At 43.7% G+C, this 235,000-nt stretch overlaps 3 protein-coding genes across 15 annotated transcripts; all 3 read right to left on the reverse strand.

Annotated features, from left to right (window-relative positions):
• Window positions 1–28,090: 28,090 nt before the first annotated feature.
• On the reverse strand, window positions 28,091–45,241 carry LOC135551117 (retinoblastoma-like protein 2). Of its 4 annotated transcripts, XR_010457200.1 has the most exons (13): window positions 44,766–45,241; window positions 36,283–36,409; window positions 35,851–35,963; window positions 35,221–35,765; window positions 34,878–34,951; window positions 34,376–34,673; window positions 34,057–34,211; window positions 33,786–33,950; window positions 33,535–33,606; window positions 33,357–33,456; window positions 33,062–33,252; window positions 30,095–30,356; window positions 28,091–29,784 (listed from the first exon to the last, which is right to left on the reverse strand). XR_010457200.1 is itself a non-coding variant. In XM_064982537.1 (12 exons), exons 6-12 carry the CDS (start codon window positions 34,668–34,670, stop codon window positions 32,568–32,570), a joined length of 1,206 nt encoding a protein of 401 aa, XP_064838609.1. In that variant the 5' UTR covers window positions 34,671–34,673; window positions 34,878–34,951; window positions 35,221–35,765; window positions 35,851–35,963; window positions 36,283–36,409; window positions 44,766–45,241; the 3' UTR covers window positions 30,955–32,567. The 4 variants fall into 4 exon arrangements, 3 of the variants coding, with proteins under 3 accessions (XP_064838609.1, XP_064838607.1, XP_064838608.1); XM_064982537.1 differs by lacking the exons at window positions 28,091–29,784; window positions 30,095–30,356 and adding an exon at window positions 30,955–32,816 and having other exon boundaries at window positions 33,357–33,435; XM_064982535.1 differs by lacking the exons at window positions 28,091–29,784; window positions 30,095–30,356 and adding an exon at window positions 30,955–32,816.
• An 85-nt stretch (window positions 45,242–45,326) lies between these two features.
• Window positions 45,327–166,678, reverse strand: LOC135551064 (chromodomain-helicase-DNA-binding protein 9-like). Of its 10 annotated transcripts, none has more exons than XM_064982480.1 (41): window positions 166,597–166,678; window positions 165,764–166,100; window positions 153,880–155,666; window positions 127,271–127,707; window positions 94,978–95,089; window positions 93,501–93,650; window positions 92,960–93,028; window positions 92,230–92,285; window positions 91,681–91,798; window positions 91,238–91,324; window positions 87,231–87,365; window positions 87,012–87,133; window positions 83,899–84,142; window positions 82,667–82,843; window positions 82,193–82,336; window positions 80,832–80,930; window positions 80,545–80,701; window positions 78,285–78,495; window positions 76,660–76,855; window positions 76,141–76,314; window positions 73,984–74,169; window positions 73,636–73,746; window positions 73,297–73,493; window positions 71,127–71,326; window positions 70,774–70,933; window positions 65,078–65,167; window positions 63,976–64,079; window positions 63,433–63,550; window positions 63,015–63,072; window positions 62,785–62,833; window positions 60,384–60,639; window positions 60,012–60,217; window positions 58,827–59,729; window positions 58,499–58,665; window positions 58,030–58,299; window positions 56,992–57,178; window positions 56,389–56,537; window positions 55,828–56,061; window positions 55,415–55,564; window positions 55,217–55,321; window positions 45,327–51,011 (listed from the first exon to the last, which is right to left on the reverse strand). In XM_064982480.1, the coding sequence occupies exons 3-41, from the start codon at window positions 155,527–155,529 to the stop codon at window positions 50,022–50,024; spliced, it is 9,228 nt and encodes a 3,075-aa protein (XP_064838552.1). In that variant the 5' UTR covers window positions 155,530–155,666; window positions 165,764–166,100; window positions 166,597–166,678; the 3' UTR covers window positions 45,327–50,021. The 10 variants fall into 10 exon arrangements, with proteins under 10 accessions (XP_064838552.1, XP_064838568.1, XP_064838558.1 ...); XM_064982496.1 differs by having other exon boundaries at window positions 56,992–57,175; window positions 58,081–58,299; window positions 87,231–87,368; XM_064982486.1 differs by having other exon boundaries at window positions 58,081–58,299; window positions 87,231–87,368.
• Window positions 166,679–168,083: 1,405 nt separating this feature from the next.
• LOC135551159 (AKT-interacting protein) lies at window positions 168,084–176,458 on the reverse strand. Its single transcript, XM_064982538.1, has 10 exons — window positions 176,266–176,458; window positions 175,252–175,349; window positions 173,727–173,938; window positions 173,325–173,389; window positions 172,912–173,012; window positions 171,303–171,391; window positions 170,487–170,585; window positions 169,704–169,811; window positions 169,455–169,515; window positions 168,084–169,220 (listed from the first exon to the last, which is right to left on the reverse strand). The coding sequence occupies exons 2-10, from the start codon at window positions 175,297–175,299 to the stop codon at window positions 169,113–169,115; spliced, it is 891 nt and encodes a 296-aa protein (XP_064838610.1). The 5' UTR covers window positions 175,300–175,349; window positions 176,266–176,458; the 3' UTR covers window positions 168,084–169,112.
• Window positions 176,459–235,000: the final 58,542 nt, after the last annotated feature.

Below are 235,000 nucleotides of genomic sequence, written 5' to 3' on the forward strand. Positions count from 1 at the left end.
TACAGACACCTGTTAGTCAGGCTTATTGAGGTAGTATGTACATGTAGGTATAGTTAAAGTGACTGTGCATATATGAACAGAGAGTAGCAGAAGCGTAAAAAGAGGGGTTGGCGGGTGGTGGGACACAATGCAGATAGCCCGGTTAGCCAATGTGCGGGAGCACTGGTTGGTCGGGCCAATTTAGGTAGTATGTACATGAATGTATAGTTAAAGTGACTATGACTACATATAAGATAAACAGAGAGTAGCAGCAGCGTAAAAGACGGCTTGGGGGGGTCGCACACAATGCAAATATCCAGGAGTCTTATGGCTTGGGGGTAAAAACTGTTGAGAAGCCTTTTTGTCCTAGACTTGGCACTCCGGTACCGCTTGCCATACGGTAGTAGAGAGAGTCTATGACTGGGGTGGCTGGGGTCTTTGACAATTGTTAGGGCCTTCCTCTGACACCGCCTGGTGTAGAGGTCCTGGATGGCAGGCGGCTTTCCCCCAATGATGTACTGGGCCGTACGCACTACTCTCTGAAGTGCCTTGCGGTCGGAGGCCGAGCAATTGCCATACCAGGCAGTGATGCAACCAGTCAGGATGCTCTCGATGTAGCAGCTGTAGAACGTTTTGAAGATCTCAGGACCCATGATAAATCTTTTTAGTTTCCTGAGGGGGACTAGGCTTTGTCGTGCCCTCTTCACGACTGTCTTGGTGTGTTTGGACCAATCTAGTTTGTTGTTGATGTGGACACCAAGGAATTTGAAGCTCTCAACCTGCTCCACTACAGCCCCGTCGATGAGAATGGGGACATGCTCGGTGCTCCTTTTCCTGTAGTCAACAATCATCTCCTTAGTCTTGGTTACGTTGAGGGATAGGTTGTTATTTTGGCACCACCCGGCCATGTCTCTTACCTCCTCCCTATAGGCTGTCTCATCGTTATCGGTGATCAGGCCTATCACTGTTGTCTCGTCAGTAAACTTAATGATGGCGTTGGAGTCGTGCCTGGCCATGCAGTCGTGGATGAACAGGGAGTACAGGAGGGGACTCAACACGCACCCCTGGGGAGCTCCAGTGTTGAGGATCAGCGTGGCAGATGTGTTGCTACCTACCCTCACCACCTGGGGAGACCTGTCAGGAAGTCCAGGATCCAGTTGCAGAGGGAGGTGTTTAGTCCCAGGATCCTTAGCTTGGTGATGAGCTTTGAGGGTACTAGGGTGTTGAACGCTGAGCTGTAGTCAATGAACAGCATTCTCACATAGGTGTTCATTTTGTCCAGGTGGGAAAGGGCAGTGTGGAGTGCAATAGAGATTGCATCATATGTGGATCTCTTTGGGCGGTATGCAAATTGGAGTGGGTCTAGGGTTTCTGGGATAATGGTGTTGATGTGAGCCATTTACCAGCCTTTCAAAGCACTTCATGGTTACGGACGTGAGTGCTACGGGTCTGTAGTCGTTTAGGCAGGTTGCCTTTTTGTTCTTGGGCACAGGAACTATGGTGGTCTGCTTGAAGCATGTTGGTATTACAGACTCAATCAGGGACATGTTGAAAATGTCAGTGAAGACACCTGCCAGTTGGTCAGCACATGCCCGGAGCACACGTCCTGGTAATCCGTGTGGCCCAGCAGCCTTGTGTATGTTGACCTGTTTAAAGGTCTTACTCACGTCGGCTACGGAGAGCGTGATCACACAGTCGTCCGGAAAAGCTGATGCTCTCATACATGCCTCAGTGTTGCTTGCCTCGAAGAGAGCATAGAAATGATTTAGCTCGTCTGGTAGGCTCGTGTCACTGGCCAGCTTGCGGCTGTGCTTACATTTGTAGTCTGTAAAAGTCTGCAAGCCCTGCCCTGAGCATCGGAGCCGGTGTAGTGTGATTCAATCTTAGCTCTGTATTGACGCGTTCCCTGTTTGATGGTTCGTCGCAGGGCAAAGCAAGATTTCTTGTAAGCTTCCGGGTTAAAGTCCCGCACTTTGAAAGCAGCATCTCTACCCTTTAGCTCAGTGCGAATGTTGCCTGTAATCCATGGCTTCTGGTTGGGGTATGTACGTATAGTCACTGTGGGGACGATGTCCTCAATGCACTTATTGATAAAGCCAGTGACTGATGTGGTGTATTCCTCAATGTCATTGGAAGAATCCCGGAACATGTTCCAGTCTGTGATAGCAAAGCAGTCCTGTAGTTTAGCATCTGCTTCATCTGACCATTTTTTTATAGACTGAGTCACTGGTGCTTCCTGCTTTAATTCTTGCTTGTAAGCAGGAATCAGGAGGATAGAGTTGTGGTCGGATTTACCAAATGGAGGGCGAGGGAGAGCTTTGTACACGTCTCTGTGTGTGGAGTACAGGTGATCTAGAATTATTTTTCCCTCTGGTTGCACATTTAACATATTGATGGAGATTTGGTAGAACTGATTTAAGTTTCCCTGCATTAAAGTCTCTGGCCACTAGGAGCGCCCCCTCTGGGTGAGTGGTTTGTCCCGTTGGTAGGATATTCGTGATCTTACCTCGTCTAGTTTATTGTCCAATGATTGCACGTTGGCGAGTAATGTTGACGGTAATGGCAGCTTTCCTACTCGCCTTCTGCGGGTCCAGAAGAGGCATCCGGCTCTTCGTCCTCTGCGTCGCTTCCTTTTGCAAATAATTGGGATGTTTGCCCTGTGGGGTGTTTGGAGAATATCGTGCGAGTCCTGCTTGCTGCTGTTGTTGTTGTTGGAGAAATATTTGTCTAATCCGAGGTGAGTGATCGCTGTCCTGATATCCAGAAGCTCTTTTCATCCGTAAGATACGGTTGCAGAAACATTATGTACAAAATAATTACAAACATCGCAAAAAAAACACATAATAGCACAATTGGTTAGGAGACTCTAAAACGGAGACTCTCTTAGGAGACTCTCCTCCGGTGCCATTTTCTCAGATAGCAAGTGTCTTCACTGATATTTTCAACCTCTCCCTGACCCAGTCTGTAATACCTACATGTTTCAAGCAGACCACCATAGTCCATATTCCCAACAACACCAAGGTAACCTGTATAAATGATTATCACCCTGTAGCACTCACATCTGTAGCCATGAATGCTTTGAAAGGCTGGTCATAGCTCACATCCACACCATCATCCCAGACACCCTAGGCACACTCCAATTCGCATACCGACCCAACAGTTTCACTTATGACCAATCTCTACTGCTCTCCACACTGCCCTTTTTCCACCTAGACAAAAGGAACACCTGCGTGAGAATGTGGTTCCTTGACTAGAGCTGAGAGTTCAACACCATAGTGCACTTCAGCCTCATCACTAAGCTAAGGACCCTGCAATTAAACACTGATCTCTGCACCTGGATCCTGAACTTCCTGACGGGCCACCCACAGGTGGTTATTAGGGTAGGTAACAACACATCCGCCACGCTGACCCTCAACACATGAACCCCTCGGAGTGCATGCTTACTCACCTCCTGTATTCCCTGTTCACCCATGACTGCAAGGCGGTGCACAACTCCAATACCATAATTAAGTTTGCCGATGACATGACGGTGGTAGGCCTGATCACCAACAACGATCTGACAGCCCACAGGGAGGAGGTCAGAGACCTGGCAGTTCGGTGACAGGACAAAAGCCGCTCCTTCAATGTCAGCAAGACAAAGGAGCAGATTGTGGACTACAGGAAACGGAGGGCCGAGCATTCCCCCATTCACATCGACGGGGCTCTAGTGGTCCAAACACACCAACACAGTTATGAAGAGGGCACGACAACATCTATTCCAACTCAGGAGGCTGGAAAGATTTGTCATGGGCCCTCAGATCCTCAAAAAGTTCTACAGCTGCACCATTGAGAGCATCTTGACTGGCTGCATCACCACTTGGTATGGCAACTGCTTGGCATCTAACCCTAAGGCGCTACATAGGGTAGTGTGCATGGCCCAGTACATCACTAGGGCCGAGCTCCCTGTCATCCAGGACCTCTATATCAGGCGGTGTCAGAGGAAGGCCCTAAAAATTGTCAAAGACTCCAGCCACACAAGTCATAGACTATTATTTCTGCTAAACCACAGCAAGCCGTACCAGAGCACCAAGTCTGGGACCAAAAGACTCCTGAACAGCTACCAAGACTATTTGCATTAATCCCCCTTTTTTTACTGACCCTCTTGCACTGGCTTTATACACACCCACAGACATACTACACTTCCACACACACACACACACACACACACACACACACACACACACACACACACACACACACACACACACACACACACACACACACACACACACACACACACACACACACACACACACACACACACACACACACACACACATGCTGCTGCTACTCTGTTTATTGTCTAATCTGATTGCCTAGCCACTTTTATCCTTACCTAAATTTGCTGTACATATTACATCCATTACCTCAACTGCCTCTGCCTCGTACCCCTGCACATTGACTCGGTACTCCTTGTATATAGCCTTTTTATTATTTTATTGTGTTATTATTTCAATTTTGGGGGGGCGATATTGTCTTACTTTTTAACTCTGCATGGTTGGGAAAGTAAGCATTTCACAGTAAAGTTGTATTTCACGCATGTGACAAATACATTTGATTTGATTTAGGTTCCACCACCATTACTGGACCGACTGACAGTTATTTATGGCCTCAGAATGGGAAGGATTTCAAATGAGGTTCTAGAACAGAACGGCATGAGGAAAACACCATGGTTGAGCAACTGAAGAGGTTGATCAGTTCGATTAAGAGATGGTGAGTGAAATCTTGTATCGTTTGAATCAGGGCAGTATTTGAAATCTAATGGTCAGAGAGCAAGGTTAATGATCATATGGGTGGAATCTCACAATTATTGGCATAGGGATAGCTCACCCAAATAACAACATTGCATTGGTATCTTTATCCTGTAAGCAGTCTATGGACAAGGTATGACAGCAATACATGCTTTGGTATAGTTTCCATGGCACTGTTTCCACATGCCAACGTTTTAGCATTTGTGGCACAACTCCCATTCATGTCATGGTACCGATATTAGCTTTACATTTTGTGGAGTTGTCAACTAACGTGAATTCAATGTGAAATCAACAAAAGATTTCAACATGACATTAGATTTACAGTGCCTTCAGAAAGTATTCACACCCCTTGAGTTTTTCCACATTTTGTTGTGTTACAGTCTCAATTTAAAATGGATGAAATGTAGATTTTTTTTGTCACTGGCCTACACACAATAATTGTGTTTGACATTTTTACAAATTAATTAAAAATGAAAAGCAAAAATGTCTTTAGTCAATAAGTATTCAACTCCTTTGTTATGACAAGCCTAAAATTTCATTCAGGAATAAAAATGTGCTGAACAAATCACATAATAAGTTGCATGGACTCACTCTGTGTGCAATAATAGGGTTTAACATGGTTTTTGAACGACTACCTCATATCTGTACCCCACATATACAATTATCTGTAAGGTCCCTCAGTTGAGCAGTGAATTTCAACCACAAAGACCAGAGAGGTTTTCCAATTCCTCGCAAAGACACCTATCGGTAGATGGGTGAAAAGAAAAGCAGACATTGAATATCCCTTTGAGCATGGTGATATTAATTACACTTTGGATGATGTATCAACACATCCAGTCACTACAAAGATTCAGGCATCCTTCTTACTTCCGTTGCCGGAGACGAAGGAAACCTCAGGAATTTCACCATTTCAAAAAAAATCTATATATTTAACCTTTATTTAACCAGGAAGGGCTCATTGAGATTTTAAATCTCTTTTTCAATAGTGTCCTGGCTAAGATAGGCAGCACCAAGTCATTACACAATTTCAGACAGAAAACATGAAAACTAAAAGTAATCTCGTAAAAACCATAGAAATCACAGAAGTATAACGAAATCATAAAACAGCTAATTAAAAACATTGACAGGTCAAGGAATCAGCCTCAAAATCCTTATCTGTAATAGCTGTTTGAAGAAGTGGACCAAAGCGCTGCGTGGTCAGTGTTCATGACTTATTAATAGAACTGAAAACTGAATAACAAAAACAACAAAGAGAACGAACAAAACAGTTCTGTCTGGTGCAGTCACAAAAACAGAAAACAACTACCCACAAAACACAGGTGGGAAAAGGCTACCTAAGTAGCCATTGTAGTTATTCTACAAAACTGACCTAACTGACAGAGTGAAAAGAAGGAAGCCTGTACACAATAAAAATATTCCAAAACATGAATCCCGTTTGAAGAAAGGCACTAAAGTAATACTGCAAAAAATGTGGCAAAACAACTCACTTTTTTACTACAAAGTGTTATGTTTAGGGCAAATCCCATACAACACATTACTGAGTACAACTCTCCATATTTTCAAACACAGTGGGGGCCGCATCATGTTTATGGGTATGCTTGTAATTGTTAAGGAGTTTTTCAAAAAGAAACTAAGCATCCTAGAGGAAACCTGGTTCAGTCTGCTTTCCACCAGACACTGGAAGATGAATTCACCTTTCAGCAAGACAACAACCTAAAACACAAGGCCAAATCTACTCTGGAGTTGCTTACCAAGAAGACAGTGAATGTTCCTATGTGTCTGAGTTACAGTTTGACTTAAATCTGCTTGAAAATGTATGGCAAGACTTGAAAATGGTTGTCTATCATTAATCAACCACCAATTTGACACAGCTTGAAGAGTGCAAACATGGTACAATTCAGGTGTGCAAAGCTCTTAGAGACTTACCCAGAAAGAATCACAGCTGTAATCGCTGCTAAAGGTGATTCTAACATGTATTGACTCAAGGGTGTGAATACTTATGTAAATTAGATAATGTAAATGAGATCATATTTTTCAATACATTTCTAAAAATATGTTTTCACTTTGACATTATGGGGTATTGTGTGTTTTTATTTATTTATTTTATTTCACCTTTATTTAACCAGGTAGGCTAGTTGAGAACAAGTTCTCATTTGCAACTGTGACCTGGCCAAGATAAAGCATAGCAGTGTGAACAGACAACAACACAGAGTTACACATGGAGTAAACAATTAACAAGTCAATAACACAGTATAAAAAAAAGAAAAAAAAGAGAGTCTGTATACATTGTGTGCAAAAGGCATGAGGAGATAGGCGAATAATTACAATTTTGCAGATTAACACTGGAGTGATAAATGATCAGATGGTCATGTACAGGTATATATATTGGTGTGCAAAAGAGCAGAAAAGTAAATAAATATAAACAGTATGGGGAAGAGGTAGGTAAAATTGTGTGGGCTATTTACCGATAGACTATGTACAGCTGCAGCGATCGGTTAGCTGCTCAGATAGCAGATGTTTGAAGTTGGTGAGGGAGATAAAAGTCTCCAACTTCAGCGATTTTTGCAATTCGTTCCAGTCGCAGGCAACAGAGAACTGGAACGAAAGGCGGCCAAATGAGGTGTTGGCTTTAGGGATGATCAGTGAGATACACCTGCTGGATCGCGTGCTACGGGTGGGTGTTGCCATCGTGACCAGTGAACTGAGATAAGGCGGAGCTTTACCTAGCATGGACTTATAGATGACCTGGAGCCAGTGGGTCTGGCGACGAATATGTAGCGAGGGCCAGCCGACTAGAGCATACAGGTCGCAGTGGTGGGTGGTATAAGGTGCTTTAGTAACAAAACGGATGGCACTGTGATAAACTGCATTCAGTTTGCTGAGTAGAGTGTTGGAAGCTATTTTGTAGATGACATCGCCGAAGTCGAGGATCGGTAGAAGAGTCAGTTTTACTAGGGTAAGTTTGGTGGCGTGAGTGAAGGAGGCTTTGTTGCGGAATAGAAAGCCGACTCTAGATTTGATTTTAGATTGGAGATGTTTGATATGAGTCTGGAAGGAGAGTTTACAGTCTAGCCAGACACCTAGGTACTTATAGGTGTCCACATATTCTAGGTCGGAACCATCCAGGGTGGTGATCCTAGTCGGGCGTGCAGGTGCAGGCAGCGAACGGTTGAAAAGCATGCATTTGGTTTTACTAGCGTTTAAGAGCAGTTGGAGTCCACGGAATGAGTGTTGTATGGCATTGAAGCTCGTTTGGAGGTTAGATAGCACAGTGTCCAAGGACGGGCTGGAAGTATACAGAATGGTGTCGTCTGCGGAGAGGTGGATCAGGGAATCGCCCGCAGCAAGAGCAACATCATTGATATATACAGAGAAAAGAGTCGGCCCGAGAATTGAACCCTGTGGCACCCCCATAGAGACTGCCAGAGGACCGGACAGCATGCCCTCCGATTTGACACACTGAACTCTGTCTGCAAAGTAGTTGGTGAACCAGGCAAGGTAGTCATCAGAAAAACCGAGGCGACTGTGTCTGCCGATAAGAATATGGGTGATTGACAGATTCGAAAGCCTTGGCAAGGTCGATGAAGACGGCTGTACAGTACTGTCTTTTATCGATGGCAGTTATGATATCATTTAGTACCTTGAGCGTGGCTGAGGTGCACCCGTGAAAGGCTCGGAAACCAGATTGCACAGCGGAGAAGGTACGGTGGGATTCGAGATGGTCAGTGACCTGTTTGTTGACTTGGCTTTCGAAGACCTTAGATAGGCAGGGCAGGATGGATATAGGTCTGTAACAGTTGGGTGTTGCCATCGTGACCAGTGAACTGAGATAAGGCGGAGCTTTACCTAGCATGGACTTGTAGATGACCTGGAGCCAGTGGGTCTGGCGATGAATATGTAGCGAGGGCCAGCCGACTAGAGCATACAAGTCGCAGTGGTGGGTGGTATAAGGTGCTTTAGTGACAAAACGGATGGCACTGTGATAAACTGCATCCAGTTTGCTGAGTAGAGTGTTGGAGGCAATTTTGTAGATGACCTCGCCGAAGTCGAGGATCGGTAGGATAGTCAGTTTTACTAGGGTAAGTTTGGCGGCGTGAGTGAAGGAGGCTTTGTTGCGGAATAGAAAGCCGACTCTTGATTTGATTTTAGATTGGAGATGTTTGATATGAGTCTGGAAGGAGAGTTTACAGTCTAGCCAGACACCTAGGTACTTATAGGTGTCCACATATTCAAGGTCGGAACCATCCAGGGTGGTGATGCTCGTCGGGCATGCGGGTGCAGGCAGCGATCGGTTGAAAAGCATGCATTTGGTTTTACTAGCGTTTAAGAGCAGTTGGAGTCCACGGAAGGAGTGTTGTATGGCATTGAAGCTCGTTTGGAGGTTATATAGCACAGTGTCCAAGGACGGGCCGGAAGTATATAGAATGGTGTTGTCTGCGTAGAGGTGGATCAGGGAATCGCCAGTACATGTTGCTTAATCAATTCTGTTTGAATTGTTCACATTACTGAAGCACTAATTTCATTTAATAATTGGTTGTGGAAGAATCTGTTTAGTCCAAATGATATATATTTGTTAATAGAAACATATTTCCACATTTAGAACAATGTCAACATGTGTACAGTATGAGCCAATGAAACACCACAAATATGCTTTTTGATGCATATACAGTATATACACCCAGCATTGTAGGCCTCTCAGAACTGATTGTAGCAGATGCAGTAGGATTATAATTATTTCCTAGGCCTGATAGAACCTGTGTAGAAATCAAGATTTCTTCAAGAGCTTCACATCGCGGAGAGAAACCTCCTACCAATTCACTCAATGCAGGACAGCAAATAGTGTAAATAAAAGAGTAACCCTGTGGCAGTAACAAGCCAGTAAAGTATGACTATGTGTTACAGGTGAGTGAGACAATAGAGCAGAAAGGATGGTTACCTTGCAAAATGTCACCTTACAAGGCAGAGAGTGGACAGAGTCTGTCCAGCAGAGCACTCTCTGTTATTAAGGGTTAGGATCTGACAGAGAACTGGGGTTCCATCAATAACCCTGTGATGGAGATTCTGTTTGATGTTGTGAATGGTTGTGATGATGATGATGATGATGATGATGATGATGATGATGATGATGATGATAAATTATGGTTGGGGTGGTGATGGGGGTGGTGGTGGTTGTGGTGGGGATGATGATGGTGGGTATTTGTTAGGTTTAGGTATAATTTATAATATACCCTTTGCAAATAAAATATATTATGTGTGCTAAGTAAGAACTAGGAAACCAAAATTCAAACCTCAAACCTCTAAGCCAACAACAGAAAACCAAAGCAGGGATGATACTGTACGTAGCTACAGTAATATCTTAATTAAAACCAGTTTGCTAAAGCAGGAAAATAACCCTGCAGAAACAGGAAATGTGAATTATTAGGTGAATTATATTGATTGGGCATTTTTGTAGGGGTTGAAACGCTTCTCGTAAGGGAAAATCAAGTTTTCAATTTCAAAGTGAAAATAACAAACTTCAGAAGCCAGTATTAAATGTCCTGCATTGCAGGAAAGTTCTCCTGCGACAGGGCGATCAAATTAAGATCCTACATCTGTACTGCTCGTCAAACAGTACTTACTCTACCTCTCCCTACTGTGTTTACATGGCTTGTTTTACCGAAAGCACAAAAACGGCAATGCACTAACTCACAGCCCTCAATTACCAGGAGCCGCTGAGCAGCCAAAACACTGGCCTCATCATGTCAGCATTAGCCTTCTCCAGTCCACCGAGACTGCAATCACCAGCGCACAACACAAATATAAACACATTAGACTTAATTAGATCAAGGCCAGGGCTTTGACTCAATCAAATCTAATACATATTATGTTGGATTTAATCAAGTTGGTTTCTATGGTGTTGTTGTTTCAGTGTGTGGGGAATGAGGCAATGAGGGAATGCAGTGCTGCTGTGGGCTGGAGTCTCTCTGGTCCAGACATTGTTGTGTGTGTGTGTGTGTGTGTGTGTGTGTGTGTGTGTGTGTGTGTGTGTGTGTGTGTGTGTGTGTGTGTGTGTGTGTGTGTGTGTGTGTGTGTGTGTGTGTGTGTGTGTGTGTGTGTGTGTGTGTGTGTGTGTGTGTGTGTGTGTGTGATCCTGCTTTACAAATGCATGTAGGTCACTGTGAACATATGCTCCTTTCCAGCTCTCCTCCTAACTATGTTGAACACTGACCTCTACCACATGTCAGGCCTCTGGGTGTGAGTTGATCCAGGGGGACACCATTGGGGTGGGTTCTGTCGCCACGGGTGATGGGTGGGGGGTTCTCGGAGGGGCTGGAGGGGGGCTGTCACAGGTTTGTCCATCTCCCTGCTCACGACCAGACGGTACTGGTCTACTCAGCCGACACCCCCACACAGAGAAGAGAAAAAAGGAGGAGGAGAGAGGAGGGGAGGGGCAGAGGGGAAGAGGAGGGGTCAGAGTGGTGGAGGCAAAGCAGGTTAGAGACAAATCAGAGTGAAGTGGACAGGGGCACCATCACTAGTGAAGTCACTGTAGACTGATCGTAGCCCCCCATTCATACCCATTGCTGTCCCTTATTGTGTCTGCCAATGCCACGCCTCTGTTAACTCTACATGACACCATGGATCACAGAGATCAGTGCTAGTGCTCGTGACAGAGACCAGCGGCCTCCCTCATCTGTACCATTAGAACAGCAAGCAGCACCAGGCGCCCTACAGACATCTCTGTGTCCACACCCTGGAATCAATTAGACACCTCTGTCTGCATTGGCACTGGGCAGGTCCATACCACTGACGTCATCCTCACCCTCAAGTCATTATTAACATCTGAAGCTGGTGCTGGTGGGAGAGGAGAGAGAGAAAAGGGACTTGCCCTTCACTGTAAAAAGTTAGATGGTGCTGTTGTTCATCTGAAGTGATTTTACTCAACCTATTCTATTAAATTTGTTTCATTTCAAATAATACATTCAAGCCACGCCTCCAATTATTCACAATTGCTTTCAACACCTCATGCGCATGCCCATTGCATAATGTTGGGGGCAATGTAACGGCGGCAGCCTATCAGAATAATTGTGTGGCTTATTGGGGGCGTGGTTTTCAGTTTGTTGTTTTGGCCACCAGTGATAGTGAATGTCATTCTAATTAATGTGTTCTGCCCAAGGTTAATCTTGTACATTGCCAGCACTGAATCCATAATGATACTTGTATAACTGCATGTGATATTAAAGAGTCTGGTAAGGTTTCTATTGTTTTAAGGATCTCAACAGATTGGTGTTCCACCCGTGGGATGGTTGAGCTAACCTAATGTGATTAGCATGAGGTTGTATGTGTAACAGTACAGCTTCCGTCCTTTTCCTCGCTCCAACCTGGGCTCGAACCAGGGACCCTCTGCACACATCAAAAACAGCCACCCTCAAAGCATCGTTACCCATCGCGCCACAAAAGCCGCGACCCTTGCAGTGCAAGGGGAACCACTACTTCAAGGTCTCAGAGCGTGTGACGTCACCGATTGAAACGCTTTTAGCACGCACCACCGCTAACTAGCTAGCCATTTCACATCGATTGCATAAGTAACAACAAAAATCCCAGAACATAGACATATCTGATATTGGCAGAAAGCTTAAATTCTTGTTAATCTGACTGCACTGTCAAATTTACAGTAGCTATTACAGCAACTGAATACCATGCTATTGTTTGAGGAGAGTGCACAGTTATGAACTTGAAAAATTATTAATAAACCAACTAGGCACATTTTGGTAGTCTTCATGCGAAATTTTGAACAGAAATGCAAAGGTTTGTTGAATCAGTCTAAAACTTTGCACATACACTCTTGCCATCTAGTGGCCAAAATCTAAATTGCACCTGGGCTGGGATAATACATTATGGCCTTTCTCTTGCATTTCAAAGATGATGGTACAAAAACAATACAAACAAAAATGTTTTTTTTCTTTTCTTTGTATTGTCTTTTACTAGATCTAATGTGTTATATTCTCATACATTCATTTCACATTTCCACAAACTTCAAAGTGTTTCCTTTCAAATGGTATCAAGAATATACATATCCTTGCTTCAGGTCCTGAGCTACAGGCAGTTCGATTTGGGTATGTCATTTTAGGCAAAAATTGGAAAAAAAGGTGCAGATCCTTAAGAGGTTTTAAGATAGTCAACATTTGGCTACAATATAGTTGAAAAACATGTGTAATAAATATGTTTGGAGTCATTATTTCATGTTATTGAACCAACTTAATTCATTGATTTACAGGGAATTTATTAAATTGCTTGTTGAAGAAATTAGAATAGGTCATTTCAAAGTTTAAAATAGGAGAGAGAGTTTCATAACCTATGAAGATGTTCAGCGAAAGCAGCAATTTGTTGACACCAGTAAAGACTTGGATATACATGATCCTGAATGAACAGGATGAAAAATGTGTTTTTATGTGAGATATTAGTTTGTATTTATGTTATTTATTAGGTTTAACGAAAGGGGAAAAGTAAGTTCAATGTTGAAAGAAATAAGTTGTAACTTGAAAAATAGGTTTGTTAATAATCAAATACAACAATTGACATCGATTGAATCATATACTTGGTTATCAATTGAGTTAACCCAACTTATTTAATTGTAACCACTTTAAGTCTCTTTTTTTTATGTTGACCCAAAGAGTCATTTTTTACAGTGTTGTTTGTCGTAGACCAGGAGGAGCATGATTATGATCGATATGCCCCTGAATTCACAGGCCAGACAGAAAACGCCAAATGGTCATCCATCTGGCGTTATCATGGTGGACCCTCACGGCTCTGATTTCTCACCTCTCTCACAGTGTGTAACCTTTATTTAACTAGGCAAGTCAGTTATGAACAAATTCTTATTTACAATGATGGCCTACCCCGGTCAAACCCGGACGACGCTGTGCCAATTGTGCACCACCCTATGGGACTCCCAATCACGGCCGGATGTGATGCTGCCAGAACAGAGAGACAGAAATAGGTGTATCTGCTGCTAATAACCTGACCAGAGCCTGCTGCCTGCCATCCTCCCTCCGTCCTCTTTCCCACACTGTGAAACCACTCAAATGGCACAGCCACTGCCTCAGCAGCTTCCTGGCCAACGGACACAATGAGTGACGTTAAGAGGCCCATTGCAGTAATGTGCAAACATCACTGTTTGGGCTGTTTGGCTGGACCCAGCCATTCCCTCCCCCCAGAAGGACTCCCAGAGCAGAGCAGGACCCAAAGCTGTGTGCAGTTACACATCTCTAATCCTGTAATTACTGGCCCATCAGCGCCTAGTAAAACCATAATTGGAAACAGCTGTCTGTTTGTTTTACCTTTTCCTCTCTCCCCAATCTGCAGCCATGACCAATCTGACATTTGCTAACGCATCTCTGGACCGCCAATAGAGGGGTTCGGGTTCGGGTTGAGAGTCACCGTGCCAAGGAGGGGTAGAGTGAGCAACCTCAAGTATGGCAGCAGCTCTTACTCAAACATCCCATGGTTCCAAAAGCGTTTGATCTCAGAGAGAAATGGATACAGAAACTAAGCTGAAAGAAAGAAAGACAGAGAAACAAAAGAGGGATGTACAGACAGACAGTGAGATATCCCAGGGGCAGTCTTTGCTCTGGACTCAGATGATCAATAGAGACATGTCTAACTTCATTCTCAGTGAAGGTCATTGTTTGCTTTTCTCTCTTTGTACATGTTACATTTCACAGTCTATTGCTTCATTATCATATAATGACTTGAAGGCTCCTCCATCTCATTTGCAAGAAATGATAGCAGACATGACAGACAAAATGACTTCAATTCAGCTCCACAGTAAGAAATACATTATGCGCCATGTAAAGTAGCCTACAGCAGATAAATATCAAATGGAAAAACAGAGACAAAAACTGTCAAGAAATACAATCAAAAAACAATAAAGCCAAACAACACAATCAGACTACAGAGAAATGACATGATTAAAGTTGTTTATGATACCAGAATGGAAATTATTTTTCTAAATTGTCTTTCTGCAATACTGCTTCTATGTGGTTAGGGACACAGTGCAACCTCATATACTGAGTAATTCTGCATACCGGTACACGTACAACATGTTATTAAAACAAAAGAGGTGCAGAAAATACACACCTGATATTATACATGAATCAAGGTAATACGGAATACGTTAATAAGATCATGACATATAATCTGTAGACTTCATAAACTACTGTCCACTGGTTTGTGAGATAGGCTACCTTATCCCGCATTGCCTCTGGGTTCTGGCAACACAGGATCATTTAATGGGTTTCATTCCTGGCAATCCCCAGGAGTCAGCATCAGACAGAGACAGGAGACAGGCAGGCATTCTAATGTGCTGCTTGGCTCTCTGTCCTCACTCTGCTGTAGCAACGCTGATAGAAATGATGGTTTTTATATGTATCTCTCTGAGTGGCAGCAGATGTTTCTCCATTCTACCGGCAGCGCTCTGTTCCTGAGGGAAATCAGGGAAAACTACACACTATAAAATTAAACCACTGACACTTCACCAGCCCTGAAAGCAAGTTGGCCTGCAGCATCGGCAGCTAGCAAGCTGGAGCGAATCCATCATTTCTCATTCTAGTTGCTGGCCTTCTCTCATCTGCAGCTAATATTCATCAACAGTGTCGGGATCAACAGTGGACTTTTTAATGGATAAATACAGACTTTTTTTAATAGAATGGGTCAATTGTATATGATATCAACTAATAACATAATTTTACTGAGCATAGGATTAAAATAATCCCAGATGGGAATCCTGGCAGCTGCAGTACACTGTTCACACAAACAATAACTATTTACATTAGCTGGTGCCACAGCTGATTTTCTGCTTCTACGCCAAAATGCAATTGTGTTGAACATCAGTGTGTTCCAGTTCAAATGTGGTCTTCTCTGGTTTTGAAGATGTTGAATTGCTATTATATACTATTGTTGGAAGACATCTGAAGATGTTGAATTGTTATTATACACTATTGTTGGAAGACATCTGAAGATGTTGAATTGTTATTATATACTATTGTTGGAATACATCTGAAGATGTTGAATTGTTATTATATACTATTGTTGGAAGACATCTGAAGATGTTGGATTGTTATTATATACTATTGTTGGAAGACATCTGAAGATGTTGAATTGTTATTATATACTATTGTTGGAAGACATCTGAAGATGTTGAATTGTTATTATATACTATTGTTGGAAGACATCTGAAGATGTTGGATTGTCATTATATACTATTGTTGGAAGACATCTGAAGATGTTGCATTGTTATTATATACTATTGTTGGAAGACATCTGAAGAGTTTGAATTGTTATTATATACTATTGTTGGAAGACATCTGAAGATGTTGAATTGTTATTATATACTATTGTTGGAAGACATCTGAAGATGTTAGATTGTCATTATACTGTAACTAATGTTGGAAGAATCTTGAAAGATGTGGGTTTTATAAAACAATTGCTTGGTGAAACTGAAACCATGTTCTTCTGGCCGAGCCAAAGACACTATAAACATGAAACCTACTATACACTGTGTGTAGAAAACATTAAGTATTTCCATGACATAGACTTAACAGTTGAATCCAGGTGAAAGCTATGATCCGTTATTGATGTCACTTATTAAATCCACTTCAATACGTGTAGATGAAGGGGAAGAGGTTAAATAAGGATTTTTAAACCTTGAGACAATTTAGACATGGATTAAATATGGATTGTACAATACAAAATATTTAAGTTTCTTTGAAAGAGGTATGGTAGTAGGTGCCAGGCGCACCAGTTTGTGTCAAGAACTGCAACACTGCTGTTTTTTATGCTCAACACTTTCCCGTGTGTATCAAGAATGGTCCACCACCCAAAGGACATCCAGCCTACTTAACACAACTGTGGGAAGCATTGGAGTCAACATGGGTCATCATCCCTGTGGAACGCTTTCAACACCTTGTGGAGTCCATGTCCCAATGAATTGAGGCTGTTCTGAGGGCAAAAGAGGCTGCAACTCAATATTAATGTTTTGTACACTCAGTGTATATATTCAGTCTGTATGACTGTGGCTTATTAAATAGCAAATTAATGCAAAAAACAACTTCTCTGATTGAAAACGGCACATGGCATCAATATTAGTCAGAAACATTTATTCCAGTGCCAATGTTTACAAAAAATTGTAGGAAGAATAATTTTGGTGATAAAGGCAGTATGTTTTTGTGAGATTTGTGTAACTGAGGTTGTCACGCCTTACCTGAGGGTTGGGTTTGGATTACAATCATGCCCACTTGCCCACTAACACGAGATGAACAGCTGCGCTGACTGTGCTCTATCCAATCGTAGCCTCCAGACAGTGAGACAGACCTGTCTATTAAGCAGTGCCTCGGACTCTGACTTGTTTACATAAGACAACACGTCACCAATGTTATGTTGAAGGAACACTAGGCTCCCAAGACTTATTTTTTTTCAACCCACCTCCACCCCCAAACATTTGGGGGACTAAACTATTTTTATTATTAATTCTTATTATTATTAATTCTTATTTTTTTCCTTGTCTTTTTTCCATATTTTCTCAATCATAGGCATGTACCATTGACAGATGTTACAAATAACCATCCCATAATAGGGGAAACCTTATGGAGTGACCACTTGCTGACGTGTTTGATAGAGACCACATTCGGCCACTGTTTAGGGAAAAATGAGAATGAGATGATTCACACTTGCATCCTATCTGCCACTTGTCAATATTCCAAAATTCAAAACCCATTCACAAGAATCTTGTGTCCCGCCACAACCTTTGTAACATGATTCTCTATGAAACAGCTTGTGCTTTATTTATCATAGTTTGACAGCTTGCCGATGATGAAGTTGTAGACAAGTTCTCAGGAATCAGTTCTGAGAGCAGCGAGAAACAGTTGACTCGCTTTATACTGTGCAGTGCACTGACTTTTTCATGCACATTTATTTACTGGAGAAATATTGCACTAAACACCAGCTAGATGAACAATTGCAGTATCTTAGATTGATTCGGACTATTTTGAGGTAGTGGTAGTCAAGTGGCTATGTTGTTGCTACTGTGCCTCAAGATGGACAAACAACAGTAACTGCCAGGGTACGATATGCGAACATAACACAACCACATCCATAGAGCGGCGCACAATTTAGCCCAGTGTTAGGGGAGGGTTTGGCCGGAGTAGGCCGTCATTGTAAAATAACAATTTGTTCTTAATTAACTCGCCTAGTTAAATGAAGGTTAAATAAAATACATAAAATAAAAAATCGAACCCCAACCCCCAAGATCAAAATCACATTTTTCTTAATGAGCAGCAGAAAAATACAAGCGGAAATCGGTGCGTTCAGCCACCCTTTAAATTGCTGCATAGAGTACATCAGATCATATCCCCTTTCATGTTAGTGTCATAATAAGAGCACTACAGTAAATACAGCTGAGATGACATCCTGTTCTATCACCTCTCTGATTATAATGATTCCCTCCACACTACCACTGCCCTGGCTCCCAGTTGAACCTTGATGAAGGGATTAGTCTGTAGGCACAATGTAAATACTCCAGATCAGAAGGAGCACAGTAATGGCCATGCTGTTCATACAGGTAGAGGAGTGGAACAAAGCATTTTTAATTACCCTTTTAATTGCCCCTTTAACACTATGAATTAGCATTTTAATGATGGTTATGCAATTAGGGGTGGGAATGGCTGTGAGAGCTAGCTTCAGGCTGCTATTACTGCCTCTCTCTCTCTTTCAGCTTCAGACTGCTATTGCTGCCCCTCGCTCTTTTTATTTCTCTCTAGCTCTGTGTCAATCTCTCAGCCCAGAGATCACAGTTAGCACTCAGCAAGAAGGTCTCTCTCTTTCTCTTTCTTTCTCTCTCTCTCTCTCTCTCTCTCTCTCTGTCAATTCAATTCAATTCAAGGGCTTTATTGGCATGGGAAACATGTGTTAACATTGCCAAAGCAAGTGAGGTAGATAATATATAAAGTGAATATATAAAGTGAAATGAACAATAAAAATTAACAGTAAACATCACACATACAGAAGTTTCAGACATTACACATGTCATATTATATATATATATATACACAGTGTTTTAATAATGTACAAATGGTAAAGGACACAAGATAAAATAAATAAGCATAGATATGGGTTGTATTTACAATGATGTGTGTTCTTCACTGGTTGCCCTTTTCTCGTGGCAACAAGTCACAAATCTTGTTGCTCTGATGGCACACTGTGGAATTTCACCCAGTAGATATGGGAGTTTTTCAAAATTGGATTTGTTTTTGAATTCTTTGTGGATCTGTGTAATCTGAGGGAAATATGTCTCTCTAATATGGTCATACATTGGGCAGGAGGTTAGGAAGTGCAGCTCAGTTTCCACCTCATTTTGTGGGCAGTGAGCACATAGCCTGTCTTCTCCTGAGAGCCATGTCTGCCTACGGCGGCCTTTCTCAATAGCAAGGCTATGCTCACTGAGTCTCTCTCTCTCTCTCTCTCTCTCTTTCTCTCGCTCTCTGTATGTATATATATATATATAATGTATGTATGTGTATATATACTGTATATATATACACACCACCATTCAAAAGTTTGGGGTCATTTATAAATGTCCTTCATTAAATATTACACTCAAAACACCAGTCTCAATGTCAACAGTGAAGAGGCGACTCCAGGATGCTGGCCTTCTAGGCAGAGTTGCAAAGAAAAAGCCATATCTCAGACTGGCCAATAAAAATAAAAGATTAATATAGGCAAAAGAATACAGACACTGGACAGAGGAACTCTGCCTAGAAGGCCAGCATCCCGGAGTCGCCTCTTCACTGTTGACGTTGAGACTGGTGTTTTGCGGGTACTATTTAATGAAGCTGCATGTTGAGGACTTGTGAGGCATCTGTTTCTCAAACTAGACACTCTAATATACTTGTCCTCTTGTTCAGTTGTGCACCGGGGCCTCCCACTCCTCTTTCTGTTCTGGTTAGGGCCAGTTTGCGCTCTTCTGTGAAGGGAGTAGTACACAGGTTGTATGATATCTTCAGTTTCTTGGCAATTTCTCGCATGGAATAGCCTTCATTTCTCAGAATAAGAATAGACTGATGAGTTTCAGAAGAAAGTTCTTTACTTCTGGCCATTTTGAGTCTGTAATCGAACTCACGAATGATGATGCTCCAGATACTCAACTAGTCTAAAGAAGGACAGTTTTATTGCTTCTTCAATCAGCATAACAGTTTTCAGCTGTGCTAACATAATCTCAAAAGGGTTTTCTAATGGTCAATTAGCCTTTTAAAATTATAAACTTGGATTAGCTAACACAACATGCCATTGGAACACAGTATTGATGGTTGCTGATAATGGGCCTTTGTACACCTATGTACTGTAAGTAGATATTCCATTAAAAATCAGCTGTTTCCAGCTACAATATCTATTTACAACATTAACAATGTCTACACTGTATTTCTGATCAATTTGATGTTATGTTAATGGACAACAAATGTGCTTTTCTTTCAAAACAAGGACATTTCTAAGTGACCCCGAACTTTTGAACGGTAGTATATTTCCCTCTCTCTCTCATTCTCTCTCTGTGGCTCTATCTCTCTGGCTCTATCTCTCTGTGGCTCTATCTCTCTGGCTCTCTTTCTGGCTCGCAATTAAATTCAAAGGGCTTTATTGGAAACATGTCTCTCTCTCGGATCACAGTTAGCACTCAGCAACAAGAACCTAAAGAGAGATTATCACAACACACACACACACACACACACACACACACACACCTACACACTGCCTACTGGGCACAAAATGGTTGAATCAACATTGTTTTAACAGAATTTATCAACAGATTGTGATGTGGAATTTCTGTGTAAAATACATTGGATTTGCAAAAAGTCATCAAAGTAAACAATTGTTTTGAGGGTGAAATTTCAACCACAGGATTATGTCATCATGGTTACCAATTTTCAACATAGACAAAACATATAAAATATGTTGATTTTGTACCTTTGAAACGACATCAGATCTTCAACGTTTTATATCTACTATCAGAAACTAAAGGCTGGGCAGCACCTCCTACTGGATGATTGATCTATATATCCCTTTGGTCTCCCATTCAGAGTTTCAACCAAGCCCAGCCCTGATTAGCTCTGATATTTGTCTCAGACTATTATCCCGTCCCATCGTGAGAATGTGTGTTGAGAGATCTCCACTAAATAGATTCACTGTTGCTGTAAAGTCATTCCAAAGGGAAGGTTTCATTAACAGAGCAACTGAAATGTGACCATACTTTACCACTCATATATCATCAATGATGCTTATAGGACTATATAGCATTTTCAAAATAATCAACAGCTATTGTTTCAATTTAAGCCAGGATTCACCAACAAAAATGTACAATTAACAAAATAAACAAGGCCTTCAAGCTTTCAAATGTTGATATTGTTGATATTGTTAAATAAATCAAATGTTGATTCAATATCGCTTTTACAATATAGTAAATAGCCTATTAACTTTGACAAGTTAACAAATTATATGTTGGATGCAGAGGTAAAAATAAAGATTCAAAATAAACAATAGAAATAATGACATTAATAATAAATACACAGTGAATAACAATGAGTAAAAAATTACATGGCTACAATTGCCTTCAGAGAGTATTCACACCCCTTGACTTTCTCCCCAAAATATTTTTTTACAAATTGGAATAAAATAAAAATGTATCTACATGAAACACTCTGTAATGTCAAAATACAAGAAAAATTCTAACATCTTTTAAAAGATAAATGCAATATAAAACACTAATATGACGTCATTAGATAAGTATTCAACCCCCTGAGTCAGTGCATGTTAGAATCACCTTTGGCAGCGATTACAGCTGTGAGTCTTTTTCTAGACAAGCATTTTCATGTCTTGCGATAGATTTTCAAGAAGATTTATGTCAAAACTGTAACTCAGCCACTCAGCAACATTCACTGTCTTCTTACGTCTCCAGTGTAGATTTGGCCTTGAGCTTTAGGTTATTGTCCAGCTGAAAGGGGAATTTGTCTCCCAGTGTCTTTTGGAAAGCAGGTTTGCTCAAAGGGATATTCAGTGTCTTTTTATTTATTTATTTTTACCCATCTACCAATAGGTGCTCTTCTTTGTGAGGCATTGGAAAACCTCCCTGGTCTTTGTGGCTGAAACTGTGCTTGAAATTCACTACTCGACTGAGGGACCTTAAAGATAATTGTATGTGTGGGGTACAAAGATGGGGTAATCATGCGCATGTTATGTGTGTATATGTATGTGTTGGGTTGTCAGTGTAAGTATGTGTGAGTGAGTCCAGTGTTTGTGCATAGAGTCAGTGCAAGAGAGTCAGTGCAAAAACGGGTCAATGTACACGCCCACAAGAGCGGAGATTCAAATGAAAGACGATGCCTCGAGCTTACCGATGATGTTGCACAACCATTTAAAGGGCATCTCCACCATATTTTTATTACCTCTGGCACAAAAACGGCACATTTCTACATTTTGTAGAAAAAAAAATATTTAAACGTTTTACCCTATGACATCATCTAATGTTTAAACATTTTAAAAACTGTGATTTACGAATTATATGAGATTCGTGGGGATGTGGAGGGCAAGAAAATACCCTCCTTGGGGCTAGAAAGTCATTGCAAGTTTTGATACTCACAGTTTTTTACTTTTAATCCAACCCTGTGATGTCACAGGGAAGCATTTTGTTTTAGGACGTTTCTTTTTATATTTTGAACCACAGATAGAATTAGAAATGCACTGTTTTACATGTAGACACTGGTTTGGTGCTGGAGATGATGAATAGAAGGTTGAACATTAGTGGTCGAAAAGTGGATCATTTGTAATGACTCACTTATTTCAGAGCTAGTTTGTATTTAGAAATATATACAGTACCCGTCAAATGTTTGGACACAACTACTCATTCAAGGGTTTTCTTTATTTTTACTATTTTCTACATCGTAGAATAATAGTGAGGACATCAAAACTATGAAATAACATATGGAATCATGTAGTAACCAAATATAGTGCACTACTTTTGACAAGAGCCCTGGTCAAACGTATTGCGCTATGAAGGGAATAGGGTGCCATCAGGCCCTTCACATGCGATCAGATCCATGCCCCTCTTATGAATAATCTCACTGTATTTGTAGTTATCGGTTGACGGGCCACAGGCTTGGTTTGTATTTAGCGATCCCATTAATATTATTTTCCTGAAGAGGAGACATACATATTGAGGGACTAATAGTTGTAGAACAGTGGCTTCTCTGTGTTTAGGGTTTCAGCTGGGAGTGGGGCATTCAGAACACACACACGCACACACACTGGAGCAGCTCTAATTATTTTCACTGAGATGAGGTCAGACCCAGCAGCCAGCGCCCAGTCATGAAGAGAGGCCCAGGCTTGTTATCTTGAATCTGCAGACAAACAAACAAACATGCACTCTAATATACAGCCAGCTCCCTTCAGCCTTCCAGCTCTAGTCATAATCCTATCAAACTAAACACAAATCTAAACATATTAATATACAAGCACAAAGACCTAACCATGAATAGGAGTTATACAAACATGATGATGACTGCAATCCTATTGCAGTGTATTAAGGCATCGTAGTTTATTTTCCTTCCACAGACCATGCGGTGCTGTTTCTATGGCATGATGACACATGAAGCAGTAAAGCTGTTATTAGGTTGTTTTCCCCCTCTTGGATGTCTACAAGGAAACCATTATCTAAATGCCTCAGTAATGTTCCCTGATGGTTGGCCCAGTTGTCATGGTGAAAGCTATGAATGTTGACTCCGTGATATGGATGGTTACATATGGGTAGGTTGTTTTTCAGTGAATAGACAAAATACATGGCATATTCTAATACAAATCAATGTATGTACATGTAGATCCTTCAAGGACTGGCTTCATAATGTGGTAAAAGGAAGTCCAAATCATCATATCACATAATCAAACTATCATAACTAATATTGCAGGGCATACAGTGAGATGACAGCACTCTCTCAAGGCACATCGAACACAACAACCCTTTGACATACGTAGTCATTTATGATGTAGGGCGATATGCAGTATGCTCCTGTAGCAGTAATGTATGTCCTAACACTTGGGGGAACAATGTTCGGCTTTTTTCTGCCTCCTGTTGTTTTTTAAATGTGTACAAATTGGCCTTCTATTTGTGCAAATAAACATAGTAAAACATTGAGATGGTCAGAGACCAGAGAACAGAACAGACTGTTCAACCATAGAGTCTCCTGAACCAGTTCACCTCCCCCATATCAGCCACATTCTGCTCACCATCACAAGGCTCCATCACGTGGACTCCCTTTCTTATCAAATTTGATATTTTGCAGAATCCACTTGTCCGCATTTACAAAAGGGAGAGATGATTCTCTTTAAGGTCACCTCAGCACTGGTGCTGAATGAATGACATTTAGACTACATTTTCCTATTTTTCTCCATTTGCTTTGAAAGGACTTTCTCTCTCTCTCTACTCCCGCACACTGCACCAATCAAAACAAATGTGGAAAGATGAATAGCTCCACCTGCCACTGTAGCTTTTGTATTGTACTTCACTGGGTCTCCCATAATTACACAGCAGCTGCCTGCCTCGGCCTCAGCCCCTCACTCACAATCTAACCCTCACCTTAAAGAACGTCAGGCTCAACAACATGCTTCTTAGAAACAGAAACAGCTAGAACACAACACAACGTGATTCACAATGCCCACTCTGTTCTCATAATATAGTAAACAACTGTGTAAAGAGTGTAAGTAGGGCCTAGTAAATGTAAACCTCAAATGAGCCCACAGACGCCTTGCTATAATCATGAGCCAATGGGTAAAACAAACGGATTCGAATTATCCCAGTGAACACAATACTGCTTTTCACATCATGTACTCATAGGGGTGTATGTGTTGTGCAAAAATGGATGGATGCTATGTAGGTAGAATTTCTATAGCACATACTAGTCTTTACAACAGGCAACATTGATAACAGCGTACCTACAGTGAACCATATCAACATGGTACCTTGAAATAGTGATTTGCCCTGTAACAAAAACAACATGTCTTCTTGTGTTTTCTATCCAGAATAATCCAGTTATCTTAGTCCATATGTCCGAGCCTTCCTCCAGCTACCTGACCTTTTTCTCAGGCTAAATCTTATCCGCCTTCAGGATTTCTACTCCTTCATAATCTATTTGCGATGTCCTACAGATGTTTCATTGGCATGACATTTAACGAAAACCTAATGGTAAGATCAGCGATATGATTAATTTTGAGGTTGACTTTGACTGGATACTGTAGGATATAGTAGGTTATACCTCTGAGGATATACATGTGAAGTGAATAAGTTCACTCACTCAGGGTCTCAGGCCCCATTTCTCTGTGGGCTAAAGAAATGACCTTCTGGACACAAGCTCCATTAAACAGCACTGACTGACTATGGCTTCTTCTCAAAAAAAACATAAATATGTTCTGTGCAAATAAACTTAGTTTAGTTCCCATTGTTCATTGTCCACTAAAAGCTGTGTCTAATGGACTGCATTAAAGCGGATGAATCACCAGCTAGCTTCAAGTGTTGTCTCTAGCAGGGATTTTCTTTGTCATCTCCATGGTGACCTTTCCTTTCCTACCATTACTTGAGAGAGAGAGAGAGAGAGAGAGAGAAGGAAAATTAAGTGCTGTGGATTCAAAGGGGCTAAACACCATTATCAGGTAGAGCATGCACTGCAGTATGTGAGGGATTCATACAGGTTTTATTTGTGTATAGTCAGAGAAAGTATGACACAACCACTTAGAAGCATTAGCTTCTGTTAACAGTTGTTTACTTATTCGTTGGTAGAAATTACACGTAAAATGAGTCAGAGTTTGTTCTGAATACCATCCTTCCACCGTGCAGAACAAATAAAGAAAAACACAAATATTTCTGTAAGGCAGAAACCTAATGTTTACATCTCAGTCTCCAACTCCTAGATAATACATGACAGCATTTGGGGTGTATACATACGCTTCCAGAATCACAAATAAGGGGGAAAACGCTGTATCTGACTTTACTTCAAATGAAAGTTGACCTCTCTTGGCACACATCTGTTTTTTTGGCGATCAATCAACTGGCGATGTGAACAGGCCACTCCAAAGGAACAACTGTGACACTTCAGAACAGATGGCTTTGACAAACAATTATGAATATCTGGGTGATTTCATAGTGAAATAAAGTCCCCATAAACAATCAGTAGATGTGACACACACACACACACACACACACACACACACACACACACACACACACACACACACACACACACACACACACACACACACACACACACACACACACACACACACACACACACACACACACACACACACAAAATGTGGATTTGATCAGCCTTGCTCTCTGCAGTTACAGGGAGATCAGTGACATTCTTCAAGGCCAGAGAAAGATTAAAGATGCTCTCTGTCTGTCAGGGTTCTGATCATATATTCACAAACGAGGCCTGTGAAGAACACATCTTTAAAGAGTGGCTTGCAGGAAATAACATGAATACTTATTCTAATGACAGACCATTATACTAATCATAAACTCAGTAAAAAAAAGTATTCTCACTGTCAACTGCGTTTATTTTCAGCAAATTTAACATATAAATATAAACATTTATATTTATTTGTAAATATTTGTATGAACATAAGATTCAACAACTGAGACATAAACTGAACAAGTTCCACAGACATGTAACTAACACAAATAGAATAATGTGTCCCTGAACAAAGTTGGGGTCACCAGCTGCATTAAGTACTGCAGTGCATCTCCTCCTCCTGCACCAGATTTGCCCGTTCTTGCTGTGAGATTTTACCCCACTCTTCCACCAAGGTACCCGGACATTTCTGGGGGGAATGGCCCTAGCCCTCACCCTCCGATCCAACAAGTCCCAGACGCGCTCGATGGGATTGAGATCCGGGCTTTTCGCTGGCCATGGCAGAACACTGACGTTCCTGTCTTGCAGGAAATCACACACAGAACGAGCAGTATGGCTGGTGGCATTGTCATGCTGGAGGGTCATGTCAGGATGAGCCTGCAGGAAGGGTACCACATGAGGGAGGAGGATGTCTTCCCTGCAACACACAGCGTTGAGATTGCCTGCAATGACAACAAGCTCAGTCTGATGATGCTGTGACACACCGCCCCAGACCATGACGGACCCTCCATCTCCAAATCAATCCCGCTCCAGAGTACAGGCCTCGGTGTAACACTAATTCCTTCGACGATAAACGCGAATTCGACCATCACCCCTGGTGAGAAACAACCGCGGCTCGTCAGTGAAGAGAACTTTTTGCGAGTCCTGTCTGGTCCAGCGACGGTGGGTTTGTGCCCATAGGCGACATTGTTGCAGATGAGCAGGGACATCTTTCTTTTGGTGTTTTTCAGAGTCAGTAGAAAGGCCTCTTCAGTGTCCTTAGTTTTCATAACTGTGACCTCAATTGCCTACCGTCTGTAAGCTTTTCGTATCTTAACAACCCTTCCACGGGTGCATGTTCATTAATTGTTTATGGTTCATTGAACAAGCATGGGAAACAGTGTTTAAACCCTTTACAATGAAGATCTGTGAAGTTATTTGGATTTTTACGAATTATCTTTGAAAGACAAGGTCCTGAAAAAGGGACGTTTCTTTTTTTGCTGAGTTTATAAATGGCCCATTACAAGAGGAGCAAATTACACCCAAGAGTAGTGTTCAAATGCCCTTTTTTATTTTAGACTGTCGGGCTAGCCTTTATTGGGTGGCACATCTGTTTGAAAATGATGTTTGTAAATCTAATATTCACAATATTCCCTTATAAACAGCTAGACTTCTGAACCACTATGGGTTAGTGACATAATCATCCTCTATACTGTCTGTTTTAGTCATGAAGCATGTAGTATCTCTTTCTAATATACTACAATCATACGATCAACCATAACAACATCCACTGCTATGTGAAATTTGGCTCAAACCATAAAGATAAAAAGCAAATGACATTGTGTAATGTGCATAATATAGAACACATGCCGAGGGCCATTTGTGCACAACTGCAAAGATATCCAGTCAGACTAGTTTCTATAGGACTTCATATTTCACTGGTAATACAATATGCACTTATGGCAGTGGAACATTGAAGATCAGGAGATAAATTAATTTGACTTTCACCCAGGTTTTGCTTCAACGGGTGAGGCCTTGGATTCTCTAATAGCCAAACCTTGGCAGAGTGAGGATTTTAATATCTTATTCCCTTCTGTATGTATTTCAAGTAAAACATTTCCATATCACTCTTCAATATCTCTTTCTTAGGTATACACAGTGCACCAAATGGCTTGTTTCGTAAAGCTACAGTACCATAGAATAGCTGCTAACTTAAATACAGTCAATCAAATAAGAGTTGCTGTGTTTATAGATACACCTCCCAGAGGGGAATGGTGATGTCATATTGAATATGATGTAAAGAATTTGTTTTTCCTTTTTATTTTATTTTATTTTCATTTAATTTTCTTTTACAACAATTAAAGACAATGTCAGTCATGTGTCTTATTTCTCCTTAAAGCAACAGAGAGAGAAGTCATCCAAGGCCATTACAACATCAATGTCTCAATTCTGCTAAATGGCAGAGGAAAGATAATAGACATGTGTGCATGCATATTAATTAACTGATAATGAGAAGATAAGAGCCCTTCTCTCTGCAGGTGTGGAACCACTAATCAATTGCCAGTGAAAATGGAGTAGAAATGTGTTTTGTTTTATCCCACATCTGAAATTAAAAAGCTATTTAGCACCACATTTTCTAACAAAGTGCTTTCCATTTATCTTCTCAAACACATTATTCAATCACAATTTCCATTTGTATAATGGTAATATTTTCATGTAATTTCCCGCTTCCTCTGTGATGGGTATTTGTGATATGGGCTTTGTGAAAGGCTATTCCCTTCTAGCTCTATTCACTCGCTGGTAATACATTTACAACATATATTTCAGATTAAATGTCTTGAGTAAATGGACCAGGGCCTTGGATAGCCCACCAAATACTGATGGATCGCTTCTGCACCCTGGTGGTGACAAACAGAACTGCAGTTGTGTTTACATGCCACCTGGTGGCAAAAAAGGCATTGCAGTATATAGTATTTGTATCTATGGGAACCATTTCCTTTATGGGTAATAACAAGCAGGCTGCTGTCTACCCAAACACAGAGCTGTAACAGCTTCCTGATGCAGTGTTATGTAGTGTTGGAGCCTAGGACTGCTGGAGTGATCAGTAATATGCTGTACAGCTGCAAAAATAACTGCCTTCAAAGCCTACTGATTTGGCTGCGGTTTGGTTTAGCCTGTGGCAGGGTTGGAAGCTTTTGAAGTAACTGATTGTAACTGCCACCTTAGAACAGAGGTGTGTGATAGAGGGTGAGATAGAGATGGAGGTAAATAACAATAAATGACATCAAAAACAATAAAGGACATTAGTCAAATTGAATCTATACATTTACTACCATGTCTCATTGTTGTTACAATGACCATACTGGCACATTAACAGGATATAAACATGGCACTGTGGACACTGAAAGTCCAGTTGAGAGATTGAGAGAGAGAGAGTGTTCTGGACCAGCAACAGTAGACAGAGTAAGGAACCTGTGGCTGGTAGGTCTACATCACAGAGCAGAGTGTTTGGCTGGTAGGTCTACATCACAGATTGGAGCGGGGTGTGTGGCTGGTTGGTTACATCACAGAGTGGAGCGGGGCGTGTGGCTGGTTGGTTACATCACAGAGTGGAGCGGGGTGTGTGGCTGGTTGGTTACATCACAGAGTGGAGCGGGGCGTGTGGCTGGTTGGTTACATCACAGAGTGGAGCGGGGTGTGTGGCTGGTTGGTTACATCACAGAGTGGAGTGGGGTGTGTGGCTGGTCTGGTCCCAGATGACACAGGGGTTGATGGACAGTTGTGCAGCATTGCCTTCCTTTGCAGGCAGGTCCTCCACCTGCAGACAGGCCAATCTGTACATACACACACACACGCATGCAGAGATAGAGAGCGAGACTATCTCACTAGCTATACATCACATCTGGTTATGTCAAATAGCCACAGACAGACAGAGAAGTAATAGAGGTGATTGTATCATAGTGCTACCCAATGGGATAGTCATAATTTGTTCAACTTGTTTATAGCTTAATCATTAGAATAGCTAACTTCCATTTGATTGACTAAAGAAAGTGACCCAAAACATAATACAGATAATTGTATTTGCCCATATTTGGGTGATGAGATAGCATAAAAGTGTAACTGGCAGAATGACAGATATCTTACTTTGAGGAGTTTGGGTTAAGAAAGATGGAGGTCAGTCGCAGCTTGATATGCCTTCTGTTTCATCTTTGTCTTTCTCTGTAGTTTCTTTAGTCTCCTCAACGGTGGCCTTACTGGTCGAGCTGGCCGACGCTGGTCTGGTCTCTGGCTTTTTAGAAGGGTCTACCACGACAACATCCCTGCTGGTGTTGCACCCCATGGTTCAGTCCAGTGGGAGATTGATTAAAACAGACGTCCTGTTGAGGTTGTTGGTTGTTGATGAAGTCTGAAAAGCATCTGAAGTTATTACCAAGCTGACCTTTACCTTAAAACCTCCAGGACTGTTGTGGAAGCAGGTCCCCCTGGTTTCCTGTGTAACCATAGAAATATAATCCCTAGAACGGACATTCCGATTCAAGTTAATGGGTCTGAGGGCCTTCCCCATTCTAGGGATTCTATTTTCTATAATGGCCTCTCAGGGGTTTAGTTGACAGGCCTTTGCTGATTGGTTCTTAGAGGATTATTGTGATTTGCTTGCCAAGCAACATCAGTTAAGAATGAACTTCCCATAGCGTGTCAGGACATAGTTACTGATAAACAGTATGGGTATTGTTACTCAATCACTAGGCCGTCATGGAAACCAATTTTGCCCACTATGAAAGTGAATGGCCATTTGTTCGGATGTTTTTCAAAATATGCCTGTATGAAAATTAACAAAATAACAATTTTACTATCTCAACATGAGACTAATATACCAAGACTGATATGTCACATGCTGTTTATGACCTTGTTGTCTCTGAGTGCAAAAATATCCAACATGGAGCTATATTTATTTTCCACAATGGCTCTCACTATGTTGTGGTAATGTTGACATAGGGTAAGGAGATGTTTGAGTTTATTTTATTTTTACAGGGGCAGTACACATTCATCTACGTTTCAGTAAAAGTGACGGTTTTAGTGAGCCGGCTAATTTTCAACCACAGTCCCTGGGCAGGTTATTAAAAACAATTACAATACAGACAATCAATAAGCAGTGAGCACACGCAGAGCAACATAGGACAAGCAAGACAAAGCCTACAGACAGAGCAACATAGGACAAGCAAGACAAAGCCTACAGACAGAGCAACATAGGACAAGCAAGACAAAGCCTACAGACAGAGCAACATAGGACAAGCAAGACAAAGCCTACAGACAGCGCAACATAGGACAAGCAAGACAAAGCCTACAGACAGCGCAACATAGGACAAGCAAGACAAAGCCTACAGACAGAGCAACATAGGACAAGCAAGACAAAGAATACAGACAGAGCAACATAGGACAAGCAAGACAAAGCCTACAGACAGAGCAACATAGGACAAGCAAGACAAAGAATACAGACAGAGCAACATAGGACAAAAAGCAACAAGACAAATGTAAAAACAGAGTTGTGTTTATCCAACATCACAATACAAAGAAGTAAATTATTTGTACCACAGTACAAATTCAACACTGGTAGAGAAAAAAACGTGCCAATTAAACAGAATATTATCTCACATCTGGTCCTAACAGATACATTACGTTGTATAACAATTAAAAATGATTCTCTCACATCTGGTCCTAACAGATACATTACGCTGTATAACAATTAAAAATTATTATCTCACATCTGGTCCTAACAGATACATTACGCTGTATAACAATTAAACATGATTATCTCACATCTGGTCCTAACAGATACATTACGCTGTATAACAATTAAAAATGATTCTCTCACATCTGGTCCTAACAGATACATTACGCTGTATAACAATTAAAAATTATTATCTCACATCTGGTCCTAACAGATACATTACGCTGTATAACAATTAAAAATTATTATCTCACACCTGGTCCTAACAGATACATTACGCTGTATAACAATTAAACATGATTATCTCACATCTGGTCCTAACAGATACATTACGCTGTATAACAATTAAAAATTATTATCTCACATCTGGTCCTAACAGATACATTACGCTGTATAACAATTAAACATGATTATCTCACATCTGGTCCTAACAGATACATTACGCTGTATAACAATTAAACAGAATATTATCTCACATCTGGTCCTAACAGATACATTACGCTGTATAACAATTAAACATGATTATCTCACATCTGGTCCTAACAGATACATTACGCTGTATAACAATTAAAAATGATTATCTCACATCTGGTCCTAACAGATACATTACGCTGTATAACAATTAAAAATGATCATCTCACATCTGGTCCTAACAGATACATTACGCTGTATAACAATTAAAAATGATTATCTCACATCTGGTCCTAACAGATGTCTCTCAGACTCTGTGGGATACAATGATTAGCAACACACATGACTGTATGTACTGTGTATTTACGATGACCAGGCCTTTTGCTTTTCACAGTTACTGAAGTTAAAATATGTGTAATGTTAGTTACATTTACATTACATTTAAGTCATTTGGCAGACGCTCTTATCCAGAGCGACTTACAAATTGGTGAATAGGAAGTATAGAAGAGGGTCAGTTAGGGAACCGTTAGCAGGGTTTGAGAGGTATGTCCAACCTCTGACCTTTGAGGGGCTTCTGCTGAAGATGTAGAGGACCCCAGTGCGGGGGGAGTGGTGTGTGCTGGGCTTGTGGGGGGAGATGTAGAGGGAATGGTGGTTGGAAGGGCGGAGTCTGTGCAAGGATCCAATACGCTGGCAGGGGTATGGCGAAAGGGGAGGGGTTTCAACCTGTGCATGGAAAAATAATCTGAATGTGGTCAGAATCTCTGTTGGACAGTGATGATAGCGCTGGGCCTAGGAACAATGCACTTCATCTGTTCTAGGACTTATATTACAGGATCAGATGACCTGTAAGTACCCATGATGTTATACACCAGTTTGGACATATCTGAGACCCCTGGTAAAGTGTTTCCTACGTGTCGTGTATGACGACTACTGACTCCATTAGGAAGTATATGAAAATGTCCCCTCACCCCGGCTATGGTCAGAGAGCTGGAGGTAAAGCGCAGGGCAAAGTCCTTCATCTGTTTGACATAGACGGTGTTGTAGAAATAGATGAGGTGTCCTCTCTCCTCCTGGCCCTGTCTACAGGGAGCTCTGGGTCCTGTACGATGGGTGGGAGGGCTCTGGTAGGTAAGAAAGCTTCTGCTGGGGTCTACATCAACTGGAAAACAGAGCAGCATCACCATCAAAAATGATTGGTTAATTCATGCACATTATGATGCAAACATATCCACGTGAATTTATATATTTTTCTATTTGTCTAACCGTTTTCTCTGTTGGATCCTCCAGGAGAGTTTTGTGAGGTCTTGGTGTTTCTCCCTGAGATCAGATCACTTCTGAATACCTGACAGAAGGACAATACAGACTTCATCAACTACACAATAACAAACGAGCTGGATTTAACTCACACACACAAAAGCAAGCAAAACATTGATCTCCTTACACAGTTGCTTGCTTGAGGCTGAGTCTTGTAGCACTGCAAGATGAGCTTGAAGGGCATGTCCACTTTGGTTACCTGCATGAGCAACACACAGCACAAACATGGAAATGAGGTAATATATTACATTATGATCATCAATACACAGCTGAAGAGGTATAGAAGGCGAATGCCTTGCTGTCGATCACCCAAGTCATAAAACCATCTGCGTTAAGGAAGTATAGCAAAACGTCTAGAGGCAAAGCAAATAGTGCTACCTTGGCCATCACATAGATGGCACATATGAGTATTTGGTCCAGGTGTCGGTCTAGAATGAGGTCAGTGCAGTGTTTAACGCAGGTCCAGATCTTCAGCCGCAGCGCCTCACAGATGTCCAGTTTAACACAGATGTCCCTCAGACGCATGCTCACCAGGTAGTAGACCTGAGACAGAGGAGTATGGCCTTTGTCTTGTGGATCTTGTAACTAAATATCTAGGCTCATAGCATTCAGGCCAGCTCAGGTATGTAGAAATCTGAGTAAAGCCTACCTTGCGGAGGAACAGGGAGATGGAGCCCTTACTCTGGGTAGAGGGTAGAGGGTTCTGGGGCTGCTGGGTAGAGGTGTTGGAGACTTGCTGTGGAGGAATGGGCTGACCTACAACACTGAGGGTAAATGTGATGGCTCCCCGGTCATTGTCAATGCCTGGGTGTGGAAGAGGTTTAATTGAACAAATAGCACTGGTTGTTGTGATATGTAAACAAGGTATATAACATGTTTATTATAAGATGTATTACATTATGTCAGTATTCTATTAGGGTTGTCATTTCTATGGCCATATTGGGTTTCATCTGAGGGATAGTCTTTACCTCGAACCGGTATGGTGACTGACTGGTCATTGTTGGTGGTGACAGTGGCTGATGCCATGGTGACTACAGTCTGTCCAGTAACAATGACAGAGGAGGAGGGGGATGGGCTGACTGGTGTGGTAGGGCAAGCGGCCATCTTTGAGCCAGCAGGGGGTGAGCTGTAGCGTTCATGGTGGGTAATCGGGGAGTTCAGGTCATTTCCATGGATCCCATTCACAAGGCTTGAGGTCAACTGTGAAGGGTTGGGAGGGATCTTGGCCATCTTGTCTTTGTCCTCTGAGTATTGGGGAAGCATCACCTTGAACACACATAGAACCATCTGTTACCTTAAGTTTGGGATCATTTTGTTTCCTCTATTGAATGGAACGACAGCCGCCATGCTGACATATTAGACCAACTTGTTTCGAGTGCGCCAGCGGTGTTGCTCTATATATTTTGAGAGGGTGCACTGTATATTTTGCCCAGTTGACAAACAGGTGAATTTGAACCTTTGTCCACAGACCTGATGGTATGCAGGCAGCTGTCCCTGACTCTTAGCAGCAAGCCCTCCTCAGCCCGCAGCACCAGCTCTATCACCTGGCACACACCACACACAGTAGAGGGTTAAACAGCACCTAAATAGATCACTAAGATTACAGTAGACGTGTTTGAACCCAGGACGTCTGTATGCCCCAAGACTGTGTAAGCTCTCTGAGCCCAAGCCTAGGCATTAGCTTGAGGAGCTAACACAATGCTTCCGTTTTCAGGTAAGGTTACTTATCACGTGAAACCTCCTCCTTTACACAAAACCTACGATGTTACATTACAGTATGACATGTACTGCAGGTGTTTTGTGTAGATGTTACCTTGTAGAAGTCGTATGGCGTCAGGCTAAAGATGTCAATGACCAGGGGGAAGCTGCCTGGTGGCTGATGGGAGAAGATTACCATCTCCAGACAACAGGCCACTAGAGAGCGCTGGAACAGATCATGCTCCAGTATGCCAAGAAACAAGTCATCAAGGACAACCTCTATACTATACATGTCTGTATAACATTTTGTCCTATATTTATATTGTATTTATTTATTTTAATCCCAGGCCTCTGTCCCAGCTAGAGGCCATTTGCCTTTTGGTAGGCCGTCATTGTAAATAAGAATTTGTTCTTAACTGACTTGCTTAGGTTAAATAAAGGTTAAATAAAAAATACATAAATAAAATACAACAGTGCCCCCAGAGGGAATTATAAAGTGAAGGCTTAATGACACTAAACAGTGCAGTTCCAGTCATACACAACAGAGGGCAGAGGACTCACTAAAATGTCTTTGGCTCCCAGCCTCTTCCTCTCCTGATTGATGACAGCCTCTAGAACCCTGTAGTACAAAGTCTCTGTCTGGCTGGAGAACTCCTCTCTCTACAAACAACAGGAAGTTACTGAAAAGTGCACATTAATGTCAATATATCAACACATGCATACACACAGACACAAATACACACACCTCTGTCTAGGCTGTGGTTCTCTTCCCATGGTTCCTGGTAGTGCTGGATGAAGGTGTGGCACATGTCTCTCAGTCTAGCGGAGATGACATCACTAGGGTTTCTGGCACAGGACCTAAACAAAATACACCTTAAAGAACCATACAGCCACTTTCCCACCCCCATAGACTACTGATAGATATTGCCCACCCATAGGTATAGATCTAGGATAAGCTTATCTACCTCCAAATCAGAACCAACTCCATAATGGGAAGAATGTGTAACATAGTAAAACAACATGTGTTTTCTTACTCTTCTACAAACTCAACACTGACCATAGATCACAGTGTACTCTACCATAGGCTACAGGCCCAAATACATTTCCCCTGCGGCACATTACAGTCTACTACAGTTACGTATGAGGCCCACACAGACACATGCCCACCAGAGCTGACCTGAATGTTCTAGCCAGACTGTCACTGGGTACATGTCTCTGGGTTGCCATGACGACCTCCAGCCGCTCACAGCACCTCCGCTGGTAGAGTAAAGCTCTGTGTCAGTCAGTGGAGTAGCAGTGGACACCTGTACATAATGCACACACCAGGCAGAGGTTTGAAAACCCTTTAGAGCGGTACATGAGACCGTATAAATAGGATCATCATTATACTTCCTTGCATGAGAAACATGTGAAACAACACGAACCACACAGTAATGATATTAAGTCATCTCAGGGATAATTGGGCCCTAGTTAATGTGTGTGTGTGTGTGTGGGGAGGGAGCTAGTTATGAGATGACAACGATGATGAACTGCCAAAATACAAATATTTCCTGTTGAAGAGGAATATTCCGATTTATGAATCTGTTTCTCTGTTTGTCAAGTAGTTGTACAGTTCTACTGTGGAAGGATTCAGAGAGAGAGAGAGAGAGGCCATATCCCATCCTGGAATATACAAGGTCTGAAGTCATCTGCCTTTGGACTATAGAGCAGGAACCCAGACTTCACCACTACTAAATAAATCAAAACAGGATTTTAAATGTTTGAATATGAAATTATTCGTGATGTGATGAAATGTGATTTTAGCTTTTATAATGTGAGATTTGGGTTTTCATAAGGTAGGGCTCTGCTCAATCAGTGGCCCGCCCCTGTGAAGGGACATGGGCTATAAAACTTTTCAAACACGCTCTCCTCTCCCTTCCTATATAAAGCCTTGACGACAATATAACCATCTGTTCCGAGGATGTGAGGACGACGGTCCGATGCCAGAATGGTTCAGATAATAACTACAGAACGAAGCCAACATCAGCATGAGCTTTGGTTGCGAATGGTATGAACTTTGAACTATTATTCACTACAGAAGTGATACCTCCGAGCCGTTGAGTTAGCAACAGCCGCTGCAAACAAGGGTTAGGAAGGAACAGACAGAGTATCCCGTCTTTCACACAACAACATTACTACAACGTATCCAATTGACATTCTTCAAAGGACAAAGTACTCGGTTGGGCAACACGGCCTTCCATCTACCACCAACCTATCGAAGTGCAGCTCAGAGTAAATATTTATTGTATTTTCCTTTTCCAAATGGGCGGTCATTTAGAATGCATAAGATACTCTACTTACGAATACACAGCTTCACCCTTTGTTCCTCAGTCTTCCCGCTCTTTCACTCAAACCCAGCCCTTTTCTTTTGTGTTACAGGCTGTCATATTTGTTCCGCCCGCTAGGGACTTTTTCCTTTATGACGTAATTTGTCATCAAGTTATGATTAATTATGTGTATGTGTAATTCTGTGTGATTAGTTAGGTATTTAGTCAATAAATAATTAAACCCAATTTTATATTGCTGATTCAACTTGTTAGCCAGGGTTCGTGCAGATAACCAAGAATTTACAACTTTGAGACTGAATTAAGATGACAATTAATATTGACTGCTATTGATGTAAAATATTACTAGGTCTTTAAGAGTTTATTCGGAAGATAACAGCTCTATACATATTATTTTGTGATGCCCCGACTCTCTGGTTAATTACATTTACATGATTAGCTCAATCAGGTAATATTAATTACGGAGAAATTATTTTATAGACTAGCATGTCATATCACTTAATCCGGCATGGCCAAAGACACGACAGCACACTGCCCACAAAATGAGGTGGAAACCAAGCTGCACTTCCCAACCTCCTGCCAAATGTATGACCATATTGGAGATACATGCAGAGCATTCAGAAAGTATTCATACCCCTTGACTTATTCCACATGATGTGTTACAACCGGAAATGTTTGATGTGTTGCAACCTGAATTCATGGATTAAATTGATTTACACACAATACCCCATAATGAAAACATGTTTTTAGAAACGTTTGCTAATTTATTCGAAAATTAAATACAGAAATATCTCAATTACATAAGTATTCACACACCTGAGTCAATACATGTTAGAATCAACTTTGGCAGCGATTACGAGTTGTGAGTCTTTCTGGGAAATCTCTAACAGTTTTCCACATGTGGATTGTACAATATTTGCACATTGTTATTAAAAAAAATATTCAAGCTCTGTCAAGTTGGTTGATCATGGCTAGACCGCCATCTTCAAGTCTTGCCATAGTGCTTCAAAATTGTAACTAGGCCACATTTAATGTTGTCTTGGTAAGCCACTCCAGTGTATATTTGGCCTTGTGTTTTAGGTTATTTTCCTGCTGAGAGGTGAATTTGTCTCCCTTTGTCTGGTGGAAAGCAGGCTGAACCAGGTTTTCCTCTAGGATTTTGCCTGTGCTTAACTTTATTCCATTCCTTTTTACTCTACAAAACTCCCTAGTCCTTGCCGATGACAAGCATACCCATAACATGATGCAGCCACCACCATGCTTGAAAATATGAAGGTGGTACTCAGTGATGTGTTGTGCTGGATTCTCCCCAAACATAATATTCAGGACATAAAGTTAATTTCTTTGCCACGTTTTGCTTTAGTGCCTTGCTGCAAATTGGATGTATGTTTTGGAATATTTTTTCTGTACAGGCTTCCTTCTTTTGACTCTGTCCTTTAGGTTAATATTATAGAGTAACTACAATGTTGTTGATCCATTCTCAGTTGTTTTCTCCTATCACAGCCATTAAACTCTAACGGTTTTAAAGTCACCATTGGCCTCATGGTTAAATCCCTGAGCAGTGGCCTTCCTCTCCTGCAACTGAGCTAGGAGGGATGCCTGTATCTTTGTCGTGACTGGGTGTATTGATACAAAGTGTAATTAATAACCATGCTCAAAGAGATATTGAATTTCTGTTTTTTTTATTTGACCCATTTACCAATAGGTGCCCTTCTTTGCATTGGAAAACCTCCCTGTTCTTTGTGGTTCAATCAGTGTTTGAAATTCACTGACTGAGGGACCTTACAGATAATTGTACAGTATGTGTCGGTTACAGAGATGAGGTAGTCATTCAAAAGGTAGTTGTTCATGTTAAACACTATTATTGCACATAGAGTCTGTGTAACTTATTATGTGACTTGTTAAGCACATGTTTACTCCTGAACTTATTTAGGCTTCACATAACAAAGGGGTTGAACACTTACTGACTCAAGACATTTCAGCTTTTCATTTTTAATTAATTTGCAAACATTTCTAAAAACATAATTCCACTTTGACATTATAGGGTATTGTGCGTTGGCCAGTGAAACAAAATCTCAATTTATTCCAAATACAAATTCAGGCTGTCACGCAACAAAATGTGGAAAGGTCAAGGGGTGTGAATACTTTCTGAAGGCACTATATTTCCCTCAGATTACAGTCCCACAAAGATTTTGAAAACCAATCCAATCTCCCATATCCATTAGGTGAAATACAACAGTGTGCCACCACAACAGCAAGATTTGTGACCTGGAGCACAAACACCATTGTAAATACAACCTATATTTATCTGTTTATTTATATTACCTTTCATACCTCAACTATTTGCATTGTTACATAGCACTGTACATAGCCAGCAATATAACATTTGAAATGTCTATATTCTTTAAAAACTTTTGTGGGCGTAATGTTTATTATTCATTTCTGATTGTTTATTTCCCTTTCCATTTTGTTTGTCTATTTCACTTGCTTAGGCAATGTAAACATATTTCCCATGCCAATAATCACCTTTGAATTTATTTGAAATTGAGGGAGTAAAATAGAGATTGTGCTGATTCAATGGTAACTCAGTCTCCTTTCTACAGCGATAATCATTTGCACGTGTTCTCCATTTCTCTACAATGCCAAGTTACTATCACAGACTGTGTGAGTGTGTGGTGCACAGATGCTGCCTGGGGTAGAGGATCTGTCTCTCTGAGTGTGTGAAAATGAAGAAGTTAAACTGTGGTTTTGTATATAAACCAGATATGTCAGTGAGTGGGGGGGTGGATGCTGATTCCGAACATGTTGTGTACTATATCTGAGGAATAATTCAAGTTATAAGTCAGTGAGATAAGCTGGGTGTGGTTATTGGGAAGGTATTTGAGGATGATGCTAGCAATGACTGTCGTTATGGGTTGCAGGTGATAATCAGATTCACTTTGTTCACACTAAGGAGTATCACTTTGGGTAGAGACCAACACAGAGAGAGAGACAGAGAGGGAGCGAGGGAGAGCAACAGAGAGGTAGAGAGAAAGACAAAGACCAACAGAGAGAGAGAGAGGGAGCGAGCGAGGGAGAGGTAGAGAGAAAGACAAAGACCAACACAGAGAGAGAGGGAGCGAGGGAGCGCAACAGAGAGGTAGAGAGAAAGACAAAGACCAACAGAGAGAGAGAGAGACAGAGAGGGAGCGAGGGAGAGCAACAGAGAGGTAGAGAGAAAGACAAAGACCAACACAGAGAGAGAGAGGGAGCGAGCGAGGGAGAGGTAGAGAGAAAGACAAAGACCAACACAGAGAGAGAGGGAGCGAGGGAGCGCAACAGAGAGGTAGAGAGAAAGACAAAGACCAACAGAGAGAGAGAGAGACAGAGAGGGAGCGAGGGAGAGCAACAGAGAGGTAGAGAGAAAGACAAAGACCAACACAGAGAGAGAGACAGCGAGGGAGAGCAACAGAGAGGTAGAGAGAAAGACAAAGACCAACACAGAGAGAGACAGAGAGGGGGCGAGGGAGAGCAACAGAGAGGTAGAGAGCAAGACAAAGACCAACACAGAGAGAGAGACAGAGGGAGCGAGAGAGAGCAACAAAGAGGTACAGTGAAAGACAAAGACCAACACAGAGAGAGAGACAGAGAGGGGGAGAGGGAGAGCAACAGAGAGGTAGAGAGCAAGACAAAGACCAACACAGAGAGAGAGACAGAGAGGGAGCGAGGGAGAGCAACAGAGAGGTAGAGAGAGAGAGAAAGAGCAACACAGAGAGAGAAATAGAGGGCTACAATCTAAGATGTAAGGTTATACCAGGTGAAGTTCTCGATATTCTGACGTGACTCATAACTGTACACCTGTAAATTACAGCCAGAGCCAGGCTGAGGCTGGACAGGCCAATGTTGAACCACATCAATTCCTGTGTTCTGTCAGAGTTAAACCTGTACACTGTGTTCCTGGGCACTGTCACACACTACACCGCTGTCACACAGAACACCGCTGTCACACAGTACACCACTGTCATTGAATCTAATAATACCTTCCATTCATTCCCTACAAGCAACCGTACTGTTCCAACCCCAGACGCTGGCCAACAGGCCTGGGTTCAAATACTATTTGAAATCTTTCAAACACTTTAGCTGGGCTTGATTGAGCTTGCTTTGCGCAATTGAACCAATAGAATAGTCGTATAAGTGCAAACCCTGCTCATATGGCATTACAGGTTTCTTCTAAAGCAAACGCTAAAAGTATTTGAAAGATTTCAGATAGCATTTGAATCCAGATTTGCTGGCCAACCTATCCCTCTCTCACTCTGCAGTATTGGGACGAAGCCTTGGTTGGCTTGGCTCTACTCCATCCACTACGAGGAAAATGGATTTAGCTCACCTCCCACTGAGTCAATTCAACCTTCCTATCTGTTCTGTGGAAGTTGATGGTTATATTAAGGCTTTAACTCTTGTCACTGTAACATCCCTCCTGAGAGCAAGCTACAGTCATAAGGGAGAGGTAAAAATATAAAAAACTATCGGCCTATATCGAGTCTTCCATTCCTGTCAATTTTTTTTGAAAAGGCTGTTGCACAGCAACTCACTGCCTTCCTGAAGACAAACAATGTATATGAAATGCTTCAGTCTGGTTTTAGACCCCATCATAGCACTGAGACGGCACTTGTGAAGGTGTTAAATGACATTTTAATGGCATCGGACCGAGGCTCTGCATCTGTCCTCGTGCTCCTAGACCTTAGTGCAGCTTTTGATACCATCGATCACCACATTCTTTTGGAGAGATTGGAAACCCAAATTGGTCTACACTGACAAGTTCTGGCCTGGTTTAGATCTTATCTGTCGGAAAGATATCAGTTTGTCTCTGTGAATGGTTTGTCCTCTGACAAATCAACTGTAAATTTCGGTGTTCCTCAAGGTTCCGTTTTAGGACCACTATTGTTTTCACTATATATTTTACCTCTTGGGGATGTTATTCGAAAACATGTTAACTTTCACTGCTATGCGTATGACACACAGCTGTACATTTCAATGAAACATGGTGAAGCCCCAAAATTGCCCTTGCTAGAAGCATGTGTTTCAGACATAAGGAAGTGGATGGCTGCAAACTTTCTACTGTTAAACTCGGACAAAACAGAGATGCTTGTTCTAGGTCCCAAGAAACAAAGATATCTTCTGTTGAATCTGATAATTAATCTTAATGGTTGTACAGTCGTCTCAAATAAAACTGTAAAGAACCTCGGCGTTACTCTGGACCCTGATCTCTCTTTTGAAGAACATATCAAGACCATTTCATGGACAGCTTTTTTCCATCTGTGTAACATTGCAAAAATCAGAAACTTTCTGTCCAAAAATGATGCAGAAAAATTAATCCATGCTTTTGTCACTTTTAGGTTAGACTACTGAAATGCTCTACTTTCCGGCTACCCGGATAAAGCACTAAATAAACTTCAGTTAGGATTCTAGCAGCCGTATTTAGCACTGACTAGAACCAAAAAATGTGATCATATTACTCCAGTGCTAGCCTCCCTACACTGGCTTTCTGTCAAAGCAAGGGCTGATTTCAAGGTTTTACTGCTAACCTACAAAGCATTACATGGGCTTGCTCCTACCTATCTCTCTGATTTGGTCCTGCCGTACATACCTACACGTACACTACGGTCACAAGACGCAGGCCTCCTAATTGTCCCTAGAATTTCTAAGCAAACAGCTGGAGGCAGGGCTTTCTCCTATAGAGCTCCATTTTTATGGAACGGTCTGCCTACCCATGTCAGAGACGCAAACTCAGTCTCAACGTTTAAGTCTTTACTGAAGACTCATCTCTTCAGTGGGTCATATGATTGAGTGTAGTCTGGCCCAGGAGTGGGAAGGTGAACGGAAAGGCTCTGGAGCAACGAACCGCCCTTGCTGTCTCTGCCTGGCCGGTTCCCCTCTTTCCACTGGGATTCTCTGCCTCTAACCCTATTACAGGGGCTGAGTCACTGGCTTACTGGGGCTCTCTCATGCCGTCCCTGGAAGGGGTGCGTCACCTGAGTGGGTTGATTCACTGATGTGGTCATCCTGTCTGGGTTGGCGCCCCCTTGGGTTGTGCCATGGCGGAGATCTTTGTGGGCTATACTCAGCTTTGTCTCAGGATGGTAAGTTGGTGGTTGAAGATATCCCTTTAGTGGTGTGGGGGCTGTGCTTTGGCAAAGTGGGTGGGGTTATATCCTTCCTGTTTGGCCCTGCCCGGGGGTGTCCTCGGATGGGGCCACAGTGTCTCCTGACCCCTCCTGTCTCAGCCTCCAGTATTTATGCTGCAGTAGTTTATGTGTCGGGGGGCTGGGGTCAGTTTGTTATATCTGGAGTACTTCTCCTGTCCAATTTGGTGTCCTGTGTGAATCTAAGTGTGCGTTCTCTAATTCTCTCCTTCTCTCTCTCTTTCTCTCTCTCGGAGGACCTGAGCCCTAGGACCATGCCCCAGGACTACCTGACATGATGACTCCTTGCTGTCCCCAGTCCACCTGGCCGTGCTGCTGCTCCAGTTTCAACTGTTCTGCCTTATTATTATTCGACCATGCTGGTCATTTATGAACATTTGAACATCTTGGCCATGTTCTGTTATAATCTCTACCCGGCACAGCCAGAAGAGGACTGGCCACTCAGTAGCCTGGTTCCTCTCTAGGTTTCTTCCTAGGTTTTGGCCTTTCTAGGGAGTTTTTCCTAACCACCATGCTTCTACACCTGCATTGCTTGCTGTTTGGGGTTTTAGGCTGGGTTTCTGTACAGCACTTTGAGATATCAGCTGATGTACGAAGGGCTATATAAATAAATTTGATTTGAGGTAGCTACTATGAGCCATGTGCTGGGTACTAATATTACTATGCATATGCTCTCACCCATGTGGGCGACACACCGGATGTGGGCTAGTGGCCCACCAACTGACAACATGCATCACCAGCTGCCAACTCCTTCAGAATCAGTTTGTCATCTTACCCACCACCACGCCTCTCTCTGTTCCCATGTTGGCTCTCTGTCACACTGCAATATCTTTAGAACTGACTGACTGCAGCGTCAGTGACAACCTCCAGAATACTTTTACTTTCTACAGGGGCACACACATCGTTCAAAATACACATGCAACTAAAGTGTTTTGCATCCATTTCAGAGAAATGGAACAGAACAATGTTGCATTTTATCATGGCAATCTAACAACCTCTACCAGCCACAAATCATACATGATCATCATCCATAATAACATCAGTTAGACACACATCAACCCAGGACAAACAACATCCTGTGACATGTTATATCCTGTGGTGTTACAGAGACAAAGAGAGACAAAAGAGCTGCAGTGATGCAACAAGCTACTTACAGAGACTCGTGAGAAGGATCTGATTGTGTTTTGTAGAGGCTTGGAGACACACTGCCTCTCTGCTTCTCTCTCTGTGGGACTAGCCAGGCTGAACAGCTGTGGGTGTGTGGGTGAGCATCAGAGCAGCACAGAGCAGTGAGCGCTACTATAAATCTACAGGCAGGCAGCAGCAGGCTGCAGTGCACTGAGACGGAGAGGAAGCTGAAGCTCTGGCTCTGCCCATTGGCTCACAGCTCACAACAGACAAGCCCCAACTTGTCATCTGCAATTGGTTGCTATGATTAGAGGCCTGAGACTCACAGAGCAACAAGCGCCCCCTGGGGTGGAGTAGGAACATAATAGGGCATAAAGGAAGCAGAAGAATAGCAGTATATTAATCAGCAATGCTTTACAACAATATATACTATATCAGTTTTGAAAATGACTTTTTAGCCACACTATTAGACATTATCATCCTATATTTATATCACCAGTGAACAATAAACAACATTGTAATTCTGGATACCTTGAAGTGCCTGTAACTGGGTCAATGTGAAAGAATACAGAAAGACAGGCTTCATGGATAGTCAGAATATGTTTAATAAAAATAATTAAACTTCAATTTCCTCTATATAACTTCATAGAAAGTAATCCAATAAATTACACATGACTTTTTAAGATGCTTGTCCTCCCCACTACACAACATATTATTCCACTACACAGACCACAACTTGTCCTCCCCACTACACAACATATTATTCCACTACACAGACCACAACTTGCAAATATTGCAACTGTCCAAAAAACAACCAAACAAAAACAAGAACAGACTTGATGACTTTAGGATATTATCAAGCTTGAAACAAAAATACAATGTCAATAATCTATGTCAATTTCAGCAACTACTTTTCCCAAAATGACAATTCTAATTAACGTGTAGTAGTGTGTGCTTTATTCGTCTCTGTCTGTTGCATATTGGTCATTTCATTGTGCCAGTGAGGTGAGTCTATGACTGCTTCTAATCAGTCAGTTCAGCACTGTAGATGTATGTGACATAGGGAGATCTATAACAAACTACCAGAAAAATCTCATCAAAATACATAATAAAAGCAAATATATTGTTCCATCTTTAGTCAAATCCAGCTCTCCCCTCAATACTAACATTTCAACTTAAACAGAGCTATGGGTCTGTCTATAGCAAATTAAGCAGGCTTCTTGTCACACTAGTAGGAATGAATCCATGCCTGTTGTCTGCCTGTTGGGTCTGAAAATAAAGCCTGCTAAAACAATCATATTTGGGTGAATATTATAACCGGGAAGCAGCAAAGGCTGGGATTCTGCCTAAGGGCACTGGTAGATTTAGGGATAGACTCGGTATGAAGTGGAACAAAATGACAGTTGAAGGTGGTTCTATCGAATTCACTAGGCTTGTGAGACCTAGTGGTCGGAACCAGCCCAAACTAAAGTGGCAAACTGACAATGATAAATCTATTTAGGTTGACTTTCAGGAAGAGTAACAACCTGGCTGTCTCTGAGTTTACACACAGAAACCATGGTAAAGGACATCATAGGTGAATGGGGAAAACAAAACATCTTTAAAGTAAATGTTATTTCAGTGAGTGGAGGTTCTTCATCAGTCTTGGTTTAGACAACAGGGCAGGGCTGTCTGTCTGGTGGGCTTGTATACGTTGATGAATGGGTTCAATATAGGCTCAGTCAACAGCTAAATGAAGGCTGAAAGAGACTAAATTAATGTCTCTACCACAGATGTAACCTGTTGTGACGTTTCATTGTCACCATGTAAAATAAAACGTCTCATTCATCTTCAAGATCATTTCCAAATGTGTGCCTGCCTAGCAGTCCAACGTGTATGGACAGTTCTCCTACACGGTGCTGTATCAATCCGGAAAGCACTGTTGCACTAAACATAATTACAACAGGTACTTAGGGTATACTGAATTCCAGTCTCAGTGTCTCCCTTGGTTACCACGAGGATGAGCACAGATGAGCCATGTCATATGGTAATGAAAAAATACACCACCATTGAGCCGTAGAAAATAAGGAACATAAAACATCTGTTAAATCACATCAGATACTGACTGGAAGTTGAGTGAGAAAGTGATGGTGTGAAACACACAGAGGTACAGCGAGCGTAAGGACACTTCTACATCTATCAGTCTGTCTGCCGATCCAGTCATCAGTGGATTGATCAGTAAGACATATGGAGAAATGAACTAGCCTGGTGAAATCAGACTGAACAATGTGTTTAGTGATGAAACAGCATATCAGTTTGGATTCCAGGCTAGAAATTAACACTTAAAAGCCTCCAAATCCCATGAATCAGAGAGATCAGTCAGCAAAGCAGCTCAGTTCTAAAGGAAGGTCTGGATATTCAGTCTTACTCAAGCCTAAACTTAACCTACCATAGCCAACCCAATACTATTCAGAATCACTGCAATCATTGTATAAACTATGCTTTTAAACAGTCAATTATGAAAATACATTTTGATGACTCAGTAATCTAGTTATATCAGAGACAATACAAACCCCTCTGGTCCCTCAATACACATACGGTGTAGCTACTTCATTACTAGTTTATGATAGCAAGGTAATTCAACACAACAGGGACACACTGTGTTCAGAATGGAAGACTACAGACATCACCCACAGTCAGAGCTCATTGGAGATTCTTCAGCTCACTCGATAGCAGAAGGCGGCACTACGAGTGGAACACAGATACTGATGGGCTTTTAAAGTATTAAAGATGACTCAGGGGGTGTTGAGTATATGTCGACTATACCAGCTGTTTATGTGACTTGACTTTTGGTTGTAGAACCCAATGCTCTAGCCTCCCCAATACACACCACCATACACAATGGCCCGATTGATGCTGTACGCATGGGACACAATCAGTACATGGCCTGAAGAACACACTGACTCAGCCAAAAATGGAAAGAAATGCCCACGCAAACAAACACACACAGCCAGAACACAGTGAGTGGTAGTCTCGCAGAATCAAGGCACTGGAAGAGACTAAGTGAGTGGAAGCTCTCAAGAGTATTACATGAAGAACACCGATCCCAGCGGGGACGAGTGAGCCAGTCTTGCCAAAACACACACAACAGGATGTATTTGAGTGAACTCAATCCCTTCTATACTCTGCTGAGGTAACGATGCAGTCAAAAACACTGGGGTGGAATTGTGTCTTTTCTGTCCCAGCGAGAGCAGCATTTGGGGAGTAGACCCAACTGGTTATGTGCTAGCGAGTGTAATATGGGAAACTAAAGAACCATGTGTGTTGGTTGTGCGAGACAGGCAGGGGAGAAATACATTCCAAAATGCACACTAGCATACTACTTAGAATGAATGTCCAATACATTTCTTCATTTGAATAACTGTGTTAGTGTGGACATTGGAACAGAGACTGAACACCTTGTGTGAGAAGCATGGCTGATGAAGGATCTACAGCATCAGTCACATTCATTAGCTGCCCGAGTTATTGCTGACTTTTCCAAACGTATGATCTGCAAAGTATACTGTAAGTGTCAAGAAGAAAACCTGTAAAAGTATTTACAAAGGAAAGCTAAATATTCAAGGTCTTTTCCTCCCACTACAAAATATATTAACAGTACAGCTCAGCAGAGAGCTCATATTTATTTCCTCTTTTTTAATAAAATTAAATCCCAACATGATAATTACAATAATGCCATTTTGATTTCTTTTCCCCATATTGTTGCAATTGTACATCCATGTGTGTAGGCCTAATACAAGTTCACAAAGTTCAGAAATCTACTAAAGTTTGACATGCAAAATGTCTCTCAAAACAAGATTGTACCTTTTTGAACAAACACTGAAAGTTCATTTCAGTTTCTCCTAGGTTCTTTTCTCACTTTTGTAGTCTTTATTACACAACATTTTAGTTCGTTTTCTGTATTTACATGAAAAGAAATCACAATGTAAGTGCAGAGAAATCCATATATGTGTAATATATACAGTACCAGTCAAAAGTTTGGACACACCTTCTCATTCCAGGGTTTTTCTTTATTTTTTACTTTTTTCTACATTGCAGAATAATAGTGAAGACATCAAAACTATGAAATAACACATATGGAATCATGTAGTAACCAAAAAAATTGTTAAACAAATCAAAATATATGAAGGTCAGTCAATCCAGAAATTTTCAAGAACTTTGAAAGTTTCTTTAAGTGCAGTCGCAAAAACCATCAAGCGCTATGATGAAACTAGCTCTCATGAGGACCCCCACAGGAATGGAAGACGCAGAGTTAACTCTGATGCAGAGGATAAGTTCATTAGAGTTACCAGCCTCAGAAAGAGTTCCAGTAACAGACATCTCAACATCAACTGTTCAGAGGACACTGTATCAGTCCTTCATGGTCAAATTGCTGAAAAGAAAATACACTTCTAAAGGACACCAATAATAAGAAGAGACTTGCTTGGGCCAAGAAACACGAGCAATGGACATTAGACCGGTGGAAATCTGTCCTTTGGTCTGATGAGTCCAAATGTAAGATTTTTGGTTCTAAGCGCCGTGTCTTTGTGAGACGCAGAGTAGGTGAACGGATAATCTCTACATGTGTGGTTCCCACAGTGAAGCATGGAGGAGGAGGTGTGATGGTATGGGGGTGCTTTGATGGTGACACTATTTGTGATTTATATAGAATTCAAGGTACACTTAACCAGCATGGCTACCACAGCATTCTGCAGCGATACGCCATCCCATCTGGTTTGCATTTGGTAGACCTATTAGGACCATTACCCAAAATACATCTCCTGGCTGTGTAAGGCCTATTTGACCAAGGAGAGTCACAGAATGCTGCATCAGATGACCTGGCTTCCACAATCACCCACCTCAACCCAATTGATATGGTTTGGGATGAGTTGGACCGCAGAGTGAAGGAAGAGCAGCCAACAAGTGATCAGCATATGTGGGAACTCCTTCAAGACCATTGGAAAAGCATTCCAGGAGAAGCTGGTTGAGAGAATGCCAAGAGTGTGCAAAGCTGTCATCAAGGCAAAGTGTGGCTACTTTGAAGAATATAAAATATATTTTAATATGTTGAACAATTGTTTGTTTACGACATGATTCCATATGTGTTATTTCATAGTTTTGATGTCTTCACTATTATTCTACAATGCAGAAAATAGTCAAAATAAAGAAAAACCCTTGAATGAGTAGGTGTGTCCAAACTTTTGACTGGTACTGTATGTGCGTACATTTCTAATAGATCCATAAATAGATTTATATTTTCATTAGGCTCAGTCTTCATCGCTGGAGTCTGATGACCCATCAGATGATGAAGAAGAGCTCCCAGACTCTGATGAAGAAGATGACTCCGCCTTCCCCGAGCCTTCTGGACCACTGTTCTCCTCCTTGTGTTCCCCTGACTCCTCCCTCTTGTCACCAAGACCCTCCTCTTCCTGACACTCTGGTGTTCTCCTTGGCGACAGAGGTTTTGAGGGGGCGGTCTTAGTGGGCTTGTGGGGTTTGTGGTCACTGTTTGAGTCACTGTGTGGTGGCTGTGTGGTGGACACAGGAAGGTTAAGGCCTGGAGTGAGAAGCATCCCTGGGTAAAGCATACTGGAGAGTAACAAGGGGTTAAGAGACAGAGGGTGACTGGAGGCTGCCTGGGCAGCAGAAGCACTTAGTGGGGTGGTGGTGGAGGTGGTGGCAGAGGAACTGGAGGGGGAATGGACACTGGGGATGCGGCCATCTCCGTCCCTGCTTTGACTTTCTGTCCTTTCACCTTTGGTGTCCGAGGTGTGGGAGGGGCCGTGGGAGGAGGAGGGGGCTTCGGAGGAGGCAGACGAGGGCTCCCCTACTCCTCCTTCTCTGCTTCCCTTCTTCCTCTTCCTCTGCTCAGCTCCCCCCGTTGCGTCCTGTGGGGGCTTCCCCAGCAGATCCCCCATGCTCAGGAGGTTGGGAAGCCCAGCCATGCCAGAGAGCATCATGGGAAACATGGCGGCCAGGTTGTTAGCATCCGTGGGCAGGCCCATGAGGCCGGCAGTGAGCTGCAGTGACTGGAGACTTTGGAGGTTCTGCTGGAAGGCCTGTAGACTAGATAGATCCATGCCAGAGAGGAGGCCGTTGGCCAGCAGGGGGTTGAGGCCCATGGATGGGGCCCCCTGGTTGGCTGTAGCTGCAGCCTTGGCCAGGGCGCTCTTGGGCCTCCGTCCACGCCGACTCACCTCCTCTGGTACGATGGGTCCTGTCAGGATCCGGTCAAACATGCTCTCTGGGAGGTAGCCCTGAAGGACAGACAGAGAAACACAGGGTTAGCACTCTAATCAACAACTTCATTAGATAACTACAGTTAGAAACTGGGTAGTTCCAGCCCTGAATGCTGATTGGCAGACATCCGTGGTATACCACGGGTATGACAAAACATGTATTTTTACTGCTCTAATTACGTTGGTATCCAGTTTATAATAGCAATAAGGCACCTCAGGGGTTTGTGGTATATGGCAAACCATATTGTGTTGTGCATAAGAACAGCCCTTAGCCCTGGGTAAAGCGTTCTTTGCTTCACGGAAACATTGCTCACTTGAGAGACGCTAACGGAGTCGGTACAGCCAGCTGGTTTCTTCAAGCATCGCGCCAACAGAAACAAGCGTCTTTCTGGTAAGAAGAGGGGCGGAGGGGTATGCCTTATAATTAACGAGACGTGGTGTGATCATAACAACATATAGGAACTCAAGTCCTGCTGTTCACCTGACTTAGAATTCCTAACAATCAAATGTCGACAGCATTATCTACCAAGGCAATTGTCTTCGATTATAATCACGCCGTATATATTCCCCCCCAAGCAGACACATCGATGGCCCTGAACAAACTTTATTTGACTCCATGTAAACTGGAAACCACATATCCTGAGGCTGCATTCATTGTAGCTGGGGATTTTAACAAGGCCAATCTGAAAACAACACTCCCTAAATTCTATCAGCATATCGATTGCGCTACCAGGGCTGGTAAAACTCTGGATCATTGTTATTGTTACGGATACAGTTATCCTGTGTGTGTGTGTATCCTGTGTGTTTCTTTTCTCTCCTTCTCCCCTCTCAGGTGAAAATCATCACTCCCCAATCAGTCAACAATCAATCATCAATCAGAAGACACACCTCCTCCTATTTCCTGACCTATCACAGTTCCTTTCCCATGTTTTAAAAACCCCATCATTTGTTTGTTCTGGAGCCCAGCTCAGCTCAGCTCAGCTCAGCTCAGCTCAGCTCAGCTCAGCTCAGCTCAATCTCTCTGTAAATGCCATGTCTGTAGGTCTCTGTGTTTCACTCTCGCTTTGTGTCGTAACTTCTCTTTTGTTTAAGCACCTCATAGCACTTTGTCATCACCTGTGAGTATTGTTTTTGGTTATGGTGTTTGTGTTTGATTGCTGGTGGAAAAGGGGGAAACCAAGACAAGTCGCCCATGGGCATACACTACCCGTGGGTGAACTTTGTTAAATACACTAGTTAGAACTGGGCGGACCACCCACTGCATTTTTGGTTAGTTAGTTAGCTGTTGTTAAAATAGGCTAGTCTAGCTTAGGGGTGTTTTTGAATACTTATTGTTTCTTTCCTTGGGTCCAGCTCAGCCCCTTTTCCTGCTCCCCCCATTACCGTGTGTTTATAAATAAACCTAGAGTTTGACGGTAGATTTCAGTTGTCGTGCTTATTTCGTTCACACTTTTCCTTTGTCACTAATAATTTGCATGAGTTATGTTACGAGTCTCATTACCATCCCCCCTAGACTGTCGGGCCAAAAGGGATTCGTAACAGTTATTCTAACTTCCGCAACGCATATAAGGCCCTCCCCCGCCCTCCTTTGAGAAAAGCTGACCACGACTCCATTTTGATGCTTCCAGCCTACGGACAGAAACTAAAACAAGAAGCTCCCGCGCTCAGGTCTGTTCAACGTTGGTCCGACCAATCTGATTCCACGCTTCAAGACTGCTTCGATCACGTGGATTGGGATATGTTCAGCATTGCGTCACACAACAACATTGACAAATACGCTGATTTGGTGAGCGAGTTCATTAGAAAGTGTATCGGCGATGTTATACCCACAGCAAAGATTAAAACATTCCCAAACCAGCAGCATTCGCGCGAAACTGAAAGCGCAAACCACTGCTTTTAACCAGGGCAAGGTAAAACAAGCTAAGCATCAGTATAGAGACAAAGTAGAGTTGCAATTCAACGGCTCAGACACAAGAGGTATGTGGCAGGGTCTACAGTCAATCACGGATTACAAAAAGAAAACCAGCCCCGTCGCGGACCAGGATGTCTTGCTCCCAGACAGACTAAATAACTTATTTGCTCGCTTTGAGGACAATACAGTGTCACTGACACGGCCTGCAACCAAAACCTGCGGACTCTCCTTCACTGCAGCCGACATGAGTAAAACATTTAAACGTGTTAACCCTCGCAAGGCTGCAGGCCCAGACGGCATCCCCAGCCGCGCCCGCAGAGCATGCGCAGACCAGCTGGCTGGTGTGTTTACGGACATATTCAATCAATCCTTATCCCAGTCTGCTGTTCCCACATGCTACAAGAGGGCCACCATTGTTCCTGTTCCCAAGAAAGCTAAGGTAACTGAGCTAAATGACTACCGCACCGTAGCACTCACTTCCGTCATCATGAAGTGCTTTGAGAGACAAGTCAAGGACCATATCACCTCCACCCTACCTAACACCCTAGACCCACTCCAATTTGCTTACCGCCCCAATAGGTCCACAGACCTAACCCATCTGGACAAGAGGAATACCTATGTGAGAATGCTGTTCATCGACTACAGCTCAGCATTTAACACCATAGTACCCTCCAAACTCGTCATCAAGCTCGAGACCCTGGGTCTCGACCCCGCCCTGTACAACTGGGTTCTAGACTTCCTGACGGGCCGCCCCCAGGTGGTGAGGGTAGGTAACAACATCTCCACCCCGCTGATCCTCAACACTGGGGCCCCACAAGGGTGCGTTCTGAGCCCTTTCCTGTACTCCCTGTTCACCCATGACTGCGTGGCCATGCACGCCTCCAACTCAAATCATCAAGTTTGCGGACGACATTACAGTGGTAGGCTTGATTACCAACAACAACGAGACGGCTACAGGGAGGAGGTGAGGGCCCTCGGAGTGTGATTTCAGGAAAATAACTTACACTCAACGTCAACAAAACAAAGGAGATGATTGTGGACTTCAGGTAACAGCAAAGGGAGCACCCCCCTATCCATCTCGACGGGACAGTAGTGGAGAGGGTAGTAAGTTAAGTTCCTCGGGATACACATCACGGACAAACTGAAATGGTCCACCCACACAGACAGCGTGGTGAAGAAGGCGCAGCAGCGCCTCTTCAACCTCAGGAGGCTGAAGAAATTCGGCTTGTCACCAAAAGCACTCACACGCACTCAACTTCTACAGATGCACAATCGAGAGCATCCTGGCGGGCTGTATCACCGCCTGGTACGGCAACTGCTCCGCCCACAACCGTAAGGCTCTCCAGAGGGTAGTGAGGTCTGCACAACGTATCACCGGGGGCAAACTACCTGCCCTCCAGGACACCTACACCACCCGATGTCACAGGAAGGCCATAAAGATCATCAAGGACAACAACCACTCGAGCCACTGCCTGTTCACCCCGCTATCATCCAGAAGGCGAAGTCAGTACAGGTGCATCAAAGCAGGAACCGAGACTGAAAAACAGCTTCTATCACAAGGCCATCAGACTGTTAAACAGCCACCACTAACATTGAGTGGCTGCTGCCAACATACTGACTCAACTCCAGCCACTTTAATAATGGGAATTGATGGAAATTGATGTAAAAAAACAAGTATCACTAGCCACTTTAAACAATGCCACTTAATATAATGTTTACATACCCTACATTACTCATCTCATATGTATATGTATATACTGTACTCTATATCATCTACTGCATCTTGCTGTCTTTATGTAATACATATATCACTAGCCACTTTAAACTATGCCACTTTTATGTATACATACCCTACATTACTCATCTCATATGTATATACTGTACTCGATACCATCTACTGCATCTTGCCTATGCCGTTCTGTACCATCACTCATATATTTTTATGTACATATTCTTTATCCCTTTACACTTGTGTGTATAAGGTAGTAGTTGTGGAATTGTTAGGTTAGATTACTCGTTCGTTATTACTGCATTGTCGGAACTAGAAGCACAAGCATTTTGCTACACTCACATTAACATCTGCTAACCGTGTGTATGTGACAAATAAAATTTGATTTGGTTTGATTAGCCGTGGTATATCGGCCATATACCACAGCCCCTCGGGGCTTATTGCTTAACTATACCACAGTCACTGCACTGACAACTAGCCAAGCAAGATACATGTAGTTCTATTATTCCTCTTTTATACATGTGAAGTAGACCTGTGGGGTGTTCTACACCATATGAAGGAGGTAAAGGCTATCAGACTTACCGACTGCTTGACGACGTCGGCCCACTCTGGTGGAACCCCGTACTCTGGGTTCTCCTGAAGGAACCGACACAGGTCCTTTAGAGGGGGGGCGAAGGCCCCACCAACCTGGGGAGAGGACGGGAGGACAACATGAGACAAAGTAGAAGTTGTACAGCACGCACACACGCACAAACACACACACACCTACTGCCGCCTCACCTTGCGTGCATTTCTCCTGTTGATGATCTGGACCCTCTCCTCTCCTGTCAGACTGTTGACATCGATCTTGTTGGGGTTCCTGCAGCGATGCCTCTTCTGCTTGGGTCTACCATCCTGCTGGAACTGCTCCAGCTGCCTCTTATTCACTCCCTGAGGAGGAGAATAGAGGGTCAGGGATACAGAGGTTCAACTACAGGACTACATCCAAAACAATATCTTCTATCAATGAAAATTTGATTCAAATTGCAAATGGAATTTCTGTTTATGTCATGAACTGACTGAATGGAATTGTCCGTAACCCTGACGGATGTCTATTGTAGTTGTACAGTATATTCACAGCCCTTAATAAACCCTGGGTTAGGGATAGAGGAATGGAGAATCAGAGGGTGAGGAAGAGGAAGGGAGGGACTCACAGGGATGAAGGCCCCTGTGTCAGCCACAAAGCCTGGGTGTTCTTTGAGCCACAGCTCCAGCTCCCTCCTCCTGGGGGCATCGTCTCCGGCCAGACGGGTCCCATCTTTCAGGTTGATGACAGATACCCTGCTCTCTGTGTCCATAGGGCCCCGGGCCCCTAGGGGGTTACCCTGCCCTGAGGCAATAGACAGCCCAGTGCCAGCCTGACTCATACCACCCCACGCCGGGGACACCTGGAGATGCAAGGTAGACATCATCTCATCAGTGAATATCTAGTGGCTAGAATTTGTATAGGCATACTAACACACTAACACAGCCTCCTATACTTCAGTACACACAGTAAATCCTATATTATATTTTCAATTGCTAGGTAAACACATTTAAGCATACTCTTCAAACTTTAAATATCTCTTACAACCATGCAATCACATGTAGCTTTCCAGTAGCCAGTGTTGAAGGACTAAATGTTGAAGGACCTAAGATAGCAAGATCTGAGTGAGAGGATTGACAGGGAAGACATAGAGCCCCAAAGAGGAGAGAAAAGTAAATTAAGATCTTACGCTTTCAGGCACGGCTGGTCCTCTTTTCCTGTTCATAAACAGCAGGTCCATCCCCTCCACATTCTTCCTTCTTCCTCTCCTCCTCTTCACCACCGGCTGGCCATCCATACCGCCGTTCAGCTTCATCTGACCTGCCAGACCTGTAGATGCTGGAAACAACATGTCCCAGATTAAAACAGAAGACTAAAGCAGTACACCATCACAATCATGAATGTACAACATATGGGAAAATGTATATTTGCTGTCATCTAGTGGTAGCAAAAAAAAAAACACACCGTTGAGCTTTGAGATTTCTCATGAAGGGTATTCTTTACCAGACAGGTATTGAAATAGTTTTTACCTTTATTTAACTTGGCAAGTCAGTTAAGAACAAATTCTTATTTTCAATGACGGCCTAGGAACAGTGGGATAACTGCCTTGTTCAGGAGCAGAACGACAGACTTTTACCTTGTCAGCTCGGGGATTAGATCTTGAAACCTTTCAGTTACTCGTCCAACGATCTAACCATTAGGCTACCTGCCTAGTATGAACTATCAATTGTATAAACTAACAATACATTGCTGTAAAAACAGGACTTTGTGGTCAGCCCGAGTCTGTATGTACCCTGTGGGAAGCTGGCAGCCTGGGGCTTGGTGAAGTCAGCCAGACTGGTGTCTGAGGCACTCTGTAGCTCATGGAGCCTTGTAAGGTACTGCTGCTGGCTCAGGGGCCCCTCCTCAGGCTCCAGGGGTCTCTTCAGGGGCTGGCCGGGCCCCTGCTTCTGGAAGGTCAGCTTCAGACCCCCCTCCTGCTGCAGAGAGGGGCAGTCAGTCAATTACACAGAAACACAAGGTCACACTGTCTGATGGCATTGGAGCCCCTTCTACAGAACCCCCCCCCCCAAAAAAAAGAACATAAAAAAAGGGAGGGGGCCTAAGTGCTTGTTTTCACTGCATTGGCACAATACTTTGTTGGCATGTCATACAGAGCATTCTGTATGCTTGGAAGTTGGAATAGTTATGGGTAGGGAAACAGCATATACTGTAGCATATAGGGTAAGTTGACTATGCAATGTCAGGAGTTTACTGAAGGACTATGTCACAGGGAAAGCTGCGGCTTTCAGCATATTCCTTATTAAGGTCAAGATTCCAGCCAGACTGGTCAGGAAAGCCCCAGCAACACTGTAGCAGCAAGTCAGTGGTCATTTTATAGAATATTTGACACAAATGCTCCTCCCTCTGTTGATATGGCAATGTAGGCTCATAGCTAGCTACTGTAGTATCAAAGCAAGCAGGAAGCAGGCCTGCATTGTTAATAGCCCAGCTGCTATCAGCCCCATTAGAGACAGAACACCCACAGTACTAGAGCCCCATCTCAATCAGATGAACCCTCTCAAACCCCAGTGTCTCCCCACAATAAGCTTCTTATTAGCTTCCCATCCATGAAAGACTGATTTATGTAAAAATGTAATTACAGCCCAGATCCCAATCCACATGGAGTGGGTAGAAATTAAAGAGGGTATTACTATTAAACAAATCAGTGTTGTAGGCAGCAGCCAAAACAACAAAATCAAAATCCCCAACAAAACATGCTGAAACACCACAATTAGGCTTTGGAGTAGTGTGGGGTCCTACGAGAGGGGAGTAACGGAAATCAACATACTTCATTCATTTTCACTGAGAACTCCTTTTCTCCTGCAACATGCTTCTTCACCTTTGAACCCTGAGGGGAGGCAGAGGGGTCCTCTGAGGCTGAGGCGGAAGCTGAGCAGAGGTTGCTGCTGTTGTTGGCCGCAGCTGCATTGTCCAGCAGCTTGGTGGTGTAGAAGGAGGCTACGGCCCCTCCTGCCTCGTACGACCGCCGGGCCCCCGGCCACTTCCCCTTCAGCACTGCTTGGCAGATACTGTCCAGACGGTTGATCATCACACGGTCCTACAGGGGGACAGGGGACATTATAAAACAAGTTGTTTGGATCCTGGATGCTGATTGGCTTTTGCCCGGACTATATCGTCTGGTGGAAGGATGAAATAAAACTGAATTAACGTGAACAGCACCCACTCATGGTTGGGATTCTCAGGAAACTAACTCAGGCTAGAACTGAAACACTAAGAGGTCTGGTGTGTGTGTTTACCTTGGGCCAGTAGGATGCAGCCAGCATGTATCCTCCCTGGAAGGGGTGGTGGTGTGAGTTGTTGCTGCCGTTCTCTGTCACGTGACTGTCCTGCATCTCATCCTGAGTGGTGCTGAGAGACGCCACACTGTCTTCGTCAAATCCCTTCACGATGGCCACTGTCGGGACTGGAAGAAAATGCAATATAACTCTACTATAGAAAACCTCAAAATATACAACACAACTTCAGACAGCCTAACAACTTTGTCAAAATCACAACATTAATTGCCTCAATGGCACTGTAAAAGTATTTCACTGCAAGAACCAAAAGAATAATAACAGCACTCACCCTTGATCTTTCCTTCCTCTCCCTCACTCTCACTGCCAACAGAGGAAGATGAGGATGAGGAAGAGGAAGATGAGGAGCCTGATGAGCAGGATGAAGACGAAGAGGAGCTGGATCCGGAGCGTGAGGAGGAAGAGGACGACGATGACGATGATGAAGAAGATCGTGATGAAGAGCTGGAGGAGGAGCCGTCCGAGTCGGAGTCTGATGCTGCGGAGGCGGCTCGTCTGGCCTCTCTTCGACTTCTTTTATTGGCTTTCTTCTCTTTCCTGGCGGCTGAGTTGGGTGTGAGTGGCTTGGTCCGTGCCGCCACCATGTGGCTCTCGTTCTCTCCTTTCACCACCCCCAGGTCAGGCTTCTCCTCTATCCCTGTAGGGGTGAGAGGGGCAGGCTGGGGACTCCACCCCTCCACCTGACCCCCTCTCTCCATGCGCTCCTCCCCCTCCGAGAGAGGTTCTTCTTTGGGCACTGCCCCCGGAATGTCCTCCCTCTCCCTCTGGGCTGGGGTTGGCACTGGGGACTCGGACAAGGCTGGGTCTCTACTAGCCTGGTACTGGGGGTTCAGGAGCGGAGTAGGGGTCTGGGATGGCAGTTGGACTCCTTTATTCTGGCTGTAGTTGCGCTGGGCAGCCATGAAGCAGAGCTCTGGGTCTCGGAGGATGTGGTAGTCTGTGCGGCTGACGCCGTGCTTGGTAGCCCCGATTAGGAGGTCTCGGTCATGGGTACCGGTCTCCCACCACACGGGCAGGTCCGAGCCCAGCTGGCACAGGGGCAGGCGCTCATAGAGCAAGGGGTGGCGCAGGACCTGTTCCCTGACCTGGCGTAGCAGCTCTACTCTGTAGAGGGTACGAGATGCACGCTCCTCTGTGATGGGCTGAATGGACAGAGAGGGGTCCACCGCTGTGTCTAGAGAGAGGGAGAGAGAGAATAAGGCTGTCCTGCATAATTCATACATCTGTGTTTGCATTTTGTGTGGACTCGTTCCACTCGCTGTTTAACTTTCCATTGATCGTTAACCTTATCACATGCTTGTTTCCCCAGCATTTCCTGTAATCATTAACCTTGACATACTGTAGCACATTATCAGCAGGTATTGGTAAGCACACAACACAGTATACAGCTTATAAGTATATTGACTTCCACACCCTTTCTACAGGTGGCACAGCACAGATGAACAGTATCTCTCACCTCCTTCTCTTGGTGGCAGGCGACACACTCTCCTGCACATGGCAGTGAAGGCCCACAGGTACTTCTGCAGACTCTCGTCTGTCTTCTTGTGCAGCCGAGCCATGGCTCTGAACTTGGTCCAGTCGAAACGGCCCAGGTCTGGGTCAAACACCACACCAAAGGTAGACACCACACGGTAAAAATCAGCTTCCTCTCGCCTCGTCCATCTGGGGAGAGGGAGGGAGAGAGAAGCAGAGAGAAAGAGAAGTAGGGGTAGAGATAGAGATATACACAGAGGGAGGAGAGAAATAAGAGAGAAGAAGGAGACATTGGTATAAGTTATAGACTGTGGCTAACTTTACGTTTCTGTCCAGGCCTTGCAGCTTCATTTACCTCTGCTGGCGTTCTATCTTGGCGGCCATCTTGGGGTTGATAGTGTCGTTGAGGGTGGGTGGCAGGGGACACAGTGAGGGCGTGACCTGGGTGGTGTGCTGGGTCTGGTGGATGTGGAGGATCTGTCTGGACTTGGTGTAGCGCTGAGAGGCTGTGATCAGGCGTCTCAGTCTGGCTGTTAGCACTGAGGAAGAGGGCCAGTAGGCTGCATCTCCTCCTCCTCCACCTAACCCTTCCATCATCACTGGAGCACCCTCTGGAGAGCACACATACACAACACACTAATTGTTTAACCAGGGAGAACGCCTTTTAAGTTGTTTTATAGTAGTGGAAGAAGTTGTAGTAGTTTCAGCAGTAGAAGCACTAGTAGTAGTGACTGTTTGTAATGGAAGTGACTGTTGGTAATAAAATATATAGTAGTTGTTGTTGTTGTAATAGTAGTGACTGGTAGTAGTAGTAGTAGTAGTAGTGACTGGTAGTTGTAGTAGTGGTGGTGATTGGTAGTAGTAGCAGTAGTATTAACTAGCTGTAGTAGTAGTGAGTAGTAGTAGTAGTATTAGTCATGCCTGGTAGTAGTAGTAGTGGTGGTGACTGGTAGTAGTAGTAGTAGTAGTATTAACTGGTAGTAGTAGTAGTATTAACTAGTTGTAGTAGTAGCGAGTAGTAATAGTAGTATTAGTGGTGACTGGTAGTAGTAGTAGTAGCAGTAGCTGGTAGTAGTAGTAGTAAACTCAGCAACAACAAAAAACATCCTCTCACTGTCAACTGCGTTTATTTTCAGCAAGCCTAACATGTGTAAATATTTGTATGAACATATCAAGATTCAACAACTAATACATAAACTGAACAAGTTCCACAGACATGTGACTAACATAAATGGAATAATGTGTCCCTGAACAAAAGGGGGATCAAAATCAAAAGTAACAGTCAGTATCTGGTGTGGCCACCAGCTGCATTAAGTACTGCAGTGCATCTCCTCCTCATGGACTGCACCAGATTTGCCAGTTCTTGCTGTGAAATGTTATCCCACTCTTCCACCAAGGCACCTGCAAGTTCCCAGACATTTCTGGGGGGAATGGCCCTAGCCCTCACCCTCCGATCCAACAGGTCCCAGATGTGCTCAATGGGATTACGAGCCGGGCTCTTTGCTGGCCATGGCAGAACACTGACATTCCTGTCTTGCAGGAAATCACGCACAGAACGAGCAGTATGGCTGGTGGCATTGTTATGCTGGAGGGTCCTGTCAGGATGAGCCTGCAGGAAGGGTACCACATGAGGGAGGAGGATGTCTTCCCTGTAACACACAGCGTTGAGATTGCCTGCAAGCTCAGTCCGATGATGCTGTGACACACCAGCCCAGACCATGACGAACCCTCCACCTCCAAATCGAAGCCGCTCCAGAGTACAGGCCTTGGTGTAATGCTCATTCCTTCGACGATAAACGCGAATCCGACCATCACCCCTGGTGAGACAAAACCGCGACTCGTCAGTGAAGAGCACTTTTTGCCAGTCCCGCAGATGAGCAGGGACCTTGGGTATCTTTCTTTTGGTGTTTTTCAGAGTCAGTAGAAAGGCCTCTTTAGTGTCCTAAGTTTTCATTACTGTGACCTTAATTGCCTACCGTCTGTAAGCTGTATAACAGAGGGCACAGCTAGTCAGACTCAGGGAAGGAAGGTCCATGTATAACGGAGGGCTCAGCTAGTCAGACTCAGGGAAGGAAGGTCCATGTATAACAGAGGGCACAGCTAGTCAGACTCAGGGAAGGAAGGTCCATGTATAACAGAGGGCACAGCTCGTCAGACTCAGGGAAGGAAGGTCCATGTATAACAGAGGGCACAGCTAGTCAGACTCTTAACGACCGTTCCACAGGTGCATGTTCATTAATTGTTGATGGTTCATTGAACAAGCATGGGAAAAAGTGTTTAAACCCTTTACAATGAAGATTTGTGAAGTTATTTGGATTTTTACAAATTATCTTTGAAAGACAGGGTCCTGAAAATGGGACGTTTCTTTTTTGATGAGTTTAGTAGTAGTAGTAGTAGTAGTAGTAGTAGTAGTGATTTGTAGTAGTAGTAGTGACTGGTAGCAGTAGTAGTAGTAGTGACTGGTAGTATTAGTAGTGACTTGTAGTAGAAGTATTAGTGACTGGTAGTAGTAGTAGTAGTGACTTGTAGTAGCAGTATTAGTAGTAGTGACTGGTAGTAGTACTGACTGGTAGTAGTAGTAGTGACTTGTAGTAGCAGTATTAGTAGTAGTAGTGACTAGTAGTAGTAGTGGTGACTGGTAGTAGTAGTGACTGGTAGTAGTAGTGACTGGTAGTAGATATTGTGATATAATGTGTATTGGTTGTGATAGTACAAAAGTTGAGTAGAAAGAGACTGAATAGAAATATGTAACTGACCTCCAGGGTTGTCTGTGACAACCAGGTCTCCAGGAGAGGAGGCGTCATCCTATGGAGGAGAGAAGTGTGTGTTAAAACACTGGACACAGAACTGGACACAATAACACTCAAAACAACCTGTATTATCTAGTCTCTACAGGGGCAGAGAATACACATGCTAGTCAGTGTGTACAGCAGCCTTATCTGTTGCTGTGCTGGCTCTGTTCTGCCCCCGTTCACTGTGGCCTCACCTCCATATCGTCCTTCAGCAAGGCTGGGGCAGGCTTGTATTCTGGGTCATCCACGTCCCTGCAAACACAGATAACAACCTTCAGTCAGTCAGCCAGCCAGTAAGTCAGCCAGTTATTCAGTCAGTCAGCAAGGGCCACACACGGTAACAGACAGGGGAACTTGCAGGCAGCTCCTAACAGCTCTGAACTAAACACAGACTCAGACTCAATTCAGAAAAGGTTTTTACAATAATATCAGTTTCTGGTTTCTTCCTTTTCTATCATAGTTTTATGACTGGTTATAAAAAGCGATACAACAACTGAAACTTTTTAAGTGTGTCATTGTGTGTTAAAGCCCTGTCTGAGTCAGTGGAGGAGACCGACAAGCTAACTCCCTGACTCAGTCAGTCAGTCAGCCATGATGTGTAATGTTACCTACCCATCCATGAAGTCATTGGCTCTCTGTTCAGCAGCGATGGCCTTCTCGTCTGGCCGGCCCACCCGCTCTAGGAAGCAGAGGGCAGGGTCTGCACGCACTGTGTTATACTTCTCATAACCTGTATAGTGGACCACAGTGGAGAGGTAAGCAAACAGAGGTTAGAACTTGGAAACATGAAGAGATAGAAAACAAACATACAGCTGGCCACTTTCCCCCAAAGGTGTGTGACAGCTGTCATCCAGTGTTAACTACATCCCCGTGGAAGAACATGAAAACACCTACAGTACATTTTCCACATGACACTAACTCAGAATTGTACATACTACACCGTATCTGATGAATTCCACCTGACCCTTTTACAATCTCTATATTTGTCTAGGCTCTGTTCCTATATCCATTCTAGTAAACCAACTTAGAATACATGCCCAATACATGACTTTATGCTAAGTGTTAAGCTAGTATCGTAGCCCTAGTATCACACATTCTAGATGTCTCAGGCCTGTGGGTCAGTTAGCACATCCCTGGTCCCTGTTGTTGACTCACCGTGCTTGTAGACCCCCAACAGCAGACACTTGTCAGAGATGTTGTCCCACCACAGGGCTGGTAGCTCAGAGCTGTCGGGCTCAGGAACCCAGATCTTGATCTCACTGATGAGGAGGAGGGAGTGTGGACAGAACACAACGTGACAGGAGGAACAGGGACTTATGGGTACAACAGCATTGGGGACTCATGGGTACTATGACAGCTGGGTTTCCATCCCAACATTGATTCTCAGATAAGCAACAGCATGGTACACCCAAAACCATGAGCTTTCAGCATCAAGGCTGAAAATGTGTCTGGAGGCTAGAAATAGTCAACGTTTTTCCTCACCCACTTCTGAATACCCTCCTTAATAGTATTGGTTCTGAGAAGCTGCTGATCCATCTTTAAACAGCAGGTGGAGTGACGACTGACTTTCCCTGAGTCTGACTAGCTGTGCCCTCTGTTATACATGGACCTTCCTTCCCTGAGTCTGACTAGCTGTGCCCTCTGTTATACATGGACCTTCCTTCCCTGAGTCTGACTAGCTGTGCCCTCTGTTATACATGGACCTTCCTTCCCTGAGTCTGACTAGCTGTGCCCTCTGTTATACATGGACCTTCCTTCCCTGAGTCTGACGAGCTGTGCCCTCCTTCAGACATGGTGATAGATAGAGACAGCTACAGTATGTATGGGAACAACCTGTCATGTATGGTCTATGTCCTTACCATGGAAAACATGAACAACATTGGCCCATGAATGAACAGGTTTTTATTTAAAAAGTGAATGTAAACGGAACCTTCTAAAACGATGTGTCAGATGAATTTGCATGCCAGCAGCTTACCAGAAATCCCAAACTTAAACAAATACTGGCATAGTGCTGGCAGCCTGGCTGAACTGTTTTGCATAACATTCAGTCTAGCCTGAATAGCCCCGATCAATCCGACCATCTCAAAATAATGGAGTAAATAGTGTAATCCTCTTCAAATAATCTAATAACTGAAATGACTAATTAGAGGATAGACAGAAAGAGCGCCAGGGAGCTTCGGAAATGTTGTGTTCTCTACTCTAAGGGTGTCAATGTTCAGAGCTGTTTGGTTGTAAAAGAGGTGAAAGTTCAGCTCACCTGGAGTCCACGCCGTCCAGTATCTTCTGTGACTGGCTTCCCATCACCTCTTGTTTCAGGTAGTAGAGCATTCTAACCCGCAGCAACACCCTGCACACAGACACAGCCCCGCCCACGGTCACCACAAAGCCTCAGCACGCACAAACGCTGAGAGAGCAGAACAGCTTTCACACGCACTCATGTCCGTAAATACACACACACACACACACAAACGGACACACACACGCACACACACACACACGCACACACACGCACACACACACGCACACACACACACGTACAAACTCATGCATACACACAATCAAAATATCACACTCTCTCACACACATTCTCACCTTCCTCCTGGATGACTGAAATACTGTGCCTAGCTCGTCACGGTAGATGACTGAAATGCTGTGCCTAGCTCGTCACTGCGGATGACTGAAATACTGTGCCTTGCTCGTCACGGTAGATGACTGAAATGCTGTGCCTTGCTCGTCTCGGTAGATGACTGAAATGCTGTACCTTGCTAGTCACTGCGGATGACTGAAATACTGTGCCTTGCTCGTCACGGTAGATGACTGAAATGCTGTGCCTTTCTCGTCACGGTAGATGACTGAAATGCTGTACCTTGCTCGTCAGGGTAGATGACTGAAATACTCTGCCTTGCTCGTCACGGTAGATGACTGAAATACTGTGCCTTGCTCGTCAGGGTAGATGACTGAAATACTGTGCCTCTCTCGTCACGGCAGATGACTGAAATACTGTGCCTCTCTCGTCACGGCAGATGACTGAAATACTGTGCCTTGCTCGTCAGGGTAGATGACTGAAATACTGTGCCTAGCTCGTCACGGTAGATGACTGAAATACTGTGCCTCGCTCGTCACGGCAGATGACTGAAATACTGTGCCTCGCTCGTCACGGCAGATGACTGAAATACTGTGCCTCGCTCGTCACGGCAGATGACTGAAATACTGTGCCTCGCTCGTCACGGCAGATGACTGAAATACTGTGCCTCGCTCGTCACGGCAGATGACTGAAATACTGTGCCTCGCTCGTTACGGCAGATGACTGAAATACTGTGCCTCGCTCGTCACGGTAGATGACTGAAATGCTGAGCGAGACAGTGTCTGTGCCATAGAGAGAGAGACAGTGTCTGTGCCATAGGGAGCGAGACAGTGTCTGTGCCATAGAGAGCGAGACAGTGTCTGTGCCATAGAGAGCGAGACAGTGTCTGTGCCATAGAGAGCGAGACAGTGTCTGTGCCATAGAGAGCGAGACAGTGTCTGTGCCATAGGGAGCGAGACAGTGTCTGTGCGAAAGAGAGCGAGACAGTGTCTGTGCGAAAGAGAGCGAGACAATGTCTGTGCCATAGGGAGTGAGACAATGTCTGTGCCATAGGGAGCGAGACAGTGTCTGTGCGAAAGAGAGCGAGACAGTGTCTGTGCGAAAGAGAGCGAGACAGTGTCTGTGCGAAAGAGAGCGAGACAGTGTCTGTGCCATAGAGAGCGAGACAGTGTCTGTGCCATAGAGAGCGAGACAGTGTCTGTGCCATAGAGAGCGAGGCAGTGTCTGTGCCATAGAGAGCGAGACAGTGTCTGTGCCATAGAGAGCGAGACAGTGTCTGTGCCATAGAGAGCGAGACAGTGTCTGTGCCATAGAGAGCGAGACAGTGTCTGTGCCATAGAGAGCGAGACAGTGTCTGTGCCATAGAGAGCGAGACAGTGTCTGTGCCATAGAGAGCGAGACAGTGTCTGTGCCATAGAGAGCGAGACAGTGTCTTTGCCACAGAGAGTGAGACAGTGTCTGTGCCATAGGGAGTGAGACAATGTCTGTGCCATAGGGAGTGAGACAATGTCTGTGCCATAGAGATGAGTGGTGTGATATGATGTGATCTCTGGGCTGGCAGGGAGAGGAGAGAAGAGAGAGGCAGGCTGAGTCAGAGGAGAGATGCTGTTTCCATGACGCACCCAGCCAGGCATCAGTCAGGAGGTGGAAGGTGGAGGGTGGTGGGTGGAGTATGGTATGCCTGATCTGTGATGGACTGGCATACATTCTAGTCTCCCTTCCTCTCTTAAGCTAGGGTCTGAGAAAATCTAGTTTTTTTATCTGTCTAACAGTGTGGCAGGTTAAAAAGTCCAGTGTAGATTTCTTCAGATGGTGTGTGTGGCCCTAGCTTTACACATCCAGTATGACACTAGTGGAAAGGGAGTGACATGAGAACCCCCCTCTGCAGGCAGAGCTGTGAGCTCCAGTGCTGAGGCTCAGGTCTAGGCCTCCCCCCTCCCTCTCTGCCTCTGAGGGGCTGTGCCCTGGGTCTCCCTGCAGCAGCTGCTGTTTCCTGTGGCTGTCAGCAAGGCCCTACATCACTCTTTCCCTCTCTCTCTCTCTTACACTCAGACAGACAGCCTGGAGTGTGGGAGGTATCTGACGGAGAAGGGAACCTCTCTGCCCCAGACATAGAGCTCATACATGCACATGAGTGTGAGTATACACACACACACACACACACACGATACAAACAGTCCACATGATACAAACAGTCAGATACATAAAGGTAAACACACACCCACAATCACATGCAGATCATATACAGTGCCTTGCGAAAGTATTCGGCCCCCTTGAACTTTGCGACCTTTTGCCACATTTCAGGCTTCAAACATACAGATATAAAACTGTATTTTTTGTGAAGAATCAACAACAAGTGGGACACAATCATGAAGTGGAACAACATTTATTGGATATTTCAAACTTTTTTAACAAATCAAAAACTGAAAAATTGGGCGTGCAAAATTATTCAGCCCCCTTAAGTTAATACTTTGTAGCGCCACCTTTTGCTGCGATTACAGCTGTAAGTCGCTTGGGGTATGTCTCTATCAGTTTTGCACATCGAGAGACTGAAATTTTTTCCCATTCCTCCTTGCAAAACAGCTCGAGCTCAGTGAGGTTGGATGGAGAGCATTTGTGAACAGCAGTTTTCAGTTTCTTTCCACAGATTCTCGATTGGATTCAGGTCTGGACTTTGACTTGGCCATTCTAACACCTGGATATGTTTATTTTTGAACCATTCCATTGTAGATTTTGCTTTATGTTTTGGATCATTGTCTTGTTGGAAGACAAATCTCCGTCCCAGTCTCAGGTCTTTTGCAGACTCCATCATGTCTTCTTCCAGAATGGTCCTGTATTTGGCTCCATCCATCTTCCCATCAATTTTAACCATCGTCCCTGTCCCTGCTGAAGAAAAGCAGGCCCAAACCATGATGCTGCCACCACCATGTTTGACAGTGGGGATGGTGTGTTCATTGTGATGAGCTGTGTTGCTTTTACGCCAAACATAACCTTTTGCATTGTTGCCAAAAAGTTCAATTTTGGTTTCATCTGACCAGAGCACCTTCTTCCACATGTTTGGTGTGTCTCCCAGGTGGCTTGTGGCAAACTTTAAACAACACTTTTTATGGATATCTTTAAGAAATGGCTTTCTTCTTGCCACTTCCATAAAGGCCAGATTTGTGCAATATACGACTGATTGTTGTCCTATGGACAGAGTCTCCCACCTCAGCTGTAAATCTCTGCAGTTCATCCAGAGTGATCATGGGCCTCTTGGCTGCATCTCTGATCAGTCTTCTCCTTTTATGAGCTGAAAGTTTAGAGGGACGGCCAGGTCTTGATAGATTTGCAGTGGTCTGATACTCCTTCCATTTCAATATTATCGCTTGCACAGTGCTCCTTGGGATGTTTAAAGCTTGGGAAATCGTGTTGTATCCAAATCCGGCTTTAAACTTCTTCACAACAGTATCTCGGACCTGCCTGGTGTGTTCCTTGTTCTTCATGATGCCCTCTGCGCTTTTAACGGACCTCTGAGACTATCACAGTGCAGGTGCATTTATACGGAGACTTGATTACACACAGGTGGATTGTATTTATCATCATTAGTCATTTAGGTCAACATTGGATCATTCAGAGATCCTCACAGAACTTCTGGAGAGAGTTTGCTGCACTGAAAGTAAAGGGGCTGAATAATTTTGCACGCCCAATTTTTCAGTTTTTGATTTGTTAAACAAGTTTGAAATATCCAATAAATGTCGTTCCACTTCATGATTGTGTCCCACTTGTTGATTCTTCACAAAAAAACAGTTTTATATCTTTATGTTTGAAGCCTGAAATGTGGCAAAAGGTCGCAAAGTTCAAGGGGGCCGAATACTTTTGCAAGGCACTGTATATGGCATGTACTAGCACAAGTCATACTGAGAATGTTACACATATCCCAACAGCACACAGGCCTCGTCAGTCTTAACCTTACATTCCTAACAGGCCAGTACTAGTAGCTACACAGTATTGAACACACATCTTCTAAATGTCATTATCATAGGACAGGGTGCTGGATCTCTGTGTGGGACAGGGACAGTAGGGGGCCATGCCTGTGCATGCCCATCCCCACGCCAGTCCACATTCCTCCCTGAGGGGAAAACGCGGAGGTCAGCAAAGCTACAGAGTGTGTCCCCGTTTGCCCAGAGAGCCTCCCATCGGACGATCCCTGGCTTCAGCACTACTGCTCTGGGAACAATGGGGAACTTTCTGTGGAAGCCCTGCATGACTCTGTTTAAAGCAGGATGGCAGGAGACAAACCCCCCAAACAACCCCCTTTAGAAAGACAGCAACCTAAATCTATTTACTGTAGTTTAACACATTTCACCATCATCTATTTGGCTAAGTTTTATATCTCAACAACCATCATCTAGTTGGCTAAGTTTTATATCTCAACAACCATCATCTATTTGGCTAAGTTTTATATCTCAACAACCATCATCTAGTTGGCTAAGTTTTATATCTCAACAACCATCATCTACATGTATTTGGCTAAGTTTTATATCTCAACAACCATCATCTATTTGGCTAAGTTTTATATCTCAACAACCATCATCTATTTGGCTAAGTTTTATATCTCAACAACCATCATCTATTTAGCTAAGTTTTATATCTCAACAACCATCATCTATTTGGATAAGTTTTATATCTCAACAACCATCATCTATTTGGATAAGTTTTATATCTCAACAACCATCATCTACATGTATTTGGCTAAGTTTTATATCTCAACAACCATTATCTGCTAACTTATAGGTTCATATTTCAAACCATTTCATTGGATGTAAGAGTTGTTTTCTTCTCCCCATCATCTATGTAGCTTTATACAGTATAAAATATAATAAATCCCTGGCTGTAGTGTAATCAGTTTTTTCTATCTGTCAATAAAAGATCAATGACAGCTATTAGTTTGTGTTAAAATCCCATTCAAAGGATTATCATTCAACAGTGTAATCTATAATCTGATTCACGGTCATTATAGAGGAAAGCCACAGACGGAGAAGATGGCTGCTTCAACTTGACTTAATTACAGACAGTGGTGTTGACGTGCAGGACTCTGCTATTGACAAAAACATACATTTATGTTTTCACACAGGCTAGTGTCAATACACTGAAGCAAACTGAGGGAAATACAAAATTTGAGACGTTTCAAAAATGCTCAACTCTATATACAACAGAGACAGAACCTATGTTTATTTCCAACATCAATAAAAACCAAGCTAAGACACATTGGAACAAACAACTTGTCTTTGTTAATGTAACTATTAGACAACAATACCATAAAAAAAATCTAAAAGTGTACTGAATATATTTAATACTATAGGCCTATTGTACCAAGAGTAGCTTCTTACTTGTTGCAGTGGTGTTTGAGGTGCTTCTTGTATCCCTCGTCCTGTAGCATGTGTTCTGGGTTGTGCTTTCTGATCCACTCAGCCTTCTGGATGTCAAATGTGCTGGATTGAGTCTTCATCTTCTTCCCTTTCCTGCCTCTGGGGACTGGGGTCGACAGACCTGAGGGAGGAACACAGATACAATTTGTGGTTATGGACACCGGTTTATAAACCCACATTATAAACATTAACAGTAAACCAATAGCACAGTGGTAAGGGGAAATGCCCTTTAAAGGAAGAATTCCTTGAGAGGAACCAGATTCTAATTTGTGGTTGGACCCCTGAGCTTTGGTCATTGTGAGCTTGTAACGTACCCAGGTGGTTCTGTAGTTCCTTGGTCTGTCCGTCCTCGGAGGGGGCGATCAGGTCCCACATGAAGCTCTTGATCTTGTCGTCACCGCGGTAGTGAACCAGACAGTAGGCCAGAAGGGCTCTGCAGATAGACTCTACATCACGCTCTGTCAGCTGCTTCTTAAAACGACCATGGAGCAGGATATCCTTCCAACGACCCCACCTGGACGACACAGGAGAGGAGAGGGTCAATGCTGGAGACAAATACTGTACAATATAGATGCACAACACAGGAGAACTTCAGTAGACACAATACTGTACAATATAGATGGACAACACAGGAGAACTTCAGTACAGACACAATACAATATAGATGGACAACACAGGAAAGCCTCAGTACAGACACAATACTGTACAATATAGATGGACAACACAGGAGAGCCTCAGTACAGACACAACACTGTACAATATAGATGGCCAACACAGGAGAGCCTCAGTACAGACACAACACTGTACAATATAGATGGACAACACAGGAGAGCCTCAGTACAGACACAACACTGTACAATATAGATGGCCAACACAGGAGAGCCTCAGTACAGACACAACACTGTACAATATAGATGGCCAACACAGGAGAGCCTCAGTACAGACACAACACTGTACAATATAGATGGCCAACACAGGAGAGCCTCAGTACAGACACAACACTGTACAATATAGATGGACAACACAGGAGAGCCTCAGTACAGACACAACACTGTACAATATAGATGGCCAACACAGGAGAGCCTCAGTACAGACACAACACTGTACAATATAGATGGCCAACACAGGAGAGCCTCAGTACAGACACAACACTGTACAATATAGATGGCCAACACAGGAGAGCCTCAGTACAGACACAATACTGTACAATATAGATGGCACACACAGGAGAGCCTCAGTACAGACACAACACTGTGCAATATAGATGGCCAACACAGGAGAGCCTCAGTACAGACACAATACAATATAGATGGACAACACAGGAGAGCTTCAGTACAGACACAATACAATATAGATGGACAACACAGGAGAGCCTCAGTACAGACACAATACTGTACAATATAGATGGACAACACAGGAGAGCCTCAGTACAGACACAACACTGTACAATATAGATGGACAACACAGGAGAGCTTCAGTACAGACACAATACTGTACAATATAGATGGACAACACAGGAGAGCATCAGTACAGACACAATACTGTACAATATAGATGGACAACACAGGAGAGCTTCAGTACAGACACAATAATGTACAATATAGATGGACAACACAGGAGAGCTTCAGTACAGACACAATACAATATAGATGGACAACACAGGAGAGCCTCAGTACAGACACAATACTGTACAATATAGATGGACAACACAGGAGAGCCTCAGTACAGACACAATACTGTACAATATAGATGGACAACACAGGAGAGCCTCAGTACAGACACAACACTGTGCAATATAGATGGCCAACACAGGAGAGCCTCAGTACAGACACAACACTGTACAATATAGATGGACAACACAGGAGATCTTCAGTACAGACACAATACAATATAGATGGACAACACAGGAGAGCTTCAGCACAGACACAATACAATATAGATGGACAACACAGGAGAGCCTCAGTACAGACACAATACTGTACAATATAGATGGACAACACAGGAGAGCCTCAGTACAGACACAATACTGTACAATATGGATGGACAACACAGGAGAGCCTCAATACAGACAACACTGTACAATATAGATGGACAACACAGGAGAGCCTCAGTACAGACACAATACTGTACAATATAGATGGACAACACAGGAGAGCCTCAATACAGACAACACTGTACAATATAGATGGACAACACAGGAGAGCCTCAGTACAGACACAATACTGTACGATATAGATGGACAACACAGGAGAGCCTCAATACAGACAACACTGTACAATATAGATGGATAACACAGGAGAGCCACAGTACAGACACAATACTGTACAGCAGTAACACTGAGAACAAGATGTGGTTGGTCTGGGCTGAAACTCAAGTCTGCAGATCCTGTGGGTCCCCAAGATAAGTATTAAAGAACATTGTTATTTAGTATCAATGTTGGTTTGTATATTATCTGGCATAAGTGATCCAGTCACTGTCACTGACCCGTATACTAGTAGGTTCTTCTCCACTCTGAAGCACTCTGTCCTGCCGTAGCTATTGAGGCGGTCGTGGGGCCGGCGGAGCTTGGGCTTGTCCTCGTTGTCACTCTCGCCCTCTGACAGCTCTGCCAGCTCGTCCTTAGTGGCACTGAAGGGTCGGGTCTGCTTCCTCACCCTCGGAGTGTCAATTACCAGGCTGTTCTGTTGTGGAATAGGAACACACACAGACACTCAGATACTATTGTAGCAAATTTACACATGGCATTGATCTTATCTCCTATATAAAAAATCTCATCGCGGCCAGAAAGAGCAGGTTCAGTGTTTAAACTAAAGCATTACTTACTCTGCCATTGGCAGTGTCCATGTCAATCTCAGCCTTCTTGGCCCACTTGTCCCAGAAGTTGGGGTCGTCCAGAGAAATGTCTGTGCGGTTTCCGGATGCCACAAAACTGGCCTGAGAGAGAAGGAGACATTATATCACATTAAAACTTGATAATCAGATTCACTGTTCCTTCCTGAGTCTCCTTCAATGAGAAGTCTGAGTCTCCTAAAAGAGCTGAGAGTCTGTGATGAAGAGTGACATGAGAGTAGACAGGAGACACTGGTTACTACTGTTCGTCATGCAGAAAGAAAAAAGATTGCAACATTCAAACAATGACCACTGTGTGGTGCTCTTTCAGTCACTGGGTACCTTGGCAAAGGTAGATCCCCGTCCCTCAGACTCGATGGTGATGGTCTTGGTCCTGCGTTGAAGGATCTGGTCGATGTCCTCCTCACAGAACTTGGCCCCCTCATCCTCATCGTCCATCAGAGCTCCATAAGCCCCTTTCCTCAGCAGGTCCTCGATCTCCTTTTTAGACAGCTGCTGCTGGGTTGGCTGGAGAGAGGGGAGGGGGAGAAGGAGAAACAGAGAGGGTGTTAGGGGAACTGATGATGGACTACAGTAGATCACAGACTGGACTATTTACACATTACATCCTTGTACACACAAACATGTGCACAACACATGCACACGCATTAACACCACACAAAAACAGACAGACACTCTAGTGTGAGAAACGCAGAGGAGCAAGACAGTTAGTTGAACTGAAGCTGAACTGGATCACATGCCAGACCTGTGAGTAGCAGCAACCCCCAGCTGACCCACGGTGTGTTAGTATGCAGCTGGTGGTGATAATGTCTGCTCAACACTTTCTTCCTGATAGTCCAGCTAATCCAGAGAGAGAAACAGCTAAGCTCCTCCTACACACTGATGATGCAATAAGAGGATATCTCAAAACTGTGTTTATTATATTGACTAGTCCATTTTCTACATTCTCATTTTGTAGAATGGACTTAACATTTTGTGCCTTCGGAATATATTCTGTCCCCTTGACTTTTGACACATTTTGTTACATTACAGCCTTATTCTAAAATGGATGAAATCATTTTTTCCCCTCGTCAATCTACACACAATACCCCACAATGACAAAGCAAAAATAATATAAATATATTTTGCTTTGCAAATGTATGACGCTACAAGCTTGGCACACCTGTATTTGGGGAGTTTCTCCCATTCTTCTCTGCAGATCCTCTCAAACTCTGTCAGGTTAGATGGGGAGCGTCGCTGCACAGCTACTTTCAGGTCTCTCCAGAGATGTTTGATCGGGTTCAAGTCCGGGCTCTGTGGCTGGGCCACTCAAGGACATTCAAAGACTTGTCCCAAAGCCACTCCTGTGTTGTCTTGGCTATGTGCATAGCGTTGTTGTCCTTTTGGAAGGTGAACCTCCGCCCCAGTCTGAGGTCCTGAGCACTCTGGAGCAGGTTTTAATCAAGGATCTCTCTGTACTTTACTCCATTCATCTTTGCATCAATCTTGACTGGTCTCCCAGTCCCTGCCACTGAAAAACATTCCCACAGCATGATGCTGCCACCAGCATGCTACACCATAGGCATGGTGCCAGGTTTTCTCCAGATGTGACGCTTGGCATTCAGACCAAAGAGTTCAATCTTGGTTTCATTAGACCAGATAATCTTGTTTCTCATGATCTGAGTTTTAGGTGCCTTTTGGCAAACTCCAAGCGTGCTGTCATGTGGCTTTCACTCTACTATAAAGGCCTGATTGGTGGAGTGCTGTAGAGATGGTTGTCATTCTGGAAGGTTCTCCCATCTCCACAGAGGAACTCTAGAGCTCTGTCAGTGACCATCGGGTTCTTGGTCACCTCTTTGACGAAGGCCCTTATTCCCGATTGCTCAGTTTGGCCGGGCGGCCAGCTCTAGGGAGAGTCTTGGTGGTTCCAAACTTCTTTCATTTAAGAATGATGGAGGCCACTGTGTTCTTGCGGACTTTCAATGCTGTAGAAATGTTTTGGTACCCTTCCCCAGATCTGTGCCTCGACACAATCCTGTCTCGGAGCTCTACGGACAATTCCTTTGACATCATTGCTTGATTTTTGCTCTGATACGCACTGTCAACTGTGGGACCTTATATAGACAGGTGTGTGCTTTTCCACAGGTGGACTCCAATTAGGTTGTAGAAACATCTCAAGGATGATCAATGGAAACATGATGCACCTGAGCTCAATTTCGAGTCTCATAGCAAATGGTCTGAATACTTATGTAAATAAGGTATTTATGTTTTTTATTTTTAATACATTTGTAAAAAACTCTGAAAACCTGTTTTGCTTTGTTATTATGGGTTATTGTGTGTAGATTGCTGAGAAAAAAATAAATATTTAATCAATTTTAGAATAAGGCTGTAACATAACAAAATGTGGAAAAAGTCAAGGGGTCAGAATACTTTCCGAATGCATAGAGCATGATACAGGTGCTGCAGTGTGTGTGTGTATGACGAACACAGCAGACTCACCCCTCCTCCCGGCACGCTGTTCTCTCTGCCACTCATGCTCTGCAGCACAGCCTTGTCCAGGCCCAGTTTGAGGCTGGCCCGGTCAAACATCTCCCGCTCGTAAGAGTTCCTGGTGATCAGACGGTACACCTTCACCGCCTTGTTCTGACCAATCCTATGGCAGCGAGCCTGGGCCTGAGAATAATAGAAAATTACTTGGTTATGACCAGCCCAATACATTTTATATTTGTCCAATAACAATTACTTCAGGATCAAGATCGTTGCTCTGCTATAATAATATAATATATGCCATTTAGCAGACGCTTTTATCCAAAGCGACTTAGTCATAAATACATACATTTTACTATCCAAGCTGTGTCAATTAAAAAGTTAAACTATTATAATAGGATATAAAAGACACTTCTCAATTCAAGGACTTCCTGAATTGACTGACTTGAAATAGAAAGTGACCACACCTTCGTTGCTAATTGTATTACAGTGGAGGCTGAAGTCACTTTAAATGTCTGTGTGTGTCTTTACCTGCAGGTCGTTCTGTGGGTTCCAGTCTGAGTCAAAGATAATACAGGTGTCAGCAGCAGTCAAGTTGATGCCCAGACCTCCAGCCCGGGTACACAGCAGGAACACAAAGCGGTCCGAGTCTGGTTTGCTGAAACGGTCTATAGCTGCCTGACGCAGGTTACCTCTCACTCTGCCATCGATACGCTCATACAGGTACCTGAGGAACACAGGACCATGCAGGGTTGGAGTAGGATCTTCTAGTACACATAATTACAAATGTTCTTGCATTACATTCAAGTATCATGAATGTCAACATTTACATACAGTACGACACTGAGCTTTACAGTAGCTGATACAACACCAACCATCACACACTAAGAGGCCTCCAATTGCCACACTATATGTCCAGGAATTAGTTTTTTGTCACCCACTGTAAAACAACATTCACTAGTTCTCTCCATCTTTCCTCCATTCCTGTCTCTCTTTTCCCCTCTCTCTCTATTCTGCTCTCTCCCTCCTTTCATCCTTCCTCCCCCTTTCTCTGGCAGAGAACAAGGTGGTTTAGCACGCTGATCAAGAGCAGCCTCTTTACCAGGAGCCCTGGCCTCGTCTCACCCCACATCCTACCCCTCATCTTCTTCACCTTACACACCTCACCCCTCACCTCTACAGTGACTCACTTCTCTCCACCCACCCACATACTCCTCTCTCCCTCTGTCTGATGTGGGAGTTCCCCGAGGGAGTCTGTGACCTGCCGCTGATCCCCGGCTAAGCCTTGCCTTGCCACTGAGCGGAGCACCGCGCCTTGTGTGTTTACACTGGTTTGGTTCGGGGTTTGAGTGCCAGAAAGAAGCAGGGAAGGGAGAAGAACACAGGGCCAGGCACAGGATAGTGAGAGAGACAAGAGGAGAGGATAGAGAGAGGGAGAAGAAGAGAGAGGACAGAGATATCAGGAGGGAAAGGGAGGAATATATAGAGACCACACAGACCAGGCCAGTCGCCTGCTTTCCTCAGCTTAGACGGGCTGCTGGGATAATATCCTTTTCATTTAGCGTGCAAACAGGAAGCTCATTAAGCCAGGAGATTAAGACCTTGAATGAAAGGGTCTTGGTACATTCTTCTGCTTCTGTTACACAGTCTTTATCATCTCCCTGCTCTGGGTAGCATTATGGAGTGATGATCACTGGAGGCTTTAAAAGGCTCTTTCTCGGACAGTCACTGAAGAGAAAGGCTAATGCTTAGATATTCAACATTTCTCTTCAACTACATTCAATTTAATAAGGGAAAGTACTGGAGTGATTCAGCTTTTGTTGCACTGCAAACTGCTAGCTAACTAACACCAGATAATAAACCATAAATACTTCACTTTGAAAATGGAGCTGAAAAATGGGAATTACAAAGTCTATTACCCTTTCAAGCATGATTCCTGTCTTTTTCCGCATCAGCCTAGCTGAAACTGCAGAGGGCGTTTAAAATTCGACATGCACTGACACAAAGTAATAAACATTATATATCTCATCTCAAACTACCTCATCTCACAATATGAAATATCTGAGGAGAGAGAACCTTGATTTCCAGGCTTCTATTGGAATGGAATACTTGGGAGCATAGTAATACAAGGCGAGAAGAGAGGCAGGCAGCAGTACCTTCTCTGGATGAGGTAGTCCTCCAGGATATCCAGACAGCGGACCATTTGAGAGAAGATGAGGACCTTGTGTCCCCCGGCCTTCATCTTGGGCAGCAGCTTGTCTATGAGGACCAGTTTACCAGCCGACTGCACCATGGCCTGCAGGTGGAAATCAAAGGCAACAGGGCTGTACACCTCTCGGAAGTCCTCCAAGATCTTCTCCTCAGCACCTGGGAGAAATGGACAGGCAAATAAAGTCAGTGATGTTATCAGTGTTTCTGCTACAATTGTATTGTACAAGCAGGGCGGGCCCCTGTCGAACGCTGTTGCTACCAGAGTTTGGCTTCTATTGGGGAAAGACTGGATGACAATCTGGTACCATGCTACCATTTTGACCTAACCTGTATGCAGTTCATATACAGTACCTACTTTAAGACAGACAGGAATAGCAACTCAGTCATGGAATCGATTTTGTACAATATGGTACTGGAAAAAAGAGGGTGGACCTGAGTGAGGTGGCGGTACAAGGAACTCTCTCTCTGGTCACTGGTTAGAAGGATAATGACCAAGCAACTGAATGACCAAAGAGACAGCTCACACACACAGCTCACTGCCTTGAACTCACAAACCAGCATTGCTCGAATTACGTTGGTAATGTCACGACTCCCACCGAAGTTGGCTCCCCTGCCTGTTCGGGCGGTGCTCAGCGGTCGTTGTCGCCGGTCTACTAGCTGCCACCGATCACTTTTCCCTTTTCTGTTAGTTTCGTCTTATGAGTTGCACCTGTTCCTATTTGTGTTTTCTTGATTTGCTTACCTATTTAAGCTTGTGAAGCCCGCCCTTGTTTGTGCGGGATTATATTTTGTTCACGTGTATTGTATCGGAGGTGCTATTGTGCATTTAAAGTGCATTTCTCCGTGAACCCTCTGCGCCTGATTCCCACCTTCCCCTCCTAGTCATCCGTGACAGGTAACCAGTTTATAATAGCAATAAGGCATCTGGGGTTTGTGGTATATGGCCAATATAGCATGGCTAAGGTCGTGCCTAAGAACAGCCCTTAGCGGTGGTGTATTGTCCATATACCACAAACCCCTGAGGTGCCTTATTGCTATTATAAACTGGATACCAACGTTTTTATTTTATTTATTTAACCTTTATTTAACTAGGTAAGTCAATCAAGAACAAATTCTTACTTACAATGACGGCCTACACTGGTCAAACCCGGACGACGCTGGGCCAATTGTGTGCTGCCCTATGGGATTCCCAATCACAGCCGGTTGTGATACAGCCTGGATACGAACAAGGGTGTCTGTAGTGATGCCTCTAGCATTGAGATGCAGTGTCCTAGACCGCTGCACCAATATGGAGCCCATATACCGAGTTTATCAACTCTAAAGCTGATCCTTTAGTTGTCCTAGCCCTCATTAAAACTGACACACACACACACACACACACACACACACACACACACACACGTACAAACAGAAGCAGCTGTCAAACCACAGGCAAAGGTTCACTCGGCTGGCCTTGTATGAGAGCACAGTGTCAAACCAGATTAACCAGAGCACAAGTACACCAGTGACATAAATATATTACAGCTAGGAGGGCAGGGAAGAGGGAGAGGAAGAGGAATGGACCAACAAGGCAGCTTTTGGATGTGGGATGAACGGAGGGAGATGTGAAGTTAGTCCATCTGTTCCAGAGCCTCAACCACCTGACCTGCTTTCTCTGTTCTAGGAGTTCTGACACAGCTAGGAGAAAGATGGAGGGAGGAGGGTGGGTGAGAGAAACAGACAGCGCCATAGGGAAAGATAGTGAGGAATGAGGACATCTCTGACTCAGAGGTTTTCATTCTGCCCCAGGGCTGCTATAGGGCTCTTTACTAAAGGTATGTGCGGGAATGACCCAAATCAGCCTACCCCACACGGCATACACTGTCCTTCCATATATCAAGAGGCTACATACAGCGTTCCACAACCTGGATTGTAGCAATATCACTGTTAGTACCTTTGATGAGGTAATGCTGGTTACAGCAGCTTCTCAGCTCCATCATGGTGTTGACCAGGTTGAGTTACAGTCAGGCTTGGGGCAATTCCAGTCAATTAAGGAAGTAAACTGAAATTCCAATTCCAATTCTCTTCAATGCTTTTCAATGGGGAATTGGAATTTGGTTTACATTCTGAATTGACTGGAATTTCAATGGAATTGACCCCAACCCTGGTTACAGTTAGGGTTAGGTAGGGGTCAGGGTTAGGGTCAGGTAGTGGTGTGTTCAGTACCTTTGATGAGGTAGGGGTGGTTGCAACACTTCCTCAGCTCCATCATGGTGTTGACCAGGTTGGGGACGTTGGCCTGGCCGACTCCTTTAGACAGGAAGGAGAAGTTCTTCTCTAGGATGGCTCTGTAGTACTTCTTCTGGATGTTGGTCAGCTCAACCTGACCACATTATAAACAAACATTCAATTATATAGGACAATACACAGAAACCACATCAGTCAGCAAAACTAAGACAAAAAAACACAAAAACTCAATCTCAAGCACACAACGCAAACACGCACATACCCACCTCAATGATGGTTTCCTCCTTAGGAGCCAGCTTCTTCTCCACGTCCTCCTTGAGACGACGCAGCATCATGGGCTTCAGGATGGCCTGCAACTTCTGGACCTGAGAGAGACACAGATATGCATGTTCATATATGGACGCATGCATACGCACACATACACACAGACACAGTTTACAGTAATATGTGAAGCTTTTTGACCTGAGACACATAGAGACAGAGAGATGGAAGATACAGGTTAACATGTGGAGAGTCGGGAACGCCCACTTTCACACACCCACACACACACCCACACATGATTTTAACAAGAGGTGCTGAAAGATTAGCAGGATTAAGAGGGGTTGACCATGGGCCGGTCAGTGGTATAATTGTCAAACCAGTACAATACACTGAGTGTACAAAACATTAGGTACACCTTAGAAATCCTTCTTTAACATGTCTCCTCTCCTTCATTTACACCTGCTTTCTATGACATGGACTGACCAGGTGAATCCAGGTGAAACCAATGATCCCTTATTAAATCCACTTCAATCAGTGTAGATGAAAGGGAGGAGACAGGTTAAAGAAGGATTTTTAAGACTTGAGACATGAAGTGTATGTGCCATTCAGAGAGTGAATGGGCAAGACAAAATATTTAAGTGCCTTTGAACAGGGTATGGTTGTAGGTACCGGGAACACCGGTTTGAGTGTGTCAATAACTACAACGCTGCTGGGTTTTTCACACTTAATAGACTGATGAAGTCCATGAGGTTGATAACAGGGGTTCTAAATAACTGTAATTACATCAGCATAATGCTAAAGGGCCTTTAACATAACATAACTTTCCAAAACAGCACTCACTCACTCACTCACTCACTCACTCACTGACTGACTGACTGACTGACTGACTGACTGACTGACTGACTGACTGACTGACTGACTGACTGACTGACTGACTGACTGACTGACTGACTGACTGTCTGTCTGTCTGTCTGTCTGTCTGTGTGTGTGTGTGTGTCTGTGTGTGTCTGTGTGTGTGTGTGTGCTCTATTCTCCTTCAGAGTTCCATCTGTACCGACAGGATCATTATTTCCACACACTGACACACTGTTCAAACACCAGGTGGGGTGAGTGGGGGAAAACACTCATGTCCCTTGATACCATATGAAAACAAATTAGCTTCTGTATTAATAATCATATTCATTATGATCAGTGATGGTAAAGGACACACTTACACACAGGTAAACAGGCAGAGACTAAACTATAAGACACAGTATTTCTCACATACACACTATGTTGATAGGAACCCAACAACATAATACTCACACTGACAGCGACACACTTGATACGAACCCAACAACCACATGATAGAATCACACAGCCTCACCTGCTCCTCAGTCTTGAGGTCTCCAAACTCCAGCATGAAGGTATTCTCTGAGGGGAAGCTTTGAGGCTCCAGGAAGTGCAGCAGACTGAACAGCTCCTCTACTGTGTTCTGGAGGGGGGTCCCTGTCAGGAGAGCTTTGTGTTCCTGGAGAGAGAGGAGAGGGAAGAGAGAGATGTGAGTTAGAAACAATACAAGACACACAGAATAGGAACTCCAACCTACAAGCTGTGCCTCCACTGAACACAACTACAGAGAGAGGGGAGACCTCAATCACAAACAATCTTAAGATCCAACCAGATTGGTGTACAGTGATGGTTACCATTAGGGCACGTTTCACTGCTTCTCTCCACACACCAACAAGGTACTGATTGGAGACACACTTGGCCTAGGATCTCAAACATTCAAGCTGTAATGGCTACATTTCTGCCCTTTGCTCAGTTCTGCCCTACATTATGCTCAGTGACTTGGACATACCAGATTCATGAGCTTGAAGCCCTCTAGCAGCTTGCAGTTCTTGTTCTTGAGGCGATGGGCCTCGTCGATGATGACGCAGCGCCACTCGATGGCGTTGAGCTCTGGACAGCCGCCCAGGATCATCTCAAAGGTGGTGATGAGGGCGTGGAACTTGTAGGCTCCCCGCACCACACGACCCTGGATGGAAACCAGAAAGAAACACACAGGGAGTCAATACAACTGTTCCATTCATTCAGCTTTTCTCATTCTCAATGGTTGATGGTATAATGCCTTGTATCAGTGATTTCAATCATTGGAGAAAGATGGTCCTACCATTCTCATATCTAGTGAGACATCTTGCGCAGTGTGTGATTCCCTGTGTGTTAAGGTGATTCCCTGTGTGTTCTGTGTGTTAAGGTGATTCCCTGTGTGTTAAGGGGTGAGCCGTGCAGTAAGAATAAGCTCTGTGGTGACATCAGAGTCTTCCAGTGAGACAGCCTGGTGGCAGCTCCTCTTTCCTCTCCTCCCTCATCCGTTCTTCCCCTCCTCCCTTGTTATATTTGCATACTAAGATCTCCTAACCGCTGAATGTCATTCCACATTACTCTGCCAACAACTGCAGAAAAAACATTTTCCCAGGGAAAACTCCAACAATGCAGTAATCAATAACAATGTAATAGTAAAAATAACAAGGTTGAACAAAGACACACGAGATATGAAGAACAGGATAAAGTAAGTAAGCATATTATATACAGGGTCGGTTCCAGTAGCATATTTACAATGTGAAGGGATACTGGATCATTAGGGGTAGATATGTATATGGGTAAGGTGACTAGGCATGCTGGAACATGACAGTCATGCTACTCAATCTCAATATATCTCTCTCATTATGTGGCCTGCAAGCTCTCCTTGGACAAATCTCATTGTCCGACTGAGTATCTCTGATATCATGTCACTATTCCCTGATACAAATACTGTCATTACTTGAATGGAACAGAGAGACACCTGAGATTCACTTCATCTTTCACAGTTAATGATGTGCACCACATTATCTCCTGTTCTTAGTCCCCATTATGAGATGCTGGCTGCCAGCGGGTTTCAAGGCCCCTTTGCTGTTGTTTTTGACAACCACCACCTCCCCTCATCAGAGAACAACTTTTGAAACGTCAAGGACCCATCTGTTGTTGACATTGTTGTTCATCTGTGGGACCCTGACTGTACATCTTGTGTTGTTTATTTATGTTGTTGTTTACCTGTGTGTCTCTGGAGTACATCTCGTACTGCTGCAGCATCTGCCTGCTGACCATGGAGCCGTGGTAGACAATGACGTTGAGGTGGGTCCACGTTCTGAACTCCCTCTCCCAGTTGGCGATGGTGGAGAGGGGGGCGATGATGAGAAAGGGGCCCCTGATGCCAACACGCCAGATCTCCTCCAGAAACGTGATGGACTGGATAGTCTTCCCCAGACCCATCTCATCTGCCAGGATACAGTTCCGTCTGTGAGGAAGAGAGGGCGAGAGAGGGGTGGGGGGCAGGGAGGGAGTAAGAAAGGAGTGAGAGGAAGCGAGAGGGGGTTGGAGGAAGAAAGAGAGAGAGAGAGACATTACAGTCACAAAAAAATGTATAGAGTAGTTGTGGTCCTGTCTGATATTGATACTAAGTGATGAGACTGGGCTGAACAGAATCCTTCCTCTAGTATTCAGGCAGAACATTAATCTGGTTGTCCAGAGGGTGGGGGTGTTACAGTGAATCTTGACATTAATTGCAAAGAGCAGATACTCCCACTTGCTTCCTATACTTTTTTTCCTTCATCTTAAAGGCTCGGTGCAGTTAAAAACAGGATTTTCCTGTGTTTTATAAATATTTCCACAATATGATGGAATAATACTCTGAAATTGTGACATTTTGATAATGCCCTTTTAGTGTAAGAGCTGATTGAAAAAAACTGCTGAAATTTCAGCCTGTTTTGGTGGGATGTTGTTTTGACCTGCCTGGTGACATCCCAGTAAATTAATTGATAGACCAATAAAGAGAGTTCTGAAACTTTCTGCCAATAACAGTTAGTTTTCAGTTTTCCCCTCCCCACTTAGACCCATCCCAGGCAGTCCTAGCAAAATTCTTGCTTGAGAAATTGCTCTTTGCTTAGAAGCTATTTTTGTTTCTTTCTGACCGTTTTAATTAACAACAATCACAATCAAGGTACTTGATTGTTACCGAGAAATAATTTGATAGAGATTTTTTTTTTTTAAGTGCTGCATTGGACCTTTAAGAACTTCACAGCACTCTGAAACACAGTCCCAGTAGCAACACTACAGCCTGGTTACAAACAGATGATTTGGGATGTGTTCCAAACTCACTCGCTTTCTCCCTTGATCCCTCTCCATCTTTTGCTCTCCCTTGATCTGTCTCTCCATATCTCTGTCTCCCTTGATCTGTCTCTCCATATCTCTCTCTCCCTTGATCTGTCTCTCCATATCTCTGTCTCCCTTGATCTGCCTCTCCATATCTCTGTCTCTCCATATCTCTGTCTCCCTTTGTCACTCTCCATCTTTCTCTCTCTGTCTTCCTCCTCTTCCCTTTCCCTACCAGAAGCAAGGGAAGGGAAGAGGAGGAAGACAGAGAGAGAAAGATGGAGAGCGACACCCTTTCGCCACCAGCAGCAAGGGAAGGGAAGAGGAGGAAGACAGAGAGAGAAAGATGGAGAGCGACACCCTTTCCCTACCAGCAGCAAGGGAAGGGAAGAGGAGGAAGACAGAGAGAAAGATGGAGAGCGACACCCTTTCCCCACCAGCAGCAAGGGAAGGGAGGAGGAGGAAGACAGAGAGAGAAAGATGGAGAGCGACACCCTTTCCCCACCAGCAGCAAGGGAAGGGAAGAGGAGGAAGACAGAGAGAGAAAGATGGAGAGCGACACCCTTTCCCCACCAGCAGCAAGGGAAGGGAAGAGGAGGAAGACAGAGAGAGAAAGATGGAGAGCGACACCCTTTCCCCACCAGCAGCAAGGGAAGGGAAGAGGAGGAAGACAGAGAGAGAAAGATGGAGAGCGACACCCTTTCCCCACCAGCAGCAAGGGAAGGGAAGAGGAAGACAGAGAGAGAAAGATGGAGAGCAACACCCTTTCCCCACCAGCAGCAAGGGAAGGGAAGGGAAGAGGAGGAAGACAGAGAGAGAAAGATGGAGAGCGACACCCTTTCCCCACCAGCAGCAAGGGAAGGGAAGAGGAGGAAGACAGAGAGAGAAAGATGGAGAGCGACACCCTTTCCCCACCAGCAGCAAGGGAAGGGAAGGGAAGAGGAGGAAGACAGAGAGAGAAAGATGGAGAGCGACACCCTTTCCCCACCAGCAGCAAGGGAAGGGAAGAGGAGGAAGACAGAGAGAGAAAGATGGAGAGCGACACCGTTCCTGTACCATACCAGGGTATATGGTATTACTGGCAGCGCACAAAAAGGGGCGCAATTTATTTCCAAATGTAAAATATATATATATATATACATACATACACACACACATGGTGCCACGTTGATGGTGCCACGCTGAAAGTCACTGAGCTCTTCAGTACGGGCTATTCTACTGCCAATGTATACTCAATTTTATAAACCTGTCAGCAACGGGTGTGGCTGAAATAGCCGAATCCACTCATTTGAAGGGGTGTCCACATAATTTTGGTCATGTAGTGTGCGTGTATATATATATATATATATATATTATTATTATTTATTATTACAAACAAAGAAAATTCAAGCAGAAGGGATCTTAACCAAGAAGCGTGATCTTGCAAGCTAGCCACATTGCGAGCAAGTTAGCAAACCAAATGCAAAGCTGGCGCCCTGAGCAGGAGATCATAGATTATTTGGCACATCTTAGATAAAAACTGATAGTTATAAGCAGTGGTGTAGCACGCACCCCTCTGAGCTTCAGGGCGCCCCAAACCCCCCCCCCAAAAAAAATCTAAACTAAAATCATACCGTTGGTATTTCAAAATACCCCAGTGTATGGTATATACGACATACCGTCCAAACCTATTAACCACATTCTTCACAGGTTTTGCATACTAAACCAAGCTAGAAGTCAGAAGGTTCTAGGCAAGCGTCTCCCTGTCTCGGTACAGACATGCTGTCAGCTCACTGCTTCACTGGCTTCTCTTCTGCACTACTTAGCAATCTGTCAGTCCAGCCCTTGTCTCTCTGGCTGGATGCAGTATGCTACAACCACAGAGCTGAAACCTAGGATCTGAAGTCTGGAACAACCCTGTGTTTCTGACTGTCAGAATCTGTTCAGGGCAGTAGAACACTGTGCGTTGCTGTTTGTTTGCACAAGCATACAGGTGTGTGTGTGTGTGTGTGTAGCCTTAGGGGGGCCCTACTGACCTGTTGTACCAGTTGAAGAGGAGCCAGTTGACTCCCTCCAGCTGGTAGTCCCTGAGGACGTTACTGTTCCTGTACTCCCTCGACTGATCCCTCTTCTTCCACAGGCTGGCTGGGGGACGCTCCTGTGGGGTAGAGAATGTTAGAGGATGAGAAGATGAGAAGAGAGATGAGAAAAGGAGAGGAAGAGAAGAGAAATGAGGTTGAATAAAGGGGGCTTACCATCCTGCGGGAGTCTGGCCTTGCTGCCTGCAGCAGCTCAAACTCCTCTATTTTACTCTGGTCCACATCCCCCTTCAGTTCCCATGTACTGTCTTCATAGGGCAGAGAGCACCACTTCACCAGGTAGTACACCACCTGCTGGGGGAAGAGGGACGGAGAGAGGGGGAGGAGGGAGGGGGAAAGAGAGAGAGATGTTGTGAGTTAACACAAAAAAACATAGAAACTTCACCTTTTAGTAGCTATTAGTGTTGTCACTAGCGTCCTGTTCGCCAAATCCCCCGTTTTCTAAACCTCTTGCACATGAGCTACGCAAAAACCTGCCACTGAAATTCACACTTTTACTCAATACGACACATAATGAATTTAACTTCACACTGTTCAGTGTTTAATAGAATACTGCATAGAATGGCTGATTTGCTCATATTTGCAAATGCCTACTACCTGTGATTTGGCTGGAGGAATGGGAGGAAGGAACATACATGCATAATGATCTGCATGTCATTGTGTCAGTAAGGAGAAAACACTGCATGAAACCTTTACTCTTCAGTTAAAATAGACACACACACTCTCCATCCCTTCCTCACACTCAATCTCCCTCCCTCTCGTAAAAACACACACACACACACACACACACACACACACACACACACACACACACACACACACAACTCACACTCTCCCACAAACACACACTGCTCTCAACTTTTAAAACGCTGGACACCAAACAGAATTTAAGGAGCACCAGAAAGAAATGGATTTCTGAACCATTCAGGCAGGGGACAAGTAGGGCTGTGGCAGTCACAAAATTTCGTCAGCCGGTGATTGTCAAGCAAATAACTGCCGGTCTCACGGTAGTTGACCATTAATGGGGCGGCAGGGTAGCCTAGTGGTTAGAGCGTTGGACTAGTAACCGGAAGGTTGTAAGTTCAAATCCCGAGCTGACAAGGTACAAATCTGTCGTTATGCCACTGAACAGGCAGTGAACCCACTGTTCCTAGGCTGTCATTGAAAATAATAAGTATTTGTTCTTAATTGACTTGCCTAGTTAAATAAAGGTAAAAAAAACTATAAAAAGTAAACACATGTTGCATCTCCTGGCTTCCACACATAGCCTACAAGCCACTAATGCTGACCTTTGGAACATATACATTTAAAAAGTCTAATAAATCCATGTAATATAGCCTACACCTTCACAATAAATCCATTATTTATTTTAGGCGGGTCTAAAGAAGCACAATATGAAGAAAAAGTAGTCTATTTCAGAAGAACAGAATAGCATACTCTGAGTTGTCCTTATGTTAGGTCCTGATCTGGCTATGCCATGTGGCTGTGGGCTACACTCGTTCATTTAGCAGAAAAGATTTGCTTAGAATTCTGTATGAAGAATACAATTGAACATAGCTGAATAAAATAGGAAGGATATTTTCTCTATTCTGTGTTGAGCGGTTACAAAGAAAAAGGTACTCCTATATGATTCATTTAGAGTTATTAATGTAACTTTAGTTGTGATACAAATGTTGGGCTATATGTTTAGATTTGTAATACATTGTAAGGCTGCATGATGCGACTCTAATGATGATTTGAAAAAAGTCACATGAAAGGCATGAGCTCTGCTTTGTTTTTTTTGCGCAGGCTGAACACACTTCATCAGTCTCTCACTCAAGTAGTTAATAATGCCTCAAATTTCCCGGCTGCATCCCCTTTGTGTGACCGTAATGCCCCCTAAAAATATCCATGCCTTTTGCATGGATTAATTATAAATCCTTTCTCCCGGCTGTGTGCTGAAGCACCTCTCACTCACATTGCTCTCCGTCACATGAACGGGTCTTTCTCACAGGCTTCAAGTGAAGACAGACACATCGGGGACGCAACTGTGTGCATCCTTATCCAATACCAAGGCTCATATTGAAGATATTGGAAGAACTGTCCACATTTACTTTCGTCAGCCAACAAGATGAGTAGGCCTAACGAACAGAAAAAGCATTAGCATATGTCAATCTACTATTCCCCATAGTACAAATTTCGACCTACTCTATTCTGTGCGAGAAATAAATATTCCAAACATAGTCTTGGACGGTTGTGGGATGCGATAGATCCCAAATTAATATAACCACTAGCATCAAAAAATCTTTTTTAAGCAATAAGCCTGACCCAACAGATGAGAATGTTTAGCTTAAAATGTTGATAAACTATTAGGCTATTTCTTCACATTATAAGCGCAGAAATACGCACACTAGGCTATAAGTGTGAATGTTCCATTAGCAGGGAAACACCATTCTCAAAAGTAATCCAAATGCAATTATGCATGTATTGCTTTTATTATAAGGGTGCATTTTTATGGTGAAAATGATCTTCCCCAAACTTGATCTCACACGCTGCTTATGTATGTCATTTAGAAGTGGATGAATGTGCTTAGTTTTAAGAAGTGATTTGGCCACTTTAATTATGATACAAATGTTATCAAAACATATAGGTCTATGGGCTAGGCTATATGAGGTGTGCGAATATGATTTGAAAAAGTTGCAAAAAAAATAATGCGCTGTTTGCCTGAAGCTGGATATCATTCACAAGTGATATCATTCACAAGTGATAGGCTAATATGGTCTCCCAGCAGACTATTCTTGATTTAATCTTGTCTTTACATATACTAAATAATATATGTGTGAAATTTGTCTTGATTTAGAATGGACCATTATCATGCACCTGTATCAAAACAGGGGCAGCTATGCACTTAAATAGAGAATGGAGGACGCTTTTCCCGTGGTTCATTTTCATGCCAGCCAGGTTGGCTATACTCCTGTTGTAAAGAGAAGCAACATACTTAATATTAGGAAAGTTGAGAAATAAATATAGTAGGCCTAGCCTATAGAAAGCTGATGGGATCTTCCTATTTTTAATAGAGGCCATCACTCTGTTCTCACGCAATTGCATAGCTTATTGAAATGTTGTGCAACATGAGCTCCTCTCATGAAGTGTTTGATTAGATTTTCAACTACATTTTGTATTGATGTCAGAGTGATTAGAGGGACAATAGAGTGCGGAGTACCAGGCAGTTAGTACGTTTGGTAGGCTATTAATGACCATCAGCAGTATCAGAGCTTGGAGAAGCATAATTACCATGATTAAACGGTCATGTGGAATTTGACTGTCTTCGTGACTCGTGACTGCAGGTGTGGCGGTAATATGGTCACCGTAACATCCCTAGGGACAAGCCATTTTCTTTACTGTAAAGTTGTAAGCATGCCTGTCGTGAAACGCTGCTCTATTTTCCCTCTCTGACACTCAGAGGCTGCATGACAGTGAACTTGCAAAGTCAGATCAAACTGGCCTGTGCTCTTGGTTATAACAGATGATGGAATTATACAATGTACAAACTTTTCTGCTCGCTCTGCGTGCTGCTCCAATGTAACAAATGTAACAACACAGGACTCATCAGGGTCGACATCACGGGCTCATATGGAGGAATAGATGAGCATGAAGAGAGGCCGGAGAGAAGCAGGTCAGTGGGGGCTGGTAGGGGATGAGGCTGGCTGATTACAGCTGCCACATGATATGTTAATGAAAGTGAAGTGGACATTATTGGACCTGCTCATACAACAGACGAGAGGTTTAAATTCAACTGGCACCAGCAGGTTCTATAGATCAAACGGTACTATGGTATTGTAAAATGTTGGTATCATAAGTATCATGAGGTTTTGGTACCGTGGTATTGCCGTGGTATTACTGTGGTGTTACCTTGGTACCGGTACACCAAGCAACACTAGTAGCTACACAGCTAAAGTAGCTGAGACAACAACCATAATACACATGTATGGAATGACCCCATGCTTTACAATAGTATCTTCTACAAATGAGAAGATGAGACCTCACTCAAGGACATACACACATACACACAATGTACAGACATACACACTCTGTCTCTCTCTCTTTCCAACAAAAGGCAGTCTAATCATCTCTCCATTGGAGGTCATTTGTTGTGAATGAAAGAGCCCCCCCCCCACTCTTACCTCTCCTGTGTCCTTGTCTTCACAATAGGACACCTCCAGTACTCTGTCTACCTCCACATAGTCAGGGTTAAAGGGATCCTCCTCCATCTAAAACACACAGGAAGACATAGTCAGGGTTAAAGGGATCCTCCTCCATCTAAAACACACAGGAAGACATAGTCAGGGTTAAAGGGATCCTCCTCCATCTAAAACATACAGGAAGACATAATCAGGGTTAAAGGGATCCTCCTCCATCTAAAACACACAGGAAGACAGTAAACCGCCATCGTGCCATCTGGAGTCTGGGGGGAAAAACACACTGTATGACTGTATGGGTGGGTGGGATGAACATAAAGCACACTACAGAGATGCATGCAAAAATGGCTGCGCAAAACAGGCAAACACACACACACTGACGCGCACACACACACAAACACACACACACTGGTGTGAAAGGGTCTTACATCTGCAAAGAAGTGGGCTCTCTGTGCCTGTTTAATCTTGAAACGTTTGATCTTCTGCTGAATCCTCTTGTCTTTTTCCAGCTGCTGCTCTACGGCCCACTCACAGTGGAGGTAGGAGCTGAGAGAGACCGAGGGACAACACACAGAGTCAGGAACGCACGAGAACACACACGTATAGTACAAACTAAACCTTGAATGTCTTTTATGACGTCGTACATCTTTCAAATGGATATATGTTTACTTTATGTTTAAATGTTCCATTTGTGTGCTATTTTGTACATTTGACATTTGTATAGGATTTACAATCTACTACACACCAAATTAGTCTTCATTTCAGACTGGCCTGGATTTTGTTCTACTGAAACTACAATGAGGTCACATGTGAGTTCAGTCAAAGGCATCTCAAAGTGGTAGTGCAAGAACTAGTAATGACAAGCTGTGTCTTACATCGCTCTGTTTAACATACTGTATTTGGCTTTTTTGGTTGAATACAAACATTTAAAAATGTGCATGCAATTATCTTAGCCGGAATGAAAAAGAATGCCTTACTAGTTTTTGTATTTTACAAAGAACTCCTCCACTTCTACGATAACTCCTGGAGCGACCTAGAAGAGGAACCAATATTATAGAACAGAATACAGACTAAAAGCTCTTCATACACGGAGTGTACAAAACATTAAGAACACCTATTTTCATGACATAGACTGACCAGGTGAATCCAGGTGAAAGCTATGATCCCTTATTGATGTCACTTGTTAAATCCACTCCAATCAGTGTAGATGAAGGGGAGGAGACAGGTTAATTAAGTAAGGATTTTTAAGCCTTGAGACATGGATTGTCTACGTGTGCCATTCAGAGAGTGAATGGGCAGACAAAATATTTAATTTCCTTTAAACGGTGTGTGGTAATACGTGCCAGGCGCACCGGTTTGTGTCAAGAACTGCAACGCTGCTGGGTTTTTCATGCTCAACAGCCAACTGTGGGAAGCATTGGAGTCAACATGGGCCAGCATTCCTGTGGAATGCTTTTGACACCTTGTAGAGTTCATGCTCCAACGAATTGAGGCTGTTCTGAGGGCAAAAGGAGGATGCAATATTAGGAAGGTGTTCTTAATGTTTTGTACACTCGGTGTATGGTAGGAAAAGACAGAGGGTTGAATTCAATCAAAAGCACATTGCAGATGGTAAGCAGATGTACGACTAACTAAACTAAAATACTATAGTACTACAAAGAGTGGTATGAGTGAGTGTGGCATTAAAGATAATGATTGTAATCCTACCTCGTTCTTGACTATTCGAGATGACATGATCTTGTCAACAACCGCAGCATCCTCCTCACTGGGGTTTTCCTGCAGCATTGACAAGATGGAAACAAACCACTTTAACAGCTCCATGTACAACCTTCATACTCCACACACCAGTTTCATGTATGTTCAATGTATATCAGAATGAAGTATGGCCTTGAGATGCATTGTACTGCTATAACACACATATTAGACTAGATAGGGCTATGCTAGAGCAATGAAGAATGTAATCTTGAGATGTTTTGGTACTGTAGAACCTATCAGTCTTACAGTGTTTCCCAACTCCAGTCCACCAGTACCCCCAACAGTACACATTGTTGTGGCCCCAGACAAACTCACTCGTTGAGGGATTGACGATTAGCTGACAAATTTAAATAGATGTTTCTGTCCGGGGCTCAGCAAAAATGTGTACTTTTGGGGGTACTGGAGGACTGGAGTTGGAAACAACTGGTCTAGAACAACTGAATGTTATTGAGAGTTATTGATTGCTGCCTGGGCAAGGCCAGTATCTCCTCACCACAAACAGCTGCTGTGCTGGCTCTTTGCGTGCTGCAGCAGTGCTGGTCTTTTTGGTTTTAACCATGACCTTCACCTCCTCATCAGACACCCTGGCCTCTCCCTCCTCTGCATACTTCTTCCTCTTCACCTGGCGGTTCGACCGACGTGTCTACGGGGGGTAAGGGAAAGACGTTTAGTATTACGGAGGTTCTGTATTGTACAAATCAGCACAGCCAAAATATCAGTATAACTCTTTTCCTATGTTTTACTGGGTTAATATGTAGGCAGCCATCGAAGGCAGTCCTGTCTATTCTCAATAGTGTGTGTGCATGTGTCTGTGTGTTGTATGCACTCCGCAGCAATATGTGTGACATTCAAGAGTGCCTAGTGCTTATTATTAGGAAAACACATCAGAGAGACCCTGCTAATGACAGCCACAGTTTAATGAGATACTAAATACCATTCAGTTGAAACTAATAACGTGTCTGTGGATGAGAATAACCCATAAAAGACTCAGGCCTGCCAGGCTGAGTGGTCCCTCCTTCCCTGCCTGTCAGGCTGCCTCCCAGGCTGAGTGGTCCCTCCTTCCCTGCCTTTCAGGTTACCTCCCAGGCTGAGGGGTCCCTGTGGTGATGATGCTGTAGCTGTTCTCAGAGCTGTCTGTCTACTAACTCCACCACTTATAGTGCAACAGACAGGACTGGAGGATCATTCTAAATGACATCTTCAAACAGCTCTAATTAAGAATGGGTGGGGGGGATAATGAGGATAATTATACATACACATGGGCGGGGGGGGGGGGTAATCCCCAGTTGCTCCATACTATGACACAGCCAGGGGGAGAGGGGAGTTAGGGGAGAGAGTAGTCTTTCATCCCCACTCACTGAATACTCCGTCAACTGGAACAGAGCAGATCGTCCCCCTCACTCAACACCAGTGACTATGGATAAGGACTGTCCTCAAGGTATAGAATAGGCCTACCCCTACAGAATCCTCAGCTCTACGAACAACAACAGTAAATTACACTGGAGCTATTCATTCTTGAGTTGGTTAGGCCCTGAACTAACTCTGAACCACCCGGTGTACTTTGACTCCATACCACAGCTGTAACTCCTGTATTCCACTCAGCATCAGCATGGCCAACAAGAGAGCACAAGGACAGGGACTCTCCATGGCTTTAACTATCACAACAACACTGTCATAAGAACTGGTCTATATGACATGAATCTTTAAACATAAAGGCCTGCGTTCTGCAGACTGAGGAAATGGCCTCTCCATGCCTTTTAATAATAATACTACAATAGATAAATAAATATAGTTGCCTACCCCTGCCTTAAACATCACAAAAACACTATCATAAGAGTTCTGCAGCCATAAAGAGCCTGCTTACTGTAGCCTTGGATACATGAGGAGGGACTCCATGCTTTTAATAATCACAATAACACCGTCATAAGGCTTTTGCGTGCTGCAGCTTGGAGACTGGGGGAGGGACTCACCGAGTCATCGTCTTTAAAGGATCTTCGAGGCGGACGTTCTTCATCAGACCCCTCCTCTGAAGACTCTGTCTCCCTCTTCTTCTTCATCCCTCCAAATTTAATGACGATTTTCCTGAAATAAAGATAACAGGACAAACATTAATGATCAACGTCTGTTAAACAAGAGACAAAATAGGAAAACTGAAAATTTTCTCCTCTTTCCCTCTATGTTTCATGGAAACTGTCTCTGAATAATTGATGAACGATAATATAAAGATTGTCCTTGCTGTGCTAAATAATTGACCTCAGGAGTGTGTGCTGCGGTGCAGTACAGTATATGCCGTGGTCCTCACTGCATCTTTTAAAGGCATAATTTAGTAAGAATAGTTATTTTGTTTCACTGTTATTACCAGTCCAGCTCTGTTTATTTTACTTAAAATGATTTAATTGTTTCCATGGTTGCTTAATGCCTTATTAAATGCACTTTCATAACCTAGAGACAAATAGTGACTGAATCAAGTAGGCTGCACTACATTTAAATTATAGTACATCAATACATACATTTTCATGGGATGTAACCATGCAGTTAGCTACAGTATTAACACATATTTTAAATACTTTAGCATGACCAAATGGCCTCAAAAGGGATTATCACATTTAACAAATCTCCAATAATATAATCATGTTCCTCTTGGTTATTGTGTGAGAAATAGAGGTTGACCGATTAATCGGAATGGCCGATTAATTTGGGCCGATTTCAAGTTTTCATAACAATCGGAAATCGGTATTTTTGGGTGCAGATTTTGCCTATTTTTTTTATACGCCTTTATGTAACTAGGCAAGTCAGTTAAGAACACTTTCTTATTTTCAATGACGGCCTAGGAACGTTCTGCCTCGTTCAGGGACAGATTTTTACCTTGTCAGCTCGGGAGATCTAATCTTGCAGCCTTACAGTTAACTAGTTCAACGCTCTAACTACCTGATTACATTGCACTCCACGAGGAGCCTGCCTGTTAAGCGAATACAGTAAGCCAAGCTAAGTTACGAGCTAGCATTAAACTTATCTCATAAAAAACAATCAATCAACAACTGTCATTGCTCCAATGTGTACTCAACCATAAACATCAATGCCTTTCTTAAAATCAATACATATTTTTAAACCTGCATATTTAGCTAAAAGAAATCCAGGTTAGCATGCAATATTAACCAGGTGAAATTGTGTCACCTCTTGCGTTCATTGCGCGCAGAGTCAGGGTATATGCAACAGCTTGGGCTGCCTGGCTCTTTGCGAACTAATTTGACATAACATTGAAGGTTGTGCAATGTAACAGGTATATTTAGACTCATGGATGCCACCCGTTAGATAAAATACAGAACGGAATAAACGTTTTGTTTTCGAGGTGATAGTTTCCGGATTTGACCTAAGGCTCGTATTTCTGTGTTTATTATAGTTAAGTCTATGATTTGATAGAGCAGTCTGACTGAGGGGTGGTAGGCAGCAGCAGGCTCGTAATAGTCAAAGGTATATGGTTTAGAGAGAAATAGTCGACACGTTATAATTCCTGTAATAACTTGCGGCTGAACTTGAAAGGGGTTCCTTCGTTATTTTACCGTTCATGTCTTCTATAGAGAACGTCTTAATCTACTTCAAATAAGGTCTGTGTTTCGTGCAGGCTTAAACCGCCTCCGTGTTTTGATACCCGTGTAAATCTCACGAGGATAAGGTAACGTGGGTCAACATATTTTCATAAATCCATTCTACAAAAAAAATGATCTTCGCTTATATTTAGCCAATATTGATCAGTTACCTTGTCCTATGGATATCTACACCGTTATAAAATTGGCAAGGTGGTGTAAGCCTACACAAAACACAGACCTTATTTTAAGTTAATCTAAAAATATCCTATGAAATAAATTAATGAAGGAACCGCTTTTCAGAATTTACTAGAAGGTGTCATGGGAATTATGACTTGCACTTTGGTAGTCAATTCTTACCATGCCCATTATTAAAATAGGATTTCCTGCATATTGAAATTACAGTTTTTGTTTTCAACATTCAGCACATCTAACTTAAACTCAATTTTTATTCAAACAGTTGAGAGTATTTGTCTCCTAAGCAGACTATTCAGTATCATTGTCACTTCAGAGCTGTGTGTGTGTTTTACAGATGGCAGAGAAAAGCAGAGCACCAGTGTGGGACTATTACATGGAATTGGCACCAGGGAAAGCAAGGTGTCTTATTTGTGATAAAGATGTAAGCATTGGGGTCAGCAACGGCTAAATCAAAAAATACAACCAACCTGTGAAATCACCTTAAGAACACCCATCCAAAAGCCCATAATATGTATTATATTAAGTTAAAATAAAAGTGTTCATTGTTCATTCAGTATTGTTGCAATTGTCATTATTACAAAAATGTGTGTGCGTGTGTGTGTGTGTATATATGTATATGTATATATATATATAAATACTTTTTTCTTTTTCTTTTTTTTCTTTTTAAATTTGGCCGATTAATCGGAATCTGCTTTTTTTGTCCTCCAATAATCGGTATCGGTATTGGCGTTGAAAAATCATAATTGGTCAACCTCTAGTGAGAATCAGCTTCTAATATGTCCATGACTGTGGTGACTCAATATCTCATCACGTGCAGAATGCAGAGATATTTTTCAGGGAGAAAATATGTAGTGTGTGTGTGTGTGCTTGTGCGTGTGTGTCAGAGTGTCTGCAGAAAGCGAAGATATGAACCAGTAGACTGATACAATAGATCTCTGCTATGTACAGTTTGAGAGAGACACAAATATAGTCTCTCTCTCTCTTGTGTTCGCCTGCCTGCCTATCTGTCTGTCCGCCCCAGCCTGCTGTGTTCTTATCAACATGTAAGTGTCACGCCCTCACCTTAGAGATCCTTATTATTCTCTATGTTTGGTTAGGTCAGGGTGGGAAAATCTGTTTTCTATTTATTTGTGTTTTTGGCTGAGTATGGTTCCCAATATGAGGCAGCTGTCTATTGTTGTCTCTGATTGGGGATCATATATATAAGTTGTCATTTTCCTTTTGGGTTTTGTGGGATCTTGTTTTCTGTATAGTTTATTTTGTCTGACAGAACTATGCGCTTTCGTTTTTGTCATTGTTATTTTGCTTTTGGTGTCATCAATAAAAAGAACGACGTACGCCTACAACGCTGCACCTTGGTCCGGTCATTCCACAAACGAGAGCCGTAACAATAAGACTGGACTTCCACAGCTCCATTTGTCAAGCTATTTATTGGATCAAAACAGAGAGATATAGTGACTGAGCCTCCTCCCTTCTCCGTCTCTAGCTCTCTGTCTTGCAATAGATTATCCATTATATTGACCAGATACTCAAGTGGTCGATCGAACAATGAAAATAAATGTCTTCAAAAATGGAAGGCAGTCGGGAGGAGGCAAGATCAGGTGGGACCATTCTAGCCAATGAGAGGGCAGATACGTGTGAGAACAACAGACAAAACTCAGATAAAGTGTTTTTTCTCAAAGATGTCGAGATGTCACGTCCTACTAATATCATTAAACTGGTATGCCGAGATGTCAAATGTCCTACTAATATCATTAAACTGGAAAGAACCTAAGCATTACCAAACTTCTATCAGATCAAATAAGCCACATCTAATACATTTTTATTTCACTAGGCAAGTCAGTTAAAAACAAATTATTTTTTACAATAACAGCCCGTAAATAAGCCATTACATTTTTAGTTAACTCAATTCGACACTCATTGACCTCCATACAAAAACTCCTCTCTTGGTGAGCAATATATTTTTTTTTAAATGTACCGCCACCTGCTGGAGAAGACTGGTTTTAGACCCAGTTATCCCCCTCACTTCTTCCTCTCTGGTCTCGCTCTCTTTCTCCCCCCCTCTCAGTCACCGCCTCCTGCCACCTACCTCTCACTCTCTCTCGTCTCTCTTCCATCTCTCTCTCTCTCTTCCAATCCCTCCATCCCTCTCCACTCTCCCCCCTCCCTCTATGGCTCAGAAAATAGATAAACATAGATACAATGGGGCAAAAAAGTGTTTAGTCAGCCAACAATTATGCAAGTTCTCCCACTTACAAAGATAATAGAGAGGCCTATAATTTTCATCATAGGTACACTTCAACTATGACAAAAAATCCAGAAAATCACATCATAGGACTTTTTATTTATTTGCAAATTGCCGCTTTGATGACTTACGATTGGCTAACAACAAATCAAATCAAATTTCAAATCAAATTTTATTTGTCACATACACATGGTTAGCAGATGTTAATGCGAGTGTAGCGAAATGCTTGTGCTTCTAGTTCCGACAATGCAGTAATAACCAACAAGTAATCTAACTAACAATTCCTAAACTACTGTCTTATACACAGTGTAAGGGGATAAAGAATATGTACATAAGGATATATGAATGAGTGATGGTACAGAGCAGCATAGGCAAGATACAGTAGATGGTATCGAGTACAGTATATACATATGAGATGAGTATGTAAACAAAGTGGCATAGTTAAAGTGGCTAGTGATACATGTATTACATAAGGATGCAGTCGATGATATAGAGTACAGTATATACGTATGCATATGAGATGAATAATGTAGGGTAAGTAACATTATATAAGGTAGCATTGTTTAAAGTGGCTAGTGATATATTTACATCATTTCCCATCAATTCCCATTATTAAAGTGGCTGGAGTTGAGTCAGTGTCAGTGTGTTGGCAGCAGCCACTCAATGTTAGTGGTGGCTGTTTAACAGTCTGATGGCCTTGATATAGAAGCTGTTTTTCAGTCTCTCGGTCCCAGCTTTGATGCACCTGTACTGACCTCGCCTTCTGGATGATAGCGGGGTGAACAGGCAGTGGCTCGGGTGGTTGATGTCCTTGATGATCTTTATGGCCTTCCTGTAACATCGGGTGGTGTAGGTGTCTTGGAGGGCAGGTAGTTTGCCCCCGGTGATGCGTTGTGCAGACCTCACTACACTCTGGAGAGCCTTACGGTTGAGGGCGGAGCAGTTGCCGTACCAGGCGGTGATACAGCCCGCCAGGATGCTCTCGATTGTGCATCTGTAGAAGTTTGTGAGTGCTTTTGGTGACAAGCCGAATTTCTTCAGCCTCCTGAGGTTGAAGAGGTGCTGCTGCGCCTTCTTCACGATGCTGTCTGTGTGAGTGGACCAATTCAGTTTGTCTGTGATGTGTATGCCGAGGAACTTAAAACTTGCTACCCTCTCCACTACTGTTCCATCGATGTGGATAGGGGGTTGTTCCCTCTGCTGTTTCCTGAAGTCCACAATCAGCTCCTTAGTTTTGTTGACGTTGAGTTTGAGGTTATTTTCCTGACACCACACTCCGAGGGCCCTCACCTCCTCCCTGTAGGCCGTCTCGTCGTTGTTGGTAATCAAGCCTACCACTGTTGTGTCGTCCGCAAACTTGATGATTGAGTTGGAGGCGTGCGTGGCCACGCAGTCGTGGGTGAACAGGGAGTACAGGAGAGGACTCAGAACGCACCCTTGTGGGGCCCCAGTGTTGAGGATCAGCGGGGAGGAGATGTTGTTACCTACCCTCACCAGCTGGGGGCGGCCCGTCAGGAAGTCCAGTACCCAGTTGCACAGGGCAGGGTCGAGACCCAATGTCTCGAGCTTGATGACGAGCTTGGAGGGTACTATGGTGTTGAATGCCGAGCTGTAGTCGATAAACAGCATTCTCACATAGGTATTCCTCTTGTCCAGATGGGTTAGTGCAGTGTGCAGTGTGGTTGAGATTGCATCGTCTGTGGACCTATTTGGGAGGTAAGCAGATTGGAGTGGGTCTAGGGTGTCAGGTAGGGTGGAGGTGATATGGTCCTTGACTAGTCTCTCAAAGCACTTCATGATGACGGAAGTGAGTGCTACGGGGCGGTAGTCGTTTAGCTCAGTTACCTTAGCTTTCTTGGGAACAGGAACGATGGTGGCCCTCTTGAAGCATGTGGGAACAGCAGACTGGTATAGGGATTGATTGAATATGTCCGTAAACACACCAGCCAGCTGGTCTGCGCATGCTCTGAGGGCGCGGCTGGGGATGCCGTCTGGGCCTGCAGCCTTGCGAGGGTTAACACGTTTAAATGTTTTACTCACCTCGGCTGCAGTGAAGGAGAGACCGCATGTTTCCGTTGCAGGCCGTGTCAGTGGCCCTGTATTGTCCTCAAAGCGGGCAAAAAAGTTATTTAGTCTGCCTGGGAGCAAGACATCCTGGTACGTGACTGGGCTGGATTTCTTCCTGTAGTCCGTGATTGACTGTAGACCCTGCCACATGCCTCTTGTGTCTGAGCCGTTGAATTGAGATTCTACTTTGTCTCTGTACTGACGCTTAGCTTGTTTGATAGCCTTGCGGAGGGAATAGCTGCACTGTTTGTATGCGGTCATGTTACCAGACACCTTGCCCTGATTAAAAGCAGTGGTTCGCGCTTTCAGTTTCACGCGAATGCTGCCATCAATCCACGGTTTCTGGTTAGGGAATGTTTTAATCGTTGCTATGGGAACGACATCTTCAACGCACGTTCTAATGAACTCGCACACCGAATCAGCGTATTCATCAATGTTGTTATCTGACGCAATACGAAACATGTCCCAGTCCACGTGATGGAAGCAGTCTTGGAGTGTGGAGTCAGCTTGGTCGGACCAGCGTTGGACAGACCTCAGCGTGGGAGCTTCTTGTTTAAGTTTCTGTCTGTAGGCAGGGATCAGCAAAATGGAGTCGTGGTCAGCTTTTCCGAAAGGGGGGCGGGGCAGGGCCTTATATGCGTCGCGGAAGTTAGAGTAACAGTGATCCAAGGTTTTTCCACCACTGGTTGCGCAATCGATATGCTGATAAAATTTAGGGAGTCTTGTTTTCAGATTAGCCTTGTTAAAATCCCCAGCTACAATGAATGCAGCCTCCGGATAAATGGTTTCCAGTTTGCAAAGAGTTAAATAAAGTTCGTTCAGAGCCATCGATGTGTCTGCTTGGGGGGGGATATATACGGCTGTGATTATAATCGAAGAGAATTCTCTTGGTAGATAATGCGGTCTACATTTGATTGTGAGGAATTCTAAATCAGGTGAACAGAAGGATTTGAGTTCCTGTATGTTTCTTTCATCGCACCATGTCTCGTTAGCCATAAGGCATACGCCCCCACCCCTCTTCTTACCAGAAAGGTGTTTGTTTCTGTCGGCGCAATGCGTGGAGAACCCCGTTGGCTGCACCGCTTCGGATAGCGTCTCTCCAGTGAGCCATGTTTCCGTGAAGCACAGAACGTTACAGTCTCTGATGTCCCTCTGGAATGCTACCCTTGCTCGGATTTCATCAACCTTGTTGTCAAGAGACTGGACATTGGCAAGAAGAATGCTAGGGAGTGGTGCACGGTGTGCCCGTCTCCGGAGTCTGACCAGAAGACCGCCTCGTTTCCCTCTTTTTCGGAGTCGTTTTTTTTGGGTCGCTGCATGCGTTCCATCCCGTTGTCCTGTTTGTAAGGCAGAACACAGGATCCGCGTCGCGAAAAACATTCTTGGTCGTACTGATGGTGAGTTGACGCTGATCTTATATTCAGTAGTTCTTCTCGACTGTATGTAATGAAACCTAAGATGACCTGGGGTACTAATGTAAGAAATAACATGTAAAAAAAACAAAAAACTGCATTCCTGTTTCCTAGAACGCGAAGCGAGGCGGCCATCTCTGTCGGCGCCGGTCACAACAGCAAGCAATACGTGCCACTCTCGTTAAAAGTCCTCAGCCGAGACATACCGACATACCGTATACGTACCGTATATGTTTTATTAATTTATTTTACCTTTATTTAACCAGGTAGGCCAGTTGAGAAAAAGTTCTCATTTACAACTGCGACCTGGCCAAGATAAAGCAAAGCAGTGCGACACAAACAACAACACAGTTACACATGGAATAAACAAACGTACAGTCAACAACACAATAGAAATGTCTATATACAGTGTGCGCAAATGAGGTAAGATTAGGGAGGTAAGGCAATAAATAGGCCATAGTGGCAAAGTAATTACAATTTAGCGGGGCTGCAGGGTGGCATAGTGGTTAGAGCATTGGACTAGAAAACGGAAGGTTGCAAGTTCAAACCCCCAAGCTGACAAGGTACAAAATCTGTTGTTCTGCCCCTGAACAGGCAGTTAACCCACTATTCCTAGGCTGTCATTGAAAATAAGAATGCTGCTCTGACAGCTGATGCTTAAAGTTAGTGAGGGAGATATGAGTCTCCAGCTTCAGTGATTTTTGCAATTTGTTCCAGTCATTGACAGCAGAGAACTTAAAGGAAAGGCAGCCAAAAGAGGAATTGGCTTTGGGGGTGACCAGTGAAATATACCTGCTGGAGCGCGTAAGCTGAGATAAGGCGGGGCTTTACCTAGCAAAGACTTATAGATGACCTGGAGCCAGTGGGTTTGGCAATGAATATGAAGCGAGGGCCATGTCTGTTATATGTCAGTATTATACAGGCCTATGTCTGTACTGTATGTCTGTTCTCTCGTATCTGAAGAGGGAGATAAAGGATACAGAGGAATCCTCCATCAGATAAAGTTCAGAGGTTTGGTGTAAAGTGCTCTAAATACCATACATAGCCTGAGGTCTTCTCTCTGTGTGTGCTCCTGATCAGTCCTCCCTCATTCCCTCTGTCATGCACATTATCTCTCACCTCGTCTTCCTCCACCCCTCTCCCCTCCCTGTACTACCTCACACAGCAACAGGAACAGAAGCTCTCTAGTTCTATCTTATTCACTCCAAAACACGGCACCGCTCACACGAGCAGACACGCAGTAAGTCGATTTCTTCTCACACAACACCAACTACTCTGAAAAAGGTACTCACACATACACAGGCACACAGAGCTAACTACAGTGCCCTCCGTAATTATTGGGACAGGGAAGCATTTTTTATTATTTTGGTTCTATACTGCAACAGTTTGGATTTGTAATCAAACAATGACTATGAGGTGAAAGCACAGACTGTCAGCTTTAATATGAGGGTATTTTCATCCATATCAGGCAAACAGTTTAGAAATTACAGGCAAAAAAAGTTTTACCCCCTTTTCTTCCCAATTTCCTGGTATCCAATTGTTAGTAGATACTATCTTGTCTCATCGCTACAACTCCCGTACGGGCTCAGGAGAGACGAAGGTCGAAAGCCATGCGTCCTCCGAAACACCACCCAACCAAGCCGCACTGCTTATTAACACAGCACGCATCCAACCCGGCAGCCAGCCGCACCAATGTGTCGGCGGAAACACTGTGCACCTGGCGACCTGGTTAGCACACACTGCGCCCACCCCGCCACAGGAGTCGCTAGTGCGCGATGAGACAGGGATATCCCTCCCGGCCAAACCCTCCCTAACCCGGACGACGCTAGGCCAATTGTGCGTCGCACCATGGACCTCCCGGTCGCTGCCGGCTGCGACAGAGCCTGGGCTCAAACCCAGAGTCTCTGTTGGCACAGTTAGCACTGCAGACCACCCGGGAGGCCCCAGAAATGACAGCATTTTTGTACATAGTCCCCCCCATTTTAGGGGACTAAAAGTATTGGTAAAAATTAACATATGTGTATTAAAGTTAAGTATTCAGTCCCCTATTCATAGCACGCAATAACTACATCAAGCTTGTGCCTCTAGACACTTGTTGGATGCATTTGGTGTTTGTTTTGGTTGTGTTTCTGATTATTTTGTGCCCATTAGAAATTAATGGTAAATAATGTATTGTGTCATTTTGGAGTCACTTATTTTGGAGTCACAATTAATTACTTAATTGTAATTAAGAATATGTTTCTAAATACTTATAAATTAATGTGGCTGCTACCATGATTATGGATAATCCTGAATGAATCTTGAATAATGACAGTAAAATGCTAACCTCCCGTTATTATAATGATGAGAGGTTCTTATGTTGGGGGTATGATATTTGTGAGTCTAACTTTCTCACTTTAATACACATAAGTGAATTTGTCTCAATACTTTTGGTCATCTAAAATGGGGGGACGATGTACAAAAAGTGCTGTAATTTCTAAACATTCCACCTAATATGGATGAAAATACCTTCAAATTAAAGCTGACAGTCTGCACTTCAACCTCGTTGTCATTGTTCGATTTCAAATCCAAACTTTTGGAGTATAGAGCCAAAGAAGAAATGCTTCACTGTCCTAATAATTACAGAGGGTACTGTATGTGCTGTGACAGTGCGAGCCTGTCTCTAGTTAAGCGATAGAAGACTCCTTTTGGGCCTATGCTCCAATACAGTATAGTGGAACCAGGAAAACCAGCCAGCCAGTCAGTCCTCCAGCCAGTCATTCAATCAGCCAGGCAGGCATTCATCCTGCCTAGTGCTTACAGCCATTACCACAACCTAGCCTGTCTCAGTCACACTAAGCTGGCCTCGGCCTCACACACTAGTTCTCGGCCACACGTCAGGCTAGGTCTAGGATAGGACACACACTATGCTAGGTCTAGGATACACTATCCCCTCTGGACATTTCCCACTAAATCAGGACTGATATTGGCTGTGATGGTTTAGATGGATAAACACACACACACACACACACACACACACTGGTCTGTAGGAGGCTGAACGTTTCTCCCACTGTCTGTCAATAATAGAGCTTTCATGGTCTCCTTGAACATGTTGTGTTGTTGTAGGGACTAAAGCTATGTTTCGCACTTTACTCCTCCGGATGATATTACACTTCCATAATCCTATCCACAATGACACTTTGGGGTTGCCTGGCAACGCGCCCCAGGGAGTATTGTTGGCAGCGTGGGCGGTGGATGTGACATCACTTCCTATGAGTGGTAATGGAGCAAATGCTCTACTCTGCTATGCAATGAGCAGCTGAGGAGAATGTGAAACGGCAACAAGACCGCTCTAATATTAACCAGTCCATGAAATATGGACACAACAGAATGTTCTCCCACACACGGGCAGGACTGAAATAGAGAAATCCAGCAGTTTAATCTCCTATCATCAAACAGTAGGCCATACTATATTCTCTCCTATAGACATGTTGGTTGTTTTGCAACAAAACCAAAGCGTGCGCAACTATGGGGCAAAACAGGCAGTGTTGGCTTAGATTGTTGACAACACGTAACTACATTTAATTTCCAATGTTTATTGAAAACATTAAAAAAATTGCACAAAGAGCACGTTGTCTCTCAAATACATTGTTACAGATGTGTGTTAGCTAGCTAGCTAGCTAATTTTAGCAGTGACATAAAATCAGTCAAAACAAGACATGGTATCAAGAACAAGATGAAACTAGCTGAAACGAGTCATCAACGATTCCCCACATGGCAGTTTCTTTTCATTGCTATCTAGCCTAGAGGTCGACCGATTAATCGGAATGGACGATTAATTAGGGCCGATTTCAAGTTTACATAACAATCGGAAATCGGTATTTTTGGACACCAATTAGGCCGATTTTTTATTTAATTATCCCCCCCTTATTTAATCTTTATTTAACTAGGCAAGTCAATTAAGAACACAATCTTATTTTCAATGATGGCCTAGGAACGGTGGGTTAACTACCTTGTCAGCTCGGGGAGCTCGGGAGATTTTTACCTTGTCAGCTCAGGGAGTCAATCTTGCAACCTTACAGTTAACTAGTCCAATGCTCTATCCACCTGATTACATTGCCTGCCTGTTACGCAAATTCAGTAAGCCAAGGTAAGTTGCTAGCTAGCATTAAACGTATCTTATAAAAACAATCAATCAATCATAGTCACTAGTTAACTACACATGGTTGATGATATTACTAGTTTATCTAGCGTGCCCTAGTTGCATACAATCAATGCGGTGCGTATTCCTGAAAAAGGACTGCCGTTGCTCCAATGTGTACCTAACCATAACCATCAATGCCTTTCTTTAAATCAATACACAGAAGTATATATTTTTAAACCTGCATATTTTGCTAAAAGAAATCCTGGTTATATTAACCAGGTGAAATTGTGTCAATTCTCTTGCGTTCATTGCACGCAGAGTATGCAACAGTTTGGGCCGCCTAATTTGCCAGAATTTTATGTAATTATGACATAACATTGAAGGTTGTGCAATGTAACAGGAACATTTAGACTAATAAATGCCAACCGTTAGATAAAATATGGAACAGTTCCGTATTTCACTGAAAGAATAAACGTCTTGTTTTCGAGATGATAGTTTCCGGATTCGACCATATTAATGGCCTAAGACTCCTATTTCTGTGTGTTATTATGTCATAACTAAGTCTATGATTTGATAGAGTAGTCTGACTGAGTGGTGGTAGGCACCAGCAGGCTCGTAAGCATTCATTCAAACAGCACTTTCGTGCGTTTGACAGCAGTTCTTCCCTGTGCTTCAAGCATTGCACTGTTTATGACTTCAAGCCTATCAACTCCCGAGATTGTAACCGATGTGAAATGGCTAGCTAATTAGCGGGGTGCGCGCTAATAGCGTTTCAAACATCACTCGCTCTGAGACTTGGAGTAGTTGTTCCTGTTCCTGGTTCGAGCCCAGGTAGGAGTGAGGAGAGGGACGGAAGCTATACTGTTACACTGGCAATACTAAAGTGCCTATAAGAACATCCAATAGTCAAAGGTATATGAAATACAAATGGTATAGAGAGAAATAGTCCTATAATTCCTATAATAACTACAACCTAAAACATCTTACCTGGGAATTTTGAAGACTCATGTTAAAAGGAACCACCAGCTTTCATATGTTCTCATGTTCTGAGCAAGGAACTTAAACGTTAGCTTTCTTACATGGCACATATTGCACTTTTACTTTCTTCTCCAACACTTTGTTTTTGCATTATTTAACTTCTTGACGTACCCATCCCGTTAGCGGGATCATTTTCATCAACACCCGCTGAATTGCAGCCGCCAAATTCAAATTAAATTACTGAAAATATTTCATTTTCATTAAAAATCACAAGTGTAATATAGCAAAACAAAGCTTAGCTTGTTGTTAATCCACCTGGCGTGTCAGATTTCAATACAGCTTTTCGGCGAAAGCATAACAAGCGTTTATGTAAGAACACCTCTCTCAGAAGACAAAATTGTACAAACACCTAGCAGCCAAGTAGATTGGTCACGAAAGTCAGAAAAGCAATAGATTAAATCGCTTACCTTTGATGATCTTCGGATGTTTACACTCACGAGACTCCCAGTTACACAATAAATGTTCCTTTTGTTCCAAAAATATTATTTTTATATCCAAAATACCTCCATTTGTTTGGCGCGTTATGTTCAGATATCCACAGGCTCGAGCAGTCACAACATCGCAGATGAAAATTCCAAATAGTATCCGTAATGTCCACAGAAACATGTCAAACGTTTTTTTATAATCAATCCTCAGGTTGTTTTAAAAATATATAATCGATAATATATCAACCGGGACTGTCGCTTTTTCAATAGGAGAGGGAGAGACAATGGCTGCCCCACTCTGTTGCGCAAGCAAAACTCTGCGAAAACCCAGCTATCCACTGACGCAATGTTATCTTTCTCGCTCATTTTTCAAAATAAAAGCCTGAAACTATGTCTAAAGACTGTTGACACCTTGAGGAAGCCATATGAAAAGGAATCTGGTTGATATCCCTTTAAATGGAGGCAAGGCATCCAATGGAATAGAGAGCTTTCATGAAAAACAGCACTTCCTGGTTTGATTTTCCTCAGGTTTTCGCCTGCAATACCAGTTCTGTTTTACTCACAGACAATATTTTGACAGTTTTGGAAACCTTAGAGTGTTTTCTAACCTAAACCTAACCTAATTATATGCATATTCTAGTTTCTGGGCCTGAGAAATAGGCAGTTTCAAATGGGTAATTCTTTTTGCCAAAAACGAAAATCCTACCCCCTACACTCAAGAAGTTAAACCAAAATGAACGTATCATTATTTATTTGAGGCTAAATTGATTTTATTGATGTATTATATTAAGTTAAAATAAGGGTTCATTCAGTATTGTTGTAATTGTCATTATTACAAATAAATAAAATGGGGAAAAGAATTGGCCGATTAATCGGTATCTGCTTTTTTTTGGTCCTCCAATAATTGGTATCGGCGTTGAAAAATCATAAAATCGGTCGACCTCTAATCTGGCCATCGAGAATCACAACAGCACAAGGCCTTCTGCCCCATTGAAGCGTGCACATGGTTTTCGTGATGTTGTGAGCTAACCCATCCTTAGCAAGACGCACTTGCTTTATCTTAACCTAACGAGGCCATTACATACTGGTGACTGTCAAGAGCGTACTGGACTATAGCAAAACACCCCCACCCCGTCATTCAAAACCACCATATCTGACATGTAAACCAACAGGATTACCAAACTGTGAAATTAGTGACACTTCTTCAGTTTACTTTACTGTGAAATCGTTGATTTGAGAGAGGGGGAGGAAGTAGGGCTGGAAAAGATTTGGCAAAAATATTATTTCACGGTATTTAAAACAAATTGGACGGTATGACAGTATTTTTTGTTTTTTAATAATAAAAGTTGTACATTTGCTTTATGAGTAGTGAGTGATCCTAGCGTGGCAACACACATTCTAAGTGATTTCAATGAGTCTTTCTCCATTTTGATTGATTTATACTGTTCAATTCAACTTCAACCAAAACAAATTTCAGCACTTTTATAATGTCTGCATTTCCTGCACTAAATTGCAGTGGTGGAAAAAGTACACAACTGTCATACTTGATTAAAAGTAAAGATACGTTAATAGAAAAAGTAAAAGCGAAAGTCCCCCAGTAAAATACTACTTGAGTAAAAGTCTAAAAGTATTTTTTTTTTAAATATACTTAATTAAGTATCAAAAGTAAAAGTATGAATAATTTCATAATACCTTAAATTAAGCAAACCAGATGCCACCATTTTCTTTTTTCTTTATGGATAGCAAGGGGCACACTCCACACATAATTTACAAACAAAGCATTTGTGTTTAGTGAGTCCTCCAGATCAGAGGCAGTAGATGACCAGGGATGTTCTCTTGACAAGTGTGTGAATTGGACCATTTTACTGTCTTCCTAAGCATTCAAAATGTAACGAGTACTTTTAGCTGTCAGCGAAAATGTTTAGAGTAAAAAGTACAGTATTTTCTTTAAAAATGTAGTGAAGTAAAAGTAAAAGTAGTCAAAAATAAAAAAAATAAGTACAGATACCAAAAAAAATACTTAAGTAAAAATACTTTTAAGTACTACTTAAGTACTTTACACCACTGCTCAATTAAGATAATTCCCACACTGCCACATAGGGCTGCACGATATGGGCAAATAATCTAGGACTTATTTTTAACCAAATGTTGCAATTGCGATTTGACTTGTGAATTAGAGCAAAACTGTTGGAATCATGGAAATATAATGACTATTCTAAATCTATAGTTATAATAAAATAGTGGGAACTTTGAATACAGTGTTGTTTGATATGACAACAAATGAGTTATTGTGACAGAGTAGGAACTAAAGTGTTGATATGTGTTTCCTAGGGGACCCTATAAGCTTTGGCTACATTGCGTGTTCTCTCTTACGCTACTTCATGTAGCTAACATATTCTTGCATTGCATATCCCTCTGATTTAATGACTTCCGGCGCCAAAAGAGATGGCCGCCTCGCTTCGCGTTCTTAGGAAACTTATTTCTTACATTGGTACCCCAGGTAATCTTAGGTTTTATTACATACGGTCGGGAGGAACTATTGGAAATAAGAGCAACGTCAACTCACCATCATTACGACCAGGAATACGACTTTTCCGAAGCCGATCCTCTGTTTTGCCTACCACTCAGGGCAATGGATCGGATCCCAGCCGGCGAACCAAAACAACGACGCCGTAAAAGAGGCAGAAGAAGCGGTCTTCTGGTCAGGCTCCGGTGACGGGCACATTGCACTTTGCTCCCGAGCATACTACTCGCCAATGTCCAGTCTCTTGACAACAAGGTAGATGAAATCCGAGCAAGGGTAGCATTCCAGAGAGACATAAGAGACTAACATTTTTTTGCTTCACGGAAACGTCTCACTCGAGACACGCTATCGGAGTCAGTACAGCCAGCTGTATTCTTCACGTATCGCACCGACAGAAACAAGCATCTTTCTGGTAAGAAGAAGGGCAGGGGGTATACCTTATGATTAACGAGACATGGTGTGATCATAACAACATACAGGAACTCAAGCCCTTTGGTTCACCTGACTGAATTCCTCACAATCAAATGTCGACAGCATTATCTACCAAGAGAATTCTCTTTGATTATAATCACAGCCACATATGGGGAGACACATCGATGGCCCTGAACAAACTTCACTTGACTCTATGTAAACTGGAAACCACATATCCGCTCAGGTCTGTTCAACGCTGGTACGACCAATCTGATTCCACCCTTCAAGATTGCTTCGATCACGTGGACTGGGATATGTTAAGCATTGTGTCAAACAACAACATTGACGAATACGCTGATTCGGTGAGCAAGTGCATCGACGATGTCGTACCCACAGTAACTATTAAAACATTCCCAAACTAGAAACCGTGGATTGATGGCAGCATTCACGCGAAAGCGCGAACCACTGCTTTTAATCAGGGCAAGGTGACCGAAAACATAACCGTATACAAACAGTGTAGCTATTCCCTCCGCAAGGCAATCAAACAAGCTAAGTGTCAGTATAGAGACAAAGTAGAGTTGCAATTCAACGGCTCAGTCAATCACGGAATACAAAAAGAAAACCAGCCCCGTCACAGACCAGGATGTCTTGCTCCCAGACAGACTAAACAACTTCTTTGCCCGCTTTGAGGACAATACAGTGCCACTGACACGGCCCACTACGAAAACCTGCAGACTCTCCTTCACTGCGGCCGACGTGAGTAAAACATTTAAACGTGTTAGCCCTCACAAGGCTGCAGGCTCAGACGGTATCCCCAGCAGCATCCTCAGAGCATGCGCAGACCAGTTGGCTGGTGTGTTTACGGACTTATTCAATCAATCCTTATCCCAGTCTGCTGTCCCCATATGCTTCAAGAGGGCCACCATTGTTCTAGTTCCCAAGAAAGCTAAGGTAACTGAGCTAAACAACTGGCGCCCCGTAGCACTCACTTCCGTCATTATGAAGTGCTTTGAGAGACTAGTCAAGGACCATATCACCTCCACCCTACCTTACACCCTAGACCCACTACAATTTGCTTACCGCCCCAATAGGTCCACAGAAGACGCAATCGCAACCACACTGCCCTAACCCATCTGGACAAGAGGAATACCTATGTGAGAATGCTGTTCATCGACTACAGCTCAGCATTTAACACCATAGTACCCTGCAAACTCATCATCAAGCTCGAGATCCTGGGTCTCGACCCCGCCCTGTGCAACTGGGTCCTGACGGGCTGCCCCCCCAAGTGGTGAGGGTATGTAACAACATCTCCACTCCGCTGATCCTCAACACTGGGGCCCCACAAGGGTGTGTTCTGAGCCCTCTCCTGTACTCCCTGTTCACCCACGACTGCATGGTCATGCACGCCTCCAACTCAATTATCAAGTTTGCAGACGACACTACAGCGGTAGGCTTGATTACCAACAACGATGAGACGGCCTACAGGGAGGAGGTGAGGGCCCTCGGAGTGTGGTATCAGGAAAATAACCTCACACTCAACATCAACAAAACAAAGGAGATGATCGTGGACTTCAGGAAACAGCAGAGGGAGCACACCCTTATCCACATCGACGGGACAGTAGTGGAGAGGGTAGTAAGTTAAGTTCCTCGGCATACACATCACGGACAAACTGAAATGGTCCACCCACACAGACAGCGTGGTGAAGAAGGCGCAGCAGTGTCTCTTCAACCTCAGGAGGCTGAAGAAATTCAGCTTGTCACCAAAAGCACTCACAAACTTTTACAGATGCACAATCGAGAGCATCCTGTCGGGCTGTATCACCGCCTGGTACGGCAACTGCTCCGGCCACAGCGGTAAGGCTCTCCAGAGGGTAGTAAGGTCTGCACAGCGCGTCCCCATGGGCAAACTACCTGCCCTCCAGGACACCTACACCACCCGATGTCACAGGAAGGTCATAAAGATCATCAAGGACAACAAAACAATCACCCGAGCCACTGCCTGTTCACCCCGCTATCATCTAGAAGGTGAGGTCAGTACAGGTGCATCAAAGCAGGGACCGAGACTGAAAAACAGCTTCTATCACAAGGCCATCAGACTGATAAACAGCCACCACTAACATTGAATGGCTGCTGCCAACATACTGACTCAACTCCAGCCACTTTAACAATGGAAAAATGTATGGAAAAATGTATCACTAGCCACTTTAAACAATGCCACTTCATATAATGTTTACATACCCTACATTACTCATCTCATATGTATATACTGTACTCTATACCATCTACTGCATCTTGCCTATGTCGTTCTGTACCATCACTCATTCATATATTTTTATGTACATATTCTTTATTCCTTTACAATTGTGTGTATAATGTAGTTGTTGTGAAATTGTTAGGTTCGATTACTCGTTGGTTATTACTGCATTGTCGGAACTAGAAGCACAAGCATTTCGCTACACTCACATTAACATCTGCTAACCATGTGTATGTGACAAAATGTGATTTGATTTGATTTAGAAGACACTGTTGCACAAACAACATGCTGATTTTGCTCTACACCATCACTGGTCACTATTATTAGGCTGTATTATCTCGCTACGTTTGCGCTTACTCAGTACGTTTATTAGCTAGCTAGCTATTAGCATTAGTGGCTAACAATTAGCATCTCACAAGATTTAGGGCAACTTGCTAAGACAAACTAGCAGTTTGCTTATGTAAGAAACACACACTAATAGTGCCATTATAGATCACTGGTGGATTTAAATTAAGAAGCAAAGTGAAACATCATTGTTGTCATCAACATTGTTGCATGTGCTGCATTGACCATGCCGAAGTAACGCAAGTATCTCGTGGTTGAGGAACATCAAATGCGCTCCTTGAGTGACAGGGGGCGTGGCTAGGTCTGTGTGGAAAGTGCCACAGAGAGAAAGAGCGGAGAGAGATGACTCAAGTAGCAAAGTAAACTATAAAAATTGACATTACACATGGCGTATCACATTTAACAAACCAACTATTCAAATACCGGTAAAAAGGTAAAGTAAAAACCCAAACCGGTCCCTGCATCAATACCGGTATATCATGAAATACGGTATTCCGCCCAGCCCTAGGAGGAAGCATCCAACGGGTTGGCAGCTGTGATGTGTGTCATTGTTGTTGGAATGTGTACGGAGGTTTAGCAAGCCCTTCGAGGGCAAAACAGAGAGCATGATGGGAGAACGAGGAGGAAAGGAGGAGGCGTGACGCAGATACACATGTGGAGCACATCCAACAGGCTTTACAGCCTCAGAACGCAACCAAGACCACAGACTGGCTTTATACATTCCCACCCACAGTTTACTACTAATACCACCACTCCAGACGTTTCATAGGTATTACAGTTGATACATACACAGGGACGCACCAACACACGCACATAGAGTAAATAACAGAACAATAGCACTATTACTGAAACCACACAGGCACCAATCAGGCACCCAATACTTAACTACAGCGGTGCCATCTCTCATCTTCTTTCTCTCTACATGTCCTTCTCCTCTCAAGTCCAGCTGTCCCCTCTATGGTAGGTGAGTTTGGCCTTCATTCCAGCAGACAGGCTAGATAGTCTGATGGAGTGTTACAGTGATTCCCATAGCGAGCTGTACTTCTAGTTCTGGCAGTGGCCCCGTTTGGCTCCCATGAGCAGATCCTCATCCTGCCTGGTGCCTAATAACCCAGCATTCTCCTCTCCATGCTCAGCCCCCCAGCACTGCCCTGTCCTAGTTGGCACACCACCCACCATTCTGTGTGTTTGGAGGGAGAACAGTGTGACAGCCTTTTGTAGGCCGAGGGCACACTGACGTGTTCCAGGGTCCCCCGTGAGGAATGAGAACTTGGGACAGACCAGCCTACACAAGGTGCCAGTGTTACCCCCAAGTACTCTGTAGCCAGGACCGTACCTACATAACAACACACAGAGGTCCTCAACATGTAAAGTGTTGGTCCCATGTTTCATGAGATGAAATAAAAGATCCCAGAAAGGTTCCATACGCACAAAAAGCTTATTTCTCTCAAATGTTTACATCCCTGTTGGTGAGCATTTCTCTTTGCCAAGATAATCCATCCACCTGACAGTTGTGGCATATCAAGAAGCTGATTAAAAGGCACGATCATTATACAGGTGCACCTTGTGCTGGTGACAATAAAAGGCCACTCTAAAATGTGCAGTTTTGTCACACAACACAATGCTATCTAGTAGGAATGTCCACGAGAGCTATTGTCAGAGAATTTAATGTTAATTTCTCTACCATAAGTCGCCATCAACATTGTTTTAGAGAAGTTGGCGGTACGTCCAACCAGCCTCAGAACCGCAGACCACGTGTAACCCCACCACCCCAGGACCTCCACATCCAGCTTCTTCACCTGCAGGATCGTCTTGAGGCCCATTGTTGTGTCATTCATCTGCTGCCATCACCTCAAAGATCACAACGCTTATATTCTTGATCTGACTGAGTTCTAATCGCGCCTGCGTCTTTGCGAACAAGTGGAATCATGAACAGTGGTTTGTTTGTTATGTTCCCCTGCATCCTCCTGATTTTCCTCCCTGGTTTGCCTTTTGAACAGCATTATTTACCACTTTCTCAAACGGCTAACTCCGCCCTCCCTCGGCACAGGCCCGACGGCGTGAGACGTGAAACAAACTACCCCAGCTCAGAGTCGGCTCAAATGGGCAACGAGAGACACTGCTGACAGTGTGTTTGCGAGATGCAAAAACAGACTCTGGGAGAATGAGTGCCCGACTGATAAATAGTCGCTCAGTCAGTCAGGTGGCTAGATGCCAGCAGAGACTTCTATTGCAGTAACGTTGAAGGGCTCTGGCTAGTGTTACTTACCCAGCTAGAAGGATGAAGTAAGAAGCGAACGTTAAAAAGGAGCCTACCTAAATAGGCTACTAAGTTCTCATATTAACTTTGCTGTACAGAGAGTAGGCTACTTAGACAGACAGTGATGTGGTACTCAGTGGTGAGGCTGAGGCAGCCTGAAATGCATGCAGGAGGAAGCAGATGAGACAGAGAGAAAGAGGAAGCAAGCAGAGCGAGAGATTACTATGGTGGTTCCCAAACTTGGGGTCGGGGCCCTACGTAGGGTACCCTAAGAAAATCTATACTAATTAGGGGTGTAACGATTCATCGATACACATCGTCCTTGATTCAAATGTTTAAGATAGCACAGCATTGGTCGGTGTAGCCCAAACCGATCCACATATAACACGCATCGGCCAGAAAATTAATTCAAACATTACATATCACCGATTCACTTACATATTTTGGTCATATTACTTCCTTTCTACCTTCCGAAAACACCTAATATTTTGCGACAACTGATGCGTCGTCTCCTTCAGTGTGGAACTAAGCATGTAACTGTGTTGACAGTTATTGATCTACAAGTCATGTTGCATTCCAAACAACCCTAGGGAATGTCAGTAGCCTAGTCAAACTGCGCACTGCAAGTTAGGCGGCATGTTCCTGTTCTTGCACATCTGCCCGTCACCTTCAGTATTCAAATGCTAAAATGGCTTGCGGGATATTAGGCTTTATTAGTTGAGTGACAACCTATGTAATTTGCTACCTATGCTCTGTTGAAAATGGTGTTTTACCGGAATAAAAGTAAGCTACTGGAAACAACACTCATCTGGCTATATCGGCTTACAATTTATTTTATTTTGATTGTTCAGGTTCACCATCAGCAATAGTTTTGGTAGTTTTGCTTTAAAACAGTCAGTATATATATATATATATATATATATATATATATATATATATATATATATATATATATATATATAGTGTGTATAGTTAGTGTGTATAGTTTAGTGTGTGCAATTCATTATCAGGTAGAACAGAAAACCATCAGGCTCCGGACTTCGTAGGGTAAGAGTTGAGTACCACTGGTATACACCATAGACATACATGATTCACACACACACACTTTCATATGTTCTCATGTTCTGAGCAAGGAACTGAAACATTAGCTTTCTTACATAGCACACATTGCACTTTTACTTTCTTCTCCAACACTTTGTTTTTGCATTATTTAAACCAAACTGAACATGTTTCATTATTTACTTGAGGCTAAATTGATTTTATTGATGTATTATATTAAGTTAAAATAAGTGTTCATTCAGTATTGTTGTAATTGTTATTATAACAAATAAATAAAATAAATAAAAAATTGGCCGATTAATCGGTATCGGCTTTTTTAGTCCTCCAATAATCGGTATCGGTGTTGAAAAATCATAATCGGTCGACCTCTAGTAAAGAGTTGATGATTTTATGTCATTGGTCATTAGAACTGACTGAACAGTCACTGATCCTACGTGTCAGTGTGAATCAGTTCTCATATCCCCCTTTCAGGGTATAACATTACAACTGTATAGCTAAAAGGCTACATGTTTGTAGATGGACTGAGATGAATGAACCTCCGGCAGAGGATGGAGTGTGTAGAATGTGTGTTGTGTGTGTGTGTGCGTGTAACACAGTGGAACCTATCCTGAGGGGATTACAGTGACAGTGGTGCTGCTGGCCCTGTGCTGCCTGGGCTCCGTAAGAAAATCCCCCTCCTTATGAATGGCCGTGTAATCTTCCCCCTCTCCAACACACACACACACACAGCTTGGTGATGGAAAATATCAGCAGAGTGCAGGAACCTGCACAAGGGATTTATGCTTTGTTCTGCATGCAGTCGACATATGAGCTCACACACACACTAACATATTGACAAAACACGCACACACATACACACAAGCCAAAGCATTCACACACACACACACAACATTCGCATGCCCACACACACACACATGCACACAAAGGATTATAAAAAACACTTAATTAAGAAAACAGCTTTGGGATATTTTAATCAGAGTGTGAGTGAAGAGGATTAGATAGGAAGACTATGCTGCGTGGCAGGCAGGCATGGAGATATGAACCCAACCCGCTCTACACTGACTCTACTGTAGTCTATAGGCCTACTCTAAACCCCCATTTTATATTGTGTAATTGATCTCTCTTGCACCATTTTGTTAGATGTTTCACAGTAGACAACAGTGTAGTATCAGCACATTCAGATCACGCCTGCTGCCCTGCAAACACGCACACACACGCACGCACACACACACACACACACACGCACGCACACACACATACGGAGGAAGCTTTCTGCTAACAGCCCCCAGCATGTTAGGAAGAAACCAAAACTGGGGAGGAATATTTAGAAAAATGTACAAGGGAGAGAGGGAGGGAGGAGGAGAGGAGAATAGGAATAAAGAGGAAGGTGCTTTACAATAATGGTTTCATCTCCTGATGAGCTTGTTTTTCACCAGGTAGGTAGCTATAAAAACACTATGCAATTTCAAAAATGAGTGTGTGATCAGCCAACCCTGACTTCTAGCTGTAAACCCCCTCAGGACATTTGGTTTGAGGCTTTACCCTCCATCCCCTCCCTCCCTACCCTCCATCCCTTCCCTCCATCCCCTCCATATCCCTCCATCCCCTCCCTATCCCTCCATCCCCTCCCTATCCCTCCATCCCCTCCCTATCCCTCCATCCCCTCCCTATCCCTCCCCTCCATATCCCTCCATCCCCTCCCTATCCCTCCATCCCCTCCCTATCCCTCCCTACCCTCCATCCCCTCCCTACCCTCCATCCCCCTCCCTACCTACCCTCCATCCCCTCCCTATCCCTCCCTACCCTCCATCCCCTCCCTATCCCTCCATCCCCTCCCTATCCCTCCCTACCCTCCATATCCCTCCATCCCCTCCCTATCCGTCCCTACCCTCCCTCTCCCTCCATCCCCTCCCTACCTACCCTCTATCCCCTCCCTATCCCTCCATCCCCTCCCTATCCCTCCATCCCCTCCCTATCCCTCCATCCCCTCCCTACCCTCCATCCCCTCCCTATCCCTCCCTACCCATCCACCTCCCTATCCCTCCATCCCCTCCCTATCCCTCCATCCCCTCCCTATCCCTCCATCCCCTCCCTACCCTCCCTATCCCTCCATCCCCTCCATCCCTCCATCCCTCCCTATCCCTCCATCCCCTCCCTATCCCCCCATCCCCTCCATCCCTACCCTCCCTATCCCTCCATCCCCTCCCTATCCCCCCCCCCTCCCCTACCCTCCATATCCCTCCCTATCCCTCCATCCCCTCCCTATCCCTCCATATCCCTCCCTCCTTTCCCTCCCTCCCTCCCTACCCTCCCTATCCCTCCATCCCCTCCCTCCATATCCCTCCATTCCCTCCCTATCCCTCCATCCCCTCACTATCCCTCCATCCCCTCACTATCCCTCCATCCCCTCCCTACCCTCCATCCCCTCCCTATCCCTCCATCCCCTCCCTCCCTACCCTCCCTATCCCTCCATCCCCTCCCTATCCCTCCATCCCTACCCTCCATATCCCTCCATCCCTCCATCCCTATCCCTCCCTACCCTCCCTATCCCTCCCTACCCTTCATCCCCTCCCTATCCCTCCATCCCTTCCCTACCTACCCTCCATCCCTTCCCTACCTACCCTCCATCCCCTTCGTACCCTCCATCCCCTCCCTACCTACCTACCCTCCATCCCCTCCCTACCCTTCATCCCCTCCCTATCCCTCCATCCCCTCCCTCCCTACCTACCCTCCATCCCCTCCCTACCTACCTACCCTCCATCCCTTCCATCCCCTCCCTACCTACCTACCCTCCATCCCCTCCCTGCAACCCCTCCCCGCCCCCACCCCCATTTTACTGACCCTTGTGTAACACTGCACATGGAGACTGACTTGTCCTCTAGTCCCATACCCCTCCCTCACCTTGTCCTCTAGTCCCATACCCCTCCCTCACCTTGTCCTCTGGTCCCATACCCTTCCCTCACCTTGTCCTCTGGTCCCATACCCCTCTTTCACCTTGTCCTCTGGTCCCATACCCCTCCCTCACCTTGTCCTCTAGTCCCAAACCCATGTCTAAAGGCGTCCGCATGCTTCCCATCTGAAACAGTTCGGAACAGTTTGTGCATATATTACGACAACATTTTGTCATGTTTATGTTTGTTTTGGTCTTCGGCAAGGGTTTTTTGGCTGTTTGTGCACATGACATTTTTTCTTGAGGCAAGCTGAAGTCGGTGGCTGAAATCTATGCCCCTTCGTCAATGATTGGTCAACAGTAGACTCTTCAATTAAGAGTTACATACCAAAATAATTACTGGAGAAATACTGCACCAAGCATCTTAGTTAGATGTCAAATTACTGGAGAAATACTGCACCAAACATCTTAGACTGCGTGACTAAGATCTATCTCCTCTGCAAAAACGTCTAAATTAATGACAGATGTCACGAGTTATCTTAGTTTAATACTATTTTCAGGAAGTGTATACTGGCTACGGCATCTCAAAATGGACAAACAGTATTATTGCGTTTTTTTCTTGTTTTTCAACCAAATGTCTTTTTAGGGAGTATGTGAGCACACTCGTTCTGTTCAGCTAGCCAAGTTCAGCTAGAAGCCAGCCGAGCTGAAGCATGCTGACACCTTAACAATCATTGTGCTGGGATGGTCTTACAGACACAGGCTACTCCCCCCTGCAGGCTCCTACAACCAGCCTGATAATACTATTAGCTCAGTCCCAACCCCCCACTCAGACAAGCATGCTGGTCACATGGCAGAGAAACATGTAGGCACATATGCATGCACACAGACACACACACACACACACGCTTATGTTGTGGATTATACTCACACACACACGGTCCCACACAATCACGTACATACACCCTTATATTATGCTGTATAACTACCATATAAACACACACATTCAAGAACACATCTAGAAACAATTACGAGCGCACACACACACGCACACACACACACAGTTGTGGAAGGTAAGTGCCTCTGCAGCGGTGCGGGTGCTGACAGGGAGAAGGCTGAGCGTTAATATTACATGAGAAGACCCTGGGAGGACAGAACACACACACACACTGTGGTTTCTCTGTCTGCATGAAACCTCCCCAGAGCGCCATGTACTCCTGCTGTCTTCATTACCCTGCACGAGGAATATCCCTCACACTGTACTGCAACGCACCTCACACACACACACACTGCACTGGCACACTGGCCACATTGGCACACAGCGACAACAGAAAGAACAAACACCAACTCACCACATAACATATAGGCCTACAGGTAGGTAGCAACGACAACAGAACAGAGGACACAAACATATAAGCACATGCCATGCTACTGTGCCAACCCACTCAAAGCAACGAAAACATCCTTTCATATAGACACACTGTAGAACAACAGTCTTCAACACACGCACACATATAAACAAAGGCAAAAGCATTGCGAGAGGGGTCGGTCATAGTAAAACATCCTCTTCTCTCCTCTGCATTGAGACAACATCCCTACAGTGACCATCCCTCCCTATAGCGGACAGAGTCCATGCCTGGTTTTCTAGTGTATGGCCTGGCACTGGGGTGTCAGCCCCTCTCTGCTCTCCCTGCTCTGGACAGATCTCCACAGACACTACTGTAAATCAGACACCTGGGGAGGAAGGCTTTGGGACTGTCTCATAGCATCACTAGCACAATCCTACAAGTCAGAGAGGAGACTAAGGAACTCTGGGATGGACCAACCTGCACTGAAGGAAGTTCATTCTTTAGATGCAGGACAGGACTAAATGTGTTTTTTATTTAGCAACATTATGTACGAGCCAAAACACTTATCTTGGCCTAAATTCATTATAGTTATGTAAGAGATGACGCTACATGTTAAAAGAAAGAGTAAGGAGCTTTGATATACTTTGATATTTCAAAATGGCTGGAATGTATGACGTAACAAGCTTCATGAAAGAAGCATTGAAACAATAGTGGAAAGACTAGGTTTAAGTCTGTGTTTAGCCTAGTTTCACAAATCAGACCTTTGCTTTACAAGTTCTACATTGTGTAAAAATAGGTTAGGTTATATCATATAAAGTAAGGCTAGGGCATATTACTAACTTAGTGATGTTAGTAATAATCTCAGACGTGACAAATAAATAACACCTTTCAATATGAGAATAGGGAAAAGTTCAAATAAATAGGCCTAAGTCAGCTTCCAGTGATACAACAAATACTGTGGGTTTAAATGCTAATACTGTAGCTTCACTTCCTTGGGTCATTTTGAAAATGTATGCTCAGTTTGTCGCGCGTGGCATTGGGGTACAGCTAGCAAGCAGCATTTTAGCCAAAGACTGTTATACTAGCTGTCTAGTCTGTGTTTTATATTTGTGCAATAAGCATAAAACACAATTATATATAGAACTGTCAAATCAATCTCATTCTGAGAATTAAGGTAGACCACTTGATTTCAACATCTGAATAAAGTGCACAGCCTAACATGCTGTTTAAACAGTTGGAGACAGAAGGGTGTGTTCATAACAATTCACTAACAATTCACTAACACGTGGACTTGAGAGATTGTTGATGAGACCTGTGTTAATTATCTATAGCCTAAAGCCTGCTACAACAAGTTAGTCATTATTAGTGAATGTGCATTAGTCATGGTTCTAGTTAAACTTGTAACAAAAAATAGCCTTTTCATAGACGGACTTGAAAGCCAGATCATTGATTATTGCAAAAAAAAAGCAGGTTAAACTATTTTGATAAAATAATTAAATTATTATTGGGTCTTGTGCTTGTGGAAGGCTTACATTTAGCCTAAGTATAACTTCACAATCCCTGAATTAGATTATTGCTGACTGTTTGAAATTAAGTGTCAAATTGTACAACAACGCTTATTCAGAGAAAACATGAGGGTAGGCAACAACACATCCGCCATGCTGACCCTCAACACGGGGCCCCTCAGGGGTGCGTGCTTAGTTCCCTTCTGTACTCCCTGTTCACACGACTGTGTGGCCACACACGACTCCAACACCATCATTAAGTTTGCCGATGACACAACTGCTGGCCTGATCACCAATGACGATGAGACAGCCTATATTTAGGTCAGAGACCTGCCAGTGTGGTGCCAGGACAACAACCTCTCCCTCAATGCGGGCAAGACAAAGGAGCTTATTGTGGACTACAGAAAACTGAAGGCCGAACACTCCTATTCACATCAACGGGGCTGTAGTGGAGTGGGTCAAGAGCTTGAAGTTCCTCTGTGTCAACATCTCTAAGGACCTATCATGGTCCAAACACACCAACACTGTCATGAAGAGGGCAAGACAATGCCTCTTCCCTCAGGACGCTGAAAAAAGTTGGCATGGGCCATCAGATCCTCAAAACGTTCTACAGCTGTACCATTGAGAGCATCTTGACAAGCTGCATCTCCTCTTGCTATGGCAACTGCTTGGCATACGACCGCAAAGCACTACATAGGGTAGTGCTAACGGCCCAGTACATCACTAGGGTCAAACTCCCTGCCACCCAGGACCTCTATACCAGGTGGTGTCAGAGGAAGGCCCAAGAAATTGTCAAAGACCGAGCCACCCCAGTTCTGTTCCCTCTGCTACCGCACGGCAAACGGTAGTGGAGCGCTAAGTCTGGGACCAAAACAAAACATTCCTGAACAGCTTCTACCCCCAAGCCATTAGAGTGGTAAATAGTTACCCAGACTATCTACATTGACCCTCTTTGCACTAACTCTTTTTGACTCTGTACACACACACTGGACTCTACCCACACATTCACACTGACATTCCAACACATACACATGAACACACACACTCACACAACACGTATACACAGGCACATTGTCGCCACACAAACACTTACACACTCATCACAGTCACTGCTGCTACTGTCTGTTATCTATCCTGTTGCATAGTCACTTTAACCCTACCTACATGTACATATTTACCTCAATTTCCTCATACACCTGCACAGACTCGGTACTGGTACCCCATGTATATAGCCAAGCTATAATTGGTCAGTGTGTATTTATTAAATATTATATTTATTTTTTTATCCTGCATTGTTAGGAAGAGCCCGTATGTAAGCATTTCACTGTTAGTCTACACCTGTTGTTTAAATTGTGATTTCATTTTGATTTGATTTGTTGTTTATGTTGGCCAATCAAAGCGGCATATAGGCTCAATGTGTAGCAAGCGGAGTGAGTTCACTAATGCAATGCAAGATGGAATACAAATGACAGAATTAAACGTTATCAAAATGGGAAGTAGTAGGCTACAAGGAGCAACCAACAGATATGTAGGCTGTTGTTTGATCTGAATGGGGTTGGGGAGAAAGCACAGCATGTGGCCTCAATTAGCCCAGCTAGCTAGCTTCTCTAGGCTACTCCAGTCAAGACCGGCACTGTTATATGGGATGATAAATATCATTGTGGCTGCTACAAGTTAGCTAGTCTTGGCTGTAACCGAGTTGGCGCCTTGACGTCCGTCTACTCACTGCCATTTCACAAACACCGCCCCCTCTGCAGCTGCAGCTATAGAGCACCAGCCTCTCTCCCTCGCGCAGCAGTACTCGGGTTAAAAACTTTTTAAAAGATATAATAATAATGAATATCTGACAAACATTCAATATACTATTCTAATAGTGAAATTATTTCAAACCTCCTTCTCTAGTGTTCAACATCAGGCCCATTGGGTTTCCTGAGTATGAGCCATACAGACCCGGTTCAGCCCAACCCTCCTGACAGATGTCTATTCTCCCTCATTAACATCTGCAACACACTATCTCTCACAAACAGAGCAAAATCCATTATCTGTTCCTGCCATTTCCACATGCAGCAACCGAGCTCATATAATCATTAATCATGAAGAAAGGAAGCAGGCAGGGAGACAATATAGTCGGCCATTATGTTGTTCTCAGCCCTGCTCACTTAATGAGATTATGAAACTAGTGTCTCTCTCTATCCCTGTCTGGTTCAAATCACAGCTTCCATAACCGCCCTGGTGATGACCTGAGTGACAATATACACATTCCTCCTCCCTGCCTCAAACCTTGCCTGCATGTCTCCCTGCCTCAAACCTTGCCTGCATGTCTCCCTGCCTCAAAGCTTGCCTGCATGTCTCCCTGCCTCAAAGCTTGCCTGCATGTCTCCCTTGCCTCAAAGCTTGCCTGCATGTCTTCCTGCCTCCCAGCTTGCCTGCATGTCTTCCTGCCTCCCAGCTTGCCTGCATGTCTCCTGCCTCCCAGCTTGCCTGCATGTCTCCCTGCCTCAAAGCTTGCCTGCATGTCTCCCTGCCTCAAAGCTTGCCTGCATGTCTTGCCTCCCAGCTTGCCTGCATGCCTCCCAGCTTCCTGCTTCCTCCTCCCAGCTTGCCTGCATGTCTTCCTGCCTCCCAGCTTGCCTGCATGTCTTCCTGCCTCCCATGTGCATTCCCTGCTTGCCTGCCCCTGCCTCCCAGCTTGCCTGCATGTCTCCCTGCCTCCCAGCTTGCCTGCATGTCTTCCTGCCTCCCAGCTTGCCTGCATGTCTTCCTGCCTCCCAGCTTGCCTGCATGTCTTCCTGCCTCCCAGCTTGCCTGCATGTCTTCCTGCCTCCCAGCTTGCCTGCATGTCTTCCTGCCTCCCAGCTTGCCTGCATGTCTTCCTCCTCCCAGCTTGCCTGCATGTCTTCCTCAAAGCTTGCCTCCCCCAGCTGCCTCCCAGCTTGCCTGCATGTCTTCCTGCCTCCCAGCTTGCCTGCATGTCTTCCTGCCTCCCAGCTTGCCTGCATGTCTTCCTGCCTCCCAGCTTGCCTGCATGTCTTCCTGCCTCCCAGCTTGCCTGCATGTCTTCCTGCCTCCCAGCTTGCCTGCATGTCTTCCTGCCTCCCAGCTTGCCTGCATGTCTTCCTGCCTCCCAGCTTGCCTGCATGTCTTCCTGCCTCCCAGCTTGCCTGCATGTCTTCCTGCCTCCCAGCTTGCCTGCATGTCTCCCTGCCTCAAAGCTTGCCTGCATGTCTTCCTGCCTCAAAGCTTGCCTGCATGTCTTCCTGCCTCCCAGCTTGCCTGCATGTCTTCCTGCCTCCCAGCATGTCTCCCTGCCTCAAAGCTTGCCTGCATGTCTCCTTGCCTCAAAGCTTGCCTGCATGTCTCCCTGCCTCAAAGCTTGCCTGCATGTCTTCCTGCCTCAAAGCTTGCCTGCATGTCTCCCCTCAAAGCTTGCCTGCCTCCTCAAGCTTGCCTGCATGTCTCCCCTGCCTCAAAGCTTGCCTGCATGTCTCCCTGCCTCAAAGCTTGCCTGCATGTCTCCCTGCCTCAAAGCTTGCCTGCATGTCTCCCTGCCTCAAAGCTTGCCTGCATGTCTCCCTGCCTCAAAGCTTGCCTGCATGTCTCCCTGCCTCAAAGCTTGCCTGCATGTCTTCCTGCCTCAAAGCTTGCCTGCATGTCTCCCTGCCTCAAAGCTTGTCTGCATGCTTTCCTGCCTCAAAGCTTGCCTGAGTGTCTCCCTGCCTCAAAGCTTGCCTGCATGTCTTACTGCCTCCCAGCTTGCCTGCATGTCTTCCTGCCTCCCAGCTTGCCTGCATGTCTTCCTGCCTCCCAGCTTGCCTGCATGTCTTCCTGCCTCCCAGCTTGCCTGCATGTCTTCCTGCCTCAAAGCTTGTCTGCATTTCTTCCTTCCTCCCAGCATGTCTTCCTGCCTCCCAGCTTGCCTGTATGTCTTTCTGCCTCCCAGCCAGTCAGCTTAACAGTCTTCCTGACTCCCAGCCTGCCTGACTTCTTCCTGTCTCCAAGCCTGGCTGCCTGTCTTTCTCTGCCTCAGACATTACATGAGCTCACACTGGGTGAGGCTTACAGTATAACAACACAGTTTCATTGTACAGGGGGAAGGGAACTGCATACAGTATATACTAAATCCCTATATCCACTAGTATCTGTCATAGCCTAGCTGTCCTATTTTCAACAAGCTAGCCGAAATGCTAACAGGAGCAGTTGTTGCTCCTTCCTGTCTGTATGTGTCATGAATTTTAAAATGAACTTTGAGCTGCCATCTTGGCAGCTACTATTTTATGAGCAGCTATGTCTGTCAAGCTGGCAGCTGCTAGCAGATAGTCAACGAGCTATTCTATTGTGCTCCAGAAATGAATAGGCACTAAGGAAGCCAAGCCGTAAAGGAGAATTGACAGTGTGACACAACTTGCTTTAGACAGGATGCAGAGCAAAAACAAAATGGTAGATTTAATGTGGAAGGCCACTGAAATTACTTTTCAAAACAAATACAACAACGTGGCCCTATGTCATGCCATACAGGTACTGGTGTTATAAGAGCATAGTGAGGCATATGAGAACAAGGTCAGTGAGACACCTACCCGATCTTGGCCTTCTGTTTGGGCTTGGACGAGGACACAATGCGGGCCTTCTTGGAGGCCTTGGTCCTGGTCTTGTTGCCTCGGTCCCTCTCCCTGTCTCTGTCTCTGTCCCTCTCTCTCCTGTGGGCCGAGGAGCTCCCAGAGGGGAAGCTCTCTGGACTCATAACCCTGGGGATGTTCTTCTCTCCTCTCTCCCGGGCCTTAGCAATGGCCTCATGGATGATCCTGTTAGCCTTCAGCTGCTTGTCCTCCCCAGCCTCCTCCATCAGTTGCTGCTGCTCCCTCTGCTCCTTCACCAGCCTCCGCTGGGCCCGCTTCTCCAACGACGAGCTGTAGGAGGACGAAGACGAGGAGGATGAGCTGCTCTTCATCGGGGGGCTGAGGACCCGCGCTGCTGTGTGGCTGTTGGGACCATTAGCATTCTTGTTCTTGGGAGGCTGAAGAGGAGAGAGAGGAGGGGGGATATTAATCAGACTGAGGGAACACATATACCAACAGGATGATGTCATTGTAACATACATACATCTGCATTAATAGCAAGACTGGAAAGAGCTGTGTATTACAAAGGACTCTCGCCCTGATTTTAATGTCATTTCCTGCGAAGTGGATGATCTTGTGGTCACACACACACACACACACACACACACACACTAATCCCCCCCACTATGCTCATGTTCTCATGTTGCCAAACCAAACCTACATTCCTGAATCTCAGACTGAATAGTTAGATCATTTAGCTCCTAGTTCTCACATTCCCCTTCAGTTAACCCTCCACAGCCTCTCTCACACATCACCTTTCCCCTTGTTAACCCTCCACAGCCTCTCTCACACATCATCTTCCCCTTCAGTTAACCCTCCACAGCCTCTCTCACACATCACCTTCCCCCTGAGTTAACCCTCCACAGCCTCTCTCACACATCACCTTCCCCCTGAGTTAACCCTCCACAGCCTCTCTCACACATCACCTTCTCCCTGAGTTAACCCTCCACAGCCTCTCTCACACATCATCTTCCCCTTCAGTTAACCCTCCACAGCCTCTCTCACACATCACCTTTCCCCTTGTTAACCCTCCACAGCCTCTCTCACACATCACCTTCCCCCTGAGTTAACCTTCCACAGCCTCTCTCACACATCACCTTCCCCCTGAGTTAACCCTCCACAGCCTCTCTCACACATCACCTTCCCCCTGAGTTAACCCTCCACAGCCTCTCTCACACATCACCTTCCCCTTCAGTTAACCCTACACAGCCTCTCTCACACATTATCTTCCCCCTCAGTTAGCCCTCCACAGCCTCTCTCACACATCATCTTCCCCCTCAGTTAACCCTACACAGCCTCTCTCACACATCACCTTCCCCCTGAGTTAACCCTCCACAGCCTCTCTCACACATCACCTTCCCCCTGAGTTAACCCTCCACAGCCTCTCTCACACATCACCTTCCCCCTGAGTTAACCCTCCACAGCCTCTCTCACACATCACCTTCCCCTTCAGTTAACCCTACACAGCCTCTCTCACACATCATCTTCCCCCTCAGTTAGCCCTCCACAGCCTCTCTCACACATCATCTTCCCCCTCAGTTAACCCTACACAGCCTCTCTCACACATCACCTTCCCCCTGAGTTAACCCTCCACAGCCTCTCTCACACATCACCTTCTCCCTGAGTTAACCCTCCACAGCCTCTCTCAGTTAACCCTCCACAGCCTCTCTCACACATCACCTTCCCCCTGAGTTAACCCTCCAGCCTCTCTCACAGTTAACCCTACACAGCCTCTCACACATCACCTTCCCCTGAGTTAACCCTCCACAGCCTCTCTCACACATCACCTTCCCCCTGAGTTAACCCTCCACAGCCTCTCTCACACATCATCTTCCCCTTCGGTTAACCCTCCACAGCCTCTCTCACACATCACCTTCCCCCTCAGTTAACCCTACACAGCCTCTCTCACACATCACCTTCCCCCTGAGTTAACCCTCCACAGCCTCTCTCACACATCACCTTCCCCCTGAGTTAACCCTCCACAGCCTCTCTCACACACACACATCTTCCCCTTCGGTTAACCCTCCACAGCCTCTCACACATCACACATCACCTTCCCCCTGAGTTAACCCTCCACAGCCTTAACATCATCTTCCCCTTCACAGCCTCTCTCACACATCATCTTCCCCCTTAACCCTCCAGTTAACCCTACACAGCCTCTCTCACACATCACCTTCCCCCTGAGTTAACCCTCCACAGCCTCTCTCACACATCACCTTCCCCCTGAGTTAACCCTCCACAGCCTCTCTCACACATCACCTTCCCCTTCGGTTAACCCTCCACAGCCTCTCTCACACATCATCTTCCCCTTCGGTTAACCCTCCACAGCCTCTCTCACACATCATCTTCCCCCTCAGGAACAGAAGTGTGAAATGTACCATATCAGCTTTGCTGCCTGGAATGAGAGTCAAGTCACCCAGTCAGGCTCAATAAGGAAATGTTGTAAACACAAAGGAATGGGATTACAAAAGTGAATCAGTGAAGCGCTGAAAAGCCCCATGTGCATAACAATCAAGCTGTATACTTACACTGCTGCTTAGTGACGTGGGGAGAGAGAGAGAGAGAGAGAGAGAGACATTGACAGAGAAAGACTAGAAATGATGAAGCAACATGCTATGAGCTATGTGTAGTTTGTAGTCGTAGCCTATAGCAGTAGCTGACAGGAGAGACACTCAGAAATCAGCCTTCTCAGGAAGCTTAATAACTCATCATTTCCAAGAAATGGCAGATGAGGAAAAGTACGCATTTTCATTGCACTCTAAGGCCGTATGATATCAATGTGATTGTCAAAAGGGAAGTTACACTGATCGATCTAGAAAACAGAACACTGAAAACAACAGCCAGCTGGTCTAGAAAACACACACAGCAAAAGTCACAACAACACTGTTAGCTAGTTGGCTGTACCTCTCTTATTAGACCCTCTAAGCCTTGATAATGATATAGCCTTGACATAGGTTTGATAATGATATAGCCTTGACATAGGTTTGATAATGATATAGCCTTGACATAGGCCTGATAATGATATAGCCTTGACATAGGCTTGATAATGATATAGCCTTGACATAGGTTTGATAATGATATAGCCTTGACATAGGCCTGATAATGATATAGCCTTGACATAGGCTTGATAATGATATAGCCTTGACATAGGTTTGATAATGATATAGCCTTGACATAGGCTTGATAATGATATAGCCTTGACATAGGCTTGATAATGATATAGCCTTGACATAGGTTTGATAATGATATAGCCTTGACATAGGCCTGATAATGATATAGCCTTGACATAGGCTTGATAATGATATAGCCTTGACATAGGTTTGATAATGATATAGCCTTGACATAGGCCTGATAATGATATAGCCTTGACATAGGCCTGATAATGATATAGCCTTGACATAGGTTTGATAATGATATAGCCTTGACATAGGCCTGATAATGATATAGCCTTGACATAGGCTTGATAATGATAATGATATAGCCTTGACATAGGTTTGATAATGATATAGCCTTGACATAGGCTTGATAATGATATAGCCTTGACATAGGTTTGATAATGATATAGCCTTGACATAGGCTTGATAATGATATAGCCTTGACATAGGCCTGATAATGATAGGCTTGATAATGATATAGCCTTGACATAGGTTTGATAATGATATAGCCTTGACATAGGCCTGATAATGATATAGCCTTGACATAGGCTTGATAATGATATAGCCTTGACATAGGTTTGATAATGATATAGCCTTGATAATGATATAGCCTTGACATAGGCTTGATAATGATATAGCCTTGACATAGGTTTGATAATGATATAGCCTTGACATAGGCTTGATAATGATATAGCCTTGACATAGGCTTGATAATGATATAGCCTTGACATAGGCTTGATAATGATATAGCCTTGACATAGGTTTGATAATGATATAGCCTTGACATAGGCTTGATAATGATATAGTCTTGACATAGGCTTGATAGCCTTTTAAAGACAAACAACCAGTCACCAGAATATCCCATTCTGCTGCTGTGTCTCTACCCCACTACCTCACAGACATACTGAAAGTGTTGCTCTCTGAACTTTCTGCTAGCCACACATTTTTCCCCCTAGTCACATAGATTGCAGCAGCACAAACTTTCATTAAGACAGAAAGAAAGAAAGAAAGAAAGAAAGAAAGAAAGAAAGAAAGAAAGAAAGAAAGAAAGAAAGAAAGAAAGAAAGAAAGAAAGAAAGAAAGAAAGAAAGAAAGAAAGAAAGAAAGAAAGAAAGAAAGAAAGAAAGAAAGAAAGAAAGAAAGAAAGAAAGAAAGAAAGAAAGAAAGAAAGAAAGAAAGAAAGAAAGAAAGAAAGAAAGAAAGAAAGAAAGAAAGAAAGAAAGAAAGAAAGAAAGAAAGAAAGAAAGAAAGAAAGAAAGAAAGAAAGAAAGAAAGAAAGAAAGAAAGAAAGAAAGAAAGAAAGAAAGAAAGAAAGAAAGAAAGAAAGAAAGAAAGAAAGAAAGAAAGAAAGAAAGAAAGAAAGAAAGAAAGAAAGAAAGAAAGAAAGAAAGAAAGAAAGAAAGAAAGAAAGAAGAGACCGGCAGGACTGGCACATGGGCTGAGGTTTATTCCCTTTGGGTGGGCCCAGAGCCTATAAATGGATGAGCTAATCTCAACGTGTTGCAGTCAGAGTGGATGGCTACATGACCCGAGGCCGAGCCACAGCACGGCACAGCCAGTTGCTTTCCTGACTACTAAATAAAGAGAATTATCTTGAACTGCCACAAACAAAGCAGGGGAGGGGAGATATAAATGACAGTTCATTTGGAAGATAAACATAATTCTGTAGCTACAGTTCTTGTTTAACGTGTGCTGTGATGCCCAGGCTATTAGTGGAAATCATTGCCCAGAACTGAAGTATTCTCATTATTCAAGTTCAAGGTAAAAAAAAAAAGAGGGTGAGGAAAGAGAAAGTCAAGGTAAAGAACAGGGAAAAGAGGGAAGGAGCAAAGGGGAGCAAGGGCAGAGGGCGGGAATGAGAGTTTGTATAAAAAGTGAGTGAGAAAGGAAGAGAGAAGAAAAATGCACCAAAACCAAGTGCTCTGCAGCTGTGTAATAGGACTATAAATAACTGAAATTACAGGCTGCCAGCACTGCAGAGATTTCAATCTCTCTCTCTGCCACCACACGCTCCCATGAAAACACTTTGCACTATTACAGTAAGGAAAGACGACAGAGAGATAGAGATAGCTAGGACATTTGGGCCAGTTAGTTCGCTCACTCACTCACTAACCCCTTACTTCCCTCAGTCCCTCATGCAGAACGCTGTGTGACTGATGTACTCATCTTATGTGACACACACACACACACACACACACACACCGCCTTTTGGATCGAACCAGAGATGGGGAGGAATCTATGGAGATGAGAGAAAACGAGGGATAACGTGAAAGGAGGGGGGTAGTGAAGGGAGAGCATAGCTAGCACAGCTAAGCAAATTAGTATGGGAAAGAGCAGCAACAAGGAGTTCAAGATGGCGACAGTGGAGCTGCATCAGGCAGGCAGCATGAGCCAGTAGCAGAGGAGGTTGTTCAGTTCCTGTCGTCCCGCCCCTCCTCTCTCTCTGTGCAGCTCACTTACCCTTCCTCTTGGCCTCTTCACTGTAGACATGTTTTTTTCAATTTTTTTGTTCTTCCTCCCCCTCTCTCTCCAACCACCTAACAAAAGCCTTGCCCTTTTGCCGGGTTTTTTCTCTCTCTCTCTTTCTCGCTCGCTCACTCTCTTTCGTTCGATGGTCTGTCTTGCTTGAGCTGCGTGTCCACCCCCTCCCCCCTCCACACGCAGCGTACAAGCGGGCGGTGGAGCCTCCTCTCCTTCACCTCCTCTCCACTCCTCTCCTCCCCTAGCGGGCAGGGCTCAGGCTCAGTAGGAGTGCATGGGGCTGGGCTGTTAGATCACTGGGAGAGCTGGGAGCAGGGCTGGTTGCGCCAGAAGAGGTGCGAGGCAGTGGCAGTCCAGGAAGCTTGTGTCATTCTGCTGCTACTGCGTGCGGTTTGTAGTGTGAATGTCTCTCGCTCTACCCTCCTCTCTTCCCTCCCTTCTCATTGATTCCCCTCCGCCAGCAATCGCGTGCTCTCTCCGTCCGCTCGCTCTACTCGTTCCGTTTTCTTGCTCCCTTCGTTTGTGCCTCTTTCTCTTACATCCCAGGGTAAGGTAGGCTACTCCTTTGTACACAAAAAAGGTTTTGAGCTAGCTAGCGGGCTTGGTTGTTTTCCTTTTTCCACTAGTTTTCCTCTCCTCTTCCCTCTCTGCCCTCCCTCTCCCGTGTTGGGGTGTGTATGGCGAGGAGCTGGAGTCTCCAGCAGCAGAGCGGTGGAAAATGAAAGCAGCACAAAGCAGCAAAATGCATCAGCATGAATATTAGAGATGTCGTTAAAATCCAGACTCGTTCTCTCTCTCTCTCACTCACTCTCTCTCTTTGTGAGGAAGTAGGCCAGCAGATGGTGCTAGCAGTTATTACATTAACTTTCACAACTTAACCCCAAAAGCACTGAATTTCTACACAAGCACAGAGATTAACATAAATGGAATGCAGGCTCGCATGTGTTGCAAATTGCTCTATACATAAACAGTATACACAAGAAACTGAATGATATCATTTTATGTTGTACAGAATCATAATATGAAAATCCACTATGAGATAAAACTAAACAATACAATATTAAAAAGTCCAAACAGCAAACAACCAACATGTGCAAAACCCTGAAACCATGAGGCTAAAAAGCCACAGCACCGTCCCTAGTACAGCACACTAACACTCCCAGAGACGGTCAGTAAAGCAGTGATCTCAGACACACTCTGGTGGGGAAAGAGAGACGCAGATAGATGCTGGCCACCAAGCCACACAGGAAGAGAATCGCTCTCGAAAGAGGTGACAGGATAGCCCCCCACACACACAAATGTATGCGAGATGTGAAAGGATAGGCCGTGACGAGCCTTCTCTCCCTTCCATGACTGACAGTCATGGAAGGGGCAATGGAAGAGAGGGAGGGGGCTCCCTGGAACATGATGCAAGGGCCATGTGCTCCAGCAGGCACATGGTGCTGGGAGGGAAACACACGGACATGCCTGGCTGGCCTGGAGCCTGCCTGGCACAGGGTTAGGTCCCAGAGTGGAGACACACACATCACAGGACAGACACGCATGCATGCACGCGCTCACACACACACACAAACTTAAAGAGCCATACATCTTGCTCTAAAGCACATGAACTCTCGTTTGAAACCTTGTGCACAACATATAAGCCCCTTCTCAGGTTTCATAAAGGGCTACATAGCCTGGGGGTTGACTGTTAGCTCCCTGCTAGTCAGAAGAAACCCGGAACAGGTTGGTAAGCTACAGGCTATGGCTAGACTCAATGGCTATGTGGCTAGGGGGAGGCCAAGTACCTGGAGATGGATAGTTAACTCCCTGCTAGTTAGAAATAACAGTAACAGGTCTGAAGCTACAGACTAGTAAGCTACAGGCTAAAGGCTACATGGCTATGTGGCTAAGGGAAGGACATTTGCAGCAGAGCATCAGCTCTCTCCCTGGCTGAAATGTAACACTGTTTAATGATATTAGAGCAGACTTATCTCACATGGATAATAGCTGAAAGGGGCACTGAGCTCTTAAGGACAAAGGCCTAGTTCACTTAGCTGATCTGTGTTGCTTTATCGGTTTAATAAGTAGACTAATAAGTCAGAATCTATGTCAATATTCCTAACTTTCCGTTAGGTGTTGGGGAAACTACAGAGAAAGAGAAGGGGAGAGAGAGGTAGGAAATAAAGAGAGACTGACTGATGTATTGAACCTCTCATCAGTCGTGGCAAACAAAGGTGAAAGCTAAAAGGAAAGCCCTCCTTCCTGACTGGCTAAATAAACAACAGCTTAGCTGCAATATCATTTGCCTCTGCTATCTCCAGCCGATGTCTGAGCACAACTCTCTTAAAAAACCTGCCAGACACCTAACTTTGTGGAAGAACATTGGAACTACAAACACAACAAAACATTGAACTGTACAACTGTAGGAATAACATAAGACTGGTTAAAGTCCAACGTAGAGTATGTGTGGGAGGTCACAATGTACACAGTAGGTTGTGTTAACTCCAATCTAGTGCTCATGTGTTTGTCCCCATGCCCATCTCTAGATAAATAAGCCTGTGCTGTGTGTGTGTGTGTGTGTGTGTGTGTATTCATGTGTCTGTGTATGTGCTTACTAGTGGTAGGCTATATGTGTGTTCTCCCCATGTTTGAGTGGGCATCTGATATAGGCTAGCTGTCAGGCTAGGCCTCAGGTGTTTGGACTCCTGTTCTAGGAGAGACGGAAGGAAGGGAACTAAATGAAACAACATGTCAATTACCGTCCCTGCAGTGGAGCAAGAACATGTCACATGCCAGAGGGGAGCATCCCATACAATAGGAATAAACTATAGCATAGTGGCAGTGGGCCTCACTCTCACAGAGACAGAGCCTCACTCTCACAGAGACAGAGCCTCACTCTCACAGAGACAGAGCCTCACTCTCACAGAACCCTGAAAAAGATCAATGCACAGCTGTAGAACACTGTCAAGAACACAGGTAAAAAAAAATACTGTATGTATAGTGTAAATCAGGGAGCTATTTTAACAACAGTTCTTTCAGAGACTTGGCCTAAACAGTATGCAGCCATGTTATGTACTACATGATGAGCTTGAACACCTGATATGGAGTACTGTGCGCTGATGTATAGTACACTGAGGGGTTCACTGGGACGGACAGACAGCATCCTTTAAGTCTGGGACAACATCATAATGCAAAAGACTATATAACAGGCTGTTCAATGAGAGTGAGTGAGTGAGTGAGTGAGTGAGTGAGTGAGTGAGTGAGTGAGTGAGTGAGTGAGTGGCTCTGCACAGGGTGTATTGTCTCTCTTGGCGAGGATGTGTTGGTGAAAACAAGGAAGAAATAGGAACAGTGAACACAGGCAGGCAGCCAGGCACACATGCTTAAATGGTCACATGGCTTGGTGGAGCTGTGACGCTTTGGCAACCCAACGGTTAACATGCAAATAGGCCTCCCAGCAGAGAAATTAGTGTGCTGGGGGGCCTTCCCTCTAAAGTGTGAGTGAGTGAGTGAGTGAGTGAGTGAGAGAGAGAGAGAGAAAGAAAGAAAGAGATACTGAGGGAGCCATAGGCACAGGTGTGAGTCTAAACAGTCCATTATAACATCATCACAGACTCAGAGCCTGTATTAGTGTGCCTGCCACTCTTACTTCTGCCTTCCCCTGAGGGCCTTTGAGTAGGACTCCACTAAAATGCTGTTAGGGAAATTGGCATTTATCATCCTAGGACAGGATGGAACCCGCACTATAACTGTGCACACACATAGCCAATCATAGAGCCCACAAAACTAACCATATCAACAGTTAGCCTATATTTTCACCCACTAGGTAGTGCTGTAATGCTGGATGTATAAGCTAGTAGGAGAGTGCATCTGTTGTAACAGAGAGAGCTGAGCAAGTGAACAGTGTTCCTTCAGAGAAAATATAGGAGATAGTGTGTGGGACTGGTCCCTAGAACTTTAATCAATGACAGCCTACTTTTCTTTTGATGACTAATAAAATGCATAGTACAGGAATAATAGAGATGATCCACTGCTTCTCTCTCACTTCAGCCTTTGCCTAAACGTTTTCCTTTAAAAAATATCTGAAGTCTACCTAGAAGTCAACCTTTGACGTCGACTCTTCCTTAAAATCACTCCACACAGCAAAGTGTGTCGTGTCTTTGTGCATAACGTCCCTAAAAATAGTTCTTGGCCTTGTGTTGTGAGAGGGATAATACCAGCAGTATACAACACTACCCACCTTCCCAGTTCCCAACCATAGCCTAACCAGAGACCAAACCTACTGCCTGGTTAATGGAATATAGATTAGTCTGTCAGGAGGTGGGGAAGAGATGAGGCCTGTTAATTAGGCCTATGGCTGTGGGCCAATTTAAAGTCATGCATGGAGAGTGAGGAAAGAGGTAGAGAGGAGAGAGAGGGAGTGTGTGTATGAGAGAAAGAGATAGAGAGGGGGAGGTAGAGGTGTAGTTGATAAATGAAAGGGGGCACACTGCACGGTGATGCTTCCTGAACCAATTAAAAAGAGCATCAGGCCTTAATGATCCTTCACAGGGTAGGAGAGGGAAGGTAAGGTGTGCTGGCGCTAACCTCTTGTCCCGGGGAGAGGCTAATAACAGAAGTAACACTCAGTGGGCTAACAGGGCTTTCAGGTCCTCCGTCCTCACTCTCTGACCTGGTCCACTTTGACCTGTGCTGTCACAGCCTGGCTGGCACACAGCTCTAGCAGGTCACATGGCAGCAGGGCCTTAGGCAGAGCTGCGGTAGTACAATATATGGCATTTAACTTGGCTGTATTCACAGAGGGTTGACCCAAACCATACTGTCTGGCTCTGATAGAATAAGAAAATAGTGGTATGTTGGATGTGTAACCAGGCAAATGGCCAGCCCAGTACAGCTCAGATTAGTTTGGCTCAGTGTGAAAAGGGTACTGCTTGCCTGTGTCTGGATGGAGGAGCGGAGGTGGAGAAATGTGGGTGGCAGAAGGACGGACATGTTACAGAGTTAAGTCTAATACCATAGCCGAATTAGGCTAATGTTCTGCAGACCATGTGTGGTAGGCTAGGCCTACAGATTAGGAAGGGGGAAACTACAGGGAATGATCCATTCTGTATAGAAACACTATCAATAAAGTTGTATTGAATTAAAAAATCTAGTGTTCTTATATCTTATGTGAGGGATAATCGAGGGGCTATGCGTTCTATGGAAAATAATGGATGACGTGGAAGGTGTGGTGTGGTGTGTTCCAAAATGCGCTAGCGAAGTGAAACTGACCTTCAACAGAGTTGCATTATTTTCCTGAGAACGCATAGCCCCTCTTCGATTATCTCTTTTATACCACGGCTATAATTTAACACATTTGCCGCTCAAAGAAACTTGTTAGTTTAGCTAACCAAACCATCAGTCCTAGCTTGCCATTATGAAAATCTGTATAAGCCTAGGCCTCATTTCCTAAGAAATGCACTTACACTACTAGGTGGTATAATGGTATTAAACACTGTAGATCTATACACAGGAGAACTATAGCTTCAACCAAGTACACACTCCTAGTACGTTAGGCTGTGGGTGTTGGCATCCCTCTCTGGTCTGTTGGAGATATTTATAGTTATTACCCAGAAAGCTCTAAGGCCCAGGCCAAGACACACACACACACACACACACACACACACTTGCACACAATACACACAGCTTGGCATGTTAATTCCTTGCAAATGCAGCGATTAGCAATTCACATAGGTTATGATATCATTAGCCGTACCTGCCATGGCAGAGAGAGACGGCTGCACCATCACACCCATTACACATCCTCAAATAGCTCCCAATGAAGAAGCTTTACAAACAGCCACCTATTAGCTTTCCATTAGTCATTCAGTTAACTGACTCCTTCATTTCATTAAGAGAGGCATGCAATGGCCATTTGCATCTCTGAGAGGGATGGTGATAGGAGTGGTTCATAGATGGACTGGGAGTGGGCAGGGTAAGGTGTTTGGGCCTCGTCGTTAGGGATTCTATAGGATAGCAGAGGGGTGTCAGAGGGAAGAGGGCAGTCTGGGGTCATTGAAGATGATGCTGTATCTCTCATTAGCACAGTATGAGCAGCCTACATACCGGGGAGGGGATTCTAACAACAGTGGTTCCCTTAGGGCTTAGACCAGCGATTCTCAACTCATTTGGGTTGTGGGAGGTTTTGAATGGGTCTCGCGCAGGATGTCTGAGCAAAAAATGAAATATAAATGAAAAAGATTGTCCAGTCTGAACTTAACCAATTTAAACCAGGTAGAAAGTGTGTAGAAATTATAATGAACTTACATTTTAAAATAATCTCTGAACAAATTGTCTTCAATGACAGCATTTTCAATATAGAGCTATTAGCAGCGGTATTTGGGTCTCAAACCAGTGAGTTTATTAACATTCTTCAAAATTCCTGTTTTCAACATATTTATTAACATTCTGTCCATGTAATTATTAACAATGAAAGAGGTGAAAATGTTGTTTCCTTTTCATATAATTGATAGATGTACCGTAATTTCTGGACTATTAAGCGCATCTGAATATAAGCCGCACCCACTGAATTAAAAAAATATATGTATTTTGTACATAAATAAGTCGCACATGTCTATAAGCCGCAGGTGTCTACCGGTACATTGAAACAAATTAACTTTACACAGCCTTTAAACGAAACACGGCTTGTAACAAAAATGAATAGGCTTTTAAACGAAACACGGCTTGTAACAAAAATAAATAGGCTTTTAAACGAAACACGGCTTGTAACAAAAATATAAAAAAATAGCAGTAAACAGTAGCCTACCAAGAAAGTGATTGGTCACTATCTTCCTCCTCCTGTGCACTGAAACCACTGAAGTCATCTCCTTCGGTGTCGGAGTTGAATAGCCTCAGAATTGCTTCATCCGATGTTGGATCGTTTTCATTGTCGCTCTCATCACTTTCATCCGGAGGCAAATTCCCCGCTGAGCTCATGCTGCCCTCTTCAACACGCAGCAGTCCAGTCTTTCGAAACCCGTTGAAGATAGTGGATTTTTTGACAATGCTCCACGCTGTCAGGACCCACTGGCAGACTTGACCATAAGTTGCTCTTCGCATGCGGCCCGTTTTAGTGAAGGCTTTCTCCCCACTTGTCATCCAAGCCTCCCACTGAACATGTCAGTTCCTCACGCTGCTGTTTCCAACGTCTTATCATCGACTCATTAAGGCCAAGCTCCCGTGCAGCAGCTCTATTTCCTTTTCCAACAGCCAGATCGATGGCCTTCAACTTAAAAGCTGCATCATATGCATTTCTCCGTGCCTTTGCCATGATGAGGGTGACAAAATGACTACCGTAATCAGAATGATGGGAAGTTTTGAGTGCGCTTTCTTGTGAAAGCGGGAAAAATCCATAAATTAGCCGCGTCATTGTATAAGCCGCGAGGTTCAAAGCGTGGGAAAAAGGAAGTGGCTTATAGTCCGGAAATTACGGTACTATCAATAGAGCATTCAAAATTGTTTCCCATGTTATATTTTGGATATTCTTTTTCACGATGCGAATATTGGCTCGTAACTGAGACAACCTGGTTCAATTTGGGTCCCGAGGCAAAACCAACTGTGAACAACTGGCTTAGACCAACTCATCTTTACTGCTTGTTCAGAGAGAGAGAGAGAGAGAGAGAGAGAGAGTGAGCGGTGCAGTCAAGCAAATTTAAGAGGGCATTTTAAGGCTGGCTTAGGCAGGTCTGTGTGTGTGTGTGATTTCTCCTCCACAATCACTAGATGTAACAGTGTAACCACAGCCCCATCATCTGTCAGCCTGACCGACAGGTTCATTTCAGCACAGCTCCCAGCAGACTGCATGGCCCTCTATGATGGACTGAGCTGATTCAGGAGAACATAAGAATGAAAACATCTATCAATGGGTGTTCCCCCACAATTGTCAAATATATGGTCATAGGCACCCACAGGCGATGTTGGGCACCCCCAAGACTCAATGTATAATTGGAACTATGAGCTTCAGAGCGCAGAGCCAGGGTGGAGATCCCTATGGGTCTACAACGTTAGGCACAGGTGTTTGGTGGCACCATAAATGGGGAGTACGGACTCGTGGTTCCATAGGAAGCATTGGCTCCGTTCCAGCCATTATTATGAGCCGTCATCCCCAAAGCAGCCTCCACTGGCGTTTGGCTATGATGGAGTAGAGAGGTGTAAGTGGGGGAAACAGCAGGGGGCTCACATCACTGTTAGACCTTTACAGTTCCTTCATTATTGAAGCTCTGGAAAGAAGGAGTATAGCTGCTGGCTAGGAGATACACACACGCACACACACACAAGTACATACTGAGACAGCTGTGCATGCATACACATGAGTGTTGTGCATGCACACACAGATCATAAGCAAATTTACACACAAAAGCACAAACACACACAGACACAAACACACACGTCACAAACAGTGAGAAAGGCTGTGTTTAACTTCCTCCTCCAGAGCAGGACAGAGCAGAGGGAGACAGGGGCCTGTGCGAAGGGATGGCTGTGTGGGGGGCGAGGAAGAGACAGGGAGGATGAAAAACCATCCCAGAAACACAGGCAGGGGCACGGGAGGGAAAGGATTTTCAAATTTCCTCTATCACATAATTTAGACAAAAGGATTTTCACAAATTTCAAAACATAGGCATATTCCTTGCTTGAGAACTGATATATGAACCAGCATTGCCTGGATGAAATATACAAAATAGTATGATTTATGCATGCAAATTAGCAATTGGTGGGTTCATTGCCATGCTATAGTTCTCCATAATAAGAGGTTAAATCAGGAGAAGGCAGGTTTCTAGCAGCAAAAAAAGCAGACATCAGTGCTGCAACTGAGCAATTGCACCCGAACATAGGCAGAAAATATTTTTGCTATCTCAGATTGTTCTGGCAATTCTCACATACAAATGGGGCAGAAAAAGGATTTAGACAGCCACCAATTGTGCAAGTTCTCCCACTTAAAAAGATGAGAAAGGCCTGTAATTTTCATCATAGGTACACTTCAACTATGACAGACAAAATTAGAAAAAAATATCCAGAAAATCACATTGCAGGATTTTTTAATGAATTTATTTGCAAATTATGGTGGAAAATAAGTATTTGGTCAATAACAAAAGTTTATCTCAATAGTTTGTTATATACCCTTTGTTGGCAATGACAGAGGTCAAACATTTTCTGTAAGTCTTCACAAGGTTTTCACAACACTGTTGCTGGTATTTTGGCCCATTCCTCCATGCACATCTCCTCTCGAGCAGTGATGTTTTGGGGCTGTTGCTGGGCAACACGGACTTTCAACTCCCTCCAAAGATTTTCTATGGGGTTGAGATCTGGAGACTGGCTAGGCCACACCAGGACCTTGAAATGCTTCTTACAGGGTACAAATCTCTCCTTCTGCCCCTGAACCAGGCAGTTCCCCGGTAGGCCGTCCTTGTAAATAAGAATTTGTTCTTAACTGACTTGCCTTGTTAAATAAAGGTTACACACATACTCCACATTTGAGATAACACTATAAGAAGTATAATGACACAGATACAGATGTTGTCTGTATCATGTACAGATCATAAGGTCTTACAGGAGGCATGTATAGGTCTAAAAAAGGGCCAGAAATTGCCAATTTTCTAGAAAATGGTTTGTGGTACAAATGTTAAAGCTTCCTCCCAATTAAGTTTCTATTTGAGAATTGACAGAACAATCAGATCGTTGGGAAAAAAATTCCGCCTAAGCTGGCTTGGAATCGCCCAACTATGGCCACACACATTCAACTGAGGACAACAGACAGACGTGTAGTTCTGTTCTGAGCAGGAATGTTAAGAAAGTCTATAAATAAAATGAATGATCCACGCCACAACACAAAGCATTTCATACTGACAACTCAGCAGACAGGACAGTCTTGAGGTGAGGGCATACAAAATAACAGCAGCTTTGAGGCAGCATAGCAAGAGCAACCATGTGATTCAACATTCCACAGAGATTGATTTAATTTATATGAAGGCCAAATGCCACAGACCAATAGGCCAGTGAAAACATTGAAACCTGCAGCCTAGTACTTGCACTGAGCAGCAGAGGATTGAGTTATATAGGAAGGAATTCACAGGATTCTTCCAACATATTCACCTCAGTCATCCAAGCAGGACGTATGCCTACAACATTCTGAGAGAAAAGAGCAACCCTCCATTTTGTACTTTGAAATGTTAAAACATTAACTTAATGGTGGCAGCAGTCTCTGTAAACATGAGTCATAGTGTGCATGGTTAGTGACAGTAGGCCAACTGCATGTGTTGTAGACTAGAGGTATAAAACAAAACTTTATCCAGGGCAGACAGAGGATAGTATTAGCCTACATGTTGTCCCTTTCCACAGAGTCAGTGTAATGTTGTGAAATAAAGTGTTTCTCTGTGTAAACAAACCCTTGACTCAGGGCCCAGCGCCATGGAAACCAGTGAACATACCCGGCTAGGAACCAGCAGCTACCTGACAAACCTGTCTGATCGCTTTGAGACTCCTGTGTGAAAAATTACAAACTAACTAACTATCTCACACACACACACACACACACACACACACACACACACACACACACACACACAAAAGCAACTGTCATCTCCGTGGAATAGTTAAGCTAACACAAACACAAACCAACAAGTGTTCCTTAGACATAAAGGCAAAAGAGGCACACTGTGTGAAGTATAGCCGACACATAAAGCACAATTAGCCAGAAGATCCGACCTGCTTACTTATAGCTGCACTAGGGTCGGACAGCACGACCGTGTAGATCAGGACACCGTGGAGCCGGCTTGGAAAATGTACTTCAATCCAGGGGTGAGAAACGAGTTGTATTCCTAGTTGTGCTATTATCCCAACTGTTACAAGATTGAATAACTGCTACTTTTCCGGAACGCTTCCCTTTCCTCCTCATGCTACGTAGCAGAAGCCACGTGCGTTGAGCAACAAAGGATAGTCAGCCTACGTCGTCGCGCTATTATAATGTCAAAATAAAAGTTGTGTGGGAAATGGCTTTGTATATGTCAAACTCTCCCAAAACTATGGCTGTACCATAATATAATTAATTGGTTATAATTTATTGATAATTGGCTATGTCAATGTTGTTAACAAAGGCAAAATTGTTGGAACAAAGAAATAAATTATTGAAAGACAAACAACAACTTTCTAGTGTGTGGCTGTTTATTGCCTTTGTTAATCCACCCTTGACAGCAATGACATGGACTACCAATTAATTATTGTACTTCAGAAAAGCATCCATAGTTTTGGTAAAGTTTGACCTATGGTCCTTTCAAAACAACTTGGAACTCTAGAAAGATGCCCGAGTTTCCGACTTGGAATTCCAGTTGGATGACCACTCAAAAAAACATTTCTGAGTTCCCAGTTGTCTTGAACGCAGTGAATTCTGAAATGTCAGAATTTCCAGTGTTTTTGGATGTGGCAATATACTAAACCATTCCCCACCCGCAACTTTTATTTTTTTGTTTGTTATCTATTTATTTACTAAAATTTTACCCCCTTTTCTCCCCAATTTCGTGGTATCCAGTTGTTAGTAGTTATTATCTTGTCTCATCGCTACAACTCCCGTACGGGCTTGGGAGAGACGACGGTCGAAAGCGATGCATCCCCCGAAACACAACCCAACCACGCCGCACTGCTTCTTAGCGCAGCGCGCATCCAACCCGGAAGCCAGCCGCACCAATATGTCGGAGGAAACACCGTGCACCTAGCGACCTGGTTAGCGCGCACTGCGCCCGGCCCGACACAGGAGTTACTGGTGCGCGATGAGACAAGGATATCCCAACCGGCCAAACCCTCCGTAACCCGGAACGCTAGGCCAATTGTACGTCGCCCCATGGACCTCCCGGGTCGCGTCCGGCTGCGACAGAACCTGGGCGCGAACCCAGAGTCTCTGGTGGCACAGCTAGCACTGCGATGCAGTGCCCTAGACCACTGCGCCACCCATGAGGCCCACCGCAACTGTTATTTTGACATTTCCGCAGCTCGATGACGTAGTTTGCACGGAGCCCGATTGGCTGACTATCGTTTGATGATCAACTTACATTCTAGCGCCATTTCAAAATGGCTGATGTGGCTTCTGCTACCTAGCATGGGGACGAAAAGGGCAGCTTTCCAGAAAAACTAGCAGTCGTTCAAACTTCCCGGTGTAACAGTTGGGTAAATGGGACAATTTTGAGTGCACTGCATTTCTCACCCCTGTATTGAGGTAGGTTTTCTAAGCCATATATCACGCTAGCTCCCCAGTGTCTTGATCTACACAGTCATGCTGTCCGACCCTAGCACAGCTGTAAGCAAGCGGGCCGGTTCTGCTGACTAAAAGCATAATGTCATGATCCACAATCCAAATGCCTTTCCCCTATTCCCCCTGCCGTATTTAGTGCTGGGTTCCCTATTTAGAGCTAAACTAAGTTTAACTGAATGAGAGCCTCTGAAAGTCCCATTAGAGTCCCTGTAGAGTAGACTGTGTAAATCTGTTCTCCACTTTCTCTCCCCAGAGACAGACTATGCTAGGCAGGCTAGCGTTCAGCGGGCTGTCTGGTGGTTGAGCTGAGTTCATTCCTGTTAGCAAGTGAAAGGTTAACCTGACTGCAGCTCAAGGAAGAGGTTATGTTGGGTTGTGTCACCCCTCACATTCCTCTCACACAAAACCTCATGTTAGCACTGAACCCGCTGGCTATCGCACGCTCCTCTCCAAACCCCTAGCCAGCCAACATAGTCAAAGCTATTTAATCCCCTGTGAGCGGGGGAGAGAGAGAAAAAAATGCAGAATAAAAGAGAATGGGTTTTTATTCAGACCTACTGTGCAGTTTGGGGCTGGCAAGGCTCCCACATGCTCCTCACAGTCTAGGCTAAATCCAAGTACAACTCTCTCACCCCTCCCTCTACAAACTAGCCACCCATTTCCTCCTCTAGTGTCCCCCCACAGCCCGCCCCTTCCGTCCACAGCAAAGACCGCCCCACTTTAAATAGAGTTGACTTCCTGTTCACCTTTGACCCTCCCCCCACTAGATCCCACCCACTCCTGGCAGGCCTCCACTACCAGCAGGCAGATGAGGCCGGATGACTGGGGGAACAGAGAGAGACAGTCATAAAGAGAGAAATAGGCAGTCAGAAAGAGAGAGAGGCAGTCAGAAAGAGCTAGGGAGAGAAAGAGGCTATGTGCACACTGCCCACAACATGAGGTAGAAACTGAGCTGCACTTCCTAACCTCCTGCCAAATGTATGACCATACATACTTTTCCCTCAGATTACACAGACCTAAAAATAATTTGAAAACAAATACATTTTTGATAAACTCCCATATCTATTGGGTGAAATGCCACAGTTTACAATCACAGCGGCAAGATTTACATTTACATTTAAGTCATTTAGCAGACGAAGATTTGTGACCTGTTGCCACAAGAAAAGGGCAACCAGTGAAGAATAAACACTATTGTAAATACAACCTAGATTTATGTTTATTTATTTTCCCTTTTGTACTTTAACTATTTGCACATTATTACAACACTGTATATAGAGATAATATGACATTTAAAATGTATTTTTTCTTTTGGAACTTTTGGAGTGTAATGTTTACTGCCAATTTGTTATTGATAATTTCACTTTTGATTATTATCTATTTCACTTGCTTCAGCAATGTAAACATATGTTTCCCATGCCAATAAAGCCCCTTAAATTGAACATTGAATTGAGAGATCAAGAGAGACTGATAGACCTACAGACCAGAGAGAGAGCCAGCTGCAGCCAGAGAAACAGCCAATCATATCTCAGCCTCATGGAGGGCAGGTTTCCCTGGCAGGAACCCCTCCCCCTTCGGAGAGTAGAGCAGTGACTTGGTGTCAGGTTTCAAGGCTGACTGCAGCACTCTCTGCCTGGCTGGCTGGGAGTTACATAAACTTCACCCAGGAAGGTCAGGAAGCAACAAAGACAGCAATTCAGTGGGGGCCCACAGCCACAGACACCCTCAGCTGAGTCGGCCTCACATACCCCAACCACCACCACCACCACCACTCTAGTTTCAATGCCCCCAGAGGCCAGAGGAGGGGGTGAGGGGAGAGTCACAGAATAAACCTAAACCACTGATGCACTGAGTCAGACAGGAGGCACCTGCTGTACTGCACAGCAGCTCATCATCATGTTTTGCTTTTTTCCCCTCACACTACACCGCTGATTCAAATAATCAAAGCTTGATGATGACTTGGTTATTTGAATCAGCGGTGTAGTGCTGGGGGCAAAAACCAAAACATGATGATGACTTGGTTATTTGAATCAGCGGTGTAGTGCTGGGGGCAAAAACCAAAACATGATGATGACTTGGTTATTTGAATCAGCGGTGTAGTGCTGGGGGCAAAAACCAAAACATGATGAGGACTTGGTTATTTGAATCAGCGGTGTAGTACTGGGGGCAAAAACCAAAACATGATGATGACTTGGTTATTTGAATCAGCGGTGTAGTGCTGGGGGCAAAAACCAAAACATGATGATGACTTGGTTATTTGAATCAGCGGTGTAGTGCTGGGGGCAAAAACCAAAACATGATGATGACTTGGTTATTTGAATCAGCGGTGTAGTACTGGGGGCAAAAACCAAAACATGATGATGACTTGGTTATTTGAATCAGCGGTGTAGTGCTGGGGGCAAAAACCAAAACATGATGATGACTTGGTTATTTGAATCAGCGGTGTAGTACTGGGGGCAAAAACCAAAACATGATGATGACTTGGTTATTTGAATCAGCGGTGTAGTGCTGGGGGCAAAAACCAAAACATGCACCCGGGCAGTGGCCAGGACCGAGTTTGTGAAACCCTGGTCTATAAAATTGTCTCTATTTAGAAAAATACTGAATCAGGTTATTACTACCCTAAAGGGTTGTGCCTGTCCCATCGATAACCCTATGGCAGTGTGCTGTACATAGGCACACTGAGTACATCTTCGAACAGACCAAGCAAAGACTAATTCAAATTGCCTTGGTATGACCATATCCAACCAGGCCCTTTCATATCCAGCTCCAACACCCTTTATCATACTGCTGTCTTCACAATGACTGGGAACAAAGGCCCTCTGTCTAGAAGTCACTCTCTGTGTGACTAACAGTGAACAGAACCAGTCCATGTCACAGCCAAGCACTAGCTCCAAAGGTCTAGGCCTACAACTGGCTGGAGACTAGGGATGGGTGGTATACCATATTTTATTATTTATACCGGTATTAATGCACGGACCGTTTTGGGTTTTTACTTTACCTTGTAAAGCTATATATTATCGTTTGGTTTGTTAAATATGTTACACCACTCCGCCGCGTGTAATAATGGCAGTTTACTCCGTTTGCTACTTGAGTCATTTCTCTCCCTCTCTCCTTCCACACACACCAAGCCCCACATCTTGTCACTCAAGCAGAACAGTTTTTTGCGCTACCACGAGTCACAACAACCACTTGCAGTGACAGTCTGCATATATCTTACTGTCTGCAAACAGCTAGTTTCTCTTTTCTTAGCAAGTTGTGGCTAAAATAAATTATGTTAGCTGCTAATACTAATTGCTAGTTAGTTGGCTAGTTAGCCAGCTAAATGTACTTAGTCAGAGCAAACGTAGCTAGAAAGCGAGCTAATACAGCCTGATTGATACCAGTGCTGGTGTAGGCCTACATCAGCACATTGTTTGTGCAACGGTGTATTCTAAATCAGAGAAGAATTGGTAAAGCAGGAATATTTTAGCTATAGCAAAGCTACAGTAAGATAAAACATTTAATGTAACATTAATTGGGGTCCACTAGGAAACAATGACCAACACTTTTTTTTTTTTTACCTTAATTTTACTAGGCAAGTCAGTTAAGAACAATTTCTTATTTTCAATGACAGCCTAGGAACAGTGGGTTGACTGCCTGTTCAGGGGCAGAATGACAGATTTTGTACCTTGTCAGCTCAGGGATTTGAACTTGCAACCTTTCGGTTACTAGTCCAATGCGCTAACCACTAGTCTACACTGCCGCCCCAGGGGTTCCTCCCATGTGTCACAATAACCACTCCCTGGCTTTTTCATTTGTTATGTCAAACAACACTGTTTTCAAAGTGCCCACTACATTCCAACATTCAAAAATCTCAAATATCGTCAAAAATGTGAAACATATTGTGAAATGATATTTTGGCCATATCGCCCAGCCCTACTTTACAGTACAGGGGTGAAAAAACATATTATCCATTAGTAGTAATAATGTGCAATGCAAAACATTTGCTTGCTATCTCGGCAAGAGGACCAGAGCAGCATTGATCATGGCTGGGCCTCAAGAACAAGACAGAATCCATCCAGGTCTCCATCATTAAAGACAGACGGAAATCCTAATTAGCCACATGCAGTGCAGGCTAGGGACAGACACAGTGATTCATTTGTCAATCGGGAGGTGCCGGAACAAAATGTGAGCGCGAGAGGGTGGTGATCCAGGGACCTCTGAGGTACCAGAACGCATTACAGAAAGAAGAAAATCACTTATAGTAAAGCATTGCATGCATATCACCACATTTGCGTAGTGGTATAGATCAGTAGAGTAGAGGCACTTACAGAAAGTTGCACACATGGATAACATTTTTAGTGGCCTAGGATCTGGGAATAAAATGTACTTTTATAAACACATTTCATGCAATTCTACATCATTTTACGTGACTGGAGATTTTGGCAGAATCTTTTTAATGCCTCATTCAAAACATGGGAACTCGGGATTGGGAAATCTCTGACTTCCGACTTCAGTATGTTCAAGACAACTGGGAACTTGGGGAAAAAAACAAGCTCCGAATGGAAAAATTTGATTTGAAAGGTCATCCAACTCGGAATTCCAAGTTGGGAACTCAGGCCTCTTTCTAGAGCTCCGACTTTCCGACCTGAAAAAGTCATGATTTGACTTAGTTTTTCCCCAGAGTTCCCAGTTGTCATGAAAGCACCATAATACCGCACAAATGACGGAAATTACAGGCTACTTTGACACTGACAAACTGAAATTAATAAAAATGACCTTGTCTTGAATCTATCAAGAGTCCAGGCCTAGGTGTGTGGAGACACATATTGTAGGTTACAATGTGAGAAAGAAATTATAGTCCTAAAAATGCTTTCCCGTTTCACTGACTCACCCAATGATGCGCAGCTCACTGGCTGGTGATGGCCGATGCGCTCGTGCCAAAAGCCTCTCTCTCTTGTTTTACTTTGTAAACATTAGGTCTATTTGGAGTCTTCTCTTTTCAGCAGTAGCCATTTGCTTTCCAATCTGTGTTTTCCAGCGATTCTATTTGAAGTATTGCAAAAGGCATTTTTTTGTCTGCATGCTGTTTATTAACTGACCGATTTCCCGCACGTTCAAACTGTAGGCTATGCCTTGTTATTGGGCTACATATCACAGTTAGGCACATTTTTTTTAAAGACGCTCATGTTCCTCTGTGGCTAAATGATATGCTCTCATGGTGTACTAGGCTATTCTGAATTATTTCATTTCTTTCTGAACAGACAGCAGTAACTCTATAACTTTGGCAAATGTATTTAAATGTATCGCGTGCTGCAGCTCCTCCAGAACCCTTCGCACGGCTATGCTTCTATAAGGAAATAAATGATGAAGTGCAACACTGGAGAGATCAGCGGTGCAGACTCATTCATGTATATCAGAGCAGAGAGGGAGAGAGATCATAAAAGTGAATCTCGCTCCAGTTCTGTGGGAGACACAGGCGCGCATCTCACACAGGCACAGCCACGCTTTGGTCTCAAACATGGGTTACAATTTTGCACAAACCATAAGCCCAACCCAAATCAGGCCCGGGCTGGGGGATGGGGGGTAGGATAACTAACGAAGAGACAACTTGAATTAACTTTGATAGCTTTTATTCAAATTTTTACATTGCAAAAAGTGAAAATAATTTTTCATCCCACAAGAGGTACCGGATCCGGACAAATATGTCCCGGAACGAAATGTCCGGCACCTCTCCTTTTTGGACTGTTTCGTTGGATTATCGGTTTGCATATTAATCGCTGGACAAACACAGGGCCATGGGGTGAGACAGGGCCAGACACAAGACCAGGGAGTGAGACTGGGCCAGAGAAAGGGAGTGAGACAGGGCCAGACACAGGACCAGTAGTGAGACAGGGCCAGACACAGGGAGTGAGACAGGGCCAGAGACGGGACCAGGGAGTGAGACAGGGCCAGACACAGGGAGTGAGACAGGGCCAGAGAGTGAGACAGGGCCAGACACAGGGCCAGACAGAGGGAGTGAGACAGGGCCAGAGACGGGACCAGGGAGTGAGACAGGGCCAGAGACGGGACCAGGGAGTGAGACAGGGCCAGAGACGGGAGCAGGGAGTGAGACAGGGCCAGAGACAGGCAGTGAGACTAGGACAGGGGGGTGGGCACCACTCTATCCCCTGATGCCCTGCCTGTTCAGCAAACACACTATCTGTTGGCTCTTCACACACCAGTGGATATGAATAGAGTAGTCTACCCATAAGCATCAACACATGGGTGGATGTTGACACAGACTGTAGGGAAGCTGGGCCTGTTCGCTGGTGTTCCATGTCCCATTTCAATTAGCGGATGGACAAATTGGATAAATTGGCTGCTGGGTCAAAACACCAGTCTGTGCTTGAGTATTTCTACTTGCACATCGTCATCTATCACTCCAGAGTTAATGCTAAATTGTAATAATTTCACCTCTATGGCCTATTTATTGCCTTACTTCCCTAATCTTACTACATTTGCACACACTATTCATAGAATTTTCTATTTTTTTTCTAATGGGTTATTGTCTGTACGTTTATTTATTGGCCAGTTGTAAATGAGAACTTGTTCTCAACTGGCCTACCTGGTTAAATAAAGGTCAAATAAAATAAAAATTCAGCCTACCTGTTAGTCTAAGTGGTAGAGTTGAGAGAAGCAGAGCTATGCTGTAGAGACGGGGTAAAGACCTAGCGACTTTGGGAATCACCACTCACCAGAGTAGCTGTGTGTGTGTGTGTGTGTGTGTGTGTGCACTTGTTTACAGTTTACAGAGAGAGTTCTGATGAGTGTTGAGCTGCATGTGCCAGCACCAGGGCCATGGAAGGGAACTGACACACTGTGCTGCTGCTGATCAGACATGGGTTCAAACACCATTTGAAGTCTTTAGCCTGCCTGGAGTTCCAGATGGGTGGGGTTAGTAGTTTTGGGACTATTCTATTGGTTCCATTAATCAAGCAAAGTTTAAGTATTTGACATAATATCAAATAGTATTTGAACCCAGGTCTGACATACAGTACAGACTGCTGCTGATGGTCCTCTTTGCCTGGCTGTCTGCGTCACTGTGGAGCCAGGCTAAGAGAGGTGTGTGGATGGATGTTGCTATGCTACTGGCCAGCTCTGCCCCAGGATCCGCCTTGTGCCTGTCAGAGCCAGAGCAGCACACTAATGCACTCTCTACCTCTCTCTGTGTCTGTCATTAGCCTCACTCCTCTCTTGCTCTCTCCTTCCCAAGCTGTCCCTCACTCATTCTCTCTGTCCATCTCTATACCCTCTCACACTCACTCACTCCATCTCTATCCACTCTCCCTCTCCCTCCCTCTGTCCATCTCTATCCTCTCTCCCCCCCTCTTTCTCTCTCACTCAAAGACACACACACGGAGAAAACCACAACAGCAACCACCCCCACACTCTATCTAGCCATGTAGTGAGTGCAGTGCGCAGCAGCAAGACAGACAGAGTCAGGCAGTGTCTCTAGCCTCTAGCCTGCCCTGACCCACATCTATAGCCTTGAGTAAGCTTAGTTACTGTAAGTCCTGGAGACACTGCTGCCACTATTAATCAGGCCCTGGGACACAGCTAGGCTACTGTAATTACCTGTTGTCTGTCTATGTCCCAAAATGGCACCCTATTCTCTATTTAGTGCACTACTTTTGACCAGGGCTTTGGTCAAATATAGGGAAAAGGGTGTCATTTGGGACACAATACTGGAAGGATAGCTAGAATAGGCTGTATTATTATAATTTAAAGGAGGGCTGAGCCTCCTTCCCCTCCCTCACTCCCTCCCTCACTCCACCTGATTGCAGGTGCACCAAATATGCTCATGCTCTTCTAGGGCTAGTTAAACATTACATTGGTGGGTGGCTGGCGGGCGTCTGGCTGCTGAGAGGAGTGAAAGCATGGCAAGGCTCTCTCTAGTCTCTCTGTCAGTGCAAGAGATGTATCCATTAACGTAGCTGTCACAAATACATGTCTCACTGTCAATTCTTAACATTAATTTCCAACATAGTTGGAACTGAATAGATAAAACAACCTGGATAACCAGATCTAGATTTAAAATGGGAATGAAATGAGAAATCATTTGATATTTGACAATTCACTTCATCAATCCCCTCCTGCCCATGTGGTCAAGGGGAAGGACAACTATTAGCACCAACAACCACAACTATTCTATACATCTGCAATGTGTATTTCTTCCCCTGTAGTAATACATTAAAGCTGCAAAATGTAACTTTTTGAATGACCTGACCAAATTCACATAGAAATGTGACATATATCTGTCATTCTCAATGAAAGCAAGAAGTCGTAGATCTGTTCTATGTGGGCTATTTCTAAGTTTCATTTTTGCGTCTTTTACTTACGTTTTTGTACACCAGCTTCAAACAGCTGAAAATACAATATTTTAGGTTATGGGAAATATATTTCACAGTGGTTTAGATGGTACAGTGACTATACTTGCGTGTTTTGTCACATAAACTGAAATTAGAATTGTAGCAACCAGGAAATGGCGGAGCGATTTATGCATAGTGCATCTTTAAATAGATGAATGAAGGAGAACTCTGCAGAATCTGGATAACTAGGCATTTCATCCATATCATCCTTTCTGAGTCTGTCAGCATATGTCAGCCGAGCCAGCCTCAGACTGAAAGCAAGTGTTAATGACCCAATGGGTTTACCTGTATCTTGTAGTCCATGGGTATGGAGATCCTTTCTTCCTTCTTCATCTCTTCTTCTTCCTCTCCCTTTCCATTCCTTTCTCCATCCCCACCATTGGTCCAGGAACAATTGGAGTCGTGGTGGTCGTGCTGACTCAGGGCAGCTTCCAGCTGAGGCAGCAGCTCATCAGCCAGCAGGTCCGGAGCCTCCAAGCCCTCAAAGACCCCTCCTTGGGCCTCCACCTCCCCTTGCAGCCCTGCCAGGCTAACCTCTAGAGACACGTAGCCGTTAGTGGTAGTGGTGCTAGCCGGAGGTCTGGTAACTTCCAAGTTAGATCCACAGTTCTGGGGCTGGTGCTGGTCTGGAACGAGCTGGCTGACTGCACTGGGATAGCAGCTCATGGCCTGGCCAAACATCTCAGAAGAGTCGTAGTTCCCTAAGGTCTGCCTGGAGCAGCGCAGAGCCCGGAAGGGACATTCGTCCTCAGCCTGGCTGACTGGGACCTGTTTGGGCTGGTGATGCTGAGTCATCCCTGGAGCAGACGAAAACGCACATCCAGCTCCCACGAGAGAGAGTTCAGGCACTGAGGAGGGCAGGGGAGTGGTGGTGGGGATCATGGACACTGGGGCTAAAGAGAGAGGCTGGCTCAGGCTGGAGATGCCAGGCTGTCCCTGGCCAGGGAAGGAGTACTGGGAGGGAGGGTAGGTAGTGGTGGAGCTCACTGAGCAGGAAGACAGGGTGTGAGCCATGGGGGAGCACGTCTGCATGGAGAAGGACATGCTAGAGTCCTCTGGCCCTACCCCAGGAAAGGCCCCCTGCACCAGCTGGTAGCCACCCTGCTGTGGTGGGGTTCCAGCCAGCGAGGCATTGGGGGTTTCCACATTAGCTGTGGCCAGAGCCCCTGAGTTAGGCACAGCCCTGGAGTGGAACTGGGTCCCCCCGGTGGTAAGCTGCTGGTTGTGGGATGCTGGCTGTTGGTTGGCCTGGTGGAAGGGGAAGCTGTGGTGCTGCTGGGGCAGAGACTGAGGGTTCACTACCTGTTGATGAAGGTGCTGCTGCTGCCGCTGGTTCAGAAGCTGGTGTTGCTGCTGTAACTGCTGCACTTGTTGTTGCTGAAGTTGTTGACAAGGGTGATGCTGCTGCTGTGGCTGTTGCTGTCGGAGGTGATGCTGTTGGTTGTGGAGTTGCTGCTGCTGTTGTTGATGTAGTTGTTGCTGTTGCTGGGGCACTGAGTGGTAGAGGTTCCTGTTCTGCTCCTGGTTGCCCCACATGGGGCTGCTGTTGGAAAACAACGCGTTGGATTGGGGTGCCTGACCAATTGAGCGTCCATGGAACTGGGTATGCTGTGCTGCTATCATCCCTCCACCACCCACACCCTCAGAGCCAGCGAAGGGCTGTCCCATGGAGTTCTGGGCCTTCATGCCCGGAAAATGCCCCATCTGCTGCCCATAAGCCATGCTCTGTTGGGTGGAGGACGGCATGGAGGTGGGTATCATCCCGGGGTGTTTCCCTGCCCCCATCGGCTCCACCTGTAGAGGCTCAAAGCCTGCGCTGAGGTTGAGCTCATCCACCAGCGAGGGTCCAGGGGGGAAGCCCTCCTCAGCCAACCCGTCCAGCCCTCCCACAAACAGGTTGGGGTCGTCAAAGAAGTCCATGATGGGATCTGTCATGGCCCAGGGGCCAGGGTCAGTCTTCCGGATACCAGTCCCCCACGTTGGACCTCTGCTGGGTTCTAGCTGGTGCTGAGGAGCGCCACGTGTTACTGAGCTACAGTATGTCCATCACAGACTGGCTCTGGAGAGAAAAACTAAGACAAAACCTCAAGTCAGATTTAACAGAGAGAAGAAAAACATGCATCTTTAAACATGTCTCGTTCATACTGAGCTGTGTGTGGGCTGCACAATAAAGAGATTTTCAGTTGTCAAATAGATTTTACACAATTTAGCCTCTCTTTTTGATGTTCATCCTGTGTTTTTCAAATCAATAAACTTCTAGTTGGTTTCAATATCTCCATACACCTCTACCTCATATACACTACAATAAGCAATTTATTACCATAACAGACGCTCTCAGCCACGTAAACGTCATCAGTGAAAACAGCGGCTGCCAAAAAGCCAAGTAATGGCTAGGTCAGACAGGCCTGGGATAAATTAGGCTCTGTCAATTATCTCTGGTTGGCAGCAGGTAGTTGTGTGGTAACGCATCTGATCTGATCTAAACTGAACCAACTGCCGGACAGACCAACAGCCAGGTGCCTCTAGTCTTCATCGGTTCAAAGCCCCCGATGCGATCAGCCTCAGCCCTGTGACTGTGCTGTGGCTGCTATCTACCGAGCCGTCTGTCTGCTAGTAGCTACTGAATGTGTGGGAGGAAGGTGCAGACAGACAGATAGACAGCTGATGCTGTTTGTGTCAACAGCCAAGGAGGTTGGCTCAGGATGCATCTAGCCACAGACCAATGACCAATAGAAGATGAAGGAACACTTGTGTTAGTCAAGACCTGCTGACTCATACTCACCACACACACTCACCTCACTACAAACACTTTGACATGCCTTCCTGAATGTACAGTCATGGCTCACAAGTCTTCTGATACAGAGGGGGGACATACAACTGAGATCCAATGCTTCAACCACAACTCGTGAACCTCTGCTAAGGTTAAGTGGGGTAGTGGTTAGGCTTGGGCAGTATACCGTATATACCGTATACCAGGGTATTTGGAAATAGCCACGGGATGGGTTTTCAATACTATTAACTATTTGTTTCAAATTTTTCTATATATTTTAATATTTGTTGCTACTTTGTAAGTAAATACTTTCATTCAACTTCGGCAATATGTTAGAAGATAAAGAGTTCTTCATTTCACTTGTCACATTATTTTCCATTATGAAGCTCACCGTAGTTCCCCAGAACAGTTGAGCCGTCACGTGTGTGTTTGTTAATGGCACAAAGTGGGAGCAGGTGAGTCCAGCTGTGTATTGACAGGGGTCGAGTTTTATATTGAAAGGCAAGTGTTTTATTGCTTCAATAGAGTGCAACTATAGTTTTCCTTCACAGAAAATACATTACTGCAACACATTCGGCAGAATATAGCTTCATTTTCATCAGATGACAACAGAAGCGCAACGCTATTAGGCTGGCAGTCACACAAGTAGGCTAAATGAGGTTACAATGAACATGCAAGGTATTTTTTGCAAAAACAATGCATGACCATCATATTTCTGTTTATTATAGAAAGAATGTGGCTAGCTACATTTCCTAATGTTTTTCTTAAAGTTAATCTGGAGAAAAGTAGGCTGGCTACACTGAGAAAAGCACCACAGAAAAGTAGCTACATCAGAACGCTGTCTGCTGATTGAACGCTCTTAGCGAATTCTCTTCCAGGTGGAGAAGTGCAACTGAAGCACAAAACGAGTCTGATGCCATGTAGAAATTATGGAGCATTTTAAATTTGCGTTTACAAAATGCAGCAATATATTTCTTATGTGTTTTATCTTTTCTTCCTGCATGGAAAAGCAAAGAATTCTGCATTAGCGTGACCCCTACGTTTAACTTGATGGTTATCTAAGTAAGTGGCAAAATGAATAAGGTGACATGGCATCCATCATGTTGTGTTGGCTTTCTGCCGTGTTTGAAAAGTCAAAGCTCTTTGGATGAGTTATCTGTACAGCTGCCACTGCTGTCTTTTGATTTCCTTGAGTTTTTTTCTCCTCTCCGTTCTCAGCCTGTCTTCTTCCTCTAAGCAGAGCAAGCAGGCCTGTTGCCCTAGAGACTCCAGACTCCAGACAGATACAGCACGTACACATGCTGCTCCAGAGCCAGTACTGTTTATTGCACAATGTCTCTCGTTCACATTCGTTTGTAAATGTCCAAACTCACAAAAAATTACATTCAGTAGCTCTTACATATAGATGTATAACTTTATAGCTGGGCTGCCTGTCTTTGCAATATTATTTTTTTCCATTTGCGCTTGTTAGCATATTTACCTAGCAGCCTTCATGGTAAAACCGTACATCTCGGGATGAGAGAAGGATGATATGAAGATATGAAAATCTGCATACTGCCCAGCCCTAGTAGTGGGGCTGTCCTTGGCTATGATGAAACGTTACTTTTTACTCATTGTTACAAAGGCCCAGTATGCCATATGACACAAGCACACAACCAAGACAATACACACGATTCATACAGGAAGCATCAAGACTTAACCCTAACATGGTTACTGTGAATTATTAATGTAGCCTTACTCATCTTCATAAATGACAGATGTTATGGAATGGAGGTTCAGCACAACATGGACAGCTATAGCAGTTAGAACTGTGTTTAACAGGAGCACCAGATAGCAGGGGCCAGATCATATCCCATGCCCAGCTCTTGGCTATACTAGAGCTCTGTTCTCATGTGACTTGCAGCCAGCCCAGGAGTAGGAGAGTATTCTTTTCTCTTGCAACACAGACCTACAGCTGAGGGCAGGCTAGGCATGAAAAGAGAACTCCCATCACTCAGTCACTTAGCAGGGCTCCATTGTAACTGACAATGAGCAGAATGGCCAGGCCTAATTCTCCCAAACAGACAGGAAAATCTGATCACTCAATTAGAGGTAACATCAGACCAGAATCCTACCCGGGCCGCTCAACAAGCTGAATGAGTAATCAGGGGTAGGTTAGGTAGCTTATCTGAGCAGCATAGAGTTTTTCCTGCTGCTGATTCTTCGTCTTGTATTAGTTGGGACCAATGATGAACTGTAGAACCTAAGCTATATGATGTACAATACAACCGGTTATATGCTGTCTATGGTTGAGACTAGGGCTGTCCCAATTTTTAAATGTGTATTTTTCCATATATAGACACACCCAATGTATTTTAATACAATCAACTATATATGCATTGAGCTTGTCTGATGCTTTAAGAGTAGTTTTTGATTAAATAAGACAAAAATGACCCAAGAGGGAGCCAGAGATGAAGATAATCAGAAGAAGAAAAACTTAACCTGACCATCCTCCTCCCGCTCCTACTGGCTTTTGCAGATTCTGCAGCTACTCTCCTGAAGTTGCCGGTAATAGGCTACACGAGTCGGTAACCTTTCTGAAGTTAAATGTCATTTTATCTTACAATTTCTACTGACCTGCATGCCAGTTATGGTTTATTGATTACAAGATAGCGCCGGAGGAGATGGCCGCCGTTTTACGGCCTCCTTACAAATTGTGCTATTATGTGGGGGGTTTTCATGATTTTTGTACATATTGTTTCTGCAACCGCATCTTATGGCAGAAAAGAGCTTCTGGATATCAGGACAGCGATCACTCACCTCGGATTAGATTAGATTTATTCAACACCAACAACAACAACAAGCAGGACTCACACGATATTCTCCAAACACCGCACAGGGCAGACATCCCAATTACTCTCAAAAGGAAGCGACGCAGAGGACGAAGAGCCGGATGCCTCTTCCGGACCCGCAGAAGGCGAGTAGGAAAGCTGCCGTTACCGTCAGTATTACTCGCCAACGAGCAATCATTGAACAATAAACTAGACGGGTACTATCACGAATATACTACCAACGGGACATCAACAACTGCAATATCCTATGTTTCACAAAATCGTGGCTGAATGAAGACATGGATATTCAGCTAGCGGGATACATGCTGCACCGGCAGGATAGAACAACACACTCCGGAAAGACGGGGGGGGGGGGGGTCTGTGCATATTTGTAAACAACAGCTGGTGCATGAAATCTAAGGAAGTCTCTAGATTTTGCTCGCCTGAAGATAGTATATTGTGATAAATTGCAGGCCACACTACTTGCCTAGAGTTCTCAGCTAAACTTTTCGTGGCTGTTTATTTACCACTACAAACAGGATGATGGCACTAAGACCGCACTCAGTCAGCTGTATAAGGAAATAAGTAAACAGGAAACCACTCACCCAGAGGCGGCGCTCCTAGTGGCCGGAGACTTTAACTTCTTGGAGTGCAGGTGGCAGGATTTTTGTTTTTGGCTAAAAAACGTACCCATTTGAAACTGCCTATTTCTCAAGCCCAGAAACTAGAATATGCATATACTCCGTCAGATTAGGATAGAAAACACTCTAAAGTTTCCAAAACTGTCAAAATATTGTCTGTGAGTATAACAGAACTGATATTGCAGGCGAAAACCGGAGGAAAATCCAACAAGAAAGTGCTGTTTTTCCTGAAAGCTCTCTGTTCCATTGGATGCCTTGCCTCCATTAAAAGGGATATCAACCAGATTCCTTTTCCTATGTTTTCCTCAAGGTGTCAGTCTTTAGACATAGTTTCAGGCTTTTATTTTGAAAAATGAGCGAGAAAGATCACTATCAGTGGATAGCTGGGTTTTCGCAGAGTTTTGCTTGCGCAACAGAGTGGGGCAGCCATTGTCTCTATCTCTCCTATTGAAAAGCTACAGTCCCAGTTGATATATTATTGATTATATATTTTAAAAACAACCTGAGGGTTGATTATAAAAAATGTTTGACATGTTTCTGTGGACATTACGGATACTATTTGGAATTTTCATCTGCGATGTTGTGACTGCTCGAGCCTGTGGATTTCTGAATATAACGCGCCAAACAAATGGAGGTATTTTGTATATAAAAATAATATTTTTGGAACAAAAGGAACACATATTGTGTAACTGGGAGTCTCGTGAGTGCAAACATCCGAAGATCGTCAAAGGTAATCGATTTCATTTAATGTTTTTCTGACCAATCTACTTGGCTGCTAGCTGTTTGTAATATTTTGTCTACTGAGAGAGATGTTCTTACATAAACGCTTGTTATGCTTTTGCTGAAAAGCTGTATTGAAATCTGACACGCCAGGTGGATTAACAACAAGCTAAACTGTGTTTTGCTATATTGCACTTGTGATTTCATGAAAATTAAATATGGGTGTTGATGAAATGATCCCGCTAACGGGATGGGTGTATCAAGAAGTTGATGTAGGGAAACTTAAATCAATTCTACCAAATCTCTATCAACATGTTAAATGTGCAACCAGAGGGGAAAAAAAATTCTAGATCACCCGTACTCCACACACAGAGACGCGAACAAAGCTCTCCCTCGCCCTCCATTTGATAAATCCAACCACAACTCTATCCTCCCGATTCCTGCTTACAAGCAAATATTAAAGCAGGAAGCACCAGTGACTCGGTCTATAAAAAACGGTCAGATGAAGCAGATGCTAAACTACAGGAAAGTTGGAGACTTATCTCCCTCACCAACTTTAAACATCTGCTATCTGAGCAGCTAACCAATCGCTGCAGCTGTACATAGTCCATCGTAAATAGCCCACCCAATTTACCTTCCTCATCCCCATACTGTTTTTATTTATTTACTTTTCTGCTCTTTTGCACACCAGTATCTCTACCTGCACATGACCATCGGATCATGTATCACTCCAGTGTTAATCTGCTAAATTGTAATTATTCGCCTAACTCCTCATGCGTTTTGCACACAATGTATATAGACTCTTTTTTTACTGTGTTATTGACTTGTTTATTGTTTACTCCATGTGTAACTGTGTTGTCGTCTGTTCACACTGCTATGCTTTATCTTGGCCAGGTCGCAGTTGTAAATGAGAACTTGTTCTCAACTAGCCTACCTGGTCAAAAAAGGTGAAATAAAAAAATAAAATAAAAATGGCACTGTAAAGTTGTATTCAGCGCACGTGACAAATAAACTTTGATTTGATTTGAACAAACACAAGTAACAATGGAGGTGAAGGCATGGTTGGATACTGTAGGCTAAATGCTTTAGGCATAAAGAGAGACAACAGGTTAGAGAATAAATGTAGCTGTCAGTCAGACCTGTCTGCCTGCTCAAGCGAATGAGATCACTTGTGACAATGTACAACGTTAACAGATGAAGCAAGCAGGCTGCTTATAACTTTAGTTTTGGGCAACAGGGTTCGGTAGCTGGCCAGCTAGTTATTTCAATAGGAGAACAACAAGGATTCCTTAATCATTGTTAAGAATATTGAAAATGACTGCAGTTTCTACTGGTCATTGTTTTCAGGCTGGTTAGATTGGTGCTAGCTAGGTACCAAGCTAAAGCTAGCTAACTAACCCAGAAGTTGCTAATAACGTCTGTATCTAAGAAACAGTTGAAGTCGGAAGTTTACACACGCCTTAGCCAAATACATTTAAACTCAGTTTTTCACAATTCCTGCCATTTAATCCAAGTACAAATTACCTGTCAAAGGTCAGTTAGGATCACCACTTTATTTTAAGAATTTGAAATGTCAGAATAATAGTAGAGAAAGATTTATTTCAGCTTTTATTTATTTCATCACATTCCCAGTGGGTCAGAAGTTTACATACACTCAATTAGTATTTGGTAGCAGCATTGCCTTTAAAATGTTTAACTTGGGTCAAACGTTTTGGGTAGCCTTCCACAAACTTCCCTCAATAAGTTGGGTGAATTTTGGTCCATTCCTCCTGACAGAGCTGACTTCAATATATCCACAATTTTCCTACCTCGTGATGCCATCTATTTTGTGAAGTGCACCAGTCCCTCCTGCAGCAAAGCATCCCCACAACAAGACGCTGCCACCCTCGTGCTTCACGGTTGGGATGGTGTTCTTCGCCTTGCAAGCATCCCCCTTTTTCCTCCATACATAACAATGGTCATTCTGGCCAAACAGTTCTATATTTTTTTCATCAGATCCCAGAGGACATTTCTCCAAAAAGTACGATCTTTGTCCCCATGTGCACTTACAAACCGTAGTCTGGCTTGTTTATGGCGGTTTTGGAGCAGTGGCTTCTTCCTTGCTGAGTGGCCTCTCAGGTTATGTCGATATAAGACTCGTTTTACTGTGGATATAGATACTTTTGTACCCGTTTCCTCCAGCATCTTCACAAGGTCCTTTGCTGTTGTTCTGGGAAAGATTTGCACTTTTCACACCAAATACGTTCATCTCTAGGAGACAGAGCGGTATGGCGGCTGCGTGGTCCCATGGTGTTTATACTTGTGTACTGTTGTTTGTACAGATGAACGTGGTACCTTCAGGCGTTTGGAAATTGCTCCCAAGGATGAACCAGACTTGTGGAGGTCTACAATTTTTCTTCTGAGGTCTTGGCTGATTTCTTTTGATTTTCCCATGATGTCAAGCAAAGAGGCACTGAGTTTGATGGTCGGCCTTGAAATACATCCACAGGTACACCTCCAATTGACTCAAATGATGTCAATTAGCCTATCAGAAGCTTCTAAAGCCATGACATAATTTTCTGGAATTTTCCAAGCTGTTTAAAGGCACAGTCAACTTAGTGTAAGTAAACATCTGACCCACTGGAATTGTGATACAGTGAATTATAAGTGAAATAATCTGTCTGTAAACAATTGTTGGAAAAATTACTTGTGTCATTCACAAAGTAAATGTCCTCACCGACTTGCCAAAACGATTGTTTATTAACAAGAAATTTGTGGAGTGGTTGAAAAACTAGTTTTAATGACTCCAAACGAAGTGTATGTAAACTTCCGACTTCCACTGTATTTGCAAACATTTTTGATCCTGCTCGTTTGATTCTGATCTAATTTCAAATGCTCACACAGATATTTTCTCATTCGGTCAAACGAATAATGTCTTATTACCAATGCAGTATTGTACAGCTTTGACAGTAATGGTGGCAGTTGGCTTGCACGTGCAAATTCAGCACACACAACATTCTATAATAGAATTGTTTTATTTGACGGGTCAAATTAAAATCTTATGACGCAAAAACCCAAACGGCGATCCATAATTTATTCACATTGCTTTACAAAATTGTTTTTCTTATTGTGTATATTACATTTGTTTTATTTGATGACTTTTTTATTTTACTCCAAGTCATCATCTCATCTCTATAGAGCTGCAACCTATGCTGTCTGACAAAATCACTATTTTGTCGTTCTTCAAAGTAAATAAGACATACTTTATGACTGCTGAACACCAACTATCAATCACTTTGATCATGTATTTTCAGGTAGAGATACTGCACAAAGCAACAGCTGCTCTCTATATCACCTCATGATTGTGCATCTTCTGTCTCTACAGTAGCTGGCGTGAAAGAAACACAGACCGGACTAGTAGATGCGCAATGGATTATGGTCACTGTAGTTAATTACCACATTTTATGCACTAAACTATGTAGAATATTGGCCTGTTGGAAACAACTCCCCCCTACTACATTGAACAGTTCTGGCTAAATCTGATTTATCTCTAGAGAAACTGTGCAATGTGCGCATTAAGCTCACCGAAGAAGAAAAAAAATAGAAATGCAATGAACCAACGTCTGTCAATCAGTTATTTTGCTTAATCGCTCAGCACTACCATTAGGTGTAGCTTTAGCAGAGATGCCAACAACCGTAAATTCCGGTTTTCAGGGGAAATGGAAGAGAGAGTCTGTGACACGACTTCCCTTCAATTAACAAGGAGACAATCCATCTTAACTCTTCCTTCACATTTACTAGATTGATTGAACAGTGCAGAAGGGAACATCGAGACATTTATTTTATTTTTATTCTCATCAAGACCAGAATCTTCAGGATCTAGTTTCAGACATTGTTTTTTTTAATTGCATGTTGTAGGTAGGCTATGACTTTGCTTATAAATGCTGGGTTTGTGAAGCATCTATGTAGTTCTTATGAAGACTTTATGCAGTCTAGAAAGTCTTTATAAATTGATGTTGAACCCAGATATGCAGTGAAACTAGCTCTAGTTAATCTCTGGAGTTAAGTTTTAGCTACAGTGAAACCCACTTTAAAATGTAAAACATAATTCATAGCCAAATCGAATGTCGACTATTTGTTTGGCTGGTTTATCTGTAGGCTCTACCCTCAAAGTATTGGGTAATAACCGGTTCACCAATAACAAAACCCCACCTGAATCAACTTTTCTTTTGTTAAAAAAGCATAATTGGACAATGTAGATTAATTTAACTCTCCAAGAAAAGTGATCAAGGCCATTCCTCTAAGTTTCTTCCTAGGTTTTGGCCTTTCTATGGAGAATTTTCCTAGCCACCGTGCTTCTACACCTGCATTGCTTGCAGTTTGGGGTTTTAGGCTGGGTTTCTGTACAGCACTTTGAGATATCAGCTGATGTAAGAAGGGCTATATAAATAAATTTGATTTGATTCCAGAGCACATTCAACAGGTCCCATCATAGTCTGTGCAATATAAATGCATTCGTGTTTGTGCTGCGCTTCCTGCTTACATTTAGTCTCCAACTAGTCACACATTGGTTGAATCAACGTTTACACGTCATTTCAATTAAATTACGTTGAACCAACGTGGAATAGACGTTGAATTGAAGTCTGTGCCCAGTGGGCTAGCTACCTCTGCAAGCTGCTTGCTTCTTTCTTTGTTTACCATGAGTCTATGCCGCTTTGCCTCAAGTAGCATGATATCGCCAACCCACTATACACAACAAACAAATAGGCGTTGTCAATTTCAGAGTCCTGGTGACTTATCTAAGCACCCTAAACAAAAAAATACAGATAACAAGTGCAGCCACAACAACGACAACGAAATAGAGACAGAAACAATGTAGCATCAAACTGTCCAAACTCACAAACCCGTCGTCTGTCGACGATCCAACTCCATGGATTCAGGAATCAAAATAGTATTTGCACAACACTACATCTACGTGCAACGGACATCCATGATGATCATCAATCGGCTTTAATCAACTGTCTGCTGATTACACTAGTTTGTAATGACGCGAAATAGGAATAATCCCAAGAATTTCGGTATTATTACGAAGTAAGAAAGGTTAATAAGTATCGTATTGCATTGTTGAATTTTACTTTAGAATAGGTTATAGAATCCCTCAATTAACCACACCTGGTTTATGTGGCACAGCGAGAATCTGTAACAATGAACCCATGATAGAAAGAAGCCAGTCTGTAATGGCCACTAACCTCAGCATCCTCTGAGCGCAGCGATGGCTCGTGGCTATCTGAGCATCGAATCTTCACAATAGCCTTGCTGCACCTCCTAGTAAAAGGCTGCTTGGCACTCGATGTGTTTCCCAATCACAACAGGTAGCTAGCTACCTAGTTAGAGAAATTAGCTGAATCTTAACTTTCTGAATCTGAAAGACAGGTGCCAAGCCTTAGGGATTTTTCCCACCATCTGTTCTTCTCGAGACTCGAATCGTACACGTGTCTTTCATCCACTTGTCTTTCATCCAAGCCCCTCTCCTCTCGACTTCAGTGGTGTCGTGACGCCTCTGCTGAGTAGGAGAGAAGGGAAGAGCTGGGTGGGGGTCGACAGTCATTCATTAGGAACAATACAATAGATTGACCACAGACAATCAAACCAGCTGTTGATGGACCCAATCGAGTTTCGTTGAGACTCCCGACTTATATCACTTTACCCTCTGCATACACATTCATTGCAACGATGCTGAGCTGGCTCGAGGCTCGTACCCTCACACCGGGTCGCTGTCAGTTCAGGACCACCATAACGAAGCGCCGTCAATAACTTTAGTAACACGAGCGCAATATTTCGAACTCTGAGAAACCACTATGGAAATGGAATAATTTACAACGTTCCGCGAGCCATTTTATTGATATTGTAGCTAGTTGGGCGCTTTTCAGACCGGGATTCCCACTGCTAAGGTAACGTTAGTGACCACAGCTGAGCGTCACTGTCTCTCAGTCATTAGAATTACAGTTTGCTCCCAGAGTTAAAAGCTCTGTGTGGAGCCAATACTTTCTATTTATGACGAGAAAATTATTTTATTACTTACCGAAGAGAAGCAAAATCCGTTGACTGAAAATTATAAGAGCGAAGTTAACTAGTTGACCACAGCGGTTCTACTGCTGCTGGCGTGACGAATCGATGAGGACATAATTTGCATATAAGTTACTTGCTCTCTGATTGGACAGTTGAGGACTCGTTCAATTTTTATCATCTCAGATTACATTTGGAGCCGGTTCCACATGGACAAAATTTCATATTCAAATGTGTCTTAATAACTCCTCATATGTAATATAAAATAAGAAATATTAGACTAAATTGGTTATAAAGGCATGACACACAAGATGGCCGCGGTAGGGTTGAAGCCAATCCGCGGAGGTTTAACTTTGATTACACAAACCTGTCGTCTCCCGGATAATAATGTTGACTCTGACAGGCGAGATAGTGAGAGAAAAAACATGGCAACCTGTCGTTGGTGTGTGGTGACCCCCAATGGCTCTTGACGGTACTGCTAAACCAAGTCACTATGGTCTTGACGTGGAACCGTAAATCTATGCATGACAGCATGAGACCAGAAATAGTGAAAATGTGTTCTAAAATCTGAGATCCAACCAGATTTTTCACACATGCGCTCATTTTTATTAATCTGAAAATAAAATCAAAGCACATGCATTAATTCTGAAAGAATTACTGGGGAAAGTTAACTTTTTTGGCCTCTGCTGGCCTCGAAATTGCGTCGCCCTCCAAACACATTTTTAGATGAAGCATAAATTGTGTCTTGGCAAACGTGTCAGTTCATTTTTCAACACTAACATCGTTAGTATGTTCACCCCTGGTTATCAACCTCTCCAGTTAATTTACTTAGAGCAAATGTATGCTTGATCTGAAAATGTGGTTGATGGATGGTGTGACGCATTTGCGGAGTCACGTAGAGGCCAAGTTGAGCTCTGTACATTGCCCTGCGGCTCACATTTTGTAACAATGAAGTGGGCTCCATATTGCTCAGCATTGACATGATCGGTTGACCGTAGGTCGGGCGGGAGGTCCTGTATTAAATACAACTCGCTTCCTTGACATCAGCTCTGGAACTATGAATACCCTGGCTTCTGAAGAGGCATATCACCATAAATGCTACATGACCAATGCAGATATCAGATTGACCATTAAGTGCCTTTAAGAGTTGAATACCCCTGGTCTATAAGTAACCCATCTACCGTTTAAATCACTCAGTGAGGAAATCCAACATGACCCACACCCTTGTGATTAATAAAGGCTACTTAGATCGCCACAGCTAGTCCAATGAAAACAGTGCTTAGCTCAAACCTAAATCACAACATACATGTACATCGCAGCAGTCTAAGGCACTACACCTGTGCTTGAGGCGTCACTAGACACCCTGGTTCGATTCCAGGTTGTACCATAGGACAGCGTACAATTGGCCCAGCGTCGTCCCAGGTTTGGCCGTCATAGTTAAGAACCAATTATTTACAGACTTGCCTAGTTAAAGGGTTAAATAAATAAACATATATACAGTCATTGGTATGCATTGTCGTGTTTATTTCCGTTCAAAAAAAAGCGTTCGAAACTCATTGCCTATACAGCACAAACTGTTCACTGAGGATTGGGTTCCATATAAGAAAGGTAAAATGAGAAGTATAGTACACATTGTTTTGCCAAAGTCAACAGTCCAGACGGCAGCATGTGTTTACATCATTTCCCAGCTATATAAATTGTGCCAAGTATCCAACAGCTTTGAGCAAAACAATGTTGTCTGTGGAGGGCTGCCATTCCCATATTTTATATTTACACAAACCTTTAAAATCAGCTCAATAAGGCTAAATAGAATATTCAAAATGAATTAAAAGCAACGTAAAGATGGATATGATTATTTAACTTAGCATATTAATTAAAACCACACTTGCCTGCTGCTCAGTCTGCAATATATATTATCCATCTTACCTATAGTTTACACAGTAAAGAGAAATATAAGACACTAACCCGTAATCCAAAAGAACGCACATTTCCCATACCCCAAAAATGTAGTGTTGCTCTAATTTGATTTCAGTCAAATGTTTGGGGGAAAAAGAACACCCAAGGTCAGAGTCCATTGTCAGTCCCAATAATAAACAATAACTGTCCTGAGCCCACCTTAACAAGCAGTCATGAATCCATAGTCCACCCATACAGTATACCTATAATTAATGCTGATTTATATTCTCACCTTTCAACCAGCTTTGAGTGGTTATCTTCATAGACCAAACCCAAGCATGTGCAAAGAGCAGAGAGGAAAATAAAGGGAAAAGCTCTGATTGCATTGTAGTCTGTGTTACTAAGACAACCAGTTATCACTGTTGATTTACTTACATAATATACACATTTTTAGTTCTATAGCTGTTTGAGCACAAGATGCCTATAATGCTTTTAAAGCTGAGCGCAAGTGTTGCAACGTAAAATTAAGTCCATTCAACTTGTTCAGTTCCTATTCACACGGCGGCTGAAGCTAGTCTGTGGCATTCTGCTCTGCATCTTCCTCTAGTGGCTGCTGACTAGGACTGTAGGATTAGCTCAGCTCTGGGGAGGGTTGTCATCTTTGCTGAAGGGTTGTGTGGATCCGGGCTTCACCCAAGACAGTCCTGACACCTGCAGCCCCTTGTGGTGATCCTCAGGCCGTCTCTAGAATAACAGAAACGCATTACCACACTGGTCAGCTAGCACATGGAAACAAATGGCAGCTCACACAGCTTCACCAATCACAGCCCTGCTGGTTCTCATTGGGGTAAAACAAGCCTCTTTTGGGAGAGTGAGCTCAGAGGGAACCTGACTCCTTGGGCAAAAGCAGACAAGACTCAGTGCTTTGTCCTTTTACATTAGTCTGAAAAGCACACTACTGGGGTTTAGAAAACTCACTTTGTGTGAGAACATCCGTTCCTTCGCCTCGTCGTGGATTGCTGGGTTCCATGAAGAGAAACTGGAAAATTAAGCACAAAAACCCCCAAAAGGAAACAATTCTCAACCCTTTATTGCATCTCCTTTCATATGCTGCAGGTTTCTTAATAAAAACAAAAAAAATGTAAAGACTGAATGTTCAGATTGTTCATGAGCTATGAGTAATGAGTAATGGAATTCCAGGAATGAGGAGCATTTCCTACTACCAACCTTATTGCATAAGGATCGTCCATCTTGGGCTGGTCGAAGAGGTGACTGTTGCATAGTTTGACGCTGTCTATCACCTTGCTTTTGAACAACTGCACATCCTTGTCGTACCTGACAAAAACATGATTACACAAACAATTCGCCAGTCAATACAGTGTGGAGTGATAATTGCCCCCACCTGGCCAATCTAATTAGCTCAGGGAATTAAGATTTTTTTAATACTCCTAACAGAATACCTCAACATTTCAATTAAACACTCTCAAACAGCCGCCTGTCCCTTTTAGTAGCTGGGCATCGGGACACATTTCAGCAAATAAACGATGGGTCTAAATTCATTGTTTACGAAGTTACCATGGACACAGCTCTGATAATCCCAGTCACGTGCATTAAAAACATTGCTCGCCATCAAAAATAAACATCAAATTCAAGCTCTCCATGGTGCCGAAGTGCCAAATCGGGGGGGTGCATGATCTGCGATAGATTTGTTATGTTTATACTGGTCACAATTAAGTGTGGTAGTCTTCAACATTTTGTGCATTAAAGAAATACACACCTGGCTCAAATAAACAGAAGCCCGTCTCTAATAAGCACTGGTTGGGTTCAGTGATTAAAGCAAATAAATGTGTGGGCTATTAATTTAAGTTTTACAGTACACAATAGGAACACAAATAGCTTGCTTGTTGACCTATATAAACTGACCCAGGTCACATACGTACACGTGGCCCAGTTTCCATGTACAGAAGGAAGAGAAGGATGTGAGGATAAAGTGAACAAGTACAGACTTACAGCACAGCAGCTTCTGGGTTGAGTGGTTCCATAGTGTTGATCTTGTAGAACACCGTGCGTGCATACATCAGGACTTGCCAAATGTGGTTGTGATTACGCCTTCATGTCCACAGGGAGACAGGAGACAGGAGACATTTACGATTCTCTCAACATAATGGCAAACCAAATACAACTCCAATCACAGTAAATACACAAGTATCATAAAGGCATTCCATGGTGCATAGGTTCATCTCAGACTAGTGAAATTCCCAACAGTAGCACTACTCAAACACCAGTAGTGCACAGCCAAAGAGTGACATATACACCATAATGACAAACAGGTTTCCAGTGAGAATGTCATGGACAACTTTCCCCATTCATTAAAAGGTATAGTGCCGAGCTCCTATAAATCCACCTTCAGCTGATCGAGACTGAGGTTTAAGAGGAGAAGACCTTACAAGGCTGTGTCACTGTCCAGCTGAAGAAACAGGCCACGAGGAACAGAGCTGGAACAGCAGAGTAAACACCAGGCCTTGATGTAACGCATGTCAGTTCTAACCAAGGCACACTACAGACAGCCCCACACAGTTCAACTCACAGCACTGTATCGCACATATCAATCACAACATGATGCAGTAATATCATAGATCAAAAGGTAGTAACTGCATTTAGCCTATCATGGGATGTGTAAGGGTGTGTAGTAGTGGCTAGTACATGGTGGAGCAGACAGTACACTAACGGGAAAAATATCATGCCACATGTACCAGACACACCCATTTCCAAATCGCCCTCATTAATTTGGATGTAATGATCTGGGCATAGAAGCCATGTACCGACCTCCACTTGGTGAAGGCTCTCCTGACATCAAGCTCTCCTGAAACAGGGTCCACTAGTGGGTGGAAGACTGGGATATCAAACACCACTCTCTGAATGGTGGTACAGGAGAAAACATGGTATTTATGTAATATTCTAACAGTACTAAAACACCACATTTCAATGTACCACCATACAGTGCATTCAGAAAGAATTAAAAACCCTTAACTTTTCACATTTTGTTACATTAGCCTTAATCTAAACTTGATTAAATAACTACACACAATACCTCAATGAAAAAGCGAAAACAGGTTTAGAAAAATAAAACAGAAATACCTTTACAGACCCTTTGCTATGACACTCGAAATTGAGCTTTCCACAACCGCATTAGAGTCCACCTGTAGCAAATTAAATTGATTGAACATGATTTGGAAAGGCACACACCAGTCTAGATAAGGTCCCACAGTTGACGTCAGAGCAAAAACCAAGCCATGGGAGGGGGTCGAAGGAATTGTCCATAGAACTCTGAGAAAGGATTGTTTTGACGCATAGATCTGGTGAAGGGCACCAAAAAATGTCTGCAGCATTGAAGGTCCCCAAGAACAGTGTCCTCCATTCTTAAAATGGAAGTTTGGTGGGTGGTTCCAAGACTATTCCTGGCAATGGCCGCCCAGCCAAACAGGAAATCGGGCAGAATGGCCTTGGTCAGGGAGGTGGGAGAACCTTCCAGAAGGAAAACCATCTCTGCAGCGCTCCATCAATTATTTTTTCTGGTCTGCTGAAATCAAGATTGAACTTTTTGTTTTGGCCTGAATGCCAAGCATCATGTCTGGAGGAAACCAGGCACCGTTCTTCACTTCGCCAATACCATCCCTACATTGAAGCATAGTGGTGGCAGACATGCTATGGGGATGTTTTTCCAGTGGCAGGGACTGGGAAACTTGTCAGGATCAAGGGAAAGATGAACAGAGCAAAGTACAGAGGTCCTTGATGAAAGCCTGCTCCAGAGCGCTCAGGACCTCAGATTGGGACAAAGGTTCACCTTCCAACAGGACAATGACACAGCCAAAACACAGAAGTGGCTTCAGGACAAGTCTCTGTCCTTGTGTGGCCCAGACAGTGCATCTCTGGAGAGACCTGAAAATATTTGTGCAGTGACACTCCATCAAACCTGACAAAGCTTGAGAGGATCTGCAGAGAATTGGAGAAACTCCCCAAATACAGGTGTACAAAGCTTGTAGCATCACACCCAGGAAGAACTGAGGCTATAATCGCTGCCAAAGGTACTTCAACAAAATATTGAGTAAAGGGTCTGAATAATTATGTCAATGTGATATTGATACAAAATAAAACTTTGCACAAAAAAATGTAAACCTGTTTTGTATTGATGAGGGAAAAAAACTAACACTATATTTTAGAATAAGGCTGTAACGCAACAATGTGGAAAAAGTCAAAGATCAGAATACTTTCCGAATGCACTGTATGACGGTCACAAACCAATCACAGTCTCCGGCATTTCCTGCTTTGGTGGCAAAGACGAACACAATAACCTTTGAAATGTGCCAACGAAATTGCTTTATTTTGTGTAAACAGCTGTGTTGTAGTGTTACGGCAGGTCCACAAAAGTACTCACAGGACATTCACCATCAGGATAGTTATCTGGAATATACACAGTGAACTTGAAGACTCCATCCTGGTACAAGCCATGTCTGATGAAAATTACCCCGAACCACACTGGAAAGAAGAGAAAATCATTAATTTTGTAAAGGTTATGTATAGATTATGCAGTCAAACAGGATGACAGATTTGGGCTCCCGAGTGGCACAGCGGTCAAAGGCACTGCATCTCAGTGCAAGAGGTGTCACTGCAGTCTCTGGTTCGAATCCAGACTGCATCACATCCGGCCGTGATTGGGAGTCCCATAGGGAGGTGCACAATTGGCCCAGCGTCGCCCGGAGTTTGGCCGTCATTGTGAATAAGAATTTGCTCTTAACTGACTTGCCTAGTTAAATAAAGGTTAAATCAAATAAAAAATTAGACTCTTACTCAATGCTGATTTGTAGGACGGCTGCACATAGATTCCAGGAAGTTTTTGCTTGATCACTAGCGTGCTGTGGGTCACAAGGTAACATGGAATTAAATCAATGCAGCAGAAAATAGACATGGAAATTGTGTGGTTTCGTCAACAGCTTCTCTAAATTAATTACATAAGTGGTTCAAATATATCAAAGATGCATGCTTCCTTTCCTTCAGGTAGGCTAATCAATGATCTGACATGGTTGGACTGGTGAAAACAAATCTTACCTTCACTTATCCAGTCACAAAGATCAGTGATTACCGTTAGCAAAGGAGGGAGGAATGACGCATTTTAAAAGCTATTCAAACAGAGCCAGTGTGTCAACTACATCCACTACCCAAAATAAAGTCTGATCTGGGGCCAGTACTTACAACTCAGCCAGCAGCGAGTACTCCAGGTAGAATGGACCGTAGGAGGCATGTGTTCCGTTGGCCAACTGGGCCGTGGCGGCAGGAGAGGCAGGCTTGGTGATGGGGACTGCATTCTTGGGGATGGAGGGAAGCTGCTTCTTCCCAAAGCTAGGACGGGCTGGACTGGCTCTTTGTTGCTGCTGCTCTCCACTCTGTTCCTCACCATCAGATCTCTGCTCAGCAGAAGAGTGAACAAAAGGCATTTAACAACTCAATATATGTATGTTTAGATTGAAACCACTTTGCCAAACTTTATTCATCATGTTGCAGAATCACAAGAGACAAGGCAGACGACTAATTTCAAGCAAGTCTGTTAGTTACATTTATCTGCATAGAGAGAGGCAAGCTCTGTTGTCAAACTACAAAACAGACAGCAGTGGGAGCACATATTGAGCCCTGGGCAATAAATAGGCATGAGGTGACGACCTCTCAGGTTTCATAGTTGACTGGCATCAAACTCCTCATTCCACAGGAGGTGAGAGAGCATCCCTAAATGCAGCCTGCATCATATCCTGCCAATGCTAGCTCAGTGGGAATAACAGGGGAGGATAGGCTAGTTCACAGCAGGAGGGATGCCTGTAAGCAAAAGAACACCTCAGCAACAAACCCTCAAGGCCCATCTCTGCAACTACAGAAAGAATTCAGGTTCACAGTGTGTGCCATTAAACAAACCACGTTGTAGAAGTATTAATGTTTTGAGGCACAGAGCAATGAGTGAACCATTCATCTGACAAGGCAGGACAGAGAGTAGTCACACCTATGTTACTACAGGCAGAGCTACTTCTCCAATGTGACGCCTGTATGCTAAATTAGAAGTTGGTGACTCCCTTTCTCACCGAAGTCATTGAGGTATGCAGGCAACAGACAATGGCAATAACAGCAGATGCATGGCAAACAGCTTTTCACCCATCTGAATCTTAGCAATTAGCAAACAAAACAAAATGCACTGCACAGTTGAGAAGTTCACCATTGCTCTGGTCAATATTTTACACACAGCAGGTTAAAGGACCAAAGAGTTCGGTCGGCTTCGTGTCTTCATTTTTTAAATATTGCGATAATGGTATCGTCACAGCACTACAGAGCACCAGGTAGTACAAGGCGACCCTGAAACAGCCCTCTTTCGGGATGAGATTGCAAAGGACCGTCCCTGGCAAGGAGTTGGCGAAAAGGCATGAGTAGGCCTAATGCGTTATTAGAAGACACCACAAGTTAAACATTCCCATGCCACAATTCCAGTCCTCCAAGATTACTCTCAAACTAAAGGCAGATGGTAACATGTGTAAAATGCACAAAGCTTCAAGGAAGCCATGCTGTCTTTGTGGGAAAATGTTAGGGAGACAGACCACACTAGCCTTACTTTCAATGTGTGGGGGTCTCTTTGGGAACTTTTGAAGATCCTGTTTTTTTGTCTCTCTTCTCGCTTGTGTGTTGGGTGAACTTGACAGAAGTTGGCTTTCAGTGCAGAAGAGGAAGAGCGCTCCCTTACCTTACGACCAGTATTGGTAGACATGCTCCAGAATGGGTTCAGGTTCATTCAATTGTCCGTCCCACAACAAGTGTTGCCTGTGCCATTCGCTAGCGTCACTGGGGGTAGAATTGACAGAACAAACGTTACATTTTTATTAATTTAGGGCCATTTTCGTACTGGTCTCCCATGACAAATCGAACCCACAACCCTGGCGTTGAAAGCGCCATGCTCTACCAACTGAGCCACACGAGACCAAATGACTGATGAGGCCCTCTGTTCAGCACACACACAATGGGGCAACCTGAACTCAATGACAGCTGCTGACTCTCTGATCTACGGACCATGCTGCTGCTCAGACAGACGTGCCGCATTCATGTCATGACGTCAAACAGGCCTAACTGTTACGTCTCTGCCAGGCCAAGCACTTTAAACCTCACCGGGAAATAATCCAAACTGGTGTTAATGGTTGTTTAACATGGAGGTTGAATGTTAGCCTAGTTAGATTCATTATTTTATTCACATATTACCAAAGCGCATTGTTATTGCCGTTGGCTACAGCAGTTGACAAGTTAGTAAACTAATATCTTTGCTTAGCTAACTACTATGCCAACTAGCAATGTTGACATTGTATCCGTGTTGGTTCACGTGTTTCTACACAGACAACTCATGATGCAAAATGACTTTGAACACATTGCTAGTTAGTTAAGATTATATATAGTTACAGTAGCTAGCTAGATCGTTAACAAGATACGTCCAGTTTGTTAGCTGAACGCCAGGTTTGCAATAATAAATCAAGCATACATATTCATTTGCGATGGGGGATCTAGCATTGTTGCATATTTTCCATAATGAAAAAGGCACTTTACGACTCGATAAACGAATGAAAGGAACGTTATTCACAACACACTTAGCAAACTAACCAGTTATACTACCTTGCAAACTAACCAGTTATACCACCTTGCAAACTAACCAGCTAACGTTACATAGCTTGAAAGCTAACGGTAGCTAGCTAGTATCCAGTTGCCAGCTTACCTTCCCTGGACGAAAATTCCAACAAGTTCCTGTTCAAAACTTGCCCATTTATGTGAACAATTTCAAAATGTGCGTTTTAAAGGACGTTACAATCACCACTGGTCAAAACAAAAAAAGGTGCACCGCAATTATTTGGGTAACTGGCTAGCTAAGCAATCTCACAGACACCGGAAATCAATCTAAGAGCTCATGATGGGCGTTTCCTATTCACCAGGGATATTTCTATTGGCTTTTAACAATGCGTGGATAAAGTGTCTGAAATATGATTCGCTGACGTTCTATCACTTTTTAAATCATGCTGTTATGCCGCATTCAGGTACTAGTCGGAAACTAGGCGCTCTATTCAATTCAAGAGGCTTTATTGGCATGGGAACATGTGTTAACTGCCAAAGCAAGTGAGGTAGATTATATACAGAAGTGAAATAAACAATAAAAATGAACAGTAAACATTACACCTACAGAAGTTTCAAAACAATAAAGAGATTACAAATGTGACATTTGTAATCTCTTTATTGTTTTGAAACTTCTGTAGGTGTAATGTTTACTGTTCATTTTTATTGTTTATTTCACTTCTGTATATAATCTACCTCACTTGCTTTGGCAGTTAACACATGTTCCCATGCCAATAAAGCCTCTTGAATTGAATAGAGCGCCTAGTTTCCGACTAGTACCTGAATGCGGCATAACAGCATGATTTAAAAAGTGATAGAACGTCAGCGAATCATATTTCAGACACTTTATCCACGCATTGTTACTCTACTTTTGGTGGCCTTAACTTAATGTTATTTTGCAATTATAATATTGACAAAATTCCAGTGAAATTTTCTGCTTTTCATAGGCAAGTTTTCTTGACATGGTCCTTAATTTATAAACGCAATTTTTCTCCACACAGATATTATATATGTAATAATCGGGATATATTGTATAAAAATACTTCTTTGTTTTTAGAATATTGGTTCTGAAATAATATCCTATTGGTGAGCCAACTGGTAAATGCAGAGGGTCCTTTTACTCAGTTATAAGGAATTCTTATCACTTTACAAGGTCCCTGTAACACCTAAAGATTTTGCAATTGTTTTAGACGCCATTCCATCAGGTGGATGTAACTGGTACAAATGGTTAATGTACAAATGGTTAATCTTTATATATTGACTGTAAAATAAGCAAGGAGATAGACCAGCTGCTCTTCAACTTTCTTTGGAGAAACTGTACCCATTTCATTAGGAAAACTGTTGTAATGAACACTTACGAGAATGGTGGACTGAATTTTCTGGACTTTACTACTTTAAATCATACTTTTAAGATCAATTGGATAAAACAATTCCTAAGACCCACTTCTATCTGGAATTTTACTCCTCATCATGTCTACTCTACTTTTGGTGGCCTTAACTTAATGTTATTTTGCAATTATAATATTGACAAAATTCCAGTGAAATTTTCTGCTTTTCATAGGCAAGTTTTCTTGACATGGTCCTTAATTTATAAACGCAATTTTTCTCCACACAGATATTATATATGTAATAATCGGGATATATTGTATAAAAATACTTCTTTGTTTTTAGAATATTGGTTCTGAAATAATATCCTATTGGTGAGCCAACTGGTAAATGCAGAGGGTCTTTTTAATCAGTTATAAGGAATTCTTATCACTTTACAAGGTCCCTGTAACACCTAAAGATTTTGCAATTGTTTTAGACGCCATTCCATCAGGTGTTGCTCTGTTATTCAGGAACGTGTCAAGACCTGACCCTCAGAGCCTACCTTCTATTGACCCTGTTGACTCATCAGGAGGAAAGATTTGTTTCTCTTTTGGTCCATTCAACGACAGAGCGATACGAACCTTGTTTCAGCAGGATGTTGTATCTATACCTTATGTCATGCCTCATTGGAATGGATTTATTGATAATATCTTTTGGGAAAAAGTTTGGATGTTGCCACACACATACCTAATTGTTAACAAAATTAAGGAAGTTTCCTTTAAAATTATTCATAAATATTATCCTGCCAACCACTATATGAAGAAGTTTAAGGAAAACATCAACTCAAATTGCTCCTTTTGTAATGACCACCCAGAAATAGTGTTGTATCTTTTTTGGCAGAATGTGTATAGATGGGTTGGTTTGTTTAGAATGTGCAACTATGGGGAAAAACAGACAGGGTTGGCTTTGATTGTTGACAACATGTTAACTATATTTCGTCTCCAATGCTTATTAAAACCATAAATGTGGTCAATAAGCGCTTGTTGTCTCTCAAATACAAATCGGTCACATATACATGTTTAGCAGATGTTATTGCAGGTTTAGCGAAATTATTGTGTTTCTAGCTCCAACAGTGCAGTAATATCTAACAAGTAATGTCTAACAATACACACAAATGTAAAGAAAAGGAATGGATTATATAAATATTAAGATGAGCAATGTCGGCACGGCATAGACTAAAATACAGTAGAATAGAATAGAATACAGTATATACATATGAGATGAGTAGCACAAAATATGTAAACATTAAAGTCACTAGGGTTCCAATTATTAAAGTGGCCAGTGATTTCAAGTCTATGTATATAGGGCAACAGCCTCTAAGGTGCTAGTGACGCCTATTTAACAGTCTGATGGCCTTGAGGTAGAAGCTGTTTCTCAGTCTCTCGGTCCCAGCTTTGATGCACCTGTACTGACTGACCTTACCTCCTGGATTATAGCGGGGTGAACAGGCAGTGGCTCGGGTGGTTGTTGTCCTTGATTATCTATTTGGCCTTCCTGTGATATTGGGTGCTGTAGATGTCCTGGATGGCAGGTAGTTTACCCCCAGTGATGTGTTGGTCAGACCGCACCGCCGTCTGAAGAGCACTGTGGTTGCGGGCGGTGCAGTTGCCAAACCAGGCGGTGATACAGCCCGACAGGATTCTCTCAATTGTGCATCTGTCAAAGTTTGTGAGGGTTTTAGGTGCCAATAGAAATTTCTTCAGCCTCCTGAGGTTGAAGAGACGTTGTTGCGCTTTCATCACCACCCAGTCTGTGTGAGTTGTATGCCGAGGAACTTGAAGCTTAACATCTTCTCCACTGCGGTCCCGTCAATGTGGATAGGGGCATGCTCCCTCTGCTGTTTCCTGAAGTCCGCGATCAGCTCCTTTGTTTTGTTGATGTTGAGTGAGAGGTTATTTTCCCTCACCTCCTCCCTGTAGGCTGCCTCATCATTGTTGGTAATCAGGCCTACTACTTTTGTGTCATCTGCAAACTTGATGATTGAGTTGGAGGCATGCATGGCCATGCAATCATGGGTGAACAGGGAGTACAGGAGGGGGCTGAGCACACACACTTATGGGGCCCCTGTGTTGAGGATCAGCAAAGTGGAGTTGTTGTTTCCTACCTTCACCACCTGTGGGCGGCCCGTCACAAAGTCCAGGAACCAGTTGCACAGTATGGGTCCCTGGGCCCCAATCTTAATCATGAGCTTGGAGTGTACAATGGTGTTGAATGCTGAGCTATAGTCAATGAACAGCATTCTTACATAGGTATTCCTCTTGTCCAGATGGGATAGGGCAGTGTGCAGTGCGATAGGGATTGCATCGTCTGTGGATCTATTGGGGCAGTAAGCAAATTGAAGTGGGTTTAGGGTGTCAGGTAAGGTAGATGTGATATGATCCTTGACTAGTCTCTCAAAGCACTTCATGATGACCGAAGTGAGTGCTACAGGGCAATGGTCGTGTAGTTCAGTTAACTTTGCTTTCTTGGGTACAGGAACAATGGTGGACATTTTGAAGCATGTGGACAGCAGACTGGAATAGGGAGAGATTGAATATGTCCATAAACACTCCAGCCAGCTGGTCTGCGCATGCTCTGAGGACGTGACTAGGGGTGACTAGGGATGCCATCTGGGCCGGAAGCCTTGCAAGGGTAACAATGGTTAAATACGTTGTACAGTTGTTGGTTAGTTAGTGAATTTTTGCCATATTAGCATAGAAGTGACACATCAGTCAAAACACCTCAAAACAAGACATGGTATCAAGAACAAGATAAAACTAGTTGAAATGGCACTAGTAACAGACCAGAGATATCAACCCAGTGAAACCCTTTGGCTATCATCACAAAGAAAAGCAAAGGTAAAGGTATCCAACAATTATTTATTTCTGAGGTATAACCATAGACATTAAAAACAGTATATCATGATAATGACGTCATCCATAATTCCTACGTAAAATTCCTGATTGCGTGATATTGCTGAGTGGCACCAAAGATTATGGATATACTGACATTGGGAGTCGTTGACCACAAAGTGGCACAGCGGGCTGTCTCGCGCCTGCCTATCCTTTCTTTGGATTGAATTGGTGGATACATCAGATTGTTGAATGTATTTTGAATATTCGATGAGGGTTGTTGACACAACCCGCTTGTATTCAATGGCAAGAGATTATATGCTACTAGTCTCAAGTAATTTAATTTTTTTAATGAACTAGGAAAGTCAGTTAAGAACAAATTCTTATTTACCATGACGGCCTAACCCAGCCAAACCCTAACCCGGACGACGCTGGGCCAATTGTGTGCCACCCTATGGCACTCTCAATCATGGCCGGTTATGATACAGCCTGGAATCGGTCCAGGGTCTGTAGTGATGCCTCTAGCACTGAGATGCAGTGCCTTAGACCGCTGTGCCACTTGGGAACACTGAATATGCTTAGCCAAAGTAGCCTGGATCTCACGTGTCCTACTTAAATCAGTACACTTGTAACACCTTAAGCATTATGAAACTTCTATTCGATCAAATAATCGTAACATCGCAAACAAGCAATATTTTTTGGGGTTGACCAAATTCAACACTCATTGACCTCCAAACAAAAACTCCTTGCTTGGGGGGGCGGAAGAGCGCAACAACAAAAAACACCTGCAACAGGGAGACAGATTTTCCACCGAGTCAGCTTCTCTATTCCACCTCCTCTACGATGGCATCAAAACAACGCTATGGATCATGATGAAAGTGGCCATAACTAGCAACGGTTCATGGTCAATGTAGTCGTTTTTATCCTGTATTAAAGAGTCAACCGGGAGCCTCGTCATAGCCTGTCGGCTGGTGTCAGCACGTGGTGCTGTGTGACGACAAATGCAGTCATCAGAATGGATCTCTACTTATTTAAATATTTAGATTTGTAGTTAACTTTAAAATCATTTACATTTGAGATCAAACTTGATCTTAATAAACACATTTTAGAGCCCAAACATCCATAAAAATTTGGGCCATTCAGGCGATCTTAATTTACATAGGACAGACCTGAGTTTTTGCAGAAAAACCAGTATACATACAAGCAGACCTGTTTTTTTGAGCTACTAGGTCGCTACCAATGACGTAATAGACGCTGGATTGCATATACTATGTTTTGGCCAAATAGAGGTTTTGAAGCCACCGGTGGACCATGTTGGCAATCATCAGAAAAGCAGTCTTCCATAGGAATTAATGGAATTTTCAGCATTTCCTTTAATAGTTTAAAGGACAAAATATTAAGTATTTTTTGTGTTGTAGTCACAACAGTAGTGGGGACAGTAGGATTAGTACTTTCTAAAAATTATACTGTAAGGATTTAAAAATATATATATATTATTTTTATGTTTAGCTCACAATATCATTTAAAATTATGCATTAAGGCTAAAACAAATTAATGCATTAGTACATGCATTTCTATAGCTTCCAAAATATGTTTTACAATGGTGGGGGAGTGCCAAGATGGTATGTTTGCTTCCAAACAGCAGCCTCTGTCTGTTAGCTAATGTATATATAAACCAGTGGTTGCTATGCAGTAGCCCAAACTGGTCTTAGAACAATTCATATTATTATGTATGTGATTCAGAGAAACTACATTTAGTATAATATGTTACGTTTAACCAACATTCTTTAGTTTTTGCCTTAAGTAATGACTTGTTTTATGTAACCATACAAACTTAACATATCATACGAATTTGACTGTCCCCAATATACATCTACTATGTTACTTTCAGTTTATGAGACCAGACTGGGTTTATAGAGCAAAAACTTTTTTAGGTGCAGCAGACCATTATTGTAGGGAATACTCAGTAGGTTTTGTAGAATATATACAGTGCCTTCTGAAAGTATTTTGTTAAGTTACAGCTGTCATGACGTTGGCCTTTTTGGGTATAGCAATGTCTGTTCCTGTCCTTTCTCTTCACTCTGTCTCTCTCTGCTGGTCTTTTTAGGTTACCTTCTCTGTCTCTCATTCTTCAGCTGTTCTACATTTCCCCTAACTAGCTCATTCACTCTTTCACACCTGTTCTCTCTTCCCCCTCTGATTAGGTCTCTATTTCTCTCTCTGTTCCTGCTACTTTCAGTGTCTGATTCTTGTTTGTGTTTTTGATGCCAGAAGCAAGCTGTCGTCTCGTTTGCTTCCACCTTGTCCTATCCTGTCGGAGTCTGCCTGGCAGGTGCATCCTGCACTATACTACGTTCTTTTTGTTCCATTGTCAACGTTGGAAGAGGATTTATGCCATTCCTGTTTTTTCATTAAAGAACTCTGTTTTCTGTTAAAACCGCTTTTGGGTCTTCACTCAAGTACATAACAGAGAAGACCTCATGGACACACAGTTATAGAGAGTAGTTTTTCATGGAGACAAAGGAAATCCTTCCACCTCACAGAACTAGAGGTACGAACAAATTTCATGTTCCGGAGAAAGTGTAAAAGATCAGTGAAGAATCCAGCTACGAACTGGTCCGTTTGTCACAACTTGGGAAGCTCATGGGAGACGGTGTGGCCACATTACCATAACGCTGTTTATATAATAGCCCCAGATATAAGGTTTACATCTAATTGTTGTATAAGATGAATGAGTGAGTATGATACTGTTAACACAATTTTACAATGTGATTTTGGACTGTTTAATGAAGGAAAACTCAAAAAGGGAATTGGATTTGAACTAAATCAGAGGACCGCCCCTGAGCCCAGTTAGGGTCAGACATCCTGGGACAGCCCTTTTCTGCCATTCCGAATAAAATCACCAGACCATGTTTTTCTCCATTAGGAGGGGGACAAAGGTTGTAGACCATTGCTGAATCTTTTAACAATACCACGTGGTTAAACTCTTAGACTATCGATACCGACAGAATGAGAACAAGTCTTTGATATTAATTACTAGTCTGCAGCAAGGAATTCGGTATCATTGAACGCGAAGAACGACAACTGCCGAAACATCCATTCTATAACGAATGTCACTTTGAACTATCCCCTCTATCCAAGACAGAGAGAGAGAGAGGGAGAGAGACGGACAATTCTACGAAAGACACAAACATTTAACCAGCGATCAAGACGACACACTGAGTGTAAAAATATATATTGATTGCAATTGTTCCCGAATGAGTGAGTGTTCATGTGTAAAGGATTAGCATTTTAATAGTTATAATTAACTCTGTAGTGACTTCTTAGTCGATCCCCCCAAATTCCCCTTTGTCTAACAAGCCACCATGGCGGTTCAGCCCACTAGGGCACATCCTCCTATCATTACATTTACCTTTGTTTGTTTGTTTATGCATTTCTGTGAATTACTTAGTAAGTAATAAATAAATGACTTAAGACAATTGATGTATGGATGACTCATAGTGAAGACTGGGTTTGTGCAGATAACCAACAATTTACGACGTTTGGAATGAGACTAAAGTAAATAATTCATTAATTCGAAGACTAATTGATCAGATAAAATATCTGAAAAGTTATTTTAGGAAATTATAACTTTGTAATCTGAATATTTTTCATTGGTGCCCCGATTTCCTAGTTAATTAGTTAAGTGATTAATCAGTTGATCGCATAGTAACTAATTACAGAGAATCTTTGATAAAAACTATCAGTCTTCAGTTAATAATCGTAAAGACACGACACAGCCTTATTCTAAAATTGATGAAATATTTTTTTCCCCTCATAAATCTACACACAATACCCCTTAATGACAAAGCTAAAATATTTTTTGACATTTTTGCTAATTTATTAAAAATTAAAATCTGAAATATCACATTAACATAGGTATTCAGACCCCTTACTCAGTTAGCTATTACAGCCTCGTGTCTTCTTGGGTATGACGCTACAAGCTTGGCACACCTGTATTTTGGGGAGTTTCTTCCATTCTTCTCTGCAGATCCTCTTAAGTTCTATCAGGTTTGATGGGGAGTGTTTCTGCACAGCTATTTTCAGGTCAAACCAGAGATGTTCGATCGAGTTAAAGTCCAGGCTCTGGCTGGGCCACTCAAGGACATTCAGAGACTTGTCCCGAATCCACTCCTGTGTTGTCCTGGCTGTGTGCTTAGGGCCGTTGTCCTGTTGGAAAGTGAATCCTTCGCCCCAGTCTGAGGTCCTGAACACTCTGGAGATGGTTTTCATTGAGAATCTTTCTGTACTTTGCTCTGTTCATCTTTGCCTCGATCCTGACTAGTCTCCCAGTCCCTGCCGCTGAAAAACATCCCACAGCATGATGCTATCACCACCATGCTTCCATGCTTGACGCTTGGTGTTCAGGCCAAAGAGTTCAATCTTGGTTTCATTAGACCAGATAATCTTGTTTATTATGGTTTGAGAGTCTTTAGATACCTTTTGGAAAACTCCAAGCAGACTATCATGTGCCTTTTAACAAGGAGTGGCTTCTGTCTGGCCACTCTACCATAAAGGCCTAATTGGTGGAGTGCTGCAGAGATGGTTGTCCTTTTGGACGGTTCTCCCATCTCCACAGAGGAACTCTAGAGCTCTGTTAGAGTGACCATCAGGTTTTTGGTCACCTCCCTGACTAAGGCCCTTCTCCCCTGATTGCTCAGTTTGGCCCGGCGGCCAGCTCTTGGAAGAGTCTTCGTGGTTCCAAACTTCTTCAATTTAAGAATTATGCAGGCCACCGTGTTCTTAGGGACCTTCAATGATGTCTCAAAAATACCACGCTGCATTTTGGTCCGCTTCACTTTCACCAGATGAAAGTCGTTACAGAATCACCCACCACAACGGGACCAAGCGGCGTGGTAACAGGCAACAGCAACAGCAGGAGAAACATAATAAGGATTTCTGGACTTGGGAGGAAATCCTAAACGGAGAAGGACCTTGGGCTCAGCCTGGAGAATATTGCCGCCCCAAAGAAGAACTGGAGGCGGAGAGAGCTGAGAGGCGCTGGTATGAGGAGAAGCAACAGCGGCAGCAGGAGCAACAATATCTGGACTACACAACTTGGGAGGAGATAGACAGGTGGGCGGTCGACCCAGGGAGAGTGCCGGAGCCCGCCTGGGATTCGATGGAGCAGTGTGCAGTGGGTTACGAGAGAATGAGGTTGGCGAAGCAAGCACGGCGGCGCGGAAGGAAGCCCGAGAGTCAGCCCCAAAAATTTCTTGGGGGGGCTCAGGGAGAGTGTGGCAGAGTCAGGAGTCAGACCTGAGCCAACTCTCCCTGTTTATCGTGAGGAGCCAAGGAGGAGACCAGAATCAGAGCCGGTGTTGGAGGTGAGTGAAGCAGAGACTGTGAAGGAGTTAATGGGGAAATTGGAGGAGAGAGTAATAAGGGAGTTGCTGTGTTGGTGCTTTAAGCATGATATTCGCCCAACGGAGCGTGTCGGGGATTTGATGGCACCTGGGTCAGCGCTCCATACTCGTCCTGAGGTGCGTGTTAGTCGGCTGGTGAAGATGGTGCCAGCCTCACGCACCAGGCCTCCTGTGCACCTTCCTAGCTTTACACGTCCTGTGCCAGCACTGCTCTCAAGATCTCCAGTACGCCTTCACGGTCTAGCCCATCCTGTGCCACCTTCACACACCAGCCCTCCGGTGGCAGCTCCCCGCACCAGGCTTCCTGTGCGTGTCCTCGGCCCAGTACCACCAGTGCCAGCACCACGCATCAGAACTACAGTGCGCCTCGCCTCTCCAGCGCTGCCGGAGCCTTCCTCCTCTACAGCGCTACCAGAGTCTCCCGCCTGTTCAGCGCAGCCAGAGCCTTCCTCCTCTCCTGCGCTGCCGGAGTCTCCCGCCTGTTCAGCGCTGCCAGAGCCTTCCTCCTCTACAGCGCTGCTGGAGTCTCCTGCCTGTTCAGCGCAGCCAGAGCTGCCAGCCTACATGGAGCAGCCAGAGCTGTCATCCTGCATGGAGTAGCCTGAGCTGTCAGTCAGCATGGAGCATCCAGATCTGCCAGTCAGCCAGACTCTTCCAGATCTGCCAGTCAGCCAGACTCTTCCAGATCTGCCAGTCAGCCAGACTCTTCCAGATCTGCCAGTCAGCCAGACTCTTCCAGATCTGCCAGTCAACCAGACTCTTCCAGATCCGCCAGTCAGCCAGGATCTGCCAGAATGGCCAGCCAGCCAGGATCTGCCAGATCCAACTACCTGCCTGAGCTTCCTCTCAGTGCTGAGCTTCCTCTCAGTGCTGAGTTTCCTCTCAGTGCTGGGCTTCCTCTCAGTGCTGAGCTTCCTCTCAGTACTGAGCTTCCCCTCAGTCCCGAGCTACCCCTCAGTCCCGAGCTGCCCTTCAGTCCCGAGCTGCCACTCGGTCCAGTGGGTCTCTGGGTGAGGACTACTAGGCCATGGTCGGCGGCGAGGGTGGACTATCTTAGGACGCGAGGAGGAGGGACTAAGATATTGATAGAGTGGGGTCCACGTCCCGCGCCGGAGCCGCCACTATGGACAGACGCCCACCCGGACCCTTCCCTATTGTTTTGATGTGCGTCCGGGAGTCCGCAACTCGGGGGGGGGGGTTCTGTCACGCCCTGGTCGAAGTATATTGTGTTTGTCTGCATTTATTTGGTCAGGCCAGGGTGGGACATGGGTTTTTTGTGGTGTGTTTTGTCTTGGGGGTGTATAGCATAGTCTATGGCTGCCTGAGGCGGTTCTCAATCAGAGTCAGGTGATTATCGTTGTCTCTGATTGGGAACCATATTTAGGCAGCCATATTCTTTGAGTATTTCGTGGGTGATTGTTCCTGTCTCTGTGTTTGTTGTCACCAGATAGGCTGTATAGGTTTTCACGTTCCGTTTGTTGTTTTTGTATAGTTCATTTTTTCATTCCTCATTAAACATGTCTCAAAAATACCACGCTGCATTTTGGTCCGCTTCACCTTCACCAGACGAAAGTCGTTACAATACACTACCGTTCAAAAGTTTGGGGTCACTTAGAAATGCCCTTTTTTTTACGAAAAGCACATTTTGTGTACATTAAAATCACACCAGAATGATCAGAGATACAGTGTAGACATTGTTAATGTTGTAAATGACTATTGTAGCTGAAAACAGCTGATTTGTTATGTAATATCTACATAGGCGTACAGAGGACCATTATCAGCAACCATCACTCCTGTGTTCCAATGGCACGTTGTGTTAGCTAATGCATTTTAAAAGGCTAACGGATCATTAGAGAACCCCTTTGCAATTATGTTAGCACAGCTGAAAACTGTTATTTTGATTAAATAAGCAATAAAACTGTCCTTCTTTAGACTAGTCGAGTATCTGGAGCATAGCCTTGTTTTCAGGTCCCGACAGCGAGTACAGTTTGTACAATCAGGTATGAAGGTAAGCCCCAGATGCAGACCACGTCGAATAAGCAATGGTTTAATATTTCAACAGGGGAAGGGGATAGACAGGTCAAGGCAGGCAAGAGGTCGGTAAACCAGAGGTGGGGCAACGGTACCGGATGGCGGGCAGGGGATAGTGGGGAAGATGGGCGACTCCAGGAGGGGGGTGGAGACAATCACAAAGACAGGTGAAACAGATCAGGGTGTGACAGAAAAGTCTTGGTTGTAGAGCCTTTCTCCTTTCTAAAATCCACCCTGAATGCACCCTTCCAGTGCGATCAAAATAATCCAGATTTTCGAGATCAAAACAATCCTTATTCACCTTTGAAAAATGCAAACACAACATTTGATCCTGATTTAAAGGTCAGATTGGAATACCAGATCCAAATCCCTATCCTCCTATTATTCAGTTTTAAAAAAAACTCAGTTCTAACATTTTAAACCTATCCGATTGACAAAATCTGATCAGATATCTTTTGAAAAACTGGGCCTTGAGGATCACCTTATCCAACTTTCTAAAATAATGGTGGACAACAGTGTGGCAGCAGTTAGGCAGTGTAAGTAGTAACCAACCAAAGTATTATTGTACTACTTCACTAGCTCAATAAAAAACACATATTTAGAAACAACAAAGGAATTGAACATGTATTGAGGTCAACCAGTTTGTTTAGTCAGCGAGTATAGAGTATAATATTTGATTTACCTGAATGTTAGAAGCTAGCAAACTAGCTAACCTAATGTTAGTTAGAAAACGTTGTGGGAGGCCATAGCTAACTAAATTATAAATAATGTAATGCAAAAAATATAAATGTGGATAGTGCACGTAATCTCAAATTAATCTGTTGATAAGTGAGAGAACTCTGCACAGAACACGAGAATAGCTCATTTTGCATTTTGATTTGTTTGACAAGGTAGAGGAGCAGACATTGTTGTTTAGCTAGCTAGCTGGTTTATGTCCATAAGACCAAGTCTCCTGTGATGAGGAACCTAGACTGTAGTCCTACTATCTTTGCCTATGTGACTCCAACAGTCCATTGCCCCCGGGAATGGATCTTTCTGTATCATTGACCTTTTGATGGACTACAGGATAATTGAATGTGTGTTTTACAGGTCAGCCATAGTAGTACGGCACCCCTGGAGCAAATTAGTGCCTTGCTCAAGTGCCCATCGAAAGATGTTTCACCGTGTCGGCTCAGGTAATCAAACCAGATACCTTTCTGTTACTGGCCCAACACTCTGCTGCCCAAATTTCACTTAATTTAATTTCATATTTCACATTTGGAGCACATTTCACTGCACCTATCCGGTACTCAGTATGTGACTTCTTATCCTGTTAAATCCTTTAATGAAGTCACAGTGATTGACAACTGACATTGAGTGTGGAGTTGGACAGTGACAAATTCATGTTTCCAGAAATGAAACAAACAAATGAAATAAAAGTCCATAGGAGAAAGTATTTTGTTCTAGTGTGATGCACAGACTTGGTCCAGAGAGGTTGACACATCCAAGCCTCTTGTTTGTAATCACATTGTTTTATTTTTAGTCCGCGCTTCAGTAGCCATTGCTGCATGATGATGATTGATTGATTTGCTGACAATTAAGCTTAATTATGATTCAGAAGAGAAAAACTAATTTAATGCATCACCGATTGAATTAATTAGAGGAAATGACATTGTCCAAGTTTGAAACTAAAAACGAATTATTGACTTCATTATTGCTATATTATCTGATTCTATTTTGTCCTCAAGTTCACTTCAGTGCCAAAGGTAATTAGCGTCCAGTTTCTTTATTGGGGCAGTCAACAACACGAGCTCACTGACTCCTTTGACTCATACAAATCAAAGACCAGAGCAACTACATAAATAACTTGATGTCTGTTTTGCCTTCCCCCAACATTGAGATAATCTCAGACATGGAGAAAGTCGCACAACATCCTAATGACTTTTTGTCTTTGGCATTGATTCTTTTTTATAATCAACTATTGTGACCTTTGCATGGTTAGACAAACACATTAAAACAATCAGAGAAGAAAGATTGGGCTTAATCATTTCCTGAAATGTCCCTTAAAAGTATGATAACATCTCCCCGACTGATAATAATGTGTATGGTAATAGTCACTGGGTAATTATCTCAAACCGACCCTCACGACCAGGTCGATGGTTATTCTCCAGAAGTGTTGCCCTTCATTAGTAAGGACATGAACGACTGGAGAGTGCTGCTATGGGCAGTGTTATTTACATGCCATTTGAAAGATTGAAAATGGTTACACAATGATTAGTCCTTTGACCTATCTACTACTTTGATATCAAATTAATCTTGACAACAAATATAGATTTCAACACCACTTTAACACATTATTTGCCTTTCAGTCTTATGTTAGAAACAATTACAGCAACAAAACAATGAATCTAAACTTAGTCTGTAGAGCTAATGTTATCCTTTCACATTAGTGATTCATTAATCAAGTACCATGAAATCCCCCTGTCTACTGTGGCAACCATGAGTAGCCTATTCTGATCCCCTTTTCACAGTGGTTTAAAGTGCAGCTGTGAGTTAGGCTACAGACACACAGTGCAAAGACATGCATCAGATCTGACGACCCAACATCACAGAACCATTTAAATCGGACTATTCAATACAGCTGTTTGAGACAGGTCCATTGGCAAGTGTCAGTAACTATTTGTCAAATTTGACAAACATATTTGGTTCTATTGAGGAATCTATTAATTGTGTTTTTATAAAACATTTAGTGTTAACATGGTCATGGTCAGTCTATATACATAAACTTCTAATAAGAGGAGGAACAGTATAATAAGTAAGCCCCTGAATTTGAACCAAGGTGAAATATGTCCTGTAGTTATGCCTCCTGTCAGTCCATTCCTTCAGAGAGTTTGAGACCCGCCAATTCAGATCTGCAATTGGGTTTAAATGACAGTTAAAAATTGCAATAGTCAGCCCCCGGTGAAATTTGCCTTGACAGCACAGACATAAAAAAGTGAGAACGGATGACTCCACGTCCAGATAATAAGTAATAACAATGTTAGTTTAAATAAGAAAAGCCAGAGCTGGATTCAAATGCAATATTCATTTTAGGAAGGTGAGCAGAAAAGGCACACACACAAAAAAATCAACCAGATCCTTCATATAGCAATAGTCTTGTCTTATCCCTCAGGCTAGGGCCAGGCTAACATCTCAATGCAGCAATTATCTGCTGTAATGACTGCAGTTCAAATAAGCCTGGAGATTTTATTAAACCAAATGAGAGAATCATCTGTGTATTATCACCTTGTGATTGACAGTGACAAGTGTTGGGCAGACACGGATGTGAGCATGATGAAGAAGCTCCCGGCAAAGCTCTCGATAATGTTACCCCTGATAAAGTTGCCCAGGCAGCAAGAGCCTCAGCCAGCAAACGAAGGAGAAGGATCTCCATGCATATTAATTCCAATTGTCAGATCCTGCCGTGACAGTGGGGGAGAGATGGGGGAAGGGGGTTAGTGTAATCTGCTGGGTCAACCCCTGATACCTAACACTCACTGACTGGCATTTTACACAACTAATGAAAAAGAAATCCATTGTGCTGATCATGTGCATAGATTTCACTATATAATAATGAAAATAAATATTCATAATAAAGGTAAAGGTCACTTTGTGAAACTGCTAAGCTTCCTAAGCTGCAACCTTTACATGAGCAGTTGTCTGATTCCTCTGGTAAAATGGGAGGGGGAGAAGCATGTCAATGCTTTAACCCTGAAGGGGCAAAGAGGAGAGCCAACATTCTACAGTCCTGCTTTCTTTGCTCCGAGGGGGGTATATGTCTCACCTTAGCAAGCAGTAGGCCTACTGATGTTCAGTTGATGCCACTCAGTACAGAGAGGAGGTGCATAGTGACATTTTTATTGTTCTGAAATAAATTATCCACTCAGTGTTGTTTTTCCAAATGCCAATACAACGGGTCTCAAAGGTCAGCAGACATATATTGAAAAGGAGAGGATCAAAGCCACTGTCTTCTCTCTGGGTGTAAAATCCTTGTCCAGAGCCATATCCAGCCAAATCAATATGGGAAATAGACTGGTCAGGTCACCTGGGCTTCCTCAGACCTATAGGAGAGGGGGACGGAGGGGTGGAGGGAGACGTCAGCCCAGCACGATCACTCTGAAGGACACTCTGAGTATTATTGCCTGCTGTGACTCAAGCGAGTGAGACCCTTCTGCATATGCATCACAGCTAGGCTGGCATTTATTAGTGCCATGCACTAAGTACAGGCCATGTTATTGGATTTGAATATCAGCTCCCAGCCACATTCCTCGGCCCTAGAAATATATTAAGATGAAGCAATCTCATTTAATAACACCCAAACTAATAAAAGGAGAGCGGATTGGAAATTAAATTTATGAATATTGCTCGGCAGCAGGAGTGATCCAAAAAGCCCAGCTTCAGTGGTCTGTCATCTCCAATGCAGACAGTTCTTGCGCTGTCATAAGCCCAGGCACTAAAAATATTTGAGTTTGAGTGTCTGAGATTCCGAAAAAAGTGATGTCTGAGATTGTCCGAAATCATACATTTACTCTAATATGAGGTTTATAAAGGAAAGCCATACCTGTGGACTAGCTGTTTTCATGTCATAAACAATGTAGATCTGTCTGGACAGAACTTTTCACTACAGGCCAAGTCACAAGAATATGCATCCAAAGACAAAGTGCAATACGGCATGTTCTAAACACATTTGTCAATGTAGAATAATGGTCTGTAGTCCAAGATCACGGTTATTTCTACTGTCATTAGGCTATGGTCTTTTCATATCCAATCCTGGAAGACAGCTGGGTGTACAGGAGATGACCATGACATTTCCACAATACTTTTGATCAATTAGATCATACCTTTGACCTGTAATTATGAGTCTATTCCAGTGGCATGAAACCTGCTTCTCCTCGCTGTGTTGGATGGATATTCTGTCAGTGTATTTCATTGCTTGTGTGTCATGGGGAAAATGAGTGACATCTGTTTGTGATGTTGCGCACACTATGCATTCAAATGCCAAGAAGTCTGCTAGTCTGTGTGGGTAATAGTTGTGTCCCGGTGGAGCGGTGACTGTCACTCATTATACGGGCAGTCGAACTGCCAGGCATCGATATACACGTATATCTTACTCTGCACTTCCACAAACTTTCATCAACAGATGCAGCCACTACGATTGATTAGTTAGCAGCAGCAGGCAAGTCATTGAGATATTCTCTTTGGAAACATTTATTTATATGTGTATGTCGATAACTTTGAAGTCCATTACTGTGATTACCTTTGAGGGTTGGCTGAACAGCAGATGTTCAAGGACAACTCATTCCATTTTACTCAGTTAAGAGTGAGTAGTGACTGGTGCCAATATAGAGAACACTGGAGAGAGAGAGAGAGAGAGAGAGAGAGAGAGAGAGAGAGAGAGAGAGAGACTCAAATAAAATATGTTATAATAACACACAGATTATCAAGATATAGTTTGGTAAATCAACCGGTGCCTAGTGGTGGACAGTTTCCATTTTGATAATCAAGCCATTTTATGAAATGTAGCTATATCCAATATCACTGGAGGGCGCCCTAAGACAACGATATGCAAAGCTGCAGTTATGATGGGATCGGCGTTTCCATAAATACCCAGTTGTACAATCAGCTATAGTGAACAGAGGATAGTAGAGAGTGGACGATGGCCTCTAAATGAGTAATAAATATATAAAGTAGGCCCATATTCTCACATCTCTGTTTTTAGGCCTAATTTACAAATGGCCGTGTTTTACAATGTCATTTACTAAAATTAAAATACTACAAACTGGCCTTTTTAATTGGGCTATTTAATTCGGAATTAAATGTGTTTCTTTCATAGTTGTTTTGCCATTGTTATATGCATGCACTTGTCTAAATCGATGTTAAGAGAAGGATGAGTTTGGACAATACATTTTATGTGAGAAAATTCATGCGTAAATAAAATACATGATTGAAATATCCGTTTGATAAGGTTATTTCTATAGTTAAAATAATATAAATTCAGCACAAACTGTATTATTCTTTTACTGAGGAGATCATAACACTGTTCTTTCTTTTTTAATTAGCTAATTGTCTCTCTTGAATCAATATATCACAAGTACATGTCTGCTGCGGATACAGACAGTCTGCCCATTAACTTCACGCCTCATGCTTCTTATCTAAAAACTGTTTTATTAAAATGAAGTCAGAACACAAAATGGTATTTAAGAAGTTTAAGTGAAACAATTTGCATTGGGAGTGGGTGAAATGCTAATTCATTCTCTCACTAAGCCCCACAATCATTCTCATCCATTTTGGTGGCTGATTGTTTTCCACATGGTTGCCTTCATTCATTAAAGCAAATTTATAAACATAAAGAATATCTCAGTATTAATATTTCTGCTTTTTGTAAAAGCTCAATCAACCATAATGTCCTAATATTTTCTATGTGAACCTCATTTCACATGATCTCACTACTCAAGAAATGAGTGTCCCATAAGGGATTTATTTCATCTAGGCCTATTGGGATTATTGAATTAAATTAAACCAGACACTTACCGCAGGCGGAACAGGGCTACACTATCCACTTAAAGGTAGGCCTACTCTTGAGTATGATTTAGGCAAACACATTAGGCAGCAAATGCTTTTCATTTGTAGAGGCTACTCCATAATTCATTCATTAAGAAAGAGCCTATAGGTAAACAGAAAGGTCACGTGTTGAAGGGAACTTTAGTAATTACTTTACAACCATGTTTACACGCAGACGACATGGCCAATGTGTTGTTTGTGTATGAGGCTATATAGCATTTTTAAATAGAAAATGAGGCCAATGCCTTATAAACAACAGGAACATAACAATGTAATTACACTACCCGAGGGGTAACAGTGGTTGATTGTCTTAAAACAACATAACATATAAATTGTGATTTTAGAATACAATACTGTCAGAGCAAAGTCATTTCTTTCCAACAGAATAGGAAATAACCTACTCTCAGTGGGTACATCAACATTATCTATAGCATACAGTAACTATTTTACATAGGTCTATAAAAGACTAATAGACAATAATTGTCTTTTCCATGCAACAGATACACAATATTATAATATCTATAATGAACTATAATATAACAATGCACTGAAATGTGCTAATGGTGATAATTATCAAGTCAACAAATGCCTCTCCTGATAATCCTCTCGATCACCAGTAGGTGGCAGGCTTTCTCCACGGTTGGAGGCTCCTTCAGTCTGAGCTGAACTCCTGTGCCCGTGGTGCTGTGATGTTGGTTTCCTGAAACCTTGCTGCGCTCGCCTGTGAAATGCATGCCCATTAAAAGGCCTTTTAAAAGCCAACACCAGTGCTATAACGATCATCTCCCTGTTTCCCAAGCCTGGTGCCACACAGGCAGACATGTGGTGACTGCCACAAACAAAGGCATGGCACTCTCCTCTCCCCTAACCCATGTTACAGGCCTGCCAGAGGCAATTACACCCACAGCCCAGTGTGAGGTCTGAGAGACCCCAATCACCACTAACAAGATCAAGGGTAACACTCACCCTCATTTTCTCCTCTCCTCTCCTCTCCTCTCCTCTCCTCTCCTCTCCTCTCCTCTCCTCTCCTCTCCTCTCCTCTCCTCTCCTCTCCTCTCCTCTCCTCTCCTCTCCTCTCCTCCAACACCTCTCTCTTTCGTTCTCTCTCTCTCTTTCGTTCTCTCTCTCTCTTTCGTTCTCTCTCTCTCTTTCGTTCTCTCTCTCTCTTTCGTTCTCTCTCTCTCTCTCTCTCTCTCTCTCTCTCTCTCTCTCTCTCTCTCTATCTCTCTCGCTCTATCTCTCTCGCTCTATCTCTCTCGCTCTATCTCTCTATCTCTATCTCTCTCTCTCTCTCTCTCTCTCTCTCTCATGGGAACATTGAAATTATGACACCTTTTGGGTGGCTGTGAAAAATATACCGCTTGGTTCAAGTCACTGAGTGCTGCAGAAATAACATCACAGACGGGTGACTATTATACTTCTCTAAAAATGCCATCTGATTTCAGCCTTTTGTCACTTGATTAAGTTCTAAGCAATGATTGCTACATCGACAGCAGAAACGGACTAAAAGGATGTGTTATTACTAGTCAACAACACACAAGATGTTGGTCTGTCTTACTCCACCTGTTTACCTCACAAATTAGTCTGGTGTTTAGAAACATAGTGACCTAATGAACCTAATGGAAAACACCTACATGCAGCTTTTCCACCTCTTAAAAGTAACGGGTAACCAGTAAAAGTCACACTACTATCTGAACTCAGTGGCAAAGGTTATAAGGTCAGCATCCCTCACAGAGCAGGTCTTTCGAGGTCTCAGCTTCAGTTGCATCTGGATTCTGGTGTCTAAAAACACACATTTTGTCACTGATGCTAACAAACAAGCTGTTCAATTATACCCTACTCAACTCATCTAATTTGGTGTGTGTGTCTGGACATTGGCCAGGGAGGGAAACCATAGCCTTGTACCCTGATCTGATCCTGCCATGAATACACTCTCTTTGTCACGCAGCAGCTCAGTGTGTGTGTGTGTGTGTGTGTGTGTGTGTGTGTGTGTGTGTGTGTGTGTGTGTGTGTGTGTGTGTGTGTGTGTGTGTGTGTGTATGTATGTATGTGTCTGCTTGCCTGTGTGTGTCTGCCTTAAGCAGGGCTCACATGCCTCCTTTGATACTACAGTCAGTGGGAACGGATGCTTCATGCCCTCACACCAAACGCCGATCTGGCAGCTCACTAAATAATTTGTGCTTCTTTACTGGGGTCATTGGATAGAGAAGCCAACGCTGTGAATAATTAATCCATAGACACAATCTGAGCAGCCTGCTCCTGTTTCCTTTCCTCCAGATTTTAGCAGGATTGTCTGGCTGCACTGTTCTGTTCTGTTCCCTTCATTCATACGCCTTGTGTCTAATTCATTTGGATGGGAATAATCATAATAAAAAGACAGGGAAGGCTGCTGGTGGTGGTGGTGGTGGTGGTGGTGGTGATGTGTCCTGAGCATGACCCACAGAGGAACCAGAAAAAGAACACAGACAGACATGCTGCTCAGCCACAAAATGTATTTTCATTTCAAGTTACAAAAATAAAACAAAGGCCCATTACCGTGGGGCTTGTATAGCTACATAATTACCTTTCATTATTCAGTACACAGTTGATACCCACCACAGTGTAGGTTGAAAGAAGTACAGTTGTTCGTGTTAAGGTTTAAATGAGGTATTTTATTGATATTGTTGTGTCGTCTCAGATCTGATGCTTACAAACACTGAGTGCTGGAACCGAGCCTGATGGTCTGTCTGTCTCAAAGAATACTAATGCCATTTTGCGTGCTGTTATAGAGGGAGTTGTAGACAGTCTTACACAGAGCAGGGTAAATAGTTAGATGGCTGGAACACAAGTAGAACCATGCCCTGCAGGGTTAACTACATTGTTTTGGCAGCCCAGAGCTAAGTCTAATTTTTGCTTTCCCATCATCATAAAACCCCAACTCACATTTGGCTGTCCACTAGCTCACGGATATGATTCCACATGTACTTAATGTGTCACATTGACTTATACTCTTATTTTGTCAGTCCACAGTAGTGACTAGGAGCAGTGTTATTTAACAGGGGCCAGGACCTGATAAGCCCCTAGCATGGCTGTCACAACATCCAGGAAATAAGTGGAGAAAATCACACAACCCTGAGTCCACTGGTGGAAGTTCATGGACGACCTACTGTATGCTACCCAGAGAGAGAGTCATGTAAGCCATGGCTGTCAGAGTGTATGACCCTTTAGGATAGAGAGCAGTCTGGGCTAGGTGTAAAGGACACTAATATATTATTGAGTCATTTATAGAAATAGGCCTATGATGCCAAGGCATGAGGGACACCATTCAGCCCTTGATCATGTTCATGCCAACTGGCAGTTCTGACACTTGTGTATACTGCAGATAATGGTCTTTTCGCCACCGTATATCTATGACGTAAAGCTTGGTAACAAATGTATCATTATGTGACATTATGTTGCTAGATGGTGGTGTCATGGCACATCATATACTGACAGCTATCATGGCTTCTACTTGATATGGATAGAAAACTTTATGATCAAATACTCTCACTGGTAGTTGGGGTATAGCACATATTGGGGCGGCAGGGTAGCTTAGTGGTTAGAGCGTTGGACTAGTAACTGGAATGTTGCAAGTTCAAACCCCTGAGCTGACAAGGTACAAATCTGTCGTTCTGCCCCTGAACAGGCAGTTAACCCACTGTTCCTAGGCCGTCATTGAAAATAAGAATTTGTTCTTAACTCACTTGCCTAGTTAAATAAAGGTAAAATAAAAAATAAAAATCTTGGGCATTAACACCATGCAAATCAGTCTACTAAGTTAGAAAGTCTGAGAGGAGATGTAGGCATTTGTGGACATCTTGGACCATATGAAAATGAGTCTTGGACCATAGTCTGTATAACATTTGTTAATAATGTTGAATGGCCTCAATATTAGGATCACCTCATTCATTCCCTCCATCACACTATCTACACATGGCAGCAGTAATACACCAAATGTCTGTTTGCTCACTGCTATTAAACCAGAAAAAAACAAGACCACTATTCAAGTTTCTGAAGAGAAATCAGAGGCAAAGAACTACAGGTATGAAAATGTTTCTGTGGGAAATGTCTTTGACTGGTTAGGATCTCTAGCAGGCTGTCCAAGCCAGTTGCATAGTACAATCAGAGAGAGAAACAGAGGAGTGAGAGAGAGAGAGAAAATATCCTTCCCGACCGTCAGATAACCACACCAGCTTGGATCTGTCCAATCGCATCAGCCGTTACCCATTATCCTCCCTGAGGAGACCCGGCCCTCGCCACATCCTCCACTGGTTTAGGGGACTTCCTGTTTGTTGGAAAACAGCACAGACAAATTACATAATTATAAATGGTTGCCCCAGAACAACATGAGAGGGTGCTGTCCCTGCCGTTCCCCGGACCTCAAAACTCTGAAGCTGCTAATTTTGTTTCAACCCAAAACAAGCTGAACAACATGACAATGACCAGGCTTTGTCTGTCTCCACACTAAATGGTCTCAGGGGTTTGGCTCATTCTGAGAGACTGCAGATTTATACTTATCCACTTTATGTTCCGTTATTGTCAGGAAAAGGCCAGTCAGATAGAGAAAGCTAGGCTTGGCCACACTTTAGAGGGCTGGGATGGGATATGCCAGTTCTATCCAACTGTATCAAACAATATATTGTTCACTGGATTTACCATGGACAAGTTTGCCAGTGTACTGTTCTGACATTTGGGTTGCCATCATCTTGGGCTGCTGTGGTAGTAGGAATGTCATATCATTTACCATGGACAAGGCCTCCAGTGTACTGATGCTGCAACAGGGTTGTTGGTGTGAATCTAAAGATGCTAGGGTTGTAGGATTGTCATAGCACTAACACTGATGTTATTCTGTAGGTACACCTAGTGCATACCTAGTTTAAAAAGATACAAATGAGAAAAGTGTCAACAGTCACCTTGGTAGATTGTCGCCTAGACACTATCCTTCTCCCTCCCAGTACATCAACACATCAATATAGTGATGGAGATGATGGAGACCTCCAGAGCCCTCATATGTGTGGAGGCTGTTACACAGATGGCACTCTGACCATGCACACATATTTGGGTGCTCAGTTTTGCCAGTGAACTGTAATGAATTTTCTGGTGATCTATTCAGTCTCCTGACCATTAGCGGCCTGTGAACACTCACTAATACGAGACGCAGGCTTCATTTTCCAGGCCTCTGATCTCACAAAGCAGTGGGCGCCTAATTCACTACAATGAAATGAGCCATGATTACTGAGGCAGAGATTTAATATATCATGGAAAATTAGGTCGATTTTAATAAATGACCCATCCCGTTGAATAGCCCACATATGTTTACCATGGAGGAGGGGATGTGCCAATGGGGAGAGCGGGCTATTTTAACATGCGGGTTAGAAGATAGGGTTGAGAAGGGTATAGAGGGACAACAGTCAGCAAACCCCCCAGGAAACAACCTGATAGAAGTCAGCACTGCCTGATATGCTTCTGTTTGGTGTCGGGTGTGTCTTCATAAGCAATGGAGGGATAATTTAAGCAATGGTGTTTGCTTCAGTCTTCTCAATGGCTTGTATGGATTATTACTTTTAGGAGTTTATCTGGTTGAAATTCCGTATATAACCCCCTGCCCTACCAAACCCACCATACCCACCCACCCCCTCTAAGTTGGAACACTCATGTCAAAATAGCACACAGTAAGTAAAAGATGGTTTGGTGCATTTGCTTATGATGGAGGGTGAGGTAGAGAGAAGTAGAAATGCCTTCATAAATCATTCTTCATGGTCCAACTCAAAATAGTGCTCACATGATAAACGCTCCCAGTTTACTGGAACCTAGTTGAACTGTGAACAATGATCCTGTGTGTGTGTCTGTGAGTGTGTATGTTTTTGTGTGTGTGTGTACTGTGTGTGTGTGACAAATCTGGAAGCAGTTTATGGCTAGCCACACCGCACTCTGTGATTTGACAAACCGTGTCAATCCTAGTTTTTAAAGGACTGCACAACATGGAGGGCATCCGAGTGTCATGGTTCCGACCTTCTATTGTTCCATCTGTGAGTTCCATTGTTCCATCTGTGAGTTCCATTGTTCCATCTGTGGGACGGTAACATTCCACAGCATCCATCACACCATTCACTTCTCTCCAAGTACTTATTCTTTCTCTCCCTGCTGCCTGCTATAGTCAGACACATGAAAGGTCTGGTTAATTTGTGACTGTGGCTGTATACATTATCAATATCTGTGACTTACTGTACTGGCGCTAACCCCAGACAAACACAATCACCTGGAAATGGATTATTTAAATGATAGGAAGATATCTCTAAATCACATATTTACTCTTTAATGTTTGTCTGGCAATGTGACTGTGGTGAATTATAAAATGTAGACTATGTCAAGAATTGTTATTTTCTTTGAGAAATAGAATCAAAGAATAAAGTGAATTTGATATTGTGATGTTGATATGATGTACAGTATATTTATTTTCTTCATAACAGCTCTTCTGCAGAACTTTAGTCAAATGTATTAGCTGTGATATTGCATAGCACTGTGCAAAAAATAAAGACAAATCCAGTGTTTGTAAAACCATAAAACTTCATTGAAATCCATTTGTCAAATACATGACATTTAAAATGAAACCTGGTGGTATACTGCTGTAGTCAACATCAAAATGAATTTACCAACATACAGTTCTCACATTTTTATTTAACCAGGCAAGTCAGTTAATTAAGAACAAATTCTTATTTTCAATGACGGCCTGGGAACAGTGGGTTAACTGCCTGTTCAGGGGCAGAATGACAGATTTGTACCTTGCCAGCTTGGGGGTTTGAACACACAACCTTCTGGTTACTAGTCCAACACTCTAACCACTAGGCTACCCTGCCGCCACATCAGGCAAAGAGGAAGTTGATCAATCATATAAAACATTCGTCTGTACATGTACTATATTTACTGATACATTATTTTCAGTGTTTGTCTTTCAACTGAGCAAAGCAGAAATCCCAAAACAGAGTGTAATAAATCACAGCATTACTCAGTCATATTCCACACGACCCATTCTAAACATCCTCCTCTTTTCTCTATACTTCCATTCCAGATAAATATGAAACCATCCAAATGGAGAAATTCATGCTTGAAGCAAAGGAACTAATCTCACTTCTGCCTGTTTCACTCCTCTATATTTAATTGATAGAAATTGCACGCATCAAAGAAAACGCACACTGAGATTTAATGGGCATAAAATGGACATTAGCATTTTAAAGAGTTGGATTAACACATTAATCCAGGCAATTTTCATCCAGCTCCTTCCAATGAGATGGTCACAGCCACACAGGCCCCTAATGGGGTTTAACTGGCGTTCTCATTTAGCTCCGCTTACAGGGATAACGCCAAACTTTTAGTTCTTAGGAAGGGGAACGAAGGGCTTAATTCCTCCTCTGACTCTTTGAAAAGCAAGGTTTTATTAGAAATGAACAGACGTTCACATGACACATTACACAAGTGGTACAGGAGTGAGTGATGTGGGACATGTTGAAGGTTCGTAGCTGTAGCTGTGGCTGAGACGTGAAGGCACCAGATTCAGATGGTCTATCTGCGATGTGGTCGGTGTAACAGAAGAACACTCTGGAGTAGGTTTGCCATACTGTGCACGCTGCTAACATCTGTGGTTATTGTGTTGGTCTTGTGGAAAGGCTCAGTGCATTGTTAAGTACAGAAGCGAGTACGTGAAGACTGGTAGGCCTACATGAAGTACAGTAGGGCTGTCCAAGAGCAGTATTCTTACACTGCTCACCACGAGACACACAGATGAGACTCATTTTCATCGATTTGCTGCGGATGTCGTTGTAGAGATGGGACAGCAGTGCTCTTCAATGCTCTACCAGTGAGCCATGCTCATGTGTTTGTGGTGTTGAGGAGAGGATCGAGCAGAAAGTGACTGCTGGGAGGTCCCTGAGGGGTGCGGGATGTGTTTCATGTGCGAGGGACAGAGTCATCACTATAACGCACGCAGCAGCAGCATACCACCCATGCTATGATCCAGCATCAATAACATGAAGTCCCTCCATGGTGGTGTTTAGATGACACGCAGCGTCTCGTGATGCAACATGTCCCCCACAATGGTACACGCTTTCATTTCCCTTCCCAACACAGACGCTCTTCCCTTTTGTTCTAGTCATTTACACTACATTTTATGCACACACAACATGTTAGCCTTGGTGTACCTCCATGCTAAGAGAATGTAATATGTAGGTCATCAAACAGAGAGACTCGACTGGGAAGAGGAGGGAGATGTTGTTTGTGAGAAGGGAGGAATCCTCCGGAGAGGAGGACTGGGGGGGGGGGGACAAGAGAACAAACAAATAAGAGCTCCTTCTTTCGACAAACTGTTAAAACGTACTTACAGTGAGTGGGCTGTTGTCACCAGGTAGAAGTACAGAAATACCCCCATCTTCCTCTCCGGTGAATACTTTATGTTATACCTTCCATTCACCTCCTCCATCCTCCCTGTGCCATTATCGCTCCTACATGAGATTGCACTCAAGACAATGGCAGGAATTCTTTATTACATGGATTGTGAAAATTAAACACGGTTTCTGAATGAATAAACAAGTCTGGAGCTTTTTAGAGTGAATCCCCCTTTTTGGGGCACACATTATTAGAACAGTATTATTACTATTTAATCTTGAGGAGTCGTCACTGACATCCCTGATCACACACAGCATATAGACCAACACTAGGGACAGAGAGCTCTCAACTCCTTCTGACTGGTCCTGGGCTGAGTGGTTCTACAAACACCTTTTTTTAGAAGGATGTTGTGACGTAAATGACCTTTGGAAGGCAACACGGATGACATGTGAACAGACAAGGTACACATCCTGAGTGATTTTAAACATTACCTCTGCATAACTCTGTCTGGAAGTGTGGAAGTCAGCACTTTACCCTCCAGGGACGGGATCACCACAGCATGCCATTGAGGTGTATTCATATCTTACATATCTTAAAGTCTTTTATTAGGATGGTCATGAAAATAGACCCAGTGGCTGGACATGAGCACTTTTAGTTCTCATTCGTGCTAGGACCAGTTTTTATTTTTAAACCATAATGAATAAGAAGGGGGGCCTGATCCTAGATCAGCACTGCTACTCCGAGACGCTTTGTGAATACAGGCCCTGATCAACATGATGGCCGTCTTGTCCCTAAATGCTCCCACTCTGCTGACAGTGACAAACACCTCAGTCGTCTATCTACAGTACATACCATTCACACACATGTTATACAGACAATGGGCTTAAGAGGGACAGGAGAGACCCTAGACCTCCACCATGAGGGATGAGTGTTCACATTCCAATGGTAATCACTCTGTCACGGTCAGCACTTTGACTGCAGCCAGAAAAACACCGTAGCTTGGCTCAACCCCAATCCAAAACGTCAAAAACAAATCGACAACACCACCCACCACTACCATTCCATGCTCAATGGATAAATCACAAATGCTTAGCCGTGATCCAATATTTTTCATCCCCTCTCTCCCTTGTTAAACCTACAACTGAAATAAAAAATCTGGTACAAATTTACTAAAAGAAGAAAAATAGTGATAAAGGAAAATGTTCACCCAGGGGGCAAACAATGGGCTGGATATTTCAAACAGTATCCAAGCTCTGTTTGCCTTTCCGTCGTTTTGTGTATAATTACAGCTATCTACTCTGTCTGATGTGCATTAGCAGCTTGAGCAATAGCCAAGGCACTTGAACAGACTAAAGGACCAAAAATGTATTGTGCTCGTCTTTTGACATGCCTTGGCCGGGGTTCCAACAGCGTGGAAACGTGGGTAAGATCTGACGCTTTCAGCCTCCAGATAAGGATCAACTTAAGTCAGTCAGACACGAGGATAAGTGGAATCGAGTTGTACATAACTGCCCTCAAAGAACTCTCTCTTCCAGTAATTGAATATATGCAACTATTAAAGCCCTGTGCTTGTAAAGATAATGGAAATAAATAAAATGAAATCATATTTGTCATTAGTACTGACAAAAAACATCTCAAATGATGCTGTTACACTGTTTTATAGCATTGATGTGTCTTTTTAATCAGGATCATAGTCAAGATAGATAGGTTTCCTTCCAGCAGAAATCACAAGGCTGTGAACAGGTCTGAATGGTGGAAACAGATGAGTAATATCCTGTTTAATATAACGAAGCATGGTGTGTGTGTATATATGTGCATGCGTGGAATAGATCCATCCAGCCCAGGTCTGATGTGGCTCGCCGGCAGCAGTTGACTCGACAGCCCTGCCAACCGTTGTCATTTCCTGGCAGCTAGATTACTCTTGGGGTGGCATTTTCACAGTTGTCAAGTAAGGATTTAATGGCCAATTATCCTCAGATAAATATATCTCTGCAGAGATGAGGGAACCATCAGACGATTGTGAGAATATGGGTTCTTCTAATTGTTGGGCTAAATAAAGAGGAGAAAAGAGGGACAACATGTCTGGTCAGAGCCCCAGGAGACTGGCTCCCCTTCCTACTACCCATCAACCACCACTTCATCAGACCCGAGACAGAGACGACTGTGGAACTAGCCTGTAATAAACATCACTGTCTGTACTGTAAATCATGTGTTACACTCCTACAGTACAAAGTTACATGGCTTCATTAAAAAGGGTGTCACCACCGTTCTCAGAGAGAGAAAGAGACGCCACTGGTCTTTTATTTCCTCTGGCAGCGTCTGTGACAGGGAGGGAAAGAAACTGCTCACTCAGAGGTGACAGAGGTGACAGAGGTGACATCCAGGTCAGTATGACTGTACCGCAGGAGCCATTTAGAAAGTCACTGAGTTCATGAGCAGGCCAGTGTAGGGTTACAGAAATGACATACAACAAAAGCCCCAACAATTTCCCTCTCGATACCCAACTTCACCACATTTACTCGCCCCCTCCCAAACCCTACCACTCTGAGCCTGCTAGTAGAGCCAGGGAAACACTAAGGCTAGCTAGCCTAGCGGTGACAGAAAAAGGCTGGTTTAAGATCCATGTAGGTGGATGTCTATGTCGCTAGCAGGTTTGCAGTGTATTGCTGTCTGTCATCGGGGATCTGGGGTGGTGGGCTGAGTGGCCTGCAGAAATGTCAGCTCAGGTTAATGACAGTGGCAGTCTCAATCGCTGTGGCGGGGGAGGGTGTATGTGTGCAGGGTGGTGCAGGGGATTTAATGCCTTTGGCACCAGGAGGCTCTGATAATGATGCTGGGTGGCAGGGAGCACGTGTCCTCTGACTGCAGTGATGATTTAACCTCCTGCTACAAACACAAACACACACAAACTCCTGCCACAGTGAGCCACTGTACCACTGACATGTGTTACACATGACGAGCCAACATGGGCAGTGGGGATTATCTGTGTCACTGTGTCATCTCCTCCCAGCCAAGAGTACAAGTATAGCTGATATGACTCTGAGCTTACTGTAACACTGAACCTTGTGCTCTGGGGTTGAACATCACTGACAATGGCTATGTCTGTCCCTCCACAGTTTCAAACTTAATAAGGAACCTCACTGTCCCTCTGCAGGATTAATGAGTGTGATGTTAGTGCAGTGTTTTATGAACAATACAAATGTGATGTTACATACCCAACACTACTGATGCAGGTACAAATTACATCAACGGAGAAAGAGAGCAGTCATCATAATCTCTGTGACTGATTCATAGATTTTATCAGAGCTGGCATATGCAAATAGCAACCTTCCAAAAAATACATTTTTATTATGTTGCAAAAAATCTGAGTACAGAGTTTCAGCTGAGACATAACAATAAGCGATGGATTTAACAGAATGATTAAGTTCTCCCTCTCATCGGCTCTATCATCATCTTTGTTGTGTACAGTCACGGCTCAACCCTGCCACTCTATTAATTATACCGCAGGCCGCCCTTCAGGTAAATCTCATTTTTATTAAAGATAATATTCTGCTATTCAACCTGAATCATACCACCAAGACATGACTGATTATACCCTCCTGACACGCAGAGGAAACCACCAAAAGATAGCGAAAGAGAGAGAGAGAGAGTGAGAAAGAGAGAGAGAAAGAGAGAGAGAGTGAGAAAGAGAAAGAGAGATAGAGAGTAAGAAAGAGAGAGAGACTAAGAAAGAGAGAGATACTGTCACATTCTGACCTTAGTTTCTTTTTACGTCTTTGTGTTAGGTTGGTCAGGGCGTGCGTTGGGGTGGGTAGTCTATGTTCTTTTTTTCTATGTTATATTTCTGTCTTGGCCTGGTATGGTTCTCAATCAGGGACAGCTGTCTATCGTGGTCTCTGATTGAGAACCATACTTAGGTACCCTTTTCCCCCACCTGTTTTGTGGGAAGTTAACTTTGTAGTTGTTCTGGGTTCATAGCCCAAAGCTTCACGGTTTGGTTTTTGTTATTCGTTTTGTCGGCATCTTTTTTGAATAAAGAGAAAATGTACGCTTACCATGCTGCACCTTGGTCCATCAGCCAGCCGTGGCAGATACTCTGGGAGAAAAGGACCGGAAATCTGTTTGTCTGACTGTGGTCCTATGAGTCCACATTTGTCCAACTTGTCTCAGTAAGTCTTAATGTATTGTAATCACAATCATGTACAGTATCTAGATCACCATTATACTCCATGTCTTCACTGTCGTCGTCTTCATCATCACCACCATTATCTGCTAACTCTTCCTCCCATCCCTGCCCCTCGTCTCCTCTCTCCTCCCCTCCTCCCCCAGTAGTGGTGGTGGGTAAAATTACTGGGGAAGCCAAGCCAGGAAAAATAGCCATGTTACAACCTATGTGTTGTGATAAATGCATTGCTTGGTCTATAACCTGTTTGTTCATATGCCTTGACACCGTGATATATGCCAAAGACCGAGACAATAAGAAGACACAGTGGCAGAATAAATTCAACCACACCTTTGTTTTATCACAAAACCGGAGAGCAACCTCTGTCCTGTGAAGTCCACAAAGCATATGTCATGTAAACGTTTGTTACATACAATATGCTTTGTGGACTTCACAGGACAGAGGTCAAGCAAGTTAATGTTGCCAAACTTTTCGGACTAGTAAACAACTATTGATTTAGAACCACGGAGAGTTAGGCTACCACAAGTCACACAAAAAACAGGAGATGTCTCCACTACTACATCTAGTTACATATTGAACTTCCATCCTCTCAGGCCAGGGAAACAATGTATGAATTAATGGTTGGATCAGAATAGACGTTATAATCATTGGCCAGTAGGCCTATGGAGAATTAAGTAAAACCACACATTCATATAACTATCTCCATCTATGGCTAATTTAGGAAAGGCTTTGATGTGATTAGTGTGAAGCCAAATCCAAGCTGACTTCCCCTATTACTTTCCTTAGGTGCACCAGGGCCATTCACAGTTGAGCTCACTCAGTTTAGCGCAACGCAGATTTTTTCAAAAAAATTTAAATCAAAGAAGGCCAAATGCTCGCTGCTTCAATGCTATGGATGGCAACAATATCATTGTATTTTTGACCAGACAGCATCAGATCGATGGACTACACATACAGAGACAGAGGGGCGCTGTTTCTCTCGCTCAGATGCTTTCTCTGGTGAGATACATTCAGCCACTTTATTTTATGTTTTCTTCTTGGTACTATTTTTGGGGAAGCCTGGCATCCCTTGGCATCCATGAATATACGTCACTGTCCTCCCCAGTCCCCACCATCACACTTGTCCTATTTACATGATCACCATTGACATTGTAATGATTTGTCCCATTATGCATGCAGAGTTGGACTGAACAGGTCTGAACAGCCAACAGCCGTGTTGACACAATCCTGACAGCCTGGCACGCTCGGTCACATCCCTCCCAGCCTGTCTCAGGTGGGATCTCTGGTTCCCTGGTTCTGCATAGCCCTTCATTTACATTGGATTACGGTAATGTGCAGCCTTATGGGTGTCACTTCCTCTCCTCTTCACAATTTGGGGAGCGGGTACAGCCGAGCCAGGGTGTACAGGCCTAATTGTGGTGCTGCTGCTACCTGGGCTGGCTGCTCACTGAGCACTACTGGCAAATCAAATGGGGCAGGCAAAGGCTACATCCCAAATTGCACCCTACTCCCTATATAGTGCACTACTTTTGATCAGAGCCCTATGTGCCCTGGGTCAAAAGTAGTGTACTATGTAGGGAATAGGGTGCCATGTGGAACACAGACAGAGAGTGGTACTGAGCATGGCTGGCGGTTTGTGTCTGGTGGCTGCCTCCCATCCTGTCTAACTACCTTCCCCAGGCTCATTGTTTGTCTCCAGTTGTCAAGCGTGAATATCACTGTGTGCAAATTACCTGCCTGCGCCTTCAAGGAGACCCCTCCTCCACACCCACCCTGCTCAACTGACGCCTGTTATGTCCAATTAGACTCCCAGCAGCTCTGATCATCTTCCTCCAACTAGGACTGCCTGCACTACAACTTTCTCTCTCTCTCTCTCTCTCTCTCTCTCTCTCTCTCTCTCGCTCTCAAAATCAAATCAAATCAAATGTATTTATTTATATATATAGCCCTTCGTACATCAGCTGATATCTCATAGTGCTGTACAGAAACCCAGCCTAAAACCCCAAACAGCAAGCAATGCAGGTGTTGAAGCACGTTGGCTAGGAAAAACTCCCTAGGAAGATATCTAGAGAGGAATCAGGCTATGGGGGGGGGGGGCCCTCTTACCTACACTCTAAAAATTAGGGTTTCAACAAGGGTTCTTCTAAGATTCTCAAGGTTCTTCGAAGTACCTTAGGGTTCTTGGCACTGAAAATTGCCCCACAAAAGGTTCTTCCAAGAACCCCATAGTAGGTGGAGTTCATCGAGGAACCTCCTTAGTTGGTGTTTTTTTTTATAAGAACCTAACTGCCCAACTGAAACATTTGGATTTGAATTTGAAAGGACAGCAGGAGTAGGCTCTTACTGTAACTGAAACATGTAAAGATCTCCTCAATGTAAGGTAAGTTTTGTCCCTTGTATGATCTGACTTGATGTTGTTTTATGGTGATACCATCTATCTTTTCATACTTGTGCAAATCTTTATAAAACAGAAAATGGACACAATTCAATTGATATCAATCAACAAAGAGGTAAAAATATGTACTGTAGGCTAAAAGAATATGTTGAAGGCTAGAAAAATATGTTGAAGGCTAGAAGAATATGTTGAAGGCTAGAAGAATATGTTGAAGGCTAGAAGAATATGTTGACGGCTAGAAGAATATGTTGAAGGCTAGAAGAATATGTTGAAGGCTAGAAGAATATGTTGACGGCTAGAAGAATATGTTGAAGGCTAGAAGAATATGTTGAAGGCTAGCTGTATTCAGATGACTGAACTGCTCACTTTTGTGTCTGTAGGTATCTGAACAAAATCTGAACAAAATCCAAGGTATGAATACTGTCATGTGCACGTTTTGTTAATCAACTGTATAATATATATTCTTGTATTCCCAGATTTCACCCTCCCTATACCGCCGATAAATATAACAGGAAACCTGTTTGATCAACATGCACTGCAAAATCATTGTGGCTATGGATACGGAGAACATCAACACATTAACATCAACGCGCCAGGGGATATACCCATTGGACTTGGGGCTCTGCTGGGAGTTTGTCTCATATTTAGATTTTTTATTCTGCTTTGACATTTAAATCACAATAAACACATAATAAAAACTAAAATATAGTGTTATTGTTGTTATTGTTATGCATATTATTATGAATCATAATATGGGAGGGGGGGGGATAAAAAATGAACCCCAAAAGGTTCTTCAAAAGGTTATTTGTATTTGAGGATCCATTAAAAGGGGTTCTTTGAAGAAAGTCTATTGGAAGAACTTATAGGGGTTCCCCCACAGTTTCAATTTGAAGAACCCCTAAAGGATACCCCAGGAACCTTTCCTCTTTAGAGTGTAGACTCTCTGCTGGGTTTCTGCCGTTTCCTACGCACAGCTTCTAGGGATGAGTTACTCAGCAATAGGATCTCGAGAAGAGAGAGGGACAGACACTATTTTAGAGCCAATGCATCCCTAAGCACACACTGTACATTAACTGTTTGATCCTGACTCTGAGGGCATATGTTTGTGATCATACACACTGATATGACAAGTGCCACTGATACAGTATGTCCACTGTTCTCAGAGTAAAGAGAGAACTGTACAGTCAAGACACTCTCTATCACAGGTTTAACAATGCCTCTGGTATTTACTGTATCATGTTTATAGTGTATTGGTGTATTGTATAAAGACTATGGTGGTGCATTATCTGGGACTGAGCACACTGGCTGGATTGGGTTTACTGTTTTACTGTTGCTGTTGTTGTTTCAGTCTTTGGATAGTTGTGGTTCTTGACATAGTCCAATTGTAGAGGCAGCATTACTCAGACTGTGGCCACGTGTGATACCCACATTACGATGAGCAGCAGCTCTAGGCTCAGACCACCCCTGGCCTTTAGCTGTACCAAACAAAGGGAGGCAGAGAGAGTTCAAAGATGGTTTTGTTATGTGTGCTGTCATGGTGGCCCAGGCTGGATGCTTTCATCTTATCTCTCAACGATGCCTCTCTGCCCAGAGGGATGATGTCACAGTGGGGTCAAGCATGGATATGAAAGAGAAGGCAAGATGGCTGCCAAGAGGCTTGTGGGAAGAAACACATTTACCTCAGTTATGCCCTGAGAGTGCAAACAGCTAGACACCATGTGGCACACACAGGCTGACACGCCCACAGAGCCTGAACATAGGCCTTGAGTAGGCCCTGTGGAGTGGCCATAGGCCTGAGTACAGAGCACTGTCTCTCATCAATAACAAGCGTTATAATTCTAGATTTCCAGTTTGTGAATAGAATGGATGCAATCAAGGAACATGAGAACGTTTAAAAAAATATATACAGTACAATCATACAGGTATTGACAGTACCGACTTTTGAAGGAAAAAGGGCAAAGACAGGCGCGCTCAGTATGGTGTTCGGTGTCTAGCTGTTGGATGCCAAACATGGCTGTAAATGTCAGTGTTGAGCTGAGTGGCGTGTCGAGGAAAGGATAAAACTGCTGAAACTATATTCCCATTTCTTTTGATTTCTTAACCACTTGTGTCACAATGCTTCATACACGTGTCTTTCATCGCTTGTACTTTTTCCTCCACATCGCATAAAAACACAACACATGCAATCAACTAGCTACTCCTTGTGAGACATTCGTTCTGCCTGGGTAGCTAGCATGCCCTTTGTTTTAAAGAATCCCCAATGTTTTCTACCCACACCTACTTTAGAGAGGAGCGCAGAGGAAAACCCAGGTACTTAGACTGGCGCTAGGCTCCATGTGTGAGTGTGTTGTGATTGCTGTCTACACTATCTCCCTGTTCCTTTCTTCTGGAAACTGTACATGTACGTAAATCTCATGTTTTAAAGATTCTTTTAATGGGAATCAAAGTCTAAATATTTCAATAAGGCTGTTGTATTATTCAGTAGAGTCATCTGACAGAGGTAGAAATCCATGCGCCACACTCCACTGCCATGCAGGTACATGGCTTCAGCCCGCAATATTACAAGGATTAGCATGGCATATGAAATATTTAGTGGATTTCTCTTCCTTCTAAAAACCTAATAAATCAAATGACTGCCAAATGTCATTAAAGTGATGGTCCTTTGACTGCGTAAGAAAAGAAGGCTTTTCATATTCAAATGTGGGCAGAAAGAAATGAAAAGCAGGAAAGGTTACTTGGTTTAGCTGACAACCCCCAGTGCCCTACATTGGCGGGTAAAAGGGGTAGAGGAGCGATAGGAGGAGAGGGGGGTGGTGATGGAGAAGGTATTGTCTGACGTGCCACGTCTTGCTGGCACGTCGTCCCCCCTCTCTCCCAGCGCGGTGCAGGGAGGGCGTCTGGCTTGTTGTTTTGATTAGTCAAGCACTCCTTTAGCGAGGTGTCACCGCCCTGAGCAGCGGGCGAATCACATGTGGGACTAGTGGGACGACCAGCTGTCCCTCTGGGTGTGTCTCAAATTACACCCTATTCCTTATATAGTGCACTACTTTTGACCAGGACACATAGAGCTCTGGTCAAACATAGTGCACTATGTAGGAAATAGGATGCCATTTGGGAGACAGCCTCTGTCACCCCCTGTCACCGCCATTGTCTGCTCTCCTCCGCTGGATGAACAGATGATGGACAGATGAATGGCATGTCCCTTTCTTTCTCTCCGCCCGCTCTCTCGCTCCGCCAATACAGAGGATTCATCGATATTCAGCCCGTCACCCACTCCACCCGCCCCCCAACCTTCCCTTATGTGTTCTCTGTCATTATGATTCATTCATATGTAAACACAGAGATAAAACATATGGGACTCATTTCCGACAAATCATCGGTGACCCAGGCAAACTTCACTCAACGATATCCATTGTGAAGGATGCGAGACACTTGGCATCTGTCTGCACTTCAACTATTATTGCCTTATTCATTACCAAAGTGTGTCACAGAACAATAACCAACAAATGAAAATAGATGTTTCTTTGTAATCCTTGTGACATAATACTCATCAAGGAAAGTAAGTGATTTCCGCTATGAAGATGAGGTTATGATTATGCCCCTGGTCCAGGTCTCTTGAGACAATGGGGGGAGATGATCTGATTACAGGAACATTAGACAGTGTTTGTTATAGGAGGTCTACAGGGAAAGAGGCTTCATCTTTCACTACATCTGAGCACCTTGACTGACACCTGTCCTAGTTAAGAACATCGTCAACAATGACATGAATTTAAAAAGAATGCACTGAACCAACACCAACGTATATACTGTACCTTTGCATATACATGATAAGACTCCCAAGGTATGGAAATCAAAGTGATAATCAGAAGAAAACACACATCTGGATGGAGGAGAAAAGAAAAGCCTAGCTAGCTCCAGGACAAAACAAATGTCCATTATTGATGTCATGAAACAGGAACTCGGGGAGCTCTTTCTTAATCAATGCATTATACATCAAATTACTAATGTTAACTCCAGATAACTTGAATATGTAAAATATTCATGCAGAGCTGTCCAAAGTTTTTTTCTTTCTTCTCTTCTTCATGTTAACTTGACTTTTTCTCCATTAATGATCATGCCCAGGAGGTGTTCAGGGAGAGCAGGGAGAGGAGAGGAGCAGCCATCAGCCTGAATCATCTTGACAAGGCGGCATGGCCCAATTACACCAGAGCTCCATCCAGCTTTGATGTGGCGGAAAAGCAGAGAGATAGGGGCAAATCACACAGCCATATTATGGTAATGATGTGATTTAATCCTGCCACTAAACTTTATGTAGCTTGTTTAAAGAAATATGCTTACACTAATTACAGAGACTGGGAGAGAGAGGGGTTGGGTGAGATTGGGTGGGTCGGAGGGTAGGGATGCTGGTGATGGGGGGGGGGGTGTTTCGACTCTAAAAAGTACAGCTCATAAATGTTGTAAACGAAAATGAGACAAAGTGAACTTATCTCAGTTTAATTATACATCCCACATCGGTGAAAAGGTGGGGGGGGGGGGTACATACGCAGACTCAGAACCTATTGGGTGATCATCTTCAATTAACTCACAGGAAGAGAGAAAGAGTAGTAGACGATAGAGAGATACAAAGAGAAAGGGAAAGAGGGATCCAGAGAGAGAGGGAGAGAGAGAGAGAGTGGGGAACGAGAGAGAGAGAGAGGGAGAGAGAGAGTGGGGAACGAGGGTGAGATCCAGAGAGATATGAGAGAGAGGGAAAAGAGGGGGAAAGGGGAAGAAGGGGGGCAACAATGAAAGCATGATAATAATCAGGCTGTAATTAACTTGTCACTTCAATTACAGCTCTTCAGATTGGAATTGTCTTGGGTTGCGGCACAGAGCCCTGTCTATACGCCTGGTTAATTAGTCCAGCGAGTGGCCGTGCTCGCTGCCGCTGCATCTCTCCCCACGCCGCCGTCACGCCTGCAGCACATTCGTTTATTGTTACAGGTGATTGGTCATTGGCTAGCATGGAGCCGCCATACACACACACATCAAATACATTATGAAGCTGTTTGCTGATCACTCATCAGAGAGAAGCCATCAGAATCACCTAGACATCCTCCAACAGAAACTAACTGAGACGTCAGTCTTGATAGCTTAGAATATAGACACTGAAGTTGATGGCTGAAATCCACTGAATTATGAATAAATACATCTGAAAATATCCACACAGCTACAAGTGCAAGAGGAGGAGTTGAGAAATCAACTCTGACTGGCTAAGCTAGCAATGAACACACCTGGCTGGCACATCTGATATTTATTCTGGTCATCATAGGTCAACACTGAGAAGAGCAATGAGAACCGTGAACCCCAGACCATCTCCACAGGTATCTGTACATTTCATTTTCATTTTTTTAAATGTAATTTGTACCTTTATTTTACTAGGCAAGTCAGTTAATAACAAATTCTTATTTTCAATGACGGCCTAGGAACAGTGGGTTAACTGCCTGTTCAGGGGCAGAACGACAGATTTTTACCTTGTCAGCTCGGGGACTCAAACTTGCAACCTTTCGGTTACTAGTCCAACGCTCTAACCACTAGGCTACCCTGCCGCCCATAGCAGTGGGGTGGCCACCATTACAGCTAAAGTTACAGAGAGCAAATTACCTGAATATGGAAGCCATTTTACATCAACATGACACCAAACACATGTGTCTTTGATCTCAAAACATTGACCAAATTTGAACATATCTTTTACTTTGATAATAATGTTCCCTTGTCCATTATCCCAGGGCTTGATGTCCTCATTTATGACCATTCCACCTGGTTGGTCAATCAATCTCCAAAGCAGCAGGCCTCAACCCATATGTTCAAAAGGTGACAAGGTACATCACATGGAATCCCAGATGGTGTCAGCATTCAGATTCTCTCGTCTAAAGTAGCAACAATAAGAGTTAGGGTTTAAAAGCCCATATGAATATCACTAAAAACAGTACTAACAAAACACAGAATAGATATCTATCTGTATGCTTTCTAGGGATACAAGTGTGCCTTTAGTAGTATCTGCTGTATATTCATGTATTACTATGGTAAACATCAACTGGTATCAAGAGGTACAAAAGGCAACATCAGGTACTGTTTTGCATCTTTCTTAGAAGTGCAACAAAGAGATGAAGGATTCTAAGAAATACTTAACTACATGAAAGTGCAGTGATAAAAATAAATGTAGACAAATAGTACAATCTCTAGAACATTCTGTCCTCTGTGTTACCTCTCTTTCTCTCTTTCGTTGTAGAGAGACGTTTCTCCAGGGACTGAAGAATGCTTCTCACTTTGTTAGGATTCCTATCCAACAGAGCACATTGTTATGACTGCATGTACAGTTGAAGTCTGAAGTTTACATACACTTAGGTTTGAGTCATTAAAACTATTTTTTGACACAAGTAATTTTTCCAACAATTGTTTACAGGCAGATTATTTCACTTATAATTCACTGTATCACAATTCCAGTGGGCCCGAAGTTTATATACACTAAGTTGACTGTGTCTTTGAACTGCTTGGAAAATTCCAGAAAATTATGTCATGGCTTTATAGGCTTCTGATAGGCTAATTGACATAATTTGAGCCAATTGGAGCTGTACCTGTGAATGTATTTCAAGGCCTATCATCAAACTCGGTGACTCTTTGCTTGAGAAAATCAAAAGAAATCAGCCAAGACCAAGAAAACAATTGTAGACGTCCACAAGTCTGTTTCATCCTTGGGAGCATTTTCCAAATGCCTGGATGCACCACGTTCATCTGTACAAACAATAGTACGCAAGTATAAATACCATGGGACCACGCAGCCATCATACAGCTCAGGAAGGAGACACATTCTGTCTCCTAGAGATGAACGTACTTTGGTGCGAAAAGTGCAAATCAATCCCAGAACAACAGCAAGGACCTTGTGAAGATGCTGGAGGAAACAGGTACAAAATTATTTATAGCCACAGTAAAACAAGTCCTGTATCGACATAACCTGAAAGGCCTCTCAGCAAGGAAGAAGCCACTGCTCCAAAACCACCATAAAAAAGTCAGACTACGGTTTGCAACTGCACATGGGGACAAAGATCATACTTTTTTGGAGAAATGTTCTCTGGTCTGATGAAACAAACAAAACTGTTTAGCCATAATGACCATCGTTATGTTTGGAGGAAAAAGGGGGAGGCTTGCAGGCCAAAGTACACCATCCCAACCGTGAAGCATGAGGGTGGCAGCATCATGTTGGGACTGGTGCACTTCACAAAATAGATGGTTTCATGAGGTAGGGAAATTATGTTGATATATTGAAGCAACATCTTAAGACATCCGTCAGGAAGTTAAAGCTTGGTCGCAAATTAGTCTTAAAATGGACAATGACTCCAAGCATACTTCCAAAGTTGTGGCAAAATGGCTTAACGACAACAAAGTCAAGGTATTGGAGTTGCCATCACAAGGCCCTGACCTCAATCCTATAGAACATTTGTGGACAGAACTGAAAAAGCGCGTGCGAGCAAGGAGGACTAAAAACCTGACTCAGTTACACCAGCTTGTGGAAGGCTACCTGAAACGTTTGACCCAAGTTATAAAATTTAACGGCAATGCTACCAAATACTAATTGAGTGTATGTAAACTTCTGACACACTGGGAATGTGATGAAAGAAATAAAAGCTGAACTAAATCAGTCTCTCTGCTATTATTCTGACATTTCACATTCTTAAAATAAAGTGGTGATCCTAACTGACAGGGAATTTTTTTAAAGAATTAAATGTCAGGAATTGTGAAAAACTTAGTTTAAATGTATTTGCCTAAGGTGTATGTAATTGTCCGTATTATCACATTATCACTGTATTATCACAGCTCTCTGTGAATGTCCCCAGGTAGGCAAAGCAGAACTTCCACTACTGTTATACATTATTTATAGTGTGTTAAGCTTTCTGGGCAAGGTAATGCACGCAATGGGGCTCATTATACTTTATTAATGTATCTGTCTACATTCAGGCACAAGCACAAACAAGTCGATATAAACAAGGAGTTGTGCTTCCACTTAACCCCAAAATAGCTTCATGTTTTATGTTGTCTGAAGCAATATGCTCTTAAAACATTTGTTGGTTCATCCACCCCAAACCACGACGGTAACCCACCTGGCATGGGGCAGCCCAATGTGAATGGGCCAGGGTTGGCAGATGGAGAGTGTTGGTTCATCCACCCCAAACCACAGAGGTAACCCACCTGGCATGGGGCAGCCCAATGTGAATGGGCCAGGGTTGGCAGATGGAGAGTATTGGTTCATCCACCCCAAACCACGGAGGTAACCCACCTGGCATGGGGCAGCCCAATGTGAATGGGCCAGGGTTGGCAGATGGAGAGTATTGGTTCATCCACCCCAAACCACGGAGGTAACCCACCTGGCATGGGGCAGCCCAATGTGAATGGGCCAGGGTTGGCAGATGGAGAGTATTGGTTCATCCACCCCAAACCACGACGGTAACCAACCTGGCATGGGGCAGCCCAATGTGAATGGGCCAGGGTTGGCAGATGGAGAGTGTTGGTTCATCCACCCCAAACCACGGAGGTAACCCACCTGGCATGGGGCAGCCCAATGTGAATGGGCCAGGGTTGGCAGATGGAGAGTGTTGGTTCATCCACCCCAAACCACGGAGGTAACCCACCTGGCATGGGGCAGCCCAATGTGAATGGGCCAGGGTTGGCAGATGGAGAGTATTGGTTCATCCACCCCAAACCACGACGGTAACCCACCTGGCATGGGGCAGCCCAATGTGAATGGGCCAGGGTTGGCAGATGGAGAGTATTGGTTCATCCACCCCAAACCACGGAGGTAACCCACCTGGCATGGGGCAGCCCAATGTGAATGGGCCAGGGTTGGCAGATGGAGAGTATTGGTTCATCCACCCCAAACCACGGAGGTAACCCACCTGGCATGGGGCAGCCCAATGTGAATGGGCCAGGGTTGGCAGATGGAGAGTATTGGTTCATCCACCCCAAACCACGGAGGTAACCCACCTGGCATGGGGCAGCCCAATGTGAATGGGCCAGGGTTGGCAGATAGAGAGTATTGGTTCATCCACCCCAAACCATGGAGTTTACCCACCTGGCATGGGGCAGCCCAATGTGAATGGGCCAGGGTTGGCAGATGGAGAGTATTGGTTCATCCACCCCAAACCACGGAGGTAACCCACCTGGCATGGGGCAGCCCAATGTGAATGGGCCAGGGTTGGCAGATGGAGAGTATTGGTTCATCCATCCCAAACCACGGAGGTAACCCACCTGGCATGGGGCAGCCCAATGTGAATGGGCCAGGGTTGGCAGATGGAGAGTATTGGTTCATCCACCCCAAACCACGGAGGTAACCTACCTGGCATGGGGCAGCCCAATGTGAATGGACCAGGGTTGGCAGATGGAGAGTATTGGTTCATCCACCCCAAACCACGGAGTTAACCCACCTGGCATGGGGCAGCCCAATGTGAATGGGCCAGGGTTGGCAGATGGAGAGTATTGGTTCATCCACCCCAAACCACGGAGGTAACCCACCTGGCATGGGGCAGCCCAATGTGAATGGGCCAGGGTTGGCAGATGGAGAGTATTGGTTCATCCACCCCAAACCACGGAGGTTACCCACCTGGCATGGGGCAGCCCAATGTGAATGGACCAGGGTTGGCAGATGGAGAGTATTGGTTCATCCACCCCAAACCACGACGGTAACCAACCTGGCATGGGGCAGCCCAATGTGAATGGGCCAGGGTTGGCAGATGGAGAGTATTGGTTCATCCACCCCAAACCACGGAGGTAACCCACCTGGCATGGGGCAGCCCAATGTGAATGGGCCAGGGTTGGCAGATGGAGAGTATTGATTTATCCAGCTCAGTTGTTGCCAGAGCATCTTCACCATCAGAGGAAGAATCCTGAACCAGCCTGCTATTTCCTGTCTTTTTGATCCATTAGCTGCTGCCTGGGAACACCGCAGCAGGCAGGCACATGAGAGATATGTGTTACAGCAAAGCTTGAAAGCAGACTTCTTATATGAGGCTGGCCAACGTAAGCTCTGGCGATTGTTGTCCTGAGCTAAACAGTCGACTTCAGAAACGGACAGTAACAATTTACCATGGGAAAGTTATGGAGACAGGGGATTTCTGAAACCAGGGGTCAGACAATAAAGCTCATAGCCAACGTGGCAGAACTTAGTAAAAATCAAGCTGAACAATAGATTTGATCAACATAGCAATGTATTATTACAGTCAGTATTGATCAAGCTGATGTCAGAGTAAAGGTTAGCTTCATTAACACAATGATTGATGGTTTAGAGGGAGTCCTAGGGGAATGGTAGGTCTCTGGTTAGAAGTTACACCCTTGTATGAAAACATTGTTCCTCTGTGAATGTCTGCCATTAGAAATATGTCATCCACTTGAGGTCATGCTGTCTTGGTCACTGGAGAGGACTGGAGAGGACTTGGCTATGAGCTGCTGGTTGGTGGTTAGAGAGGAACTTGATGACACAAACAAATGGCTGCTGTACTGAAGTTGTGTCTCAAATGGTGTCCCAAATGGCCCCTATTCTCTGCATAGTGCCCTATGGACCCTGGTCAAAAGGACCCTGACCCTGCCCTATGAACCCTGGTCACTGCATATGAAATAAGGTGCCATTTGGGACAGCCTGTGAGTCAAGCCGATTCTTATTCACAGTGGACATCTGTCTGACAGTGGTTGCTCTCCGACCTCAAGCCGAGCTCGGCTTCTGAAGTGGTATTGTCTGATATTGTCATTGCTGGACAACATGCAAATCTAGTGGTGATCTGTTTATAGTTAGCGATTTAAAGTCTTGAGTATTCGCCCAAAACAGCACACCTTCCCCTTTCTTTAGTGGGCCTCTGGTGCGTTTCAGATACTGGGAGTGGCAAGTGATAATTTCTAGAGCAATCTGTTTTTGATATTGTTATAATCATCCATGTGAAAGACACCTAGCACCAGAGATGACAACAAAGAAGGGAAATGCATACCTCATGTATAACCTGGCATGAAAAACCTGATGGGAGTCGAGAAGAGACAGAAGATTTAAATGAGCCCTGTTATCATATTAGCTCTTCCATGGTGACTAGCCAACAGAGTTGGGTTCAAATAATATGTGAAATCATTCAAATACTGTTAGCGTTTGCTCTAGCATGCCTGGACTGCCAGATGGGCGGGTTTACAGTTTTGGGGCTATTCTGTTGATAAATGTAGCCAGGGAAGTTCAATCAAGAACAGATAAAGTGCTTAAAAATATTTTTCAAGTATTTGAACCCAGGTCTGCTAGCAAATGGGTAGACTGCTAACCTGGACCTGACCCAACCCTACAGTAGATGGAGGCTCTGCTGTGTCTCAGATCTTTTGGACAATTTTTTCCAATAGCAACATACCATACTGCACTAGCCTTCGAATAGTCCCCACGATATGCAACTTTTCAGGGAAGTCAGGAACCAATACACACAGTCAGTTAGGAAAGCAAAGCTTTTTCATACAGAAATTTGCATCCTGCAGCTCTAACTCCAAAAGTTAATGGAGAATAAGAGCACCAAGTTAACAAACAGATCACCGACCATTTCGAATACCACTGTACCTTCTCCACTATTCAATCTGGTTGTTACGCACGCCTCTATGAAGAGGGAACGCAACACCCTGCTACAACTCAACTCTCCGTGAAGTGAAAATGGTATGGTCTGTAGGTGCGAGTAAGGATGACAAGACAGAATGTGGTACCGTTTACAAGGACTTTATTCCTTTACACGGTAATATGGGGAAAAGGGGCTGGACGGAACCAAAGCAAATAAAGTAAATCTCAAAGCCCCCCCCTCTCCTATCTTACCTGCCTAACCAATACTTACCTAATTTAGCACCACCTGGTGCCCTAACCAAAATACGGTGGTCCGCCCAGGTCTTACCTATTGTGCCTAGACAGTGAATATGCTAAGGGTCTATGTAACTAAGAAACAAAGGACATCAAATAAGCTCTATCTGAGCAACAAACTCACTGAACATACCAACTGCTACCAACAACTAACATAGTAAATTATCCACAGCCATCAGCCTCCTCTCTCAGCAATGACTCTCTATCACATTCAATCTCTCTGCAATGACCTCCCAGCCATTAACCTCCTGAACAGAACACTGGCTTTTATATAGCTTCAGAATGAATGTGTAACTGGAGACAGCTGTGTCTTGACGAGGGGGCGGGGTCAGCTCTCCAATTAGCCATGGAGTCGACCAATCAGCTGCTTGAGGGATTTCAGGAAGCCATTTCCTGAAATAAACACATGCAAATACACAAACTACAACCCAAACTGGGGAACGTAACACTGGTTTCCGAGCTGGTCATGGGTGCCCCCCTGCCACGCTCAAGGTCCTAAACAATATCATAACCGCCATTGATAAAAGACAGTTCTGTGCAGCCGTCTTCATCGACCTGCTAAGGCTTTCGACTCTGTCAATCACTGCATTCTTATCGGCAGACTCAATAACCTTGATTTCTCAAATGACTGCCTCACCTGGTTCGCCAACTACTTCTCAGATAGAGTTCAGTGTGTCAAATCGGAGGGCCTGATGTCCGGACCTCTGGCAGTCTCTATGGGGGTACCGCAGGGTTCAATTCTCGGGCTGACTCTTTTCTCTGTATATATAGCCTTGATTTCTCAAATGACTGCCTCGCCTGGTTCACCAACTACTTCTCAGATAGAGTTCAGTGTGTCAAATCGGAGGGCCTGTTGTCCGGACCTCTGGCAGTCTCTATGGGGGTAATGCAGGGTTCAATTCTCGGGCCGACTCTTTTCTCTGTGTATATCAATGCAGTGATTGACAGAGCTCTTGATTCCTTGATCCACCTCTATGCAGACCACACCATTCTGTATACATCTGGCCCTTCTTTGGACACTGTGTTAACAAACCTCCAAACGAGCTTCACTTTCATACAACACCCCTTCCATGGCCTCCAACTGCTCTTAAACGCTAGTAAAACGAAATGCATGCTCTTTAACCGATCGCTGCCCGCACACGCCCGCTCGACTAGCATCACTACTCTGGACGGTTTTGACTTAGAATATGTGGACATATACAAATACATAGGTGTCTTCCAGACTCATATTAAGCATCTCCAATTCAAAATTAAATCTAGAATCGGCTTCCTATTTCGCAACAAAGCCTCCTTCACTTACGCTGCCAAACATACCCTCGTAAACTGACTATCCTACCGATCCTCGACTTTGGCGATGTCATTTACAAAATAGCCTCCAACACTGTACTCAGCAAACTGGAGGCAGTCTATCACAGTGCCATCCTTTTTGTCACCAAGCCCCACATACCACCCATCACTGCGACCTGTATGCTCTCGTCGGCTGGCCCTCGCTACATATTCATCGCCAGACCCACTGGCTCCAGGTCATCTATACGTCTTTGCTAGGTAAATCTCTGCCTTATCTCAGCTCACTGGTCACCATAACAACACCCACCCGTAGCAGGCGCTCAAGCAGGTATAGCTCACTGGTCATCCCCAAAGCCAACACCTCCTTTGGCCGCCTTTCCTTCCAGTTCTCTGCTGCCAATGACTCGAACGAATTTCAAAAATAGCTGAAGTTGGAGAGTTATATCTCCCTCACTAACTTTAAGCATAAGCTATGTGAGCAGCTCACCGATTGCTGCAGCTGTACACAGCCCATCTGTAAATAGCCCATCCAACTACCTATCTCATCCCCATATTTTTTTATTTACTTTTTTCCTGTTTTGCACACTAGCATTTTTACTTGCACATCATCATCTGCACATCTATCACGTCAGTATTAATTTGCTAAATTGTAATTACTTTTCTACTATGGCCTATTTATTTCCATACCGCCTTACTCCATTTGCACACACTGTATATAGATTTTTATATTGTTATTGACTGTATGTTTGTTTATTCCATGTGTAACTCTGTGTTGTTGTTTTTTGTCACACTGCTTTGCTTTATCTTGGCCAGGTCGCAGTTGTAAATGAGAACTTGTTCTCAACTAGCCTACCTGGTTAAATAAAGGTGAAATAAAAAAATAAATCATCAATCTAGCTCACTATTGCCACATGAAGTTGTAACCCTACTTACAAGTGATTATGGTCATTAAGGAGGATCCACCTAGCTAACTCTTCATAGCTGTCAGTCTGTGTCATCATTGATGGGGGTTGTTTTGGCCTACTAGCTACACGGGGGACATCACATTAACAAAGACAACTTTGGAAATCAGTCATTTACCAGGGTTTAGTTTTGGGTTAAAAGACACAAGAATCAAGTCTGACAATAACTTGGTGATAGCAGCTGTTATGTTGATTCACATCGTATCAAAGCATTCCATGTGTTTCTTTCTGGGAGGGTAAGATATGGAAGAAGCACAGCCAATATGTTTTAAAGTTGCCATAAAAACAAGACTCTCTCCTCACACGGTCATTACGTGGGAGGGGGAGGGTTCAGAACCCTCACAGAAACACATTGTTAAAAGCTGGAGCAATAAACGCTGAAAACTGCAAACAACAACAGAATACACAGCCATGTTGGAGAGGAGAGATGCAGGAATGTGAGAGGTGACTGTTCCCAGATTGATTAACGAGATAATGCTGATGATCTCCCACCACTTAACACATCTGTACATGTACCCAAACACATACACACGTGCAGACACACGCATGCGCACACACAACAAGAAACACTGACACAAACACACAAGTAGTATTTCCACATAATCAGCATCACAATCAATTAAACTACATTGAATTTATAGAGCACATCTCAAACCAGGCCTAAAAATGACATGAGAGACAGATGATGTAGAGGGACCACTCCCTATCTACCTCACCAAGTACATTCCACATGACAGCTGGTGCATCTGAGCTCATCTTGTGTGAATTGTGGTCTGGCACATGGCAAGTATGGCAAGGAAGAGCTCCAATCATGGATACAGATGCTCTCATACCTTGGAAATAAGGCATCAGATACACCGATACACCGAACATAACGGTCAAGCAAAAACTGTCCACGTTCAACATCCTTCAATCTGTCATTGCAGTAGTTTGTTAAAGTCAAAAAGTGATGCTAAAGAAAGTAAAATACAACCATAAAGTTATCACAGTCCTCAGATGGCGTTGAGTTTAGTTTACGAGAATGACGCCATACCAATACCAGATCTGTGTGTTATTAGAAGTGACATTGTCATTATACACTGACACAGCATCCCTGATCCAGTGAGGCATAAAAATGTCCTACTTAAACGGCAACATAAACACGCTGATAAATTACATTTATATGCCATCAAGCTGCGACATTGGCTGACACTAGAATGTTTCTTTCTGGGCTCTGAGCTCTGCTGAGGAGAGGAGGCCATGGTTCTCATTATCCACTCCGGGAGAACGAGAGCTGCAGAGATGCTAATGAAATATACACAGACAGCGACCTTTGTACAGCAAATTAGAGACTGAACCAACTCTAGTCAGGAAGAGGCTGGAGAAGAGAGGAAGTGATGAGAGGAAGCTAGTGATAAAGCTATACCGGTGTATACCTCGCTGAGGTTTCACTGTAAAGAGATGGGATGGTAGAGGGTCAGTTGTGATTGTTCCCTTGACCTGTCTGATATCAACATTTTCAAATTGTATACAGTGATCTAAAAAAAAATATTTACTGAAAGAACTCAACCTGTTATCAAGGTGATATGGACTCTGGGTCAAGCACTGTCTGACATGCAATCTAGCCGTCTGCATTGGAAGCTGATGGGGGTAAACAGTTCACAAAGGTCACTCGCTCCTGTCTCTCTTCCTGTCAAGCCCTGACCATAGAGAGCCCTTGTTTCTCTATGGTGTAGTAGGTCAGGACGTGACTGGGGGTATTCTAGTTTATTTTTTCTATGTTGGTGATTTGTATGATTCCCAATTAGAGGCAGCTGGTAATCGTTGTCTCTAATTGGGGATCATATTTAGGTAGCATTTTTCCCACCTGTGTTTGTGGGATATTATTTTGTGTTTTTGTGTTTGTGCATGTGCACCACGTAGTCACATTTCGTTGTTAGTTTATTGTTTTGTTCTTGCTAAGTTTCACTTTATAATAAATATGTGGAACTCAACATCCGCTGCGCCTTGGTCCGTCTCTCCTCACGTACGGCAGTGTAGCCTAGTGGTAAGTGCATTGGACTAGTAACCGAAAGGTTGCAAGTTCAAATCCTCGAGCTGACAAGGTACAAAATCTGTGGTTCTGCCCCTAAACAGGCAGTTAACCCACTGTTCCTAGGCTGTCATTCTTAACTGACTTGCCTAGTAAAATAAATAAAGGTAAGTGACAGAATATCCCACCAACCAAGGACCAAGCAGAGTGCTACGATGGGGAAAATAAGTTGGACCTGGGAGGAAATAATGGAAGGACAGGAGATCCTTCCTTGGCAGGAGTCACAGAGGACGCAAGGTGAGAAGGGAGGACAGCGACGACTCCGGGGTTCGAGGCCACAGAGAAAGCCCAAAAAACAGGCTGAAAATATTTGGGGGGGGGTGCACAAGGGGTGGTCAGCAGAGCCGAGGAGTGAACCAGATCCAGTCTGGGAGAAGAGGGAGATCGCTTCCAAAGATCTCAGAAAGAAAGCGGTCTGTAATGTAATGTAATGGAACAAACCCTTGGGGCCTGAGCAGTGAGCACAGATGCACTGACCTGGGAGTTGGAACAACACAAAAGACAAGGGCTTGAATCCACTGGGAGTGTTGGAGGAATTTCTATAATGGCTAATGTCTTAATTAGGCCATAAGAAATAATACAACACAGAGCACGACCACATGACACCAAAATATGAGAAAATGGCTCAATAACAGTTTCACTCTGGATTCCTGAAAAATAAGCAACTCATTAACCATTGAGGTAATAGGCTAATTTCCTATTTTGCAGACTTAGGTTTATGGGACAAATTTCAAACATACGTTTTTATTAAAAATAGGTGTGTCCAGCAGACAGTGCCATAAAAATAATATTTGGTTTCCTTTAATGTATCACCAGAATAAGCTTGTATTCTTGTGGTATTATTCTACAACTGTAAAGGCACATTCAACAACAATTATAGAAATGGTCCAGATTTATTGCCAAGACCAATTAATTTCTGTTTGACCTCCGGGTTCACTCAAGCAGCCATTTTCATAAATCCATGCATGAACTGATTTATTGAAAAACCATAAGCAGGGTTCTCCAGACAATCTGTGAATTTGCTGACTGAGTTGGTGATGGCTCTTTGTGTTTTAGACCATGGTATATTACGGTTCTTTGAAGCTTAACTGGTCATTGGCAATGGAAGGGACAGAATATAAAACTCTGACAGTTATGACTCTCACAAGGGCCTGTAGCCATTAATAGTAGTATGATTATAATAGCCTCTAGTCTATAGTCATCTAAAATCAGTCAGATAATAAAATATCCAGAGGTGGTAATGGGAAAGTTACCTCAAAGTCTTTGAGGAATAATTTCGGCACTTTGTTCAGCGTCTTTTTGCCTATGGCAGGTGCCCTTTCTCACGCTCTCACTGTGAGCATATGGGCCTGTCCAGGAGAGGCCCTAGTTGAAGCCAGAACCAACCGCAAGCTGCCAAAGCACTGTCACACCTGAGTACAGAAGATCAAAGAGACTAACAGTGCCTACAACCGCACAGCTGCTGCACGGGCCAAGCTTTCATCACTACTGCTGCTCCCTGCACCTTCACACATGTGTTTCCAAGGTCAGCCACTAACACTGCTGTTTACCTGTTATAGCTGGATCTGGGGAACCAGTGACTGAAGGACGGAACCACGGACAGACAGACGAACTGACTGACGGACGGTCATGGGAACTTTCACCCATGTCTCCATGCTGTTATATGGGGTTTCAGATTTCAGACCTCTGGTTTGTGTAAGTTTTTGTTTGTTTGTTTTCTTGTTTAATCGTGGAAAGCCACAAGCAGAGGGGAGAATGCCAGGAGAGAGCTTCTGCCATCTTGCTCAGCCAAACCAACCCAGTGGGGTTTAATTGCAGTGGGGTTTCCACTTGTAAAACAACAGCTTTGGCTGGCAATAGAGAGAGAGACAGGCAGCTTTTCCTAGCAGTGAGCGGAGGAGCAAGGCGGAGGAGGAGTAGAGAGTTGTCGGCTCGGCACCAAGCTCGGCGGTGCTCCACATTGGGACCGTCATTAAGAGAATTCCGCAGGGACTTCTGGGGGATTAAATACTGAGTTAAACCAGGCAGCAACCTCTCTCCACACCACAAAACATCCCCGAAAAAACTGTGAATTCATCCGAGCAACAACTAACGAACAAACAAACAAACAAATAAACAAAGAAGTTGACAGATATTGATAATGGTTTTGGCGAGAACAGTGTTTTGGAAATGTGTGTGTCATTATGGTTCTGTAAGATATTTGGGGTCGTGGAGGTTAGAGGGAGAAAGACAGGTCTGTATAGGTCTGCTGCAACGCAATCCCCATTCAACAAACATCATTTAGGTAATGTTATTGTCTTCTCAAACTAACTAAACCTTTTTAGCCTGGATTGATCTGGAAAAAATCACCAAGGGTTCTCGTAATGCTATAAGCCCTTTTGTTTCCTGAGGGGAATTTATTTTAGTTCCTCTACAGAGAACAGACAGTGAAATGTGGGGCGCTGTTCTTTACACGGTGTACTTTTCTTTTGCTTTAATCAAACCCACCTCTTAGAGAGAAAGAACATGTTGAAAGACACACAAAGGCCTACAAAATAGAAAAACTATTATCAACCGTTCTTCGCAGTCTTCTTTTGTGACTGTCAACTTGTAACAGTGCATTGGCCGTTTAGCCATATTGCTTTGGCCATGTTACTGTGGCCCTTTGGCCATGTTACTGTGGCCCTTTGACCATGTTCCTTTGGCCATGTTGCTTTGGCCATGTTGCTTTGGCCATGTTGCTTTGGCCATGTTACTGTGGCCCTTTGGCCATGTTGTTTGGCCATGTTACTGTGGCCCTTTGGCCATGTTGCTTTGGCCATGTTACTGTGGCCCTTTGGCCATGTTGCTTTGGCCATGTTGCTTTGGCCATGTTGCTTTGGCCATGTTGCTTTGGCCATGTTGCTTTGGCCATGTTGCTGTTGCCCTTTGGCCATGTTGCTTTGGCCATGTTGCTTTGGCCATGTTACTTTGGCCATGTTACTGTGGCCATTTGGCCATGTTGCTTTGGCCATGTTACTGTGGCCCTTTGGCCATGTTGCTTTGGCCATGTTACTGTGGCCCTTTGACCATGTTGCTTTGGCCATGTTGCTTTGGCCATGTTGTTTTGGCCATGTTGCTTTGGCCATGTTGCTTTGGCCATGTTACTGTGGCACTTTGACCATGTTGCTTTGGCCATGTTGCTTTGGCCATGTTGTTTTGGCCATGTTGCTTTGGCCATGTTGCTTTGGCCATGTTACTGTGGCCCTTTGGCCATTTTGCTTTGGCCATGTTGCTTTGGCCATGTTACTTTGGCCATGTTACTGTGGCCATTTGGCCATGTTGCTTTGGCCATGTTACTGTGGCCATGTTACTGTGGCCCTTTGGTCATGTTGCTTTGGCCATGTTGCTTTGGCCATGTTGCTTTGGCCATGTTACTGTGGCCCTTTGGCCATGTTGCTTTGGACATGTTGCTTTGGCCATGCTACTTTGGCCATGTTACTGTGGCCCTTTGGCCATGTTGCTTTGGCCATGTTGCTTTGGCCATGTTACTGTGGCCCTTTGGCCATGTTGCTTTGGCCATGTTGCTTTGGCCATGTTGCTTTGCCCATGTTACTGTGGCCCTTTGGCCATGTTGCTTTGGCCATGTTGCTTTGGCCATGTTGCTTTGGCCATGTTGCTTTGGCCATGTTACTGTGGCCCTTTGACCATGTTGCTTTGGCCATGTTGCTTTGGCCATGTTGCTTTGGCCATGTTGCTTTGGCCATGTTACTGTGGCCCTTTGACCATGTTGCTTTGGCCATGTTGCTTTGGCCATGTTGCTTTGGCCATGTTACTGTGGCCCTTTGGCCATGTTGCTTTGGCCATGTTGCTTTGGCCATGTTGCTTTGGCCATGTTACTGTGGCCCTTTGACCATGTTGCTTTGGCCATGTTGCTTTGGCCATGTTACTGTGGCCCTTTGGCCATGTTGCTTTGGCCATGTTACTGTGGCCCTTTGGCCATGTTGCTTTGGCCATGTTGCTTTGGCCATGTTACTGTGGCCCTTTGGCCATGTTGCTTTGGCCATGTTGCTGTGGCCCTTTGGCCATGTTGCTTTGCCATGTTGCTTTGGCCATGTTACTGTGGCCCTGTGGCCATGTTGCTTTGGCCATGTTACTGTGGCACTTTGGCCATGTTGCTTTGGCCATGTTACTGTGGCCCTTTGGCCATCTTGCTTTGGCCATGTTGCTTTGGCCATGTTACTGTGGCCCTTTGGCCATGTTGCTTTGGCCATGTTGCTTTGGCCATGTTGCTTTGGCCATGTTACTGTGTCCCTTTGGCCATGTTGCTTTGGCCATGTTGCTTTGGCCATGTTGCTTTGGCCATGTTGCTTTGGCCATGTTATTGTGGCCCTTTGGCCATGTTGCTTCGGCCATGTTGCTTTGGCCATGTTGCTTTGGCCAAAATGTAGTTTGGCCTTCAGATCAATACCAAGAGTCCAACTTGCTCCATACTATTATGGGTCTGAAGACAATAACAATTAGGGACATTAGATTATTACAATGATATTACTAATCAGTACATAGTACAACATGGAAACTGTGAATGAGCTCACCCAGTCTGCACCCAATACATCACACTACAGTACAATATGCTTTTGATCTTCTCCCTCATATTCCTCAGACAAATGGCTTGGTTGCATTACTGACATTCAAAGTATCATAACTGAGGAGAGGGGAGCAAGGCCACTCTTTTATGATGCAGATGTTTATCAAAAATGAGTCACTCTACTTGAGTTAGATCTCCAAGAGAAGCAGCCATGATGTAACAGCATCTCTGTTGAAGAACTGTGACTGCCAGATGCACCAGTTTCAACTAAATGCTTTTATGACAGCAATAAAACTCCAGTACAGGCCCAGATGATTAGTGTTTGCCCCAGGTCATATCTAGACATGGTCTTTCATTGGAAATATTGATTCCAAGAAGATTACAATATCTAAAACTGCGTTAAGGTTATGACTTGTGACTGTACAGACTTATAACCGTAAATGTCCATTATATCTACCTACAGTACTACATTTGAGACATCCTGCAAATGCCAACATCATTATTACCCATTCGGTCTATTGACCAGAACCATGGACTAAAAATCCAAAACAGCCCTGGTCTGAAATTCCCTCTGGTGTGAATTCTCTCCAGGTACCAGTTGTATTCCTACAGCCATTTAGCCTTTTCAAATAATCAACTAATGGAAAGTTAATGGTTTCAACAAAAAAGTGAAAGTGTTTGATGGCAATGAGCAGAATGTGAGGTGCCAGGGTTTATGAGGGATTATACTTTTCTATAAACAGTCTGTCCCCCCTACATGGCAATGTCCAGGAACACAAACTGTTCTGGAAGGACTGGGTACAGTTTTCTGTGGTGAGGGAGCTAATTAAATACCCACTATTCCCTATATAATGCACTACTTTTACTAGGGCCTGGTCAAAGTAGTGCACTGTGTAGGGAATAGGGAGAATGTTTTTCCCCCAGGAAGACCTACAACATGTAAATGTTAACACTACAACTTCTGCAAGGTAAGGAGAATGACAAACAAATAGCCCAGGAACAGGAACGTGCCTGTGGGAGTATTAGGAAAATAATTATTCTTTCCATCTACTGTAATATTCTGTAACATTAGGGAATGTAGATTCAATGTATATATGGCGACCCAGAGAGATATGGAGTATAATACTGTTCTATTTAATTATATTGGGCAGCCACTCTGTGATACTGTGTATGGAAGGGATGTTGTTCCAATGAGAAACATACTTCTAAGTCGTTATACGGGTCAGTTGGGAAGTAGTGACAATATGCCGCTCACTAAGTCACCTCAAGTCTGTGTGCTGTAAAAAATGAACTGTTTCCTTTATCCCTACCACAGCGGATTTGAGAGTGGCTGTGCAACATAGTCATGTGATGTCCAATTCAGAATTCAATAAGGATCCATTTCGCTCCCGAGAGTTGAACTGGCGACTAGGAAGAGATTTATTTCTTACTGTGAGAAGAAAGAAGAAATTAAGTGTAAATGTTGAACCTCTCCGAAAGATTTTGATTTTGGGTTGTCAGGCCCTCCGTGTTAGTCGAGGGCTGAAAGAAAGCGTTTGGTTTAACGCCTAATGTGTTCGTGTTGGCGCGCGTCTGTTTCTATGGGAATGGGCGCCAGATGTCTTTTGTGGGCTGAGGACACAGGCAGAAAGCGGTGGGTGACTTACAGGGCCCTCACACCATTCCAAAACCACTGTGTACACGCAAACGGGCACCATTTAATGAGTCACACAGTCTCTTCAAAGCCAAATTACACCCATTTAAACCTGTCTTACACGTCACCCAAAAGTAGAGGGAAAAAAGAGTGTCTACCTTCAATTTATAGCTGAATGAAAACCACAAAGACAAAAGCAAGACATGTGCTAGTTATTATGGATATGGGCCTTTTTCATTGATGAAAGCAGCATGTATAAACTAGAGGAGTACATCATCCCTCCCTTTGTCTATTTATGATACCAGACTTCTAAATGGGAAAATCAAAGAAAAGCCTTTTCTAACAAAATGTTCAGCTTTCTCTCTGTCCTTTGTTTCTCATTTCTTACTTCATGTTCTGATTCTTAGAACATAAATGACCTTTTCAACTGGTGGTGATTTGGCCCATCAAAGACTCCTTTGCAATATTATAGTCCTGAGCCATGTTGGAGTGAGGAGAACCAGCAGGTAGTGACTGGGAGAGAGAGATAGGTAATGCCTTGGAGAGAGAGTTGGGTAGTGACTGATAGAAAGAGATAGGTAGTGACTGATAGAAAGAGATAGGTAGTGACTGGGAGAGAGAGTTGGGTAGTGACTGGGAGAGAGAGTTAGGTAGTGACTGGGAGAGAGAGATAGGTAGTGACTGATAGAGAGAGATAGGTAGTGACTGATAGAAAGAGATAGGTAGTGACTGATAGAAAGAGATAGGTAGTGACTGATAGAGAGAGATAGGTAGTGACTGATAGAAAGAGATAGGTAGTGACTGATAGAAAGAGATAGGTAGTGACTGATAGAAAGAGATAGGTAGTGACTGATAGAAAGAGATAGGTAGTGACTGATAGAGAGAGATAGGTAGTGACTGGGAGAGAGAGTTGGGTAGTGACTGGGAGAGAGAGTTAGGTAGTGACTGGGAGAGAGAGTTGGGTAGTGACTGATAGAAAGAGATAGGTAGTGATTGGGAGAGAGAGTTGGGTAGTGACTGGGAGAGAGAGTTGGGTAGTGACTGGGAGAGAGAGTTAGGTAGTGACTGGGAGAGAGAGATAGGTAGTGACTGATAGAGAGAGGTAGGTAGTGACTGATAGAAAGAGGTAGGTAGTGACTGATAGAAAGAGATAGGTAGTGACTGATAGAAAGAGATAGGTAGTGACTGATAGAAAGAGATAGGTAGTGACTGGGAGAGAGAGTTGGGTAGTGACTGGGAGAGAGAGATAGGTAGTGACTGATAGAAAGAGATAGGTAGTGACTGGGAGAGAGAGTTGGGTAGTGACTGGGAGAGAGAGTTAGGTAGTGACTGGGAGAGAGAGATAGGTAGTGACTGATAGAGAGAGGTAGGTAGTGACTGATAGAAAGAGGTAGGTAGTGACTGATAGAAAGAGATAGGTAGTGACTGGGAGAGAGAGTTGGGTAGTGACTGGGAGAGAGAGTTGGGTAGTGACTGATAGAAAGAGATAGGTAGTGACTGATAGAAAGAGATAGGTAGTGACTGGGAGAGAGAGTTGGGTAGTGACTGGGAGAGAGAGTTAGGTAGTGACTGGGAGAGAGAGATAGGTAGTGACTGATAGAGAGAGATAGGTAGTGACTGATAGAAAGAGATAGGTAGTGACTGATAGAGAGAGATAGGTAGTGACTGATAGAAAGAGATAGGTAGTGACTGATAGAAAGAGATAGGTAGTGACTGATAGAGAGAGATAGGTAGTGACTGATAGAAAGAGATAGGTAGTGACTGATAGAGAGAGATAGGTAGTGACTGATAGAGAGAGATAGGTAGTGACTGATAGAAAGAGATAGGTAGTGACTGATAGAAAGAGATAGGTAGTGACTGATAGAAAGAGATAGGTAGTGACTGATAGAGAGAGATAGGTAGTGACTGATAGAGAGAGATAGGTAGTGACTGATAGAAAGAGGTAGGTAGTGACTGATAGAAAGAGATAGGTAGTGACTGATAGAAAGAGATAGGTAGTGACTGATAGAAAGAGATAGGTAGTGACTGATAGAGAGAGATAGGTAGTGACTGATAGAGAGAGATAGGTAGTGACTGATAGAGAGAGATAGGTAGTGACTGATAGAAAGAGATAGGTAGTGACTGATAGAAAGAGATAGGTAGTGACTGATAGAGAGAGATAGGTAGTGACTGATAGAGAGAGATAGGTAGTGACTGATAGAAAGAGGTAGGTAGTGACTGATAGAAAGAGATAGGTAGTGACTGATAGAAAGAGATAGGTAGTGACTGATAGAAAGAGATAGGTAGTGACTGATAGAGAGAGATAGGTAGTGACTGATAGAGAGAGATAGGTAGTGACTGATAGAGAGAGATAGGTAGTGACTGGGAGAGAGAGTTGGATAGTGACTGAGAGAAAGAGTTAGGTAGTGGCTGGGAGAGAGAGTTGGGTAGTGACTGATAGAAATAGTTAGGTAGTGACTGGGAGAGAGAGATAGGTAGTGACTGGGAGAGAGAGTTAAGTAGTGACTGGGAGAGAGAGATAGGTAGTGACTGATAGAAAGAGATAGGTAGTGACTGGGAGAGAGAGATAGGTAGTGACTGGGAGAGAGAGTTAAGTAGTGACTGATAGAAAGAGATAGGTAGTGACTGGGAGAGAGAGTTAGGTAGTGACTGGGAGAGAGAGTTAGGTAGTGACTGGGAGAGAGAGTTAGGTAGTGACTGGGAGAGAGAGTTAGGTAGTGACTGGGAGAGAGAGTTAGGTAGTAACTGGGAGAGAGAGTTAGGTAGTAACTGGGAGAGAGAGATAGGTAGTGACTGATAGAAAGAGTTAGGTAGTGACTGGGAGAGAGAGTTAGGTAGTGACTGGGAGAGAGAGTTAGGTAGTGACTGGGAGAGAGAGTTAGGTAGTAACTGGGAGAGAGAGATAGGTAGTGACTGATAGAAAGAGATAGGTAGTGACTGGGAGAGAGAGATAGGTAGTGACTGGGAGAGAGAGTTAGCTAGTGACTGGGAAAGAGAGTTAGCTATTGAGTGGGAGAGAGAGTTAGGTAGTGAGTGGGTGAGCTAATGACAGGGGAACAGAGAGGGCAGAATGTTTTGACATGTTCAGCCATGATTCACATATATGTGAATTGGGCTATGAAGCCTTTATAGTATAGTGCTGAAGGGATATGGAAAAAGCAGGAGTGTGACATTAAATGTCCCAGGAGGGGTGGTATGAGTGGTATGGGTGGTATGGGTGGGCAGGGTGGTGGGGTGGTGGGGTGGGGGGTGGGGGGCAT

The sequence above is a fragment of the Oncorhynchus masou genome, chromosome 1, assembly GCF_036934945.1.
Source record: "Oncorhynchus masou masou isolate Uvic2021 chromosome 1, UVic_Omas_1.1, whole genome shotgun sequence".
In the NCBI taxonomy this organism is placed as follows: domain Eukaryota; kingdom Metazoa; phylum Chordata; class Actinopteri; order Salmoniformes; family Salmonidae; genus Oncorhynchus; species Oncorhynchus masou.

Excerpts from the sequence above, each read along its gene's own strand:
- LOC135551159 (XM_064982538.1), bottom strand. The coding sequence starts at position 175,299 with ATGAACCTGAACCCATTCTGGAGCATGTCTACCAATACTGGTCGTAAG. Across the intron at positions 173,939-175,251 it reads CTACCAATACTGGTCGTAAG|AGATCTGATGGTGAGGAACA; the intron begins GTAAGGGAGCGC and ends TCTGCTGAGCAG. Across the intron at positions 169,812-170,486 it reads AACCCAGAAGCTGCTGTGCT|GTACGACAAGGATGTGCAGT; the intron begins GTAAGTCTGTAC and ends TGTTTTTGTCAG.
- LOC135551064 (XM_064982457.1), bottom strand. The coding sequence starts at position 155,529 with ATGACAGATCCCATCATGGACTTCTTTGACGACCCCAACCTGTTTGTG. Across the intron at positions 82,337-82,666 it reads GCTTCAAGCTCATGAATCTG|GAACACAAAGCTCTCCTGAC; the intron begins GTATGTCCAAGT and ends CTCTCTCTCCAG. Across the intron at positions 62,834-63,014 it reads TGCTGAAGGACGATATGGAG|GATGACGCCTCCTCTCCTGG; the intron begins GTGAGGCCACAG and ends TCTCCTCCATAG.
- LOC135551117 (XM_064982535.1), bottom strand. The coding sequence starts at position 34,670 with ATGCTTCCCCAATACTCAGAGGACAAAGACAAGATGGCCAAGATCCCT. Across the intron at positions 33,951-34,056 it reads TCTCCCTGTTCCTCCGCAAG|GTCTACTACCTGGTGAGCAT; the intron begins GTAGGCTTTACT and ends CCTCTGTCTCAG. Across the intron at positions 33,607-33,785 it reads CCATCTATGTGATGGCCAAG|GTAACCAAAGTGGACATGCC; the intron begins GTAGCACTATTT and ends TTGCTCATGCAG.